Genomic DNA, 267,246 nt, shown 5'->3' on the forward strand with positions numbered 1-267,246 from the left:
AAATAAGAAAAATGTATTTGCAAGAAAAGAAAACGTCGTCAAGGATAACTCAAGTGATCATATGCGAAACAAACCTTATTTACAGAGAAAGTGAAGGTAATTTTTTGAAGCAAATAAGATGCAATAAGCCTTTCAGTATCTCTTCTCTCTTCCTTCCCATACACCAGAGTGTACAGTGTCACTCTGGAAAGGCCAGAAAATTAGGGCAAATAAACTGAGCTAGCCACATGCACAATGGGTCATGATTCATTTATGTGGCAGTGGGAGGGACACTGGAGAGAAGTGTCGATAAGTGCGGCAAGAGGCAGCGTGAGCGAATGCAAACAGGAAATCCCCATCTGGCCGAGGCAGGTGTGCAGGCTGTGTGTTCTAGTCATTGACCCACCCACTCGTATGAGCACAGCCCTCCACAACCCCCCAGATTACCTCCATTCATAACATCCTGACTCCACAGTGCCTCCACCCAGAGATCTGCGGACACTTACACTGAAAAGACGACGAATAGGCGCGTATTCTGATCTTTAATTGAAAATTCTATGTGATGTAGTCACAGAGCTATGGCAAGTTGAAAGCAGCCTACTTCTCGGGGGGGGGGGGGGCACATACGAGAATGGCTCCAATCGTAGGACCCCCGAACGATATGGGTTAAGCAGTATTAAATCCTCTGTTGGTCAGTTGGTTGGAGTAGTCGTTTGCACTTTGATAGTTACCTCAAAAAGTGTTCACACAGTCATACAAAACGTGTATGTACGCTGTCATGTAGAAAACGTATCGCCCCCATAGTCTGCTGTATATCAACCAAACACAAAAAACAGACCCATCCAAACATGTATTATCGTCATCATCCTGATATCATGTCCAAAGGCGAAAGATAAAATAAAAGTAAGAACACTAGCATCAGCATCATTAACAGGGACAACATAATGAACATTACCCACCCAACGATGCACACAGTCACTATTCATAACTCAGCAACACATATAACTTATAATAACCAAACAACAACAACGAGCATCTCTATTACCAATTACTCACCAATATACATGCATTCGCTGATAATCATTCAAGAATACACTTATTAACATATAACCAGTCATTACTATAGTCCTTCAGTAATAACAACACAACAGTATGATGCACTCACTAACTAGTACCCGACAACATATAACTAATAACCATGGTGGGCTACACACTTTCCAGTATGGTACTGGTTACAGCAACGACCACCACCATTACCAACACCTTCACCAACAAAGCAAATATTAACCACCTGACCGTTTCCACACTTCACTGATAACAACACAACATAATCCTAAGTATGTCTTTAAGTCCCTTTGTATATTGTCTTATTCTTAGTAGCACCATTCATTTATCTACAGGCATAGCCCCGGGATTGAATGGTTTGCAGCCTATCTCAATATATCCAGCGTTACACAGTTCACCATCAGAATCTCCATCTCACCCTTCCAGTCACTAACATGCATTCGATGATAATAACAGTCACAATAAGCAGTATACATATTCAGTAGTCTCTAATAACCACACTGCACACTCAGTTATGCCAAGTTTTAACCAACAGCATCTCCATACATAGTGGTAGGTGGTGGCGACCATCATCCACTCACTTGATGTAATGCTGCCTACTTCTTCCTTAGCCTTTATCATTCTTTTTCTGCGCCTGCCCTACTCTCTTCCTATTTCTCCCATCTTTTCTGTCACTACTTAATGCTTTTCTTTCCGTTATAGGTGGCTCTACATTGAGTGACAAGCCAAATGGTTTCCTGTAAGCCAAGAAACCATTTACAACGCTGGGTGGTAACCATACGACCAAACCATACGTGCTCCCTACGTGTCAAGTAGGTTGGTGGAGGGTTAGTGCCCCTCCCTGTAAAACAAATAACTCAGAGTCAAATGGCCACCCCATACGGGATTACGGCGTCTGGCAATAGATAGATAGATAGATAGATCTCCATACATGTATTATAATAGGCCGTATATACAATTATCTATATAACCACCCTGCGATATCCATATTCACAATAACCACACAGTAATTCATGCATCCTCTAAGAACAACGATTCACATCCTCCAAAATGCCAACAACCACTAGTAGCCCTCACAAATAACAAGTCCTTCCCCAACACCACTTTCCTTTTGTTAATGGCTACTCAACAGTATACACATCCACAATAAGCACACGACAATCCATGCAATTACTGATAATCACACAACATACTCTCCAAATTCAATAAGTTAATATAACATCTTCAAATGCCAACATTTATTGACAACCCGTATCTCAGCCTCCATAGCACATTTGTCTGTCACAACATACAATATTTCCTACATTATATACGTAGAATTCACTCTGCAGGCTCCAGTGAGCCAACAGTTAATGTAACTCAAACTGTATGTCTGCACTTAATAGACACCTCCATCAGCCTTCCTTGAACTTCTTTAACCCCACACTCCTCCACGACATACACAATTAACTGCAAGATGATAGTCATAACCATTACAGTACACACATCAGTATGGTAAGAAATTACTATCATCATCACCAGTACCTTAACCTCTCCTAGCACTACGTTCCCACACGACACACACACGTTCCTACAGTAAATACAATCATAGTATCCATGCTATGGACCCAGCATGCCAATTACATCTACAAACTAGCATCACCAGTACCTTAATTTCCCCACCACCACGTTCCAGGGCGACACACACACAGGGTTCTAGGATAAACTGTCACTAATCGAGTCTGCCCAACAACAACTGCGAGAGTTCCCAGATAGTTTGGAAATTTAGGAGTCTCTGTCCTGACTTGGCCATTCTTTATTGTATTTCCTGGGCGGCTTTATTTTGATAGTGTGTGTGTGTGTGTGTGTGTGTGTGTGTGTGTGGTTTCTGTTATGATTACCTACATGGAAGGGATACATTTTTCCTGCTCGCGGTTTGATAGATCAAGTATTTTCATTCCCGGTCATGTTCCCAAAGCCGCAAGAAAACAGATCGTGACCGGTTTCCCTCCTTCTCTCACTTCACACTGATTAGTGGCAGAGTCGGTGGAGCAACCATGCTGTAGAAACACTGGATGAGACTACAAAGTGCAAAGCCTCGTGTGTTTTCTGTCACAGTATAATTGTTAATAATGTTCTGTAGATCCCTTAACTATTTGTAATGGGATCCTCTTTACTTTTGTTACACTGTTTCACATTCTTCATAGATATTAACATCACATGAATATTTTCAGGAACTCTGTTTCCATGTCAGTCGTTTATTATGCTTTTTTGCCTAAATCACATTTACAGTATGTGGCTTTTCCGTTTCCATTTATGCGTCGTCATTCAGAGTACTGTATTGAGCAACAATAATACTTATTATTTTAATTCAGTTCCAATAATTCTATCAGCCCGTCATTCATATCTCCTCATTTATATACAAAAACGCGTTAGTTGGCCTCGTGACCTGTGCCGTACAACAAAACCGTCACAGCGGGTTAAGAAATGAGCGGATTGTGCTGATGTTTGATGGAGAATGGAGCTGAGGCAGAAAAGTATGCCTTATGAAAAGGGTTGGTTTGGGAATATTCGCTTGAATGCAGTGAAGGTACTGTTTATTTCAAACTATCCTCCAAGATTGAAAGTATAATGAGAATAAAGAAATGGGCGAGGTAGAAAAAGAAATGTTAGGAATGAGCTGAAATTTTGGTGCAGGTTGAGAAATGCCATGAGAGTATATCCTGAAAAAATTGGTGTTGCAGGATTATTGGTTTTAGTGCAGTGAAGGCATATGTCAGTGTTCTCCCCCCAGAGGAAGCAGCAACGATAACACCAACAAAGCAATTTTGTACTGCCCTCATTTACGTGGCGTCTAGTCGCTAAAGAGACGCCTTCATGTGGTGACAGCGATATAACGAAACGGCTCCTCCACCTGGTTATGCAAACGTCTCTTAACTCCCTTTCTATCCCTGTTAGGAAGATGGTGGTCTGTCGGAGAAAGATAGCTTCAGCCTCCAGTCCACCAGGCTCATCCTACCTGGAGTTACGTTTACAACAAATACGCGGCTACTTGCGACGTAGGTAACTAGTCCTTTATGCTACTTTTATAGTCTGAATTACATTCCATATATACAGGCCACTGTACCGATAAACGATCATGTCACTCCGTATTATGCATAAGTTAACTCTCCGCCGCACATAGCACCGGGAATACGAGAGTAGCATGGGCTTTTCTCGTTCTTCTTCATGTTCTAGTGTAATATAGCTTTCAGGTAAAGGTTTATTGCACTGAAACCATTACTCCAACAGTACCCATTAAACAGAGCACACTCTCATCCAGCTCATCCCACCCATTCCTTTGTCCCCTACGCTCATTCGCCCCACCATCATCCAGCTCATCTCACATATTTCTTTGTCCCCCATGCTCGTTACCCCGCCTGTATCCAGCTCATTCCACCAATTTCTTTGTCCGCCACGCTAATTCCCCCTTCCCTTCCCAACATACAATGTCATTCTTGCAAGATCTCTTCAAATATACTTTCATTGCACCCACACCACTAATTCCACATTATACATTTTCACTGAATACACTTTGCTACCCGAATCCCACATCCCACAACATTCCTGCCAATCCCTCCCATTCCTTGGTGTACTCCATTCATTACTTAATCCCCATTTGATGCTTTCATAGCCGACGCAATGCACGAATCAGCGAACGCACTTTTTGTCTGTAATCTCAATCAGTTCTTTCTTCGTTGGTTACGTGTTTGTTTTAGTGGAGCCTTGCCTTCACTCAGGGTGGTCTTCTTCCTGTCTGGGGTCCCAGTGAACATACACCGGCCACGATCAGACACAAGCGGTTATGCTTCAGAAGTCATAGCACAGCTGAGTAGCTGTGAGCCGTCAAACACAGCCTTGGGAATGCATAAACTGTTTGTTGCCACTAAAAAAAAAAAAAAAAAAAAAAAAAAGTGACTTAGGATGAGTGTGACGCAAAAATAAGTGAAACTTGAAAGACATACTACGTCTTGATTTGGTGACGGACGATGATGTGTGTTGTGTGCAAGTAGTATATTAAATCTGTTTAGACTATGCGAGGATTATACAGTATTAATCCATCAAACAATACCGACGAACTTCCGTTAGAAATGTAGCTTCAGCTTACAATGGTCAATTTTATTTTGATAATTTTTCCAAGAAATATATCATGGTCATAAGTTTATGCAGCATCATAGTGGAAGAAATAGCTGTTTTTCATCTGCAACTAGGAGTGATATATAATGCTAACATTTCATAGTGGTAGCTTCATTTCCTGATGCTCTCCTGACGAAAGCTATTTGTTTCCCCAGAAAAGGGGACTTCCATACACTATTGCAACATTTGCCTGACTATACAAACATTTGCAATACGTAAGGTCTGTGTAATGTTCCGAATCATTGATGACGATGGAATCATGATTTTTGCCAAAAAGAACCAGTGCAGAGTTTACAGTCTTTGATACATAGTTTGGTGGGCGTGTTGTGACCGAGGGTGGGCTGGGGTGTCCATCACTCCGGCTCCCCGCCTGTCCAATAACTGTTGGGGAAGATTGGAGAAAAGTTTGGTGGCAGACACCGGCTGGGGGGATATTGCCTCTTTAAAAGCTCTTCACCCAGCATTGTCTTGGTTCACTTCTCTGGTTGGCATTCTGTTTTATACAGACGATTTATTCTCTTATTATGTTCTTGCTAATGTCATCTTCTTTTAATAATTTTAGGAGAAACTTTTCGAACTGCGAGGATATCTTTCAGTCACCTCGTAATTATAATAGATCCCCAGAGGTGGAGTATTAATAATTTGGAGATAAAATGAATAAAACATATAGATGTGTCAAAAGAATGGACAATGTACAATGTGTTACTTGTAGTTGTTGCAACCCCAGTAACATCTGGACGTGAACCCGGTGGATTGCAGGCTGAAGTTACCCTCCTACAGTCCACCATCCTTCTTCCAGGAGGATAGGGAGTTGAGAGATGTTTGTATAACCAGGCAACTTCGCCACCCAGTTATACTGATACCACCACGTGAAGGCGTCCCTCTCCCGCAGTACTATGTTCGTTAAAAATTATTTACGAATATGGACTGCACTAAGGTCATTAAGCCAGACAACTATTATGGGTATAATACCTGTGGAGGGGATGTTGTGTGACTCCATGTGTCAGTATAGTTTGATATATATACCGGTACTGACGAGTCACTTACCAGCTATAAGGTTATAATACTGTATATCACTAGGCACTTAACCGATGTCACCACTTATATGGACACAAGGTGTTCGTGTACCAGAATATAGTTGTAAGATGGTAGATGGAATTCACCCGATGAATACACACAAATCTGAATGTAATTTGCACTGAAATGAAAAAAAAAAAAAAGTACTCCAGGATATGGTAACAAACACATTAGAAAAGCATATATATATATATATATATATATATATATATATATATATATATATATATATATATATATATATATATATATATATATATATATATATATATATATATATTATTCTTGTTACTTTGCAATCATCCCGGTGCAGCCATTTAACTTTTGTTCCACCACCTGCCCACCATGAGACATGGGTTGGGTGTCATTTACCATTAACCTCTACGGAGCTAAAATCCATAATAAGGACCAGGATTTATCAACCAACGGTTGTGTATCGTATTTCCAAGGTCTGTTGGGTGCTTTCCTTGTCAGTTAATACTGTATATTTCTCTGGGTGTCCCTTACCATGCATCGTGGTTTTAATCCCTTTAGTTCCTACTCCTGAAATTCACTTCCTCACCATCTAATCCTTCCTCTTTCCCCCCTCCTTCTTTCTGACTTTTGGGCAAAGCTCGTTACAGTTTAGATTTCTTTTTTCAGCTGCGCTACTACTTGCTGTAAAAGGATTGGCTTAACTACTCATATTAACACCTTTAGTCTCTATATTAAGCCTACTGTCCGTTTCTGTATAATAGAAATTAATGGTAAGGATGGAGGACATAATGAGTTTACATACTGACAACACGTGTAATTATCATAGACCTCGATGAGACATAACATACATACTGAAAGTTCATTATCAGCAAACACTGTTGATTAATAAGGTGACAAATTAAATGGAATATCTGCACTCTATCATGTATATGACCTCCACAGTCATTGACCTACTTTCACTTCGTGTTTTGTAAGTGTTTGTTATTCATAGGACTTCTTGTTTGCCATTGATATTTCGCCTTAGTTAACCATTTTCTTCCGATGACATACTGTCTTTTGTTGCTACTGCCAGGCTTATCAGATTAATATTAACTTCTCCAAAAGGATGAATTACTTATAGCTTTCAATGATCTCTTCACCAATGCAGGGCTCTCCTAAAGCGCAGTATATTGTTTGCTTGTTAAAAATTAATCAAAAATATGTCACCTACAATAGCTTAATGGGGCTTAGTACAACCTTATTCATAATACAAGGATTCATATTATTAATTCATTATAAGTGAACTGTTATTAGGAGGAGCTACTCTGGAGACTGACAGCGCTTCAGTGATGAGAAACCGATGAGTTAATCAAGTATGAGAATTAAATTTTGATCTGACTGCAGGTCATTTCATATTTGTCAGCGTAAACAACACCTGCCCTGGAAGTACACACAAATTTTCATGCAAGTATCCCCTCGACTGCATATTGATTGGCAGGAGAAACAGCAGACATGGAAAGTCTCTGCTCTCTCCACTGGTTGTCTTTCTTGCAGAAACAATTAATTGCTTATGATAATTATTCCTCATAAAAAACATTACTGACAGAAAAGAAAAAGAGACGTGAGAATTTTCTGTCTTTTCCTTTCCTGTCATATTGGCAACAAACACAGCAAACCTCGGTGGGATTACTCAACACAAAGATACACTCTGTTGCTCTGCTAAGACTGACTGATGGATGTCGTGATACGGAACATCTGGGCTGGGGCCTGGTCCACGTAGGGTGTTCATACGGTTCATGACTGACTGAGAAATATTTTATTGGTTTTGAGCCTGATAGTTTTATTAAAACTATATTTCTGTTTATTCATTTTATTTCATTATTCTTATATATCTATTTCATGATTCCTGGTGGAACCCCTCATAATTGTCTGCGGAACCCTGGTTGGGAATCACTAGTTTAGAGGTTCTAGCGTGATTAACAGGTGCGAGCGACTTACTCGTAGAACAAGTAAATAGTGTACAAATGTTAGAAACGAGTGTCAAATGCAAATTGGATGGAGAATTATAAGACAAACAGACAGACAGTCAGAGAGAAAGGCAGACAGATAGACAGACAGACAAATAGATGACGGATATACAGAAAGGCAGGTAGAAAGGTAGGTAGGTAAGAAGACAAAGTAGCAGCAAAAGAAGAAATGACTAATACTGTAAGAGCACGTAATCACCAAGGACCAAAAATCCAGGTGGGCGAAAGGTGTGTATGGAAGAGGGAATATTGTAATGAAGTGTCACACTGGATCAAGACGCCCTTGATGCATAACAGGCGTCTAAGGAGGCTGTTTGTGATAAATCCCAGTGATCAGCGGTGCTCAACTGGTGTGAATATGAGCTTCGATCTTTCGTCTGACTACCATCAGAAAAATGTTTACTTGAAAGAAATCTTACATTTCTAGTTAAACTGCTGCAAAGCTGTATTAATTGACCGGTTACTTGCCACCGATGCACTCACAGATCACATGCAGGCCAAAACCAGACTAGTTTACTCGGCTGAAAGAAATGTCACAGCCTTACCCTTTCAGTTCGATGATATTTTTATATATCTTCATCCTTGCTCTCTCCGGACGATTTGGCTCAAAGAAAACTTTTTCGTGAAGGCTGTAACTAGCCTCTTCAGCTTCTTATATCTCGTACTCTGAGTAAACTTGACTAGCGTTAGCAAAGACAGATGATCAAAATGTCACCGTTGAAAACACTCGGGTCCCTATGACTCAGCCTCAGTTGGATACAGTTGTTTGATGTTAACTGGAGTAAAATAGTAGGTAATGTTGACACTGAGAAAGTCATTAGCAGTGTGAAGCATTCATCGATGAAGCTAATGAGTGAGTGAGTACATTAGACTGTGTTATCCCACTCTTGTGCACCGTCCTGCAAAAGTTGATAGCTTCAGTTACCTGCACTTTACCATGTGGAAAGAGTGAGGATTGAAAATATAACAGTGCAGCAATAATGCCATATTCATTAATGGGTTAATTATTATATGGTGACGGACAGTGTGTGTGTGTGTGTGTGTGTGTGTGTGTGTGTGTGTGTGTGTGTGTGTGTGTGTGTGTGTGTGTGTGTGAGAGAGAGAGAGAGAGAGTACACAGGAGTGAGTACATAAGAAGTACAGATTTCATGAGGCCAATTGGTCCATGACGAGGTTATTTGTTACAAAAAATGCTGCTCTTACTAAGATCTAATCAACGTGTGAGGGAACAGGATTGAAAATAGGAAGGCTTTCCTCCATCTACCACACCACCTGGTAAAACCTGCGGGAAAAGGAAAATAAATACACCACGGTTAGTAGGAGGAACATGCGTGGAAATTTTAAAGGAGAGGCAGGAAAGAAACGATTCTGCACTATGTAGTATCTGTTCTACGATTTGTAAAAGAAATGCAAACACAATTGTCAGATGTTCTTGTTATTAAACATACGTATCACAGTCGTCAGCATCACTTCAGACTGGAAATAAACGAGACTCAGTTATAGCCTACAGTCTCAATATATTGTTTAGCCGAATTTTAAATGTGTCAACAGTGTTTGCACTAACTATTGTTGCTGGTAACTTTTTTCTTTGTTCCACTAAACGAATATTAATATAGTTTTCCCCTATATTAGTGTTGTATTTCTTGCTTGAGTGTAAAGTGGAGGGACTGTAAGAAAATGTTCTGGAAAGAGGTGAAATGAGTAAGACAGGGTGGAAGTGAAGTTAGCAGGGGAGTGAAAGATAAAAATGGTAGATTACTAGTGGAGAAGGGAGAAAAAGTGAGCAGATGGAGAGAACACTTTAAGGAACTGTTGAACATAGAGGATGGAAGTAATGCGAGTATAAATGGCTGGGGAATGGCTGGGAGAAGGAGGAAGGTGAGAAGACAGGAAGAAATCAGTAGGATAGAAGTTGTGGAAGCAATGAAGAAAGTTAAACTGGGGAAAGCCCCAGGAATTGATGGAGTGTGTGGTGAAATGCTGAAGTATGGGGGAGAGATAGTAGTAGAATGGATGTGGAAGATGTGCAGATTGGCCTGGGAGGAAGGTAGAGTCCCAGAGGATTGGAAGTCAGGTATAGTTATTCCTTTGTACAAAGCAAAAGGGGAAAAAGAAGTGTGTGGTAATCATAGGGGCATCTGTCTTCTTAGTATAATAGGAAAAGTGTATGGTAGGATACTTATTGACAGAGTTAGAGAAAGAACAGAAGAATTAGCTGGAGAAGAACAGGGAGGCTTTAGGAAGGGAAGAGGTTGTGTAGCTCAGACATTCATTCTTAGATCTTTAGTGGAAGAGTTTCTAGAGAAGGGAAAGAAGTTGTATGTGGCTTTCATGGTTTTGGAGAAAGCTTATGACAGGGTGGATAGACAAGGATTGTGGAAAGTATTAAGAATATATGGAGTAGATGGGAAATTGTTGAATGCTGTGAAGAGTATGTATGATGGTGCTAAGGCTACAGTGCGTGTGGATGGTGAACTGAGTGAATTTTTCTCTTTGAAGGTTGGGTTGAAACAGGGATATGTCATGTCTCCATGGTTGTTCAATCTGTACATGGATGGGGTAATAAAAGAGGTACAATGTATGGTAGTGGATGTTGGAGTGGCCCTGGTGAGAAAGGGTAGTGTTTGGAAACTCCCTGTACTGTTGTTTGCAGATGATACAGTGTTGTTGAGTAAAGACGAAGGGGAGCTGCAAGGCTTGGAGGATGAGTTTGGGAGAGTGTGTAAGAACCGGAATCTAATGGTGAATGTAGGGAAGAGTAAAGTGATGGTCTTTGAGAGAGATGAAGTCAGTGAATGTACAGCGAGGTTGGATGGTGAGGAATTGGAAAATGTGAGTACGTTTAAGTACTTGGGTAGTGTGATGAGTAAGGATGGAGGTTTGGAGGGTGAAGTGCTTGAAAGGGTACAGCAGGGAAGAAAGGTTGCTGGTTCCTTGAAAGCAGTGATAAGAAACAGAGAAGTGAGCATGGATGTGAAAAAGTTACTACATGACAGTATTGTGATACCAACTCTAACGTATGGAAGTGAAGCTTGGACGTTGCTGGAGGGACACAAGTCAAGAGTGAGAGCAGTGGAAATGAGTTACTTAAGAGGAGCCTGTGGAGTCACATGGAGAGACAGGCTGACGAATGAGGATATAAAGAAGCGTTGTAGTGTGAATGTGGATGTGATAGGAAGCGTTAGGAGGAATACACTGAGGTGGTTTGGCCATGTGGAAAGGATGGAGGGTGAAAGACTGACGAAGAGAGTGTATGTGAGTAAGGTGGAGAGGGGAAGAGGAAGGGGGAGGCCGAGGATGAGATGGAGGGAAGGGGTGGAGAGGTATATGAGAGAGGGGGGTGTGAGTTGGGAGCGGGGCAGTGAAATGGCGGGGGACAGGGCGACGTGGAGGCGATTTGTTTGTGGCCACCCCGAACGGGATTGAGGCGTCTGGCAATAGATAGATAGATAGATCTCTTGCTTATGAGTTGCATTCCTTTTTTTCTAGTCTCAGCATCACTGCATTTCGGACAAATTATCATACATAACATCGTCAACTTTGTTTAGAGTTTTTAATACTTGTGTTAGATCTGCCCTGTGGTGTTGCTTTTTCAGAGAATGCATATCGAGTTTCTTTAGTTAATCTTCTTGGGTTAGATTTCGCATGGCTCATTTTCGTGGCTGTGGTTGCACTCTCTCGAGTCTGTCGTTGTCCATAATAATATTCGGACATCATTGCTGCACACAGTATTCTAGATGTGAACTAACTATTGACCGTTAAAACTTAGATATTACATCGAGAGTTTTGTGATAAAAGTGTCTTGTGGTGAAGCTGAACATTTTATTTACCTTATTGCTGGCTGCTATACATTGTTTTGAGGTTCTGATGTCGTTACTGAAAGTAACTCCTAAATACTTCTCGTAATATACTTCTGCCAGTGGGGTATTGGAAAATCGATCATTCATATCTTACGTTTTTGTCTCCATTTTGTTACATTTATCTATATTAGGCTACATTCACCTTTAGGCCTATCTATAATAATTTATCAATGTTAAACTTCATCTGCCATTTTTCGCTCCAATTTATTAACTTTTTTTTTTTTTTTATGGATTCACAGTTTGCTTCCGCAATTACTTTGCCTCCAACCTTCGTGCCATCTGGCTCCCTTAGAAACGCGTCCATTTTCTAGATCACTGATAGATATAGTTTAAAGAACTGGACCTGAAACTGACCCTTGAGGAACTCCGCTTGTTACTTCTAGCCAATACAATGATTAGCCATTTACCACTACACGCTGCTTGCGATTCGTTATGCAGTGGCCAATCCATTAACTTTAGTTTGTGAAGAGGCCATGGTCAGAGTTTATCTGGTAGTCTTAAATGAGGGGCCTTATCAGACGTTTCTGGGAATCTAGGTAGATGACATCTGAAGATATATTTCCGTCTCATTTATAATATATCAATGAAAAAGAAATCCAAGATAATTTATAAGACATGATTTATCATTACGAAACTCTTGCTGAGCATCTGTTATAAGATTATTCTTATTAAGCAACACTGTAATTATATCTCTAATATTTATTTTCCAAAATTTTGATTATTACTGACGTTAGGCTTACTGGGGATCCTTTTCTGATTAAACATTCTGTTCATAAGGATATAGATGCTCCAGATTAAGGAACGCTAAACTGAAAATCGAGAACAGATGGGTAGTTGGCAGCCAAAGAGAGTAAAATTACCACTGCTCAAAGGGTCATAGGCTGAGAGCCGAGCCAGAATAGTTGGCCTCACACCCGCCATCACCTGTCCTTTTTCAATTAACTTATCTCCCCTGGTGACCCTCCTCCCTCTTCCGTTACCTCACCTGGTTATCATCCTCCCCTCCATTTCTTTCACTTGTTGGCCATCCTCTCCCTCCCTTTGCCTCACCTGTTTGCCATTTACCCCCTTCCTTTACCTCATCTGGTTGCCATTCTCCTTCTTCCAGTACCCACCTGGTACCTTCCTTCCCTCTCCTTACATCACCTGTTAGCCATCCTCACCCTCCCTTTACCTCATTCTGCGTCTCTTTTTCCCCCTCCCTTACCTCACCTTTTGCCATCCTTCCCTCTCCTTACCTTGCCTGGTGGCCATCCTTCCCCCCCCTTACCTCACCTGGTGGCCCTCCCTTCTTCCGCTTACCTCACCTGGTGGTCCTCCCTTCTTCCGCTTACCTCACCTGGTGGCCCTCCTTCCCTCCCCTCACCTCACCTGATGACCCTCCTGCCCTCCCCTCACCTCATCTGGCGGCCTTCATGCTCTTCGTTCTCCCTGTCCTGTCTCCTGTCCTTCTAACCACATTTGGTTGCTTCTTTCACTTCCCTCGCTGGGAACTAGAGAGGAGATCATTTGCTGTAAGACGAAAAAAAGAAATCCAAAAGAAAAACAGCAGACACAGGCCACTGTGAAATACGAAGAAAAACAGTGGAAAGCCAACAGACAGCATGAAACATCTTTACAGTTCGAAACACCATTAATTACAAATAAAAACAAATGAATTTCCTCCAAGTTGTAAATATTAAAACATATAAAGAAATACAAAGTAAAGCAAAGTGGAACGAGCCTAGGGTGTTCAATACAAAGGAAAACAAATAAAATAACGCTGTAGTTTTTTTGTACTAAAAACAACAACAACATAATAGGACACAATGAAATATAAAAGAAACGTGTGAAATTTAAGAAACTTTAAGTAACCAGGTATAATCCAGAAGTGAATGAAATTCAAGCATTCCGAAGGGTAATCCATTCACTTTCAGCCCTCTGAATGGTGGAATTTACATCTGCTGAACAAAATAGTTTTGTAGTAGTTTTTAGTAAAACAAATTATTGCTTATATAAGAGTTAAAAAGTTAAGTTCAAAATTAACCCCTGTAATCCGGTAACTTATTTCCCATTTATTTTTGTTACTGTGGTAGGTGGGGGCGCTCACCATCCACTCACTCGATGTAGTGCTGCTGTCGGGTGTCTGCCCTTTCCTCTCCTCCATCCTTCTTTCCTTCCATCCTCTTCTGTCTTCCTTTCCTTCATTCTTTCCTTGTCCTTCTGCCTACGGGTAACTTTACACTCCCTCTTCTGTCTTTCTTTTCTTCATTCTTTCCTCTTCCTTCTGCCTGTGGGTGACTCTACACTGAGTGACAAGCCAAATGGTTTCCTGTACACCAGGAAACCATTTACTACGCTGGGTGGTAACCATATAGCCAAATTTTGGCGCCTGGTGGTTTAGTGGGTAGTTATTGCACTCCAGTTGGATTGAGCCGGTGAAGGTTTATATCCAAGGGATGGTTGGGGTTGATTGCTCATGTAATGCCACTCAGGGATGAGTGAGGCTGGTCACTCTCATCTTAAATGTCAGGACCAACTTGTCTAGTCCCGGGTTCCTACGTTCCACTGTGGGACGACATATGATCGGATGATGATGATGATTTCGGGTGGAGTTGTTGGAGACCATCGCCAACTCCTGGTGGCACCAAAATGACTGGACGGAGTTGTATAGTTAAATAAACGTCCACCAGTTTCTTCCCCATCCCCCGAAAGGATGATGATGGACTGTGGGAGGGCAGTTTTGGCCTTCGAGTGGGCTTTTGTTGGGTCTCTGTTCATGTGGGGGTGTCAGGGTATGAGAGGGTTGGTCTGCTGGCTAAGGCAGCGTCGGCACGCCCTCCTGCTTCTGTGGGATCCTATCCTCCTCTGCATCGGCTGCCTCCATATGATTTTTATTCTTTTATTGCTGAACGAATTCGGCGTGGTTGGCAAGACCACTGGGATGCGGTGGGGTCTAACGAGATGCATGCTATGTGTGGCGAGGTGGGCTCCTTCACTTACCGAGGCCTGTCCCACCGGTGACAGACTGCTGTATGACGGTTGTGAATTGGCCACACCCGGTTCTTTAATGGATTTTTAATGGATGGAGAGCGCTTCCCCTCCATTCTGTAGGGATTGCTTGGTCCCCTGGGCCGTTTGGCACTTGCTGGTGGACTGCCCCAGTTTTGGGGATGTCACCGTAAGTACCTCCCTGAGCATCAGGCCAGTGATGGCTCGTGCCGTGTTGCGTCGGTGCTTGGAGAGGTGGATTATTGTACGAAGAGGGGGGGGGGGAACCTCAACTTTGTGGAGGCAGCTGGATTGCTGCATAAGGTTTAGTACTTGGTGTTTTGTTTTTAGATATTTGGAGTGGGTTATTCTTTTTTAGTGGATCTAGATTTTTATATTTTCATGTTTATATTTTTACGTGTGATAAAGCTGTGTACCTGCTTTTATTCTCTGTTGGCGTCTTTTGCCTTGATTCCCGGCAGCATATGACCCTGGCAGCTGCGATATCATTTTTTTTTTTTTAATCAATCAGTGCTTCCTTCCCTGTCTTTGTTTCTCTTCCCTTTCTTTTTCGTTTTCTTCTTCCTCATCACCATCCCCATCGTCTCTCTCTCTCTCTCTCTCTCTCTCTCTCATTCCACTTATCTATCAATGTAGCGCCAATTGTTAATTCTTCCAGTAAAATTTTCTTAAAAAAAAAAAAATGGAATCGTCTGGAGGCGGATAAGAAACGATAACACACCATCGCCTGACGGGCTTATCCTCAATAATCAAAACAATTATTTTTTCCTGATTCGCCCCTTTCACTGTCAGTACTCTATATAACGGCAAATGAGAGGACATTCTACCAATACTTATTGTACTTGTCCATAACAGTTGGCACACCACCGGTAGGGAGATAAACCCAGTAGGATCTGAGTCACGTGGGTTGTTGTTATCAATTATAACTTAGCTTTCATTGCCAGATTAGGTGACTACTGCTCGTTGTACCCGACGGATTCACTGCTTATATACTGTATATTGTTCGTTGTACCCGAAGGATTCACTGCTTATATATATATATATATATATATATATATATATATATATATATATATATATATATATATATATATATATATATATATATATATATATATATATTGCTCGTTGTACCCGACGGATTCACTGCTTATATATATTGCTCGTTGTACCCGACGGATTCACTGCTTATATATATTGCTCGTTGTACCCGACGGATTCACTGCTTATATATATATTGCTCGTTGTACCCGACGGTTTCACTTCTTATATGTTGTGTAATATCACTGACATTTTGCAGCCACCTGCACACCCATAACATACAACAACACGGCTTGGGATTTATGCCTGTAGACTCCACGTGTGTCATCTTTTTTTATATCCCTGTCTTTTCCCAGAACACTGACTGAAGATGTCAGTATACCTCCACGACACCATCTGTACTGCTGGGCCAACAGGGACAAGGGATAAACAGACCGTGTCTGTAATTTAACCTAATTTCTTCTAGGTGTAAGCTGCATGTCATAAAAACACCCCCGATTATACAGTCCATCAAGTCTTGTATGGAGACAGCCTAGCACGTATTCGTTAAGGATGGTGGGTGTTAGCGCCGAACTGGTGGCATGTGGAGGTGTATGGTACGTAGAAGGACCGGTGGGCGTTAGGGAACGGGCTACTGATGCCTGTGTCTAAAGTCGTACCCGTGAAAAATACTGTTACTTCATGTCGGCTTCTGCAAATACGCCGTGGTTTACCCAAATCGTTCCACTACTTGTCTCTTCAGTATAGCTGCCCGCTTTTCTTAACCCACTCCCCTACCCACATCATTCCTACAATTTCCTTTAGTGCCGAGTTGATAATACTTAAAGCACGAACACTTAGACAGACTTACCGTGTTTTGACCATAAATTAGTAAACATATAATTATGGACAAACATGCCTGAGGCTATCATATTGTTGTTGACTTTATGTTATAATACGGTAAGCAGTCTGATCAGATGTCATTATAATTGGCTGTCCACAATGCCCGTTAATAAATGGTGGCCAGCCTTCACCTTAGCCAATGACGCTTTAACTCCATCAATTCCTGGACGTATTACTTCATTATATTCTCGCTGTTATAACATAATTTTTCTCGCCTTTGAAGCCGGACCTGAGATAAACAAAGCCCCCCCTAAAAAAAAAAAAAAAAAAAAAAAAACTTTTAACCTCTTCCATATGAGAGTTGAGCGAGTTTTCCTATCTGAATAAAGATGTATGATGCTAAACAGACTAGTATATATGACACCTGACTTACCTTCCTCCACTCACACTCTCATATCACATCCCACAAATCTACTCTTCCATAGGCCTACTCGCATTTCGCCCTCCTTCAAACTTCAGCCTCCGTTACTCGACGCTTTATTCATTCAGTCCTCCATCTCACTCTCGGTCTCCACCTCTTGTCTCATTCCCTCCGTATACTGTTTTAGCCTGTTCATCCCGAAGACGGATGTTATATTGTATTCTACGAATCCCCAGGCGATAAGATTTTTATATAGTAGAGATTTACCGAACTGGAGTGATTGGCTTGGGCCTTTGTTGTTAGCCTTCCCCTTAACACATCGTTTTACCCGTCCCCTCCCAGGAGAGGCTCGGGGAGGGGTATTGTTTTAACTCGGTTTTTCTGTTTGTTTGTTTGTTTGTTTGTCTGTTTTGTTTGTTTGTTTGTTTGTCTGTCTGTCTGCCTGTCTGTCTGTTAACAACTACTGGTGTGATTTTTACTAAAATTTCAGGGTTGATGGGCTATGACCCTCTAATCACCTCATTAAGTTTTGGGCCAAATTGTGCCAAGGCCCAGCTGTAGGGCCAAAAAAAAAAAAAAAAAAAAAAAAAAAAAAAAATGACGGGTAAAAATCGTTTTTTCGCCATAACTCCTTTCAAATTTGTCATACCGACATGAAATCAAAACTTAAAGGTGCGTCTTCCAAATCTTTATCCTATAACATGCCTCAACACATTAGGGTGGTCACCCCTCAGTTTGCGGTACGGGGTCAGTGTCAGGTGGGTCGGGCCTAAAATTTCAGATGGGCATAAAATCGTCAATTCTCTCCCGATTTACTCCAAATTTGATATGTGACATCTTTGACTATATATCCTGCTGTGTTTATACGTCAGAATTAAAATGATTGCCTTGGACGGGTTTGCTGTGCCTTGGCACCGCTGCTTGTCTTGGTTTTAGACCCTCTCACCATACTAAAATGTTATCTCACTCGTTTTGTTAGATCTTTTATGCTATACTACACCATTTTCTCTGTAGGGACTGCTCACACTCCTCTCTTATTACCTTCTTGCTGCCCATATCCATCAACCAGCTAAACAACTCGAAAAATTTTCCAAAGATTTTATATTCTCCCTCCCTTCCTTAAATCTGTCCATCCTTAAACATCGCTGTACAATATTTCATTATATGCAGTGAATGCTCACCATCCTTGCTTGTCACGCTATTAAATTACTTTCCCATGAAACCATTGTCTAACAGTTCATACTCTACAAGGTTCCCTAATTCTAAAATTGTACTTCCTGGAAAGATTTCTTCCAAACCTATCTTTCCACCTTGTTGTAGTCCGTTCCCAACCACACTACATTACTTCAGAGTGTGTGACCACTTCCCCCTTTCCTCTCTTCTTATCTTGGTGCAATCCTTTCCAGTCCAACCGCTCTGCAACATTTCATTCTGTGTGACATCTCTTTTCTCTCCTCTCCTATCATCCTGTTGCAATCCCTCTCATCCCAGCTCTTGCACGTTACTTCAGTCTCAGCAGAATTCTCACTCTCCTCTCTTCCCTTCCTGCCACCAGTCAGACCCATATAACAGTGTATATCCGTCCTAGCGAACCACTCAGCCCCTGTCACCTAATCTGCATAGAACAGCACTATCCTGTACTGTACAGTACATTGTGCCAGTTGTCGCATGTTGACTCTTTTACTGCAAGAGGGTATTTGTTTTAAGATTAGTTTGTGTCGGTAGAGAAGGAATGTCAGATATTAAGGGAAGAGTATCGTATATGATCTCTTAAATACAACTGAAATGCATAACATGGTGAAAGATGTCTAGGACGTTTGTCAATACAGTTCATCTTAAGTGAATCATATGTGAAAGTTGCATTGTACCCCTTTGATAGCTTATGCTAGAGAAAATTATTCGGATGTAGCATTTTACTATACAGTGCGGCGAGTACAAAGGTGTACAAAAGAAAGCAAACAGCTACAGACCTGCTGGTCCTTTTGTGGCTGTTTGGTATAGGGAAGGTTATAACTAACAAAACTAATGTATCAGCTAAAGACAAGCATAGCAAAGCAGAAAGGCTACCCCAACATTTCTCCTTTCTCTGAAATCTCCATTCTGGGAGATTTCAGTGTTCACCACTACCTTTGGCTCTCCTCTCCTTTCACTGATCCACCTGGTGAACAAGCCTACATCTTTTCCATCCTTAATGACCTAGAGCATCTTGTACAGCACCCTACCCGTATGCCTGACCGCCTTGGAGAGAGCTCCAGCATATTTGACCTCTTCCTTACAACTAATCCTTCGGCTTCCAATGTTAATCTTTTCTCTCCGTTGGGCTCCTCCGATCACAAACTTGTCCTATGGCTCCAGTACGGCCTGTGGACCCTCCAAAGAAACGTAGTCTGTGGCACTTTGGAGCTGCGGATTGGGAGGCCCTCAGGCAGTACTTCTTTGATTTTCCCTGGAATGATTATTGCTTCCATGGCCGGGAGCCATCTGAGTGTGCCTTGTGCATTACGGAGGTTATTCTCTCGGGCATGGAAGCATACATTCCTTTCTCATATCCTTTGACTAATGCAAGAAAGCCTTGGTTTAATCACGCTTGTTCTAATGTTGTCCGCAACAAGGAGAGGGCCTATAAAAGGTACAGGAACCAACCCACTCCTGAATCACATTTTTTACGTTTCTGCCTGGAATCGTGCTAAGTCTGTTCTTCGCTCTGATAAAAATAATTTCATATGTACTAAATGCTCTCAACTCTCCAACTCGAATTCTTCCCGCTCCTTCTGGCACCTTGCCAAAACCCTTTCTAACACCTTTACCTCATCATCCTTCTCTCCTCTTATCTACTCTGATGGTTCTGTAGCTATTTCTTCTACTGATAAAGCAGATCTCTTCGCTCAGACTTTCTCCTCCAATTCTACCTTAGACGATTCCGGTGCTGTTCCTCCATCACTTCCCCCCTCTAGCTTCCTCACGGCTGACATTAAAATGTCTTCAGCTGATGTATTTTCTGCCATCACAGGCCTCAATACTAACAAGGCATATGGGCCTGATGGAGTCCCTCCTGTTGTTCTCAAGAACTGTGCTTCTGTGCTTACACCCTGCCTAGGCAAACTCTTTCGCCTTTGTCTTTCAATTTGTACATTTCTTTCTTGCTGAAAGTTTGCTCTCATTCAGCCAGTCCAAATGAAGGGTGATCATTCCCAACCCTCTAACTATCGTCCAATTGCTTTAACATCCCGTATCTCAAAAGTTTTCGAGTCCATTCTAAATCGACAAATTTTAAAGCAACTCTCCTTTCTTTCTGACCGTCACTATGGGTTCCGTCAGGGACGCTCCACTGGCGATCTTCTCACCTACCTTTCAGACACCTGGTCATCCTCCTTTCGGGACTTTGGAGAAAGCTTTGCCATCGCACTTGACATCTCAAAGGCTTTCGATCGAGTCTGGCATAAATCTTTAATTTCCAAACTGCACTCTTACGGTTTCTCTCCTTCTATCTGTGCCTTCATCTCTAGCTTCCTTCCTGGTCGTTCTATAGCCGCTGTTGTAGACGGCCATCGTTCTTCTCCTAGAACTATCAACAGTTGTGTTCCTCAGGGCTCTGTCCTATCACCAACTCTCTTTCTTTTATTCATCAATGACCTTCTAAGCTGTACATCTGACCCTATCCACTCGTACACTGATGACTCCACTCTTCACCTTTCCACTCAGTTCCCGCAACGTCCATATCAGCAGTGACTTCAACAAACAAGAGATGAGGTTATGGCACACCTAATGTCTGACTTGGCTTGTATCTCTGAGGGGAGTTATATAATCTTGTTGTTTTTAATGCATCAAAGACACAGTTCTTACAGATATCAACCATACAAAATCTTCCACAGGTGTACCCACTAATGTTTAATAATATTCAGCTTAAGCCTGCATCATCCTTGAACATGCTTGGGGTTTCATTCACTCGGGACTTATCTTGGAAAGATCATATTACATCTCTTGTAAAATCTGCTTTCAAGAGATTAGGTGTGCTAAACCGACTCCGTACTTTCTTTATCCATACACAGTTATTGACTTTATACACGGGTTTTATTCGCCTCTGTTTAGAGTACAACTCTCACGTGTGGGGAGGCTCCTCACATACAGCTCTTCTCAATAGGGTGGAGTCAAAGGCTTTTCGTCTCATCAACTCTCCTCCTCTTACTGGCTCCCTTCAACCTCTGTCTCTTCGCCGCACTGTTGCATCTTTATCTCCTTTCTATCGCTACTTCAGTGCTCACTGCTCTTCTGAACTGTCTGCTTGCATCCCTCCACCTGTACGTAGCACCCGTCCAGTAGGAAACTCTCATCCCTTCTCTGTCCAACTCTCTAATGCAAGAGTTAACTGTTACTGCCAGTCTTTCATATACGCAACCGATCAACTCTGGAACTGTCTCCCTCTGTCTGTATTTCCTACTTCCTATGATCTCCAGTCTTTTAAACCCAGTGTGTCCAGGCATCTCGATGAACGGATCTTGAATTTGGCTCTCTCTTGTATTTTGTTTTCTCTTGGAAGGAACGGTTACTGCGAGCTCATGGCTTTTGGTTCCTTCTTCCTAGCATAAAAAAAAAAGAACCCTCCAGCCGAAGTCAGCAGAAAATAGTAAGAAGGCGTACCATCAAGCTTAGAAAAGCTGTCATGGAAATTTCGAAGGAAAGGGAAGAAAATTGTATTTTTCACTATTTCCTGACAAGGAAAGTTATAGTGTGAATTATAACACAGGCTGCTGCTGCGTTTGAAGAGGTTAAAATCAGCTAAGGCGAGACGCAGGGGCGGGCAGTTAGGTAAAGAGAGTACACACTGCTGGTGCAGGAAGAGGAGACACCTGTAGCAGTGAGTGTAGAGGACGTCAAAGATGGGTACAAAAACAGGAGAGAGAGAGAGAGAGAGAGAGAGAGAGAGAGAGAGAGAGAGAGAGAGATGAAGTCGTCTGGATGCAAACACAAGAAAAGTGCAGGAGTAAAAAGAGTGACGGGGAGGGGGGGGGAGGGGATGTGTGATGAAGCGTTAAGTGGGTAGAACATGGACGGAGGAGTGATAGAAAGATGAGACATGGTAGCTGAGAGTTACATGAATGTGCATTTGTGAGTTATTACTGCAAAGCTCAGGAAATGAAGGTGAAGATTTCGTTACAAGAAACCAAGCTAGGTGTGACTGTACTTAGCTTATGAACAATCTATCTTCAGAGGTCATTAAGTATGTCTTCCCCGTAGACATTTTTCAATGTTACAGTGGTAGACTGATAAGTCAGGATAGTCAGGTTACACATTACAGAGATTTTAACAGACTGCCCCGACAGTCGCCAACACATGCTCTGGAATACAACTGCAGATGTTAGGTACTGACGAATAAAGAAAGACTATCCATCATTATGCCAGCTTCATTCCTTATAATGTATTGGGACTTAACTTTTTTTTTTTTTTTATGTGTCCGACTCTGGGCATAGGCTTCACAACCTGCCCTCAAGGTCCAGTAGTCCTCCTACATACCATACACCTCTGGAATGGAAATTCTGATGAGCTGAGTTTGAAACCCGTAAAGTTCCCTGAATTAGCCCTCACCCTAAAGGTCATTCTTAAGTTAGGTTTCTGTGCTGTGTGACCCTAGACTTGTTGAACCCTGTAACTAATAAGAGAAAATGTCTGGTTCAAGAAGGTTACAGTGAGAAACTCGACAGGGGCATTAATTTGACTTAAGAGTTATAAATGAAACTGAGAACAGAATTGGGGAAAAACATGAAAAGTAATCAATGATAATTGTACGTTCCCAGACAAATGGGCAATGAGGATCTATCAAATTTGCATGTAATGCGTGATTTTTCTCAAAGAGCATATAGAGAGATAGACTATTGTGTAGAGATAGACTATTGTGTGTCTAAAGGCCACATAAGATTATCACGCCCCGGGGAATTGACCGCCCTGTAGTCGAACATGGGGATACTCCCAGGTTGGAAGGAAAGCTGATGAGAGGCAGAGCTGAAGCTCCCGTTTCATCAGCCCTGGGGACTAGGTTCTCACTATCCCCCTCTGTGAACACTTTCGGTGTTTCATTGAAACAGGCAGCAGGCCAATATAGTCTCCTATACAACTTTATTCCGTCAACACCAAACTACGTGCACATTACATACCACGCTTTATATTCTAAATTCAGACAAAAGTGCGCCTCATCACCCAGCCTCCGAGTCCCCTCTGGGGGTGGGAACAGCCCCAGACATCCATCTTTTTTCCGGTGACGGCCGAGTGAGATGCATGAAACCACTGTCTGACTCATTCCATGCCCATTTCTCCAACATTCCTGGCTATTCGTCTAATTCTCTTTCTGTTGAACACCACCCCCTTGCTCTAAATATCACTTGCGTTTCCTCACCGAGACTCAGCTGTCTGACGCATATGATTGCAAACTCTTCTCTGTATCTTCCCACTTCCTCTATACAGTACTGACTTCAAAACCAAAGATGGCTGTCGTCTATATTTAAGCACTAACATATCTTGCATCTCTGACTAGATATTTTTGTGATGTGTACTTATTCTCTAAATCTAGTGCCTATGAAAATTTTTCGACTACCTTACTTTACGGTGGAACACATCCTATCAATATCTCCATTCTCTGAAATCCCCATTCTAGGTGATTTCATTGTTTACCATCACGTTTGATTCTCCTTTTTTTTTTTTTCACTAATTCACCTGGTGAACAAGCCTACAGCTTTTTTGTCCTTAATGACCTAAAGCAGCATGTACAGCACCCTGCTCGTATCCCTTACTAACTTGGAGAGCGTTCCAACATGCGTGACCTCTTCCTTTCAAATATACTGTTAATCTTTTCTATCGGTTCGGCTCCTACGATCACAATCTTATCAGATTAACCTGTCCTAGCACTCCAGGATGGTCTGTGGACCCTCCCAACAAGTGGCGGCTGTGGCACTTTGGAGATGTTGATTGGAAGGCCATGAAGCAGAACTTCTTTTATTTTCCCTGAAATAATTATTGCTTCCATGGACGATAATCATCTGAGTGAGCCTCACACATTACGGAGGCTATTCTCTAGAGCATAGGAGCATACATTCCTTTCTCTTATTATGTGACTAATGCAAGAAAAAGTTTAATCATGCTTGCTCTAATGCACTCCACAAGGAGAAGGTTTACAAAAGGTACTGGAACCCAACCATCCCTGAATCTCATCCTTTTTATGAATCTGCAAGGAAATGTGTTAAGTTTGATCTTTGCTCTGCCAAGAACAATTTTACTCGTACTAAATGCTCCGAGCTCTCCAACTTAAATTTTTCCACTCCTTCTGGCACCTTTTTCCTGCTCTGATGGTCCGTAGCAGTTTCTTCTACTGAATAAGCAGAACTATTTGCTCAGACATTCCCCTCCAACTCCACCTTAGATGTTTCTGGTTTGTTCCTCCATCACTTACCCCCACTGACTTCGACACGACTGACATTAAAATTTCTTCAGATGTTTTTTCAGCCATCGTTGGTCTCAGTACTAACAAGGCATGTGGGCCTGATAGGGTTCCTACTGTTTCTTTAAGAACTGTACTTCTGTGCTTTCAACCTGCCTAAGGTACACTCTTTCGCTTTTGTCTGTCAGCTTGTACCTTTCCTTCTTGCTGGAAGTTTGCTCTCAATTCTCCTGTCCCAAAGGAGAATGACCATTCCCGGTGCCCTAACTATCGCCCGGTTGCTTTAACATCCTGTATTTCTGTTTGTTTAAAGCTATTCTTTTAATAATTAAATCACCATTCGTATCAGAGCCTTTTTTTTTTTTTTTTTTTTTTTACGCTGGTATGTGTTTCTTCAGGTACGCTGCACTGGTGATTATCTCACTTTCCTTTCAAACTCATTGTCATCTTCCTTTCAGGATTTTGGCGAAAGCTTTGCCATTGTACTAAACATCTCAAAGGCTTTCGATCGAGTCTGGCATTAATCTCTAATTTCCAAACCGTTTTCTAATGGTCTATAATATCCTTTAATCTGTGCCTTCACTTCTAGCTTCCTTTCTGGTTTGTTCAGAAAGTGCCGTTATGTGGTCGTTGTTCAAGTACTGCTGTTATGTGATCTTGCGTTGTCTCAAATGTTTTAGTCCACCTAACGCCAGATGTTTATATTCACCCGACAGTGAGTTGCAGGAGCCTGAGAATGTTGATAACGTCACTGTAATGTAGACAAATTGCAACTAAGGGTAAATGATATTATATAGATGATAATTCACAGGAGCTTGAAAGTGTTGATCCTGTCACTAAAAACCTTCGAGTGAGCGAGAAAAATCTAACATTCTTATCTACATAATAAAGATTGGCAAACGAGGAAGTATAGGGACGCTGTGGTGTTGATGTGGATGTGATTGAAAGCGATAGCAGAAAATTACTCTGAGATGGTTTGGCCAAGCGGAGAGGATGAAGAATGAGAGACTGACTAGAAAATTGTGTGGATGAGGTGGAAGAGGAGAGAAGAAATGGGAGACAGAGGATAAGATGGAGTGACGGAGTTGAGAGACATATGAGAGAGAGATGTGTGTGAGTTGGGGGGGAGGGTGAGCAAATGGTGGAAGGCAGGGCGACATGGAGCAGACTTATTTATTTATAGCCACTACTTACGCGATTTAGGTGTCTGGTTATAGAGAGATATATTGACTGGTAGATACACAGTTCATGAAACCGTTCCCTGTGCCAGCTTGGGATGGAACTTCCGTAATTTCAGCTGACATCTTTTGACCCCTTGAACAGATGGCGTGGTTGGCTGAGATATTCATGCAACCTCTTGGCGATTACTTTCACCTAGAGATGTATCACTACATTACTTTCTCCTCCTTGCCTCGGGTTCAAAATTCATCCCTTAGTCTCGAATAATGAGTTATAACAAGGACCTAATGATAGTCACGAAGAAGTGGCGGAGAAAATCGTAGAATCGTAGTAATATCATCCGTAATGGAGCTGTAACAAAAGGTTAGTACTGGAATGTACTGTCAGTCACGAAGCCGTGCATGGATAGAATATAGTGCCACAGTAATTTTCTATTATTCTGTCACTGATCTAAGGGAATAAAGTCATACTGTTACCCACATTCAGTAAAATAATTTAAGTAGCGTGTATATATTTTTCATTAGCTTTCCAACGATATACATACAGGTAGATCCTCTGTAACAATAATATTTTCTGAAACAGACCAGTTTTGATGCTTTGCTTTCTATATAGAAGTAAACTTCCTGTTATAAATAGACTGGTATAACATGGTTACTAACCATCAACCGCTCAACAATACCATACGTACGTACAGTGATCTCAGTCGGTCGAATAATACCAGCTAATGGTCTTCTTCAGTATTATTATTGCTCAAGCGGCAGTATTCGTAGCGTGAGCTGCTGGAAAACAAATGGTTTTAAGAGTAAGTCCTGCCCAAGTAACTGGGTGGGAGAAATGGATTTTCTCCAGATTTATGGCAGTCCGATCCCTGGGTTAAAGAAAGTAAACATATTGCCCCCACACTGACTGCAAATCTTAGACGGTGAATAAAATGGAGTTTCTGTTATATACCTGCCTTCAGTCGTTACTCTGTCAGATTGGAGGGCATATCAAGGATGTAACAAAGAATACGAATAAATTCAAAATGTTCATTATAAAACATGTAAAATACAGCTGTTCATGTTTTGTATTTGTATGCTTACTGTATGATGCCAATAAAACTTATATATTTACTCTGACTTATTCGTTTGATTTCACTTTATCTTTAAATCATACGTATTGTTTAAATATAATGTCTATACAGAAAACAGACAATCATTGTGCCTCGTCAGTTTACAATTATTGTTTCAGAACCTTGAAATATAATTTATACTTACCTATCCAATGCAGTGACATCTTTATTTATTCAGGTTGATTCAAGAGAATAATATTCAGTTTAGCCAAGTCATGAACTCTGAGATTTCAGTGTTTGGTACCAACCTGCATGAGTGTTGTTATTGATGTTGTTGTTGTTGTGTTGTTCAACCTGGTCTGACTGGCTCAGCAGACTCATCAGCCGCAAGAATGAAACCGCCTTTGTGGAATCGTCTCATAGGTTTCCTACACAGTTGATGTTGTGTCTTCATCTTAGTGTGGGATGTGCAGTGCAGTGCTTCACTATGTGTGGTATGTTTTGAGTCCATTTTACATGCTGGGTACGTGTCATCTGTAATTCCTCTCAGCCCAACTCAATGGTGGTAACTGACTGAGTAATGGGAGATGTTCTGATCTAAGCCTAGATCAGAACGTCAACTCTGAACAAAGGTACCTCTGATGGGTGGACGTAGAGAAGGCGGTCTCGTAATGCAGTGTTCTGACCGAGGTGCATATTGTCTTACCCATGTAATGAATATGTTGAGAGTTTATTGATAATGCTGGAATGTCTGAGGTGGGATGTTGAAGAGGGTAGAGTATGTTGCTGTGGAGGTTCTTTAATGTGCCTAGTTGTGCTGTGTGGTTCTCATATGATAACAGGGCAAGGCTGCTGTATACATTTGTGTGCCCTTCATATCAAGATATTCTATCATGACAAGTTTCAGGAATCTGTCAGTGTGAAGGCTTGTGCACACCCTTGTGCTTTCAGTTTTAATGATACAGTCAAAACTGTAAACCTAATTCCAAGAAGCTACACAAACCATTGAAGCGTTTGGACTTTTCTCGACTTAAAATAATCGTTTGATGTTATCCTAAATATACTCCAAGGCTGCACCAATAAACATTAAATGGTCACCTGCATAATTTGTTGAGAAGTTTACTGTTATGTATGCTCTCAGATAAAGAAAATCTTTTGGTGTTTGAATGAAACAATCAGGTGTGCCAACCACAGTGAAAAGATAACCGCACCCCAACTGAACCGCATTTACATGCCTTATTACAGAAAAAGCCTCAGTGATTTACCCTCTCAGGGTCTCGTTTTTCCATAGTATTAAGTTCCAGCTAAAGACAATTTTATTCAATAGAGAGTGAGTGATAGGGGCCAAAGTTGACCAATATTGGTACCATTAACAATCTCCAGGTTGGAAATATTTTAGTACATATGTTGTACTCCTAGTAGTAGGTGGGGTCACTCACCATCCACGCACTCGATGTAGGCTGCTCTCGGATAGCTGCCCTTTCCTCTCCTCCTTCCTTCTTTCCTCCCTTCCTTTTTTGTCTTTCTTTCTTTCATTCATTCCTCTTCCTTCTGTGTATGGGTGACTCTACGCTGAGTGACAAGCCAAATGGTTTCCCGTACACCAGGAAACTATTTACTACGCTGGGTGGTAACCATATAACCAAATTATGGCGCCTGGTGGTTTAGTGGGTTATTAAAGCACTCCAATCGGATTGCGCCTGGGTAGGTTTATATCCAAGGGGTAATTCGGGTTTATTGGTCATGTAATGCTATTCAGGGATGAGTGAAGCTGGTCACTATCATTTGAATTGTCAGGACCAACTTGCCTAACCTCGGGCTCCTACGCTCATCATGGGGCAGCACAGGATTAGATGCCAGCATACGATTGTATTCAGCTGGGAGTGGAGTTCTCAGATCCTAAATGATAGTAAACCACTAAAGATGGTCACACCTCTAGTATTCTTGCCCAAAACAATACTAGACGCTTTTACTTAGCTGAGAGTAGTAGATACCTGATTGATAATACTGGCAGCATAATCCTCTTAAGTACGAGTTTTCCCTCTATGGTCACTTTTTGAGCTAAGTATCGGACTGTAAGCAATTTCTTTGTCCACTTGGCCTCAGTACGATTTAATGTCACTTAAGGAAGAGCACTCGTATTGGAGGGGCTAATATGGCTATGAAATAGGAGTATAAGCCCTCCATTTCGAATATGAAGGTTACAAGAATAAAATACCATAAACACTCATGACAGACAAAGAGTAATATGTTTTGAATCATCTGTTGCTGAACTCACCATCTAGATGCTTTTATTCAACTTACAAAATGCCTTTCACACTTTAGGCGTTGAATGCTTTATCTATCTCACGCAGTTGAAAATATCATTTGGAGAAACTGGAGATAGGAAAAACATAGTACGGAAATAAATCATCACTGTACAGGAGGTAATATGTACTGTTCAAATCCTCCCAACTCGCAAAGTTCATCATTCGTCTTTGAACCTTTTGAACCTCTGAAGCTTCCATATCTGTCATTATTCACCTTCAGATAATTTATGCAGGGAAGGAAAATCTTCCGTTTTGGAGGGGTTAATGAAGACTATGACTAACCCCACCCATCCAGATATCTCTTCTGCTATGTACAAAATTCTCTAAAGATAGCAAGAATAAGCTAGAGAAAGGAGTCATCACTGTGCAGGAGATAATACCGGCTGTTCGAACCCTCCCTCACTGAATTCGCCATCCTGTTCTGAATCCTATGGTGCTTTAAAGCCTTTCCTTATATGGCCAGCATAGGTGATAGTGAAAGGATGGCCCGGTGGAGAGGAAGAGGAGGGGCGAGAGGAATCCGAATTTACATCTATTACTTCCATTTGTTTTCATGCACGATACTTCACTGTATATTGTAGGATATAGAGCTATGGGTAGTTATTATTTACTTAAGGATTGTAGACCGATTCTCGTCTTGGCATTCACAGCAAATGAACTTTTTTGTGGTGCGGGGAAGGAGGGGTGAGCTAGTTGCCGCCCTAATGTATGATTTACTTTAAGTTCCTGTAGCTCACTTTCCGTTAATTAAAATCATTGATGTTAACTGGGATAAGCACTAGAAATGTCCCGTGAAAGAGTTAATGATCGTCGTATATGCAGTGACTCAGTTTCAGGTGAATAATACTGTTTGTCAACAGCTGGAATAAGTACTACAACAGACGTCACAATGAGACGGTTTACAGTTTCTTGTTTCGTCCCAAATGAGCATATACTTGCTGGGAACGATACTTTTTTTCATCGCGGTTGCCACTGCACACTTTTTTTTCCCTAGAGTCATACTTTTTGAGAACCTGTATATGTACATTTTTTTTTTTTTTAATCGAGGCGAAGATGCACTTGACAGATTGGTGATGACTGGCTGGATGCAATATGTCCGAGTAATATGATTGTATTTCAAATAATTTCCAGTAATTATTAGTAATTACTGGTAAATATTTGAAATAAAACGATGTTATTCGGACATGCCGCATTCAGCCAATCATCACCAACCTGCCAAGCTCATCATCGCCTCCATAAAAAAGTATAGTGGTGACTGACACAGGTATGACCTATGGTAACAGTTTTGGAGGCAAACTGGTCTAGATGCTCGTTATGGTACAGTGTTTATCCTTAGTCAGTTTCTGAGACAAACTGTTGCCAGTAGTACCTGTGGTACAGCTTTTAAACAGTTACATTTCTTGGTAGTGTATTTATATTTTCAACCACATTGACAATTAAACTTTTTTATGCACCTAACGATTTACCCTGTTAGATTATCTCTTAAATACTCCGGGCAAGGCATCTACATTCCATGCCATTGCATGAAACTTGTATGAGATGTTACATGGTCGTTACCAGTAACTTCTGACGATGTATGCCATGGTCATATGCTCCACTATATTTAGCTGATATTGGGCAACGGGAGTCTCACGGTCAGGGCAAGCGTAGGCGGTAGCTGAATCGGCAGAGAGGCGGCCTGCAGTCCTAATGGACCAAGGATCGAATCCCGGCTGAGGCAGGGAACGGTTTAAGGATTTGATTTTCATAAAAAAGCAGACTTTGCTGATCTGCCAGAAGATCCGCTGACATGTGAGAATACCCCTGCTAATACCAATACACAAGTCCTGTAGGAGAATGCCCTAGCATGTATTCAATATGGATAGTGGGTGTTAGCGCCGAAGTGGTGACATGTGGAAGTGTGTAGGAGGACTGCTCGGCCTTGGGATAGGCCTTGAAGCCTCTGCTCAGAGTTGGACACATTAAGAAAAAAATCAGACGATTTAAATTAGCTAGGTGTATCACACGACCCTGAGAACTTGAAGTTTTAACCATCAGTTTTCAGAAAACTTGAACAACTCTGTTACTGTATTTAGACAAATGCCTAACCATTATTTCCACATGAGAAAGAGTCATAAGAGCCTTAGGCATATAAGGCATAAACCAGTGTGGCATTTTATTTTGGGTGTCTTGTTTCCCCGTCAGTAGGGGCGCTTCAGCGATACAACTCACCTTAGTAAGCCGTGGGATGCAGTTGCCACTGTTAACATATATTTTTCAGCTGGCCTTAGATCATTTTCTTTTAATTCCAGCAGAGTGAAATCTTTTGCATTCAGCGAGTATAACACTTCAGTGCAATGACGAAATAATATCCTATTCTTGCCATCACCATACAGCTTTGTGGAAAACACCAAGGGCAGAGAGGGGACCCCTTTTAGTGAACGTTTCGCCAAGCAAGCTTCTTCATAAATGCACACATTGGTAGCAATAATCAGCTCAAATAATTAAAGCCTGGGACATCATTAACAAAAACAAGAACAATAATGTTTATGAAACCCTATAATAGACCTAGTCTGGCTTCACCTCGCTTAACAAGAATGCCAATGGTTTCGATAACTTATATATATATATATATATCCATCATCCAATCCTACGTTGCCCCATGAGGAGCGTAGGAGCCCGGAGCTAGGCAGTTGGTCCTGACATTTAAGATAAGAGTGACCAACTTCACTCATCCCTGAGTGGCATTACGTGAGCAATAAACCCCAACCATCCTTTGGATATAAACCTTCACCGGCTCAATCCGATTGGAGCACAATAATTACCCACTAAACCACCAGGCGCCAACATTTGGTTATATGGTTACCACCCAGCGTAGTAAATGGTTTCCTGGTGTACAGGAAACCATTTGGCTTGTCACTCAGTGTAGAGTCACCCACAGGCAGAAGGAAGAGGAAAGAATGAAGGAATGAAAGACAGAAGAGGGAGTGTAAAGTTACCTGTAGGCAGAAGGACAAGGAAAGAATGAAGGAAAGAAAGACAGAAGATGATGGAAGGAAAGAAGGATGGAGGAGAGGACAGGGTAGACACATGAGAGCAGCACTACATTGAGTGAATGGATGGTGAGTGCCCCCACCTACCACAATATATATATATATATATATATATATATATATATATATATATATATATATATATATATATATATATATATATATATATATATATATATATATATATATATATATATATATATATATATATATATATCCTTTCCTTGAGTTAAAATGATCAAACTTTCCAATGCAGGCAGATTCAAGATTCTTTATGTTGATATACAATGAATGCGGTTTCTTGCCTGTTTATTGTGTGGTCAATATTCAACTTATGTATGTTATATTGCATTACTCAAACGAAATTTCTTCTATCTATCTATTGCCAGACGCCATAAAGTTATCTATCTATCTATCTATTGCCAGACGCCACAATCCCGCAAGGGGTGGCCATTTGACTTTGAAGGTATTTGTTTTACGGGGAGGGGCACTAACCCTCCACCAACCCACTTGTTGACATTTATGGAGCACATATGGTTTCGTTATATGGTTACCACCCAGCGTTTAAATGGTTTCTTGGCTTACAGGAAACCATTTGGCTTGTCACTCAATGTAAACCCACCTGTAAAGGAAAGAAAAGCAATAAGAAGTGACAGGAAAGATGGGAGAAATAGGAAGAGAGAAGGGCAGGCACAGAAAAAGAATGATAAAGGCTAAGGAAGAAGTAGGCGCACTACATCAAGTGAGTGGGTGATGGTCGCCACCACCTACCACAAATCATAAAGTTATAATTATACTTATTGCTCTTTCTGTTCCTCGAATATGAATATATAAGAAAAAGAATAAGTGAGTATTAGCATGATGATAAGGACGACTGCATTAAACTTGTTTCTGAAAATCTCTCATAAACCGAGTAAAATAATCCGTCCGTATGAAAAATTAAATATTATTATAATCTGGTGATGAGAGGGACCTCTATGGCTGAATACTATTTCCATAAATCGCTTCATTACGAAAGGTCTTCCGTCTGTTACTGGTAATAAAATATGTATAAAAAACGTTAGCGTACTGATGTGTTTAAAAAAGCAAATAATTTCGAATGAGTTAATTTTCATTCACTGGATAAACTTTTTATTTTTTTAAAATTGCAGTGAACTGAAGTTATGGAACCAGAGTTCCAAAAACGTTCTATTCATATGCATCGGTTCATCTGATGCAGCACAAACATCAACAGGCTCAAACTTTATTAATTTGTGCAGATCCCTATATACCTGTTGCGTTATTTCACCAAATGGTAAAAACATATACTATGTTGGGTGACACAAACATGACCAATACCTGTACTGATCCTTGGTGGTGTGGTGGGATTATCCCTTCAATCATGCCATGTGTGTTGTTGGTTTATTCTCACTGCTTCCGGTTTTATCCAGCTTATGGGAGCCATATCCTGAAGAGTCACCCACATTTACTTCCCCCCAACTCGAGAAATCTCTCCAAATTTGGGTATACATGTCTGAAGGCATCTGCAATATAATATCAAAGTGTTCAGTGTTTTTTTACGTTTTTCAGTGTTTAGTGTTTTTTGTTTTTGTGTTTCATTAGTTTTAATGTGTTTTTGTATTGTTTTCTTGAACTCTTATTATATCTCCTTCTCGGGTTTTATTCTTTGTTGTAGTCTTTTTTATTGCAGTCCTACAGCAAACGACCCTGGCGGTTGACTGCCATTTTAGTTTAGTTAATTAGTCAGTGAGTCAGTACCAGTCCATATGGATAAGAGATTGTAGGTTTGTTCACCTGGAGGATCAGTTATTGGAGAGGAGAGACAAATGTGGTGATGAACTTTATCATCACCTAATATGAGATTTTTAAAATGGAGAGCATGTGCTCCCCTTTAGAAACAGGGAAAGTATTATGTATAGTCAGCAGAATTAGCAAATAAGTAAACAGCACAGATAATGTTGGTAAGATAATGACAGAAGAAACAAAACTAGAGTGTTGAGAATCCTGAAGCCTTGTGTGACCTGTGAATACATGTAAATCTCTTTATATATCACTTAGCATCACTGAAAGGATAACTGGAGCAGGTAAGGTAGCATCTCCATCAACCTTTCGACAACCTGATGGATAATTCATCTCAACATCAATTTGGTGTTGAGTGTAGCAGGTAAATGTGGCATGTCCCCCAAACTGCGATTTGGCGGGAGTACACCTCACCACTATTTTCGGTAAACCAATGATTACTTCTAATTAAATAATATTATTTACCAAAATATAGGCTGAAATGTCTTATTTGACCTGCGTTCACCTGTAATATTTTACTCCCATGATTAATACACATAAGTGAATTTTCATATTTTTTGTTGTTTAAATACATTAAGCAGTACTTTTGCCATGAATCATGCACCCCATCCCTTGTCCAGAGTGCAGGATCCGACCCTGGCAACTTGACAGGTAACTCACCACATCATCGTTGAGGTGTTCAGTGAAGCAGGTAAAGGTAGCGTCTTCCCCGACTTGATCCAACCTCTGTGCTGTTGGGACCCTCGGACCCCTGATCCATTATGACTGTCGTCCACACGTCATCATCTTCACCAGCCTTCTCTTTTTCATCTTCATCTACCACCTACCCGGATCCCCCCAGCCCCTCTGCCAGAGAAAGGGGACTCTGATCTCCACTCTGTATCCACACATAACATGGCAGAGGGAGAAGGCGTATTAAAAGATTCACTTTGAGTGGAGACTGCCAATACTAGTTCTGTAAGCATAGAAAAGGGGTAATTATTAGCCTTGCAGTCAGTGGTCGAAATTTTTACAATTATTCTATTTCCATACTATTATGGTTAGCTTAAGGGGACACAATTAGAGCTGTAAGCGCTTGCATATAACGTTTATGGGTCCCTTTCTTACTGGGCAAGGCTCAGTCTAGGCCTGTGATACAAAACAAGGAGAGATTACATATGGTCATCAACTGCACGAGAGTCCTTAAAGTAGACAGTAAACAACAAAACTCAATTCACCATAAATCCAGTGAACACTCTGACTCCTGTTTTTCCTGGTCTTTGCTAAAACCTCTCCATCAACTTTATTTCTCTTTTCTTTCTCTTTGCTTCCTGTTTTCTGTTCCGGTGGCTCTACTGTATCTTCATTTGACAGCCCTGAACTTTTTACTCAGACATTTTCATCTCAGGCTGCTCTGAAGATTCTTGGTGCTGATCAATTTCTCCTCTCACTAACTTCAAATGATGATGATCCAAGTTTCTTCGGCTATACTGACTGCCCTCTCTGGTTTTGATATAGAAAAAGTATACGGTTCATAAAGAGTCCCTCCTGTTGCTCTGAAGAAGCGTGCCTCCAAAACAACACCTCACCAAGGCACACTCTTTTGTCTTCACCTAACAACTTGCGCCTTTCCATCTAGCTGCAAGTGTGTACTCATTCAGTCCAACCCAAAGAAGGATAACAGTTCCTTACCCAGAAACAATTATCAGTTTCCTTTATTCTGTTGCATTTCCTGATACTGAGAGTTGGTGGGAACATTCCGCTCCATAAACAGGCGTCTTGTGTAAGAACGATAAATTCGTGTGTCTTAGGTGTAACTGTCATGGTAGGAAGTAGAGGATTAACCACAAAATGATGGGTTGATGATTCTAAGTGATATTTAGTCTTAGGAACTGACTCTGCTTTTGTTGTTTAATGGTTCCTTATTAGGCCGTTAAATAAAAGGCTTCACCCACAGGTATACTAAAAATAATTTGTACTGATTTTCATAGAAGATGAGATTTATTATGTATGGAAATAAACGTTTCACACGTTTAGATTCACAAATTAGCAGCTGCAACTATGGAGCATTCCAGTGAAGAGAACGTGGTTTTGTGTATTATTAATGAAATATAAATTGATTTTACTTCAGTTAATAAATTTGTTATGAATAATTTTTGTCATTAATTTAATGCGTCAAAATCTATTTTCGTTGTCAAAGTTCTGCCATCCAGTGTTTGGATAACACTGGATTAAAATACTTCAAGTTATTTTGGCCACACACACACACACACACACACACACACACACACACACACACATTGCTCAAAATAGGTCCCACCCTGCCCAAAGCCTTGGATGGGCTTAGACGTTTATCACAATGAAAATTTCCCGTCTTCCTAAGTAAACATCTAGGTAGACATCTAAACTTTGCTTTTTATATTATACATTTTTTTGTGATTAAAAGTATAGATAATAATGCATGTATACTATTCTGAGTGTCCAGTCCCATATTATATTGGTCACAGATAATTAAATCACAATACCTGAACATTCAGTGTTCCATTATTTCAAGTATACCAGTAGAAGGACCATAACAGATCTTTAAAAGTATCGGATATGCCGCCACATTTGTATCCAGTTAGTTCTCTATAAACAGAGGTTACCAGTACAGTACTTTCTGAATCCGACCTTAGATTTGAGCTTTTTTTTTTTTTTCACAGTATATATAAATGAACATTAACTTGAAAAAGCATGACTTTTCTAATTTAACTTTTTTTTTAGGGGGGAAGGGGGGCAGGAAACAATTCTACAGAACTACAGACTTAGTCTACTACTTTAACTCACCACTCAATGTTTTTGTTTTCCTGTCTAAAAAAATAATGTAGTGTTACTGTTTGACGATTTTCGGTTTTTAATAGTGAAGTCCTGCCTTGTGCTTATTGGAGGTTAACACACACACACACACACACACACACACACACGGCTGGATACTGACCTGTGAGCAAATATCTGGGACCAACAAGAGATTCAATACAGAGAGGATAAGAGTCCCGGCATCCATTCCCTGACAGTACCCACTCGTTTGTTGGGGCGAGTAACGCACAGAGGAGGCGTGGTGTCAAATATTGTGCGAGAGACTGTACAGTACACAGCGAACAATGTGCTGCTGTACTGCATAAGAATGAAGATGGCTCGAAATACTGTACCAAAGTAAACAATATACATTGCATGATATCGAATGATAACCCCAGGGAGGCAGGTTATCTAACACAGTATGAGAGAATGTACTAATATGATTGAGATGAAATACTGTACTGCGATGTACAGCACAGAAATGGACTACAACTTGATAAATACTGTATAAAATTAACACTGCCCGCAAACCATGCAAAAATACTGTGCACAAGTTAATTATATGCTGAAATACTGTGCCAAATGAAGGGCATTATCCACTGGATCAAGGTAGTCTCATACTTTATTCAAAATACTGTACAAAACTGAATCATACTACGACATACTGAAAAATGTGATGAGCCTGGCAACTTTATGCGAGATACAGTACAGAATGAAGAACACAAGGAAATACTCTAGAACTGAACAATTGTGTTCGAAAATTGTGTAGAAGTAAACAATGCACCAACTACTGCATGGAGGTAGCAGTATCCATAATGCTTTCATACACTGTTTACAGTTAATGAAAAATACTACGAATAATTGTTGTACGTAATGAAGAATACTAAAATACTGTACAGAATGAGCACCGTACGATTACTGAACACCAGTAAATACCATTGTACGAAATGCACACGAGAAGTGTACTGGATATTGTAAATACCGAAAAGCACAGTGATATGAGCTACAGAAATCGACATTGTGTAAAGTACATTGAAGAAATTGATTAAATGCGAAATACTGTGAAACAATGAACAATGTGTGAGAAACTGTATCAGAATTGTCAACAGTATACTAAACAGGTTACGTAGGAGGCGCGGTTCACGATGGCGTTAAACAGTGTGAAAAAACATGATGTATAAAAATGAATACGGCACTAAACGACATTACAGAAATTAACAGTTACGATATATACTGCCAATATTGCATGAAAATATTTACAGGCATCAACAATATTATAGGGAATACTGCATGCAAAATAAACGCGGCACACACACACACACACACACACACACACACACACATATATATATATATATATATATATATATATATATATATATATATATATATATATAGAGATAGATAGATAGATAGATAGACAGATATACATGAGAGAGAGAGAGAGAGAGAGAGAGATTAAAAACAATGTGTGCAAAATACTGCACACAGACTTATGGCTCCGGGCGAAAACTAAAGAGGAAATTATAAGCTATTCAAGCAGTGCTCCACACAAGTGAACAATACACGATATACTGTACAAAAATTATCAATGTAATGAATATTGTACAGCAATGAACAATATGAAATATTGTAAAAAAATGATCACCAACTCTCGTTAGAAGAATAGCTTGATAATTTTTCGTTGGGGAGCTTGTTGATTTTCATTCGCACTTAGAGGGCATTGTTCTCAAGGATGTGCTCTGGAGATTCTCCGGCTTGCGGATCGGTTTCACAATCACTTCCCATTCGTATTAACTCTCATGTTCAGGACAACTCTGGTACTGTATTCGAGTGAACACCAGACGATTATTTTACTCAGCTGAGACCCAAACAATGAAGCCTTCACAAGCAAAAGGCACATGGTTTCAGCGGCAGTGTTCATGAGTGGGTAGAAGATTGGTTCACCGGACGAAAGCAAAGAGTTGTCTATTTATCTATTGCCAGACGCCTCAATCCCGTTCGGGGTGGCCACAAACAAATCGCCTCCACGTGGCCCTGTCCCCCGCCATTTCACTGCCCTGCTCCCAACTCACACCCCTCTCTCTCATATACCTCTCCACCCCATCCCTTCATCTCATCCTCGGCCTCCCCCTCCCTCTCCCCCCCTCCACCTCACTCACATACACTCTCTTCGTCAGTCTTTCACCCTCCATCCTCTCCACATGGCCAAACTACCTCAGTGTATTCCTCCTAACGCTTCCTATCACACCCACATCAAAGAGTTGTAATAAATGGAAAAGAGTCAGACTGGATAAACGTTACAAGTGGAGTGCCGCAAAGTTCAGTGTTAGGTCCTATTCTTTTTTTAATATATATAACTGATATTGATGAAGGTTTATGCGGTAAGATTTCAAAATTTGCTGACAGTACTAAAAGAGGTAACAGAGCAGATACAGCATTGCAAAGGCAGGCAATTCAGAGAGATCTTGATCAACTGTTTACCTGGGCCCAAGCATAGCAAATGGATTTCAATATCAATAAATATAAAGTGGTAAACATTGGCAGTAATAATGCAAGAGCTAGTTATAATGTCCAGCTTGATAGAGTAAACCATAAAAAAGACTTAGGAGTTATAATAATGATTTGAAACCAAACAAACATTGTACAGAAGCTGTGAAAAAAGCCAATAAATTGATTGGATTCATAGGTAAAACATTAGAATATAAATTCGATAATATCATCACCTGGTATAATTCCTTAGTACGCACTTGGAGTATTGCGTTCAATTTTGGTCGCCTTATTATGAAAAGGATATGCAGATACTTGAAAGAGTACAGTGAAGGATGACAAAGGCAATACCTAGATTGAGATATAAACCATGTGAAGAACTATTAGTAGCCCTGAATCCCTTTACCCTAACTAAACGGAAGTTACGAGGAGATTTAATTCAAGTATTCAGAACATTCAAAGAGCGTGATGACATGGCTGTCGATACATACTTCACAGTTGATCACTCGAATTATTCTAGTGGCAATGGGCATAAAATAATTGGCAAACGATTCCAGTCGCACGAAGCTAAGGATTCATTCTTTAACAGAGTTCTACTGTAAATATATGGAACAAATTGACCTCCAATGAAGTAAACTGTGATACAGTACTAGCATTTAAAGGCCGCTTGGATAAGTATTTGTCGGCTAACCCCGAACGTATATATGTTTTCTCCCGAATAAAACACTTGTGTGTAAATATATATATATGGAGCCCCAGTGGTAAAGTGTGCGTTTTCGTACACTGAAGAACGAGGGTTCGCTCCCCGACAGGGTAATAAACTTTGGGAGCGTTCTTCTGGCCACATACTGCGTTGGCGGACACAAGGGATACTGTGGCTGAACCAGTGTTGCTTACTATAAAGTATGCATGCACCCAGTCGGCTTGCGCGGGCCGATTACACTTGGTTCACAGACTACACATACATCCAAAGCCACTCCAACATTTCAGTTACACTTACAAGCACTTCTCACCCTAAATACAATCTCTACCAGACAGCCTAAGCCACTGGTAGAGATACATTGGCTGTATCGTCCCCACTTCGGTAGGAATAGGCCGGTCCCGCAGTGGACACTCAAACGGCTGATGAGATATATTCCCAAGTCTGGATCAATTTATTAAATGCAAATTAGTATAAGCACAGAGTACAATATGCACAGATAGCCCTGAGTTAATGGTCACGACTCTTACTTTCAACGTGTGTTGGGTTATGTTAATGTACCAAGGGTCACTGCTTCAGGATGGTAACTTGTGCTTGCCCGCATAGGAAAATTCCTTGTCTCTGTGGAGTGAACGGAGCTGCGACCTGACTGACTGCTGCCTACCTTAAAAGAGCCAGGCAGTGCTGCCGCACCACCCCTGAACATCCACACTGTGCACTGTGCAATTTCCACACAATGCCTACAAACGCCCCGTTAACTCAACGTACTCATACATAGGCTTAATGTCTTGCCGTAGTTATTTGTTTATTTGATTACTTTCTTTTTCAGGTTATTCATACTGGCAGCTTATAGATAAAGTATTATGGAATGTAACTTTTCCTTTTCAGTCTTTCCTATGAAATTTCCATGTCAGTTTTTCCATGCTGCATGGTGGTTTTTCTCACTTTTTCCTGCCAGTTATAACTGGAGGGTTTGGAGGCAGGGGGAGCCTTCTTGCCTTACTATCCTTATCCTTCAGCATGTAGAATTTGATTTCGTAGTCATAGTCTACTCTATAACAAACAACCTCGAAAGGACCATTTGGTCTTGATTCAGTGTTCGTTGATAACGTCAATACACAATAAGTCCCACATCGGTGTTTCTTTCTCCGACCATAAGGTCTGTTGCTGTTTGCTTTCCTTTGTACTCCTTTGTACCCACGAGTTTAAATATGGTGCTGTCACCATTATTTCTTTCATGTTTGAAACAACGGTATTATTCGACCCCAGTTAACGCCAGACGATTCCGTTAAGCTGAGAGTGAGTCATACGAGCATGAGGCTAAGAAGAAATAATGATTCTATGGATTTTGAACGTGGCTTGGAAAAACACCAGAAATTGGCAAAATGGAGCGTGGAAGCCTATGATCGAAGAGGAAGGACAAAAGTTAAAAGTATACGTGAGGGACTCTCTCTCTCTCTCTCTCTCTCTCTCTCTCTCTCTCTCTCTCTCTCTCCAGCTGTTATCTATAGAATATGTGTCAATATCTATCTATATATATATATACTATATATATATGCTGTATTTATCTATCTATCTATCTATCTATGCACTATTCAGTCATTCGTATCCAGTTTTTCGATTTCTTCAGTTTATTATTTTTCTGGTCTATATACTTCAGTCTGACTCACGCATCTACGATACACTGTCACCTGAATATACTATTCCGGTGTCAACAAGAATATAATATTAGCTTTGTTCCGACCATGGATCGTTTATAGCGGTAACATTAATTTCATCATATTCCTATGATCCTACTGAGTGTCTGGCCCGTCCACATTAAATACCTCCTGGGGTGGGCGGGAATTGTTCATCATTATAACGCACACAGGTACTCGATCGCACTGGTCCGCGTCCATTGAGGCCATTTGTATTGGGTAAAGTGATGCACCCCCCACCCCCTGCTAGCAAGCATTTGGCGTGAACTTACTCTTACTTACCTTAAATGGAATTGACTTCAATGGCTGTGTTGAATACAAGAGGGATATAAAAAGTTATTCCTGTCATCATAAGGCAAACTGATCACTAATTTATCTAGCCTAAATAATAATGACAATAACACTAATGGGGCTAAGATGTGAATGAATGTATTTGAGAGTGTGTCGTCCTGTCTCGGCTACCTCCCTTTCCTTGGGGGAAGCAGTCTGGTTATATAGATAGATAGATTATTATTATTATTATTATTATTATTATTATTGTTATTATTATTAATATATTTGTAGTTATCTGGAACATAGGGCAGGAGCTGTTTTGACTGTCAGATGGTTAAGGATGCACATAACATGGCCGCAGATAAACACGCAAATATTTTTTTTTTTTTTATCTTCAGACTATAATGCCATTCTGGAAAGGATGTGTTTATTATACAAACTGCCTCATAAAATAACATGAAATTGATGTCCACAATAAATTAGGACTAAGAATGAATGGTGGCATACACACATACATATATACGTACATAACAGGTACGACATACATTGCCCCTAATCCCCTATACTACGTACTGTTCTCAAATAAATCACACAGAACAATGTACATATTGTTGTGCGTTAGATCACAATTTGTTTGAACCATTTCGATCAAGTGGGCACATTTCAGGTTAACAGAAGCTTTTGTGTGAAAAATTGCACGAGTCAAAGGGTCAATCCATTAGGTTACAAAGCTACTGTTTTGAAATTAACGTCCTTCATTACAATGACCATTTATGAGTTAATTCCTCCTACCTACTGACGCTTTTATTCAACTTTCGGTAGATTTGTGGAATTGGTGGGTTAACATACATTCATTAACCATTTGGCCGCGAAGCGAGACGGAGAGGGAAAGTCTCTTAAACAGATTATAACAGTCTGACGTTAGTCAGGAAAAAAAAAAGGGGGGGGGGGAGAAGGGGACGTTCAGGGACGAAAGAGTTCTACTGTATAGCCTCTTTGTCTGTTGGTTCAGAATGATCAGGAAAAAGGTATCCCAGGGAGGAGAGGAGGATGAAGATAGTGATTGCTCCCCTACAGTTATCTCCTGCCTAACTATTCAGGTGAGTTATTGTGTGTGGCCAAATATGAGTCGCATTTTCCTTTGTGCCATGTTGATAACTCCACAACATGTATATATCCATCCTTTATTCTTTCTCTTTCTGGATGCTGCCCAACCCATGTAAGTAGAAAAGGTTAAGCTAATGATGATGAATCAGCTAAACCACTCGGTTCTTATTACTCTCATTATTATTAATATTATTAGTCAGAAAAAATAACTTTACCTAACAGTTTAGTTAATCATATATATATACAATATATATATATATATATATATATATATATATATATATACAATATATATATATATATATATATATATATATATACCTAGGCTGCTTCCCCCATGGAAAGGGAGGTATCTGAGACAGGACGACACACTCCCCATTTACTCATCCATTCAAACACAGTCAATCGCATCTTAGCCCCAAAGGGGAGAAGGGACAGATCCTCACCGCATCACACCACACATGGGTCAACTGCACAGTGCAGTCAGTGACATCCGCACCAGGGCCCGACAGCAGAGCTGGTTTACCCCTGCCACATCATAATAGACCCATCCCCTTACTCGCACCTGACCTGACTAGTTAATCAGACCAAATGCTGGAGAATATCCCCTCAGGGCTGCATCATCATTTATTCATTCACAATTTCTCTCCATTTATTTCTGTCACGCACAACCACTCTTCCTTGCTCAACAGACATCCCTCTCGCATCCAGCGCTCTCTTCACACTGTCCATCCATCCTATTCGTGGTCTCCCTCTCAGCCTTACACCTCTCACATCAGATCTAGTTATCTTTTTCACCAATCGCTTATTACCCATTCTCTTCATATGGCCAAACCATTGCAACACCCTCTGCTCAACTCTACCAGCCATCTCCCGAACAACTCCAGTTCTCCTTCGCACTTCATCATTTCGCACTCAATCCATACGCGTCACTCCACACATACTCCTCAGACACCTCATCTCCATTACATTCAAACTTTTCCTCTCTGGTACACCCATATTCCATGTTTCAGCCCCATATAACGCAGTCGGTACCACAACACGCTCATACAGCCTACTCTTTACATCCATTCTAAGCGAACGACATCTAAACACTTTTTTCATTCCTCCCAGCACCTTTCCTACTTCATTTATTCTAAACTTCACTTCTGCATCTATTCTTCCATCCATAGCAACATGCGACCTAAATATTTAAAACACTCCACCTCCTCAAGCAACTCACCATTCAAAACTATATTCATCCCCCTACCATCTACCAACCTCGTACACTTCATCACTTTACTCTTATTCTCATTTACTTTCAATTTCCTCCTTTCACACACCCTTCCAAACTCCTCTACCAACTGTCTCAATCCCTCCTCTGAATCAGCCACCAGTGCAGTATCATCTGCAAACAGCAGCTGCTTAAGATTCCACTCTCCACCATCGACATTGACCAGATTCAGACTTCCACCTAACACTCTTGCATTCACCTCTCTTACAACACCATCCATATAAATATTAAACAACCAAGGCGACATCACACATCTCTGTCGCAGCCCCACTCTCACGGGAAACCAATCACTCACAGCATTTCCCACTCTTACACACGCTCTACTATTTAGATAAAAACTTTTCACCCCTTTTAGTAACCTACCATCAAGTCCATACAATCTTAAAACAGTTCACAAAGCCTCCCTATCAATTCTGTCATACGCTTTCTCTAAATCCATGAATACCCAAAACACATCCTTGCCTTTCGCTAAATACTTTTCACACACTTGTCTCACAGCAAACACCTGATCCACGCATCCCCCTCCCTCTCCTAAATTCACACTGATCATCACCAATTACTCCCTCTGTACCCTCTCTAACTCTCATAATTAACACTCTACCATACACCTTACCTACAACACTCAACAGACTTATACCCCTGAAGCTAGTACATTCATACTTATCACCCTTGCCTTTATTCAACAGGACCACACAAGCACTTGCCCAGTCAATTGGCACCATACCTTTCAAAAAGCATACATTCAACAATCTTACTAACCAGTCAACAATAGTCACTCCACCACTCTTCAGGCATTCAACACCACACCCATCCATACCTGCAGCTTTCCCTGTTTTCATCTCCTTTACTACCTTCTCCACTTTCTACTTCGTGATGAAAGAATCATTCAACTCTCCCAACACATTTATTCCTTGCACCCTTCCATCTGCCACAATCTCAGCTACCCTTTCCTCCTCTACATTTAACAATCTTTCAAAATACTCTGCCCATCTCTTCCTTACTGCATCAGTCTCAGTTAACATCCTTCCATCCTCTGCATTTATTCGCTCTTCCTTCCCCGACTCTCCCTTTCGCACCCTTTTCACCTCCTTCCAAAACATTTTCTTATTCTGTTGAAAATTCTCAGTCAGCCGCCTACCGCACCTCTCATCTGCTGCCACTTTAGCATCACGCACAGCTCTTCTCGCCCTATTCCTCCTTTCCTTCACTCACTTTCAAAACCTCCCTGACGCACCTAACCCTCCTAGCTCTCACCCATCTCTTACCTACTCTCAACTTTCCCTCCACCAGGTACTGGTCAGACATATCTCCACCCTCCCCTCTCAGAACTCTCACATCCAACAATCTTCATATTACATTCTTAGACACAACCACATAGTCCATCAAAGCTCTTTCAAGAACCCTTCCACCCTCCTGTCTCACCCATGTATACTTATAAATATCTTTCTTCTCAAACAGCGTATTTCCAATCACCATCTCTCGCTCAACACACATCGCTATCATTCGTTCCCCATTTTCATTTCTTCCAGGCACACCATGCATACCAACTACGTCTTCAACTGCTACATTTCCCACTCTAGCATTCAGATCTCCCATCATTACCACATTCACATTCGCTCCAAAACTCTGCAGACACTCATGAACATCATTCCAGAAAGACTCCGTCTCTTCTTCATCCCTTTCACTACCAGGCCCATATGCACTCACAAACACCCACAACTTCCGTTCAAATTTCGCTTTCACCCACATCAGTCTCGATGACACCTCCTTCCATTCAGTCACACACTGCTGTACTTCCGGACTCACTAACAAGGCCACACCTGAATATCTATCTATCTATCTAAGTATCTATCTATCTATCTATTTCTCTCTCTCTCTCTCTCTCTCTCTCTCTCTCTCTATATATATATATATATATATATATATATATATATCTATCTATATATATATATATCTATCTATATATTGTTACGGAACAGCGAAAGATAATGTACACTAAGTGAGAATACTAAAAATCACTACTGTCCCGTAAAGTTCCAGGTTCAAAACAAAAGAGTTGGGTAAAATTACAAGTTAAAGTTTAATGCTCAAACTAACAACAAAACATTCAGGACTCATAAGGATAATGTAATGGCAAAAAACAGGTTAAATATATGGTTAACTGCAATAGCCTCTATTAACACGAAATTAGCAAGAGTAAATTTATCTAAGTCAGCCCTGATAAAATGAAAATACACTGGGTAATGCTCACTTAATGCAAGATAAATTATTACAGATACAAAGTATTATTAATGATGGCTGACAAGAACCTTACATAAATTACAAAAATCTTCTAGGTCCAAGAATTAACCTTATGCTACACAGTACAAGAAAAAATGCGATAACACTTATACTCAAATTACACAGCTGCTAGATGGTTGGAGACTTCCTGAGCACTCAATAATAACTGTACAGGGGAGGACAGAGATGTGAACAAAATGAGGAGCAGATCTAAGAGGCAATAATGCAGAGACTGAGCTCATTATATAGGGGCCGGCAGAGCTTGATACAACTTGTAAGAAGGACGCGCAAATGAAGCCATGGGGACAAAGAGTTGACAATCCCGCTCTGAACAACAGAAAGGACGACTTACTCTACTATAACGGTAGAAGGGGGGGACTGAGGCAGAACACGCTCGTGATCAAACATGCAGCATACTGTGCATTAAAATTACACAAAGGATGATGAAATCATAGGCTATGTAACACCTCCCCACAAAGAAAAAGAAATTTACAAAGGAAATTTCTTATTACTCTAAAACAATCTGTCTAAAGTCTAGATAAGCAATCTGCAATAACATTTTCTTTCCCCTTGACATGTTGTATGTCTAATGAATACTCCTGAAGAAGTAGACTCCATCTTGTCAATCTCTGATTTTTATCTTTAAACTTACTAAGGAATTTCAGTGGGTTATGATCGGTATAAATGACTATGGGGTCAAAACCAGAACAAATAAAATGAAAAATGCTGTAAACTCAAAATCAAGGCCAAAAGCTCTTTCTCAATAGTTGAGTAGTTCTTTTGAGGTGGAATGAACTTCTTACTGTAATAAGATACAGGATGTTCAATACCCTGATCATCCTCTTGCAGCAAAACAGCCCCAGCTCCTGTATCACTTGCATCAACAGACATCTTAAAAGGCTTAGCAAAATTTGGAGTAGCGAGCACTGGCTGACTTAATAGGATAGCTTTAAGTTTGCTGAAAGAGGATTCATAGTTATCGGTCCAGACAAATTTAACTCCCTTTTTCAGTAGGTCTGTAAGTGGTGATACAAGAATAGAAAAGTTAAGAACAAATCTCCTGTAATAACCTACCATTCCCAAAAATCTTTGTAGCTCTTTCCTACTTTTAGGTTTGGGAAGATCACTTATAACCTGAACCTTAGCTCCTGGTGGTGCAACATGTCCATCACCAATTACGTACCCAAGGTACTGAACTTTAGCTTGACCAAACTCACACTTTGATAAATTAGCTATAAGATTAGCATGAACCAAACGCTCAAGAAATTTACTGACATGGCATAGGTGATCTTTCCAGTTGTCACTGAAGATTAATACATCATCAATATAAACAACACACCCTGCCAAACCCTCTGTTACAACATTCATGAGCTTCTGAAAAGTGGCTGGTGCATTCTTCATACCATATGGCATTACAGAACATGCAAAAGTCTTTCCTAGTGTTACAAAACATGAGATCTCCCTAGCACGTTCAGTCATAGGTACTTGCCAGTATCCCTTTAACAAATCAGACTTACTTATGTACCTAGCCTTTCCGATCTTGTCTATGCAATCTTCCACACGAGGGAGAGGGTAAGTGTCTGTTTTGGTTATCTGATTAACACGTCTGTAGTCGATGCAAAGCCGCTGTGACCCACCTGGCTTAGGGACCAGAGTGACAGGAGAACTCCACTCGCTCTGACAGGGCTCAATCATCTTGTGGTCCAACAGGTAGCCAAGCTCCTTCTGGATGAGAGGAACTTTCACTGGGTTCACACGGTAAGGAGGCAATTTAATTGGCTTTGCGTCTCCAACATCGACATCATGCATCAACACAGTGGTTCTTCCTGGAGTGGCACGGAACACTTGCGGGTACTCCTGCAGTAATGCCGAAAACTGCTGCCTCTCCTCTTGAGGTAGATGAGAAAGCTTAGTCTGGAGATCATTCATGATATCAGGATTCTTCCCCAAACTATCACTCAGGCTCATACTGCATGGGAGAGCTTCACTTGCAGACTCGGGTGGAACAGCTACAGTGCAGTCTGGATTATTTTCGTCCTGCCTGTGATATAACTTTAGCATGTTGATGTGACATAGTTGCTTGTTCTTTCTACGATCTGGTGTGGCGATGACATAGTTGACATCACTGAGTTTTTTCTCCACGGAATAAGGACCACTAAACTTGGCTTGAAGAGGTTGCCCATGCACCGGTAGCAGAATCAAAACCTGATCTCCCGGCTGAAAGTGGCATAACCTGGACTTCTTATCATACCAAGTCTTCATCTTCTCCTGAGCAGCTCCTAAATTCTCTCTCGCCAGCTGTAAAGCAGTGGACAGCCGTTCTTTGAACTTCATCACATACTCCAGCAGGTTGACGTCATCTTCCTCCGACAGCCAGCATTCCTTGAGTAGCTTAAGGGGTCCTCTTACTTCATGGCCAAACAGTAGTTCAAAAGGTGAGAAGCCCAGTGATTCATTTGGAGATTCTCTTGCGGCAAATACAACGAATGGAAGACCTTTATCCCAGTCTTTCTGATGTTCCAAACAGTATTTCTTGAGCATTGATTTGAGTGTTTCATGATATCCCTCCAACGCTCCTTGAGTCTGGGGATGGTAAGCTGAGGACGTGATCTGGGTGATGCCCAACTCTTTCAGAGACTGCTTGAAAACATTTGACATGAAATTACTTCCCCGGTCGGACTGTACCTCCTTGGGCAAACCAAACTTTGTGAAGAACCCTAGCATTTCCTTAACCACGTTCTTTGCTGAGATATTTCTAAGTGGAATGGCTTCAGGATAACGAGTAGCCATATCAATCAGGGTCAACACATAAGAAAATCCTGAAGAAGTCTTAGGAAGAGGGCCCACAATATCCACCAACACACGGGTGAAAGGCGCCTGAAAAGGAGGAATGGGAACTAGAGGTGCAACCTTTTCGGTCTGATTACACTTCCCCACAACTTGACAGGTGTGACAAGACTTACAATACCAAGGAAACATCCCTGAAAATACCTGGCCAGTAGAAGTGTTTCAAAATGCGTGCCACAGTCTTCCTCACTCCAAGGTGTCCTGCCAAACTGGAATCATGAGCCACACTAATGATATCCTGCCTACAAACACGAGGGATGACAACTTGATGTACAACCTCCCATTCACAGTCGGCTGATGCTGTTGGGGGTCTCCACTTCCTCATAAGTACTCCTGACTTTATATAATAACAAGTAGAAGCACCAGCTGACTCTTCTTCACTGTAAGCAGAGTTAGCTAGACTTTTCAACTCAGGGTCAGCAACCTGCAACTCAACCAACTCTTGACGAGACAAATTATCAACACTACGGGGTACTGCCTCATCTGGTGAGTGGTCCAAATTAGCAAGAAAAGTGTCAGCTAGGATAACATCATCATCATCATTATCCTCTAAATCACTAGTAACTTTAGACTTAGCCCTAGTGACAGCACATGCAGGGAACACATCAGGGACATCACAATCCTGGGACGCAGCCACTGGCTCACTAGACAACTGAGGAGCTGGACACACTTGACTTCCACCAATATCATTTCCAAGTAAGAAAGTTACACCTGACATTGGGAGTGTCTCAACCAACCCAACCATAACGGAACCATTAGCTAAACCAGACTCTAAATTCACTCTGCACAGAGGGACAGAGAAGTAATTATTCCCTACACCTTGTAAGATTACAGTTTCATCAGAGGAATTAACATTAGAGCCTAGAACACTGGTCAGCATAAGGGATTGGCAAGCACCTGTATCACGATATATTTTAACTGATTTCCTGTCATTACTGTCCAGAGGACTGACAAAACCATCAGACAGGAAATTAGCACATGAACTCTTGAGAGTGTCACCCATGTCACTGTTCAAAAGAGGAGCTCCATCATGAGAATTTAAGTTACCCATCAAAGCAGGTTCAGTTAACTCAGTTAAAGAATTCTGGGAACTCTCAAGAGTGGACACTAGACCAATTGACTGAATATTTAAAGACTCCTTTTTGTTCACATCACGCTGTCTCCTGAAACATTTCTCCGTAGTATGACCAAGCTTACTACAATAAGTACATTTACTTTTCTGAAATTTAGAGTTGAAGCTGGTATTTACTTCCTGAGAAACATCATCTTTATTCTCTTTCCTGTTACCTGTACTTTGAGTAGAGGCAACGTACTTACTCTCAGCTTTCTCTTTTCCTCTAGAATATCTCTTGTGAGTGAGAACATATTAATCAGCTAAAACTGCAGCATCAGACAAATTATCTATTCTTCTCTCATCAAGATATAGGCTTACATCTTTACTAATACACCTTTTGAAGTCCTCCAGCAAAATCATCTGCTTAAATTTACCAAAATCAGAATCCACATTCTTAGAATTTAACCACTGCTCTAACAGATCTTCTTTGATTTTTGCATACTCAACATGGGATTGCTTATCTTGCTTATAAGTTGTCCTAAATTTTACTCTAGGCTTCAGGAAGAAGCTCATAGGCCTTAAGAATCAAGCTCTTAACTACATCATAATTATCAGATTGATCCTGAGGCAAAGATGCATAAGTTACTTGAGCTTTACCGGTGAGAACAGTTTGAAGGAGTACTGGCCAATACTTTTTTGGCCAATTAAAACCTGTAGCTACCCTCTCAAACAACTGAAAATACTTTGTTAAATCAGATTCATTAAAGGGAGGGACAAGTTTAAATTTTTAGCCACATCAAAATCATCAGAGCTAGATGATCCAGTTCCACCTTGTTTCATGCGATACTCATGGTCTGCCTGAATCCTAGCTAGTTCAATTTGTGCCTGAGCCTGTATCTGTGCCTCCTGAATCCGAGCCTGAGATTCAGCCTCCTTAGCATTTGCTTGAAATTCAGCCTCCTTAACACGAGACTCCGCCTCCTTAGCCTGAGCCTCCTGCAGGGCTAGCTGTAACTTAGCTAATTCAATCTGCGTTCGCTCATTTGGAGGAGTTACATTAAACAAGCTTTCATTAATCATGTCAACAATTTGATCTTTAGAATGATGAGAGTTAACTGCAATTCCCAATTGTTAAGCAACAAGCTTAAGTTCATTCTTTGTTCTGTTTTCGACATCACACACTGTTTGCACATTTGACAAAATATCTTTGGCTTCATCAAGTGTAGTAACAGTAGACATCATGAATAAATCACAGTCACAAAATATCAAGCAATATCCTTATGATAATATCCTGAATATCCTGATAAGAGGTCGCCAAATTTATGTTACGGAACAGCGAAAGATAATGTACACTTTAATTGAGAATACGAACAATCACTACTGTCCCGTAAAGTTCCAGGTTCAAAACAAAAGAGTTGGGTAAAATTACAAGTTAAAGTTTAATGCTCAAACTAACAACAAAACATTCAGGACTCATAAGGATAATGTAATGGCAAAAAACAGGTTAAATATATGGTTAACTGCAATAGCCTCTATTAACACGAAATTAGCAAGAGTAAATTTATCTAAGTCAGCCCTGATAAAATGAAAATACACTGGGTAATGCTCACTTAATGCAAGATAAATTATTACAGATACAAAGTATTATTAATGATGGCTGACAACAAGAACCTTACATAAATTACAAAAACCTTCTAGGCCCAAGAATTAACCTTATGCTACACAGTACAAGAAAAAATGCAATAACAATTATACTCAAATTACACAGCTGCTAGATGGTTGGAGACTTCCTGAGCACTCAATAATAACTGTACAGGGGAGGACAGAGATGTGAACAAAATGAGGAGCAGATCTAAGTGGCAATAATGCAGAGACTGAGCTCATTATATCGGGGCCGGTAGAGCTTGATACAACTTGTAAGGACGCGCAAATGAAGCCATGGGGACAAAGAGTTGACAATCCCGCTCTGAACAACAGAAAGAACGACTTATTCTACTATAACGGTAGAAGGGGGTGACTGAGGCAGAACACGCTCGTGATCAAACATGCAGCATACTGTGCGTTAAAATTACACAAAGGATGATGAAATCATAGGCTATGTAACAATATATATACAGTATATGTGTGTGTGTGTATGTGTGTGTGTTGGGGGGGTGTCTGTGCAAAATAACCACAGGAAAAATGAAAGGAACGACAGTGAATACTTTGGTATGTTTCATCTTCAGACAGAGTGATACAGAAACGTAAAGGTTAGAGGTCTTTTATGCACACCCGCAGCAAGAAGTGGCACACAGAACGAGGGATGACCTGAATTAAAAGTGATCATTACACAGAAGAATAGGTACCTGCCTTTTTACCTTAGGGATGCACCTGACAATAGAGGTAAATACTGTGGCTTAACTAGTGCACACCTGCAGCAGGGAGTGACAGATAGAACTTAGGATGGCCTGAATTAAAATGAACGATGCACAGAACAATACGTACCTGACTTTTTTCTTTAGAGGTGCAGCTGACAAAAGGGGGTAAATACTGCGACTTAAGACCTAGAGGATTAATGCTAGGTGTGTCCCACACGGGTGTGACAGCACTACCAGAAGACGACAAAGAACAATCAGTTGTTAGTCTCGGGGTACTGCTTTAAAATTAATTCATTTAACAAATGTATCACACTTAAAATGACCATAGTTCATGTTGTTCCTGCATATATATATATATATATATATATATATATATATATATATATATATATATATATATATATATATATATATATATATATATATATATATATATATATATATATATATGGAACGCTGTGAAAGATCAGGAAAATGGCAGTGTGGAGGAGGAATGGCAGTTGTTTAAGAGTGCTGTGGTGGGGCATGCAGAAGAGGTGTGTGGTGTGAGACGTGTGGGTGGTGGTGTAAGAAAAGGAAGTGAATGGTGGTCCGAGGAAGTAAGTATGGCTGTGGCAGAGAAGAGATGTGCATATGAAGTGTGGCTGCAGAGGAAGGATGAGGTGTCATATGAGAGGTATAAGGAAAAGAGGAATAGGGCGAGAAGGGCTGTGAGTGATGCTAAAGTGGCAGCAGATGAAAGGTAGGGTAGGCGACTGACTGAGAATTTTCAACAGAATAAGAAAATGTTCTGGGAGAAGGTGAAAAGGGTAAGAAAGGGAGAGTCTGGGAAGGAAGAGATAGTAAAAGCAGAGGATGGAAGGATGTTAACTGAGATGGATGCAGTAAGGAAGAGATGGGCAGAGTATTTTGAAAGATTGTTAAATGTAGAGGAGGAAAGGGTGGCTGAGACTGTGGCAGATGGAAGGGTGCAAGGAATAAATGTGTTGGGAGAGTTGAATGATTCTTTGATCATGAAGGAGGAAGTGGAGAAGGCAGTAAAGGAGATGAAAACAGGGAAAGCTGCAGGTATGGATGGGTGTGCTGTGGAATGCCTGAAGGGTGGTGGAGTGGCTATTGTTGACTCGTTAGTAAGATTGTTGAATGTGTGCTTTGTGAAAGGTATGGTGCCAATTGACTGGGCAAGTGCTTGTGTGGTCCCATTGTATAAAGGTAAGGGTGATAAGCATGAATGTACTAGCTTTAGGGGTATAAGTCTGTTGAGTGTTGTAGGTAAGGTGTATGGTAGAGTGTTAATTATGAGAGTTAGAGAGGGTATAGAGGGAGTGATTGGTGGTGAGCAGTGTGGCTTTAGGAGAGGGAGGGGATGCGTGGATCAGGTGTTCGCTGTGAGACAAGTGTGTGAAAAGTATTTAGCGAAAGGCAAGGATGTGTTTTGGGCATTCATGGATTTAGAGAAAGCGTATGACAGAATTGATAGGGAGGCTTTGTGGACTGTTTTAAGATTGCATGGACTTGATGGTAGGTAACTAAAAGGGGTGAAAAGTTTTTATGTAAATAGTAGAGCGTGTGTAAGAGTGGGAAATGCTGTGAGTGATTGGTTTCCCGTGAGAGTGGGGCTGTGACAGGGATGTGTTACGTAGCCTTGGTTGTTTAATATTTGTATGGATGGTGTTGTAAGAGAGGTGAATGGAAGAGTGTTAGGTGGAGGTCTGAGTCTGGTGAATGTTGATGGTGGAGAGTGCAATCTGAAGCAGCTGTTGTTTGCAGATGATACTGCACTGGTGGCTGATTCAGAGGAGAGATTGAGACAGTTGGTTGAGGAATTTGGAAGGATGTGTGAAAGGAGGAAATTGAAAGTAAATGAGAAAAAGAGTAAAGTGATGAAGTGTACGAGGTTGGTAGATGGTAGGGGGATGAATGTAGTTTTGAATGGTGAGTTGCTTGAGGAGGTAGAGTGTTTTAAATATCTAGGGTCACATGTTACTGTGGATGGAAGAATAGATGCAGAAGTGAAGTTTAGAATAAATGAAGTAGGAAAGGTGCTGGGAGGAATGAAAAAGGTGTTGAGATGTCGTTCGCTTAGAATGGATGTAGAGAGAAGGCCGTAGGAGGGTGTTGTGGTACCGACTGCGTTATATGGGGCTGAAACATGGAATATGGGTGTAGCATAGAGGAAAAGTTTGAATGTAATGGAGATGAGGTGTCTGAGGAGTATGTGTGGAGTGACGCGTATGGATCGAGTGCGAATTAATGAAGTGCGAAGGAGAACTGGAGTTGTTCGGGAGATGGCTGGTAGAGTTGAGCAGAGGGTGTTGCGATGGTTTGGGCATATGGAGAGAATGGATAATGAGCTATTGGTGAAAAAGATAACTAGATCTGATGTGAGAGGTGTAAGGCTGAGAGGGAGACCACGAATAGGATGGATGGACAGTGTGAAGAGAGCGCTGGATGCAAGAGGGATGTCTGTTGAGCAAAAAAGAGTGGCTGTGCGTGACAGAAATAAATGGAGAGAAATTGTGAATGAATAAATGATGACGCAGCCCTGAGGGGATATTTTCCCGCATTTGTTCTGATCAGCTAGTCAGATCAAGTGCGGGTAAGGGGATGGGTCCATTATAATGTGGCAGGGGTAAACCAGCTCTGCTGTCGGGCCCTGGTGCGGATGTCACTGATTGCACTGCGCAGTTGACCCTTGTGTGGTGTGATGCGGTGAGGATCTGTCCCTTCTCCCCTTTGGGGCTAAGATGCGAATGAATGTGTTTGAACGGATGAGTAAATGGGGAGTGTGTCGTCCTGTCTCGGCTACCTCCCTTTCCTTGGGGGAAGCAGCCTATATATATATATATATATATATATATATATATATATATATATATATATATATATATATATATATATATAAGAACTAGAAACATTCTAGGACATCTATCAGACTATGGAAGAAGAAAAGACAACATATACTATACTCATGGGAGACTTAAAATGCAAAAGTTGGAAAGTCGAAAAATGGAGAAGCATGTATGGGAAAATTTGGAGTGGGAGAAAGGAATGAAGGAGGAAAAATACTGGTAAATTTTGCTGAAATGTTTAACATGAGAATAATGAACATATTCTTTCACAAAAGAACAGGGAGAAAGTGGACCTGGAGAAGCCCAAATGGAGAAACAAAGAATGAAATCGACTTCATTATAGCAGATAAGAATAACACGATCACAAATGTCACAGTTATCAACAAAGCAAATATACTGTAGGTAGTGATCATAGAATGGTCGGTTGCACAGCCAGATTCAATTTCAGAAATGAAAGAAAGACGATGATTAAAGATAAAAAGATATGCCCAATAATAGTAAACGAAAACAAAGCAGCCTTTCAGTTGGAAACAAGGAACAGATTTCAGGCTCTAAGTAATGCTGAATGTGACATTGATGTGGTGAATGACAGACTAACAAAAGTTCTGTGAGAATCAGCGGAGGTAGTAGCAAAACCTAATACAACCAAAGCCAAGAAGTATTCAGAAAAGACACTCAAGCTTATGAAAAAACGAAAGGAAAAGAAAGTAAAGACAAAGAAAGACGAAATAGAACGAGCAGAATTAAATAAGCTTACCAACAAAAGACAAAGAGAAGAAAAAAGAAAGAGAAACATGGATCAGATCAAAGAAACCATCAAAAATAGAAAACGTCTGAAACAGGTCCGAAGTAAAATGGCACTAGGAAAGCAACAAATGATATCACCGAAAGAAAAAAAAAAACGGTGAAATCATTAACTGCAGAGATAAGATGGTGAAGAGAGTCAAAGAATTTTACAAAGAACTGTATGCATCAAAGACAGTAGTAACAATAGCTAACTTTTCAGTTGACATAAGTGAAATATCTGAGGTAACACCAGACAAAGTAAATATTTCTCTTAAAAATATGACAAGAGGGAAGGCTCAGGGAGACGACGGAATAGTAACAGATTTACTGTTGGATGCAGGAGTAGAAGTACAAAATAGGCTTGCTCACTTATTTACCCAATGTATAAAACAGAAGAAAATTCCCAAAACATGGTGTAATGCAATAGTTATTTTACTCTATGAAAAAGGTGACTCAAAAGATCTTAGTAACTATCGACCCATTAGCTTATTATCAGTCATTTACAAACTCTTCCCTAAAGTCCTTACGAACAGAATAACAACAATTTTGGAGGAGAACCAGCCTCGTGAACAGGCAGGATTCCGAAGCGGATATTCGACCACTGATCATCTACATATAATGAATCAGCTAATTGAGAAAACTACAGAATATAATTAACCACTGTGCTTAGGTTTTGTTGATTACGAAAAGGTTTTTGATTCAGTGGAGCACATAGCAATTACAAATTCATTGCGAGAACAAGGAGTGAATGAGCACATTGTAAACCTGCTCGAAAACATATATAAAGAGGGAACTGCTACAGTTAAATTACATAAGGACTCGGAAAAAAATAAGATTGAGAAGAGCGTGCGTCAGGGAGATACAATTTCACCAAAGTTATTTACAGCATGCCTAGAAAGTATTTTCAGAAAGCTAGACTGGGAAAACAAAGACGTGAACATAGATGGAGAAAAACTTAACCATTTAATATTTGCAGATGACATTGTCCTAATCTCAGAAACAGCGGAGGCATTGCAAGAAATGTTAAATGACCTGAACACAGAAAGTCTGAAAGTAGGACTGAAGATGAACCGGAATAAAACTAATGTTTAATCCACAAACACCAAAGATTGTCATCAGAATAAGCGATGAAATTCTTGAAGATGTTGAGGAGTACAACTACATGGGACAAATACTAAAATTAACGAAAGATCATGATAGTGAAATAAAAAGACGCATTACAATTGAATGGAAAGCTTTCGGTAAACAATGAGACATTATGAAAAGTAACTTGCCAGTTTGTATGAAACGAAAAGTATATAACGAATGTATAATTCCAGCTATGACGTATGGTTGTGAGACCGGCAAACTGACCATATCAATGGAAAATAAATTTACCCGTTCTCAGAGAGCAATGGAAAAGTCAATGTTGGGAATATCTTTAAGAGACAGGAAAAGATCAACTTGGGTGAGAGAGCAGCCTAAAGTCAATGATATTATAGAAGTTATAGAAGAACAGAAATGGAGGTGGGCAGGCCATATAACAAGAATAAGGGATAACCGATGGAGCAAGAGGCTGACTAACTGGACACCAAGAGATTGTAAGCGTAGCAGAAAATGGGCAGACAGGAGATGGAGAAATGAGATAGAGATATTTGTAGGGAAAACGTGGCAAAGATTGGCTCAGTCAAGGAATTCGTGGAAAAGGTTGGGGAAGGCCTTTGTTCAGCAGTGGACTAGCTATGGCTGAAGATGATGATATACCGGTATATATATATATATATATATATATATATATATATATATATATATATATATATATATATATATATATATATATGGATAGATAGATAGATATATGAGTGTGTGTGTGTGTGTGTGTGTGTGTGTGTTAAATGAGAGAGAGAGAGAGAGAGAGAGAGAGAGAGAGAGAGAGAGAGAGAGAGAGAGAGAGAGAGAGAGAGAAAGTAAAAAGACAAACAGAGTGGTAACAGAATGGAATGGCGGGGAGAGAATAAGAAAGATGAAAGTGAGGCAAAAAGATACTGAAATAGAAGGGAGTGAAAAAGGGACTAGTGGAAGGCGAAGAGAAGAGCGGAGAGAGGAGAAAGAGAGGAGGTTAAAAGAGTGAGAAGAGATCGAGGGGAAGAGAAGATGCTATGAAGAATAGATGAAGTCGAAGAGATGCGGGGAAGGCAAAGAGAAAAGAAGTGCGAAAGAAGAGAGAAGCGCGAAGACAAGAGGATGCCAGAGAGAAAATAAGAGGGCAAAGAAAAGAAGGAAAAGAGAAAAGGGTTAAAACGAAAAGGGGCGAGGGTTTCTCCCCCTTTCCCCCCACTCCATCCTCTTAGGAACTTCGGTCCCTTGCTAAATTTAGGAGGGTCTTTGTGCCTAATGGAGGACCCGGCCGCCTCCTGCTTCACTAAGAAGACACTCGCTGACACACGTGCTGGGCCAACACATGCCTTGGATGCACTGTACTGTGACAAATGGACGCCCCAGCACCATTCCCCTCAGAAGGAAATGCAATCAATGGTAGAAAGAATATTATACGATCGGTAGAGTTTCATGTTTCATTAATATTAAGTATCACTGTACGAAATGAAGCTCCATCTTCACAACACAGGCACTCTTACACAGTATGAGTAATAACAACAACAACAACAATAACATCAATAATAATTATACTACTACTACTACTAATAATAATAATAATAATAATGAATAATATAAATAGTAATAATAATAATAATAATAATAATAATAATAATAATGTTGATGATGTTGAAGATGATGATGATGAAAAATAAACGATACTATATCAAACACTGGTGCAATAATGCCCCTCACTTAATATTTTCCTGCCTTTACTCCTGGATGATGATGTTGAACTCCAACTTTCCTGTACAGGATTAATTATTAGCTTTACATATACTTCAGCCTTTCTTCGCCTTTTTCTACATATTCAGGATTAGGTTAATATGAGTCATTATGATCCCGTTAGCATATATTCAACCTTCAGGGGCCGAACCTATCAAAATACTAAGTGTCTGGGTATTACTTTTACTTAGGTCCAATCCTGCAGAACTTAGCAAAGTAGATCACTGACGTGCTGCCATCGAAGCTACTTAGTGCACCGCTCATGAAGGTAGAGCAAGTAGATTCAAGGTCGAGTGAGACTGGATGAAAAACAGAGGAAAGCAAATGTCGGACAACTAAATTAAATATTTTCCTCATACCGAGCGCATTAAAACTACAATTTTGAGTTTTTATATCAAAGTTAATTTGAAGTACCGTAATTATGTGCATGACAGTTATAGAAAATATTTGAAATATTTGGGAGTGTAGATTTTCCGATTTTGCCACTTTCTATCTTACAGACTGCCTTCGGTAGTGTTTACATACAGTATAATCGCTATTCACGCTGTTCAAGGACCGCCCTCACCCATTCACGCAAGCTCTGAGGTGCCATCGTAATAAGATAGAAAATCAAGAAAACACCCCCCCCCCCACCAAATAAATGCGAACTGGACCAGAGATGAGGTAATGATGCTTTTGCAATTAGTTGATGAAAGAAAGGGAATTATTAAAGGCAAGTTCGGCCCCCACTTAACAGTTACTTATAAAAGGAAAGCATGGTTGGAAATAACAAATGCCCTTAACGCAGCATTTCCTACGGTCCATCGGACCATGGTACATGTGGAGAAAAAGTGGCAGAATGTTCTATGTCAAAGAAAATCGTCATTGTCAGCAACGAAGAAAATATTTAGCCAAACAGATAAGCTTTTGAGTAATGGGTAGCTTTTATTTACTGCTGCATTTTCTTTCTTTCTTTTCTTTAATAGGGTGGTTTCTTTTCGGTCCTTATTGTTTTCATGGCTTTATTTAAAATTTGGTTTGGTGGGTTAGGATGGGTTAGGTTAAATTAGGAATGATGTCTTGGTTTCTTATATACAGTATACTCACTTAAAGGCCACCTTCGGCGACCTCTGTTCGATGTCAAGTAATTTCCTATCGTCAAAAATGAGTCATAACTCGGGAACCTGTGGCCCGATTGGACTAGACATTGTTTCATTCTTCAAGTTAAAGCATTTTAACGTTACCTTGCTCTAACAAAAATTTGCTCTACGTGCACCATTTTTCCCTTTTTGCTGTGTTACGGTAACAAACAAACACACAGAAATCGGGTCATTATAATACAGAAGCGTATTATTTACGTACATTTTTATTTATTCATTTATTTATGCACAAAGACATCAACATTACTGTTCTGGGAAAATCATTGTCAATTATTAAAGAGTCAAAAATTATGTCATTTATTAATTTACTTATTTGTAAACCAGCCACTTCACAGTTCGATAGTATTTCCAAAAATGTTCTTCCCTCCAAGAAGAAACAATTACTGAAGTGTTTATCATTATTGTTTTGAACAGTTTACAGTAGAATACATTTTCCATACTCAAACATAAATATTAGCGTCTTCAACAACCATGTGAGTTACTTGTGGTAAAACACAGAAATGAAAGTAGTCAGACGCGCGTGTTACATTTCGGGATGAAAGACACTGTGACGCTCCATGTGCATGAGCTGGCCATATACGCTCCTGATGATGCTGGACCTAGCGCTTATGCTGGAGCTTGTGCTATTGCTTATGATACTGCTGCCACAGGATCACAAAATGGAACTGATGCTGTGGCTGGAGCTTGTGCTGTTGCTGGTCCAAATGCATCCACAGTACCGCCATCTTCATATTCCCTCACAGGTTCTACACATGAAGGAGCAGCAGCAAACATTGTCAGGACTGGGAGCCCAAAAAGGAAGACTCCACCATCACTGCGTCCACCCATGCACCCAGTCATTGCATCATTCATAAATGACAAGAGTTACAAAGAAAAGGGGGATATTTTTTTAGATAAAATGATAGATCATTACCATGCACAAACACTTGTATGGTAGGCTTTCTGTGAACACTATGAAAAGTAGAGGCCATGATCATTTATCATCCAGGGCTGGGCCCTTTCGAAAGGGGGGAGGGGGTGAATTGTAGGAATTTAATAAAAAGTATTGTTAGATAATTACCAAGCAATGTACTATATCCGAAAATTTATTATCAACGCTTTCACTGTAATTATTCTGTGATATCAGCTTCACTGCTGTTTGGAGCAATAATTTTAGAATATGAGCAGCAGACAACCTCATACCATGTTTCTTCATCAGTAGTGACCATTTTTGCTCTAAATCGTTTATATTGGTATCAGGCTTGGAGTAATTATTATATTAGAGAGGAATCATGTTTACAGTTCCGAATGAAAATTTAAATTTGAATATTATACATACAATTACTTAATCAGAACATTAGCAATTATTCAGTGTTTATATTTTATTAACATCTTTAGCAATCCGAAAACTTACCGATATTTTATTATGTTTTGGTCATACTAGGTTAATCACAAAATTTGTAAATATTTGCATTCAACTTCAATTATAGTTACTCCACGCATGATAGGTGTATATTACATGAGCCTAGTAATAAACCCAATGTTTTTCTTTTCTTTTCTTTTTTTGTTCCTAGAGGATTTACCCAAAGTAATGTTGGATCATAATCAAATACCTCAGCTATGCTCTGCTTCTGTACCAAAGAGAAAAATGAATTATCCATAGCTACATTTATATTTACATTTATTTCCCCATCTGTTGTAACATTCTGATGGTAATAAGTAGAAAAGTTAAATACTGGCAAGAGACTGGGAATAGGAAGGCCTGGGAAAATAAAATATATTGTGAAAGGAATTTTTAGAAACTGGGATGTCTGGGAACTTCAGTTATTTCAGGTGTAAAACAAGGGCTTTACCTTCTTCACGGTGTTTCTGACATCGATGTACGACAGGCTCAATGTTCTGGACTGTGAAAAAAGTGGAAAAAATGCAATGTAATTATTGCAGGTTGTTTGATAAAGGCTTTGTTTTTGGAAGTCTTTCCACACAAAATTTGGTATACAAGAGTTTTCGTACGTACAGGAACTCGACAACTACTGCAGTAGATTTCCTGGTCTACCACCCCATGCACAAAAAAAAAAATAATAATAATAATAATAAATTCAAAAATAGTTTTTGCTCATATTACATGAAAGAGTGCATGGAAAAGTATGCGAGAAACATATGAGTTAATTATTCATCTTAGCATAGCTGTGCTGAAGTAATGAAGTTGCAATCTGACCTCTTTGTTGTTGTTGAAACACCCCAACAACAAGTAATAGGGAGATACTGAGGATGCTTGGGTGGTGGCGGAATTCGCAGGTTGTGACAGAAATAGGTCAGTTGAGATGCAAAGCGGCTTTGCAAGCGAGCCAATTAAAAAAAAAAAAAGTTGCTCACCGTTTTCCATCACATGAAGTAAAGTAGCAGCTATCGGCTTAAGGGATATGCACTATCATATGACAGTACTGTACTGCATTTGGAAGGGTGGCAATATGCAGGAGCTTCAGTATCTATCTATCTAAATACTCGTGTCTATATATATATATATATATATATATATATATATATATATATATATATATATATATATATATATATATATATATATATATATATATATGCAGACACATATGTATCCAGGGGCAAGATCACACTGCTACCTAGCATGACCCCGGGTGGCGGATAGGAGACGGCCTTGTAGATACACGAGGTACCGTCTTGGACGGCGTGACCACGAGACCCCCAGTAAATATATAGGGCTCCACCGAGTATACTGAATAAGGTGGCACAAACTTACATCTCACCAGAAGCTATGTGGCAGGGAGGTGAGATTATTTGCCACAATCCTCCCAACCAAACAGGAATTCTATTGCAAATGATTTGACGGGCATTCCTGTTGGATCATCATCTACTAAAGGTTCAACCACACTGCATCCTGTGCTTACGGGCAGTGTGCCACCGAAAGTGAGTAGGCACTGTGTCGGCAAATTAGAGACTGGGATAATAAACAAACTGAAGTCCATGAAAATCTATACATACAATGTTAGAAGCCTAACAGAAGATTACAAACTTGATAGTTTAATGACTGAACTGTAAAACATTAGCTGGGATATTGTAGGTTTGAGTGCGATCCACAGAAAAGAAGAAAAGCTCAAAGACAGCAACCACCTATTTTTCTACAAAGGAAGGCAAAATGAAAGAGATAGCGGTAAAAGATTTCTTATTAACAGAAAACTTGTAGACAACATTGTTAAATTTACCAGTGTATTACAGAGTAGCTTGGATTGTACTAAGACTGTGCAAAACATACAACCTGAAAATAATACAAGTAGGCTACAAGCACTGACTTATCAAAGCTCAGATAAAGAAATAGGAATATTCTATGATGCCATCTGCCTCATTATGGAAGAAGAAAGACCACATATACTATACTTCTTGGAGACTTCAATGCAAAAGTTGGTAAATAAAAAAAAGTGGGAAATCTTGTATGGGAAAACTTGAAATAGGAGAAAGGAATGGAAGAGGAGAAATGGTGGTAAATTTTACTGAATTGTATAACATGAGAATAATGAACACATTCATTCACAAAAGAACAGGGATAAAATGTACCAGGAAAAGTCGAAATGAAAAAACAAAGAATGAAATCAACTTCATTATAGCAGATAAGAATGACACGATCATAAATGTCATCGTTATCAACAAAGTAAATATAAGAAGTGACCATAGAATGGTGGGTTGCACATCCAATTTCATTTTCAAAAGTGAAAGAAAGAAGATGATTAAAAATGAAAAGATATACCCATTTAAAGTAAGCGAAAACAAAGCAGCCTTTCAGTTAGAAATAACGAACAGATTTCAGACTCTAAGTAATGCAGAGTGTGACACTGATGAATTGAATGATAGACTAACATCAGTGTTAAGAGAACCAGCCGAGGTAATAGGGAAAAGTGCAGTAGTACAACCAAGACTAATAGGTGTTCAGAAAGGACGCTCAAGCTCATGAAAAGAAGAAAGGAAATGGAAGTAACAACAAAGAAAGATGAAACAGAATGAAAGGAATTAAATATGCTTATCAACAAGAGATGGAGAGAAGAAAAAAGAAAGAGAATTATGGATCAGATCAAAGAAACCATCAAAAAAGAAAAAAGTGTGAAGCAGGTTTCGAAGTAAAATAGCACTATAGTCTCACCAATCTAAAACCAAGGTTTGGGTGGAGTCCAGCCGGGGATTTCCCGGCGTACAGCATTGCCTTGTTTCCTATATATACTCTGATTGGCTAGTGGCTGACCTGACACCGTTAGAGCTCGCCGCTCACATCTCGCCTCCTGGCCTGACATGACTTCACCCACTTCTGTGTGTGTGTGTGTGTTTGTGTATGTGTGTGTGTGTGTAAAGACAAACTAATTTAAGTTATAAATATAACCAAAATAATGAATTTAAAAATCGCATTCTCTCTCTCTCATATAATTTATGATTCCTACTATGGACCTGGATGTTGCCGCTCGAGAGTGTTTTAACTTATTTATTTCTATTAAGAAAATAGCGTATTTTCTACTGATTCCTTCAAATTATATTATAAACGTAATTGTTACATTACTTACTCAACTTAGAACTACCGTGAAAGTCGGTAAAAGTAGCTACATTTTTTTCAGCAACACTGTAAAATATGTATGCCACGTTTCTCTATTGATGTACAAGAGCCATATGCATTACAAGTTTACCTTCCTTTTATATGCTAGAATACTTACTTTTATATTGTATTAGTAAGTGTGTACCTATCTGTGATGCCTATTACATACCGGTATATAACAGAATCTACTCATCGCTCGTTTAGGAAGTATGGCATGGCTGCACCCAGCGCCAGACCCCACCCAAACCTTGGTTTTAGATTGGTGAGACTATAGATAAAAAGCAAATTATATAACAGAGAGACAAAAATGGCGAAGTAATTCATTAAATGCAGAGATAACATGGTGAGAGAGTGGAAGAATTTTACAAAGAACTCTAAGCATCAAAGACAACAGAGTAATAGCTAAGTTTTCAGTTGGCACAAGCGAAATACCTGCTGTAACACCAGATGAAATAAATATATCTCTTAATAATGTGAAAAGAGGGCAGGCTCCAGGAGAGGATAGAATAGTAGGGTATTTATTGGTGGATGCAGGAGTAAAAGTACAAAACATGATCGCCCACTTATATGCGACAGAATATAATAAACCACTGTGCTTAAGTTTTGGCGATTACGAAAATACATATTACTCAGTGGTGCATATAGCAATTACAAATTCATTGCGAGAACAAGGAGTAAATAAGAACATCGTAAAACTGCTCTCAAACATATATACTGTACTGTATAGAAGGAACTGCTACAGTTTAACTACATAAAGACTCGGAAAAGATTAAGATGACAAGGACATTCGTCAGGAAGATACAATTTCACAAAAAATTATTTACAGCATGCCTTGAAAGTATGTTCAGAAACCTGGACTGGGAAAAGAAAGAAGTAAACATAGATGGAGAAAAGCTGAACCATTTAAAATTTGCAGATGACAATGTCCGAATCTCAGAAACAGCAGAAATATTGCAAGAAATGTTAAATGACCAGACAGAAAAAGTCTCAAAGTAGGGCTAAAGACGGACCCCAGTAAAATTAAAGTAATGTGTCATCCACATACATCAATGAGCGTCATCAGAAAATCAGAAAAAGCGAAGAAACTCTTGAAGAAGTCGTGGAGAACAGTTACCTGGGGCACATACCCGGTAATAAAATTAACAAAATACCATGATAGCGAAAGACAATGAGACATTACAACTGGATGGAATGTTTTCGGTAAACACTGAGACATCATGAAAAGTAGTTTGCCAGTATGTATGAAACGAAAAGTATATAACGAATGTATAGTAAGGAAGAGATGAGCGGAGTATTTTGAAAGATTGTTAAATGTAGAGGAGGAAAGGGTGGCTGAGACTGTGGCGGATGGAAGGGTGTAAGGAATAAATGTGTTCGGAGAGTTGAATGATTCTTTGATCACGAAGGAGGAAGTGGAGAAGGCAGTAAAGGAGATGAAAACAGGGAAAGCTGCAGGTATGGATGGGTGTGCTGTGGAATGCCTGAAGGGTGGTGGAGTGACTATTGTTGACTGGTTAGTAAGATTGTTGAATGTGTGCTTTGTGAAAGGTATGGTGCCAGTTGACTGGGCAAGTGCTTGTGTGGTCCCTTTGTATAAAGGTAAGGGTGATAAGTATGAATGTACTAGCTTTAGGGGTATAAGTGTGTTGAGTGTTGTAGGTAAGGTGTATGGTAGAGTGTTAATTATGAGAGTTAGAGAGGGTACAGAGGGAGTGATTGGTGATGATCAGTGTGGCTTTAGGAAAGAGATGGGATGCGTGGATCATGTGTTGGCTGTGAGACAAGTGTGTGAAAAGTATTTAACGAAAGGCAAGGATGTGTTTTGGGCATTCATGGATTTAGAGAAAGCGTATGATAGAACTGATAGGGAGGCTTTGTGGACTGTTTTAAGATTGTATGGACTTGATGGTAGGTTACTGAAAGGGGTAAAAAGTTTTATGTAAATAGTAGAGCGTGTGTAAGAGTGGGAAATGCTGTGAGTGATTGGTTTCCCGTGAGAGTGGAGCTGCAACATGGATGTGTGATGTCGCCTTGGTTGTTTAATATTTATATGGATGGTGTTGTAAGGGAGGTGAATGCAAGAGTGTTAGGTGGAGGTCTGAGTCTGGTGAATGTTGATGGTGGAGAGTGGAATCTGAAGCAGCTGCTGTTTTCAGATGATACTGCACTGGTGGCTGATTCAGAGGAGAGATTGAGACAGTTGGTAGAGGAGTTTGGAAGGGTGTGTGAAAGGAGGAAATTGAAACTAAATGAGAATAAGAGTAAAGTGATGAAGTGTATGGGGCTGGTAGATGGTAGGGGGATGAATATAGTTTTGAATGGTGAGTTGCTTGAGGAGGAAGAGTGTTTTAAATATATAGGGTCACATGTTGCTATAGATGGAAGAATGAATGCAGAAGTGAAGTTTAGAATGAATGAAGTAGGTAAGGTGCTGGGAGAAATGAAAAAAGTGTTTAGATGTCGTTCGCTTAGAATGGATGTAAAGAGAAGGCTGTATGAGCGTGTTGTGGTACGACTGCCTTACATGGGGCTGAAGCATGGAATATGGGTGTAGCAGAGAGGCACTGATACCACTCCACCACGGCGTGATAAAAGCTGCGACAACCTGATTTTTTTGACGAACCAGGTAAATCCATTTTGGAAGGATATATTTCAATCACAACACATTGGGATTATTTCACAGCCCCTAGCAACTCGGCAAGTGACAGAGTAGTTTTACTCTGTCCCAGATACAACCAGATACAACATTAGCGTCTTTATCTGTTGGAGAGACACACATGACACGCGTGTTTACAAATGCATTTTTATCTAAGAGGTCTAGGGTTCGATTCCCAGTCAGGAACGTAAATATATATATATATATATATATATATATATATATATATATATATATATATATAGATAGATAGATAGATAGATAGATAGATAGATAGATAGATAGATAAAGATATATATATAGATATATATATATATATATATAGATATATATATATAGTATATTTAGGCAGAATGTTTTCTTTTATACAAAAATCATTAAAGACCAAGGCGTAGCCATTGTTCACTATTTTTCTGTTGATCTTTTCGAGTTTTCTTACACAGTGTTTTACACTATGATTCAGGTTGTAGATAATATGTCCTGAATCATAGTGTAAAACAATGTGTAAGAAAACTCGAAAAGATCAACAGAAAAATAGTGGACAATGGCTACGCCTTGGTCTTTAATGATTTTTGTATAAAAGAAAACGTTCTGCCTAAATATACTAATATTCGAACCCATGACCCGGCAGCAAGGCAAGAAAACATTACACTGGAGTATAGAAAACAACTAGTGCTCCGCCAAAAACATCTAAAAGAGATAGAAAGAAAACAGCTGAACGATCAGCGTACCGCCCTCTTGGCCGAATATAACATCTTTGACATCAACGATGACGTCCTACGAAAAATGAAAATAAATAATTAATAAAATATAGTTACGACATGGATCTTGGACATATTATCTACAACCTGAATCATAGTGTAAAACAATGTGTAAGAAAACTCGAAAAGATCAACAGAAAAATAGTGAACAATGGCTACGCCTTGGTCTTTAATGATTTTTGTGTATATATATATATATATATATATATATATATATATATATATCATCTATTACAAGTCCACTGCAGAACAAAGGCCTCCTCCAATCTTCTCCACGAATTCCTTGACTAAGCCAATCTTTGCCACGTTTTCCCTGCAAATTTCTCTATCTCATCTCTCCATCTCCTGTCTGCCTTTTTCTGCAAGGCTTACAATCTCTTGGTGTCCAGTCAGTCAGCCTCTTGTTCCATCAGTTATTCCTTATTCTTGCTACATGGCCTGCCCACCTTCATTTCTGTTCTTTTATAACTTCTACATAATCATTGGCTTTAGTCTGCTCTCTCATCCAGGTTGATCTTTTCCTGTCTTAAAGATATTCCCAACATTGACCTTTCTATTCCTCTCTGGGAACGGATTAATTTATTTTCCATTGATTTTGTCAGTTTCCAGGTCTCACAACCATACGTCATAGCTGGAATTATACATTTGTTACATACTTTTCGTTTCATACATAGTGGCAAGCTACTTTTCATAGTGTCTTTATGTTTATTGAAAGCTTTTCATTCAACTGTAATGCGTAATTTTACTTCGCCGTCATTATCTTTCGTTAATTGTACTCCTCGACTTCTTCAAGAATTCTTCGCTTATTCTGATGACTCTATGTTAGTGAATTATACGTTCCTTTAGTTTTACTTCGGCTCATCTTTAGTCCTACATTGAGGCTTTATCTGTTCAAGTCGTTTAACATTTCTTGGAATGTCTATGCTGTTTCTGAGATATGGACAGTGTCACCTGCAAATTTTAAATGGTTTAGCTTTCCTCCATCTATGTTCACTCCTTGGAAATCTTCCCAGTCTAGCTTTCTGAAAATACTTTCTAGGCATGTTCTAAATAACTCTGGTGAAACTGTATCTCTCTGACACACGCGCTTCTCAATCTTAATTTTTTTCCGGGTCCTTATGTAATTTATCTGTAGCAGTTCCCTCTTTATATATGTTTTCAAGCAGTTTTACAATGTTCTCATTCACTCCTTGTTTTCGCAGTGAATTTCTAATTGCTATGTACTTCACTGAGTCGAAAGCCTTTTCGTAATCAACAAAACCTAAGCATAGTGGTTTATTATATTCTGTAGTTATCTCAGTTAGCTGATTCTTTGTGTGCTGATGATCAATAGACGAATACCCGCTTCGGCATCCTGCCTGTTCACGAGGTTGGTTTTCCTCCAAATTTGTGGTTATTCTGTTCGTACGGACTTTAGTGATGAGTTTGTGAACGACTGATAATAAGCTAATGTGTCGATAGTTACTAAGATCTTTTGAGTCACCTTTTTTGTAATGTAAAATAACTATTGCATTACACCATGTTTTGGGAATTTTCTTTTTTATACATTGGGTAAATAAGTGAGCAAGGCTGTTTTGTACTTCTACTCCTGCATCCAACAGTAAATCTGCTACTATTCCATATTCTCCCCGAGCCTTCCTTCTTTTCATATGTTACCTTAGGTATTTCACTTGTGTCAACTGAAAAGTTAGCCATTGGTAATATTGTCTTTGCTGCATACAATTCTATGTAAAATTCTTCAACTCTCTTCACTATCTTATCTCTGCAAGTAATGATTTCATCGTTTTTGTCCGTCAGTGATGTAATTTTTGCTTTCCTATGCCATTTTACTTCGGACCTGTTACAAACTTTTTCCTTTTTTTTTTATGGTTTCTTTGATTTCATCCATGATTCTCTTTCTTTCTTTTTTTTTTTTCTCTTTGTCTCTTGTTGATAAGCGTATTTAATTCCACTCGTTGTTTCGTCTTTTTCTGTGTTTACTTTCATTTCATTTCTTTTTTTCATAAGCTCGAGTGCCTTTCCCGAACACTTCTTGGCTTGGGTTGTATTAGGTTTTCCTACTACCTCTGCTGATTCTCTTAGCACTTTTGTTAGGCTGTCATTCAGCTCATCAGTGTCACATTCAGCATTACTTAGAGTCTGAAATCTGTTTCTTATTTCCAACTGAAAGGCTGCCTTGTTTTCGTTCACTGTTATTGGGCATATCTTTTCATCTTTAATCATCTTTTTTCTTTCACTTTTGAAACTGAATCTGGCTGTGCAACTCACCATTCTATGGTCACTTCCTACACTTACTTTGTTGATAACTGTGACATTTGTGATCGTGTTATTCTTTTTTGATGAAAGGAAGTCGATTTCATTCTTTGTTTCCCCATTTGGACTTCTCCAGGTCCACTTCTCCTTGTTCTTTTGTGAATGAATGTGTTCATTATTTTCATGTTATACATTTAAGAAAAATTTACCACCATCTCTCCTCTTTCATTCCTTTCTCCTACTCCAAATTTTCCCATACATGCTTCTCCATTTTTTTAATATCGTAACTTTTGCATTGAAGTCTCCCGTGAATATAGTATGTGGTCTTTTCTTCTCCCATAATCTAGGAGATGTCGTCATATAATGTTTCTATTTCTTCATCTGAGCTTTAAGAAGTTGGTGCAAATACATGTATGACTTTCAGAGTATATTTTTTGCACAGTCTAATTACCACCAGTGCTACTCTGTCAGATACACTCCTGAATTTAACTATGCTGTCTGCAAGATTTCTGTTATTAAGAAATCCAACAGCACTGACTTTTACATTTTGCCTTCATCTGTAGTAAAATAGCTGTTTGCTATCATCGAGATGGATGGCTTTTTCTTCTTTTCTGTGGATCTCATTCAAACCTACGATATCCCAACTAATATTTTCCAGTTCAGTCAATAAGCTATCAAGTTTGTAATCTTCTGTGAGGCTTCTTACATTGTATGCATAGATCATCATGGATTTCATTTTTTTTTTTTTAATATGGCAGTCTCAAACGTGCAACACAGTGCCTACTCACTTTCGGTGGCACAATGCCAGTAAGCACAGGAGGCAATGCAGTTGGACCTTTAGTAGACGATGATCCAAAAGGAACGTCTGTCTAATCATTTGCAATAGAACATGTGTTTGGTTGGGAGGATTGTGGCAAATAATCTCACCTCCCTGGCACATAGTTTCTGGTGAGATGTAATTTTTGTGCCACCTTATTCATTATACTCGGTGGAGCCCTCCATATCTACAGGAGGGCCCATGGTCAGCGCCGTCTAAAAGATACGTCATATATCTACAAGGCCTTTCCGTATCCGCCACCCCGGAATGCACAAGGTAGCGGTGGGATCCCGCCCCTTGATAAATAAATAAATAAAATATATATATATATATATATATATATATATATATATATATATATATATATATATATATATATATATATATATATATATATATTCACTCAGACTTTCTCCTCCAATTCCACCTTAGACGATTCCGGTGCTGTTCCTCCATCACTTCCTCCCTCAGACTTCCTCATGGCTGACATAAAAATTTCTTCAGCTGATGTATTTTCTGCCATCACTGGCCTCAATACTAACAAGGCATATGGGCCTGATGGAGTCCCTCCTGTTGTCCTCAAGACCTGTGCTTCAGTGCATACACCATCCCTAGGTAAACTCTTTCGCCTTTGTCTGTCAACTTGTACCTTTTCCTCTTGCTGGAAGTTTGCTCTCATTCAGCCAGTCCCAAAGAAGGGTGACAGTTCCTAACCCTCTAACTGTCGTCCAATCGCTTTAACATCCTGTGTTTCAAAAGTTTTCGAGTCACTTCTTAATAGAAGAATTTTAAAGCATCTTTCCTATCACAACCTTCTTTCTGATCGTCAATATGAGTTCCGTCAGGAACGCTCCACTGACGATCTCACCTATCTTTCAGACTCCTGGTCATCCTCCGTTCTGGACTTTTGTGAAAGCTTTGCCATTGCACGTGACATCTCTGGCATAAATCTTTAATTTCTAAACTGCCCTCTTACGGTTTCTATCCTTCTATCTGTGCCTTCATCTATAGCTTCCTTTCTGGTCGTTCTATAGCTGCTGTTGTAGACTGCCATGGTTCTTCTCCTAGATCTAGCAACAGTGGTGTTCCTCAGGGCTCTGTCCTATCACCCACTCTCTTCCTTTTATTCATCAATGACCGTCTAAGCTGTACATCTAACCCTATCCAATCGTACGCTGATGATTCCACCCTTCACCTTTCCATGCGGTTCCCGCAACGTCCATCTCAGCAGTTACATCAACAAACAAGGGATGAGGCTATGGCACACCTAATGTCTGACTTGGCTCGTATCTCTGCCTGGGGTAAAAATAATCTTTTTTTTTTTTTTTTTTTTTTAATGCATCAAAAACTCAGTTTTTACACCTATCAACCAGACACAATCTTCCACAGGAGTACTCTTTAAGGTTTAATAATATTTAGCTTAATCCTGCATCATCCTTGAACATGCCTGGGGTTTCATTCACTCGGGACTTATCTTGGAAAAATCATATTACATCTCTTGTAGTCTGCCTCCAATAGGTTAGGTGTGCTAAGCCGACTCCGAACTTTCTTTAACTTTACACAGTTGTTGACTTTATACACGGGTTTTATTCGCCTCTGTTTAGAGTACAACTCTCATCTGTGGTGAGGCTCCCCACATACAGCTCTTCTCAATAGGGTGGAGTCAAAGGCTTTTCGTCTCATCAACTCTCCTTCTCTTACTGGCTTCCTTCAACCTCTGTCTCTTCGCCGCACTGTTGCATCTTTATCTCTTTTCTATCGCTACTTCAACGGTCATTGCTCCTCTGAACCGTCTGCTTGCATCCCTCCACCTCTACGTAGCACCCGTCTAGCAGCAAATTCTCATCCCTTTTCTGTCCAACTCTCTGATGTAAGAGTTAACTGTTACTCCCAATCTTTCATTTACGCAACAGATCAACTCTGGAACTGTTTCCCTCTGTCTGTATTTCCTACTTCCTATGATCTCGTCACTCAAACGCAGTGTGTCCAGGCATCTCGAAATGAACGGATCTTGAATTTGGCTCTCTTTTGTATTGTTTTTGGTTTTTCTTGGAAGGAACGGTTTGCGGGCTCCTGGCCTTAGGTTCCTTGTTTCTTGCATATATATATATATATATATATATATATATATATATATATATATATATATATATATATATATATATATATAGTGTGTGTGTGTGTGTGTGTGTGTGTGTGTGTGTGTAATTCACCAGGTCGATTCACCTGGTTGGTCAGGAGGATCACGTCATAGTCACGATCGTCAGCTTTTTACCCTCCCGGAAGAGAGTTGAGAGGTCTTATAGTCCGATCTACATACCAGTCCCATTGCTCAAAGGGGACAGTACATACCAGCATCGTCAGTGAAACTTTTTACAACATGAGCATGGCGCAAACTTCCATCTACTAATTTATCATTTGGCAGGCTAGAGCATTGCCTCTGAGGCAGCGAATGGTGTGTGTGTCTGTGTGTGTGTGTGTGTGTGTGTGTGTGTGTGTGTGTGTGTGTGTGTGTGTGTGTGTGTGTGTGTGTTTAGAAAGCAAATGCCTAAACATTTATTTTCTAATGTAATCAAACTTTGTGGAAGGGCTGAGGTTCAGCAAAGAAGAAAATCCTCAGTTTAAAATAATCAGGTCAAAGGTCAAGATCATTGGGGCAGGTCAAACGTAGGTCTAGGATAATCACCTAAAACATTTTATCCAAACTAAACCAGACTTTAGAGAAAGGCTATCCAAGAAGTAAAATAGAAGTGAAAATTTTTATATCAATCAAAGGCCAATGTCACTGGGCTAGGTCAGAGCTCGACCCGTGTGTAGGCAGCGTGGATGGTTGGGTGGTGCTAAAATGATTTTAAATTTTGGTGTTATCTTAACCAGTCTTAATGGAATAGTTGAACATCTACCATGAAGTAAACATCTTTGCTTTTAAGAACAATTTGTCAAAGTTCAAGGTCCAATTTAAACCAAACTTTGTGGAAAGGTTCAATGGAAGATTTTAAAAAATAAGTTTTGAGAACAATCAACCGAAGGTCAAGGTAACAGGAAATGGTCAAATGACAGGGACACAGGACAAGAGCAGTCCAACTAGCCCTGGTCTGAGGTAGATGAAACTGGGTAATGTTAAGGCTCAGGCAGGAATGAAGGAACTCAGTCATAAAAACAATTAAAGGACATGACCACAGGGCAATGCCACACACCTTATCAATATGTCTGTGAGAAAAAAAATTAAAAATGATAAAGACGATAATCAGTGAGGAGATGATAGTTGTTTATTAGTCCAGATGTTTCGACTTTCTATAAAGTAATGCTCAGTTGATTTTATATGTTGAACATCACTACTTTATATAATTAAAAAGATATGGTAAAAACAAAAGGGAAAGAAACATCGCACTTGAAGTTACAACTTGAAGTTATGTTACGGGAACTCCCATTGTCATAGCGTTTAGTATGGATTTGTGTGTGTGTGTGTGTGTGTGTGTGTGTGTGTGTGTGTGAATTCAAATACTTTAACCAAAACATTACCCTTCTCTACGATCAAGACACGTCAGAGTATTGAGGTAATCACTCTGGGAGGGCTGTCCTTGCTGACCAAAAAATATAAAGTCACAAGGAAGGATAACTTATTCGAGTCAGAGTGAGAAGGAATTTGATGTCCTGGTGCTCGGCTAGATGGCAGCACCATCAGTTAGTTGTTTACTGTGCGAAGCAAGATATGTAAATAAACAAACGCTCGCCTAATTGACTTTGGGCGTCGTGCCACCTGTTTCAAGAAACCAGTATTCTGTATACGAGAAACAAATGGAAACGCGCCCCAAAGACTTCATCTGTTCCCCAGCGATACCAGAATGAGAATAATCAAGTTATGATTTAATTTATAAATATCTGTATACACATTAAAGACAAGGTTTGTCTGTGTGTCTGTCCTCTTTGCAAAATCGAGGGGGATGTATATAGAACTCTCTAACAGCTCTTACAGGTGTAAAACTTTTACGACAGATTTAAATGTGCATAGTACAGCTACTAAAGTGGCGCCACTGATGGCCAAGATAAGAACTAATTTGATTATCAATTCAACAGGGTGGAAATATCATGCCCAATTACAGCAGTCTTCAACGTCTACAGCCCTATCATTATTAACTACGGGCGGTCGGATGGCTGGACAGATTGTTAGGGTGGCCAGGGTGAGTGGGTGGGTGAGAAGGGTTGAGTGGCTGAGTGGGTGTGGTGGAGAAGGTAGGGTGGAAGGGCAGGTGTCGTGGGGCAGGGTGGGTGGAGAGGGAGATCCGGGATGGGTGGGTATGGTTGTGCAACATGGTTGGGCGAATGTGTGGGCTGGATGGGTGGATGAGTGGGTAGGAAGGTGGGTAGGTGGCTGGATGGGTGAGTAGGGTGGGTGGGAAGCAGGAAAAGTGGTCTATGGTAGAAGAAACTCCATAGCCTTAGAAATAGGCCAAAGGTGGAACAGAAATTCATTGGCTAAAATGGGACAACATACCCCTGTTACCACTTTAAAATGTTGGTGCCCTCATTTTACTGAGGGTGCAAATCACTCCGGAGTGACAAGTGTTTCCTGTCCAGTTTTTATTATTTCGATCAGTAATAGTTCAATAAACGTATGATTGCAATAATTTGGGGCACTACATAAATAATTCCCGAGGCATAATCAAGTAATTAAATGGTTAGCAGATATGCACAGAACCGTACTCACTGCGAGAGAAATATGTTTTCTAATTCTTCGGTTCTTGCCAGTTTTTTCTGTATATCTTCTGTTGTTAGTGAATAATTGCAGTGGAGTAGAAGAGATATTTGCTTTATAGATATCTGTAATTGGAGTCACTATGCAGAAGCAACAAAGTGTGTGTGTGTGTGTGTGTGTGTGTGTGTGTGTGTGTGTGTGTGTGTGTGTGTGTGCAGTTACATCGTCTGTTATATACTATTAATTCTTTACCCAAAATAAACTTATTTGAATCAAGCAATTAGTATCAGTGATCGTCCAATCTACGTACGGTAACACTGTCGTCTGACCTAACAGACCTGATTTTGGAAAAAAAATGAAAAATGCAATTATTTATAAAAAATATATATTTTAACATTGTTAAACATACCCATTGTATACTAAATGCCTAAATAATATTATTTTTAAAATCTAGTAAGTGAAGGTGGGTACTGAATAAAAGTAGCTAAATAATTCCATTTTTTAATGTCCACACACACACACACACACACACACACACACACACACACACACACACACACACACACACACACACACACACAAGACGCGGACTGATGGACTTTCAACTGGTTAGGCCTATTCTTCACTGAATGCTCAGTTACACATTCATACTTGAAGCCCATATCATCACTGAAACCCTCATGCGAAGCAGGGCAAAGAAGGGGACAACAATGCCTTTGATAAAGTATGTATCGAGAGAAAAAAAGAAAGAAAGGGGAATTGAAAGGAAAGTATGTGACAAAGCAGTTTATTAGTTTGCAGATATATAGAAACAAATATTTTCAAATTACCCTGGGGGTAGGGGGGGTTTTCAAGAATACTCCCCCAGTATCCCTGCTTGTCGTAAAAGGCGACTAAAAGGGTTGGCGGAGGGTTAGTGCCCCTCCCCGGAAAACAACTAACTAAAAAAACAAACAACAAGCCTCGGACAAGGACTGACCAAACGATGACGACCAAGGACCGGACAAAGGACATGGTAATTGGAACTTGGAATGTAAGGGGAGCGAATGATGAGGTGAAAGAGAGATTGTCCAGGTGCCTGAGGGTGCGAAAGTGGATGTATGTGGAATAACTGAAACAAAATGGAGAGGAGAAAGTGTGAGAGAATGGGAGTATGGATGGGGTATATGTGCAGGAGTAGGTGAGAATGAGAGGGAAAAGGAAGGAGTATGTATAATTGTGAGTAAAAGATGGAAGAGGAGCATAAGACAGTATGGATCAGTTGGTTCAAGGATTGTGTGGGTAAAGTTGAAAGTTGGAATACAAATGTGGGCGATTGTGTGTGTGTATGCGCCAACGCAAGATCGTGCTAGAAGAGTGAGAGAAGAGTTCTGGACATGTGTAGAAGTGCGCATGGAAAAGTTTGGAAGGAATGAGAGAGTGTTTTTGATCAGTGATATGAATGGTAAAGTTGGGAATGTGAAGGTGGATGGAATAGTTGGTGAGTGGGGTGTGCCTGCTGAGATAGATGAGAATGGGAGTGCGTTAGTGGACATTTGTGCTGGGAGGGGGTTGGTGATAGCCAATACCCTCTTCAGGCATAAAATGATCCACAGGTATACATGGCGAGTGATGAGAAGGGTGGGTGGTGAAATGAATGAAAGGAAGGCAATGATTGATTACGTGTGTGTGGATGAAAGGATGCGAAGATGTGTAATGGATGCAAGAGTTTATAGAGGTTGGGGGAGTGGACTTTCTGACCACTACTTGGTGGTAGCCAGAATTAAAATTCAAGTAAGATGGAGGAATAGAAGAAGGGAAAGACGAGAGGAAGGAGTAGTTGCAAGGAGAGTGGAAAGGTTACAAGAGGATGAGAAAAAGGCAGAGTATAAGAGAGAAGTGGAGGAACGATTGGGCAAATATGAATTGGAGCAGATGGGAGATGTGGAAGGTGTGTGTAGGATATTTACAGAAGAAATATGTGCAGCATGTGATGTGGTGTGTGGAAGGAAGAGAAGACGGAGGGGGGTGCAAGGAACAGAGTGGTGGACTGAAGAGGTGAAACAGGCTGTGGCACAAAAGAAGAAAGCATACAATGAATGGATGAGAAATAGGGGCGTGGATGAAGTTGAGAGGCGGAAGAGAGAGTTATATGTAGAAAGAAAGAGAGAGGTGAAAAGATTAGTAAGAGAGAGTAAGAAGAGAGTGGATGAGGAATTTGGAAGGAATTTGAGTGTAAAGTGGAAGGACTGTAAGAAAATGTTCTGGAGAGAGGTGAAAAGAGTAAGACAGGGTGGAAGTGAAGTTAGCAGGGGAGTGAAAGATAAAAATGGTAGATTATTAGTAGAGAAGGGAGAAAAAGTGAGCAGATGGAGAGAACACTTTAAGGAATTGTTGAACGTAGAGGATGGAAGTAATGCGAGTATAAGTGGCTGGGGAATGGCTGGGAGAAGGAGGGAGGTGAGAAGACAGGAAGAAATCAGTGGGATAGAAGTTGTGGAAGCAATGAAGAAAGTTAAATCGGGGAAAACCCCAGGAAATGATGGAGTGTGTGGTGAAAAGCTGAAGCATGCGGGAGAGATAATAGTAGAATGGATGTGGAAGATGTGCAGATTGGCCTGGGAGGAAGGTAGAGTCCCGGAGGATTGGAAGTCAGGTATAATTATTCCCTTGTACAAAGGAAAAGGGGAAAAAGAAGTGTGTGGTAATCATAGGGGCATTTGTCTTCTTAGTATAATAGGAAAAGTGTATTGTAGGATACTGATTGGCAGAGTTAGAGAAAGAACAGAGAAATTAGTTGGAGAAGAACAGGGAGGCTTTAGGAAGGGAAGAGGTTGTGTAGATAAGATATTCATTCTTAGATCTTTAGTGGAAAAGTTTCTAGAGAAGGGAAAGAAGTTGTATGCGGCTTTCATGGATTTGGAGAAAGCATATGACAGGGTGGATAGACAAGGATTGTGGAAAGTGTTAAGAATATATGGAGTAGATGGGAAGTTGTTGAATGCTGTGAAGAGTATGTACGATGGTGCGAAGGCTGTAGTGCGCGTGGATGGTGAACTAAGTGAATTTTTCTCTTTGAAATTTGGTTTGAAACAGGGATGTGTCATGTCTCCATGGCTGTTCAATCTGTACATGGATGGGGTAATAAAAGAGGTACAAGGTAGGGTAGTGGATGTTGGAGTGGCCCTGGTGAGAGAGGATAGTGTTTGGAAACTCCCTGTACTGTTGTTTGCAGATGATACTGTGTTGTTGAGTGAAGACGAAGGGGAGCTGCAAGACTTGGTGGATGAGTTTGAGAGAGTGTGTAAGAAACGGTCTAAAGGTGAATGTAAGGAAGAGTAAAGTAATGGCCTTTGAGAGAGGTGAAGTCAGTGAATGTACAGCGAGGTTGGATGGTGAGGAATTGGAAAATGTGAGTACGTTTAAGTACTTGGGTAGTTTGATGAGTAAGGATGGAGGTTTGGAGGGTGAAGTGCTTGAAAGGGTACAGCAGGGAAGAAAGGTTGCTGGTTCTTTGAAAGCAGTGATAAGAAACAGTGAAGTGAGCATGGAAGTGAAAAAGTTACTACATGACAGTATTGTGCTACCAACTCTAACGTACGGAAGTGAAGCTTGGACGTTGTTGGAAGGACACAAGTCAAGAGTGAGAGCAGTGGAAATGAGTTATTTAAGAGGAGCCTGTGGAGTCACATGGAGAGACAGGCTGACGAATGAGGATAGAAAGGAGCGTTGTGGTGTTGATGTGGATGTGATAGGAAGCGTTATGAGGAACACACTGAGGTGGTTTGGTCATGTGGAGAGGATGGAGGGTGAAAGACTGACGAAGAGAGTGTATATGAGTGAGGTGGAGGGGGGAAGAGGGAGGGGGAGGCCGAGGATGAGATGGAGGGATGGGGTGGAGAGGTATATGAGAGAGGGGGGTGTGAGTTGGCAGCAGGGCAGTGAAATGGCGGGGGACAGGGCGACTTGGAGGCGATTTGTTTGTGGCCACCCCAAACGGGATTGAGGCGTCTGGCAATAGATAGATAGATAGATAGACAAATGCAAAAAAAAAAAAGTATGTTATTTTACCTGAAACTAAAAGATATTCTGTTGTTGTACATGTTAGCTTATACAATATATAGTAACAAACAAAATAGGTACATGAAGACTTTCTGGAATATGAAATCAATACATACGATATATATGTCGGTATATAAGTAGCTACATAGCTCCAAACGCAACTACATACATAGATGTAGTTACAGACACACATAGCTACGTAACAACAAACATAGCTGCATACATAGTTATGAACATAGCTACAAAGTCTCTGCTTACAACCAAGCTCCGTTGTTTATATGTTGTAATTCCCGAAATTTTGCACGTATTATATTCGTCCAGTACAGGGGATCGATGTGCCATACTACACTTATCACTGTCGTCCGACCTGTCAGGTACACAATGGCGAAAAGCGAAGAATGAGTGGAAGAACAACAGTAACTCACCCTTCCTCGACGAAAGACAAACGAAATTTGTGATTTTCTCAAGAATCAGGCATTCGGTTATCCTGGGTGCTGTATTGGTAGTGCTATGGGTCTGTATGTAGAAAGGTGTGTTGAGTCCTTGAGTGATTTTGTAATATTGATAATTAATGTTCTGTTTCCAAATATTTGGAATGCTGCAGTGTTCGTAAGAGTACTGGTAGTAGTTCACGTTTGTGGGAACTTGGATGCGCTGCTCTCCTACATGTTTCAGGTGGGTGTGGATTACTGATGTCATACAGCCCATACTTGTAGTGTTTTGGTTTCCATGATAATATAATGTATTGTATCAGTTTAAGAGCAAACGGGGTTAAACTGTTTGCCAAGTGGAAATGGCAACTTATGTAGAGAAGACTGCTTTTCAGACTTAGTATGTGTTGGTATAAAGTACCTGATGTCTGTGGAATAGCTCATGAGTATGTTTAGTCGTTCTCTGTAAAAAAAAGATGCGGTGGATGTTGGAGGTGACGGTAGCATGGCTCTCATTGTGTTTCCTTGTGATTAAACGATGCTGCTGTATGCCTTATGGAACCTTGATGGGTTCGTGGAGTGGCTCAGTGTTGCAACAGAGACTTTAAATTTTTCTGTCTTCCTTGCGCTAATATCATTGGTAATTTGTCTGCTTAATTGTTGGAGCCTTGTGATCATGTCGTTATATGAGGCAAGCAATCTCCTTTGTAAAGCTTAGGCTGTAGAGTCTTCTGTTGTCTAGTGGAATATGGTTTTTTTCTGAGCTGAGTAAAATTTTTATTAAATTTAGTAATGAGCCTGATATTGGTGTTGCTGGGCGTGTTGTTTAGCGTGGTGAAGTGTTTGCTCTGCTTCTTCAGTGATTTATGGCCTGTTTGTTTTCTTGTTGTTTGCGGAAGTGTGTGATTGCTCTGATTTCGAATGCATTCTTATTATGATAGTGACTAGGAGGAGATCTTACAGGAGTTTAGGTTTCGTCCCTCAGGTGGTGATGAGGAAAAGTGTGTGCAAAGAAAATATGTTGTCTGGGAAAAAGTGATGATGATGTGCTTGATGTGGGATGTACTGTAGGTTCATTGTGAGGTGTTACTGAAAATGTACAAGCTTTTCAACTGTGATGAAATATAGAGGCAACTGCAATTGTGTTCAGTGTGTTTGTACCTGGTAGTGTTTTTTATTTCTCCGTTAAGTACCTGTGTTAGGGAAAGGAGCAGAGGGTTGTAATGTGCTCGTTTGGCATGAAAAGTGTCAGATGGAATGTAAACATTAAAGATGTACAGCTCCGGACAGATGAAACGGCTACACCCCATCCACCAGCGACTTGGTTTGGGTCTCAGTGGTTCTGGTAACAGTTGCAGATGGAGGGAGGGGGGATGTGGGAGGGTGAGGAGGGGAGAAATGTGGGCGGAGTTATATAGGGGGTAGTGTGGGAGGGTGAAGAAGCAGCACAGTCTGGCTGGTGGGAGGGGGAGACGAATGGTTGGGTAGCGGAGACGAGAGTATGCTGGAGGGTAAGACAGGTGAGTGTGATTAGATGAAAAGAAATTACAAAAAATGAATTATTATAATATCTGCTGCATATATTGCATTTTATCTACCAAATAAAAACACTGTCTGTTATTCACCACCGTATTTGGGTATCCTACTCATTATTTTTATCCTTTGGATATTAGGCAATAAATAAAGATATTGGACGGTCTTTCGGACCCGAACCAATTTTTTCATAACTTTTTTCTTCAGCTATTTCCGTATTCCTATTATCCCTCGTGCTTGAAGTCCCCCTTTTTATCACTTTCTCCTACGCCCTACCTTTTTTTTAGGCATAAGGCAGTTTAACTTTCTCTTTAAATAACCATATTTATCAACAAATATTCCTTTCATTAATCTTTTTAATTACCTGTTTTCTTTCAATATGCATTTGTCTAATAATGGGTGTTACACCTTAATTGGCGCCGCTATTTGACGTTTTGAATAAATTTGGTCTAAATTTACGCATATATTGCAGTCTCTCTCAAGTAGGCTGGCAACCTCACACATCCTCCCCCCCTGCTTTCTCCTTCTCTCGCTACCCGTTCCCTCCTTTCCTTTTGTAGTACTGTTTATCTATTCTTTCTCATATTTTTAACCTCATTCCTTCTTACAAACTTTTAGTGCCATAGGAATTTCTCCCTTATCACCTACAGTCCTACTGCATGAAAGTGGAAAAAACTGCCATCGGGAAAAGAATAACTGGAAATTTATGGCGAAAGTTACGATATTAGTTATATAGAATGAAAGTGTTGGCAGATACGCATTCTTGACGTGATTATCACAGCCACAGCATTTCGCCTTCATAAATTAACACGCACATAATATTATATATATATATATATATATATATATATATATATATATATATATATATATATATATATATATATATATATATCGGTAGAGAGGCGGCCTGCAGTCCTAATGGACCTAGGGTCGAATCCCGGCTGAGGCAGGGAACAGTTTAAGGATTTGAATTTCCTAAAAGCGGACTTTCCTGATCTACCAGATGACCCGCCGACATGTCATAAAAGTACCCCCGCTAATACCAGTACACCAGTCCTGCATGAGACAGCCCTAGCATGTATTCAATATGGACGGTGGGTGTTTGCGCCGAAGTGGTGACATGTGGAGATGTAGGAGGACTACTGGGCCTTGGGATAGGTGACTGCCCCCAAGAAATAGGCCCTGAGCCTTTGCCCAGAGTCGGACACGTAAAAATATATATATATATATATATATATATATATATATATATATATATATATATATATATATATATATATATATATATATATATATATATATAATCATACAGGCTCTACACTTATGAAATTTAACATCGAGTAACCCTATATGCCCAAAGTAATTTCCTCTGCATGGACTGACGTTGTAACGAAACTGGTTGTCCCCCTGCAGTAATTATTAATATATTTTTATGGTCATGTATGACTGAATAGTTTAGTTTATACAAGCGAAAACCTCAGAAATAATACTCACCGAGTATTATTCCTTCTCCAGCAGTTGCGCCTTCAGTGACACGCTTCCAAAAATCCTCTGGCTTGTCAACATAACGTTTGCTAGTGTCCTGTGATGCAACCCTGCTTCGTGCAATACTCTTCTCATAGTCTTTTCGCTGATATCATGGTCTGTGCATCGGTTTCTGTGGCGTGTAGTGCAACATGGTGGTTTCCGTGTGGTAGGTTGCCATGTTAGTTAGTGTCCTCTGCTTTACCCAACACAATAAATTTTAGATCAAACAGTGTTGTTCATGGTTATTAATATATATATATATATATATATATATATATATATATATATATATATATATATATATATATATATATATATATGATCATGTATTTAATTTCTTCAGGTTACATGTGATTGTGTGAGCTGGTTACACCCTTGAGACTGCAGCACGGAGGCAGTTTGAGCTTTGTTGTATAATAAATGATAATTTGGTTGTATATATTGGTTTTATTATCTTTGCCTATCATTGCCATGATGAGACCATAATTCTGAAGTTGAGCATAAAGCACTGTTTTCAATAGCCTATGGAGAGATTCATGAGAATCACGATGACTACCAGTACTGTCCTTGTGGTCCTTAATGTGTTATACATGGCGTTCTGCACAGTAATGCTGGACGTAAGGAGGTAATGCATGAAACCTATAGTCCTTCTGTTTTATGAAGGCGAAATGCTGTGGCTGTGATAATCACGTCAAGAATGCGTATCTGCCAACACTTTCATTCTAAATAACTAATATCGTAACCTTCGCCATAAATTTCCAGTTATTCTTTTCCCGATGGCAGTTTTTTCCACTTTCATGCAGTAGGACTGTAGGTGATAAGGGAGAAATTCCTATGGCACTAAAAGTTTGTAAGAAGGAATGAGGTTAAAAATATGAGAAAGAATAGATAAACAGTACTACAAAAGGAAAGGAGGGAACGGGTAGCGAGAGAAGGAGAAAGCAGGGGGGAGGATGTGTGAGGTTGCCAGCCTACTTGAGAGAGACTGCAATATATGCGTAAATTTAGACCAAATTTATTCAAAACGTCAAATAGCGGCGCCAATTAAGGTGTAACACCCATTATTAGACAAATGCATATTGAAAGAAAACAGGTTATTAAAAAGATTAATGAAAGGAATATTTGTTGACAAATATGGTTATTTAAAGAGAAAGTTAAACTGCCTTATGCCTAAAAAAAAGGTAGGGCGTAGGAGAAAGTGATAAAAAGGGGGACTTCAAGCACGAGGGATAATAGGAATACGGAAATAGCTGAAGAAAAAAGTTATGAAAAAATTGGTTCGGGTCCGAAAGACCGTCCAATATCTTTATTTATTGCCTAATATCCAAAGGATAAAAATAATGAGTAGGATACCCAAATACGGTGGTGAATAACAGACAGTGTTTTTATTTGGTAGATAAAATGCAATATATGCAGCAGATATTATAATAATTCATTTTTTGTAATTTCTTTTCATCTAATCACACTCACCTGTCTTACCCTCCAGCATACTCTCGTCTCCGCTACCCAACCATTCGTCTCCCCCTCCCACCAGCCAGACTGTGCTGCTTCTTCACCCTCCCACACTACCCCCTATATAACTCCGCCCACATTTCTCCCCTCCTCACCCTCCCACATCCCCCCTCCCTCCACCTGCAACTGTTACCAGAACCACTGAGACCCAAACCAAGTCGCTGGTGGATGGGGTGTAGCCGTTTCATCTGTCCGGAGCTGTACATTTTCTGTTCCTGACCCGATTTTACATTGCACAACTCTCTTTCCAAGGTGGTATCATTCTGCAGGAGTTATTAAGTTGTCTGTGTTGTGTCCCTGTTTAGGATGGATGTGTGAATGCAAGTGATGCGGTGTCCTCCATGGCGGTCAGTTATGTCTGTATGGATATATGACCAGTGACTGATGTGAAGATTCTGTTTGTGTGTGTGTGTGTGTGTGTGTGTGTGTGTGTGTGTGTTGTGTGTGTCCTACTCTGGGCATAGGCTTCACAGTGTGTGTGTGTGTGTGTGTGTGTGTGTGTGTGTGTGTGTGTGTGTGTCCTACTCTGGGCATAGGCTTCACAGTGTGTGTGTGTGTGTGTGTGTCCTACTCTGGGCATAGGCTTCACAGTGTGTGTGTGTGTGTGTGTGTGTGTGTGTGTGTGTGTGTGTGTGTGTGTGTGTGTGTGTGTGTGTGTGCTTTGTTTCTTAAAAAAGTTCTAAGTGTTTGATATGGTGGTGATGTTTTTTTTTTTCATATTGTGGTGTTTTGGTGCGAATGCCATTGACATATAGTTGTACTATGTTTAGGCTGCGAGTTCGAGGTGGCGTGTATTTAGTGTGTGTCTGTGGTATATGTATTTTGCATGTGCACAGGAACTGAATTACTGAGGCTGCGGCTGTGTGAGCAAAAGAGTGGAGGGAATTGTGTTCGGAGAGGAGGAGGAGTGTTTGTGGTTGTGATGCATGTGTCACATACCCATATGCTGTGATGTTTGATGTCTAAAATTTCATTGCATGTGATGTGGATTCAGTTTCTGCTGGAATTCAATCGAAAATGCCCATAGGTTAGTCTAGTAATTATTATGGATAGGGAGCAAATTGGGCACATGTATCGTTTTGGGGTCATGAGGTTGCTCTCAGCGTCTCCAGCAAGTGTGAGGAAGAGGAAAATGACATCCGGAGTCATATCTCCTGTATGACAAAATGGCATATGGAACAACTGCTCCCACACAGGAGACGATACTCCGCCAGGCTGGACCGGGGTTCACCTCACGGGACGCTGGACACGGTGAGGAAGTTTGGTTCGCAGGCAGGAGTTATATCTGCTTCTCTCCACTCAGGGTAACGACACCATCTCGTATAGGCCCCTCTCCAGCGCACTGTGTGTGTGTGTGTGTGTGTGTGTGTGTGTATGTGTGTGTGTGTGTGTGTGTGTGTGTGTGTGTGTGTGTGTGTGTGTGTGTGTGTGTGTGTGTGTGTGTGCGTGTGTGTGATACGCTACTGCATTAGTAAAGGTATCCTCGTTGACGACATGATATACAGCGTTTATACCTACCAAGAGGTCAGCATAAACACTTTAACTACGTTGGAGTTTTCTTTATGTGTGTTTATTCTTGCTACCTACAGTCGGCTTTGTTTACTTGAAGAAACTCTATTTCCACAAAAGAAAAAAAGTTAATGTCATGTGTAAAACTCCCGCAAAATCGCTAATTTCCTCTTAAGCCGAGAAAAATCGTCTGCAGAAAGTATTATTAAAACTAAGTCGTCGTAATGTTGAAAGGGTTTTGGTTTGCACACTCAGGGTATGCATAAGCTATATTCACATTTCATATATAATAGTTTTTATGGTGATGAGTAGCCATATTTTCGCTGGAATAAAAGACTTCGTAGCACTTCTGTCTTAGATATTTTGCATTACTCCATAACATCTTCATATATACGAGTCTGCTGAAGAGGAAAAGGACACTGTCAGTTATGTACAAAAATATATTTTATTAATGAAAATAATATCTTGCACCCACAACATACATAAACAGTACATAAAAGTACAGTTGCCGTCAATTATACCTTTACAAGACTGGGTATAAAAAACACTTATAATGAAGCAAGAGGGTCAACATTCCATCCCTCTGTAAGATTATTTAAACAGATAATTGCTTTTCGCCAAATTATAATCTTCCCTACAAGAGTCGGTGTTACATCCAGTTCCCCCCATGTACTGGTGGAGGAACAGGAACAAGGGAGATAATAAGACGGTCAGATTTCTGAACAAAATTTGCTTCCCAGTTGACCTGCTCAAACAACAATTCTATCAGTGTCATGTGTGTAACACTGGCTATTAAGGGCCGCTTTGTAGTTACTTTCATGTAGTCATTGGGCATTAATTTAAGCTGTAAATCTTGTGTCCATTAACAAGATACAGTACATACAGTAGGTTTTGATACAGTTTCGAGTCTGTAAATACCATATTAGCAATAGTACAATGGCATGTTTTCCGTAAAGGTGGTACACTTCAGTAGTCATGTTTTTCTGGCTGCAGGAATTATCGTGGTACTTTCCCCTAGCGGTACCAAATCTCCTTACACACACACACACACACACACACACACACACACACACACACACACAAACGTCAACAAAGGCGAGTAAGGGTGTGGTCAGTAGTCTGTGTATTTGTCTGTGGATCCCAAGTAATAAAGCGAGATCCCAACCCTTCCTTGTATAGTACAGTGTTATTGTCGTCATTCAGGCCAAAATGACGATGTTAATATAATATTGACATGCGTCATGTGATCTGAACTAGAAAATACTCAGAGCTCGTGTATACAGTGGTGGATTGGGGCGCTCACCATCATCTCACTCGATGTAGTGTTGCTCCCGGATGCTTACCCTTCCCTCTCTTCCTTCCTTCTTTCCTTCCATCCTCTTCTGTTTTTCTTTCCTAAATTCTTTCTTCTTCCATCTGTCTACGCGTGACTCTACAGTGACAAGCCAAATGGTTTCCTGTACACCAAACAACCATTTACTATGCTGGGTGGTAACCATATAACCAAATTCTGACGCCTAGTGGTTTAGTGGGTAATTAAGGCGCTCCAGTCGGATTGAGCTTGTGTAGGTTTATATCCCAGGGGTGGTTGGGGTTAATTGCTCACGCAATGCCACTCAGGGATGAGTGAGGCTGGCCACTTTCATCTTAAATGTCACGACAAACTTGTTTAGTCCCGGGATCCTACGCTCCTTATGGGGTAACACTAGATTAGATGATGAATGAAAGAATGAATAAATATATATCTATATCAATATTATCTATCTATCTATCTATCTATATCTATCTATCTATACAACGTACTATGCTTTAGTTCCTTTTTCCTACCAGACGAATACATAGACGATCACAAAGGGTTAATTCTACGGGTTTAGTTTGCCCTATTACATAATATCAAACAGAGCATACTCCCGCCAGCGTCAATAAATTATATGATTTATTCTTGCATCAGGATCAAGGTCCACTCAAATTCTGAACAGCTCTTCCTTGATATACTGCCCACCTATCCACCAGGGTTCATTGATATTCGATAGCAAATTCTGGGATATATATTACAGAGACTGACAAGGAAATCGACTAGGGTGAATACGTAACCTTCGTAGAACTCCCTTGGCAGTGGTGATAACTTTCATTAGAATTCGACATAACGACATCAAACAACATTTTGGAATAAATTATATAAAAATGTCATGTTCGATATGTTGTTATGTATCAGTTTCAGACGTGCAGAATTCCAATGAAACACAGTTAATTCACTGGTACTATCGAACAGAACGTTAATCTAGTCATTTCGGCTTAAAACGATGTATTACTCGTTCGCAGATTTCATTAGTTTTTAAGATTGATTAGGGCGATTGTAAAAGAACCGTTGATCGCATTTTCCACTTAGCAGTGTAACCTCCAGAAATAATTTACGTGTTGTAAGTGGTTTGGTTTTGACCAATGGAATTTATGTATAATTTATATATATTAATATTCTTGAACATTCCCAGTCGCTGTGGCTACAGTAAATTGCTTGGGTATGATGTGATCAGTTCATTATGACGAGTAATTGGGTTAGGGAGGGGGAGACGGGACAAAGCAATTATTTCATTTTATTTTATTATTATTTTTTTTTTAGTTTTAACAACTATAGGGTTTAATGAGCCGATAAAAAAATGAAGAACTTCAGCTCTTTCCTGTCTTTTCCCTCTCCTCACTTTATCATCTTGATATATGGACCAGCTGTAAAGAATATAGCTTGAAACTTCAATTGCAGCGGGTGCTAGGTAAAGACATCAAGAGAACAATCTTTTCTCTGCGGAATGCAACTGGATTACCTCAGGCTCTGTTATTCCCACATCACTGACTTTTATAGCATATTCTCCTTATTTCTTCGTCTGTGTCTCTATGTCATGTCACTCCACAGACACTTCTGACCAACGTAGGTTATTTCTGTAGCTCCCTAACGAAATTTATATCCCTCAATGACCGTCCACGTTTCACTACTGCTTGTCGGTGTTAGTTAATACAACTTTCTTGCTATACTTTCTTTACCTCTAAATTTTTATTCCTATTTCTAGCCACTGCTCCCACTTCTAGTGAAAAGTTCCATCTTTGATTTAAAAAAAAAAAATGCTTTAACAATTGAATACCTGTACATTTTACAGAACCGTACATTTTCCATTCATGTACCATTAATTACTCAAATAGTTTCCTAACACCTACTTTTTGTGTGTGTCTGTTTAAAAACCCATGCCTTTAGTGTTTTCTATAAACAATTCCGACTCACGTTTGTCACACACCATATTCTTCCGCCAGACTATGCAATTTCACTTTTCATTTGCAATCAATACTGCATAAACTGCAAACAAATGCACATCAGTTCTTTTTACATTGCCTGGAAACTATCTCGGAGTACTGTATTGTCTTACAAACTAGCAATAATCAGGCGGATCGGTAGGGTGGGAATATCTCTTTAGAAAGTTCCGGATTATCAAATTTGCAAAAGTCTCATTGGCTGCAACCGTGCAAACATTTCCCACTCAGTACTGCATATCTTCAGAGTCATTCCCACCATTCAGCGTCCTTGTTTCACCTTTTATTGTTTCTTCATTTTACACAACAAAAAGCATAGTAGATATACTCCATAACATAACTTATACTGTAATATAAAATATGGATTATATTCTTTATATGCTGAACATACCTCTCCTATAGTGATCTCTCTTTTCGCTTCACTACTTCTCTTACTTCCCTAATAATCTCCAAATGCATCCCTTTCCTTTGGCACATTCAGCCACTGGTTGCAATGATCTCTCCCTGTCTCCAGCACCTAACTTCATGTCACTAATGCTCAACCATCCACTTCCTTTAACCTAGAGGAGACCTTTGGTTATAGAAGGAATAAAAGAAAATTTAGAGTCGAAGGTGTATTCGTATGTGGTGAGAAAGTAAGAAGTGCCTTATTATTCAGGTTTGGAAAGATCTCACGTGATGTCATGTTATCCACTTTCTTCTTTCTATCACCAGACCATTTTACAAAGATCTGGAGAGCTTGTTTTGCACTGGAGAGGCTTACATAAAATTCATCTATTCATGTAATACATAAGGTATTCGTATCTCCAGCACTGAATTAAATCGTCCGGAGTTAGCTAGACTGATAAATGGAAGGGGTCAGTTTATTCAGGTGAGATCTCCCCACCTCTAGAGGATACAGGAGATATGTGAGCCATGGAAATGTGTGAGAAATTTGCGACCGTATTATCAAAACTGAGTGCACAAAGGTGTAGGGAAGCCCTTATTAATCAACCCCTAAAGCGCACATGACGGCACTGGCCATAGAATTATGGGGTTTGGGAACACGCATTTGTTCGACATACCATATTCATTTTCCCTCCACGGCGTGAAGTGACGACCATTTTCTTTTCTTATCAATGGCGTCCCACAAGTGTAAGCGGAGGTGGTCGGATGGCGCTGACGGTCTATCGTGCGCCATGAATGATTTAGAAATGGTGAGTTCTGATTCTTCATTGTCCAATTTGCTTGCCGCCGCCGTCCCCTGTTCGACCCAAGCCACCTTCATCCGCGTCAAGCTGCCCACTAATGCAAGGAGGGGGTTGAGTGAAAGTGCAAGTGGGAGTGAATTGAGGGGGGGCAATTTCCTCATTACAGAGCGGGGAGACGACTTGCAGTGATGAAATTTACCATGTGGGGAGTGACGTGAGCTTCCTCCCATAGCTCCACACCATCATTAGAGATTGACCCTGATGACCCTCCAGAGCCCGGGGACTACCCTACCCTTCCAGTGACTCGGGAGTTCTCCGAGACACTGAAGTCTGAGCAGAAAGAATAGGGCAGCCAGAAGTCACACGCAGCAGATACCGCCAAGCCTCCCTCATCTCTCACCACCATCTCACCACCACCCATATCCCCACAGCCTGCTACTTTGCGGAGGCTTTCACCCCAGCCTAATTGTTTTTTCCACTACCACACTGAGGTGAGATACCAGGTACTGGCGTGTGAGAAAAGGAAATGTATAAAGTGTAAAATTTGTGCAAAGGCCATACAATAAAAGGTGAAACAGATAAAAAGGAAAATTTCAGTGAAGAGAATAAGGGATATTACGATAGTAGGAAGTGACACAGTACTCATTTAATGAAGTAAGATTTTGGAAAAGAAAAAAGTAAACATACTTAAGTTATTACAAAACAAATGTAAAAAACATTTTGAAAACATGGAATAAGGGTAGGGATCGGAGGGCCAAAAATCAAAGACACAAGAGGGGATGGGCATTGATGCCATTGTGTGCATGTTACGTACGTTCGTAATACAACATGTCCTGAGACCCAGCACTGCTCCCCCTTAATTTCTTGTTGTTAGTTAAATTTCCCTCCTAATGGTTCCTTATTAGGAAGAAATTGAACAAATCATGTCTCCTCCCAAGCGCAATAATATTTTGAAGGCTTTTGTTTCTCATCTTTTTTTTTTTTATAATGCTATTATTCCTTAACCCTTTTTTCAACAGACTTAAGAATGAGGAATAAAACCAAGATTGTGTTATACTGATTTTTGGTGGGGAACACTCTCAGGAGATGTATAACAGGATTCTATTTCTCTTATTTTCCAAACGTGCTGCTTACCCGTGCCTTTGCCCTATGAAAAAGGGGGAGTAGTGCTGGCCTAAGAGCATCTTTAACCACATGACATGCGTGCAATGGTATCAGTGCCCATCCTCTCTTTTCTCTGTTTTTTAGTCATCCCATCCCTACTCCTGGTATATTTTTTTCTTTTTTATTTACATTTACTTATTCATTGGGTGACAAATAACTTAATATTTTTCAATGATGTTGAAGTTAATAATTATCATCAGTATATATATCCATCCATCCATCATCCAATCCTACATTGCCCCATGAGGAGCGTAGGAGCCCGGGGCTAGGCAGTTGGTCTCAATATTTAAGATGAGAGTGACCAGCCTCACTCATCCCTGAGTGGCATTACATGAGCAATCAACCCCAACCACCCCTTGGATATAAACCTTCACAGGCTCAATCCGACTATAGCGCAATAATTACCCACTAAACCACCAGGCGCCAAAATTTGGATTTATGGTTACCACCCAGCGTAGTAAATGGTTTCCGGGTGTTCAGGAAACCATTTGGCTTGTCACTCAGTGTAGAGTCACCCACAGGCAGAAGGAAGAGGAAAGAATTAAGGAAAGAAAGACAGAAGAGGGAGTGTAAACTTACCCGTAGGCAGAAGGACAAGGAAAGAATGAAGGAAAGAAAGATAGAAGAGGATGGAAGGAAAGAAGGATGGAGGAGCGGAAAGGGCAGTCACCCAACAGCAGCACTACATCGAGTGAGTGGATATCTATCTATCTATCTATCTATCAATATCTATTTATGTGTATGTATCTATATTTATTTCTATATCTGTCTATCTATCAATCTATCCGTCTATCTATCTATCTATCTGTCTGTCTATCTACGCATATAAACAATCTACACAATGAACTACGTAAAGCTTTTTTTAAATAAGAGTAAGCATTACTGTTGCATATCTGCAGCAATGAAAAGCATCACTGATGTCAAGCTGTAATTTACTATGAGGTAATTAGCTACGACTACTTACTACATCCATTTAGACATCCGGAAACACTGGCAGTTGAGAGACGAAGGATGCATGACTATTTTGCTCTTTTATTGATTGTTAGAGATGGTGTAGTTGCTGATATATAATGGTCTGAAAACAGGCAAGTGTTTCAAATATCTCATTATAAAGCGAGCAGAGCACCAGATTCAAACACCAGGCTTTAGGGTTTAACGTAATTAGAAAAAAAAAATCCAAAGCTTATAGCTTGCAGAACTTGTTCGACCGAACAAGACTGAACAAAAACGAAAGCCATTTCAAAGATTCGTCAAATTTTGCAATGCCTGGGAAATCTGAATATTAAAACATGTATATTTTAGGCAGTAGAAAATGACCCACACTGGAAGAGTTTCTGTGTTAGCCTGTGCATACATGTAGGACGAGAACATCGAAAGTCTTTAGCATTATGTAGTCTGAGAGAAGTCGGAAGAGACCGGATGTGGTTACCCTGCCCCTAGTATTACAGATCTTAGTCAGCAACTATTGTGAAAGGTCAAGATTTTACTATTATTCGTAGCGTCAGATGCATGAAAATTTGTCATAAAAAACTGTGAGCTTGTTTACACGTTCCCATTCTTAGGTATATTGTCGTCACATGCTACAGGAAACTTTATCAAAATGGGGAACTTGCCGACACCTTTACGCTCTCATTTTTAACATTACGGCCCAGAGTATCGGTTGGCAGCTGTGGTAGTGGATGTCAGACAGGAATTATCCTATCACAGATATTAAAATCCCCCCAGACTAACACATAAGTTACCAAAGGAACAATAGATGTGAAGCTGGACATGAGACTGGAGTGGCTTCATTGCAAAGATAACACCTCTGCAAGTATCATTAGAGGAGCGGTAGGTGTAGAGGTGGCGGTGAAACAGAAGTGGAGACAGAATTATCAGAAAACCGCTAGAGAATCAGGTCACGTGTAGAGGTGGATGTGAAAAACAACTGAGGTCGTTACTGACACCGTCATTGCTAATAGTGTCACTGTTGACAGAGAGGTGGGTCCACACCACACGCCATCACTACCCACATGATTCTTCCCCTCTTGCATGGCTGCTGGAGTTTTTCCTGGAAAAACAAAATAATGCTTTCTTTATGCACTGACAAAATGAACCATACATCATAAGTCTTGGAAAGCTGCTGGAAATTTACCAGGGAAATGAAAATAATGCCTTCTTTTTACACTACGAGCAGGAAGAAGGAAAAAAAATAAGTGTTTGTTTGCGAACCCCAGAGGTTAACTACCCACACATCACCACCGTCCACATGATTATGATTACTGTGTGGCCATCTCAGGGGCCGAGCACGAAAAGCCATTGTTACTGAGTTACCAACGCACTGAAAAATCAATATGAAATTATTCCTTTACAGTCCTTGGAAAGGCTTCAGGACAGTTACAGCTGCTTTTTAGGTCAACCTTAGATTGGTACGGGTGATGAGTCATATTCACGAAGTGAGTATGTCATTTTAATGAACTGGCTTCTTTTGTGGCAATTAAGGCCACTTTGGCCTTTTGTGGGACAGGGATGGGGGGTAAGATAACTGATATTTCGACAGTAGACAGCATGTCTATTCTACTTCCTAATATGCATTGCTGCTGAAGCCTTACAAAAAAATAATGGACGGGTGGGATGGTGAGGTGGGTGAGTGGGTGGGCTGACATTAGGGTGGGCGAAGTGGGTGGAGTAGGTTCGCAGGTGGGTGACTGGGTGGGTTGACAGTCTAGGTGAATGTAGTGTGTGGAGTAGGGTGGATTGTTAGGTGGGTGGATAGGCAGGTTGGTAGAGTGTGTGGGATGGGTGACGTGGGCTGGGAAAGTAGATGTTGTGGGTGGATGAGGTAAGTTGGCAGGGTGGGTGAGGAAACTGAGCAGGGTGGGTGGCTAGGTAGGCTGCGGTGGATGGACAGGTAGGCAGGAGTGAATTGGCAGGTAAACTGGGGTAGTTGGACAGGATGAGGGGGTTGGACTATATGGATGGGGTGGGTTGGTGAGTAGGCTTTGTGGGTGAGTAAGTGGGTTGGTGAGTCGGTATTGTGGACGGGTCGGTGGGGGGCATGTGTGAGGAAAAAGCAAAGGACAGATTTACTACACTGGATGAGTGGATAGTCAAATTCCCTGGCTTTTGGGAGGAGGAATGGGGAAAAATCCATTGGGGATGAGAACCATATAATAAAAAGGTCCATGGCTGGAACAGATCAGTGTCGGACAACAGCACTATGGTGGGATATGTCCTTGGGGGGAAAGGAGGCCAAATGGAAACATGGATTCAGTGAGTAGAACAGGTTTATGAAGGAGGTAGTCACATGAGAGAATAAAGGTACAAATGGTGACTCAGCATGTCCTTACAGAAAGAAAATATGATCACTAAGGAAAAGAGGTCCACAGCAGAAATACGTTCACTGAGGAAAAGCACGTCAGTGGGCAAAATGTGTTCGTGGTTGACAACAGATAAGGAAACAGTAGCTTCCAAGGGGGGGGGGGGAGAGATGCATCGGGGACAAAATCCACAATAAACAGAAGGAGGAAACAGGACTATGGTAGAAATTAGCTCCTTGGAGAAAAGTGGTCCAAAAGGAAAAACAGGCCTAAGGGGAATAATAGTTCCATGGGGATTTTTTTTCCAAGAGGAAAAAATAAGGTCATGGAGGAAAATGGGTCAGGTTGGTGAAAACAGTCCGTGAAAGAAATTAGGTGGTTAGGGAGAACGCCACGGTGGTGTACCCGAGGATTAGCTTCTGTGCTTGTCTTCGGAAATATATATATATATATATATATATAAATATATATATATATATATATATATATATATATATATATATATATATATATATATATATATATATATATATATATATATATATACAGTATATATATATATATACAGAGAGAGAGAGAGAGATGTGACTCACCTGTGACCACATGCACGGTCACATTAGCAGCTGTGGCCAGGTGAGGCTCGCAGGTGTAGGTGCCAGCATCAGAAGTCGTCACCCGGGCCACCACCAGGCTGCTGGTGTAGTTACCGTGCTGCACCTGGGAAGGAACAGAGCCTTGGTTGTTTGTGCAAACTAGTAATACACAAGTTCTGTTGTCATGCTGTTCACATTATTGGACTCGGATTATTGTCCCTTAAAACCTGTTCACTTAGCAGCACTAGATTGCTGCAATTGATATTGTAGAGGAAAACCAAGACCCTGAAAGCAAACTGTCTGCCTAAATGATCCTCGTGTAACAGATATTCGTTCATCCTCAATTTTTAAATAGTGAAATGCCTATCTGTCTATCTATGTATAGCCAGATGCCAGAAACCTGTATGGCACTGAAACACAAAAGTATGATGATGTCTTCATTTCAGATTCGATAAACTCAGAAATGTGGACAGTTTGCCCAATAGAAAGCCTCTTTGACAATAAATGTACGGTACTAAAAAAAATAATTAATAAATATGAATTGGTAATATCGTTTGTCTTCATAGGTCTTTGTCATAGGTCTTTCCTTGTCAGAATATAATTCCCCAGAAATAAGGAAGATGAGGAAATAGAAATATTACTTTTTGAACTGATAAATGTCATTTTAGTTCTTCGTGGCTGCACTTGCTGCTGACTTTCCTCTCACAACCCCTCTAAGATGGCTCTTGTCCAACACCTCCTCTGTTTTTCCTGTTAAAGGAGCACGTAAGGGAGTTTTTGGTGAAGGAAGAAAATGAGTTCAAGTGTTGTCCTTCCGTGACTTAGCAACTAGACTCAGTTTAGATTTTAAGAGAAATTTTGGGTCGTTAGCGTGTTAAGTAATATTAAAAGGGTGAAAGTTCCGGTCAGCATAGGGAGGAGATGGAAGTCAAGGCGTTAGGCATCGTATATAACTTAGAGACTTGGATGGTTGAGGCAGTAAACAGCTTAGAAGGTGATGATGGTTTCCAAGCAGTTAGAGGGGGAGGTAGGGAGGTACAAACCTAAGGCAGGTAAAGGTGACATGGGTGTAGCTACGAGAAAAATTATCCAAATTCTTGAAGATGAAGTACAAAATTGGCCTAGCCTCATACTTAGCAGGGACTTGTTGATTAGGCATCAGGTGAGGGAATTTTGGATGAAGGCTTCTAGGAGAAACCACTTTGCTTCCCAGTGTAAGGATGCTCGTCGTTCATACCTCTTCAGGTTTAAGTCAGGAGCTAGGTCTTACCTTCCCTCCTCAGTCATTTGAGAGGAGGTGTGTTTGATGGGAGAGGCCACCTTCCGGTTTCCTGAGGACGGAGGCTTCCTCAATCAGTTTTGCGTAGTTGTATCTCTTGTTGTTCTATACATAGCTTTATGGTGTGCTCTTCATCTTTTTATATAGATTATAAAACAGAATGACTTTCGGTTTCAATTGTAAATATATATATATATAGTAATCCCTCCAATATCCGACATAATAGAGCCATAGGCAGGTCCGGATTGTGGTCCTGTCCAGATATTGGGCCCCAGCTTCTGGACTTGTACTTATGGACCCTAACTCAGAAAAACACCTATACAACTCCCTCTGGACATGCATAGCACCTATTTAAGACCCAAATCACACCAATAAGGCACATAAAAGACTGAAATAAATGCAAAAGAAGCATAAAATGAGGTTTTTGAGGAAGGTTCATACAATATTCAACATTCTGGGTACTTACAAGTCCCTGGCTCCTGGACTGGTCGTTATAGACCCTAACCTAGCCTAACTCAGAAAAACACCTCCCTACTGCACATGCATAGCACCTAATACACAGCATATTCACACCAATAAGGGATATAAAAGAGTGAAATGAGGTGTTTGAGGTAAGTATAGTACGGAAAATACAGTAGAGTACAGTATGAAACATTCTGCCTACTTACAGCAAGCCCATGGCCATCTCGATGAATAACCGCCTCCTCTCAGACTCTGACAGTAAGAAGGATTTCCTGAAGCACTTGCAGTACACTGTTCATGAAGTCTTGCACTGAACTTAGTCATTCGCACTCAGAAGTCCATTCTCTTCACAGTGCGCATTCTTGTCTAACTTATGCTCCATTGTAACTTAATAAGTGTTGCACTCTGCACTTTAAGTCTTTCCACTCTTATAACCATTTTCTAAAGCAAAAACACACAAGTCTATTTACGTAAAATTTAGTCCAAAAATTGTTTGTCTTTTCACTCACAACTGTAAATCCTTAACACAATGCACTGTTTTTTTCACTGCACAACACTGTAAATTCCCGTGTGGTCTAGTGGAGAAGTTCTTGGCATCTATTCACTGTCAGAGTCCGAGAGTATTGCTGGCAGGTGACCTAGGGTTGCGTCGCTGGGTCGTGGTGATGGCATACCCACTGCAGACGACTCTGAAGACAGACGCAAACTCACGTCAAGCGGTGACTCCACCATGGCTGATGTGCTGGGCTGTGGCTCGGAGCATGAGGACCTGTCTTGGGGAGGCAACGGAGTGGAGCCAGGGCTGGGCCCAGCGGGGGTCATGGGCCTGAAAAAACTGTCAATCGTTAACGACGATTCTGATGGTTAATGATGCGCTGCCTGAAAGCACGCACTTCCTCCACAAATCCCAAGGGGCCCATCTCCCTGTCGCAGTCCGGGTGTTCCAGGTAGTCCAGAACGAACTCTAGGTGTTCCCGGAGTGCACTCAGGTTGGGGATGGCTGGAGTTGTGTCATGCTGAGAGGAGTCTGCATCATCGTCGCCGTCCTCGTCGGAATCTTCAAGCTGGGTACTGACACCTGCAACTGAAGATGCGATCTCAATATCAGACAGGGTCTGATACCCAGGATCGCCCTCGTCGTCATCAAACCACTCAAGCACGTCGTCCACATCAACATCGTTGCCATGCGTACGTAGACGTGCATGGAAGTCATCCATGTCAAAACCTAGGAAATCGTACTCCACATCCGTTCCGAGAAGCAGACGAGACCAACCATTTTCTAGAGTCTTGACAGGGATTTCCTTCCATGCTTTGGCCCAGTTGTAGATTACAGATTTGATGTTGTAGCGGCAAAGGTTTTCCAAAGTCCGCTGGCCTCGCGTGTCCCATCCCTCCCTGTGCTCGTCCTCATCCTCGAGAACAACCATCACCTCGTCCAGGGACTTCCTTCGGTCCAGCCCCTTCGTTGCCACGATCACTCCTTGGTCCATTGGTTGGATGAGAGCAGTCGTATTAGGTGGCAGAAACATGTACCTAATGCGGCCATTCTCAGCCACCAAGTCCTTGTTGCACGGGTGGGCAGGTGCATTGTCGAGGAGAAGGAGGGCCTTTACCTGGTCGTGTGGGATTCCCAGTCTCTCTGTCTGGTAATGTATGACCTTGACGAAATGACGATGGAAGCAGTCCTTGAAGATCTGGGCTGTAAACCATGCCTTCAAAGAATGGTATCAGACGACAGGAAGGACATCCATCACCCCACGAAGACACCGAGGCTGCTTTGCGCGGCCAACAATAACGTGCTTAAGCCGGTGCATGCCATTAGCATTGGCACAACACAAGAGCAGATATCCGTTCCTTGGAGAGCTTGTGGCCACGTACACGCTTCTCCGTCTCCTCAGCTAGAGTGTTCGTTGGCAAAGAGCGATAGAATAAACCAGTTTCATCAGCGTTGTAGAATTGACCGAGAGTGAAGCCCTCCCTGTCGATCAAGCCTTTCACCTTGTGCCGAAGCTCGTCAACTCCATCCTCGTTAGCGTCCAAAGCTTCGCCATGAGCCTTACGGTTGGTAAGGCCACGCCGTAACTTAAACGTGAAGAGCCAACTCTTGGATGCCTTGAAGTCTAGGGCGTCGTGAAGCCTGGCGAACTTCTCAGCAGCAGCCTTCAGCTCCGTACCACGTACCATCACACCAGCAGCACGTTGCTGTCGATACCAAATCAACGTGGAGCAGTCGATTTCAGCAAACTTGGGAGTAAACATCACCTTCCTCTCCATGTTGCATTGCTTCTCAACTAGAAGTCAGCCGTGTACTGCATGAGTTTGTCTCAGGATCTCTTAATATCAAACAAAATAGATCGGGCCAGGTTGAACTCGCGGAGGATGTGGGAAGAAGACCACCCCGCATCTACTTTCTCCAATATCTCCTGTTTCTTCTCCAGAGTCAACACCACTCTCTTCCTCTTCTCAGGTGGTGGGGCCATCATCATACACACGAAGGAGAGGCACAAGAGCAGCAGGAGTGCCTGCAGCAGGTAAGGCACCACCACAAAAGCGAGCACATGGGCAGCCATGGCGATGAGCGTTCACTCGCGACAAGAGACAGGCGGAAAGTGGGGAGGATGCAGGGGCGCTCTAGCGGACGTCGGAGGAATGATGCACCACAACAAAGCTGTCCCGCGCCCCGCAAGTCAAGTTCAAATTACGGGCGGGAAAAAATCGTTTTTTTTTCGATTTTTTTTGCGGTTTCCGGACCATTTTGAGAATATTGGATCCCAGGGCGATTATGTCCAGTTAGTGGGGATGTTCGGATATTGGGCGTTCGAATATTAGAGGGATTACTATATATATATATATATATATATATATATATATACAATATATGAAACCATCTGCAGCTGATAACATTACACTGCAGGGCATAAATCTCCTTCAGAAGTTTCCACATAGTTTTGTTTGGGAGAAAAGAGACAATATTACTCTTCCTGGCTGATTTTTGGAAGCAATGACCTCTGATGTTACGCTGCCCTCTTCTTTTAACGCAATCAATCAATCAATCTTGAGTCATAGATACAAAATGTGGGATCTTATTATCAAGTTTAATTCGCCCCATCCCGATGTTTTCTGGGCAGTGGTACGCCCCAGTCCCGACATTTTTGGACCTTTTTTTTTTGGCTCAAACATCCGCTTTTGGTGAGAAACATCGAAAATTCATAGAGAAATCGCTCACCTGAGGTTTAAAATACTCGATCCAGGTAGGAGTACCTCCTTACCTTACAGGGTTTTCTATCAGGCTGGCTGCAAAGAAAACGAGTTCTCTGGGAGGATAACTATTCTATACCACTCATAAATGGTATTTATTTATTTATTTGGTACGAATTTATATGTAGTACGAGAGTATATTGGTTTTCAAACGGTAATATAGGCATTATAAGCATTGTTTCACTCTCTAACTCATCACCATTCCTGACCTTTTTTTGCCACATTACCTGATCATTTCTGACTGTTTCTTCCTCTAATGTTTGTCCTCCACATTGTCATTGACTGGGGAATCACTCTGGCCCTGAATTTCGTACCGTGGCATGACATGGCTTTACTGGCCAGGTCACTGATAACAGGTGAATTGCTGAGAAAAGGTCATGCAGGGGGGGGAGGAGGTCATGCTGGGTAAGGCATTGTCCCTGCCTGGCATCTTGTAGAGGAAGGTGTCCCGTGTATACGTGCCAAATATCACTCGCGAAAATTGAAAATTGTGCAAATTAGGGACCTTGCAATGTCCATGCAATGTTGCTGCGTTAATTTACGTCTCCGGGATATGAGTGCACATCATGTGAGGACGTGAATTCACGTCTCCAGGACGGGGCGGGTTAAGAAAGGCCATAGGAAGATAGTTTTGTGTAGGGTACTTTCCAGACTCTCTGTTGATTCCGTTATCCTTATCTGGATATTTAGAATCAGTATATAGGTTATTGGGTCTGAGCAGTTAGGATATGATGTATGTTGATGTTTAATGTTTGGCAGATTTTTAGTTACTATAGGAGTGTTGTTTGTTGGGTAAAGCCAAGTTATGAACGGTTCTAAATGAAGTAGAGATACACAGGTGAATAAAGGGGCAATTAAAGGCATTGTTGTTAACATTCTCAAACCTGAGGCCAATGGAGGTTGGGTTAGTGAGGTGAGGACATGTCACCAAACAAATCTGGTAGTTTTGACTTCAACTCAAGTACAGACCGACGATCAAAATTTTTCTGGAGAACGTAACGTCACATCTGTGGAATTTATGAGTCTCGCCATACAGTATCTACTGGTGAATTAAGCGTTAATAAAGGTAGTGTTAGTGTGTTTTACACCCAAACTAGATCCAGCCCTTATATGAGCGTTTTGTATATGAATCATAGGTGCATTATTTCAGAGAGAGAAGGCTAAGGGTTAAATAACTGCCTGAAATCTTGACATGATTACGTTTACTCATGATTAAACCCCCGTGGGAAGGACATTATTGGGCAAGAATGCTTCAAAATTATATCTAATTATCCTCTGCGTTAAGTTAGCTGGAGAGAGAGAGAGAGAGAGAGAGAGAGAGGGGGAGAGAGAGAGGACTCTTCCTCCGTGCTAAGGAACCTTTGATTGCAACTTGTGTTAGGAGTGTTCTGTTGTGTGCTTGTGAGACCTAGGCAGTAAAGGAGGAGAATATTCGTAGACGCACACATACAGAAATGAGATTGATCAAGCAGATGTTTAGTGCGTCCTTGATTGACAGGCCTGGAGGGGTTAGGGTAGCGAATGAAGAACTGAGAGGAAGAATGGAACTTGAGTGAATCGATGCTGTGATGAGAAGGAGTAGACTGGGATGACCTGGGCATGTGGAGAGGATGGAAGATGACAACTGGGTGTGTAGGTAGAGAGGTGTGAACGTTGAGTGTTGAGCTGCGATGGGTAGACAGGAAAAGACTTGGGGCGAGGACATAGCGTTTCATCAGGGGTATAGAGCCGGATAGAAAAACCGTTGTAAACTAGGCAGCGTGGAGAACTACAAACAGTTGACCAAGGCCTTCGCATGCAAGCATTTTGGAGCCTTTATGAATGAAATGAATGAACTGAAGGTAAAAACGAAAGTTATTTTGGGGGACATCAGTAACAAATCCTCAACTGGAATGATTCTGGAGAAGAGAAAGGAGGGAACAGGCTGTTAGTGCTGGTAGATGATACATTTCTAACTCTGGCCCCAAGTTTGCCATCTCGTGGTAATAACATAATCGGTCTCGTCTTAACATCAGAAATTAATTTCATAAATTTGGGCCAAATGGGTGAGAATCTGCAACCATAATATAAGATTTAAATCCAATATAAACTATGGGACCAGTATAAATAGCCTCTTAATTCTTATCGTCAAAAAAGGCTAATTTCAACAACATGAACAACGAAATCGCTAATGCTAAGTGGATCAAGTTGTTACAGGATGATTACTTTGAAGAAATGGGGAAATATTCACGAAAGACCGCCATCTACTGACGACAAAACTACGAAGAAATACCCTAGGAAATATTTGCAATACTGAGCCGACTTGATGTCAAAGCGTACTAAAGAAATCACAGTTAACAAGAGAAAATCATGTGAAATATATAACCTGACAGAAGTCCACACGGGGATACCGATTTTTTTTTTTTTTTTTTTTTTTCAGTTACAGCACCAATGAACTAAAAAAGTATTAGGAGAACGAAACGAGACTATGAAAGAAATATTTCAAGTGAAGCAGAGGCAAATCACAAGAGATTTCATTATTTAAGAGTAAGAATAAAACGAAGAAGAAAAAAAAAAAAGGCCCACAACTAAATTCGGAAGATAATCTCATTCATGATAACTGAATTATTACATTACAAAACGACTCCTTTAACATCTATTTAGCGAAAGAAAGTAACGTAAACATACCAATAGGACACTCAATAATTTCTGGATCCTAAGATAATACATTAGCAATTACCGAACAGAAAAAATGTATTAAACTACCTTTGAAAGTCCACCCAAATAAATCAGCTGGCCTAGATAACCACTTTATCTCTATAAACTGAGTCTGGTACAGGTAATTCACTTTTTCTCTGCAGAACATTTTCAATAAATCATTATGTGAACGTAGAGTACCTAGTCAAAGGAATTTCGCAAATATTCCATTTATATTTAAAGACATCGTTATTAATAAGTGCCACAAATTCTTGCCAAACTATGCAAACGTAAGTAAAAAGGAAAATTTACAACGAGAAAAATTAAAAGCTACTTTACTGCTTGATAAGCAGACTTTTACAGCCAGCTTGGATTTCGTAACAACAAATCATACATTACAGGGTTCCTGGAATTTTTAAACCACATACAACATTTACTGCACAGAAATACCATTGGGTGTTACCTCCTTAGATTTTTAAATAAGCATTTCATAAGTCTTCCATTTAAGGCTATCAGAAAAATTAAAAGCTACGCAACACCTCAAACAAATTATGCTCCACATGCATACATATCGAGTGAAAATGGCGGATGAAACATAAAACATAAAATAACGAAAAATAATGCTCTTTGATGACAAAAACATAAACTATGAATACCGCATGTTTGATACCCCACTGGGAGAATTAAAGACGAAAAACCTCTAAACGTTATTTTCAGCAACTATATTTTTAAAGATCTAAACGGTGAATACCAGGGCGTAATAAGGCAAACAAAACAGTCCAATTCACTGCCAGGAATTTCGATTCCAAAACATCTGAAAAATTCTCCAATCTTTATTATCACTAGTTTTATTACGCCTGGAATACTGTGTACAATACTGGTATCATGACAGTATCAAGAGTAAAGAAAGACTTAGAGAGTACAATACACAGCAAAAACAAGAACAAGAAGATCAACATCACTGTGAAATTTGCCCTAAGAAAAAGGGCTAGAGAAGAAAACAAAAGTAAAATCCCATCACTCCGAAATTTGCCCCTCGAAGAGCGACTACAGGAACTAAATCTCTCTCTCTCTCTCTCTCTCTCTCTCTCTCTCTCTCTCTCTCTCTCTCTCAAGAAATAAATAAATGAATAAAAAAGATTTAGAGGATGTCTAATACAAGTATCCTCTTATCGAATTCGATGAAGTCAAATAAGACAACGTGTTCAAAATATAGAACGATGCTGCAGCTACAAAAAATAGGATGAAACACAAAATTACGAAGTGCGACACTAATAAAGGAAAAAGTTACATTAATATACTCTTGTTGGAACAGTGGAATAACTACCAGGAACAATATTTAGTGCAAAAAGTAAAGATACATTTAAAATAAGGGTAGATAAGTATTTCGAACTATAGTCCACATTAATTTGAGTGTTGTTTATATCTAGGCTGACGTGTTTATTCACAAAAATGAGATGATTGCTTATGACAATACTCTGCGATTGATTATGTACTTTTTTCATATTTCTATATTAGTGATTCCTTAGTGCATAGATTTTCCTCTCTTTACCCCTCTTATGAATTTTTCCATGCTTGTTCTTCGTAACAAACATGATGGATTTCTATTTTTTTTTTTTTTTTTCTGAATGGTTTGGAGCCTGCGGGGGAGCCAGCCTCTTTTCTGTCCTTTTCTCATACGTGTTGTTTTATTCTTAGCAGAATATTTTCCGATACAGGAAACCTCGTTATCTTTATTTCCTAAGTACTCCAACGGACGCTTGTTACCGAAGACGTATGTTATTTGAGAATTTATTGACACAGACAACATTAAAACAGTCTGGTATATCGAAAGACGTTTTCAAACTACTAGCTTTCATGATATACGTGTAAGGATAGACATTCCTGTAACTGGATTGTAGTTGTTTTTATGTCAAGTGTTGGTAAATAATGCATTTATATTTTTGTAAACACATGAAGGGCCTTGCAACAAGGTAAGACAGCAAGTAGAAGCAGATATATTATGAGAACACTCCTTTTTCTTCGCTGTGTAAGGACAGAAGTGAATGTGTGGCCAATATGTTAGCTTTCTTAGCCCAGAGATCGGACTTCCATAAATCTAAAGAAAATCCATTTCCCCCACCCGGTTACTTTACCAAGATTCATTGCAGAGACCATTTGTCTTCCAGCCGCTCTCGCCACCACCGGCGCTACTTGAGTAATAAATTTATTAGACTTGAGAAAAATATTATGAATGAATTTTACTCCATGAAACAGATGCATTCCAAAGCATGCATATATAAAACACTTGTCCAGTTGTGTTAAGACATTAATAAATATAATAATGTAATGAAATACAGCCAAAGAACACGAAGAGAATGACCAAATGCTTTGAACAGGTGTTAAGAGAAAAATAAAGACACGTGTTACAGAATTCTTTGTCTGAAGGTAGTGAAGTAATTTATACTGTGAGAGACATGTGAATAAGATGGCTGAGAGGAGAAAGGGGAGGATTACTGAGAACAAGCTGGGAAGATAAGGTACGAGAGTGTGTAGTGGAAGGCGGTGTGTTGTGATAAGAGGGGTCGTTCCGTGGAATGGATACAAATGCCTTAACCCTGGATAGGAAGTCCTCATATTTTGCTACGTTAAAGGAAGACTGTATTTATCTGGAATTACTGTAGGAAAAGAAAATATATACAGACATGTTTCATTATTACCAGAGGGTACTGTACAACAAATATGACATCTTGAGCTTGTATGAGTAAACATTAGGATAAAGTAAACTGAATGGTCATATGGATCCTTTGAAAAAATTTATCGAAAAAAATGTACTTTACTTATTCAGGTACTGAGATGGAAGTATATGAAAATGAGCAAAATAACTTATACTACAGGAACTTGGAGGTGTAGACTCTCACATAGCCGGCCAGTGACCTCTGGGAACCACAGAAAACTGTTTACCTTCAATAAATAAAACCTGAGATATTTTACCTGCGTTTTCGGCTATACTAATATATTATTGTGATTATATTGTCGTGATTGCAGCCTGAATATACCATAAAATAATTTTTCATCACCGTAATATATTAGTATAGCCGACAACTCACGTACAATATCTCCGGTTTTCATAGTACCTACCAACACATTTTCAGTGGTTCCCAGAAGTCACTTGCCAGGTGTATGAGTGTCTACACTTCCAAGTTCCTGTGCCGTAGTCGTTATGTTACTCAACTTGTATCGACTCTAGGCTGAAACACTCGCTAAAATATTGTGTACAACGCATCAACCTAGAACAACATGGCATCTTCCCCCTCCCGCCCTCCCCCCCCTTTTTTTTTTCACAATGCAACACCCTAACAGGAAGACCTGTTCACAATGGATACATGAATAATCACTGATAAGCGATAAGGAATAGGAGTGTGTAAACACGGCTAATCCTGACAACACCATGTTGCTTCCAGTTGAGGGACACTGAAAAGTTTTCCCAAAATCAATATAAATGGACAGTATTGAGCGCCAAACTCAAAAACGCGTGGTGCATGATTCCATATGGCACCGGTCTCTCTAACAAGGGTTAAAGTCATTTAATTATCTTGAAGCCACCTTTCACAGGATATGGCCTCCGACAATACGTACATACATTTGTATACTAGTACTGACATACATACATACATACATATATGCATATACTGTATGTTTACATAGTCACACATGCAACCATTGTGCTGTCCTTACCTCACTCCTGTCCATCTACCGGATGGTTGAATTAACCATGATTGTACACACACACACACACACACACACACACACACACACACACACACACACACACACACACACACCTGGCTGGAGTGGTGTCAATCACAGTTGACAAGGGTTTTAAGCCTTCTCTGGCCCTACTCTTAAGCCCCGAGATAGTGGCTTCTGGTTCAGCTGGCATCAGCATTATGGTTAATAAATCCACCTCAGAACTGCTGACCTGCATCCTGTGATGCTGGCATAGTTAACCACGATTACATCTCCAATAATTCTTCTCACTTACCGGTAGTTAATGATGAGTGACGTAGCTGGCCGTGGTTTTGTTGCATACCCTACCCCAGATACCTCAATTACAAGTTCTGGTTTCTAGTGTGGTTGACATCAATTCTGATTACTAAACCATACATGTTAATCACGACGGTATGGGTGTGGACAGGAGCTGAAACTGGTACTATGGTTACCAGTCCCCTGGTCGATCTAGGTGTGTGGTGTCTCGTGTAGTTTACATTAGTTCTATTGATTTTAACCTACTCACACACCATAAACATCATTGCCTTACCAGGATAACCTTGGGGAATTTTTGGTGCCTCACACAACGCTGGTTCTAGCTATTAACTCGTTACTCACTGTCCTTCAGATAACTGTTTCTGGCATAATTGAACATGGTTCTACCCCTTCGTGCGCGCGCGCGCACACACACACACACACACACACACACACACACACACACACACACACACCTGCAGGTAGTGGTGTCTGGCATAGTTGACCATGGTGGAGTTGTGGTACCAGAAGATGTAGACGGGGGGCGAGGTGGCGTGGCGGACATCACACTCTAAAGCCAACTTGGACCCCTCCTCTATGTGCACCTCAGGGGGGCCTCCTACCACCGCCATGGCCTCTGGGATGAGCAGTAGGGGTAGGTTAGTGGGTGGCGCTAACTCTGAATCCTCCTCAATCTGCACCTCTGGGGGACCTCCTACTAGTGACTAGGCCGGTGAGTGAGTGGATGGTTGATCAGTGGATGTGTGGCAACCAATGTAAAAAGGCAAGGTGTCACAGCCAGTCATTAACAAGAGTAGTTTTGGGCTAGAGATAAGTTACTCATTGCAGCAGAAAAGTACAGTATCAGTTGAGCCTTACACATGTTTGTTATACAGTATATATATATATATATATATATATATATATATATATATATAGAGAGAGAGAGAGAGAGAGAGAGAGAGAGAGAGAGAGAGAGAGAGAGAGAGAGAGAGATACATATAGATAGACAGATGGATAAATAGATAGATAGATATAGATGTATATATGGATATATGTACATAATATATATCATCATCATCATCAGCCTTTAGGGTCCACTGCAGGACTGGCCTATCCATACCGAAGCAGCGACGATACAGCCAATGTATCTCTACCAAGTGGCTTAGGCTGTCTGGTAGAGACTGTATGTAGGGTGAGAAGTGCTTGTGAGTGTGATTGTAGTGTTGTAGTGGCTTTGGATGTGTGTGTAGTCTGTGAACCAAGTGTAATCGGCCCGCATTAACCCGACTGGGTGCAAGCATACTAGTATGCGACACTGGTTCAACCACAGCACCCCTTGTGTCTGCCTAAGTAGCAAGTGGCTTGGTGAACGCTTCCCCAAGTTTTTACAACTCTGGCGGGAGGCGAACCTGAGCTCACCAGCGTGCAAAACGCACACTCTACCACTGAGGCCAAAATATATATATATATATATATATATATATATATATATATATATATATATATATATATATATATATATATATATATATATAACTCATTGGATCCCAGAGTTGATGGCCGAGTCATTGTACTGGGAGGGTACTGAGCGTACCGCCCTCCGCCTGTCGGCTCAGAGTGGCGAAGCTCATAGGTCCCCACCCGGGGGTTCCCTACTTTATTGAGATCTGGAAACTCCCAGTTCTGTCAAGTACTGGGGACACTGGGCTCCAATGGGATATACAGTATATATATATATATATATATATATATATATATATATATATATATATATATATATATAATTATATTTTATATATATATATATATATATATATATATCCATCTATCTATCTATCTATCTATCTATCTATCTGTTTATCTATATAGATAGATAGACAATTTACCTACCAATAAAAGCTCCAGGCCCAGATGGAATTCCGCCAATTATTTTGAAAAAGTGTTCCCCTGAACTTGCCTCTGTCCTAGCTACATTATTCAGACCATGCATACGTACTTCTTTATTCCCAAATTCATGGAAAGAAGCCAATATTCACCCAATTCCGAAGAAAGGAAGTTCCTCTGACCCCTCTGATTACAGACCAATAGCTGTCACATCTTCTCTTGGTAAGGTATTTGAAACTTCAATTAAAAAGCACATTGTTAAACATCTTGAATCCAACAACTTAATTAGTGATAGACAATATGGTTTTCGCCACGAAAGATCCACGATTGACATACTCAATCTCCTAACTCAGATCATCCATCAATCAATTGATCTACATGGAGAAACTCATGCAGTAGCTCTTGATATTTCTAAAGCTTTCGACAGAGTATGGCACCGTTCCCTGCTGTCCAAACTCCCTTGCTATGGACTAAAGCCTTTTGTTCCTTTGATTTCTTCATATCTTAGTGACAGGAAAATAAGAGTAAAAGTAGATGATGTATATTCCAATTTCCACTCAATTAACGCCGGCGTGCTGCAGGGATCAGTTCTGGCGCCAACCCTATTCCTGTTTCATATTAATGATCTCTTATCTGTAACCCACAATCCCATCCACTCATATGCAGATGACTCAACACTACATAGTTCATTCACACTCAGACACCCATTTACAGAGTCTAATATCTCTACCTCTCAACTCACTACAGCCATCTCCATAAATCAAGACCTATCTACGATCAAAAATAGGGACAAAACAACCTTGTCTCCTTTAATGCTAGCAAAACTAAATATAAGCAATTTACTAATAGACAGATATTGCCAGATTCGTACATTACCTTCAGTGCTACTGATATTCCCATCTCCAAAAGTATTGAAATTCTTGGCATCTCACTTAACAATGCCCTCAGCTGGACCTCTCATGTTAGATCACTCGCTTAAACCACCTCAAAGAAACTTGGATTATTGCACGGAGTCCGTAACTTCTTCACTGATGAGTAGTTAGCTCTAATTTATAAGAGTCATGTGCGCTCTCAGCTTGAATATTGCTCACCCTTGTGGAATGGATGTGGTGAGGTTACATTAAAACAACTAGACAATATTTAGAACAAAGCTGTTAGAATTATAAACAACCCTGCCATTACAAATAAACTACCTCCCCGCAAGTAAGAAGGAATGTTGCCTCCCTTGAATTATTTTACAGATATTTTTTTGGCATATGCTCACACGAAGTTGCGTCCATGGTGCCACCTCTCCATCCCTTCCCTCGTGCTACGCGGGCATCTGGTAGCCATCATGACTGGAATGTCACTCAGCCATATTGCAGAACTTCTGCCTATCAGAATTCTTTCATTCCCCGAACAGCATCTCCCTGGAACTCACTTCCCCAGATGTGCGCCGAAAGTTTAGATATTTTATGAACAGAGGACACCAGTAATCTGGTGCATGGATGTTTTTTTTTTTTTTTCATTTCCTTTTCCTTCCTCCGTTCTGTTATTTAAAAAAAAATGTATATATAGAGAGGTATATATGTAAAACTTACTGTTATTCCAATTTTTATTCGAAGCAAGTGACTTAGCATGAACTCCATTTGCTGTTGGGGAAGTGGCACTTATAGGTTCCTATAAATATTGCTGGAGAAAACTGCACGAAATTGTTCTTCCTCTACGAAGTTATTTCTTAGGCACGAGACTTGCTCGTGTCGAGGACAAGCTAAATTCATGAAGGAAGTTGCAAGCTCTCTGAAGACTGAGTTCCGTTAATTGGTCAAACTTTCCCGGCCAAACTCTTGCTTAATTATCCCCACACTTTAGAACTCTTGGCCATGTAACTTTCACGGTAATGGCAATGATGCAGTTTTCTACTTACCGTGCAAGTCACTGAAGACGAGAGATGAATACAATATTGTTTTACGGCCTTAGTCAGCTGGGGTCGTGTTTTTATTTATTTATTCTTTTATTTCATGGACTTTTTGTGTTCAGTAAGATGTTAAAAAAAGAAAAAAAGATAAATATGACGTAATATAATAACGGCTGTCAGATTCAGTCAAAATTTCCTTGTTGCAGCTTCAGCCGACGATTTCATGCTCCTCTCGTCTGTCTCACCCTGGTTAACTACTAGACTGTAAATTACGGATATCGCCTACCAGCACTACTAAGATCAAACAGGAACCCGGCAAGGAACCACGCACTGAAGCCTGACTTAGAGCATTTCTATCATGATATAGTAGATTAATTCTTTGCTTCCAAGATGTGCAATGACTGGAATCAGCTACCAGCAGAGGTCGTTCACATTTCCTCAGAACAGCACTGGAAAAACAGGTTATACAAAGTTTTATTAGGCCTTATTTACTGTAGTGGCGTATTGAATATTCCGGTCCAGGTCCCTTCCATGCGCGTACTGAGGGTAGGAGTGGTGGATGGGGGACAGACTTCACGTTCCTCCCATGGTTTAAGGGAGTAACTTGTACCTATTTCATTTAAGGTACTTCTCAGTAGGCGTCATAAAACAATTTGTGACACTACTTGTCCTTGTCCTTCTCTCTCTCTCTCTCTCTCTCTCTCTCTCTCTCTCTCTCTCTCTCTCCAAAGAAGCAGGATAAGTAACTGGACCTTAAGAAAGGCGACCTTGATGCCTGACCTTTAACGGTGTAGGTCAGGTAAACATCAAATGAGTTCAACTGAACTTATTATACTAATTATTTTATTTTGAAGTCATTGAGCAAATAAGTTTTTTTTTTTTTTTTTTTCAAACTGATATAAAATTGCTGCTAAGTGCAGATTCATGAATAATATCTATTCATAGAGATTTTCTACAAGTATTTCGAGAGTTAATCTTTATGATCACCGTAATTAGCCGACTTCAGTCAGAGATTGTCATTTATTTTTTTCTTGCTAATATCCGGCAGTTTTGCTTGATTCTTGAAGGATTTTTAATTGTGAAGAGAATAATGTCGGTTATACCATCTCTCCCCTCCAGTTTGACATGTCTTCTCGAAAATCACTAAAACAGTCTTCTGATGGGAATCTATCTATCTATCTATTGCCAGACGCCATAATCCCGTAAGGGGTGGCCATTTGACTTTGAGTTATTTGTTTTACGGGGAGGGGCTCTAACCCTCCACCAACCCACTTGCTGACACGTATGGAGCTCGTATGATATGGTTATATGGTTACCACCCAGCGTTGTAAATGGTTTCTTGGCTTACAGGAAACCATTTGGCTTGTCACTCAATGTAAAGCCACTTGTAAAGGAAAGAAAAGCAATAAGTGACAAGAAAGATGGGAATGATAGGTTAAAATAACGGCTTCATTGTGATAATGTTGATTAAATTCTTCCTAGTTCCAGTGGTTTACTGGAGATACTTTTATAGATGCAGTTTTTCTGCGCAAAGAAGAGGGAATCAAAGGCTAGAAATCTGCAAAGGTGCCCCCCTCCACCCCCCCACAAAAAAAGCCAATTCAAGATCCTTTGACTCAGAGATGTCTGAATACACTGCGCTGAAAAGCCTGGAGGGCAGAGGCAAAAGGAAACTCAGACTGTGGAAGATAGTTCCAGAGATGGTCTGTTGCATACGTGAAATACTGGGACAGTCGGTGATATCTTGCATTAGGGAGGCGGGGAGAAAATTGGTGAGAGGTTGATGCCGGATGGGTGCTAGGCGACGGCCATAAAGCAGGGGGGATGTACGTCGAGAGTTTAGAAAAGCAGAAAAGTCCTTGACATCACCCTGCAGTGTGGGAGCCCTCTACTCATGGGGGCTGTACTCCACAAAGATATGAACAAAACTCCTGTATAAAGTCAACAGCTGTACTGACGTAAAGAAGGCCCGAGGTCGGCCTAACAGATGCAGATTTTGCAAATGAGGTAAAATGATTTTTTCATGACATATCCCAAGAGGCTCAAACCCTAAGAAGGTTGAGAGATGGTGCAAGAATGAGATGGATAGTATTTAATATTAAATGATACTTATATGGAAGGCTGTGGCGGGTCAAAAATGTAGGAACGGAGTTTATAATACATTAAAAACAACAACGTTACTTTTACTCCGATCAGAGATATAAGCCAAGGATGAGATTAGGCGTGCCATAGCCTCATTCCGTGTTTGTTGAAGTGTCGGACACTTGAGAAGCGGATGGAAAGGTGGAGGGAGGAGTACGAGTATTTAGCGTACGAGTGGATAGGGTTGGATCTACACCCACCGAAAAAATTATCGCCACCCTTTTAGCCTGATAGAATCTGACACACCGGACAAGAGACCTGAAAACATACTACTGAGTTAACGTGCCTGATTGGTATCCCTGATCTTCTGAGCCTTATGTCCATATTCATAATGGTATCAGAGGCTTCGTGGCACCGTTTACTAAGCAGATTGTTTTGCTTATTATCACTGCCTTTTATGTTTCTTAGAGAGTTTGTGTATTAACATAGTTTTCATAAATATTGTAAACGAGGATGTTGATGTGTAATGTGTAGAGTGAATACCCATGTAAGAATTGTTACAAGAGAACCCGAAGCCACTTAGAATATGAGCACTTTTCATTCGATGCTCAAACTGTCCAAAATGAAGCAGTTTCATTGGCAACACATTAATCACATTATATGCATATCGAGAACGGTGTGCGGCAAAAGCCTATTCTAAAATAAAAGAATTTGCCTACCTGTCACCCATTCCGTGATGTTGATACCATCTTCGACAGACTGGTGATATACCAGTCTCAGATTCATCATCCATGCACTACTACATTCACATGTCATTTATGTGGGTACTATTATAGCAATACTTCGATATATACTGAACATACTTTACATGTGTTGTTCATGGGGTGTTGTATATACTGAACAAATATACCTTTAAAGTTTGCCATCAGCTCGTTCTTATAGTGCTAATTGTAGATGTCACTATACTATAACGTGTAAGAAAACCCGAAGGTGGTAACGTAGGAGAGGATGGGTGCCAAGAAATAGCACTTTGATTTTTGTATTATCTAGTGAATAATGCTTTGCTGATTTGAGACCTTCCTTTTAGCACTATGTCCATTCCTATGAATTATTTGTTATGCACGGCTTCAAGCTACGGAAGTTATACTGTATCTGGAGAGAGAGAGAGAGAGAGGCGAAGAGATTGAGGGAGGAAGTATCAGGTGTACGAACACTTACCTGTGTCAATGAGTGTTGCGAAAGGTATCGAAGCAAGGGGTGCCGATAATTATTTTAGTGGATGTACAGCCTTCCAAAACTGTCAGCCCTATTCTTCACTGATACGGTGTGACAAGGAAGAAGCCTGCTGAACAGTAAATGTATGAACCTGGATCATGTTGGTAGACCTGCCATGCTTCAATGGGAGAGCTGTCAGTTATGTAAGGGACATGCTTTAATTATTCTCTCCAACAAGGAGAGTATGAAACCTGAATATTTATATAAGAGTTTATAACGTACTTAACTTACCATATAAGAACCTATTTAGATACACTTATATATACATATACATATACAACGTTTACATATACAAACATATATACATAAACACACCGCTCGCTGGTGCAGTGGTAACGTTCCCGCTTGCCAACTGGTGGACGTGACTTCGCGCCTCGCTCAGGTTGCGAAAAGTTTCACTGACGAAGTGGGTGGTTACTGTCCCTCTTGAGCAAGGGGACGGGTGTGTGCGTGTGTGAAGGTCACAGCCTTGCCCTTAGATCGGACTATATGAGCTCTCAGCTCCCTTCCGGGAGGGTAAAAGCTGACAATTACGACCATCAAGTGATCCTGACCGACCCGGTGAATTAATTACACACACAAAAAAAAACTACCATAGGCTACCGTAAAAGTTTTCTGTGTGAATATATCTTATACAAGGCTTAGGGCAGGGGTTCTTAACTTGGGGTCCATGGACCCCCAAGGGGTCCATGGATAGGATACAGGAGGTCCGTGAAGGTCAGAATAATTGAGAACAATTTAGCGAGATTGCATGATGCCGTTTGGCATCATTAACTTAAACAAACAAACAAACTCGAAGTGTTGAATTCTGGTGTTCGTTGACACAACCTACCCTTGTCTGGCAAAGCGAGCTATGGTTGCTCTGATTCCGTTTGCAACTACATACTTTTGTGAGTCAGGGATTTCAGCGCTTGTTTCTATCAAAATGAAAAGTCGAAATCAACTGGATGTGAATGATGACATGCATGTTGCCCCGTCAAAGACCACTCCACAATTTCATCTAACTCAAGCCAAACAGCAACAACAACTCTCTCACTGAAATGAACTTTTGAACAGTCTTATTTTGTTTAATTTGCTCAAGTTGGATGTATTTCATTTTTTCGAGTGGTCATTAGTTTTTGCATGAAAAAGTGAGAAACATAATTCTTTGTAAAGACTGTTTTATACACTGTGATACAATGCGTGATGTAGTTTTCATTAAAATAATGTATATTCATTGCATGCAAAATGCTGCGTTTGTGCTTATGTGCATATTTGTAGGGAAGGGGTTCATAGCGTTCACCAGATTCTCGAAGGGGTCCGTGACTCAAAAAAGGTTAAGAACATGGCTTAGGGGATAAGCGGATACTGTGTTTAAGCCTTGCCTTAATAACACAGTATCAGCTAAGCCTTGCCTTAATAACACAGTATCCGCTTATCCCTTAAGCCTTGTATAAGTTATATTCACACATAGAAAACGTTTACGGTAGACTATGGTAGTTTTTTTTTTTTTTTTTGTATGTGTATTATGTTTGTATATGTACACGTAGTATATGTATCTGTATATATAGGTGTATCTAAATAGGTTCTTATAAGGAGAGTATGTTTTCACCCTTTTGTTTGTTTGTTTGTTTGTTAGCAGGATTACTCAAAAACTAAAAAAGAGGTTTGGACCACATTTAGTGGGTAGATGGCCCAAGTGCTTGGAAATCAATAGGATTTTAGATCACTTTGACTTACCATTTATTACGTTCGAAGCAGCTTGATAGTTCGCTTGGTTCATGCTAACTGGTTTATATTACTACCTAGCATCTCAACTGTTGGAACGGACAGTATCTCATTTGCCCGAATGGCTTGAGTTTCAGGTAACGGTAGTTTTCTATGGTATAAAGAAATAAATCACCTTCGTTCGTTGTCTAATGTGAGAAAAAGTGGTTTTCGGCATATATGGTGATAATCAAGTGCACGAAAAAAAATAAAAAATGCAGACCACTGTAAAAAATTTCAAACTTATGGAACCTGCAATGCATATCGTGTTGGGTGCATTTACAGAAACATCGGCTCCAGGGTGTCCGATGCTTAACTGGGAGAATTTACACCTTAGAAGGTTATTAACGAATTGATGGAAGAGAGATTAGGGCAAGACAACACCTTGAGGAAGAGTTCATTAGTTGCTTTCAGAATCGAATGTTGTATCGTGCGCGCACACACACACACACACACACACACACACACACACAGATGTATATTTCTATCCCGTTTTATATTTATCTATCTATCTATCTATCTATCCATCCATCTATATCTGTCTATCTATCTATCTATCTATCTGTATATATATATATATATATATATATATATATATACTGTATATGGATCATCACCAATCATGGAGATTCCACTGCTGAACAAAGGCCACCCCCAACCTTCTACAAGAATTCCTAGACTGGGCCAGTCTCTTCCAGGTTTTGCCTACAAACTACTCTATCTCATCTCTCCACCTCTTGGCTGGCCTTTTTTTTTTTTTTTTTTTTTTCTGCATTTACACTTTTTGGAATCCAGTCAATCAGTCTCTTGCCCCATTGGTTATTCCTTATTCTTGCTGCATGACCTGCCAACCACTTTTCTTTTCTTTTAGAACATCAGTAATGTCCTTGGCTTTAATCTGCTCTCAACAAAGTTGATCTATTCCTGTCTGTCAAAGATATTCCCAGCACTGATCTTTCCATTGTTCTTTGAGAACGGATTTGTTTGTTTTCCACTGATTATGTTAGTTTTCAGGACTCACAACCGCACATTATAGTCGGGATAATACACTGGTTATACACTTTGTTTCATACGAGTACATACTGGCAAGCTTGATGGTTCTGTGATATCTCTGTGTTTATTCCATGCATTCCACCCATTTGCAATACATAGTTTTATATCGTTTTCATGGTTTTTTGTTAGTTTAAGTACTTGCTCCATGTAATTGTACTCCTCAACTTCTTTAAGAGTCCCTTCATTTATTTTGAACATGCTCTTTGATGTATTTCTCTAGTTCATCTTTAGCCCTTCTCTGAGACTTACTCAGTGTCATTTATCATTTCGTGTAATGCCTTTGCTGTTTCTGAAGTTAGGACAATCTATCTACCTATCTATCTATCTATCTATTGCCAGGCGCCTTAATCCCGCAATGGGTGGCCACAAACAAATCGCCTCCACGTCGCCTTGTCCCCCTCCATTTCATTGCCCTGCTCCCAGCTCACACCACCCTCTCTCATATATTTCTCCATTCCATCCCTCCATCTCATCCGTGGCTTCCCCCTCCCTCTCCCCCCTCCACCTCACTCACATACACTCTCCTCGTCAGTCTCTCACTCTCCTTTCTCTCCACATGGCCAGACTACCTAAGTGTGTTTCTCCTAACGCTTCCTATCACATCCACATCCACACCACAACGCTCCTTCACATCCTCATTCGTCAGTCTGTCTCTCCATGTGACTCCACATGCTCCCCTCAAATAACTCATTTCCTCTGCTCTCACTCCTAACTTCTGTCCCTCCAACAAGGTCCAAGCTTCACTTCCATAAGTTAGAGTTGGTATCACAATATTGTCATGTAGTAACTTCTTCACTTCCATGCTCACTTCCCTGTTTCTTATCACTGTTTTCAGGGAACCAGCAACCTTTCTTCCTTGTACCCTTTAAAGCACTTCACCCTTCAAACTTCCATCCTTACACATCATACTACCCAAGTACTTGAACGCACTCACATTTTCCATTTCCTCATCATCCAACCTCACTGTACATTCACGGACTTCGCTTCTCTTGAAGACCATAACATTACTCTTCCCAACATTTACCTTTAGATTCCGTTTCTTACATACTCTCCCAGACTCATCCACCAAGCCTTGCAGCTCCCCTTCGTCTTCACTTAACAACACAGTATCATCTGCAAACAACAGTACAGGGAGTTTTCAAACACTGCCCTCCCTCATTAGGGCCACTCCAACATCCACTACCCTACCTTGTATCTCTTTTATAACCCCATCCATATATAGATTGAACAACCATGGAGACATGACACATCTCTGTTTCAGTCCAACTTTCAAGTAGAAAAATTCACTCAGTTCGCTATCCACAAGCACTGCAGCCTTAGCATCCTCATACATACTCTTCACAGCAGTCAACAACTTCCCACCTACTCCATATATTCTTAATACTTTCCACAGTCCATCTCTAGCCACCGTGTCATATGCTTTCTTCAAATCCATGAAGGCTGCATACAGCTTCTTTCCCTTCTCTGGAAACTTTTCCACTACAGGAAAATAACATCTGCAAATCTTAAAAAGTTTAAGTTTTCTTCGGTTATCTTGACTCGTCTGTTTTCCTATTCTTGCTTTCTGAAAACACTCTCAAGGAATGCAGTGGGATCTCCAAATATGCATGAGTATGGTCGACAAAATGCACTGCATATTTGAAATTTCGCAAATTAGAAGCCACTGAATCAATGGAAATAAATGTATATGGTTGACACCTCAACCTATCTTTGTCATTTACGGTACTTCCCCATTAATGCCTATCATTTTAAGAAAGACTTTTGCTCAAAGAAAGACAACAGAACAATGTATGTAGTGTGCTAGTTAGCGCTCCATTTGTAAAATTGCGGGATAGCAACCTGACTGCGCCCGTTCACTTGCTGGCCTCTGTAAGTCTTGACGGGTCGTAAAATATGCGCCTTGTCTTTGAGAATGTTCCCCACTGTCGATTCACCTAAGCCAAGTTCACGTCAAGTACTTGAGTTCCATTTACCCTGCTTATTCAGCTCTACAACCTTCATTTTCAGAGCCAAAGCGATTCTCTTATTCTTGGAATGAAGCGGTGGGGCCATGATGTAACAGGTGAGCAAGAGCGGGTCTTGTACAATGCTGCAGGAAAAACACCACAATGTGCGAGTGCGGTGCGGGAGACACAGACTGAGAGTCTTGAGACTAGACTTGAGAGACGCCATAAGGGAGGGAAAGGCGGAAAACTGATCAGCCATCTGGTGGTGGCTTCAAGTACCGCCATTTTGAGCGGGAACTCTGTTTTTCCCTTGCTTTGAGTCGACGGATTCGCATTTTAGAATCTCATTTTGCAAATTGAAAAATTTGTTTTCTTCCTGAGTCAAGTTCACATATTAGGCGTTTCGCATATTGAGATCCGCATAGCGGGAGACTCCACTGTATGTGATAAATAACTTCAGTGAAATTATATCATGCGTTTCTCAGTACTTTTTTTCCTGAATTTTTATATAACTTAACGATAGCAGTCTCCTCTATGTGTACTATTTTCGAACAGTATTAATGTTATAGTTTCCTCCTTGATCCCACAATGAATTAATAATTGCTATGTGCTTCAGAGTATAAAGATTTTTTTTTTTGGAATTGACAAAACCTAAGCACAGTGATGCTTAACAATCTGTTATTTTCCCAAAAAGTTGATTCACTGTGCGCTGGTGATCGGCAGTCGAATAACCGCTTCGGAATCCTGCCTACTCACGATGTTCATATTCATTAAAAAAAATAATAATATTTTTTTCGTAAGGACCTTAGGGAAGAATTTGTAAATATCTGATAATTGGCTCATAGGTCAGTAATTACTACGAACTTTGGAGTAGCCTTACATGTAATACAGAATATCTGTTGCATTACACCATGTTTTGGGATTTTTTTCCTTTATACATTTCGTAAATAAGTGGGAGAGTTGGTTTCGAGCTCCAACCTCTCAATCCAGCATTACATCTGCTGCCACTCCATATCCTGGGGCTTTTCTTCTTGTCATTCGAGATAAGTATACTTCATCTGGTGCGATTAATAGCTGTTATTTCATTTGTGTCAATAGAAAAGTCAACTATTGGTACTACTAACTTTGATGCATACAGTCCTTTGTAAAATATACCATCGTCTCTCTGCTTGTGACGACTTAATTATTTTTGTCAGTGATATAATATGTTTATTTCCTAGTGTCAGTTTGCGTAAAGCCTGTTTCAGATTTTTTTTTTCTTTTTTGATGGTTTCTTTGATCTGATCCATTTTTCTCCACCGTTTTTCTTCTCTCAGTGTCTAGTTGATTAGCATATTTACCAGTGCTCTTTCTATTGATTATACCTTGTTTTTAATTTCCTTTTTTCTTTTCATAAGCACGAGGGTTGTTTTTTGAATACTTGTTGGCTTTGGTTGTATCAACTTTCCCTACTGCCTCTGCCGATTCCCTTAGCACTCTGGTTCTCAAACTGGGAGCCATGGCCCACAAGGGGGCCATGGCAGAATTTTATGGGGGCCATGGCGGGCTAGTGTAAGTAGTAAGAGGTACTTAGAATACTAGGTAACTGACACAGGTAAACCCTTCACTTACATAACAAAGGGATAGATAGACGCAGGGAGACGTGAAGAATTAGCGTGGTGAGAATGGCATATATGGTGAAAAGAGAGAGAGAAAGAAAGGAGAGTGTGTTGAGTAAATCAGATAATTACTGAATATACGTGAAGATAGGATAATAAGCATGATAAGAACAATGAGAGTTAAGTTGAAGGCAAGAGAAACAAATACTGTTGCCAGCTTTACAGACAAGTGTGGGTATGTGAGAATTCCGCAAACACTTAAGTGGAACCGATGTGTCGTGACTGGAGTAGAGACATTGAAGTGTTACTACAATCCACCACAGTAGCTTACAAGCAGGTAGGTAGGTTGGGTTGGGAAAGAACTATATATTATTCATATTATATGTTTATGGGTAGCGTTTGTGCTGGGGGTTCGTGAGCTGCGTACCATTGAGTTTTTTGTATATGGATGTGCATTATTATTTTTGTCACCACATCGTGCGTTTCTAGATATGCCAAAAAATACTGTGCACACACACATAAAGTATTTGTGTTTTATTCACATATAGAAAGCAGCTTCACTCGCGCACATTCAGTAGTCCGTCTAGCAAATAATAATCCATACTAAACCAGTTTTAAACTCTCCACAACCAGGTTCTGCTGTGTACACTGTGGTTTATCCTTGTTGCTTCATGTTCTTGCTGGCAATTGCGCCGCCAGATTTTAATTATATTCAACCAGCCATTTTCTTGCTTGATATGTAATATATCACTGACAGAAAACGAGCCCCTAAACCCCCATAAACCAATACGTATGAATTTGCTTTGTTTCATACACATGTCCATCCTCATGACTATCAGACTGCAGTGATTCAGAATCTCACACCATTCCTTCCAGTCTGTACTGTACATCTTCGTTATCAGTCTCTCACCACCTGTTCTGTCCATACGGCCATGTGTGTGTGTGTGTGTGTGTGTGTGTGTGTGTGTGACCCATTACATCCTAGAATTCCTGCGTGTGAGGAGTTGCTGGAAGGGTACTTAGCGTACCGCCCTTTGCCTGTTGGCCCATAGTTGCGAAGTTCATAAATCAGAAACCATGGGTTCCCTCCTTCATCAACTGGATCTGGGTTCTCAGTGTGATATACACATATGTATATATATATATATATATATATATATATATATATATATATATATATATATATATCTATATAGATGCAAATTTTTATAGTAGTGCGTGTTAGACTTCACTTTGGCGCTTGTGTGTGAATACGACAATGTTCATGTGCATGTAGGAGTCATGTGGACTGTGGGTGGTTGTTATGTAAGGGAGTGTAGTGTAATAAAAAAAGACGGGAAGTACATGATGGCGGTCCTAATTATTCATCACATTGCTTCCTCCCTCTCTCCTCCCCCCCGCCCTCCCACACACACACACACACACACACACACACACACACACCACAAAAACCTTTTGCTGAATTGTCCAGGATGCATACGCAAGTAGGTGTTTCCAAGGCGACGCACGCACATACGCACATGCCATGCATACACACACTCTAATTACACACCACATAAGCCCCATATTTTTCTAAGGTCCCAGAGGAAATTATATCAGTGACAAGAGAGAGGGGAGGAGGAAGTAAAAAAGATACATGTTTACATGAAGGTGTGACTGTGTGTGTGTGTGTGTGTGTGTGTGTGTGTGTGTGTGTGTGTGTGTGTGTGTGTGTGTGTGTGTGTGTGTGTGTTTGCAGTTATTTTAGTCGTGTGAGCCATGTTGTCGTGGTGTGGTCAGTCAAGCAGCTCGAGGGAGACGGATACGACAATCGCCATTTTTGTGATTTGTCTTCCTTACCACCCGTCCTCACGTTAGCAATCTTATGTCAGGCTCTGAGGAGGCAGTGGATGTTTGTGTCCGAGTTCACCCTTCCTTTCATTGTCCTGCTCCGCCTCACCCGATTTCACCCCCTCAAGTTAGCCCACCTCACACCAAATCACTCCATGCACTCGACTCTAACCGTACCGTACACTACCCCATTCCACCCCACCTCAAATAGATTACTCTCAACCCATCCCACTTCACCGTCTGAACCACTTTACCTCGCCCCACCCCAGTCTGTCTCAGTGACCCCTCCCCACTTCACTCTAGACTTCACTCACTCAGTACCACTCTTCACCAATCCATCCCACCTCATCCTACAGCACACCACTCCAAGCCACTTCGCCTTACCACCTCACCCCAGAGCACACAAGAATAAGCCACCTTACCTCACCTTAGATCACTTCACTGTACCCTAGTCTGCCAAACGCTAAGCCATGCCACCCCACCTCATTGTGTGTTGGATGAACTTTAGAATTATGGCTTGTGAGAGTAGATAAATACACTGGACCAAAGTGCAGGAAAGAGGGATAATATATGGAGTTTCATTAGAGAGGATTGTGATTAAGTAGGAACAAAATTGTTGGAAGGTTCATGTGTACCACCTGCCTGAGGACGTCATTTTTATGACCATTTTATTATTTTGCAGATGCAGTTTGTGTTGTATGCAAATAATGTCACAGTTCTTGTAATTATAAAGATGCAGCCATGAGCAAACACAGGCTGACAATCCTGTGCCAGCACCATGTTCTCCTTTAGGACAGAGAGTATCCCTCCCTCTCACACTCTTTCCCCGTATGTATTTTGTTAGTTTCATATAAAAAGAATTCATGTAACATCTTCCATAGTCAAAGCCAGCAGAGAAATGTCCGTGAACTTGTGCTCATGGCTGTGCAAGTGTGTTTCGAGTGCTAGTGAATTCCTTTGTAAAAGCTGTCGCCTTCGACAGACAAAATACATGACAGCGGTGGCGGCTTTTATTTTTATTATCGCCCGCCTTTAGAAGACGGAACGACAATGTTTTTGCCCGCCACTGTGTGTGTGTGTGTGTGTGTGTGTGTGTGTGTGTGTGTGTGTGTGTGTGTGTGTGTGTGTGTGTGTGTGTGTTCCCATTATATCTCATGAACGGCTTGAGTTATCAACATGAAACCTTCAGGGTGTCAAGATGTGGCCAAAATCCTTGCCGAGTTTGAAAATGGGCACTCAGGATCAAGGGCAAGGTCACCAAAATGGCTGCTAAAGGTCAACAAGTTTTTATCGCCCGCCTTTAGCACCATCGTATCCCATGAACAGCTTGAGCTATCGACATGAAACCTTCAGGGTATCAAGATATGGCCAAAATCTTGATCGAATTCGAAAATGGGCACTCGGGGTCAAAGTCACCAAAATGGCTGCCTGTGGTCAACTAGTTTTTATCGCCCGTTTTTAGCACCATTGTATCTCATGAACAGCTTGAGCTATCAACAGGAAACCGTCTGGGTATAAAAATATGACCAAAATCTTAGACTTGGCCAACAGCATATTCTGGCGGGCGATTAGCAGTGGGCTCTCGAATGCTTTTCTTTCATCATTCCTAAGAAAGAGAATGGTATCATATTGGCACCTCACCCTAAACCGTAGAGCGACTGTAGACTCAGACAGCGCGCGCGAGAGTATGTGTGTGTGTGTGTGTGTGTGTGTGTGTGTGTGTGTGTGTGTGTGTGTGTGTGTGTGTGTGTGTGTGTGTGTGCGCATCAACTCGTAGGCTGTTTAATGGATTTGAATGAAACTACCCGGGTGAGTTCGCCCAGTTACTGGGAAGTAGTGAAAGAAGGGAAGCTATGGCTTTGATGTCTTAGTACAAATACAAGATGAACAGTGGAGTATCATCCGTAATGCGATACTTGGGGAACGTGATCCCTGGCCCAGTGATTCTTGGGGGGTCAGTCCCATATCCCCAGACAGAAAACTCAGGAATTAGTTTCGTTTCGTTTCGTTTATAAAGACTCTGACGTGCTGGTATGCTTCGGCCTTGGTCATCTAATGGCGGCTGTCCATGCTGCTCGATCTCTGGCAGCCTCCCTATTCAGTCCCTTATCCCTGAGGTCACACTCAGTGACCTCGTCCCAGGTCTTTTTCGGGCTGCCTCTCGCACCCCTACCCCTAACATTAACATTTCTCACTTTCTCCATCCAGTTGTCATCCCCTATCCTCTCGACATGCCCAGATCATCTCAGTCTACCTCTCCTCATCACAAGATCAGTACACTTCAGTCCCATCCTACCTCTTATCTCTTTCATTGTAAACCTAGTTTCCCCAGGCCTCGCATTGAAGCACGCACTTCACATTCACCTAATCATTGTCATTTCCGTACGTTTGAGCCTGCGATTATCCTCTTCCCTTACTGTCCAGGTCTCATTACCATACAGCATTACGCTCCTAACTCATGCCGTATACAAAGATCCCTTAGCACGGAGGGAGAGCCCTCGCAATGTCACGAGAGGCAACAACTCTCTGAACTTCTCGCAAACACTCCTCATTCTAGCCACAGCCTCACCTTCAACACATAAGGTGTCTCCCACGTAACAAACCTCTTCCACACACTCGAGAGGTTCACCAGCAAGATCAATCTTTTCACGTCTAACAATCCCCACATGCTCTCCCTGACACACCGCACACATGAAATCAACATTATTTCGCAGTCAACCTGTAATACCACTACATTTATGCACCCTCTTATCACAAACACAGCACGAGATGGAGTTACTTCCCACGCCCTTGTGGCAAACTCTACATGGCCAGTCTTCCTCTTCTTTGTGCCGCCACCAACCCTAGGTACCATCACCTTTGTTTTATCTGCATTTACACTCAAGCCCTTGTGCCGCGTACCATCTCTACTAGTGAAGCAAAGCAAAAAAAAAAAAAAAAATGCGTTCTTTTTTTAATAAAAAGTTTTCTTTGCAAAATAAGTAGAAAGAGATCTTGTTTTTTATTTTTTTTAATAGGCAAAAATATTACTTTTAAAGGTATTTACAGGAATTTACAGAAATATAAGAGTTCCTTAAGCCAATCTAGCTTATGTGTAATAGAATTAGAACCATTTGAACTGCTGATATACTTAACTGTACATGATGCAACCAAATTATATATTAATAACCTGTTAAATAATATACAAGTTATGCAACATGCTTCTACATACTGTTATTTATCTTTCCCTAATCAAAGATATAAAAGGATAATAATGAAAAAAAATCAATAGTGTAAAGTGTAAACATATACTGATGTAAATAATGTTATCTACAGTTGTGCCAACTGTACTGGTGAGGGACAGGATATGTACTGTGCACATTTTCACAAGCTGCCTGCCTCCCAGCTTACTGTATTATTACTCTTTCCAGGACTGTTGGAATGTTTGACTAATGTCTGACCCCCAAATTATGAACTTTTGGCATAGAAAATGGTATACGAATAATCAAATATTCGTGCCGGTAAATTAGAAAAAAAACAATAAATCATCATCATCATCATCATCATCATCATCCGGACCTCCTTTCCCACCCAAGGGCAGGGTGAGGAGTAGCAATGTCCAGACAGCCCAAAATTGCCCAATCCAATGGGCCACGCTTCCATTCACTCATCATTCAAGCCCCCGGAATCCTGGCTCTATTGGATACGCCAAAAACATTCACCACGTTCTGTTGCTTCACATATCGTATCCGACAGAGTCAATCCAGACGCTGCCACGTTAAAAAGGGGTACCAAAAATCCCTGATCATGCACATCTCACAAAATTCATCCAGCCAGCTCGATCTCCTGTCAGTTCCCTAGCCTCACCGACTTCCAAACCTCTCTTCCTCACTCATTCATCCACAATATCTCTCCACCTTCCCCTTGGCCTACCTCGCCTCCTCCCTCCTTCGAAGTCGCTCAGATATACCTTTTTCACCACTCTATTGTTATCCATTCTCTCCACATGACCATACCATCTCAGTACACTCTCTTCAATTCTGGTGTCCACTGAATTCCTCACTCCGCATCTTTCACGAATCACATTATTTCGTATCCTATCCACCCTCTGTACTCCACATACATTCCTAAGCAGTCCCATCTCCACTGCTGTTACTCTTGACTTTTCATTTTCATGCCACACCATAGTCTCACATCCATATGTTAAAGTTGGCACTAACACTCCTTCATGTAAGCCTCGTGCAGCTGCAACACTCAAGCCTCTGTTTCTTATCAAAGCCTTCATTGCACCAGCTACTTTTCTTCCTTGTGTCACTCTACTTTCAACTTCTCTTGCACATTTTCCTCTCTTTTCTATCACTGTACCCAGGTATTTGAACTCTCTCACCAATTCCAGTCTCTCTCCATTCACTGTTACTTTGCACTGGGAGTCACCTTCTCTCTCAATAACCATCACTTTACTCTTTTCTACATTTACTTTCAAGGAACGACTCTTACAGACATCAGCAAAACTCTGCACTAGCCTACCAAGTTCTTGTCCGGTACTTGCAAGCAGTACTGCATCATCAGCATACAGCAAATTTGAGATATTCCATCCATCACCATTCATTACCAATGCCATCCCTCTCTCCATTACTCGTGTTTTCACTTCTCTCATCACGCCATCCATATATACATTTAACAACCATGGGGACATCACACAACTTTGTTGCACGCCCACACTGATTGTGAACCATTCACTTAGATGCGCATTAACCCTGACACATGCTTCACTACCATCATAAAAACTCTTGACGGCACCTAACAGCTTACCCTCTACACCGTACATGCGCAAAACTTTCCACAATCCTTCTCTGTCCACTTTGTCATATGCTTTTTCCAGATTCATGAATGCCATAAACAGCTTATGGTCCTTCTCACAAGCCTTCTCTACTATTTGTCTCACTGCAAATATTTGGTCCACACATCCTCTGCCACTCCTAAAGCCACCCTCTTCATCACTCGCTAGGACTTCTGATATCTCTCTTACTTTCTCTATACTAATTCTTCCATATACCTTCCCTACCACACTCAGTAAGCTTATGTCACGATAATTCTTGCACTCACTTCGTTCACCTTTATTTTTGTACAGGGGTACAATCACAGCCTTTTTCCACTCTGCAGGCACAGTTTCCCTCATCCATGTCTTCTTACATATCTCCAGCACGCACTTCATTCCATTCTCTCCACTACATTTAAGCATCTCTACATACACCTCATCAACCCCAGCTGCTTTCCCATTTTTCAGCCGCTTCACAGCACTCTTCACCTGTGCGAGTGTCACGTCTCCTGGCACGGCATTCCTTCTCTGCACACCCCCAAAACCAATCATGTTTACAGCTGCTCTGCTCTTTCTATCCCCATTCATCAGGCTTTCAAAATATTCTTTCCATCTGGTCCTTACTTCATCCCCATAGGTTAATAATCTACCACCTGCATCCTTCACACCATCCCATTTCTTACCGCTTTCACTTCTACATTTCCGCACCCCTTTCCAGAATGACTTTCTATTTTCAGAGTAGTTCGCATTCATTTTTCTTCCTAGATCCTCATTTACCTCCTTCTTTTTCCTCTTCACTAGTCTCTTTACGTGCTTCTTGCTCTCAACATATTCAGTTCTTATTTCAACTGAACTCCTATCCTGTAACCACTTTAGCCACTTCTTCTTCTTTTCCTCCACCGCTCTCTTTACCTCCTCATTCCACCATGCCGTACCTTTCTTCTTTGTTGTTACTCTTGCTACACCATATACTGCTTTAGCATTCTTAACTATGCAATCTCTATATGCATTCCACAGTCTGTCCAGATCCATTTCATTCCAGTTCAGTAATTCTAACTCCTACTCTACTTTGGTCCTGTATTCATCTGCCATTTCTTTGATCCTCAGCTTCTCAACTTTCAGTCTTTCTCCCTGACTGCTTCTCTCTCTCCTGATCCACCTCACTCCTTTCAGCTTGATCTTGCATACCACAATCATATGATCTGACAGACTTCCACATCGTCCTCTCACAGCCCTCGTATCAGCAACCATTCCCATCATCGACCTCTCTACGAGCACGTAATAAATCAGGCTTCTTTCAACACGATCCCCAAACACAGTTTTTCTTGCGTCACTAATCTCTGCACATCCTAAATCTTTCCTCTCCATCCCATTCATTTTCTGCAATCAGCACCAAATCATCAGCATACAACGTTTCCCACGGCAAGATTTGAATTAAAACTTCCTGATGAGTTTGTGTGATTACTCCAATTGTCCTACGCTAGGCCTATACAGTATACACTTTCCCAGCCATGATTCTTAGGGGCGCCAGGTCCCCCCAACCAAATTTATTATCCTCAGAAATAGCTAAAGGAGGCCAGATATGAATATGATATCATAGTACATGTTGAAAAATGGACTCTTAGCCATAATACGATATTTAGGGAGTGTGACCACCTCATTTATTCTTGGGGGGTGAACTCCTCTCTCCAAAAAAAAAAAAAAAAAGATGATCAGAACTAGGGGATTGTGAATACATGGATTTAAAAAAAATCACCATACATATCCTAGGAATGGTTATGCAACTTCCATGTTTTTTTTTTTGCAAAATGCACTTGAGAAAACTGCACACCTACTTTATTTTTAGCCATCTTTTCCTGTCAAAATCCCTCTAAACATACTAGTGCCATTAAATGTTTTTCCTCTTTCCTCAAACACAGACACAAACACCAACTCTACACACACACACACACACACACACACACACACACACACACCATCCTAATTAACCTACAAAAGCATTTCAGACACAATAAATAACTTGTATATATTTCTTAAGTTTAATAAATTTCTAAATCATGGGGAAAAAATCGCCAGTTATTGTGCTGCTGTAGCGGGTGGGGAGGTGGTTCCGCAAGATGGGAAGCAGGATATGGCGCTTCCTCCGGGACACGAGTCTCCGCTGGTGCTGCTAGGGGATTGAGGTCGACGAGGAATAGGGCACTAACTCGACACGAGTGGAGCAGCCCTTTGATGAGGTCGAGATCCACCCTCAGGTAGACCACAAGGTCGATGGCCACACAGTCAACGAGGGTGAGATCAAGACCCTTGATGAGGTCGAGATCCACCATCAGGTAGACCACAAGGTCGATGGCCACACAGTCAACGAGGGTGAGATCAAGACCCTTGATGAGGTCGAGATCCACCCTCAGGTAGACCACAAGGTCGATGGCCACACGGTCAACGAGGGTGAGATCAAGACCCTTGATGAGGTCGAGATCCACCCTCAGGTAGACCACAAGGTCGATGGCCACACGGTCAACGAGGGTGAGATCAAGACCCTTGATGAGGTCGAGATCCACCCTCACGTAGACCACAAGGTCGATGGCCACACGGTCAACGAGGGTGAGATCAAGACCCTTGATGAGGTCGAGATCCACCCTCAGGTAGACCACAAGGTCGATGGCCACACGGTCAACGAGGGTGAGATCATGACCCTTGACGAGGTCGAGATCCACCCTCAGGTAGACCACAAGGTCGATGGCCACACAGTCAACGAGGGTGAAGTTAAGCCCCATGATAAGGGAGAGATCCACCTTCAGGCTGAAGTGAGCGAGCTCCTGAACTCTTCCCACTTTGAAATCGAGACCGAAGTCGTTCCCTCGGATGGGGACGAGATCCATCTCGAGAATGTGGGCGAGACCAGCCATGAGAGGACGCTTGAACATCACCAGGAAGTTTAGGTCGGGTCTACTTTTAAAGGGGTGACTATGGGGGAGGTTAAAGGACCTAGGAGTGATGAAGTGCCTTTAAACATTGAGATGTTCTCTCATTTCTCGGCCCCATCCTTCACCCCACCCTCTGACCCTTTACCTCACAGGATCCTCACCCCTACTCATCACTCCTTTCCAGTTCACACCCCCTCCCCAACCCACACCCCTTGCCAAACCAATTCTCCACCGTTTGGCCTCACACCCTAGCGAGTGCCATGTTATGAAGACCCTACCCCCATGCCTGCCGTCACCGACTCCCCCGGGAATTTCCTAAGTGTATGTGGAAGTGACGGGGTGGACGAACAGGGGCAGGTAGACATGCAGATAGATGGGCAGGTAGACATGCAGATAGATGGGCAGGTAGACAAACGTAGAAAAGAAGAGGAGGACCAGGACGACGCCTGGCAATGGATTAAGGACAAAGTGAAGATAGTGTGCTACGTATTCATGGTGCCCTACATCTTGCATTTTCTGGTCTTCATTTGGGAACTTTGGCGCCAGGAGGACGGACAGTGAATACCGGGCCGTGCACCCTGTGGACTCGACGCCATCGATGTGACAGGCGTATTCACAGCGGCTTATGGTGTCAACACCTGTCCTCATGACGCACCTTGCATTACTCTCGAATGTTGATTTTGAATGGTACATTAACATTCGAGAGCATAGCTTCTTCTCTCCTTCCTTATTTAAGCCTTACTTTCATTACCTTTACTTTCAAGTATGCATATATATATATATAATATCGTTTCGTTCGTTCGTTTCGTTTTTAAAGGCTCCAACATGCTTGCATGTGTCGGCCTTGGTCACCTAATGGCGGCTCTCCATGCTGCACGATCCATTGCAGCCTCCCTGTTCAGTCCCTTAACCCTAAGGTCACACTTAATGACCTCGTCCCATGTCTTTCTCGGTCTACCCTTCATAACCCCACCCCCAATATTAACACTTCTCACCTTCCTCACCCAATTATCATCCCCCATCCTCTCCATATATATATATATATATATATATATATATATATATATCGATGTCAGCCTTTCTGCTTTATATCTGTTTCAGATTTTTATCGTTTTTACCTTTATCTCTCTGATCTATCAAGCCTATCTTACTTTTTCATCTACATCACTCTCTACCTTTCTACTTATGTCTATCTCAGTTTCAGCTACTTATCTCATTCAGCTCCTGCTCTGCTCCATCTCAGTCTGTCTCAGTGTTTCTTCTGTAGCTCTCTATATCCCGGGTTCGATTCCCAGGTCGACCACGAGACCTTTCGGCACGGTCTCCTTTGCCCTAGCCTGTTCGTACCTAGAACTAAAAATATAGGTACCCGGATGTAAAATCGATGGTTGCGTGTCGTATTCCTGGGGAATGTTTGGGAGCTTACTTTCCTTATCTGTTCACCACCACCACCACCCTTAACCCCCTGGTCCATCTGTGTCTGCCTCACTTTCATCCATATCAGTTTTTAGCTTTGTCTCTGCTTTTCATCTCTATCTCAGTTTACTCGCCAAGACGAAAACAGTCTCTCTCTCTCTCTCTCTCTCTCTCTCTCTCTCGTCTCGCCGCTTACTTTATGTCTCAGTGTCACGTTACTTCATTATCATTTTTCCTAATATCCCCTTGTTTTTCATGGATGCCTTCTGCTCACTTTTCTCGTATGTCTTTGTCTTTGCATAGTCTTTCTTTTCTCTCTCTCTCTCTCTCTCTCTCTCTCTCTCTCTCTCTCTCTCTCTCTCTCTCTCTCTCTCTCTCTCTCTCTCTCTCTCTCTCATCATCATCATCATCATCATCATCATCATCATATACAGTATAACGAAATTCGCAATGCTTGGTTATCAGAATAAAAACGAATAATCACACAAAACGGATGGAAACCAAGTATCATTATTATACACAATTTTGGAGATTCGTAACACCCCATCCTTAGCAATATATTTGGCATATTACACATAAGCGACACACGAAACACCACGATACTCTGTTGTGTGTTACTAATGCAGACAAGATATTAAGGCGATATAAACAAAGTAAACGTGAATACTGAGGCGTGACGAAGAATTAGTTGCTGAGGAAGGGAATATAGCCTAAATACTTTCAGTTACATGAAGCGGAATGTTACCATTTTCAGCAACGCGTCCCGTACCTTAACGCTAGACTCGGTGTGTGTGTGTGTGTGTGTGTGTGTGTGTGTGTGTGTGTGTGTGTGTGTGTGTGTGTGTGTGTGTGTGTGTGTGTGCACCTTTGCTCCTCCTAGGCTATTTGATGGATTTGAATGAAACTTCCCAGGTGAAGTCGGCTGGGTGGTGGGAACGTCTTCACTATACGAGTAGGCTATACAACTTACCTACCATGATTCTTTTTTTTTTTGGGGGGGGGGAGGGGGGACTGCATCCTTCACCGATTCGTTTATGTCGGCCTTGGTCGCCTGATGGCGGCATTCCACGCTACACGATCACTGGCAGCCTCCCTATTCAATCTCTTATCCCTGGAGTCACATTCTATGACCCCCCAGGTTTTCTTCAGTCTGCCTCTCACACCCCCACCCCCATCGTTCACATTTCTCACTTGCTGCACCCAATTGTCATCTCCCTATCATCTCCACACGTCCAAACCATCTTAATCTACCCCTCCTCATCACAACACCAATACACTCCAGTCCCATCCTTTCTCTCAACTCTTCCATCGTAAACCAATCCTCCCCCAGGCCTTGCATTCGAGGACGCACAGCACAGTCACCTAATCACTGTCATTTCCGTGTGTCTGAGCCTTCGTATATTCTCTTCCTTTACTGCCCAAGTCTCGCTACCATACAGCATTACACTCCTAACTCATGCCGCATACAAAGATCACGTAGCACGGAGGGAGAGCCCTCTCAATGTCAGGAGAGGCAACAGCTCCCTGGACTTCTTCCAGTAACTCCTCACTTTAGCCACAGAGCTAGCTCCAGCCCCATCTCCAGCACATAACATGTTTCCCAAGTAACAAAACCCTTCTACACACTCAGGAGATTCACCAGCAAGATCAATCTTTTCACGCCTGACAATATCCACATGCTCTCCCGGACACACCGCATACATGAAGTCAGCATTATCTCGCAGTCTACCTCTAATATCACTACATCTCTTAAGCACCCACTTATCACAAACACTGCACAAGATTAAATAAATTCTCACGTCCTTTTGACAAACCGCACATGGCCACACTTCCTCTTCTTTGACAGTACTGCCGCCAACCCTAGATTCCATCACCTTTGTTTTATTTGCATTAACCCCTTGTGCCCCATACCATCTCACCACTGCCTGAATCTTTCCTCTGCCTCTCTTTCGTTCTCTGCAATCAACACCAGATCAAGGGCACACATCTCCCACGGGAGTCCATCTCTGAAATCACGTGAAGTTACGTGAGAGGGCTTCAAATACAATGATAAACAAGGGATTCAAGACTGACCCCTGATGCACACCAGCATTCACGGAAAACTCGTCCCTGAAATCTCCATTCAACCTCACCTGGGTGCGAGAAACCACATACACAGCCATTACCACTCTAACCAGCCACTCCTCGATCCCAAACTTTCTCATTGCCCACTTGAACACCTCTCTAGAGACTCTGTCAAAGGCCATCTCCATATCAACAGAAAGTACAGTTCCCTTTTCGTTCCTTTATATTTTTCCTGAAACTGTCGAACAATGAAATTGGCATGAGTGGTCCCTTTGCCTGACATAAATCCAAACTGCATCTCATCAGTATTCACTTTTTCTCTAATTACCCCCCCTGGGGGTAGGTTTTTTTTTTTTTCAAGAATACTCCCCCAGTATCCCTGCTTGTCGTAAAAGGCAACTAAAAGGGTTGGCAGAGGGTTAGTGCCCCTCCCCGGAAAACAACTAACTAAAAAACAAACAAGAAGCCTCGGACAAGGACTGACCAAACGATGACGACCCAGGACCGGGACAAAGGACTTGGTAATGGCTACATGGAATGTAAGAGGAGCGAATGATAAGGTGAAAGAGAGAGAGATTGTCCAGGTGCTTGAGGGTGCGAAAGTGGATGTATGTGGAATAACTGAAACAAAATGGGGAGGTAAGAGTGTGAGAGAATGGGAGTATGGATGGGGTATATGTGCAGGAGTAGGTGAGAATGAGAGGGCAAAGGAAGGAGTATGTATAGTTGTGAGTAAAATATGGAAGAAGAACATAAGACAGTATGGATCAGTTGGGTCAAGGACTGTGTGGGTAAAGTTAAAAGATGGAATACAAATGTGGGCGATTGTGTGTGTGTATGCGCCAACACAAGATCGTGCTAGCTGTGAGAGAAGAGTTCTGGACAAATGTGGAAGTGTGCATGGAAAAGTTTGGAAGGAATGAGAGTGTTTTTAATCGGTGATATGAATGGTAAAGTTGGGAATGAGAAGGTGGATGGAATAGTTGGTGAGTGGGGTGTGCCTGTTGAGATAGATGAGAATGGCAGTGCGTTAGTGGACATTTGTGCTGGCAGGGGGTTGGTGGTAGCCAATACCCTCTTCAGGCATAAAATGATCCACAGGTATACATGGCAAGTGATGAGAAGGGTGGGTGGTGAACTGAATGAAAGGAAGGCAATGATTGATTATGTGTGTGTGGATGAAAGGATGCGAAGATGTGTAATGGATGCAAGAGCTTATAGAGGTTGGGGGAGTGGACTTTCTGACCACTACTAATTGGTGGTGGGCAGAATTAGGATCCAAGTAAGATGGAGGAATAGAAGAAGAGAAAGACGAGAGGAAGGAGTAGTTGCAAGGAGAGTTGAAAGGTTACAAGAGGATGAGAAAAAGGCAGAGTATAAGAGAGAAGTGGAGGAACGATTGGGCAAATATGACTTGGAGCAGATGGGGGACGTGGAAGGTGCGTGCAGGTTATTTACAGAAGAAATATGTGCAGCATGTGATGTGGTGTGTGGGAGGAAGAGAAAACGGAGGGGGGTGCAAGGAACAGCGTGGTGGACTGAAGAGGTGAGACAGGCTGTGGCACAAAACAAGAAAGCATACAATGAATGGATGAGAAATAGGGGCGTGGAAGAAATTGAGAGGTGGAAGAGAGAGTTACATGTAGAAAGAAAGAGAGAGGTGAAAAGATTAGTAAGAGAGAGCAAGAAGAGAGTGGATGAGGAATTTGGAAGGAATTTGAGTGTAAAGTGGAGGGACTGTAAGAAAATGTTCTGGAAAGAGGTGAAGAGAATAAGACAGGGTGGAAGTGAGGTTAGCAGGGGAGTGAAAGATAAAAATGGTAGATTACTAGTGGAGAAGGGAGAAAAAGTGAGCAGAAGGAGAGAACACTTTAAGGAATTGTTGAACATAGAGGATGGAAGTAATGCGAGTATAAGTGGCTGGGGAATGGCTGGGAGAAGAAGGGAGGTGAGAAGACAGGAAGAAATCAGTAGGATAGAAGTTGTGGAAGCAATGAAGAAAGTTAAATCGGGGAAAGCCCCAGGAATTGATGGAGTGTGTGGTGAAATGCTGAAGCATGGGGGAGAGATAGTAGTAGAATGGATGTGGAAGATGTGCAGATTGGCTTGGGAAGAAGGTAGAGTCCCGGAGAATTGGAAGTCAGGTATAATTATTCCCTTGTACAAAGGAAAAGGGGAAAAAGAAGTGTGTGGTAATCATAGGGGCATTTGTCTTTTTAGTATAATAGGAAAAGTGTATGGTAGGATACTTATTGACAGAGTTAGAGAAAGAACAGAGAAATTAGTTGGAGAAGAACAGGGAGGCTTTAGGAAGGGAAGAGGTTGTGTAGATCTGATATTCATTCTCAGATCTTTAGTGGAAAAGTTTCTAGAGAAGGGAAAGAAGTTGTATGCGGCTTTTATGGATTTGGAGAAAGCATATGACAGGGTGGATAGACAAAGATTGTGGAAAGTATTAAGAATATATGGAGTAGATGGGAAGTTGTTGAATGCTGTGAAGAGTATGTATGATCGTGCTAAGGCTGCAGTGCGTGTGGATGGTGAACTAAGTGAATTTTTCTCTTTGAAGGTTGGGTTGAAACAGGGATGTGTCATGTCTCCATGGTTGTTCAATCTGTACATGGATGGGGTAATAAAAGAGGTACAAGGTAGGGTAGTGGATGTTGGAGTGGCTCTGGTGAGAGAGGATAGTGTTTGGAAACTCCCTGTACTGTTGTTTGCAGATGATACTGTGTTGCTGAGTGAAGACGAAGGGGAGCTGCAAGGCTTGGTGGATGAGCTTGGGAGAGTGTGTAAGAAACGGAATCTAAAGGTGAATGTAGGGAAGAGTAAAGTGATGGTCTTTGAGAGAGGTGAAGTCAGTGAATGTACAGCGAGGTTGGATGGTGAGGAATTGGAAAATGTGAGTACTTGGGTAGTGTGATGAGTAAGGATGGGGGTTTGGAGGGTGAAGTGCTTGAAAGGGTACAGCAGGGAAGAAAGGTTGCTGGTTCTTTGAAAACAGTGATAAGAAACAGGGAAGTGAGCATGGAGGTGAAAAATTTACTACATGACAGTATTGTGATACCAACTCTAACGTATGGAAGTGAAGCTTGGACGTTGTTGGAAGGACACAAGTCAAGAGTGAGAGCAGTGGAAATGAGTTATTTAAGAGGAGCCTGTGGAGTCACATGGAGAGACAGGCTGACGAATGAGGATATAAAGGAGCGTTGTGGTGTGGATGTGGATGTGATAGGAAGCGTTATGAGGAATACACTGAGGTGGTTTGGCCATGTGGAGAGGATGGAGGGTGAAAGACTGACGAAGAGAGTGTATGTGAGTGAGGTGGAGGGGGGAAGAGGAAGGGGGAGGCCGAGGATGAGATGGAGGGATGGGGTGGAGAGGTATATGAGAGGGGGGTGTGTGAGTTGGGAGCAGGGCAATGAAATGGCGGGGGACAGGGCGAAGTGGAGGCGAATCGTTTCTGGCCACCCCAAACGGGATTGAGGCATCTGGCAATAGATAGATAGATAGACACCTACTAGAACCCTCTCCGTTACCTTCATTATGTGGTCCAAAAGTGTTATGGCTCTATACTGTCCTCTGTCGAGGGCATCGCCTTCCCCTTGTACACATTTACGACTAGAAAGCAGTCAGAGAGCGCATACCTCCGCCAATGCCATTACCATTAAAAAGGATACGGATCCAAACAGTGTCCGTGGAGATATTGTGTGGAAAACATAGGATCGGGATCCGCCCCAAAATTTAATCAATTGATCCTTTACCCATGGCCAACTCTTCCACAAAATTTTATTGAAACTCATTTGAGAACTTTTGGAGAAATTGTGCTGGATACATAGGATCCGGATCCGGATCCGCCCCCGCCCCCAAATTTAGTACATTCTTTCTTGGCCCATGGCCCACCCTTCCACAAAACTTCACTGAAATTCATTGAGAACTTTAGGAGATATTGTGCGGTATGATCTGGATCCGGATCCGCCCCCAATTTTAATCGTTCTTCCTTGGCCCATGGCCCACCCATCCGCAATTTTTTTTTTGAAATTCATTGAGAACTTCTGGAGATATCGTGTGGACAGACAAACAAACAGACAAACATAGATGATTACATAACCTCCTCCAACTTCTTTGGCAGATGTAATCACACTCTTCAGCCTGGCATCTGGGACAACACGTACAGTATATAATCGTAGTTATCAGATCAGTAACTAACCTCACCCCTATATCTCCTAAGGCCTCCAGCCTTTCAGCAGTCAACCCTGACACACCTGCCGCCCTCCCCAGTTGCATCCTCTCTATTGCTCTGCTCACAGTAGCAGCGTCAATCAAAGGCCAAAAGCCAAACACTGGATCCGCTGACCTCAAACCTTCTCTGTTCCAGTCACTCTCCTCATTCAGCAGCCGGCATAATTATCTCCTCAGGCGTCTTTAATATCCCCTCTGTTCACCACTACCTTTCCATCATCATGATGAACGTACAGCTCACCTATGATATACCTGTTTTCACTCATCACCTGATTTACCACCTTAAAAATCATAATCTTTATTTCATCGCTATTTAGCTTAACCAGTGAAAGTCTCTGACACTCAGACTTTGTCCTGTATATCCCTTTCTAGCCCTGCGCTTGGCACCGAAGTACATATTCCTCTTTGTTACCGCCTCTTTTCCATTCCCCAAAAAAACTTTTTAACTGCAGCTTCTACGCACTTATCCCACCACCATAATATTTTATGATTTAGGGGTCCCCTTGTCCATCCACACACAGAATCAGTAACTCTAAGGAGATTGTTCTTGAGAGCTCTGTACCGTTCATTAACACATCTGCCAACAGCTCCCAGTTCAGCCACCGCTCTACTCATCTTGCTGTGGAAGGTATCCCAAGTTGCTTGGTTTTTCAACTTCCATATTTTTCTCGTACGTGCTTAGGTCCTCATCTTCACTACCCGCTCTTTAAGCACCATGTTACATAACAGTAAAGTAATTTGTGTTGCTGCACACTCTTAGCTTCCTATAACTTTAACATCCCTCACCAACCTCCTCTCAGCCCTCCTGACCAGGAATTTGGCGACTGGTTCCCGCAAACTCGTAAGTAATCAACCTAATTAAAAATTAAAACTTCTGAGAAAAAGTGAAAAGAGGACAGATATGGCTTTGATATGTTAGTACATGTTATTAATTATTACTTTTGTATTTATTGTTATTATTATTATTATTATTATTAGTAGTAGTAGTAGTACAGTAGTAGTAGTATTGTTGTAACCTGTAGACAGTTTTATTCAGATTGGAAGAATTTCGAATTGGAGAGGTTCGATATCTTCTGCGTCTCTTCATTCATTTTTTTCATTCATTGCCAGACGCCATGTATCCCAAACAGGGTGGCCAAGGGCTTAGAGTTGATCGTTTTACAGGGAGGGGCACTAATCCTCCACCAGCCCCACTTGACACGTAGGGAGAACGTTATGCCAACAGCATCTGGTGTTCCCAGGCGGTCACCCATCCAAGTACTAACCAGGCCCAACGTTGCTTAACTTCGCTGATCGGACGGGAAGCGATGTACTCAACGTGGTTCTTTTTTGAAAAGGAATTAAATTCTGCGGGAGTAAGCAATACAAAAAAAAACTCATCACCACACGGAAGAGGTTAATGGCTGACAGGCAGACAACAGAGCGACTAGTACAGCAGTGGGATAGTGTTACATGTTCCACTTGTTTTATGAATGTTGTAATACAGTCGGCAAATACGCATCTTCACATTCCTCCTTCTCAACATTCTGAAACACTGGATTACGGAGTGTTGAAACAGCTTTGATATGCAGGTGAGGTAATATCTTTTCAGTTTGGTTGCCACCCATCAGAATATAATACTGTGGCATCAGCTTGAATATTTAGATACTAAGAATTTTCAGTATATCAAAACACCAGGAGAAATGTCGCTTATGACGGATGTACAGTCGTGGCCATAAATAATCACTTATCCTCCTATTCCCCGTGCCTAAGGCTGGCTCCTTTATGCGAGGCAAGTCACACTGGAGTAAGAGGGGCTGAAAGGGAGGGGCCAGAGAGAGAAGGGAAGGTGGGTAGGGTGACAAGGGATGGTACTGGGGTGGTGTGTGGGAGAGGGAGGGAGGGTAGGTAGGGGAGGGAGAATGAAATGCGAAGTTGTGGCCACATAATTTCTCTATTTTCTTTCATCCAGGGCATCATATAGAGGAGTTACCATTCGGTAGATAAAGCTGCATTACAGCTTGTATAGCGGCGTCACATAACTAGCTTCAGATAGGTGGTGATATCAAGGATTGGCTCTGGGGGATTAGATACATCCTTCATTAACCCCTTCACTACGAGAGCACTCTCTCAAAGTAGGTTCGTTTGGTGGTAATAAGACAAAAATATATAACTGGATTGAAAAGGATAATCCAGTAACGTATTCTTAGTTATTATTGCTGAAAACATATGGATTCATCCAACTATCAAGGGAGTCCAAATAGTCAAGGAGTTACTGAAGGCTATATCTACGGTAACTTCTCTAGTTCATGAAATCACTTATGCTACGTAAAACCGTCAAAGGATACCAAGAATTAAAAAAAAAAAAGTTTGTCCTCGGGTTCATTAACCCCCTAATCTCGACATTTCTTCTTAATTTCTGATAACGAGGCGTAGGTGGTGAATTTCGTGGGCTAAAACCACGTTTTATTTACAGTTCCCTTATAATCAGAGCAATGAAACGTAGCTGTACCCTTCCCTACATTTTTATTCCTCAAATTACCTTCTCTCTTAACTCTGGGTAACGAAAAGTTGTTGTGCAAGCTTTAACCCCGTCAGTGCGGTGACGTGTTTTATACTTTAACCCCATTATGATAGGGACAATTCTAAATGACTTGCAGCAACTATGGAAAGTTCATCACCCGTATTCAAACAATTAAAGAAGGCTATAGCTACCCCTGCACACATGGAAATTTCTTAAGTGAATATACGCGTCCCTATGAGTTCTGTATAAAATATTTCCTCGGGATGAATTGGTTAATGTGATTGTGAGGTGAAGGCTAAGTGGTAGTGACTGATGGAGTCCCAGAACACAAGATTCCACACACACACACACACACACACACACACACACACACACACACACACACACACACGCACGCACACACACACCATCCATGCACTCCGTCTAAATAACTTTATCAATTTTGCTACCACCAGTCAATGGAGAAGACCTGTCGCAGTGAGAGTGTTACAGGCCAAGAAAATAAGCTAAAAGCCATGGTGAAGAGGAGGGCTGAGGATATGTGGCGAGGGTGAAGATAAGGGGTGAGGATATTGGGTGAGGGTGAAGAGTGAGGAATCTAAATGAACAGTCCACGATACGGATGAGAATGAAGTGGAAGTGGAATGTTTGGGTGAGGATGAGAAGTGGAACTGGAATGTCTGGGTCAGGGTGAGAAGTGGAAGTGAAATATTTTGGTGAGAGTGAAAAGTGAAGGAGAAATTTTTAGGTGAGGATGAGAAGTGGAGGCGAATGAGTGAGGGTGTGAAGTGGAAGTGAAATGTCTGGGTGAAGGTGAGAAGTGGTGTGAAAAGTGAGTGAACGATCAGACTGAGTGAAGGAATGCATAAGGGTGACAATCAGTGAAAAGTGAAGGAATAATGTTGATGGGACCGTAGAGTGAAGCTGACAGTGAGGGAACTGGGTGAGAGTGAGAGACACGGTAGGGATAATGGTGAGGGGACAGAGTGGTTATAGAAGTGGGTCAGGGTGAAAAGTTTTATGAGAATGGGTGAGTATGGAATCAGGGTACTGTGGGTTAGGGTGAAAGTATGAATCCGGCATGAGAGGACGGGTTAAAAAATATGTGTAGTGTTGGCAGGGTGCAGGATGAGTGAACGTACGGTATGTGGCCTGGAAGTGGAGTCGGGGTGAGGGCGAAAGTGAGGGTGATGGATCAGGGTGAGGGATTAGACCGAGTGAGGGACAGTCATGAGATTTAGGAATCAGAATGGTTAGGGATGAGGAACAATGTTGAGGAATGAGGGTGAGGGTGAAAGTTTAGAGAGAGGGTGAGTTCACAGTAAGAGTGAGAGCTCACGGTAATGGGTGGCAGGCAAGGGTGAAGGGGGAGGATGGAGGATCAGGATGAGCGGTAAGGTGAGGGGTAAAGGGGAGAGGTGAGGGGAAAGGTTGGGGGGTAAGGGTGAAAGATGAGGGATTAGGCTGAGGGATCAAGTTAAGAGTGAGGGACGAGGGTGAGGACTGAGGTGGAGGGTGAAGGATTAGAATGGGGGCAAGATTCAGGGTGAGGGATGAAGATGAGGGGTGAGGGTGAGGGGTGAGGGTGAGGGGTGAGGGGTGAAAATGAGGGGTGAGGGTGAAGGGTGAAGATGAGGGGTGAGGGTGAGGGTAGGGGGTGAGGGTGAAGGGTGTAACAATTAGGTGGGGCCGAAGACTAGTTAGGCCCAAGGGAAAGAAAACAATGTCTCGTATAGCACGCTTTTTTCCTGGATCCAGCAGGGGGGACCAATAACTGTTTCTGTGTGTGTGTGTGTGTGTGTGTGTGTGTGTGTGTGTGTGTGTGTGTGTGTAAGAATGAGAACTGTGCAAGACTCACTTTCCAACATATGGGTGGTTTTCTTTTTTTTTTTTTTATACTTACTCTCTTAAGACTATTTGTCCTCTGGGCTTGCTTTGCAATCACTTCTGCTTATCTCTAAACTTTCGCTAATTTTTCACTGTTCTTATTCTATCTTTTGCTCGACATTATATTACTTGAAGCTTAACTGAATTAATAATTTTCAACATGCACGGACACGCCATGCAACGAATTTCCCTTCATTTCTTTTCATTCTTTTTATAATTTACAGTTACAAATTTTATGTGGTAATTCATGGAATCTTTCAAGGCTAATAACCTGAAGTACAGATTTGGATAGTCTCACCCGTGGGATGGACGTGGAACCTTTCTAAAACCAGAATACTTAGTGAATGGTAAAATAGCCTACTTCACTAGGCATTCTGGAGATAAATACCCCAACTTCGTGTCTGCCTGGCTACTATGTTCCCGTTCCTAGATCCACATTGTTGAAATAATGGGAATTCCCGATTTTTGTTTCACACACACACACACACACACACACACACACACACACACACACACACACACACACAGTGGTCCCAGTAGTGATGAAAGTTGCTGGGCAGTGGGTGACGTCTCCAGGCGACAGCAATACACACACACACACACACACACACACACACACACACACACACACAAAAGATCCCACTGCTACCTGGCGCATTACCGGGTGGCGGATAGGGGAAGGCCTTGTAGATATACGAGGTACTGTCTTAGACGGACCATGGGACCCCTTGTAGATATATAGGGCTCCACCGAATACAGTGAATAAGGTGGCAGAAAACTTACATCTCACCAGAAACTACGCAACAGGGAGGTGAGATTATTTGCCACAATCCTCCCAACCAAACATAAATTCTATTGCAAATGATTTGACGGGTGTTCATGTTGGATCATCGTCTACTAAAGGTCCAACCACACTGTCTCCTGTGCATAAAGGCAGTGTGCCACCGAAAGTGGGTAGGCACTGTCTCGGCAAATTAGAGACTGGGATATTATACAATCTGAAAGCCATGAAGATTAGCTTGATGACTGAACCAGAAAACATTACTGTAGTTGGGATATTGTAGGTCTGAGTGAGATCCAAAGAAAAGAAGAAATCTATCTATTGCCAGATGCCATAATCCCGTAAAGGGCGGCCATTTGACTCTGAGTTATTTGTTTTATGGGGAGGGGCACTAACCCTCCACCAACCCACTTGTCGACACGTAGGGAGCACGTATGGTATGGTTATATGGTTACCACTCAGCGTTGTAAATGGTTTCTTGGCTTACAGGAAACCATTTGGCTTGTCACTCAATGTAAAGACAACTGTAAAGGAAAGAAAAGCAATAAGAAGTGACAGGAAAGACGGGAGAAATAGGAAGAGAGGAGGACAGGCACAGAAAAAGAATGATAAAGGCTAAGGAAGAAGTAGGCAATACTGGTAGTAATTCAGCTCGAAGACAGCAACCACCTATTTTACTACAGAGGAATGCAAAATGAAAGGGTTAGTGGTGCTGAATTTCTATTTAACAGAAACCTGGCAGACAACATCGTCATATTCAGTAGTGTACCTGACAGAACAGTATGGATTGTAACTAGACTATGCAAAAAATACACCCTGAAAGTATTACACGTATATGTCCCGACTTCTCAAAGCTCAGATGAAGAAATGGGAACATGATATGACGACGTCTCCCAGATTGTGGAAGAAGAAAAGACCACCTATACTATACTCATGGGAGACTTCAATGCAAAAGTTGGGAAATCAAAAAATGGAGAAGCATATACGGGAAAATTTGGAGTGGAAGAAAGGAATGAAAGAGGAGAAATGGTGGTAATTTTTTCTAAAATGTATAACATTAAAATAATGAACCCATTCCTTCACAAGAGAACAGGGAGAAAATGGACCTGGAGAAGCCCACAAGGACGACAAGGAATGAAATCGACTTTTTTATACTGTAGCAGATAAGAATAACACGATCATAAATGCCATGGTTATTAACAAAGTAAATATAGGGAAGTGACCACATTTTGGTGGGCTGAACAGTCAGATTTAACTTCACAAGTGAAAGAAAGTAGATGAATAAAAACAAAAAGATATGCTCAATAGAAGTATGCGAAAACAAAGCAGCATTTCAGTTAGAAATAACGAATGAATTTCAGGCCCTAAGAAATGCTGAGTTTAATAGTGATGAGTTGAATGATTGACTAACGAAAGTGCTAAGAGAATCACCGGAGGTAGTAGGGAAAACTAATACTACCAAAACCAACAAATATTCGGAAAAGACACTCGAGCTCATGAAAAGAAGAAAGGAAATGGGAGTAAAAATAAAGAAGTATGGAACAGAACGAGCTGAATTAATTAGGCTTATCAACAAGAGAGAGAGAGAGAGAGAGAGAGAGAGAGAGAGAGAGAGAGATGGGTCAGATCAAAGAAACCATCAAAAAAGGAAAAAGTCTGAAACAGGTCCGAAGTAAAATGGCACTAGGAAAGCAACAAATTATATCACTGAAAGACAAAAACGATGAAGTTATTAAATTCAGAAATAAAATGGTGAAGAGAATTGAAGAATTTTACAATGAACTGTATGCATCAAAGACAGTAGTACCAATAGCTAACTTTTCAGTTGACACAAATGAAATACCTGAGGTAACACCAGACGAAGAAAACATTTCGTTCATAACTATGAAAAGTGGGAAAGCCCCAAGAGAAAATGGATAGTAGCAGATTTACTGTTGGCTGCAGATGTAGAAGTACAAAACAAACTCGCCCACTTATTTACTGAATGTATAAAGAAGAAGAAAATTCCTAAAACATGGAGTAATGTAACAGTTATTTTACTTTACAAAAACGGCGACTCAAAAGACCTCGGTAACTATCGACCCATTAGCTTATTATCAGTTATTTACGAACTCTTCACTAAAATCCTTACGAAAAGAATAACAACAAATTTGGAAGAAAACCAACCTCTTGAACAGGCAGGATTCCGAAGCGGGTATTCGACTACTGATCATCTACACACAATGAATCAACTAACTGAGAAAACTACAGAATATAATAAATCACTGTGCTTAGATTTTGTTGGTTACGAAAAGGCTTTCGACTCAGTGGAGCACATAGCAATAATAAATTCATTGAGAGAACAAGGAGTAACGCCGTAAAACTGCTCGAAAACATATACAGAGGGAACTGCTATAGTTAAATTACATAAAGACTCGGAAAAAAAATTAAGATTGAGAAGTGTATGCATTGGAGAGATATATTTTCACCAAAATTATTTACAGCATGCCTGGAAAGTATTTTCAGTTAGCTAGACTGGGAAAACAAAGGAGTAAACATAAATGATGAAAAGCTAAACCATTTAAGATTTGCAGATGATGCTGTGCTAATCTCAGAAACAGCAGAGACATTGCAGACAATATAAAACAGCCTGAACAGAGAAAGTCTCAGAGTAGGGCTAAAGATGAACTGGAGTAAAACTAATGATTAATTCAAATACACAAAGAACGTCATCACAATAAGTGAAGAAATTCGTGAAGAAGTCTAGGAGTACAATTACTTGGAGCAGTATTAAAATTAACGATAGGGCATGACAAAAAAAAAAAAAAAAAAAAAAAAAAACGCACCGCGATTAGATGGAAAGTTTTTGGTAAAGAGAGAGACATCATGAAAAACAGTTTACCAATATGCATGAAAGGAAAGGTATACAATTAATATATTTTTACAGCTATGACGTACGGTTGTGAGACCTGGAAACTAAAAAAAAAAAAAAAAAGAAAAAAGAGGTAAATCAACTAATCCGGTCTCAAAGGGCATTGGAAATTTCAATGTTGGGAATATCATTAGAAGACAGGAAAAGATCAACTTGGGTGAGAGAGCAGACTAATGTCAAAGACATTACAGAACTTATAAAAGAACAGAAGCGGAAGTGGGCAAGTCATGTGGCCAGAAAAAGGGAAAACTGATGAAGCAAGAGGCTGACTGACCGGACTCCAAGAGATAGTATGCGCAGTGGAAAAAGGAAAGACAGGAGGTGAAGAGATGAGATAGAGAAGTTTGCAGGGAAAACATGGCAGAGATTAGTTCAGTCGAGGAATTCATGGAGAAGGTTGGGAGAGGCCTTTGTTCAGCAGCGGACCTGCAATGGCTGATGAAGATGATGTTGATGATATAGTACAGAGAGAGAGAGAGAGAGAGAGAGAGACACACACACACACACACACACACACACACACACATATATATATATATATATATATATATATATATATATATATATATATATATATATATAAGTAGATATAGCCGAGGAGTGTAATTATTATAGAGAATGTTATCTGGTTGTATCATCGATGGGAGAGGCACTAGGAGAGAGTAATGGTGAAGCGTGTAGGAGATGTCAGTGTAGGCCTTCTCTGTTCCTTTATCCTCTTCGTATTTTAAGTGGGATGATGAAATAGGCAGATCTGGGTCGACAGAGTCTATTGTGAGTCAGTTATATGAATGAAAGTTAAGAACTTGGCGTGACCCGTGTTAGAAGCAGTTTGTCCTAACTGCAGTCCTCCTACTTTACTCTCACTCCCCTACTCCCTATCGCTCTCTGTTCTCTCTCTTGTTCTCTGCTTCTCTAACTAACTTTCCTACATGTGATATCGGACTTATATCTCCCTCTAGCTTCAAGTTAAAGTGTGTGGCCGTACGTGTGCGTACGTTTGTGCGTTTGTGTGTGTGTGTGTGTGTGTGTGTGTGTGTGTGTGTGTGTGTGTGTGTGTGTGTGTGTGTGTGTGTGTGTGTGTGTCTCGTTCATGTTTCAGGAACATGACCAACGGTGTTTGGCATTCTTGATTAGTCTCGGTAAAGGGGATGTGTAAGTGTCTCTTCCTGGAGAACTCGGACATTAACTGTTTTACATATTGTTACTATCTATCAATCTATCTATAGCCCGACGCCCTAATCCCGCAAAGGGTGGCCGCAGACAAAACGCCTCCAAATCCCTCTGTCACCCACCATTTGACTACCCTCCCCCCAACTCACTCCCCCCTCCCTCATATACCTCTCAACTCCATCCTTCCACCTCATCCTCGGTCTTCCCCTCCCTCTCCCTCCCTCCACCTCACCTACATACACCCTCTTAGTCAGTCTTTCATTCTCCATTCTCTCCACATGTCCAAACCACCTCAGTGTATTTCTCCTAATCTTCTCAACCACATCCACATCCACCCCACAACGTTCCTTCACTTCTTCATGCGTCAACCTATCCCTCCATGTCACTCCACATGCTCCTCTCAAGTAACTCATTTCCACTGCTCTCACTCTTGACTTGTTCCCCTCTTGCAAGGTCCACGCATCGCTTCCATACGTCAGGGTAGGCATCACAGTACTATCATGCAGTGACTTCTTAATTTCCATACTCACACATAATAGTATTGTCTTATATTATGTCTACATATAGCTCGGTCATGCCCACTGTCGTACCAACGATATATTCATATATAAATGAGACGTAGTAGTATACTTAAATTAAGCCTATATTATGTGTAACCCATGTTCTATTTTACATAATATATATATATATATATATATATATATATATATATATATATATATATATATATATATATATATATATATATATATATATATATATACAATATTTACATAGTTTGTTTCACTTGTACAGAACAGTTCGTAAACATTGATTCCAGGTTAGCAATCCTTTCTTGCATTCTGTGCCTTGCCAAAAGTAATATAGCAAATATGATGGAGAAAATTACAAAGATGACTGGAGCTGGGCTGTATACATAAAATGGGTTGAACATAATCCTACTGTATTCTTCTTAAGGTTGTATTGTCTGATGTATTAGTTGCATGGTTTCATACTTGGGTGAATTCAACTTAATGTGTGCACGTATATTTAAATTCATCCTAGGTAATGGCTGGAAGTACTTGTGTGTGTGGTTAAGAATGGCATAATGGTTTTAGTGGGCAAAGTGGATAGAGTAGGTGTCAGGACTGCACAGTAATCTGGTGAGATGTATAAACCTGATGCTGATATATGACTGGAGGTGTGTCTGGGCAAGTGACAAAAACTGATGTATTTTGGGTGAAGTGGAAGAACTGTGAATGTCCAGTGCGTTGATTATGGATGAGTTTATCCGGCGTTAATGTGAAGTTGCAATGATGAGGGATATCATGACCTTTTATGATGGCTATTTCACAAGGGACTGTCTCAGCTGGCTGAAGCGTGAAGATGTACGCAGGACAAAGATGAAATGCATGTAATGATGTACGACATTTGTGTTCAATTATTGTTTCACTAGTGAAAGTGACAGCGTCCTGTTTCTTGGAGACCATGGTGACTTCTGTTATGATGTTGATAGTGACTAATGAGTGTCTGCTTTATACTCGGGTGAGGGGGGTCACGTGTTTAAGCTTGTCGCCTTGTTCCCTCTTGCGTTAGTGAATATTTGCTACGTTTCAACACAGCTGGACCATTTAGCAGCCAAGAATAACTCTGGCTAAGTGGCAACACTCTGTATGCAATATGCAGGAGTGACCTTCTTGGGCAACCATATATAAAGTCCTATTCGCCTCTGCAGAAGGGATTCTTCCAACATATTTAGGACTGTGTACAGGGTGCAAGTGTGTTTCCCTCGCTCACTGTTGTAACCTCCCTCCCAGCCACGACCCCAGTTGGTGCCCGCAAATGTAAGTTTGTGATAAATATCTACTTCTTTCTGTACAGTATTCTAGTGTTACTTGCGAGATACTTAGCTATATTCGTACTGTGAAATTGACTTATATATGTTTTTTTCTATCTACCTATCTATCTACCTATAGATAGTTTTATAGGTTATGTATTCCTCCATTCTGTCTTCCCAGCTCACTGGTGGTTTCCCTATCCCACCTTTTCCTTTGATATTGCTCTCACGTATTCTCTTTGAAATCTCATTTTTGTTCATTTTCTTATTCATTCATCTTTTATTATAACTGGCCACTTGAACAAAAAAAAAATGAAGCATTGATTTATAATGCATGACGAAATTCAACTAATTCACTTTCACCAAATGATCTGTATTAAAATCAATGCTGAAAATAAATCACCGTGTTACACTGAAGTTAAACGGTTTTCACGAAACCCGATTTCAGTGAAAATTTAACAGCTCTGACTTGAAATTTATGAGAAGCAATGAGAATTTTTAATCTAGGGTAGAATCGACTACAAATTGAAAATCGTATTTGTTTTTTCCCACCTTGTTATTACCCGTCCCTGTTCAGGAGGGGCTCGGGGACGGGTATTGTTTTCACTCGGTTTGTCTGTGTGTTTGTTTGTCTGTCTGTCCCTTAACAACTTTACGAGAAAACTACCGGTGCGATTTTGACTAAAATTACCGGGATGATGGGCTATGACCTTCTGATCCCCTGATTAATTTTTGGGCAAAATTGGGCTAAGGCCCGGGATGTAGGACAAAAAAAAAAATAAATAAATAAAAATAAAAATAAATAAATAAATCTTTTTTTCGCCATGACTTCTTTCAAATTCGTTATATCGACATGACACCAAAACCTAAAGGTGCATCTTTCAAATCTGCATCCTATATCATGCCTCGTTACTTCAGGGGGGGTCACCCCCTAGTTAGTTGTAGGGGGGTCAATGTCAGGTTGGTCGGACCTAAAATTTCAGATGGGAATGAAATCATCAATTTTCACCCAATTTGCTCCAAATTTGATGTGCGACATCTTTGATTAGATATCCTGTCGTGCTTATATGTCAGCATTAAAATGACGGCTGGGGATGGGTTTGCTGTGTCTTGGCACCACTTCTTGTAATTATCAATGTTTTTGGATGATTGCGCATTCATATGTGGAATGTTATGTTTCTCTTGTTGCATTTGACATTTTTTTGCCTATTTTTCCATCAACTTTTACTGTTTACTGTCAAAATTTTAGAGTATGTGAAAATGATACGGTACTGATTAAATCTGATTTTTCAAAGTGTAATACTGCATTTAGGAATTTCACGCAATATATCATATTGTTTTCTTACAGTGTAACCATGATTTTACATAAGCTTTGCGTAAGTAAAGGCAACGACGGAACCCGGCTACCACACACTGGGAATTCGGAGAATTTAATAGTTACTATGATGCAAGACGAATTTTGCTTCAATTGCGCTAGTGGAAACATATTCTCGAAGGTTTCTTTAATGAAACTTAACTTCTAACTTAGAAACGAGAAATTACGAACAAATGAATGCAGTATTGTTTGCAAAAAAATCAAATACTGAATACAAGTGACTTCATTAATTCACTTGATTATGGTTAAAAATAAATCATGCTAGTTTAGTGAAAGTCGTTTCACGCTGGTGACTTTTTTCAACACTGATTTTAAATCAGTGTATTGAAGTGATTCACTTTTGTGCAAGTGGCCAGATAATATTAAACTTTACCGTTTGTCTGTTCCTATCTGTTTGGCTTTATTTATATAGATTTGCAAAGGCTGCCAGCGTTGCTAGGAAGCACATGTACAATGATGAGTATATTAACTACGGATTTACGTCAATCCTCGCTGATGGTATCCAGAAACCTCAGTGTGTGCTGTGTTTCAAAGTGCTGGGGAATGATTCTATGAGGCCTACTAAGCTGAAGCATCATCTGACCAAAATCCTCCCTCAGTGTGCGGAGAAAGATCCCAGATACTTCAAGTGCTGTGACCAGAGTTTGGGAACACAGAGACTGGATGGGAGTGGTGCTTTCCAACAACAGAACTTAACTGTGGTAGAGGCATCACGTGAGGTTTCCCTTGAAAAAAGTAAGGAAGAAAAAGGCCCACACGATTGTTGAAACTTTAATTAAGCTGTGTGCTGTAAAGATGGTCAAGCGGGTTTTTAGAGAGTCAAGTGCACTTAAAGAAAGGATGTTCCTCTGACCCCTCTGATTACAGACCAATAGCTGTCACATTTTCCCTTGGTAAAGTTTTTGACGTTTTAATTAGTAAGCACATAGTTAAACATCTTGAATCCAACAACTTAATTAGTGGTAGACAGTATGGTTTTTGCCACAAATGGTCCACCATTGACATACTCAATCTCCTGATTCATACAATCCATCAATCAGTTGACCTACATGGAGAAACTCATGCAGTAGCCCTTGATATTTCTGAAGCTTTCAACAGAGTATAGCACCGTTTCCTGCTGTCCAAACTCCCTTGCTATGGATTAACGTCTTTTGTTCCTCTGGTTTCCTCATATCTCAGCAACAGAATAATAAGAGTAAAAGTAGATTATATTCCAATTTCCACTCAATTAACGCCGGCGTGCCACAGGGATTAGTTCTGGTGCCAACCCTGTTCCTGGTTCATATTAATGATCTCTTATTTGTCACCCACAATCCCATCCATTCAATGCATCTGACTCAACACTTCATAGTTCATTCACAGCCAGACACCAATTTACAAAGTCGAATATCTCTAACTCTTAACTTAGTACAGCCATCTCCATAAATCAAGACATTTCTGATCAATGAATGGAGACAAAACAATCTTTTCTCATTTAATGCTAGTAAAACCAAATATATACAATTTACTAATAGACAGATATTGCCAGATTCGTATATTACCTCCAGTGCTACTAATATTTCCATCTCCAAAAGTATTCAAATTCTCGGCGTCTCACTTAACAATGCCCTCAGCTGGACCTCTCATGTCAGATCACTTACTACAACCGCCTCAAAGAAACTTAGATTATTGTACATAGTCCGTAACTTCTTCACTGACGAGCAGTTAGCCATAATTTATAAGAGTCATGTACAACCTCAGCTTGAATATTGCTCACCCTTGTGGAATGGATGTGGAGAGGTTGCACTAAAACAACTAGACAAAATTCAGAACAAAGCTGTTGGAATTATTAATAACCCTGCTATTATAAATAAACTACCTCCCCTACAAGTGAGAAAGAATGGTGCCTCCCTTGCATTATTTTACAGATATTTTTATGGCCAATGCTCAGACGAAGTTGCGTCCATTGTGCCACCTCTCCGTGCCTTCCCTGTGCTACACGGGCTTCTGGTAGCGATCATGACTGGGATGTCACTCAGTCATATTGCAGAGCTTCTGCTTATCAGAATTCTTTCATTCCCCGAACTGCATCTCTCTGGAACTCTTCTCCCTGGAGTTGTTTCCCTCCAAACATCAACCTACAGCTGTTCAAGTCCAGCTGTTACAGATATTCTCTGAATGGAGTACACCAGTAATCTGGTATATGGATTATTTTTTTATTCATTTGTTTTTCCTTCCTCTGTTCTGTTAGAAAAAAAAAAAAAAAGATTCAGCAGACTTCCTTGTCAAATGACAAAGTGAAACGGAAAATTAGTGAAATGTCAGCTGACATCATGGAACAAGTGATACATGAGATTAAAGTGTCTCCAAATGGTTTGTTCGCAGTACAGTTGGATGAGTCAGTGGATGCAGTTTCTTGTGCATGGCTACTCGTGTTTGTTAGGTATGATGTATTCATGCAAGACATCAAAGATGTATTTCTGTTCTGTACACAACTTGAAACTACCACAAATGCTTTATATGTGATGGAAAAGTCCACTTCTTTCTTCACAGCTAACAGAATAGGCTGGAAAAATTGTTGTGGAGTCTGTACTGATGAGGCTCCGGCGCTGCTGAGATCAAAATCGCAGCTACAGAAGCATGTCAAGGAAACAGCTTCGAATACGAAAACTGTTCACTGTAAGATCCATCGTTTTTTGCTCTGGCGTCAAAAACCCTCCCTGATGCCCTTTACAAGGTCCTGGAGACAGTGGTAAAATGTGTCACCTTTGTGCAAACAGGAGATTTGAACTGTCGCCTTTAACAGAAACTCAGCGAAGACATGGATTCAGCGCATGAATCTCTCCTCTTTTGCTTCAAAGTGCGATGGCTTTCCAAGGGCAATGTTGTGAGCAGAGTATTTGGGCTTCCGAGAGAACTTAAACTTTTCCTGGGAATGAAAAGGAAGGATTTCCTTTTAAGTCTCTTCAACCAGGCGTTGCGAGTCACGTCTTGCTAACCTGGCCGAATTGTTTGAGCAGATAAACAGGCTGAATCTCAAGCTACAAGGCAAGGAAAGAAATGTATTTCTATTCATGGACTGAATGCGTGCATTTCTTGCTAAACTCTGGCAAAGGAAAGTGAGTACAGAAAATGTTGCCATGTTTGAGAATGTTTCAACTGTTCTTGACGAGATTGAAGAGGATCACCTACTTGACCCATCACTCAAAGGTGATATAATTCAGCAATTGAAATCCTTGGAATGTGAGCTCAAAAGATACTTCCCAGAATTCGAGGAGAGAGAGAGAGAGAGAGAGAGAGAGAGAGAGAGAGAATTAAGACAGTATTCCCGAACGTGTGTGTGTGTTGTGCAGTATGTGCGCTTGAGTTGTTGGGTGAGTGATGAGGAAGAAACCTGAGTGATGTTTGGCAGGACACCGCGAGTAATTACCTTTGTATCACACACACAAACACACACACACACACACACACACACACACACACACACACACACACACACACACACACACACACACACACACACCTCTTTTTGATACAACCATACCTATCCAATCCTCTCCATGCTAGGTCCGCAGTTCTTTGCATCTCTCTGTTATGAGCCATACACAGTTTTGTAATGGGCCATATGTCATCGGTTTAGGCCCTTTCGTAAAACATATTCCTAAGCGATTTAGTCTGGTTTAGCCTATAATATCCCCTTGTATATTTCAGAAGTTCTTCATAGAACTTCGACAACAGACACACAAATTACACGCAAATGAATATTAATCCATTCAGGTCGAGGAAGTCTTTCTTCCCCATCTACTGACGATTATATTCACCTTGGGGTTTTGGTATGTCCTGGGATAATCTTGTTGCTGTAGGGGCGTTCTCCAGAGATGAATAATATCATCTGATTGCAGCAGTAACAGGATATATATTACCATTTTAGTTTATGGAGAAAGGTGATTTGCGGTGCAAAGATTTCGATGATAAGTTAATTCATTAGCAAACAGGTTTTCCTCAATATTATAATCGTCCTCCGTCAATAAATGATAATGGAATAAAAGAAATAGTGCACTTTCTTGACAAAAAAACTGTCTGTTTTGTTCATTTTCCCTGCCGTGGCGGTTGCTAATACCGTTTTATTATGAATCGTCTCTATGATGTTGCCAGAAATTACTATTGCCTTTGAATTAAAAGTTATTGTGGATATATATATATATATATATATATATATATATATATATATATATATATATATATATATATATATATATATATATATATATATATATATATATATATATATATTGCCAGACGCCTCAATCCCGTTTAGGGTGGCCACAAACAAATCGCCTCTAAGTCGCCCTGTCCCCCGCCATTTCACTCCCCTGCTCCCAACTCACACCCCTCTCTCTCATATACCTCTCCACCCCATCCCTCCATCTCATCCTCGGCCTCCCCCTCCCTCTTCCCCCCTCCACCTCACTCACATACACTCTCATCGTCAGTCTTTCACCCTCCATCCTCTCCATAAGGCCAAACCACCTCAGTATGTTCCTCATAACGCTTCCTATCACATCCACATCCACACCACAACGCTCCTTTATATCCTCATTCGTCAGCCTGTCTCTCCATGTGACTCCACAGGCTCCTCTTAAATAACTGATTTCCACTGCTCTCACTCTTGTGCCCTTCCAACAACGTCCAAGCTTCACTTCCATACGTTAGAGTTGGTATCACAATACTGTCATGTAGTAACTTTTTCACTTCCATGCTCACTTCCCTGTTTCTTATCAATGCTTTCAAAGAACCAGCAACCTTTCTTCCCTGCTGTACCCTTTCAAGCACTTCACCCTCCAAACCTCCATCCTTACTCATCACACTACCCAAGTACTCACATTTTCCAATTCCTCACCATCCAACCTCGCTGTACATTCACTGACTTCACCTCTCTTAAAGACCATCACTTTACTCTTCCCTACATTCACCTTTAGATTCCGTTTCTTACACACTCTCCCAAACTCATCCACCAAGCCTTGCAGCTCCCCTTCGTCTTCACTCAACAACACACTATCATCTGCAAACAACAGTACAGGGAGTTTCCAAACACTATCCTCTCTCACCAGGGCCACTCCAACATCCACTACCCTACCTTTTACCTCTTTTATTACCCCATCCATGTACAGAATGAACAACCATGGAGACATGACACATCCCTGTTTCAACCCAACTTTCAAAGAGAAAAATTCACTTAGTTCACCATCCACACGCACTGCAGCCTTCGCACCCTCATACATACTCTTCACAGCATTCAACAACTTCCCATCTACTCCATATATTCTTAACACTTTCCACAATCCTTGTCTATCCAACCTGTCATATGCTTTCTCCAAATCCATGAAAGCTGCATACAACTTCTTTCCCTTCTCTAGAAACTTTTCCACTAAAGATCTAAGAATGAATATCTGATCTACACAACCTCTTCCCTTCCTAAAGTCTCCCTGTTCTTCTCCAACTAATTTCTCTGTTCTTTCTCTAACTTTGTCAATAAGTATCCTACCATACACTTTTCCTATTATACTAAGAAGACAAATACCCCTATGATTATCACACAATTCTTTTTCCCCTTTTCCTTTGTACAAGGGAATAATTATACCTGACTTCCAATCCTCCGGGACTCTACCTTCCTCCCAGGCCAATTTGCACATCTTCCACATCCATTCTACTACTATCTCTCCCCCATGCTTCAGCATTTCACCACACACTCCATCAATTCCTGGGGCTTTCCCCGATTTAACTTTCTTCATTGCTTCCACAACTTCTATCCTACTGATTTCTTCCTGTCTTCTCACCTCCCTCCTTCTCCCAGCCATTCCCCAGCCACTTATACTCGCATTACTTCCATCCTCTATGTTCAACAATTCCTTAAAGTGTTCTCTCCATCTGCTCACTTTTTCTCCCTTCTCCACTAGTAATCTACCATTTTTGTCTTTCACTCCCCTGCTAACTTCACTTCCACCCTGTCTTACTCTTTTCACCTCATTCCAGAACATTTTCTTACAGTCCCTCCACTTAACACTCAAATTCCTCATCCACTCTCTTCTTACTCTCTCTTACTAATCTTTTCACCTCTCTCTTTCTTTCTACATATAACTCTCTCTTCCGCCTCTCAACTTCTTCCACGCCCCTATTTCTCATCCATTCATTGTATGCTTTCTTCTTTTGTGCCACAGCCTGTCTCACCTCTTCAGTCCACCACCCTGTTCCTTGCACCCCCCTCCGTCTTCTCTTCCTTCCACACACCACATCACATGCTGCACATATTTCTTCTGTAAATATCCTACACACACCTTCCACATCTCCCATCTGCTCCAATTCATATTTGCCCAATCGTTCCTCCACTTCTCTCTTATACTCTGTCTTTTTCTCATCTTCTTGTAACCTTTCCACTCTCCTTACAACTACTCCTTCCTCTCGTCTTTCCCTTCTTCTATTCCTCCATCTTACTTGAATCCTAATTCTGGCCACCACCAAGTAGTGGTCAGAAAGTCCACTCCCCCAACCTTTATAAGCTCTTGCATCCATTACACATCTTCGCATCCTTTCATCCACACACACATAATCAATCATTGCCTTCCTTTCATTCAGTTCACCACCCACCCTTCTCATCACTTGCCATGTATACCTGTGGATCATTTTATGCCTGAAGAGGGTATTGGCTATCACCAACCCCCTCCCAGCACAAATGTCCACTAACGCACTCCCATTCTCATCTATCTCAGTAGGCACACCCCACTTACCAACTATTCCATCCACCTTCACATTCCCAACTTTACCATTCATATCACTGATCAAAAACACTCTCTCATTCCTTCCAAACTTTTCCATGCACACATCTACATTTGTCCAGAACTCTTCTCTCACTCTTCTAGCACGATCTTGCGTTGGCGCATACACACACACAATCGCCCACATTTGTATTCCAACTTTCAACTTTACCCACACAATCCTTGACCCAACTGATCCATACTGTCTTATGCTCTTCTTCCATCTTTTACTCACAACTATACATACTCCTTCCTTTGCCCTCTCATTCTCACCTACTCCTGCACATATACCCCATCCATACTCCCATTCTCTCACACTCTCACCTCCCCATTTTGTTTCAGTTATTCCACATACATCCACTTTCGCACCCTCAAGCACCTGGACAATCTCTCTCTCTTTCACCTCATCATTCGCTCCCCTTACATTCCACGTTCCTATAACCATGTCCTTTGTCCGGTCCTTGGTCGTCATCGTTTGGTCAGTCCTTATCCGAGGCTTATTGTTTGTTTTTTTAGTTAGTTGTTTTCCGGAGAGGGGCACTAACCCTCCGCCAACCCTTTTAGTCGCCTTTTACGACAAACAGGGATACTGGGGGAGTATTCTTGAAGAAAAAAAAACCCTATATCTGAGCGATTTTCTTATGAAATCCAGAGTTACTCCGCCTGAAAATCTGAGTTGATTTAATGTATTTGCTGTTGCGTCAGATGACGCATCATCTGATTATTAGACGATTTTCAATTTCGACTGTAAGGTGGCATTTTAGCGACGTTCTTATGAGATACAAAATTGCCCAGCTTGAAATTTTGAGTTGATTTGGCACGTCAACTGTTACATCAGCTGATTTTTTAGCAACTTTCAATTTTGACCATAAGGAGGCACTGTAGTGACTTACTTATGAGATACAAAATTGCTCTGCTTGAATTTTTGAAATGATTCGACATCTCAGCAGTCTCTTCAGCTGACTAATTAGCACTTTTTTTTTTTCCTCCCTACCATAAGGAGGTATTGTAACAACTTTGTTATGAAAAATACTCGAAGCTGTATGGCTTTGTTTAGGCAATTTTACATATTCTATGAGTTTCAAAGAGATAAATTTCTAATAACTGACTGCAATAAATTTGCCGCCAGTCTATGAAGATAGTCTCTTCTTGTGCAATACTGACACGTGGTATCGCTCTCGTCCGCGCTTCTGTCCCTCCCATCGTTCTCATGTATCGAGTTTTGAATCCTGTGGTGAGTAGTGGCAGCTCCTGGTGTCTCCGTAGAATTCTGTCTGACTTCCCCTTCCTGGTACTGTAGTAGCTGTTGAGAGCACCTAGAAATGAACACCAGTGTTGCCAAACCCTCAACACTCCTCAAACCCATGGTGGTGGCGCAAGTACCCTGCCTTATTCTTCATTACCCTATAGCTTAAGAGAAAACGTTTACATAACTATTTTTTGCGCTGTTGCTTAAAGTAGGAAAAAAATATGAGTTTCGTCACACCATTTTGTATATAATTTACGACTTTATAGTGCAAGAAAAAAGGTTACTTAAAATATGGTGTTGCGATATGAAACAACAACCTTGCTTTGCGAGCAACAGCTGCAACTACCAGATTTGGTCCCAGTTTCTACGATTGGTATGTACTGCCATCGGGCATGTAGGCTTGCCACTTCATAGCCCTTGGCACCCTACACTTTGAAAGGAATAATGTAAGACTCATTTTTACAGCTGCCTTTAAATTATATCATACTTTGTTGTGTGTGTCAGACTTCAAGTAGAGTCTAGAGCAGGGGTTCTCAACCTTTTTAATCTTATGTACCCCTTGAAGTCTTTCAGCATTGGTCACGTACCCCTTACCCACAATGCAGCATCAGGAAGGGTAAAAAGAAATGCATAGTTTATTGACTTAGTTTATTAAGTTTAAATTGTGTTATATATGTGGAGCAGACAAACTTTTCAATTAATGTGAGTATGTCACTATGAGGTAGTGTTGATAGGAACTAGTTACTGTCATAGGGAAACACTATGTGACTGGCTGCAAGCATGCAATACATTTACTAAAACGGAACTATAACAGACAGTTTTCGATCATTGTGACAGTGAACTAGTGCTGCTTGCAGCTAGTTGCAACTTGTAACTAGTAACAGTGATAGGTAAGTCACTGTGTGTGTGAATAGCATAAAAATAATAATAAAACAGTACTAAATCAGACACATTTTTCCAATAACTGTGACTGTGAGGTAGTGGTGCTATATACAGCTTATAACTAGTTACTCATGGGGAAATTACTGTGTGCGTGACTAGCGTCACTAGCATGAAAAAAGTAACAAAATAGAATTAAGGCTTTGTGTTCCACTGACTGCGAACTAATGCTGATTGTTAAGCCTCGCAACTAGTTATTAGTAACTAGTTACTTACTCACAGGGAAGTCAGTGTGTGTGACTGCATTAAAATACAAGTACTGTATATACTAATTCAGTGAGATGGTTGGGCCTGTTTCTTTGCTGCCAACAAGTCAATCCTCGGCACAGTCTTTGAGAGGGCCACTCTTATGTCGTCTTTGACTACAAGACGTGAACGTAACTTGTTTTTAATCAAGCACAGTGCTGAGAATCCCTGCTCACAGCGGTATGTAGAAGGAAACCATTACCAGTTATTATAGCTGCATTGCAGGCATATGACTTCGTAGCCGTAAGCAAAATCCATGATAACTTAAACAAGGAAAAAAAATCAGACTACAAATACACTGGAAACCTGAGGGTGAGGGTAGTGAGGGAAGAGTGGTGAGTGGGTGACAGTGAGAGGCGAACAGTGTGTCTCACTTTGGTACCTGCTCGGTACGCGTGAGGAGTTACGTGATCGATAGAAAACGAGCAAGGGTGACTACTGTATTATGGGTTTGCAAGGTTGTGTGGCAAGTGTAGTCCAAGAGAGCTTTCAAATGACATAACTCCAAGAGTTTCCTTGTTAACGTTGTCACTTAGTGTCCTGGTTCTAGTGGAGGACACATCTAGCCTAGCACATGTAGGCCACTTTCTACAAACAGGTTTGAAGTTATTCAAAACCGAAGTATTTTGAGAAACCTGTCACGTACCCCCAAAATTCCTCTCACGTACCCCTGGGGGTACGCGTACCCCAGGTTGAGAACCCCTGGTCTAGAGTATACAGTCAGCAGATAGATATTTTGAAGATTAGACCAGGCGAACATCAAAACAATCTTGCCAAACAGTGCGACGTGTTCTCTGCGAGCAATGGATGACTGAATTTCGTTATGTTGTCTGTAATTAATGTGTGTGAGACTTCATCATTTCTGTTGTACTGGAAATCATTACTTTCTTGTGTGAGATAAAAATTTCCAATCACAGTTCCTATAAAACTTATTACTTTTGTAAAAATACCCCATTGCCCTACAGGTCAAAAAATGGGCTGGTTTACCCTATGCTTAGAGTATATTTCTCCAGGGTTAGTAACACTGAACGAGCTTCGCCGTATGTATGACAAAGCTTCTTGTTTTGGTATTATTATTAAGCTTCGCCATATAAATGGTAAAGCTTATTGTTTTCGTAAGTATTATTATTGTTATTATTTTTTTTTCTTTGCCCCTTTTTTTTTCCTCAGATCTTGATGATATTGTTCAGGAAGGTGCCATAAGGTAACCCAAGTACTTGTGCCAAATATAAATGACCTTGACTTTTTTTTAAAACCATATACTCATTTGAGGTGCAAAAATTGCATATTTGAAACTGAAATATCTCAGAAACTAATCGAGATACATTTCTTTGGTTGAAAATCCTATGATAAAAGAGTTTGCTGAAAAATTTGGCTCAATATTTTGCCATTTAGCCCAGTGGAAAGTACCGACTTCAAATCTGCTCAGTGTTTTCTTTATAATACGTTTTAGAGAAACCACAAAAGCTGTAAAGCTGGAACTTTAAAGAAATATACCTGTGGTCCCTCTCATTACTGAAAGGAATATGGTTATAATTAAGCATACAGTTAGCCAGCTATTGAGACAAATGCAAAATGTAGCCATGCTTACAATAACACCATAAATAGTTATAGCGAGGCCTCCTTATCGTGGCTGGACAATAAGTAAATACATAGCTAGATATTATTATTATTAGTAGTAGTAGTATTGCATACTTAGAATTTAGGCATTTTATTACACTGGATTGGTGTACATTTCAAGGATCATTTGATTACCATTACAGTAAGATTTGACTTACATTTCTGTGTAACACAATCATGTGCATTGTTTTGGCTTGTGGTTAAGGTTTAATTTTTTTACGTTCACCCAGCAATAACTTCAACATTTTTACTGTAGCACTGATAATCCGTGCATCTTTAACTACGTTCTTATCGACTTCACTGTCACTTGCACAAGTTGTCCTAGTTTTCACATCATTGTTGTATATTTCCATGATTCAGTCTTAGCAGTGATAGTGAACCTGGAGATAGTATAATAATTTTGTGCTAAGCAGTTACTGGCTGACCAGTAAAGTAATAAATGTTTCATGATTATTAGTGTTGATTCTGCTAAGGATATCCTAGCTGAGATTATTATTAATTATTGTTGTTCGGAGCAAATTTATGTGAATAATTGTCGCGTTGACCCCTTATCCAGAGTCAGTCATCATTTCCTATAAATTTTTCACAAATACTCGTATATAGGATGGGTAGGATCCGGGAAAAGGAACACAATGGCCAGTTTATCATATTTACCTTATGGTGTCAGCCCTTAGTCCGATAATATTTCTATTTGAATCCTTGCTCTCTCTTGGGAATTCAATTTAGGAGAGATTTTAAGAAATATTTTGAAGTTAGATGAAACTTTCCATTCCCTTTGCCATCAGGCTGCTCTCCCAAAGTGAGAAAAGTATCAACTGGTAGTACAAAGAACAATATTATCTCATTCAGTGCTGAGGCAATTTTAATTATACTCCTGTTTCCTTTAGACAATAATTTGAGCCAAGGTTTTTGCAAAGAGGCAGGTCAGGTATAGCCTTTATTAACCCCTTAACCGTGCAGCATCACTTTCGTGATGCTCGGAAGCAAGAGATCATACCGCAGGGCGTCACTTTTGTGATTCTGTGTCATTTTGAATTCGCCGGGGCTTTCAAGTGGTGGCTTGTATCATCTATCAGTACTACCAGTGTCCAGCTATACTCATTTCTGTTGTACTCCCATCCACTGTTGACAATTTAGCCATTTTTCTCCTGTCCTTGACTCCCCTCCATTACCCTCTCCTCCCGCCTGCCCAGCTGTGCTGCGCTACGCAATTCCTCAACGGATTTTTCCACTCGTTTCATCCATTGAAATGTGCCCTATGGCCTATTCTTATACAAAATAATATATAAAGAGAAAAGGTACTTGATACTGCCATACACCAGGAATGGGCTAATTATCTCCTGGCAACACCCCACATGCACTCGTTCGCTAATTTTCCCTGTTTATTTCCCCTTGAAATATGCCACTATTCTCATAACAAAATTATACATAAGAATGGAAGGGAGAAGCCTAGGTGATATTTACATTCATCTGGAACTACCTAATTTATTATGTATTGTCTAGATTTCCTGCCAATCATTTCATAGCATATAAATTAGCAGCTGTCACTACGCTAACATTGTCAACCCTTCCCTGTCCCTAGGCCACATCATTCAGTTTACTGTCGTCATTCAAGGTGAAACCATGTCGGATTCGTGCCTGTCCAATTCTGCCGCTTCTTAGCCCCCTGCAAAGGGCCCTGTGACCTCTACCCCTACTAAACCTCGTGTGGGAAGGGGTAAAGGGTATAGTGACTCTGCTGTGGAATGCGAACTTGCTAATATATCAATGATAATGATGGACAGCGACTACGATCTTTCTTGTGACTCTAAAACAGTGCAAGTGGAAATGTAAATAATGTGTAAATAATGTGTAAAAAGCAAGTGAAAGCAATGAATGTACATATAATTGAACAGTGGAAAATAGTTTTATAAGTTACTGCAAGTGACAATGCATAACCTAGTGTAAATAAAATATAAATGTAAATAGTGTAAATAAAATAGGGAATGGAAATAGAAACGTAAATAAATTAGTAATATAAGAATACGAGTATAAATAATTGGAGTAATGAAAACTTTGCTCTAGCATGTATAAATCTTGGAGTAATGAAAGTGAAAGTGAAAGCTTTGCTTTCTACGCTAGTTTACCGAACAAGAAAGTGAATGCCTTGAGTGAAGATAAACTACTAGTACTGAAAGAAACTTATGGATAAATATTGTATATATAAATAAGTGTAATAAAGTACTAGGAATATAAAGTGTGAGTGTGTTTATAAATAATAATTGCAACTCCTTCTCAGAATACCATAGGGGAATGAGCGTGGGTGGAAAGCTCGTGTGCTATCGTAATTTACATTGCTTTCACAGTGTGTGTTTTTTTTTTTAATATGGATTCCAAACTACCTGAAATTCATAGAATAGTGTTTGTAGTTCTAATATCAGGCAGTGGGAACCATATTACGGGGTATCGGGAAGTGTAAAGTGGAGACTTCGTTACCCAACTCCAGAAGTCTCCACAAGTCCTACAGTAGTCAACGAAGGCTCAACAAACATCCCAGGAGAAAGATGAAGGTGTGTGCCATGTGCTTATGTAATAATATTCTAGGACTAATAACTGTTTTTTGGCAAATATTTTTAAAAAGTCAGTCGGAGAGCGATTATCCCCGCAGGATGCGCACGGCACACTCCCGACATCCCTGCGGTTAAGAGGTTAATCCTTTTCATAAAAGAGTTCTTTCCTTAACTGATCATAGTCCACTGATGGTAATAATATTAACTGTGAAGTAAGCCATCAGATTGAAGGGGTTAAAGATAGTTTTGTGGGGTACACTGACATACAAAGGTAAGCAAATGGCAAGTGACCTGGAGGTCCTTTTGAGGCTGTTTGTTACATCAAGGCAATCATTACTATACGAGTATCTACTTCTTTGTGTCGAATATATAGGCAGCAAATCAAGAATGTAAAATTGGTTAAGGAAGCCAATTATTTTATTTTGGGTTAAAGTTGTGGGTTAATAACTTGTTAATAGTCCAAGGACATAGTTTTTTCATTCTCTGTTTCTAGCTAATTTTATTCAGATCGGTGAAACGATCACCTAGGACAGTAGCTATCATTCTAGTTTGAGGAACATCTCCAATAGCAGAGTAATATCATTTAAAAATAGAAAGAACGAAGTAGGAGTACTCAAAGAGCGTCATGCCCAAGTCCTCTTGTTTTTGCCTTGAACAGTGATATCGATTTTTGAGATTTTTCTCAAACTCGAATCACTTCATCATTGCTGACCTTCAAGTGATTTGGTTAAAATTGGAGAAAAACTTTCATTTGACATTATTCTGTGACCCTAAAATATGACCTATTATGCTAAATGTGAGAATTTCATTCCTTGCTTGACCTTAAACTTTCTGCTAGGTTTGGCCTCAGTTGGATGAAAGCATTTTGAGTTATACCGTTAATTGCCACAAGAATAAATGTGACCTTGCCTCTGGACTTGACTTTTGTCCACTTGTTACCAAGATATAACCACTTCATTCTTGTCTTGACAGAAGTCCTTAATTTAAATTTGAGGCAGATTGGATCAGAACTGATTAACTCATCCCATCCTGGCAGATTTTTAACTAATGACCTCCCCCAATCCCAGCAGATGTTCGATTTTGTTTTTATTGGCTAAAACCTCCACTTTTTAAGAGCAACATCAAAAATTCATAGAGAAATCGCTCGCCTGAGGTTTAAAATGTCGCTACAGGTACAATACCCTTACCTGGCTGTGTTTTCTTTGGGGTCTGGCTCCAGACAAAACATGTTCTATGGGAGGGGTAACTATTCCAAACCATTCATAATTGGTATTTATTTATTTGGTAAGATTTTATATGTAGTACAAGAGTATATTGGTTTTCACACAGTAATATAGGCGATAACAGTGTTGTTTCACTCACCAAACACATCAACATGTCACATCTTTTTGGCGACATTACCTGATCATCATTTCTGACTGTTTCTTCCTCTAATGGTACGTAAACTTTGTCCTCCACATTGTCATCGATTGGGGAATCACTCTGGCCTTGAATTTCGTACCGTGGTGCGATGTCTTTACTGGCCAGGTCACTGGTAACAGGTGAGTTGCCTAGACAATGGTGTGTGGGGGGGGGGTCCCTGGGGTAAGTCATTGTCCCCACCTGACATCTGGTAGAGGAAGGTGTCCCGTGTATACATACCAAAAATCACGCACGAATTTTGAAAAATGTGCAAATGACGGACCTTGCAATGCCGCACGTTTATATACATCAACGGGAGTCATGGTGACAAAATGTTCGGACGTATATATACGTCAGTGGGACGTGGTGGGTTAATTTGGCTTTTCCATTTTATCCTAACCTCTAACTTACGCCTATTTTTCTCAAAGTTGTGACAACTAATCCCTTTCTGACCCTGAACTACTCTACTAAGCTTGGTGCAAGTTGAATAATAAATACTTTAGTCATACATTCTTACATGGACACACAAACAGCCAACGAAACAGTACACCCACGAAGTCATCAGGGGTAATAAAAACGTGAGGGTACTGTAATGGTCAAGCTGTTAGATATGGAAGAGGCTATTAAAGAAAGATGGGAGAGGAAATACCACAAGAAAATTTAGTATTATAATTTTCAATCACAAATATACTTTACTTTCAGTAATATTATAGTACCTTAAGCCTTTCATGGTCAAACAATGTAAGGTTCAGGTAGGTCCAGTTTGGTTATGTCACCACAAGAAATGACAAGGGAAATTTGACATGGTAGTGTTCCTTTTCCGTTGTATTTGTGGCACATATACCTTCCTCCCCCAATCCCGGCAGATTTTCAATTTTTTTTTTTTTTGGCTAAAACCTCCACTTTTTATGAGAAACATAGAAAATTCAGAGAGAAATTGCCCACCTGAGCTTAGAAATGCCTGGTACAGGTGACCTTATCCTCACCTGGTACTGTCTCCTATCGAGCCTGGCTCCAGAGAAGACGTTTTGTATGGGAGGGGTAACTATTCCGAACCACTCAGAATAGGTGGATATATACTTATTTGGTACGAGTTTATATGTAGTACAAGAGTATATTGGTTTTCACACAGTAATATGGGCAATATAAGTGTTGTTTCACTCCTCAAACACATCAGCATACTGCCTAATTCTCGCCCCCCCTCACTGAATAACACATTCCATGCGCCCCCCTTCCTCAAATACTATATTTTACTGGCATAGTTGGCACATGTCAATGAATATCATAGATTCTTAGTCTTTGAAATTGTTTATATATTCAGATAACTAGATTTCTTATTCATATCTGAAGTATTTTCTCCATACTTAGAAATTACTGAATTCCATCATAATTCATAGTTTTCAAATATAATTACCCTCTTTATCAAGCCTTCGCATCCCCCCCAGGCAGCCCTTCATGCCCCCCTAGAAGGGTGCACCCCACGAGTTGGAAACCACTGCTCTAACGACACATAAACTTTGTCCTCCACATTGTCATCGATTGGGGAATCACTCTCACCTTCACTTTCATACCGTGGTGCGAGATGTCTTTACTGGCCATGTCACTGCTAACAGGTGAGTTGCCAAGACAATGGCATGCAGGGGGGTGGAGGTCACATGGGGTAAGGCATTGTCCCCACCTGGCCTTGGGCAGAGGAAGGTGTCCCATGTAGCCTATATACCAAAAATCATGCACGAAACTTGAAAAATGTGCAAATGATGGACACTGCAATTGCAACGTGTTTATAAACGTCAGCGGGAGACCCAGTGACAAAACAGGACGCGGCGGATTTATATAGCCCATTCACAGGACACCTCACTCACGGACTTACCTAAAGGACATTGGCTTTTTCTATCTATCTATCTATAGCCCGACACCCTAATTGCACAAAGGGTGGCCACAGACAATACGCCTCCAAGTCACTCTGTCACCCACCACCTGACTACCCTCCCCCCAACTCACTCCCCTCTCCCTCATATACCTCTCAACTCCATCCCTCCACCTCATCCTCGGTCTACCCCTCCCTCTCCCTCCCTCCACCTCACCTACCTACACCCTCTTAGTCAGTCTTTCAATCTCCATTCTCTCCACATGTCCAAATCACCTCAGTGTATTTCTCTTTATCTTCCCAACCACATCCACATCCACCCCACAACGTTCCTTCACTTTTACATTCATCAACCTGTCCCTCCATGTCACGCCACATCCTCCTCTCAAGTAACTCATTTCCACTGCTCTCACTCTTGACTTGTTCATCTCTTGCAAGGTCCATGCCTCGCTTCCATACATCAGGGTAGGTATCACAATACTATCATGCAGTGACTTCTTAACTTCTATACTCACCTCCCTCATCACTGCTTTTTACCTACATCAGTTTTAGCTTGTGCAAAATACACAGAGTTTTGCATATTCTCATGCACAGTTTTGCTCTGTAAATTCTTTACTCTTTTGGGGTCACAGTTTCATAAAGAGATATTCTACTCTATCCTGACTACCATGAATATCAGTGGTTGGTTTTGCAGGCTTCTGAAAATTCTAACAGTATCCAGAAAATGTTAATGAACTATTGACTGCAATTATTCATGAAGTAAACTACATCAACAGAAACTAACCATGCAAATATGGCCGGATTCATGAGGTGTGCACCGGGTGATTTCGTTTTGGATGATTGTGCATGTGTCAGTAGCAGTGTGCATGCTCCTTGGCATAATGATAGCTTACTCATGGCTCCCATGCCGGAAGTAGCTGGTTGTAATGATCAAAGTCACACCATGCAGGGCAATAATACATAGTAATATCTTGTAGAAAGATATCTGCATGTATTATCATCTATTAAGAAATTACAAAGTCGAAGCAGGTAGGTAAATATTTGTATAAATGCCCAGTTGCAATGCCATGTTGTCCACTGTATCCACGCACGTATTGCAGCCATACTCGAACCTGGTGCACGTGAATGTCATGGTCCCTCGGTGATCCATGCTGGATGTTCGCGTGTGAACTCGCTCACTGGATAGTGAAAAACTTTTTGTATGTGGGATCCATGTACTCCTGAGGTACGCACGTACCGCAAGAGTGCAAGGGACACCAGCTCTAAATGAGGTAAAAATGCTTGTAGTATAAACAATAACTATGCCTGACAAAACAGTGACATATAAAGAAATGTGCCATCCAGTGCACCTACGACTGATAAGTCGTGGGGAACAAGCTGTCTAGTCTCTGTCTTGTCACATACACCAATCAATAAATACTATCAATTCGACTGACCCCCCCCCCACAGGGGGCGGGGCTTTAATACATATTGCATATTACAGCAGGCTATCTGTTTTTAAGTTATACTCCTCCGTGAGAATACAACTCACAATTTTTTTTTTTTTTTTTGCCTATTGACCATTGGGGCCTGGGCCCCTTGTCATTAAGGCAAAAAAAAATATATATATATATATATATATATATATATATATATATATATATATATATATATCCATGCATTTGAACATACACACTTTCATGCACACGTACATATATATATAATAATTTTTATTTTACTATTTGTTTGTATTTTTATTTTTATTTTTTTAATTTTTTTATTTTTCTTTATATTTTTTAACCTTATATTACTTATAAACAAAAATACCTACTCTAAAGACCCTAAAACTAATCACCTAACAGACAAATCGCTAACCTATACTAAATCCTAAGAGACAAGTAACTAGACCTACACTAATGGTGAAAATGCATCTACCAAGAGAATACCATCGACTGCAGATATGTAATGCCTTTCTACATGACATACCTGCACTCATCATCTGGTGACTGTCAGTCGAGGCACAACCTAATGTAGGGGACATCAATATATGAAAGAGAACCTGACAAGTCAGGAGCATTTCCATATACGTCAGCTGTCGGCCCTAATTAGTAACTTCAGGAACATGGTATAATGTATTTACACAATATGTTCAAAAAGTGAAGAACCTCACCCAACAGACCACCATCGACTGCAAGTGCCCAATGCCTTTTTATACTGCACACTTGCACTCATCAGCTGGTGACCATTAGTCGAGGAACGGGGTTTAATGTAGGGGACATCAATATTAGAAATAGGTCAGTGGGAAGAGGAACTATTTCAAATACATCAACTGTCAACCCTAATTAATAGTACAATATATACATATTTACAGTTGATAAAAAACATAACCACACAGTAAAAAAGTTACATCACTCTGATCAGTCCGGTCTCTCTCAAGAAAGCCATCAATTTATCAGTCATAACAATGTCCCCATCACCCAGGATGGTGGAAAGGGTGAAGGGGACGTCTACTGCGCCGCAGTAATTTATAAGTGAAGCACGTTCACGAATAAATCGCCGACAGCGCAGAATGATATGACTGATAGATAACACCACATTACAGATGTCACAGGGCGGTGGGAATCGTCTTTCCATATATGGTTTCAAATGCGTAACAGTTGTGGCATTGAGCCGTAATCACGCCAACACTTTTTCTTCCAGGTGACTGGGACGGTTGGCAGTGTCCCAGTCGCCCAAGTACGGCTTACATGTTGGAATATTAAGTCTGGTCCACTGACCTTGCCACAGAAGATTTATTGATATCTTCCCGAGAAAGAGACTCGACCGTAGATCACGAGGAACGTCCCAAGTCTCCTCGAGCTCTACAGCCGACTTTCAAGTAAGTCAGCTTGCTCATTGCCGTAGATACGACAATGACCAGGCACCCAGATCAGCGTGAATGACTTGTTGCATGAATGTAGCTTATTAACAATGTGCCCCTGGATCTCGCACGAGTCCGTAGTGCAAGATGCAATTGCCTGAAGGGCTGATTTTTAATCCGAAAATATGACAAATGAGTCATGCCTAGAATTGAGAGCATAGTCTATGGCTTTGTCAATAGCAAAAAGTTCGGAGGTAAACACAGATGCATGAGTTGGCAACTGATACCTGAGGGCACATTCAGTCGACCACACACTTCCACCCACACATTCACTCGACTTGGAGCCATTGGTGTACAAGTGGTGGGACCCCAAGTGACCCACGATGATGTTACGAAACAAGTGGTGGACCTCCGCCTCTGGCGCCTTGGCCTTTGGTGCTGGGAGCCATGTAACATCAACAGTAAAGCCGGGTGGTTCCCAAGGCACTATATTTTTAAGCACCAACTTGTCACAGTCACTGGGGTCTACACCAAGCTCCTGAGTCAGTAAGTGGAGGCGAACGGCAAGTGGCCGACGAACCCCCCGCATGAGATGGTGGTATTGACGCAGTTGGGTACAGGCCACATTGCCGATATTACTTTTCCTATATGTTCGTATGCCGTACGAAAAGGCCAGGTGGTCACGGCGAATACGGAGGGGAGGCACATTCGCCTCCACTTCTATACGAGCTACACGGGTACACTGGACGGCTCCAAGACACAATCGCAAACATTTATTCTGTAGCACATCCAATCCTTTCAGCGTGGCATCGGATGCCGAGCCATACACCTGTGCGCCATAGTCTAGCTTCGATCGAATAAGGGACTTATACACCATTAATAAAGATTTTCTGTTGGCACCCCATGTAGTACCTGCTAAGTACTTGAGGACATTTACTGGTTTATCGCAACGAGCAAGCAAAGTATTAACATGAATTTTAAAGTTCAAACAACGATCAAAATGAATTCCCAAAAACTTTATAAAATTTTGAAAAGGTACTGCCTGATTATCCAAAGTTAAGCACAAATTAGGTACGTTACGAGTCGTAAAAACTACAGCGGCACACTTATGGACAGAAAACTTAAATCCACACTGCAAGGCCCATTGGTGGACGGAGTCAAGGGCTGCTCGAATCCGCCCAGCCAAAAGTTGTGCATTATGGGAGGAGTGCCATAATGCACAATTGTCAGCATAGAGCGAGTATTTAAGATTCCTGGGGATGGGAGCTGATGACAGAATATCATTGATCATAATACTAAATAAAGTAGGACTAAGCACACTTCCCTGTGGCACCCCGTTTTCCTGGATAATTATATCCGATGTTACATTCCGGGGCAATTTGACAGAGAAAGTCCTGTCCCTTAACCCGCCCCGTCCTGGAGACGTGAATTCACGTCCTCACATGATGTGCACTCATATCCCAGAGACGTAAATTAACGCGGCAACATTGCAAGGTCCCTAATTTGCACAATTTTCAATTTTCGCGATTGATTTCGCGAGTGATTTTTGGCATGTATACACGGGACACCTTCCTTTATTCCTCTACAAGATGCCAAGCAGGGACTATGCCTTACACCGCATAACCTCTCCCCCCCCCTGCAAGCCATTGTCTCGGCAATTCACCTGTTACCAGTGACCTGGCCAATAAAGACATTCAGGGCCAGAGTGATTCCCCAATCGATGACAATGTGAAGGACAAAGTTTACATAGCATTAGAGGAAGAAACAGTCAGAAATGATTATCAGGTAATGTGGGAAAAAAAAGTCATGAATGGTGATGCGTTAGTGAGTGAAACAATGCTTATAATGCCTATATTACTGTTTGAAAACCAATATACTCTTGTACTACATATAAATTCGTACCAAGTAAATAAATAAATACTGTTTATGAGTGGATAAAATAGTTACCCTCCCATAGAACTCGTTTTCTTTGGTGCCAGCCTGTTAGAAAACCCAGTAAGGTAAGGAGGTACTTGTACCTGGATCGAGTATTTTAAACCTCAGGTGAGCGATTTCTCTATGAATTTTCGATGTTTCTCACCAAAAGCGAATGTTTGAGCCTAAAAAAAAAGGTCCAAAAATGTCGGGACTGGGGCGTACCACTGCCCAGAAAACGTCGGGATGGGGCGGGTTAAGAAATTTGAAATAAAAATAGGCAAATTTCCTCTTAAACCATAAGCATAGAGCTTCATTAGTATACCGTGTCACCATGTCATGTCATAGGCTTTATGGATGTCCAAGAACACCAATATCATGAATTCTTTATTGGCAAATGCCTCTGAAATACAATGCTCCAAATTCATTAAATGATCTAGTGAACTTCCGTATTTATGGAAGCCACATTGTTGATCATTTAACAAATTCTTTGACTCTAAAACAAAAAGAAGCCTATTATTAACCATTCGTTCCATGAACTTACATAGACAAGAAGTCAACACAATAGGACGAAAAGAAGTGGGATTCATAAGACGACCAGCCTCTTTGGGTATCGGTATGACGTGCGCAAAGTGCCATGAGTTTGGGAACGTTCAAGACGCCCAAATCTCATTGTACAATGCTGACATCTTAATCAGGTTGTCCTGATTAAGATGGTGGATCATACCTTACGTGATGGTGTCAGGTCCAGGGCTGGTGTCTTTACAGGATTTATGGGCAAGGAGCAGTTCATCTAACGTAAACTCTTGATTGTATGGGGAGTCTATGTCTTCTGTGGCAAAGTCTATTAACTGTAGCTCAGCCATGCGTTTATGATGGTGAAAACGCGGATCATAGTTGGCTGAGCTACTTACATGAGAAAAACTCCTGGCGAGGATGTTAGCAACGTTCACGGGCTCGTCATAGATGTTATTATTGATCTGCAGGGTGGTAATAGGGAAGTATGGGCCTTTATTATTTAATATTCTTATGGTGGACCAGATTAGTGGTGTTGTACGAGTCACTGTGGACACAAAGGTCCGCCAGGAGTCACGTTTGGCCCTTCTCATTATTCTCCTTGCCTCAGCCCGTGCCTGTTTGTATGCAATGAAATTTTCCTCAATGGGCTGACTATCAAAAATCCTGTACCTCCTATTGCGTTTTCTTAATGCTTGTTGGCAATTTGGCGTCCACCAGTGTGCTCTATGTTTCGCATGAACTGTAGAAGTCTTGGGAATAGCAGCCTCAGCTGCGTGTAATATGGATTGGGTTAAATTTTCGACCTTAACATCTATGGTCTCCCCAGATATATCTAAATTGGCAATCCTTGAGAAGGATCCCCAGTCTGTTTTCTTATAGTTAAATTTTGGAGGTGGAGGGTCCGAAACGATGTCGCGTGTATAAGAAAGACAGATGGGTAAATGATCACTTCCCAAGGAGTCGTCATAAGGATTCCATAAAAAATCTTGATGTATACCAGGGGAGGCCAGAGATAAGTCAATGGCCGAAAAGTTACCAGTACGATCATCTGCACGAGTTGCTCTACCATCGTTCAGAAGACAGAGGTTGGACTGTAGCATTAGGTCGGCTACTTGCTCCCCACGACCATCGATCCTCAAGCTACCCCATTGATAGTGATGGGCGTTAAAATCGCCCAACACTAACCTATTGCCAGGAAGATGTTCAAATAGTGAATATAAAGCATCACTATCAATGGGTCCATGTGGAGGACAGTACAGAGAGCAAATAGACAGATACGTGTTATTAAATTTTACTTTGCATGGGACAGCTTCCAGAGTAGAATTTAGAATCACTTCCGTTTGTGGGTGTGATTTGTGTATGTAAATGGCAACTCCGTGACCTTCATATCTTCTATACGAGTGGTAGTGTTTTAATTGTGGAGGATCAGGATGATCCTCCAGGCGCGTCTCCTGTAAACAAGCAACGTCTGGCCTGTGTAGTGAAAGCAAGATAGCTATATTGTGTAATTTATTCCTAAGACCTCTACAATTCCACTGTAACACAGTGAATGCAGCGGTTTAAGATTTTTGTTGGGGGCCAGTGTGCTTGGTCTTTTTTTGTCGCCTGCCAGCAGGCGAGCGACTACCGGGGAACCTTTCCTGGTGCTTGCTCGTGGAAATCTCCATAGTCTCGTCGATAACAAGGCTCCCAGACTCCACCGGGGAAGAGCCATTCTTTCTCTCCCTCGCTGGACCAGGAGTGGGAAGGGCATGAGGACGTGACTCTTTAGTGAGAGTGGTCAAATTAATCTTGTCAGATTTGTCGGACTTCGATTTTGGCCGCACTGACTGCGAAGGAGCAGCGGCAGCCTGAGAGTAGGAAGTAGAGACAGGGATGTCTGTTAGAGAGTTGGAACGTACAGGAGGCTTAGACTGAGAGGTAGAGCGTGGGGCATGAGGAGCGAATGTAAGGTCAGTATGCGTTTCCACGGTGCACATCACGGGACGGGACACAAGCGCCGATGCATAGGAGATATTAGGCTTGGGAGTTGCATGCAACTCCTTCACCTTCTTCCTTGCATCGTAAAAGGAAATGCCCTCGGTTGCCTTCACTGTGCAGACCTCTTTCTCCTCCTTCCACTTGGGACAAGCCCTCGAGGAAGTGGAGTGAGCATCCTTACAGTGAAAGCAGCACTCCGTCTCAGATGTACAGTGTTCAGCAGAGTGTCCCACAGTTGCGCACCTGCCACACACGAAGTTGGAAGCCCGACAAGCCTTTTCATGATGCCCATAAATCTGGCATTTTAAGCAACGAAGGGGGTTCGGGATGTATGGTCTTACGTTAAGAATTTCATATCCAATTCTGATGTTGGAAGGTAAAGCAACTTTGCCGAACGTTAGGAGAACATTGGCGGTCTTCGTCTTCCTGCCTTCCGAGAATCTAGTTAGGAAACGTGCTTCTATAACATCCTGCTGAGCAAGTTCCTGTACGATCTCTTCCTCCTCCATGACCACAAGATCCCTGCAGGTGATCACACCTTTGCAGGAATTCATGGAGTGAGGGATCGTGGTGTGAACATCATAACAATGGAACTTGCTCAGTTTAAGCAAATCCTTGACCTGACTTGAGTTTTAGTTTTTACGAGAAGATCTCCACTCGCAAGTTTTTTCAATTGTTCCACCTCACCTGCACACCCATCAATCACCTTCTTGATGACGAAGGGATTGAGGCTGGACAGGGGAGTGGAACCAACCGCATGAATCTGTACAAACGGCGTTTTTTACATCGATGTCAAGGCAGGTATGTGTCTGGGGCCGTTCAGTCTGGGGGCAGTCCGTCCGTGAGACAGTCGGGGGTCGGTCAGGACTACCTCCCCCCCTGAAGGGGGGTGAGGCAGCAGGGACGTCCTCCATAGTGACCACTTCCCCTGTGAGGGGGAAGTGGGAAGAAAGAGAAAAACGACCAAGGGACAAATTACCCGGGGAAGACACACCTAGTCTGAGATTACCCTCTCAAACCACTCTCGGGAGGACGCGCCTGTGTGATCTTACACCCCAGAGCGATCAGTGAAGGGTACACTCCAGAGGTGAGTAAGCAAAGGTGATTTCAGGAATTAGATATAGACACCTACTATAACTACTAAGGCCAGGGAGGAAAATTAGATCTAGCTAACCTAACTTTATTGGTCTATGTACAAAACTATTGCCGATGAGGCAGCCCTAGAACACTAGAGGAGAGAACAAGGAATACACGACTGCACTCTCCACGACCATCCATCAAAGTCCACCACTCACAAATGGTGATGTTATACTCAGTTCCTTTATTGTAATGCAAGGTTGGCAGCGACGTGAGGGACTGCAAGGAAAACCTGTTGGGAAGCATCGAAGCTTGACACCAATTTCCTGTAGCCCAGCTGTCACTTTTTTTTTGTTTCTTTTCCATTGTTCTGACGTTAACTTCTTCCTTAGAACTACATCCTACCCTTTCGCTTTCTTATTTCGTTGACTAGCCCTTTTCTGATCCTTCCTTCAAATCAATATCCTCATTCTTTCCGTCCCTCCGACCGCCTACTTTTTCTTCTATCTTTCCCTGCCTGCATTCCATAAAACTTGACTCTCATCTTTCCTTACAGTCGTCCCTCCATCTCTTCCATTTTCCTTCCTTGCATCGTTCCCTGTCCCTCCTTTCCTTAGCCCTTCATTCTTTTCCTACTTTTACCCAGTGAATAAGATTTCATTTACTGTTACACACACACACACACACACACACACACACACACACACACACACACACACACACACACACACACACACATACACACACACACACACACACACACACACACACGTCTCATATTTACACGTAAAACACACATCATTAACCATACGACTACACATACATATAAAAATTTATTACCTATAATTTCCTGTAATACACTCAATAATTAATGTCATAATCCAAACCCACACAGCACAAAAACAACCACACAAACCCATTGTTAATGGGGAATCATAGGAATACTGAAAAAAAAATATTCATATTTTTATATGGGGTAGCCCGTGATGCAGGGGGTAGCATATCACGGTCGAGCAGGAATAAATTCATTACCATTAAAGGGCCAATCAGACAGTGGTAAAAATGTGTTTAGCCCTTCATCCTGTTTACCGTGCAGTGCAATTGGGAGTATCGCTATAAAACTAACAAATACGGACCTGTTCTAATGCAAGACTGAAACTGACTAGAAATGATTGCTCTAAAGAAGCTCGTGCATCCGACAGAGATAAATCTAACCGTTCTATTTAGTCCTGTATATACAATAAGAAACTGCTCTCTACTGAGCTGAAAAGACTGAATGATATATCAGCGTATCATTTAACAATACCTATTAATACAATGATTGGATATATATATATATATATATATATATATATATATATATATATATATATATATATATATATATATATATATATATATATATATTCCTACCACCAAACAAAATATTTCAGCTGAAGAGAGAAACACTCTAGGGAAAACCTGTCGTTAGAAACACTGTTAATATACCACTTCAGTTCGTATTTTCCAGTCTACTTCGCTCTTCCATTCGCCAGACGGATTTATATAGTTTTCACAAGGTCTCACAGTGAAGCTGTCAACTCGCTCGGTGTATAGGCATCTCATTTTTACTAGATATGACAAGATGATTTTATTCGGCATTTAAGAAAGTCTTTTAGTCCCCTCGAGCAATCTTTTTTAATAGGGCACCCACTTTTATAAATGCAATAATCCCATTTATCTCGCAAAGAACAGATCCTAATTTCGTTTACCGATCAACATTCTTTGGAAGCATCAGGATTATAGGCTTTGATATTTAATTTCCTGGGTTTAATTAGCCCATGCAATGCTAGGAGTCTCTCCCGAGCTGACAATAATCGTTCTTTTGTATCTCGAGTGTAACAGTCAAAATGCTTCATCCCTACTCATTACTTAAAGACGTGTAAAGAAAACAGTTCCGTGCTTTCATTACAGTCGGTTAACTTGTGTCTACCGGTACTGGGTCTTTCCCGAAATTTGAATACTAAGTTGTAGTTGCATGAAAATGAATGAACTCTGGTTATGATCTATACTTGAATCCCCTCCACTCAGACTACACATGTCCTTTAACTGAAAAAAAAAAAAAAAAAAAAAAGAGGTAAGGGATCTTCGTCAGGTCAGAAGAAAGCGTTGCATTTCACATGAATGCATACAACCTCATTCTTCCTCATTATCGTCCTTCCCTTTCTCCTCATCATGATCAACATCCATACTCACTTTACAAGCTCTGGCCTGCTGTTAGTGGCCCACCGCTGAGGGCAGAGGAGAAGATGGGTCATTGATTAATTGATTGGCTCAGCACGGACATTAAGGCTATTTCTCTCCTTCCTCGTCTACCGTCTCCCAGCACCTTCCCTTCTCCCCTCTTCTGACCGTGTAAGTATGATCTCAGCGAGGGACCTATGAATTTTTGTATACGTACACCCACACACACACACACACACATAGGCCTATATATATATATATATATATATATATATATATATATATATATATATATATATATATATATATATATATATATATATATATATATATATATATATATATATATAAGGTGCCGCAGGACTTCGTTCCTATTGATTAAAAAGTGGTGTATGCAAATCTTCATGCTTATTAGATAATTTTAACTGATACCGCATCATGTTGAAAGTTATACTATTATGGCGTAATGTTAATATGCCGTTGGGTTACCTCCCCCTCTTTCCAGAGTATTAATCCCTCACTGGGGGAGGGGTTCATAGGACCCCAACTCCTACTCATTGTTGCCTAGTTTTATGGTTTGTTATTGCTGCCAGTTGTAGCCTTCTTCGCATCTGGATACACTTGTCTGTGTTGCTCAACGACCTGGAGAAGACTCTGCCGTTGATCTTCGTTCTTGGTTAACACTGGATTAAACACTTAAAATCAGTGCTACCCCTCTTTCAGGTAAGTCATTTGTTACCCGTAGCCCCTGGATGATGCGCTCAGCTTCCTTGTAATCCTCACGACATTCCCATGTGGCCGGATCGAATTCTAGGAATGAATGAGGAAGGCCAAACAGTGTGAAGATCTTCTTGATGTTACTGGTCACAAAACTTGAAACTGTTTTCTGAATCAGTGCTGTCGCCTCAAGTTCAACTGTTGCTCTCTTCATTTGATCTTTGCTTCCTTCTTCGTTAAGAGCCATCATCATTTTTCGCTTCTCTTTAGGGTCAACATTGAACAAAAAAAAGGCCAGTCCAACTAACTGCTTTGACAAATACCACGAGTGACGACAAAATGTTTGCAAGCAGACTTGTGAGATGTCCTTATCATGATAAAGTGACAATTCATAGAGAAGCTTCAGATCGTTAGCTGGAGCTAGAGCTGCTTTTGTTTCCATGAACCATGATTTCAGGTACTGCTTCATGATGAACACAATAAACTGCTTCAGTCCTCGGCCTTGCTTCAGTGTGATGCTTGTCTGATGATGGAGAAGATATACATTGATGCTGTATACTGTATAACTTAGCCATCCATCTGGAATGGTGGCAAGCACCAGGGCGCTGAAACCGTTTTCCACGGGGCGGTACACCACTCAAGACAACAATGGACAGTTCTATCAGTTCTCGATAATCATCTGGAGGTTGGCTTTCTTGCGGTTGTTTCATACAAAATGGTATGAGCTCATCACATTGCTCACTGTCAATCACCGGCATTTCCTCACTGTAGTTCAAGGTCTGAAAGCGTGTTGTGTCAATAGTATTCCATTTGGCTTTGAACTGCATGAGTATGTGAATGTCGCGACCGGAAGACGATCCAAGGCAAAGGGAAAAGGACTTTTGAACAAGGACCTCAAAAATGTAATGCCGACAAGCTATGTGGAGGAGATCCTTGTGCAACTGTTGTTGAATAAAGGTGCACGCCCCTGTCCATAGTCCGGTATTGCTGGCAGTGGTGTCGAATGACATTCCTAGCACACGTTCAGATATACCACAGTCATTCAAGGTTTCAATAGTGACCATGGTCATGGCCTTTCTTGTCCCTGATTCCAAACTGGATACATTCAAAAGCTTTTAAACTCCATCACCTGAGACGAGAATTGGAAGGCGTTCAGTGACATCTGTTCCTGTTACATCGGAAATTAGTTCTCTATTCCAGTGCACTACATGTGGCACAGTTGGTTGGAATGATTTCGTCAGCCATTCTGCAGATTCCATCCGACTCTTGCTTTGATATCGGTGAATACTTTCTGTTGATACCTTGATAGTATACATTGATGGATACTGTCCATAGACAGAAATGGTCGCAGAAAGCAACTGGACTGCAGCACGGTCTGAAGTCTTGGTCCGATCTAAAGCAGCAGCAACTGGAGAAGTGACAGCTGTTTTTCTTGCTCGTTGCCGTTTCAGAAGAGAAGCTGCAGCCAAAAAGGAAGGACCTGCTATATCTGCAAAATCGTCACCTGTTTCGTCTTCATCAGCAGTTGGGCTTTCCTCCAGCTTCACTATTTCCTCTCTTACTGCTCGATGACATTCCTCACGCTCTCTCCTCTCCTGTTCAATATGTTGTCTCTCTCTCTGTCCTTGTTCTTTCCAGTGGAGTTTGACATCAATACCCAGCATAGAGCCTCACCTCTCCTTCTCCCTCTGTGCCACAAGAAACTCCTTCACCTCACGATTTTTGATGAGGTCGAAGGCACTCGTGTGTGCACTGTCAAAGAGATCTTTCGTCTGTTCTTGGAAGTTCTTTCTCTTCTTCTCCTCTCTTTTTGTATTCCTGCTTTTACTCTTCAGTTTTCTCCAGTCTTTATAGAGAGATTCGATTTCGGGGATACAATTCCCTGGCTTTGATGAAGGTGTGCGAGCTCTCTCCCAGAATCCCCCTAGTTCCCCAGACAGAAACATGCTGAATCCCTCAGTGTTCGTGTTTCTGTTCGCATCAGGTAGGAAAGTTGCGCCAACACTTCTTCATAAGAAGGTATGAGTAACTTAATTCCAAGTAGTCTTTCACTTGGTTGGCCAACAAGCCAGGCTGAGATGTGGTCATCATCCAGCCATCTTGAGTTGTCAGAAAAGGCTGGATGACTCAGTCACTGATGTCTGTCCAAGATGCAACTCAGCACCACATACTATTAAGCACGTTATGGAAGACTGCATGGCACAGAATTGCCTGCGCCAACAACACAGCATACACTCCTTAAGAGCTCCGTGGGAAAGCCCGGTCTCGGCAGTGGCCTTTCTTAGTGACTCGGGGCTGATCGGCCAGAGTGCTTAGGGAACAACAACAACAACAACAACAACAATCACTACTACTACTACAAGCCAAATCTTGGTTTGGTTCCTGCTTTTCATCACTGGCGCTGACAATTTCACTTTAGTGAAATCCGTCATGAAACTGGGATATATTAAATGGTACAGTGGACATGAATTATTAAATAAAAGAACATGAGGCGTCGGAGGTCTGAGTCAAACTGACGAAGGATGGCAGAATATAGGAACAACTCTACGACAATCAGCAGATTACGGAGGAATAACCTAGGTGCCCATCTTTGTAAAACGAATGCATTACATTACTGGCAAATTTCCTTGCCTCTGTATACTGATGTTTGCCCGAATAAATGTTAGAAGGAGACAGGACTGAATATGACGCTACTATAAGAACAACAACAAGTACTACTACTACTACTACTACTACTACTATTGAACTACTACTGGTAATAAGAAAATTAATAAATCAATAAAATAAAAATATTAATTATCATAACAGCAAATAATATAACCACAAATTTGTTACCCGTCCTCGCCCCGAAGGGGCTCGGGGAGGGGTATTGTTTTCACTCGGTTCGTTTGTTTGTTTGTTTGTGTGTCTGTCTGTCTGTTTTAAAACTTTACTCGAAAACTACCAGTACGAGTTTGACTAAAATTTCAGGGATGATGGGCTGTGACCCTCTGATCACCTGCTTAAATACTGGGCCAAATTGGGCCAAGGCCCAGGCTGTAAGCCCAAAAACTGTATTTAAAAAAATAGTCTTTTCGCCATAACTCCTTTCAAATGCGTTATCGACACGAAACAAAACCTAACGGTGCTCCTTGCAAATCTGCATCCTATAACATGCCTCATTACATCGGGGGGGGGGCACCCCCCAGTTAACGATAGGGGGATCAATGTCAGGTGGGTCAGGACTAAAATTTCCAATGGGCATAAAATCGTCAGTTATCACCAGATTTACACCAAATTTGATATGTGACATCACTGACTAGATATCCTGTTGTGTTTATACGTCAGCACTAAAATGGCTGCCAGGGACGGGTGAGCTGTACCTCTTCTTCTTCTTTTTTTTTAATGCTAGGAAGAAGGAACCGAAAGCCACGAGCCTGCAATAACTGTTCCTTTCAAGAGAAAAGCAAAATAAAAGAAAGCGCCGAATTCAAGATCCGATCATTTCGAGATGCTTGGACACACTGCGTTTGAAAGACTGGAGATCATAGCTAGCAGGAAATACAGACAGAGGGAGACAGTTCCAGAGTTGACCTGTTGCATAAATGAAGGACTGGGAGTAATGGTTAACTCTTGCATTAGAGAGTTGGACAGAAAAGAGATGAGAGTTTGCTGCTAGATGGGTGCTACGCGCCCGTCGTAGAGGTGAAGGAATGCAAGCAAACAGTTCAGAGGACCAGTGACCATTGAAGTAGTGATAGAAAAGAGACAAAGATGCAACAGTGCGGCGAAGAGACAGAGGTTGAAGGGAGCCAGCAAGAGGAGAAGAGTTAATGAGACGAAAAACCTTTGACTCCACCCTATTGAGAAGAGCTCTATGTGGGGAGCCTCCCCACACATGAGTTATACTCCACCAGGGGAGGATAAAACCCGTGTATAGAGTCAACAATTGCGCAGGGGTAAAGAAGGAACGGAGCTGGCTTAGCACACCCAAACTCTTGGATGCAGATTTTACAAGAGATGTAATATGATTTTTCCAAGATAAGTCCCGTGTGAATGAAACCCCAAGCATGTTCAAGGATGATGCAGGACTAAGCTGAATATTATTAAACATTAGTGGGCACACCTGTGAAAGACACTGTCGGGTTGACAGGTGCAAGAATTGAGTCTTTGATTCATTAAAAACAACAAGATTATTTTTACCCCAGTCAGAGATACGAGCCAAGTCAGACATTAGGTGTGCCATAGCCTCATCCCTTATTTGTTGAAATAACTGCTGAGATGGACGCTGTGGGAATCGAATGGAAAGGTGAAAGATGGAGTCATCAGTGCACGAGTGGATAGAGTTAGAAGATGTACAGCTTAGAAGATCATAGATGAACAAAAGGAAGAGAGTTGGTGATATGACAAAGCCTCTTCTTGTTATTCATGGCTACCTCCGTACGATTTTATGTATATATAATAAAAGTTTCTTTAGTCTTTGTAGGTCTAATTGTGCATTATCATGTGAAGGGTTAAACGTTACTGGAGAAACGGATGACCCTGAATAAGTTGAAGGTGAAAAAAATGCTGTCCGAACGATTGTTTGGGAGTTATAGTAGGGTTGGGTGGGTGAGGAGAGGGAGGTGAATGGCAAAGCCATTACATCTATGCCCTACTTAATGATCCATAGAGATGTTAGCTGCTTGAATAGTCTCATTGATTGGCGTTTAGTTTAATGGTGTGGGAACGAATCTGTTCATCCAATAACACGCTAGGGTTATGAAGATACAATAAAGAATCCCCCATAGCTGAGGATCGACCCCGGCCCTCTCCTCTGCGATTCAGAAATTCGCCTGCTCCGCAACGACAACCCACTCCAGGATAGATTACTCTGTAACTCTTGAGAGAGAGAGAGAGAGAGAGAGAGAGAGAGAGAGAGAGAGAGAGAGAGAGAGAGGGAGGAGTTTTTACTCCGTTAACAAAGGGCGGGGTATCTGGTGGCGAGTGAGGAGTGCAAGAGGAGAAGGGAAGGGGAAAGATGAAGGGTATTGCATTGTTACCATTAGAGACCTAATTCCTGTCCTCAACATATGAGTCAGGACTTACGTCCACGATACTACATCTGCCTCCACTTCCATACGAGCTACGCGTGGCTCCAAGACACACTCGCAAACATTTATTCTGTAATTCATCCAACCTCCTTAATGTCGCATCAGATGCCGACCCATACATCTGTGAGCCATAGCCCAGCTTAGATCTAATACTTGACTTTTAAGCCATTGATTAAATTTTCTGTCGACTCCCCGTTTACAACCATTTTACAGAATTTTGAAACAGTACCGGCTGATTTTCTATTGTCAAGCGCAAATCAGGGACGATACGAGTGGTAAAAATTTCTGTGGCAAACTTGGTGACAGAAAACTTAAATTCCCACTGTAAAGCCCGCTGGTTGACGGAATCAAAGGCTGCTTGAATCCGCCCGGCTGAAAACTGTGCATTACGGGAAGAATGCCGTATTGCACAATCGCCAGCATAGAGTGAATATTTAACATTCCTCAGGATGGGAGGAGATGACAGAATATCACTGGTAATAATATTAAACAAAGTGGGACTAAGCACACGTCCCTGAGAAACCCCCTTTTCTTGGAATAAATCTATCTGATGATACATTACGGGGCAATCTGACAGAATATTCTGTCCCTTAAAAAAAAAATGATATAAAAATAGGCAAAGTACTCCTTAAATCATAAGAATAGAGCTTCATTTGTATACCGTGTTGCCATGTCATATCAAAGGCTTTATGGATGTCCAAGAACATCCCTGTCATGAATTCTTTATTGGCAAATTCATCCAATATGCAATGCTCCAAATTCATTAAATGATCTAGTGAACTTCTATATTTCGGAAGCAACACTGTCGATCATTTAACAAATTCTTCGACTCTAAAACAAAAGAAGCCTATTATTAACCATTCATTCCATGACCTTACATAGACTGGAACTCAACACAGTAGGACGAAATGATGTGGGATTCATAAGACGACCAACTTCTTTGGGTATAATTATGACGAGCGCAGAGTGCCATGAGTTTGGGAACGTTCGGGACGCCCACAGCTCATTGTACAGTGCTAACAGCTTACCAGGTTGTCTTGACTGAGATGCAGGATCATACCGTACATAATAGTATCTGGTCCAGGTCTGCTGTCTTTACAGGGTTTCAGAGCAAGGGAGCAGTTCATCTGTTGTAAACTCTTGGTTGTTCGGGGAGTGTACGTCTTCTGTGGCAGCCTAATATTTTTAGCTCAGCCGTGCGTTTATGGTCTCGAAAACGCTGGTTATAAGTGAAGGAGCTACTTGCCTGAGAAAAACCCCTGGTGAGGATGTTAGCTACGGCCACGGGATCGTCATCGATGCTATTGTCCACCTGTATTGTGGTTACAGGGATGTTGGGGAGTTTATTACAGTATTTAGTATTTTGATAGTGGACAAGACTTTACTCGAATGAAGAGAGAAACCTGTTTTGTACACAGGAAAAATCATCCGGTATATTACCAATATGCTGTGAGATAACTTATTCCTGGTCGTGGTGTAGTGGTATGCTGCCTGGCTCTCACATGAGAGTCCCGAGTTCGATTCCCGGCATATTGGTAGTATATTGGGTGGAAGACTTTACTCAGTGGGGTACAACAATTCACCATGGACAGAAAAGACCGCCAGGAGTCACGTTAAGTTCTTCTGATTATTCTCCTCTCCTCAGCCCTTGCTTGTTTGTATGCGACAAAATTTCCCTCAGTAGGCTGACAATCAAGAATCCTGTATCTCGATTGCGTTTCCTTAGTGCTTGTCGGCAATCCGGTGTCCACCAGTGAGCTCTATGCTTCGCATGAACTGTAGAAGTATTGGGAATAACTGTCTCAGCTACTTGTAAAATGGAATTGGTAAAATTTTGGACTTTTACATCTATGGTCTCCCCAGACATATTTAAATCAGCAATCCATGAAAAGGATCCCCAAAATGCTTTCTTATAGTTAAATTTTGAAGGTGGTGGATCCGAAAGAACGTCACGTGTATAAGGGAGACAGATGGGAAGATGATCACCTCCTAAGGACTTGTCATAAGGATCCCACATGAAATCTTGATGTATACCTTGCGGGGCAAGAGATAAGTCTATGGTCGAAAAGTTACCAGTACACGAGTCGCTCCACCATTGTTCAGAAGGCTGAGTTTGGACTGTACTATTAGGTCAACTACTTGCTCCCCACGACCATCAATCCTCAAGCTACCTCACCAATAATGACGGGCGTTAAGGTCGTTCAACATTGACTTATTTTAGGAAAGTGGTCTAAAAGTGAAATCAAAGCATCACTATCAATGGGGCCATGTGGTGGACAATAGAGAGAGCACATAGACAGATACGTGTTATTAAATTTTACTCTGCATGCGACAACTTCCAAAGTACAATTTAGAGCCGTTTCTGTTTGCGTGTGTGATTTGTGTGCATACTTGGCAACCCCGTAACCACCAACTCTCTTATACGAGTGGTAGTGTTTGAACTGTATGGGATCAGGATGGTCCAACAAGCGTGTATCCTGTAAACAAATAACGTCTGGTCTGTGTATAGATAGCAAGATTGATATGTTATGTAATTTACTCCCAAGAGTCCTACAATTCTACTGTGACACACTGAATGTGTCAGTTTAAGATTTGTGAGTCCGGCCAGTGTTTTTTTTTTTTTTTTTTATGTTGCCCGCCACCAGGCGAGCAACTACCGGGGAACCTAGCTCGGTGCTTGCTAAAGGAAACCTCCATATTATTATCAGCTAGAAAGCATTCAGAGAGTGCACACCTCCGTCAATGCCATTGCCATTAAAAAGAATCCGGATCCGGATCCGTGGATACAGGATTCGGATCAGCCTCAAAATTTTATTCTTTCTTTCTTGGTGCATGGCCCACCTTTCCAAAAAATTTCATTGAAATTCATTGAGAACTTTTGGAGATATTGTCTAGGATACCCAGGATCCGGATCCGCCCTAAAATTTAATCATTTCTTCCATGGCCCATGGCCCACCCTTCCACAAACATTCATCAAAATCTGTCCATAACGTTTTGAATAATCCCGGATTCGGATCCGTGGATATAGGATCCGGATCCGGATCCCATGGTCCATGGTTCACCGTTCCACAAAATTCATCAATATCCGTTCATAATTTTTTGAGTAATCCTGCTAACAGATAGAGAGACAAACCAACCAACCAACACTGGGTAAAACATAACCTCCTTGTCGGAAGTAATAATGAGGCTCTCAGACTCCCCAGAGGAAGAGCTAACTCCTTTCTCCCTCGCTGGAGAAGGAACAGAAAGAACATGAGAGCGTGACTTTGAAAGAGTGGTCAAGTAATTCGTATTGGACTTGTGAGACTTTGACTTAGGCCGTACTGACTGAGAAGCAGCAGCGGCCTGAGAGTAAGAAGTAGGTGTGGCGATATCAGTGAGAGTTGGAACGTACAGGAGAGGCAGAGGAGGGGACAGAGCGAGTGACAAGAATGCTGGGGGACAGGGTCAGTTTGAGTCTCCACTGGTGATAAATAGACAGATAGGTAGACAGATAGATAGACAGATATAGATATGTAGATATAAAATATAATACTAAAACTGAATAATAAATCTGAACATATTACTTTGTCCTTTGGCTAATTGTCCTTAAAATTGAATCCCTTCACCCTTGCCTGTTTGAGATGACCCTCGAAGGTTACCTTGATCATTGGACTATTTTCTTTTTCTTTCTTTCTTTTTCTTTATTTATTTATTTTTCAGTTTGGTTGACACTCAACCCTTCCGTCAAGATTGATCTAAACCACTTTCCGTGTTATAGTGACTTTGTTCATACAGAGACATACATGGGTCTAATTTGGACGTTGTCGTGTGACCAAGACCTTTGACTGAGTGCTGTCAAAACTGAATTCCTACATCCTCGCTTTGCCCCAAGGCCTTCCAATAAGTTCGGTCTCTACCGGATCAAAACTGTCTAAGTTGACCTTGACTTGAGAATCTGACCTTGGATCTGTTGTTGCAAAAAAGTTTGTGTCAATGCTGTGGCTGACCTCATAATCCTTCCACCAGTTTTAATAAAAATGCGATGACATTTGAATAATATTCTATTAAATCACACACACACACACACACACACACACACACACACACACACACACACACACACACACACACACACACACACACACACACACACACACACACACACACACAATGAACAAAGCACAAACATTACACCTGCCGCTCAACGTGCCCGCTGCTCAAAAATTTAGTCATTCTCATTCATTTTTCTGGTTTCTAATCTGGTCTAATCGCATTCCTTTAATGCAGTTTGTTTAGTTATTGATCTCGGGTGTTATATTCCGGTTCGGACCAGAAGAATTAGTTCAGCTGAAACAAGAAAAGACTAGCTTTATAGACCTGTGGTGAAACTATTGATGCATCAATTGCTGCAACAGCGTACGTGTCAAGTCAAAATTTCAAGCTGAGCAACTTTGTTTAGTTCAAAATTTCAAACCAAGTAACTTTGTATTTCATTTGAAAATCACTAAGAGCTCTCCAAGAGCAGTTATTAGAACTTTCCTTGTAGGAGAAAACAGAAACATCCCCCAGGTGTACCACAAATAAACCTATCAGATTAGCCGCAGGTAAAAAAATCACAGGAATCCAAAGTTTCAGAAACTATTTCATCTATCGCTTCTTCTGGTCTTGGTCCACCTAGTAAACTTTATGCTAACACCAAACGGCACTTCAGTTGAAGGATATCCCAACAGACAACGAATAATTCACCACATACAGCTGTGATTTCTGTTCTGGGCATGGTAAGCAGGTGTTGAATATGGTCACTGATATTACACATCTATCATATATGGTGTTCTTCAAGGTCACTTCTCGTCACAAACACCCTTCATTTTTAGTACGCATGGTTTTTGTTGAGGGGGCCATATTCTTTTCACGAACAACCTTTCTTTTTTCACCTATATTTCGATTTCCTATTGTCTGTTCATTCTTCTTCTTCTTCTTCTTCTGCATTTTTTCATCTTCTTCACATTCAACAAGCTTCTTTCCTTCCCTATTTACTAGTGTTCTAAATAGTTGCCTAAATACTCTCCCCGCATGTTGATAATTATACCCTTCACCGGTACTCCCTCCCTCTCTCTCTCTCTCTCTCTCTTTCTCTCGCTCTCTCGTATGGGTATGTCATGTATACTTAAGAGTCACCTTAACCCCTTCAGCTTCTTGCTATACAGACAATTTATTCATATTCGGGAACCTTTCAGCAGGAGGGGTTAGATATAGCCTTCGTTTCCTACTGGAACAAGATGAATATCTAACCTGAGTTAGTTATCCTGGTATTCAGGTAGTAATCAAGAATAGCAAGAACACTGTTTATGAATGAATAGAGAAACCTGTACTGTACACATGAAAAATCATCTGATGAATTACCAATATGCTGGGAATCGAACCAGGGACTCTCAGGTGAGAGCCAGGCAGCATACCACTACACCACGACCAGGTAAAAGTCAATTTCCGTTGTCACAATCTTGTAACCAACGTCCCTCCTCCCCCACTGTGGGCATCAAGAGGATGAGTTAACCCCCTGGCACTCGGGCAAGTCGAGCTGAAGGGATAAAGATGAAGACCTGTGTGACTGAGGAGTGTGTGAAGGACTGATACACAAGGTTGAGGCAGGTATAATCTTTTGGATGTATGTTCGACGTTTGTGGGTAGTGATCTACGGGAAGAATCATTTTCACAATAAAAATGGAAGAAAAAACAAAACAAAGCATTATTCTTTCAGATTAACCATTGGTTCTCAAACTTTTTTTGCCCGCGACACATCAAACAATGTTGGCAAGACTCTCGACCCAGTCCTCCCGCGAATCTCAGTCTTCTCCTGGCTCCCTCCCTCCCTCCCCTTCGACACAGAGTATAGACCTACTGCCTCGGATCGTAGCTATAAAATGATATATGACTCTGTTCTCTCACACAAGTTCACAAGTAGATTTACCAAGAATAACCTATCTTCATTAGTGAGGTGAACGGGCTTGGTTTTTGGAACATAACTCCAACCTTGGTTTAATGCTGGAGACAGCAAACTCTTAGATCATCTTTTACCTCAAGCCGTTATCTGTATTTGGTTTTAGCATATGTCAATGCAGAAAATTTTGTTTCACAAAGACAGGTCGATCCGAAAGCAATCAGTGGCCTTGGATATTCTTGGATATTTATTTGAGAAAAAAATTCACATTTCGACCAGTGTTCTTGTTGCAAGCTTTGTCTGTACCGCTGAACAGCTCCGACAGTGCTTTCTTTAGGTCCATTGATCCACAGCAGCAATGAACGATTGTAGTATCTAGCCATATTTTTCTGGAGTTGTTTCTTTTGGGAAGTACCTCTTGAAGTTGTTCCGTAGTTCATGGAGGTGACAGCAGATAATTTCGTTGATTTTATCCAGACTCTCTCCATTCCCTTCCATTTTTTTTTTTTTTTTTTCACCTCGGGAAACATTACCACACCATCCCCACTTCTCACACTGCGCATCGTTCCAACTGCCTTCTGAGTGCATCGAGCTTCTCAGACAGATGTGATGCCTGTGTTTAGTCGTCGTGATAAGTTCAGCATACATCTTTATTATTATTATTATTTTTTTTTACTGAAGTATTTAAGACCAACAAGCAAGATCTGATGGCCAGTCACAGTTAGATAGTTGGCTAGTAGGGATCCAAAATCGATCAGGAATATGCACACCTCGCCTCGCATCTCATGAGTACAGGTGGGTGAGAACTTTCCTCAGGGAAAGTCACCAGGATTGTATATGGAAAAGTAGGGCTTAATAATCAGAACCATACAGAGTGTTACGAACAGCCTGGTATTCATGAATTGCAATTTGATTTTGTTTACCATTCTGCTCGCAGTTTAAAGGAAGCTGTCATGTTAAGATTAAAGGAAGCTGTCATGTTTATCAGTGGTGATCTATGCCCACAGGTCCTGAGGTGAGAGTTATGGTAAGGACGGGGGGGGAAGAGGAAAAGATCTTGGTCCTGGGCAAAGAACACATACCTTTTTCCTCAGTTGTCTCTTTGGATTCTAACACACGAAACACTGAAAATATGTAACTTCATACTATTCTATTTCATTTGTTTATAAGTAAATAGCACAATTCGACATTTGTAACATAATTTCTCTATTTTCTTCAAAATTTACCTTAAACTTCTACAGTAAGCATGCACCAGATGCTAAGAAAGCTGTAAATGTAGGCTTTGCAACTATTGTACAGTACTCGTATTGTTATATGACGTTTCTAAAATACAAATAATTGTTCAAACAATAATTTTCCAGCACAATAATTATCGCATTTTTTATTCAACCTCATATTCCAAACGCCTTACACAGCTGCAACCTCTCGTGAAACACTGAGTACAAAACGTAACTTTGATCACATAAATACTTTTACTTTTTATTAGACTACGTATATTTTGTTATAAGAAAAAAACTAACGCTATAAAAGACATATTTTTCTTCTTATATATTTTTTTCTTTCAAGAAATTACCTCGTGACCCTTTAAACTTATCTCGCGACCCGTCGGGGGTTCGTAACTGCATCCTGCGAACCGCGAGATTAACCTAGCTCGTAAACTACGGCATTTGGTTTTCTTGTATACTCTGTGGTTCAGAAATGACAAGATTGTTTAGATGTGTGCCTGGACTAATCTTCAGAGTATCTTTCTTCTAACCGCATACTCTAGACTCGACTCTGATTTACCATGGAAAAATATATGTATGATAGAAGCTAATGGCAGCAGTAAAAAATCTATCTCATTCCTTTCAAAGTGTAGGATCCCAGGGTCTAGAATGTTAACAAGTCTACATCCCTAGTGGCAGTATATTCCAGTCGCAGAGCCCGCAGCCACATCTGGAAGTTTGAGCTTTTGTTCGCAAAACAAGGTTGTTGCTGGTGATTTCTAATCACAACGCCACCAGACTTGTTAGTAGATTCTGAAGGAAATTCTTTCCAACTGAAAGCCGTAAAGTGTACAAAACATAATGTTGCAAGGTTTTTATTCCTATATCACACACACACACACACACACACACACACACACACACACACACACACACACACACACACACACACACACACACACAAATAGCTATCTAAATATTATCCCGTGAACAATAGGGTAATAAAGGGTAGCCTCCTTAATGGTAATTTCGCCAGAACGGTGTAAATCATAATTCAGTTTCAGTCTAGGGTTTCTTGTCTTATGATTTTTTTTTTTTTTCACAACAGAGAGTTTTTAGCATGATTAGATGAAACTGCATATTCTCAAATTTGCATATGGCAACCCTTGGACTAATATCTACAAATGTATACTGAGGGCAAGTATTTCAAAATTAGAATTTCAGTGGAAACTGCGTTGATAATGCATTCTATGCCACAGGGGTGAGATCAATAAGGAAAGTAGTCAAAAAAAAAAAAAAAAAAATGGTGCCACCACACAGTCTATCTCAAATCACTCGCCACCTATTCACACCATTTATGGCGTGGTAAATTAATTTTTATCATGAAATTTATACAGTTTCTAGCCTAAGTGATGTAAGTCACAGTTGTCCGCTGGGCATCAAGTGATGCAAGCCACATCCCTTGGGTTAAGAATTGAAATGTGAGACGGCTGGGTGTGTGGTGGACTGGTTTATGAGCGAGCCAAGTATAATTTTCTGATTGTAAACTGAAATGTTGCAAGTTGTGTTCTAGAGTAAGTTGAGATTAGGCAAAAAACAAGGCACATATACTTACGATTAACCTTAAGGGTGAAGACATGGGTGACCGGAGGGTGTGTGGTGAGTTGACATTCGTACTGGCCAGCATCGCTGAGCTGTACATCCTTCACCCATAACTGCCACGCCTGAGTAGAGCATATTACTGAGCAAGATGGAGGACACCGTATAAATTAATGAGTTTGAATCTGAGGCATATAATTAATATTATTACTACAACAAAGCAAATTAATCAGAAGATGAAATATCTCTTGAAAACAAAGGATTGGTTAGTGCAATATCTAACCCTTTCAGTTCAGTTTGCCTATACTAAACTGATGGAAATATTCTAGGTATACCCAAATCGGAGAGAAATGCAATAGGACTGAACTCATAAGGGTTATATTTTGTTTGGTTTCGAAAATGTGTAAACACCTCTTCCTTACAGATTTTATTTGCACACTACGAGTATATCTAAATATTATTCTACATGATAATAATTCAAATTCTTCTCTCTCTCTCTCTCTCTCTCTTTACATAATTTTCGCAATAACTACATATATTTTTACTTGTGCAATCTTATCGTTAGAAACAGTAATTGTAACACTTAAAATATATATTTTAAATACATTGTTACTAATGAATGCACACGGGCAGCCAATCAGCTGCCAGCTTTCAAAAGCTTAAGGCTCTTCTCTTCACAAATGAGATCGAATAGGCTATAATAGTGTTAATGTGTGTGTGTGTGTGTGTGTGTGTGTGTGTGTGTGTGTGTGTGTGCGTGCGCCACTAACCTTGTTGTGTGGTGAGTGTGTGGCAGTAAAGCGGTCCTCAGAGGCATATACCTGCTGCCCCACTGTCAGCAGGTGGTCGTCCTCTCGCCTCAGCCACGTTACCTGTGAGACAGAGAAGGACAGAGTGAAGCTTGAGAGAGAGAGAGGACAGAGTGAAGCTTGAGAGAGAGAGAGAGAGAGAGAGAGAGAGAGAGAGAGAGAGAGAGAGAGAGAGAGAAGGATGAATATCTGAAGATAAGGGTTGAAAAGTGCAGAAGGACAGTCGCTGGAATTACATCAGATGTACATTACATCCAAAGGCCGTATTTAAAGTCCTTGCTTAATAGCAATATCATCGTCATCTCCCCAGCAAATTTTTTGTCGCCTAAGTATGACGTGATGTGGTGAGGTTGTGACCCCTGAGTGACACGATCAAATAATGTTGTCTCCCACAAGAGCCGTAAATGATTAAGACCGACTGAACCTTTAGCAAACTTATCATAAAAATATCATTATGTTAGTGTAATCCATACATCACGGAATAGCAATATCATCGGTCCGACCCAAATGAGATGAAAGTTGTTATTCTGTTGATACAAAGGCGTACTGGTCGAAAATTTTCACCACTCAGTGAACTTGATCACTGAGTGATTGTTCTCAAACTTGAATCCCTTAGTTCTTGCCCGACCCTAAATCCTTCCTTCAAGTTTGGTTAAACAGCTCAAAACTGTTTGAGTTGTTGTCCTGTGTCCTTGGCATTTAACCTTTCATTGTGAACTTAGCATTTGATTATTTTAAAAATTTAACCTCTTTATTCTTTATGCAGAGTCCTTCAACATAGCTTGATCTAAATCGGATAAAAGCTTTAAAATGAACATTTGAAGTTGACCATTGATATGTTGATGTCGCCAACAATAGGTCAATTCCATGCGAGATGGTCAGCCCATCCCCAAGATTGATCCAAAATCAAACCTATACTCTTTAAGTTAAGCCGTTCATTGACTCATGGGTCAAACTTTGGCCTTCCCCTGTGAATTTGCTCTCTCCCTGATTATTGACGAAATAAAATCTCTACAAGATTCCTGTACCTTCAAACCTCCCCAGCATTCTTTTAAACTGGAGAAAAACTTTTAACTCACGCACTTGCCCATACGGGAGTTTGTCCAAGATCAGTGATATCCACACCGTCATATCTCGGGAGTTAGACAACCTAGAACATTCAATTATAAGCCATCTTATTCATCAATCCTTCTTCTCGGTGATGCAAGTGTCCTAAGGTCTCTAGGTAAAGGATTGTGGAGTACAGAGGCAAGAAAACAATGAAACTTTTATCCCAACTGCTAGGTTATATTCGAGGGTATGAAAGGGCCATGGCCACGGCTCTGTCCCTCATCAGAGCTAGCCAGTTGCATTCAGTTTCACTGTTTACAGCACTCAGTATCACCATATGTTTGTGTGGCTGGCTGATTAGCATGTGGGCAGCTTGTGAGGAGTTGAGAAGGAGTGGCTAGCTGGCACACGGAGGAGACGAATCGGACACCGTGGAATCACACACACACACACACACACACACACACACACACACACACACACACACACACACACACACACACACACACACACACACACACACACACACACACACACACACGTGAGCAAAATACACCTAACCGTCTCCATGTCTTGGAGGTGACTGGCTCCCTGGCTGAGAGCATCTTTCTGAGTTGCCTGAGTCATCATACATGATAAACATAGGCACGAGCTTTAAAAAGGGCATGAATGCCAACGCGAGTGCACGAGTCAGCCAGAATGCTCAAAATCTCTCTGACCGAGCATGTATACTGATCACCCCAGCCATAGGGCTTTTATTTTAATAGATCAGATTTTGACCTAACTCTGTGATATTGACTTGTGACTTGTTCTAAAATGTGATTTAAATATTCTGACACACACACACACACACACACGCACACACACACACACACACACACACACACACACACACACACACACACACACACACACACACACACACACACACACACACACACACACACACACACACACACACACACACACACATGTATGTGCGCACATCAGTCAAAACATACCACTTTTTCTTACTTTGCGAGTGTGGGTGCATAAACAGAGAAGAAAAAATTGAGGGGAGATAGAGTAGTAGAATATGACAGAGCAGAGAATAAGAGCCAGATGAGAAGTTTTTGAAACTGTATCACCGTCAGAGTGCAAGAAGGGCCAGTGTAAAAAATATACTCTCTCTCTCTCTCTCTCTCTCTCTCTCTCTCTCTCTCTCTCTCTATATATATATATATATATATATATATATATATATATATATATATATAGGAGCGGAAAGGAATGTATTAATCTCCTTTCTGAATTAATGTTTTCACTGTAAGTTTATAAAAAGAATGCAGCTGAAACCCACCCCAGTAAATAGAGGGACAGAATCTTTCACCACTGAAACGTAAGCCACTTTGGATGGTGTTTCATGAGCCAGACACAGAATCAGCATATTTAAACACTGGTCCTTCTTGCATTCAACCAGATAATTATGTCCCAGATATTAAGCTATCAACAATAACAGGGAAATCAGAAAAGGCGAAAGGAAAACGATGAGACAAAAAAAAAAAAAAACTAAGAAATGGGGTCGAGAGAGATATGTTTTCTATATTTCTCTGTAACTTCTTTATTTCATGTATGCAGTCTGCAATAAAAGAACAGTCTCTATGTAACTGTCAAAGTAGAAATGCCAATTAAAAATTGGATAAACTGAAAAAGGAACAAGCCGGAAGGTGACGATGGCCAGCTCTAAGCGGACCAAGCTTTGTCAGCGACCGGAAATGAGTTTCGACACAAAAAGTCATTTATGTATGGAGGTTCTCCAGTGTAACATTCCACCAAAGAATCATGGCCCAGACCTAATAATATTCGGAGCCTTAGCATTTCACGCAAGCAAGGTCGTAATTTTAGCCTCCATATTTTCTGCATTTGATGTCCTTTGACTCCTGACCTTGCAGATATAGGTCATTCATGTACGAATCACACTTGCAGTACTCAGTAATGCCTATATGCATGCAAAGTTTCATTTGAGTTCATCCACTCACTCTGGAGCTAGGGAACTTGAAATTCACAGAAGGGCCCACCAGAGTTACAACTTCTAGGTGGCGCTGCCAGTGACTGGAAGTGAGTTTCGACACTAATTGCCATTTTTGTATGGAGGTACTCCAGCGCAACATTCCACCCAAGAACCATGGCCCTGGCTTATTAATCTTCGGAACACTAGCATTTCGCGCGAGCACAGTCGTGATTTTAGCAATTTTCACCGATTTAGCATTTGATGATCTTAGATCCCTGACCTGGCCGATGTAACACAGAAGTGTACGATAGGAATTTGTAGTACTAGTCAACTGCAAGCATGCAGAATTTCAATCGGTTTCATTGAGCCACTGGGTAACTAGAGGGGCGTTTTTTAAACCAGCACTGGTTGCAAGGAGTGCTGAGGCCAGTAGTCACAGGGTTGCCACTCGAAAACTAGAGAAGAGAAGGGAAAAATGGATGGCACACTTCCGATAGGGAATGACCTCAAGATTACGCCTAAAGAAGTTAGAGCTTTCTACGCCCATCAGTAATGCTTATACAGCTCAAGATGTGAAAAGTACGAAAAAAGCGGGTTTTCAGCCGTTGCTAGGCAAGGAGTAGTTGGCTGGCAACCAAAACCATGCGGACACAACTAGGTCATAGGCTGGTCATTGTATCCAAGTTTGGTCGGAATCGGTTAAATTTGAAGGGTAGAAGCCACAGTTAAGCAAGAAAGAGAAAAAGAATACAAGAATACAAGAAAGAAAGAAAGAAAGAATACACGACTAACAATAAGGGCAACATGGAGCAGGCCAATGAGAGAAAACTGTTTGAGGTGCAAGAGTATTTACCTATTGTTATTATTATTATTATTATTATTATTATTATTATTATTACTATTATATTCATGTGAGTGGGGTGGAGGGTATGTGGATGGTTCTCTCACCAGCCCCATCCGCGTCATATAAAACATCTTCTCCAATACTTTCACGCCAGACCTGAATGAAACAGCAAACCTCCCCTGACTAAGACCATATTCAGTGTGGACGGTGGGTATCAGCGCCAAATTGCTGATATGTGAAAGTGTCGGCATCTATTGCGTGTAGGAGTACTGGCATCACGCAAAAAATTCTACTCTACACTGCCACGTAGGAAAGTATAAGAGAAATATAGTGTAGATACAATAACTGATTTTTTTCCCTTTTCACTGACTTATTATATGCAGGTGTTAACCACCGATACATTGTTCTTCACTGAGATGAGAGTATTATAGGTGAGCTGAAAAAAAAAAAAAAATGTAACTAGGAAGGCGAGCTTCAGATGCATACTTTTCTGCACACACGCGGGGAAAAAAAAAAAAAAAAACTCAGCGAAAGGGATGAAAGATTTATTCCTTCCAATTATACCTGAACACAAAAGTAAATCAAATTCAAGATTCAATAATTTCGGCAGCATATTTTTGGAAGAAAAAAGAAAGGTTATTGACAGGAGGAAAGACCGACTGAAAATGTTTTCGGAGTTGACTAGTTGCTTGCATAAAAGATCGAGAACAGTGATTGGCTTTTGCATTACGGAGGTAGACGTGAAAAGAGTGAGAGTATGTTGCTATACGTGATTTGCGTGCGACAGTAACTGGGAAACACAAACAGAAGACTTTTAAACGAGAGTTGCTACAGGACAAAGAGAGAGAGAGAGAGAGAGAGAGAGAGAGAGAATGTTAGCGTAGGAGCAAAAAAAGCATTAAGTGAGATGATGTTAATTATAATACTAACTTACAGCCGTGAAGTGCAGATTGTGTTTGAGGAACATTAAGTACTGTAAGCTAAGAATGTGAGTTGTTTAAACAGGTCTAAGAAGTGTTTGTGAAGTGACGTACAGGGATATGGGAGGGGGGGGAAATTTGATTCGTGAAGAATATGGTGTATAAGCTGACGTTCAGAGAAATTTAAAAAGTAAAACCTTGTTGTGGTTTGGGCGTCTAGATAAAGTGGGAGGCCAGAGACTAACCGTGGGAAAGCATGGGGGAAGAGGTGGGAAGAACAAACATGGTGGATGAGTTGACGATCACCCAAGAGCTTGACTTACTGCATTTTTTACAACAATGGATCACAAGTTCAAATAGAATGGTGAAAGGATTCTTTTTTTTTTTTTTATATAGTGTAAACCAAACTTTGTGGAAGAGTAAATGTAAAATAACAAGCATGAATAGATTCGAGTTTGAGAACGGTTCGTTAGAGTACAACTTCACAGGGAAATGTCAAAGGTCAAAGGACAGAGTTAATTCCAGTTTTTATCAGATATGCACCAGAGTTAGTGAAAGGTTTAAGAGTTAAGCCCCCTCCTAGCAGAGATAAACAACAAAATCAACAACAACAGGCAACAAATAAAATAGTGAGGCCACTGCCACCATCTGCGATAGTGAAATCCACCCTCGCTAGCATGATGGAGCAATGCAATATTATCTTGTTTTATTTATTTTTCCTTAATGTCATCAGAATCTTTAATTCTAGCACCAAAAACGATTATTATAACGTAAACCACTTGAAATATTTAGAAGATTGCTGGGTCTATATGGGCTCAAAAACAACAATTTTCTTCAAGCATGGCAGGAGGGCACCTTTTTTGTTTTGTTACTGTTGCCTGATTCTGTATAATCATCTGACTATATTTCATGTTGGTATATAATGCTTAGATATAGTTATCTGAATGCAGCAAGACTTTGAATAAATCCTTTTTTTTTTTTTTTTTTTTTTTTGAGAGAGAGAGAAAGAGAATGAACAAAATAACTGCACAGCACAGCAAAACTATGGTCAACTCTACGTGTGCCATCTTACTCACTGGAATTTATGCACAAGAAAAAAAAAAGACTTCAAAAGGGACTCAGAAAAAATAAATTCTATGAAGGGCTTTGATAAAGGAAAAAAAAATGAAAACTACAAAAAAGCCGATCTTAAATCTCCTTGAAGATTACCTAAAAATATTACGAAACTTAATTATAAATAACACAACGCGACCTAAAAATGACCCAATGTCGGAGAAAAGTCAATGTTTCGTACATAATTAATAAGCGACCTTAAACTCAACAACGACAATCACAGTGATTCTTAAATAAAATGCATTAAAGTTTAATACACAGAACACACAACTAACTTCCCTGACTGCACTTTTACAATCTTCCGTGATCGTAACTTTATTTACCTGTTGCCAGAAGCCTTAATTCCGTAAGGGGTGGCCACAAACAAATTGCCTCCATGCCACCCTGTTCCCCACCATTTCATTGCCTTGCTCCCAGCTCACACACACCCTCTCTCATACACCTCTCTCATATACCTCTACAGCAGACTGTAGCACCAGTCGTGCAGGGCAGTACTCCGAACGTGGATGGAAGCCTGACGACAGGAAGAGCTGGAGCTCCCTTTTCATCGGCCCTCGGGACTAGTTCCAGACCATCCCCTTTTGCTGAACTTCTTCAGTGTTTCAGTAACAGAGAAAGTAGGCCAGCATGCTCTCCAATACAAGTTTTTCTACCTGTCAACACCAAACTACATGCACACTACACATTACACTTTTACAAAATTTTAGAAAAAAGGCATCTAATAACGTAGCCTTGGAATCCCCGGGGAGGGGGGGGGGCATAAATGCTCCCACCATCCGCCCCTCTCCCGGGGACGACTCAGCTAGGTGCCTAGAACCACTGTCTGACTCCCTTCTTCATTCCTGCAACATTCCCGGCCTTTCCTCTAACTTTCTCCCTGTTGAGCACCACCTCTCCTCCTCTAAACCTCATCTTCTCTTAACTAAGACTCAGAGTTTGAGGTAACTGATAGCAAACCCTTTTCTGTATCCTCCTACTTTATACTCATTTCAAAGTCAGAAGTGGTTGTTGTGTATATGTATTCAACGACTAATCTTGCTCTCGTGTTCCTGAACTTGATTCTTCCGAATTCCCTATGCTCTGGCTTCGGTTTTGTTGTCATTTTCTAAATAGAACTGTGCCGTTTATTTATCCCCTACTTCTACTGACTATGAAAAATTCTTCGACTATCTTATTTCTATGATGGAACACATCCTGTCCGTTTCTCTTTTCTCTGAAATCTCCATTCTAGGAGATTTCAATGTTCACCACCACCTTTGGCTCTCCTCTCCTTTCACTGATCCACCTGATGAACAAGCCTACATCTTTTCTCTCCTGATGATATATAGCAGCTTGCACAGCACCCTACCCTTATCCCTGACTGCCTTGGAGAGAGTTTCAACATCCTTGATCTCTTCCTTACAACTAATCCTTCTGTTTACACTGTTAATAGCCTATTTCCCCTTCGCTGGGCTCCTCCAATCACAACCTTATTACCTCAACCTGTCCTATCGCTCCATTATGGCATGTGGAACCTCCAAAGAAACGTCAGTTGTCGCACTTTGGAGCCGCTGATTGGAAAGCCCTCAGGCAGTACTACTTTGATTTTCCCTGGAACGATTCTTGCTTCCATGGCCGGGAGCCATCTGAGTGTGCCTCGCGCATTCTGGAGGTTATTCTCTCTAGCATGGAAACATATATTCCTTTCTCATACAATTTGACTAATGCAAGAAAGCCTTGGTTTAATCACGCTTGTTCTAATGCTGTCCACAACAAGGAGAAGGCCTATAAAAGGTACAGGAGCCAACCCACCCCTGAATCACATCGTTTTTTTTTGTTTCTGCACAGAATCGTGTTAAGTCTTTTCTTTGCTCTGCTAAAAATAATTTCATCCGTACTAAATGCTCTGAACTCTCCAACTCGAATTCTTCCCGCTCCTTCTGGCACCTTGCCAAAAACCTTTTTAACAACTTTACCTCATCATCCATCCATCCTCTTATCTACTCTGATGGCTCTGTAGCTATTTCTTCTACTGATAAAGCAGATCTCTTCGCTCAGACTTTCTTCTCCAATTCCACCTTAGACGATTCTAGTACTATTCCCCATCACTTCCTCCCCTCTGACTTCCTTATGGCTGACATTGAAATTTCTTCAGCGGATGTATTTTATGCTATCACTGGCCTCATTACTAGCAAGGCATATGGGCCTGATGGGGTTCCTCCTGTTGTCCTCGAGAATTATGCTTCTGTGCTTACATCCTGCCTAGGTAAACTCTTTCGCCTTTGTATATCAACTTGTACCTTTTCTTCTTGCTGGAAGTTTGCTCTCATTCAGCCAGTCCCAAAGAAGGGAAGAAGGGTGACCATTCCCAACCCTCTAACTATCGCCCAATTGCTTTAACATCCTGTGTCTCAAAAGTTTTCGAGTTCATTATTAACAGAAAAATATAAAAGCTTCTTTCCTATCACAACCTTCTTTGTGATCATCAGTATGGGTTCCGTCAGGGACGCTCCACTGCCGATCTTCTCACATCCCTCTTAGACTCCTAGTAATCCTCCTTGCGGGACTTTGGCAAAAGCTTTGGCATTGCTCTTGAGATCTCAAAGGCTTTTGATCAAATCTAGGATAAATCTCTGATTTCCAAACTGTCCACTTACGGTTTCTTTCCTTCTCTCCGTGCCTTCATCTATAGTTTCCTTTCTGGTCGTTCTATAGCTGCTGTTGTAGACGGCCATCGTTCTTCTACTACATCTATCAACAGTGGTGTTCGTCATGGCTCTGTCCTATCACCAGTTCTCTTCCTTTTATGCATCAATGTCTTTCTAAGCTGTATATGTAACCGTAGTCACTCATACACTGATGACTCCATCCTTAATCTTTCCATTCAGTTCCTGCAATGTCCATCTCAGTAATTACATCAACAAACAAGGGATGAGGCTATGGCACACCTAATGTCTGACTTGGCTTGTATCTCTGACTGGAGTAAAAATAATCTTGTTGTTTTTTCTGTATCAAAGACTCAGTTCTTACATTTATGAACCCGACAAAATCTTCCACAGGAGTACCCACGAATGTGTAATAACAAGCTTAATCTTGCTTCATCCTTGAACATGCTTGGGGTTTCATTCTCTCGGGATTTGTCTTGGAAAGATCATATTGCATCTCTTGTAAAATCTTCTTCTAAGATTTTAGGTGTGCTAAGCCAACTCCGTATGTTCTTTACCCCTGCACAGTAATTGACTTTATACACTGGTTTTATTCGCCCCTGTGTAGAGTACAACTCTTATGTGTGGGGAGGCTCCCCACATACAGCTCTTCTCAATAGGGTGGAGTCAAAGGCTTTTCGTCTCATTAACTCTCCTCCTCTTACTGGCACCCTTCAATCTCTGTCTCTTCGCCGCATTGTTGCATCTTTATCCCTTTTCTATCGCTACTTCAGTGGTCACCGCTCGTCTGAACTGTCTGCTTGCATCCCTCCACCTCTACGATGGGCGCATAGCACTCGTCTAGCAACAAACTCTTATCCCCTTTCTGTCCAACTCTCTAATACAAGAATTAGCCGTTCCGCCCACTCCTTCATTTGTGCAACAGGTCAACCCCGGAACTATGTCCCTCTGTTTGTATATCCTGCTTCCTATGATCTCCAGTCTTTCAGACGCAGTGTGTCCAGGCATCTCAAAATGAATGGATCTTGAATTTTGCTCTCTTTTGTATTGTTTTTTGTTGTTGTTTTTTTGATGGAAGGTTTGTCGCCTTTTAGCCTTTGGTTCCTTCTTTCTTGCATAAAAAAAAAAATTTATCCTTGGCATCCCTCTCCCTCTCACCCCCTCAACCTCACTCACATACACTCTCCTCGTCAGTCTCTCACTCCATCGTCTCGACACGGCCAAACCACCTCAGTGTGTTTCTCCTAACGCTTCCTATCACATCCACATCCACACCATAATGCTTCTTCATTTCCTTATCTGTCGGTCCGACTCTCCATGCGCCTCCGCGTGCTCCTCTAAAAATATCTCATTTCCACTGCTATGACTCTTGACTTGTGTCCCTCCAACACGGTCTAAGCTTCACTTCCCTATGTTAGAGTTGGTATCACAAGACTGTCATGCAGTAACTTTTTCACTTCCATAGTCATTTCCCTGTTTCTATTGACTACTTACAAAGAACCATCAACCTTTCTTCCTCGTTGTACCCTTTCAAGCACTTCAACCCCTAATCTTCCATTCTTACCCATCACATTACCCAAGTACTTGAACGCACTCACATTTCCATTTTCTTCTCATTCTGCATCACTGCACATTCAGTGACTTCATGTCACTCAGAGACCATAACTTTACTCTTCCCTACATTCACATTTAGATTCCGTTTCTTACACACTCTTCGAAACTCATTCACCAAGCCTTGCAGCTCCTCTTCATCTTCACTTAAAAACACAGTATCATCTGCAAACAACAGTACAGGGAGATTTCAAACGCTCGCCTCTCTCATTAGGACCGCCCCTAAACCCACTGCCCTACCTTGTATCTCTTTTACAACCCCATCCATGTACAGATCGAACAACCATGGAGACGTGACACATCCCTATCAATCCAGCCTTCAAATAAAAAAATTCACTCAGTTCACTGTCCACACACATCGCAGTCTTAGTATCCTCATACAACTTCTTCACGGCATTCATCAACTTCCTATTTACTCCATATATTTTTAATATATTCCACAATCCTTGTCTATCCACCCTGTCATATGCTTTCTCCAAATCCATGAAGGCCGCATACAACTTTCTCTTTTCTAGAAACTTCTCCACTAAAGATCTAAGAATGAATATCTGATCTACACAACCTCTTTCCTTCCTAAAACCTCACAGTTCTTCTCCAACTAATTCCTCTGTTATTTCCCGAACTCTGTGAATAAGTGTCCTACCATATACTTTTCCTATTACACTAAGAAGACAAATGCTCCTATGATTACCACACAATTCTTTTTCCCCTTTTCCTTTGAACACGGTAATAATTATACCTGACTTCCAATCCTCCGGGACTTTACATCCCTCCCAGGCCAATCTGCACATCTTCCACAACCATTCTACTACTATCTCTCCCTCATGCTTCAGCATTCACTAAACACCCCATCAATTCCTTGGGCTTTCCCCATTTTGACTTTCTTCATTGCTTCCACAACTTCCTTCCTACTGATTTCTTCCTCTCCTCTCACATCCCTCCTTCTCCTAGCCATTTCCCAGCCACTTACAGTATAGTCGCATTACTTTCATTCTCTATGTTCAATAATTCATTGAAGTGTTCTCTCCATCTGCTCACTTTTTCTCCCTTCTCCACTGGTAATCTACCATTTTAATCTTTCACTCCCTGACTAACTTCACTGCCACCCTGTCTAACTCTCGTTACCTCTTTCCAGAACATTTTCTCACATTCCCTCCACTTTACACACAAATTCCTTCCAAATTTCTTATCCACTCTCTTCTTACTGTCTCTCACTAATCTTTTCACCTCTCTCTTCCTCTCTACATATAACTCTCCCATCTCACAACTTCTTCCACGCCTCCGTTTCTCATCCACTTGTTTTTTTGTTTATTTGTTTGTTTCTGCCATTTATGTGTATGGACACTTACAAGCTATGTCACAGCCTATTGCTAGTTTTTGCATGCTACACTTAATTCAGACTGGCCATGTAAGTGTAAATATTATGAAGTTGAGCAATGAATTACACTTTTTTTCTTGTTATTTATTCCTTTATTTTTCTGTCACTATATATTGTTACATACAAATTGTTTCACAGCGTATTGCTGTTTTTCTTGTGCTAGTCTTGTCGTACGCTGGCCACGTAAGCACAAATGTTACGAAATCAGTTTACGAAATTTGGCTGGTCTCTAGGCACTTATTTAAATATATTGTCCATCAATGGTTATGGTCACTGAGTAGCTATGCCACTGTAATTTATGTACTTTTCTTACATCTTCAACTGAGTCGAGTTTGTAGCACACATCATTTTCACTTTGCTTACGAACTATGGGTTTGTAGTGCAGCGAACTTAAGAGGCCAGTGTTTGTTTATGACACCTCAGCTGATCTTGTGTACTGTACACCTAAAGGCTGACCATAGGAAGAGCAACTCACTGGGCAACGCTCTTCCTGTACTGTGCTAGTGCTGCTGGAGCCTGTGGCAGTGTGGGGTGGGGACATAACACTGGTGTCAGGAGTGGGATTATTCAGGGCTGCAGTGGGGCTAACCTTCGACATGGAAGCAGGATGTATGCAGACAAGGTCTCGAGCTAGGCAGGAGGAGGAAATTTCCCCGTTGACAATTGTTAAGCTAATACAGACACAAACTAAAAAACTCAAAGAACAACTACAGGACTGAGTGATGGACGGAAAGAACTCAAAGAACTAGTACGGGCACAAAGTGTACAACTGAAGCCACAGAGTGAACAACTATAGGCACAACTTGAAGAACAAAAACAACGATATGATCAACTTCAACAGGCATCAGAGGGGCAACAGAGGGAATTACAACTGACGATCCAAGGACAGCTAGATGCCTTCATGGGGGAAATGAAGGAAGAACAGCAACAGCTTAAGGGGGAAGTAGGTGCCAAGTTTGAGGAACAGAAGTATGAGATGGCAGTGCAGCTTGCTACTGGCCTCAAGGGATCTGCAGTGGAGATTCTGGGCCAGATGTCAGTAGAGGAGAGGATGCAGATGGAGGATGCAGATTTACAACCAGTGTTAGAGTGGCTGCAGTGGAGTACAGTGCAACCATCTTGGGAAGAAGTTTTCAGGTTAAGCCCTGCGACCAAGAGCTACTGGAGTCAATGGGACCTTCTTCGTTTGAACAACGGACTACTGGAGCATCAGTGGGAGACACCCGATGGCCTCAGGAAGTATGGGCAACTGGTGGTTCCAAAGAAAATGAGGTCTAAGATCTTGGATGAGTCTCATAACCAGATCACCAGTGGGCAACAGGGAGTGAAGAGAACTTTAAGCCAGCTGTGACAGAGTTTCTACTGGAGTAGCATGTGTCAGGATGTTGAAGAATGGCATCAGGCCTGTGATGGGTGTTGTGCCAAGAGGGGACCCAGGAATCGTCGTTGCTCCTCTCTTCAGCTGTACCAAGTGGGTGCCCCAGTGGAAAGAGTTGCGGTGGACATTGCTGGACCTCTGCCACTCACTGAAGAGGGAACCGGTATATGTGTGTTGCCATGACTACTTCACAAAGTGGCCAGAATCCTATGCCATCCCCGATCAAGAGGCTGCAACTGTTGCTTGGGTGTTGATTGACCAGTTTTTCTGTCGTTTTGGGATACCACATGAGCAACATTCAGACCAGAGTAGAAACTTCGAGTCTGCCATGTTCCGTAAATGCTGCAAGTCATTGGGGATCGAGAAGACCAGGACGACCCCACTAAGGCCACAGTCATATGGGATGGTGGAGAAATTCAACTGGACCCTGGGACAAGAACTGGCCGGGTACTGTGTAGATGGGGAAACAGACTGGGACCAGAAGTTACCTGCGCTGTTGATGGCATATTGGGCTGCATCCCATGAGTCTACTGGCTACACACCTGCAAAACTTATGTTGGGCCACGAGTTATGCTTACCTGTTGACTTATTAATGGGAAGACCACCTCGTGAAGCACTGCCTACAGACACCACCAGCTGTGCGAAAGCACCTTCAGGAAAGGCTGGATGAGGTACATCATCAAGTGCGAGGAGCCCTTAAGTTTTCAGGAAAGGTGACGAAGTGCAAGTATGATGCCAAGGCAAGTGAGGCAAGCTTCAAGGATGGTGGCCAAGTTTGGTTATACAATCCTCAGTGAAAGAAGGGACAGTCACCGAAGCTGCAGAGCCCATGGGACGGGCCTTACACTGTGTTGGACCGCCTATCAGACGTAACGTATCGGATTCGGGGAGGCAGAAAGTCTCACCCAAAGGTGGTACATGTGAACCGTCTGTGGCAGTACCATGGGCCAGGACAATTCAGCTGGGACTTCTCTGAGGAATCGTGCTTTCCCGCAGCCAAGGATGTTGAGAAAGACCAAGGAGCTGAAGTGCATGAGGGTGGTGACAGTTTCCCAAGAGAAGAAGCAAATCAAGGAGAGGACTGAGACCTTTCAGGAGGAGTGGACCGTGTGGAGGAGTAAGGACATTGTCGGAAGCGGCATACAAGAAGACCTGATAAGTTGAAGGATTATTTTGTGTATAGTTAGATGTTTCATTAGGATTAAGGTTTATGTTTGTATATCTTGCGTAGGTTTGTCGGGACGACAAAGAACTAGGGATGGGGTAGTGTCAAGAAGTGAGATTTGCCAGTTAGGTGCTCGAGAAGCATCTTGATGTTTCCCGATGTTTACGGCAGCTAGTTCTGGTACCAATATGAGTCAGAGTTGCCAGTTTGCCTGCTTTTTTTTTATGTGAGGAAGAAGGAACCAAAGGTAATGAGCCCACAAAACTGTTCCTTCCAAGAGAAAAACAAAATAAAAGTGAGAGCCAAATTCAAGTTCCAATCATTTCGAGATGCCTGGACACACTGCATTTGAAAGACTGGAGGTCATAGGAAGCAGGAAATACAGACAGAGGGAGACAGTTCCAGAGTTGACCTGTTGCATAAATAAAGGACTGGGAGTAACGGTTAACTCTTGCATTAGAGAGTTGGACAGAAAAGGGATGAGACTTTGCTGCTAGATGGGTGCTACGCACCCATTGTAGAGATGGAGGAATGCATGCAGACAGTTCAGAGGAGCAGTGACCATTGAAGTAGCGATAGAAAACGATCAAGATGCAACAGTGTGGCGAAGAGACAGAGATTGAAGGGAGTCAGTAAGAGGAGGAGAGTTAATGAGGCGAAGCGCCTTTGACTCCACCCTGTTGAGAAGAGCTGTATGTGGAGAGCCCCCCCACACATGAGAGTTGTACTCCACACAGGGGCGGATAAAACCCCTGTATAGAGTCAACAATTGTGCAGGGGTAAAGAAGAAATGGAGTTGGCTTAGCACACCCAAACTCTTGGAAGCAGATTTTACAAGAGATGTAATCTTTCCAAGATAAGTCCCGAGTAAGTGAAACCCCAAGAATGTTCAAGGATCATGCAGGATTAAGCTGAATATTATTAAACATTAGTGGGTATACCTGTAGAAGATTTTGTCGGGTTGATAGGTGCAAAAACTGAGCCTTTGAAGCATTAAAAACTACCAAATTATTTTTACCCCAGTTAGAGATATGAGCCAAGTCAAACATTATGTGTGCCATAGCCTCATCCCTTGTTGTTAAAGTAATTGCTGAGATGGACGTTGCGGGAATCGAATGGAAAGGTGAAGGCTGGAGTCATCAGCGTATGAGTGGATAGGGTTAGATGTACAGGTTAGAAGGTCATTGATGAATAAAAGGAAGAGAGTTGGTGATAGGACATTGTCCAGAGGAACACCACTGTTAATAGATCTAGGAGAAGAACGATGGCCGTCTACAACATCAGCTATAGAATGACCAGAAAGGAAGCTAGAGATGAAGGCACAGATAGAAGGATAGAAACCGTAAGAGGAGAGTTTGGAAATTAAAGATTTATGCCAGACTTGATCGAAAGCCTTTGAGATGTCAAATGCAATGGCAAAGCTATTGCCAAAGTTCCGAAAGGAGGATGACCAGGGGTCTGAAAGGTAGGTGAGATGATCGCCTGTGGAGCGTCTCTGACGGAACCCATACTGACGATCAGAAAGAAGGTTGTGATAGGAAAGATGCTTTAAAATATTTCTATTAAGAACAGACTCGAAAACTTTTGAAATTATAGGATGTTAAAGCATTTGGACGATAGTTAGAGGGTTGGGAATGGTCACCCTTCTTTGGGACTGGCTGAATGAGAGCAAACTTCCAGCAAGAAGGAAAGGTACAAGTTGACAGACAAAGGCGAAAGAGTTTGCCTACACAGGGTGTAAGCACAGAAGCACAGTTCTTGAGAACAACAGGAGGGACTCTATCAGGCCCATATGCCTTATTAGTATTGAGGCCTGTGATGGCAGAAAATACATCATCTGAAGAAATTTTAATATCAGCCAAGAGGAAGTCAGAGGAGGGAAGTGATGGAGGAACAGCACAGGAATTGTCTAAGGTGGAAGTGGAGGAGAAAGTCTGAATGAAGAGATCTGCTTTATCAGTAGAGGAAATAGCTACAGAGCCATCAGAGTAGAAAAGAGGAGGGAAGGATGATGAGGTAAAGTTGTTAGATAGATTTTTGGCAAGGTGCCAGAAGGAGTGGGAAGAATTCGAGTTAGAGAATTGAGAGCATTTTGGTCGGATGAAATTATTTTTAGCAGAGCGAAGAACAGACTTAGCACGATTCTGACCAGAAATGCATAAAAGATGTGATTCAGGAGTGGGTTGGCTCCGGTTCATTTTATAGGCCCTCTCCTTGTTGCGGACTGCATTAGAATAAGCTTGATTAAACCAAGGCTTTCGTGCATTAGTCAAAGGATATGAGAAAGGAATGTATGCTTCCATGCCCGAGAGAATAACCTCCGTAATGCACAAGGCACACTCAGATGGCTTCCGGCCATGGAAGCAATAATCATTCCAGGGAAAATCAAAGAAGTACTGCCTGAGGGCCTCCCTATCAGCAGCTCCAAAGTGCCACAGACGACATTTCTTTGGAGGGTCCACAGGCCATACCGGAGCAATAGGTCAGGTTAAAATGATAAGGTTGTGATCGGAGGAGCCCAACGGAGAGAAAAGATTAATAGTGTGAGCAGAAGGATTAGTTGTAAGGAATTGGTCAAGTATGTTGGAGCTCTCTCCGAGGCGGTCAGGGATACGGGTAGCGTGCTGTACAAGCTGCTCTAAGTCATTAAGGATAGAAAAGGTGTAGGCTTGTTCACCAGGTGGATCAGTGAAAGGAGAGGAGAGCCAAAGTTGATGGTGAACATTGAAATCTCCTAGAATGGAGATTTCAGAGAAAGAAGAAATGGATAGAATGTGTTCCATCGCAGAAGTATGATAGTCAAAGAATTTTTGATAGTCAGTAGAATTAGGAGATAAATAAACAGCACAAATATATTTAGTCAGAAAATGACATGAAAGCCGAAGCCAGAGTGTAGAGAATTCAGAAGAATCAAGTTCAGGAACACGAGGGCAAGATAAGTTGTTGCGTTTATATACACAACAGCCACCTTTGGCTTTGAAATGAGCATAGAGAAAGTAGGAGGATACAGAAAATGGTCTGCTGTCAGTTGCCTCAGACAGCTGTCTCAGTTAGAAAAAGAAGGTGAGGCTTAGAGAAGGAGAGGTGGTGCTCAACAGAGCGAAAGTTAGAGGAAAGGCCACGAATGTTGCAGAAATGAAGAAGAAATGAGTCAGACTGTGGTTCCAGGCATCTTGAGACGTCACCGAGAGAGGGGCTGAAGGTGGGGGCATTTCTGGTCCCCCCCCTGGGGACTCCGCGGCTATTATTCGACGCCATTTTTTTTTTTTTTTTTTTTTTGAAAAGGAACTGTGGTGTGTACTGTACATGTAGTTTAGTGTTGACAGTTAAAGAAACTTGTATTGGAGAGCATGCTGGCCTACTCTCTGTGTTACTGAGACATTGAAAAAGTTCAGCAAAAGGCGATGGTCGGGACCTAGTCCCGAGGGCTGATGAAACGGCAGCTCCAGCTGTCCCTGTCATCAGCTTTCCATCCACCTTGGGAGTACTGCCCTGCTCGACTGGTGTTTCGTAAGTTAGGGCTTATTTTTTTTTGCTATTTTTCTCTATAATGTTTTATTTATGTGATTGCTTGATAAATTATATAATTTAAGTCAGTATGCTAAATAATTTATAGTGTTATGTACTGTAAGAAAACTGGCATGTTTTGGTTGTGTCCGAATAGGTAACTGTTGTTTCTAGGCACAGGTACAAGACCAGCAAGTTCTAGAATGTTGGAGAAGCAAGGAAGCTTATATAAGGATGGATAAGAGACTAGAACAAGTTCAGTCGGTTTTCATTTCAGTTTAAGTGTAGTGCAGTGTCAGTGCAGTGAAGTTTGTATATATTCAGTACTTATGAAAACAGTGAAGTGTTCTTGGTAAACAGTGAAGTGTTATGGAAGTTTGTTTATCATCGGTACTTGTGTAATGACAATGAAGTGCTGTCAAGCATTAAGTGTAATTGCAGTTATTAAAGTTTGTATAGCTCCAGTGCTTGTGAGAACATTGAACTGAAGTTGGAAAGCATTAAATATAATTAGCTGGAAAAAAAAAAGACTGTGAACTTAAGAGGCCAGTGTTTATTTAGGACGCCTCAGCTGATCTTGTGTGCTGTACACCTAAAGGCTGACCATAGGAAGAGTTACCTACTGGTCAACGCCCTTCCTCTACTGAACTACTGCTATTGGAGCCTGTGGAGTGTGGGGTGAGGATGTAACAATAATAATTTTTCCAGTACTATAATCTTTTTGACTCAACACCACCAGTCTGCATGCAGGACTTGTCAATAAGGTTCATGGTCTAGTAGTAGTTCATGAAGACATCAGACATCAAGATGTACTTGCTCATGGCTCAGATGACCTTGTTGCTGGGTGTCATATCACCAGACTGGTCACATTATAACATTAAGCTTGTGTGTCCACTTCAACACAAACATTTCCATCGTCTTGAGTTGCTAAGCCTGTCCCCTATACTAATGGGCGAAGTGGTTCATGTGCATCCTGTCTGTGCACACTGCCACATGATGCTGTGCCATAACTGTTCAAGAACAGAGATATTTTTCTATCTTTCTGATGATGGAACTGAATGTTCCTGGGGAACTGTGGGGAAGAACATCCACATCTGATGCAATGTGCATGATCATGCTCAGCACGTAGAGTAGCACATTATGATTTTTTTATGCCATATCGATGCCATCAACGGAATGTACTGAAGAACACAAGGCATCCCTTGAACAATGCTAGGTTGTCACTGACGACATCACGAAAAGGGACAAAGTATTTCAGTACAAAACTTTCATCTCAACAAGGTCCCATATCTTTCACAGTGTCGTTGGCAGACAGGCAGCAACTGTCAGTGAAGTGCATGAACTTTAGGATCATCAGGAACATGCACAAGCCATGAACTGTCTAAATATATGCATTGGAATGAGAACATCATTGCACGAGTTCGAGTTCAGCATATGCTTCTTGCAGTGAGGCATGCGCATCAACAGAACAAGGAAGACGATGATGTCCTAATGCAACGGATCACACTGCTTTGCATAATCGTGACTGAGGGTGGCGGATATGTCCTGCCATGACAAAAGCATTTTATCTGTTAGTCTCCCAGCAAATCAGGTCTGTGATATCCTGTGACATGAATACCTAAAAAAAAATTTACCACCTGGCATGTTTAGGGATGTGCCACTCGGCCGTTAGCCTATTGTTAGTGTTGTCAGAGGCATGGATGTCTGAAGTGAAGGCAGATCCCTCCAACTACGTGACCCAGGCTGGGTGAGGTGGTGGAAGAGGGAGTGGTGAGGGTAACTCATGGCCACATGACATTCCCCTTGTGCATCTTAGTGGGAGTCAGGTAATAAATGTATGGCACTTGTTGGCTCAGGCTGTGGATTTGAGGGTGCAGAATGTGGTGGTAAAGGCACAGGACATGATGGTGAGGTGTAGCAGCCGTGTTGAGGCCAGAAATGTGAAGGTGGTGGTGAGTACATGGCGGCAGGGTGCGATGTGATGTTAGATGCATTGGCATCAGTGGTGGTGGTGGCAGGAGTGCTCTCAACTCTCCTTTACCTCCCTCCTCCCTTTAGACTCAAAGTTCTCACTATCCTCCCATTTGTTTGGCATTTCATGAATCTCTGCCACTCCATCACTATCATTACCCTTGCCGTTAGTTCAGAAATCAATGGGGTGTAATAACTGAAGTGAAACTTTACAAATTAATCACACTGTCCTGGCCGAGATTCGATCTCGGGGCCCCCGCGCATGATCCGCGCTCACGTTACCACTGAGCCAAAGAGAGGATCCCCACTTTGCCTGTAAGCAACGTGGGCTTTTATACACCCCAGTACATCCCTCTTTTCTCCCCTTGGTGATTAATTTGGTGAGCTTCGAACACACAAGGTAACGTAAGCATCGGAGGCCACCATGGGGAGGCTGCAGACCTCACCGAAACAGCCCATCCCCCGGTTGTAAGGACAGGGATGCTGTCAGCTAACCAAGGACCAACTTCAAAATGCCAACCAAGCCTCACCTCACATCCCACAGCGCTGGAAACCAATGTAATAACCGAAATGAAACTTAAGTTAATCACTGTCCTAGCCGAGATTTGATCTCAGGCCCTTGCTCTTCATAGGTGTGCACGTTACCACTGAGCCAAAGAGAGGATCCCCACTTTGCCTGTAAGCAACGCGGGCTTTTATACACCCCATTGCAGGGGTCCACCATGTTTTCACTGTTGCTGTCCTCAGACAGCAGCCATAGCCACTTTGAGGAAGAGAGGGTGGCAGTGCAGTGGCATGGGCCGCTGTTTGTAAGGTACAGGGTGGATGGCTGGGCTGCTCGTTACATGGGAACAATTCTTTTTTTGCACTTTCTCTCGCTAACTCCTTTTTTAAATCACTGTTGCTCCTATCCCTGGTTGGTAAAAGGCACCTCTTGGGTGGGTGGATGCACTTCCCCCCAAGTTTGGTAGAATGTGGGGTGGGGGAAATGGGAGAAAGGAAGCATCACTGTGGCTCCGTTGTAGCCAGGGCATAATTGACAAGTCTGACTCAAAAAGGAACTCCAGGTTGTATCCATGCTATCCAGTCATGAAGTTTAAACAGACATTTAATAGCAAAAATTTAAGCACAAAAGATATGAAATCATGTGGTCTTCCAATAGGATTTTTGCAACTGCTATCACAGTCCTTCTGGAAAGATCATCACAGCTTAGAAGTTAGGAATCTCATAGGTGCAGGCTTTGGTATTGCTTCATGAATTAATTTTAGAATATTTCAGAATCTGCTTTCTTTTAAGGACAGTGGGCCCCAATACATCAAGGATATACATAAAACCAAACTAGCACAATGGCCAAAACATTAATTTAGGAAGGAAGTGGCATCACAGAGGTTTAACAAGTCTGGTAGCTTCTTCTCTGACTTGCACCAGAACCTGATGGGTAACTCACCATATCCTTGATGAGGTGCTCTGTAAAGCAAGCAGTGGTAGTGTTTCCCGTGACTTACATCACAGCCTGATGGGTAACTCACCATATCATCACTGAGGTGTTCAGTGAAACAGGTAAATGTAGCATCTCCCCCAACTTGCGCCACAACCTCGGTGTTGTTATGACTCTCTGGTTTCTGGTCAACAATGGCAGTTGCCCACACATCCTCAGCACTGCCAGCCTTCTTGTTCTCTTCACTAGTTTTCTCTTTCTCTTCACCCCCCGACACACCTACTTCTACTGCTGGAGGAAGGGGGCGCTGATCCCCATTTCGCTTGTCCACAGGTATCATTGTTGTGGAAGAAGAGGGCATGGAAGACCTTCGGCTACCAGAGATGGCGAATGCTACGTCTGTAAAAGGAGATATCATGTATGAGCTTTCAGTATCTAGTTCTTTGTATGACCAAATGAAGCGTAACCTCAAAATAAAATTTCCACTACAAACTCTGACCCTTTTCAGTAATAATTACTGTAATATCATCCATCCTTCACATCTGGAATAATCAGTAATGGAACCAGTATGGTATTTCTTTAATGAGTGTGTCCTCAATCCAGCAGTTACATTCCCATATATTGTACTGTTGGCTCATTCTTTCTTTATTTCATTTTACGTTATCTGTGTTGCCCCACGTTGTCATGTACTGTATGATACACAAGGCCGGAACGAGCACTTTGGAAAAGGGGGTTTGGGCGTGACTTTTAGCAGAGATACCAATTAGCCCAATTAAATTATCATATTAAATGCACTTTGCCTTCTTCAGCCACAGAAGCACAATAACATAGGCAAGTGTATGTGCAATAAGATGAACTGTTATTTATTGCATAGCTTTTGGTAATATAACATAGTTGTTTTAGTACATGCAATAACTAGTCCACCAAAAAAGGGGGGGGGGATTCCCAACCCCCCCCTGAACCCGTGCCTGATACCGGGTACACCTAGTGAAACTATAGTATTTATACTTTGACATTAATCCCTTTACTGCACGATTTAGTATTATAATCTGAATCTCCAAATAATATGAGTCTTTGCCTAACCACTTATTCATTCCTGTAAAGTTGTGTTGGACTCACATGATTGAAATTATTGTTTCTACAGTATGATGATCCGGGGAGGACAATTTTTTTTTTTTTTTTTTTTTTTTTTTTTTAAGAGTAAAATTTGAAGCCATTTTCCACTACATGGATATACCCTGACAGACAAAAAAATCAGCCAAATCCAGCAGAAACTTAATGTTTCATACGTTACTAAGCATTTGATATAAATGTATGTAATTCCAACATAATGACTATAATCCTGAACACCTGTGATGCTGCATGTTTAAAATTCTGCACTCATGATTATATAGTTAAAAAAGAAAATATTTATAAATTTACCTTCACTAGAACGTTATCAATCAGGAATCTATATATTCTTAACTAAAAGCGATAGTCAGCAGAGAAACATTTTATGAACCATGCGATGTATACATAGTCTTTTTCACGCTTCAAAATTTCATGAAAACAAATTTGCATGTAAGAGATAGCCCTATGATCACCATACCAATCAGAGAAGTTTTCTGTTACCTTGGATTCATTAATCTCCTAAAATCAAGACTTATCTAAGATTACTGAAGGATGGTAAGATGATATTGTTTCATTTAATGAGAGGAATACCTAATATTTCCCAGCTTACTTATAGAGAGATACTGCCTGATCCCTACTTTACCTTCAATGCATCGAACATTCCTATCTCAAACAATATTTATATTCTTGGTGTTCCGCCTAATAGTACCCAGTGGGACTTCTCTTACTCGTAGATCGGTTGCTAAAACGGCTTCAAAATTTTGGGTGATTGTACAGAGTTCGTAACTTTTTCACTGACGAGCAGTCAGCTATAATTCATACATCATGTTTGTGATAAGTGAGGGCGCCCCTTATCCACTCACTTGATATAGCGCTGCCTACGTTTACGTTCATATCTATCTTTGTGTGTGTGTGTGTGTGTGTGTGTGTGTGTGTGTGTGTGTGTGTGTGTGTGTGTCCTCTTCTACTTTATCTCCCACCCTTCATGTCACTGTTTATTACTCTTTCCACTTCAGGTGACTTGACACAGAATGACAAACCTGATGGTTTCCTGTACACCAGGAAAAAATATACAGTTCTGGGTGGTCACCACTTAGCCAAATAACGGGATTGGGTGACGCGGATTCTACTATGGCGTCCTTGTTAACTGAATAGAGACGCAAATATGCGTCCACCCAGGAGTCAAACTTCCACCCTACTTCCCGTGCTTCATTGTGGCGAGGCGCTTTTAGCCCCATGGTAACATCATTTAACTGAATGGGACGACCCTGCAGGGGTGGAAGGGTGGTTGCATTCCTGCCGTTGATGAGTCTGCTCAGGTACTTACTTGACTATGGTGGTATCGCCACCACTACCACAACAACAACGTCATGTGCAATCCCAGCGCGAATACTGCTCACCCTTGTGGAGTCATGTCAGGAGGCTGCGCTAAAACAACTGGACACAGATTCAGTACAAAACTATAAGAATAATTATTAACCCAACAGGTACAAATGGTCTTCCTCCCCTACAAGTTAGAAGGAATGTTGCCTCCCTCGGATTATTTTAGATACTTTTAAGGCAATTGCTCAGATGAGCTTGTCCATTGTGCCACCTCTCCACATCTTCTCTGGTATTACAGAGGCATCTCATGACTTCACCATCACACTGCCATATAGTAGATTATTTGCCTATCAAAATTCCTTTATTCCCCGAACCACTTCTGTGTGGGATTCGCTGCTCCATAATTAATCTTCCAGACAATTGTAGTCTTAATCTAAATTAACCTAACTGAAGCCATACAGCCTACATTATTTTTGGCCAAACCAATCTCCTTCTAAATTGTCCGAACCTTATTAAACTTTCATGAAATCACTATTTTCCATCAGTCAATAAGTATTTCACTCAATATATACATTCATACATTATCTGTCTATCTATATCTATCTATATATATATACTGTATATAGATAGATAGATAGATAGATAGATAGATATGTCGGTTTATATACCTAAATATACAAGGGAATTTGTGAGTAACCTAGAGAGAACTAATGAGAGATGGTTGTCGTTATACCTGAAAGGTTTTAAAGCGGAAATTTATGCATTTATTCTATTATCTGGTTTCTTATCGTACTGATCTTGCCCTGGCATTTTTAATCGCTTCATGATTGACTTTCTCGTCTACTTAGAGTGATTCATAGGAACCAAAAGTGTCATAATCGTCAACATCATTCATCTCATGTTCGAGACGAATCTAATGCTCAGTTCCAGCTGACGCCAAATTATTCGCTTGAACAGTTTCCATAAGAATCTAAGGGTGTTATTACTGGTAACCTTATCCCCCCCCCCCATGCACGGAACAACTCAGTACCCTCGCTAATACCAATACATCTGCCCAGTATGAGACAGCCCTAGCGTGTATTAATTAAGGATGGTAGGTGTTAGCTTCGAACTGGTGAAAAGTGGAGGTGTATGGTATATGAAGGGACCCAGTGACCCTTGGCAACAGTAAGGCCTATGCCGATAATCGGACACAAAAAATTCTAGTTTTCCCTTCCAACTGCCACCAACAGATTTTATTCACATGAGAATAAGTGTTCGAACCTGATCATTTTACTAGTATCATTAAGCTTGACGTGCATGGGACAACTCTATCTTATTCCAACTAATGCCAGCCGATTTATTCATCTACAGTCCATTTATAAAAGCCAGAGAGTTTATATACCTATTTTCTCACTGAATATCGAAATATATGATTGTTGCCGCTTTCAAACGATTTTACTCCGTATAATATTTGTTATTCTTATTGGATGGTTCAAATGTAGCTTTCACCAACATCACCACTGATACCTTTGTCCAAAGTTGAGTAAAATTGTCCGGTTCTAGAGAAAATAATACAGGTTAGTGAGGCAACATTTGAGACCATATACATGGCATTCACAACTGTGTGTGTGTGTGTGTGTGTGTGTGTGTGTGTGTGTGTGTGTGTGTGTGTGAGAGAGAGAGAGAGAGAGAAGAAAATGAGAGGAAAACGGTGTGGAGCGAGATGGAAGAGGGCAAACGAGCATGGAAAGAGATGAAGGGCTGGAAATGGTGACGGAAATGAGACGGAGAATGAGAGCTGGCGTATAAAGGAGAGAGAGAGAGAGAGAGAAATATTACACGCACCGAGAACGGAACACCCGGATCATTATTCTCTTTCTCTTCTTTCCCCTCCTCTCTCTCTCTCTCTCTCTCTCTCTCTCTCTCTCTCTCTCTCTCTCTCTCTCTCTCTCTCCTGTACAGTCTTTTCCCTCTCTCCTTCCCTCTTCCCTATCTCGACAACACGCATCACATTCTCCCAGCGGTTGATGGGAACAACTGGAACACTCAGGTAATATCACTGCCAGTTCGTCTTTCCTAATTGTTGATGTGGCTATAGTCGCGGCGCGCGACTCTGTGGTTATTATCGTGCCCTGGCAACCTACCATTCAAAAGTGCGTTTGATTTCGTGTGTAATATGAGACGCATTGATTCGTGCATAATATGTTCGTGTATAATAATACTCGTGTATAATATATTCGTGCATAATAATATCATTCGTGTATAATATGATAAGAAATCGGACGCACTTTTGAATAGTAGGTTGCCAGGATACGATAATGACAACCTCAGAGTCGTGCGCCGCGACTATAGGAATCTGCAAATATTCTTATCAAGATATTTGCTCCCACGCTGGTGGGTGTTACTTTTTGCGTAGCATGTGAGTGTGTGTGTGTGTGTGTGTGTGTGTGTGTGTGTGTGTGTGTGTGTGTGTTTATAACTCATAGAGTTGGTTTCGAATTTTAGCCAAACTTGGTTGATGGTTTGAGGGTCAGCAAGTGAACAAAAATTTTGTTTTGGAGAAGAAGAGGTCGAAAGTCAAGGTCATAGAACGAATACAAACTTCCGCCTAGCAAAATCAACTTACATATATTTTTTCCATCATTCAAAGATTATGGTCATAGGGCAAGGTCAAAGTTCGCGATTGTCAGCAAAAAAATAAATAAATAAATAAAATAAAAAAATTAAATTAAAAATTAAATAGGTTTCATCCAGTATTAACTAGCTTGGTCGAAATGTGGAGAGCAATCTTAAAAGCAAACAAGTGGTGTTCATTATAGCAATAGGTCAGTGGTCAGATTCACAGGGGAAGGCCAGCTTACCCCCGACTGACACCTAACTCTGTGGAACCGTGAAAATTACGACAGGAAGAAGAGCATCCGAGTTTTAGAGTAATCTGTCAAAGGTCAAGATCACAGGGATACATTAAATTAAAAAGTCACAGGGCAATGTCAACTTGATTTTGATTTCATTTGAACTAAACTTGGCGTAATAGTTAAGGGTCAAGCGAGGACGAAGAAAAATTAGTCAGAAATCAGGGTCAAAGTGCAATGTCAATATTTTTACTCGTGTGTCTTTGTGTGAATAAAATAATTAAAACAGATTAATCGGAACTGAATCAAACTTGACTGAGTTAAGAACGACACTAGACGTACACCTTTTTTTTTTTTTGGGGGGGGGAGGGGGAACAATAGAGCAAAAATAAAAGTCACTTAGCAAGATCAGTTTAATTTAATCCGGTGTAGATTAACATTGGGGAAGGGTTTTGAATAAAGAAGGATTAAGGGATTTGATTTTGAGAACCATCAGTTAAAGGTCACGGCCAGTGGAAAAAGTCACCCCAGTGAACTCAGTTTTTATTTGTTTTGAACTATAATTTGGGGAATGTTCAGGGTTTGGGCAGAAAAAGGGTAATTTGATTTTGTTAGAGATCCGTCAATGGTCAAGGTAACAAGATAAAGTAAAAAATCCGTAGGCCCTTTGACTAGTTCTTGGGCATGAATGTTGCACTCCTCCAGTACTCATTGTTTCAACTGATTATCGATACTTTATTTGCAGATATACTGTGTTTTTACCTCTAAATTACCAATACAAAGAGCTGGGTACCAATCACGTACAAAAAGGTGGAAACCCCAGTTCCAGCACCTCTTCTCTAACAATGTGTTTTGAATCTTATACCTTACTGTTCTCTTTTAGGTTATTTTCATTTTCATTCATTCATTGCCAGACGCCATGTATCCCAAACGGGGTGGCCAAGGGCTTAGAGTTAATTGTTTTACAGGGAGGGGCACTAATCCTCCACCAACCCCACTTGACACGTAGGGGTGCGAGGATTCGAACAAGCGCTTGCAACTGCCTGAGTACAGCAGCTTACCAAGTGAGCCATATTAATGCGGACTTAGACTGAATAAATAATACATAAGATAATATCAACGTTTGATGTACAAAAAGTCGTAAGGAAGAATTCTCGTTTATTGTTGTGATAAAGGTGCTATGGTTTTCATGCTATTGAACATTTTAATTTTATTGAAGTATTATTATATTTGAATCTTAGTGAAATCAAACTAGTTTCTTCAAATTTAGAGAGAATTTATGAACTGGAGATGTATGAAGACCGCAGAAACAGATGGTCGCAGGAGATTCAAAAAAATAAAAAAAATAAAATTCAAGACGCTGCTCAGTATCCGATGAAATCGTCAAGGTTTGTTTGATTTTAGAACTAAGGCATTTTTTCGTGTGTATGCAATGTGTACCATGGTGTGCACGCCGCCAGACGGGCGCAAGTGCCATAACATTTTTTTTCGTCAGTAACCTTGAAAACAGTAGGTTTCTCATTATTTATGGACAAATATGGACATAATTCGTAGTGTGGGTATAATTAGTAGTGTAGTAGTGTACACAGCAAAATGGTGTTCGTTTATAAACCACTTTTGTAAACATACTTTCCACTACACAGATGGCCTTGCAGGAGTGGTTGCTCAACTGCGGCTGATGGGTAAGTTCGGCCACACAGACTGGGGTTACTCTACTTTTTTAACCTAAGAGTATATTGTTGTTTTGTTGCAAGTTCATGGAAATGTAACATAAGTGACTACTGGAAAACATTTATGATATGGTAATCACTAACCATTAAAAGAATAACCTAACGGCTGCAAACCGATGTGTTTCATAGGACTCTCAACCATACTGGCAGGATCCAAATGCCTTGATTGCATCCTTTTAAGACAAAGGGAATGTGTGTGAAGGCAGAGCTATGCATAACCTCATTTTGGCGTTGGGCAGCGTTTGTGTCCCCATGATTCTACATGCCGCAGTGTAAATATAACTTCTTTTGTCTCTTTCTAACAATAAAACGAACTGTACTTATTAATTCGAAGAATATTGTTCTCTGTTTGCATGATTAAAATGAAAGTATGTGATCAGATTAAAGAGGAGAGTTTTGTCAAATGATATGTTTCATATAACAAGTTACTCAACATACATGAAGCATGGGGAAGAGCAGGCGTCAAGAAATGCAATTTACATTTATACACACACTTTCATGCCGTGTGAAGACAGGCCTTTGTCTTGCTGGAAGGCAATTTCTGTCGAACAATGCACGTCTGTACCACATAGCACAAGTTAGGGCTTTCTGCTTCTCTCTCTCTCTCTCTCTCTCTCTCTCTCTCTTCTTTTCACTTTCTTTCAACTAGGAAATGAAATATCGCTCCCCACTGTTTCGCCATATAATATAAACCGCATTTCAGATGTTTTTTTATATATATATATATATATATATATATATATATATATATATATATATATGTATATTAATATATATAGATAGATAGAGAGAGAGAGAGAGAGAGAGAGATATAAATATATATATATGTATATATAATTATATATAGAAATATGTACATATACATATATATATATATATATATATATATATATCTATATATATATATATATATATATATATATATATATATATATATATATATATATATATATATATATATATATATATATTTATATGTGTGTGTGTGTGTGTGTGTGTTTTCTTCCATTTAGAGACGCCTTATTCATAATGGTTTTGCTGACTTCAAGCCAATAACGATACAGTGTTTTTCGAAGTGCATGAAGACTAGGTTTAAGGCCAGAGTCACGTGATTTTTTTTTTTTTTTTCTGGTAAAGTCATGCTACGTTCAGATATTCAGATTCGCGAAAACCTTCCGGACTGAAGAGGTAAATAGAGGCGCTATTTAACCCCACAGTACGAACAAATACAGCAAAGCTGTGCATCAGCTTCACAGCAAGGGACTCGATGAAGCAAGCCTAGAGGCCCACAGAAAATGCAAATAATACTATAGGTAACCCACGAAAAAAAGAAAAAAACTATGATAGTACCATCGTTGATCGTAAACTCTTCATCTGTAACGGGAACCCCCCTGTCGCTCGGCAGTGCTGTCTCTGTCTATATCTTATCGATCTCCCCTTCTCCTACCCCTAGGAAAAGGGTTCTCTTTGTCTCACTCGCCGCCCATGCTATGTAGTGGGAACATTTTCTTGTGAGCTGGGTACAATAGTTTGTTGCAGGTAGGAAAGAACGGGCTGAATCGGCACATTAACAAAAGTTTTGTCAACAACTCGTCCCCATTAGTAAAACTTTCAAAACAGAATGACCACCACTTTTTTATTTTTTTTAGGACTGATTGCTAATGAGCGTTACAGCCTACGTCCATTTCTATGAAACTTCCACGCCAGAGAATCTGCGTTCATGGTTCTCTTTATCACTTCTTCCACTCAGTTCCGTTTTGAAAGTTTCTTAGAGACTTTGGCTACCTTTTTCGTATTCTTGTTCTTCATCTATAGCTTTCTAGAGCAACTCCTTTTTATGGCAAACCACCATGCTGGAATTTCACCACATATTCCTAATTTATCACCATATATTTTTAACTTCTTTTCATCATACTCTGTATATTCTTAATTTCTTTACTTGCATGACGTAATTTATTTTGCTAGTGGAATCTCCAAACTTTTTTTTTTTTTTTGGAGAGTTTCTTCAAAGAGGAAGGGATAGATATAACCTTTACTTACCCCTTTACTACGCGGGAGATCTATAGTAAATAGGTGGAAATGAGGTAGGAAAAAGTCCTCGTGCTGAAGGAGTTCAAGTGAGATTGTGAACGCGCACGAAACATCAGATTCTGAGAACCATTTGTGAAACCCACGATGGGAGTCAGCCGTGTTTTACTGCTCTCTCCTTCACGCGGTGGCAATGACACAACCAATCGACACCGCTGCTCGGTTTTACAAACATTCCTCACCTTCCTCCCTGTCCAATGGAAGATCCTGCATTCCAAGGGCTTCACATTCAGATGATTCGTTTGCTACAACAACTACTGTTAATACTAATATCTAGCTACTCAATGAGCCCTATAAGACAACATGCAGGCTAAACACATCAAAGGCTCACAACAGTTGTACAGAGTTAAGCGACGTTTATCTTCGCCTCGCTGCTGCACTAAGTAACGTAGAATGCAGGCACAAAAATAAGAAGAGGCATTCAGTGAGTGCAGTACCCACGCTCACCACCTGCTCTAAGACCTAATATTTGACTTTGCCCTGTGTCCTTGACCTTTGACCGATTGTTCTCAAATTGATTGAGTATCCTTGCCTGACCTTTAATCCATCCATAAACTTTGATTCAGGTCACATCAGAATTGTTTGAGTTGACTTTTCCGATGGCCTTGACCTTTGACCTTTTTCTGACCTTTGCCTGATTGTTCTAAAATAGTATATCATTATCCCTGTTTAACCTGAACACAACCACAAAAGTTCGTTCAAAATCAGATAATTTCTTTCTGTTCAACTTGCATTTGTGATCATCATATTTGCCTTATTGTTCTAAAACATAAGAGTTCAGTCTCGTGGATAATCCTAACTCATCCACCAAACAGGATGTAAATTAGATCAAAAGTCTGTTAAATATTTTGTTCCAACCTAGACACGTAGCTCGAAATTTGATCTTTTCCTGTGACCTTCATTTTTTGCCTGACTGTTCTCGAAATTGAATACCTTTACTCCTGCCTGACTCTGAAACGTTCCACCAAGTTTGGTGGAAACTAAAACTGCTTCATTTGCCCTTGCAAATATTTGACATTTGACTGTTTTCGAAACTGAAACTTATTTTCTAGCCTTTTCTTCGGGCTTTTCACAAACGTTTTTGTAACTGCGATAAAAAATTTAAATTAACTTTGTCCTGTGATCTTGACCTTTCCTCTGGTTATTAAAAAAAAAAAAAAAAAAAAACAGTTCTTCTCGTTGAATCAGATAAAGCCGTTTGTATCGTTAACAAAAACACACGCGGATCGCACATTGGTCTTGTCATGTGACCCTGACCTTTGACTTTCTCAAAACCGATTCGTTTCATTCTTGTCTTACCCTCATTCGTTTTCCGAAGTCTAAATTATACTTTTTAAAAATTACTAGGCCTTCGTTTGACCGAGCCCTATGGCCTAAACCCTTATAATGTTGATAAAAAAAAAAAAAATACGTATATTCATAGACTGACCGTTAACCAAATATGTCTAATATAGGATAAAAACTTTTTGAGTAATTGTGTTAACTGTTTAATACACACACACACACACACACACACACACACACACACACATACACACAGATAGATAGACAGATATTTTATTGGCCACAACAATACATAAATCCTAATAATTGAGGTATGTACAGTGATTTGAGGTCCAACATAATACTTAATCTGATTCTTTTAGGACTGTTCCTAACTTTATACAGAGTTTATAATGGTACACATTCTATAAACAAATATTCCTTCACAAAAAGTATCAATACCGTCTACGGCAACATTGACACACATAAAATGGTTGCACTATCACTTTTCATCAAATTTAATCTGATTTTTATGTTAATTGGAACACACACACACACACACACACACACACACACACACACACACACACACACACACACACACGGACCTGTTGGCTTTGAATAAGGATCGCCTTCATTCGTGTGTGATGGGCAGCTTCCCATTTGTCGGGTGTTTCCTGCATACACCTCACCAGGTTAAGGTGGACTCAGAGGCTTTTCGTCTCAGCACCTCCCCTCCTCATACTGACATCTTTCATCTTCTGTCTTCCCAGCAGTGTTGCATCTTTATCGCTCTCCTATTGTTATTTCATTGATCCCTGCTCTGTGAAGTGTCTGCTTCCAGCTCCTTGCACTGCGGCAAGCGTGTAGCACCCGTCTGGCACTGCACACAGTCACTTATTTTCAGTCCAACACTCTAATGCAGTAACTGCCACTCTCACCCTCATGTGTGCAACAGATAAACTCTGAAACTAGCTTTAGTGTGCATTTCTCTCTGATTCTGAACACAATTATATTAAGTGCAATGTGCCCTGCCATCTGGAACTGAAAGGATCATAAATAAGGCTGCCATGTGTTCCTTTGTTTTTGGTAACACAAATATCAGGGGCCTCCTGCCTTTAGCTCTTTCTTCAAAGATCACACACACACACACACACACACACACACACACACACACACACACACACACACACACACACACACACCTCTGAAAGTGACCCCAGGCCAGTTTCACTCGAAAAGCTTTTGACCGTAATTAATTTTGGTGCGTGAGCGGACAAGAGGCCATTTAGCTGAGTGGCGATCGGCGTCAGCTGAGTGTATGAGCTGATAGAATATTCATGGAGGAGAGGGGAGGAGGGTGGGGGAGATTGAGAGGGAGTGGGAAGTGGAGGGGATCTTGATTGTGGAGATGACGTTGGGGGCGAGGGGTGCAGTGTTTTATAGGCGAACTGAAGTCTCCATGCAGAGCATCGGCTTAACCCCTTCAATTAGGCTATCACGGGACGATTTTAATAAAGTTGGAAAGGGCCTCTGGTACTATGGCAGGGACCTATTTAACTAAAGCAAGTTAACGTATGATTCGCAAAGTCTCTCTTAATAAAATTAGAATAGACTAGAGGCAGCATGCACAGGTATATTATCAGAAATACCATCACTGGGAGAAGGGACTAACCCAGCTTACTGCCAACATCATTGTTCCCAAAGCAGGCAAATAAATTAAGAAGAGAGTAAGTAAATCATTTACCTCAGGGAAACCCACCAATGCGAAAGAATAAAACCCCATATTACTCTTGGCTTCCTGCATGTGGAATTTTGTGGAAAACGTGCTCAGCGTACCACCCTTTGCCTACCAGCTCATAATCGTTAAGGTCATGGGCCCATTCAATAGGGTTCGCTTCTCATATAGCCTCTAAAGATGCTCCAGTCTGTAATATCCGGGGCACATTGGGCACTAAGGAGTAAGCACCTTCACTCAGATGAATTTCATCGTTAATTGTTGTCTTCATGTACATCGTCTGGTAGCACCCAAGTACAGCAAAGTATGTCATCGTAGAGGCGGAGATAATACGTCAAATATACGTAGTAGTGAAGCTTACTGGGCTGCCACGTATCTGAGGTCACACGTCAGAGATCGTCCATTTTCGCTTGTCTTGATGCAATATCTTGTATATTTGTAAACCTATAATGTAAAGGTATATGTGGATGCATTAAACATGGGAGGCCAAGAAACTTGGGGTAATTATTTGTAGAACTCATTATCGTAATCACATTCACCTAATGCTCAGCCAAAAAATATTGCTATTCAGGTTGGCAACCTTTATATTACAAAGATCAATTGAAAAAAAAAAAAAAATGGCAGTCTGAGAGTCAACAAATAACAATAATCTAACCAAAAATATAAGAATTAACAGGTATTAAATACAAATTTCCCAGTATCATGAATGATAAAAATTCTAAGCGCATATACCTTGAATCATTAATTCATTCTTATTCACATTACTGTCCAGCAGGCTACGGTGGAACTCACAAGACACATCTTATCTCTGGTAGGAGCACAGAGGAAATTAGTACGAAGAATGACCAGTGGTCCATGCCACCAACACACTTATCAGCTTCATATACTGAACTTTCATTAGTTTATCGAACTCCAAAAGTGTTTGTTTTCCCATACATCTTTATAATGTCAACCTTCATTTGATGCAGACTTCCAGCTAATTAGCCATACAAATGCAAGAGCTGCAGCAAAGGTTTATGGAATAAATCCTTGAATTTCCTTATTACAGAATGGTCCATGCAAAACAGTATGTTAGGGTATATCTAGAGATGTAGGATACGGCAGTCACTGAAAAGTGCATGAAGACATAGTACATCCTTTGTCTATTTGGCACCCTCCATCAGAAGAAAAACTCAGGAAAAGTACACACACATACACACACACACACACATAAATATATATATCAGTATCTACCTGTCTATATATATACATATATATATATATATATTGGAGAAACATTACAAGCATGTGTACAAATGTATTTTACGCTATTGACCGGGAATCGAACCCTAGACTTCTAGATAGAAGTCAGGCACTGATGCCACTCCACCACGGCGGGTTAAAAAGTTTAGATTACCTGATTTTTTTGACGAACCAGGTAAATCCATTATGAGGGGGGATATATTTCAGTCACATTTGGATTATTTCTCAGCCCCACGCAACTAGGCAAGTGACAAAGCAGTTTTAATCTATCCCAGACACAACATGAGCGTCTTTTTAGGATGAAGAGAACATTCCACGCGTGTGTACAAATGCTTTTTACGCTCTTCACCGGGAATCGAACCCTAGACCTCTAGATAGAAGTCAGGCATTGATGCTATTCCACCACGGCATCATAAAAGCAATCAGCTGATTTTTTTTAACGAACCAGGTACACACGCGTGCAATGTGTGTCTCTCCAACCTATAAAGAGCTCGTGTTGTGTCTGGGATAGATTAAACCTGCTGTCACTTGCCGAGTTGTGTGGGGCTGAGAAATAATCCTAATGTGTTGTGACTGAAATATATCCTTCCATAATGGATTTACCTGGTTCGTCAAAAAAAAAAGAAAAAAAAAAATCAGGTGTTCCCAGCTTTTACCACGCCGTGGTCGAGTGGCATCAGTGCCTGACTTCTATATAGAGTTCTAGGGTTCGATTCTCGGTCAAGAGCATATAAAATATATAGAGAGAGAGGGAGGGAGGGAGAGACAGAGAGAGAGAGGGACTGGGCTCTCACGATCCACCCCCTTGATGAAGTGCTGATTTGGGTGTCTGCCCTTTCCTCTCTTCCTTCCATCCTCTTCTGTCTTTCCTTCAGACTTTCCACTTTCTTCTGCCTATGGGTGACAACACTCTCTCTTCTGTCTTTTTCCTTCATTCTTTCCTCCTCTTCTGCCTATGGGTGACTCTACACTGAGTGGCAAGCCAAATGGTTTCCTGTACACAAAGAAATCATTTGGAGCGGTGGGTGGTAACCATATAACACAAATTATGGCACCTGGTGGTTTACAGAGTAATTAAGGCTCTCCAATCGGATTCAGCCTGTGTAGGTTTATATCCAAGGAATGGTTGGGGTTTATTGCTCACGCAATGCCACTCAAGAATGAGTGAGGCTGGTCACTCAACTTATAAGGCAGGACCTACTTGCCTAGCCCTTGGCTCCTACGCTCCTCATGGGGCTACATAGGACTGGATGATGGATGAATGGATGATTATCTCTCTCTCTCTCTCTCTCTATCTATCTATCTATCTATCTATATATATATATATATATATCACCTCATCTCATTAGCCGTTTGAGTGTCCACTGCAGGACCGGCCCATCCCGACCGAAGTGAGGACGATACAGCCAATGTATCTCTACCAAGTGGCTTAGGCTGTCTGGTAGAGATTGTATGTAGTGTGAGAAATGCTTGTAGGTGTAATTGTTGTGCTGGTGTGGCTTTGGATGTGTGTGTAGTCTGTGAACCAAATGTAATCGGCCCGCGCAAGCCGACTGAGTGCAAACATGCTTTACATTGTGCGATACTGGTTCAACCACAGCACCCCTTGTGTCCGCCAATGCAGTACGTGGCCTGAAGAACGCTCCCAAAGTTTATTACCCTGGTGGGGCGCGAATCCTCGTTCTTCAGTGTATGAAAACGCATACTTTACTACTGTACCACAGAGGCTCCATATATATTTTTAAATTGCCAGACGCCTTAATTCTGTAAGAGATGGCCACAAACTAATCGCCTCCGTGTCGCCCTGTCCCCTGACATTTCACTCTCCTGCTCCCAGCTCACCCCCCCCCCCTTTCTCTCACATACCGTTCCACTCCATCCCCCCATTTCATCCTTGGCCTCCCCCTCCCTCTCGCCCCTTTCACCTTACACACACACACACACACACACACACACACACACACACACACACACACACACACAAATATATATATATATATATATATATATATATATATATATATATATCCATCATCCAATCCTACATTGCTCCAAGAGGAGAGTAGGAGCCCGGGTGTAGGCAGTTGGTTTCGACATTTAAGATGAGAGTGACCAGCCTCACTCATCCCTGAGTGGCATTACATGAGCACTCAACCCCAACCATCCCTTGGATATAAACCTTCACCGGCTCAATCCGACTGGAGCGCTATTTACCCACTAAACCACCAGATGCCAAAATTAGGTTATGTGGTTACCACCCAGCGTAGTAAATGGTTTCCTGGTGTACAGGAAACCATTTGGCTTGTCACTAAGTGTAGAATCACCCACAGGCAGAAGGAAAAGGAAAGAATGAAGGAAAGAAAGACAGAAGAGGGAGTGTAAAGTCACCCGTAGGAAGAAGGACAAGGAAAGAATGAAGGAAAGAAAGACAGAAGAGGATGGAAGGAAAGAAGGATGGAAGAGAGGAAAGGGCAGACACCCGAGAGCAGCAATACATCGAGTGAGTGGATGGTGAACGCCCTCACCTACCACTTTATATATATATATATATATATATATATATATATATATATATATATATATATATATATATATATATATATAAAATGCTAGGAAGAAGGAACCAAAGGCCATGAACCTCCAATACTGTTCCTTCCAAGAAAAAAACATAATACAAATTCAAGATTCGATGATTTCGAGATGCCTGGACACACTGCGTTTGAAAGACTGGAGATCATAGGAAACAGGAAATACAGACAGAGGGAGACAGTTCCAGAGTTTACCTGTTGCATAAATGAAGGACTGGGAATATCGGTTAATTCGTGCATTAGAGCGTTGGACATAAAAGGGATGAGAGTTTGCTGCTAGACGGGTGCTACGCGCCCATCGTAGAAGTGGAGAGATGCAAGCAGACAGTTCAGAGGAGCAGTGACCATTGAAGTAGCGATAGAAAAGAGATAAAGATGCAACAGTTCGGCGAGGAGACAGAGGTTGAAAGGAGCCAGTAACAGGAGGGGAGTTAATGAGACAAGAAGCCTTTGACTCCACCCTATTGAGAAGAGCTGTATATGGGGAGCCTCCCTACACATGAGAGCTGTACTCTACACGGGCAGATAAAACCCGTGTATCAAGTCAACAACTGTGCAGGGGTAAAGAAGGAACGGAGTCGGCCTAGCACACCTAATCTCTTGGAAGCAGATTTTACAAGAGATAAAATATGATCTTTCCAAGACAAGTCGCGAGTGAATGAAACCCCAAGCATGTTCAAGGAAGATGTAGGATTAAGCTGAATATTATTAAACATTAGTGGGTACTCTCGTGGAAGATTTTGTCGGGTAGATAGGTGTAGGAACTGAGTCTTTGATGCACTAAGAACAAGATTATTTTTATCCCAATCGGAAATACGAGCCAAGTCAGACATTAGGTGTGCCATAGCCTCATCCCTTGTTTCTTGAAGTAACTGCTGAGAGGACGTTGTGGGAACCGAATGGAAAGGTGAAGGGTGGATCATCACCGTAAGAGTGGATAGGGTTAGATGTACGGCTTAGAAAATCATTGATGAATAAAAGGAAGAGAGTTGGTGATAGGACAGAGCCCTGAGGAACACCACTGTTGATAGATCTAGATGAAGAACGATGGCCGTCTACAACAGCGGCTATAGAACGACCAGAAAGGAAGCTAGCGATGAAGGCACAGATAGAAGGATAGAAACCGTAAGAGGGCAGTTTAGAAATTAAAGATTTATGCCAGACTCGATCGAAAGCCTTTGAGATGTCAAGTGCAATGGCAAAGCTTTCGCCAAAGTCCCGAAAGGAGGATGGCCAGGAGTCTGAAAGATAGGTGAGAACATCGCCAGTGGAGCGCCCCTGACGGAACCCATACTGACGATCAGAAAAAATGTGATAGGGAAGATGCTTTAAACGTTTTCCATTAAGAATTGATTTAAAAACTTTTGATATACAGGATGTTAAAGCAATTGGACGATAGTTAGAGGGACTGGCTGAATGAGAGCAAACTTCCAGCATGAAGGGATGGTATAAGTTGATAGACAAAGGTGAAAGAGTTTACCTAGGCTGGGTGTAAGCACAGAACCACAGTTCTCGAGGACAACAGGAGGGACCCTTATACCTTGTTAGTATTGAGGCCATTGATGGCAGAAAATACATCAGCTGAAGAAATTTTAATGTCAGCCATGAGGAAGTCTGAGGGGGGAAGTGATGGAGGAACAGCACCGGAATCGTCTGAGGTGAAATTGGAGGAGAAAGTGTGAGCGAAGAGATCTGCTTTATCAGTAGAGGAAATAGCTACAGAACCATCAGAGTAGAAAAGAGGAGGGAAGGATGATGAGGTAAAGTTGTTAGAAAGGTTCTTGGCAAGGTGCCAGAAGGAGCTGGAAGAGTTGAGTTGGAAGGTTGAGAGCACTTAGTATGGATGAAATTATTTTTAGCAGAACGAAGAACAGACTTAGCACGATTCCGGGCAGAAACATAAAAAAAAGATGTTATTCAGGGGTGGGTTGGCTCTAATATCTTTTATAGGCCCTCTCCTTGTTGTGGACAAGCGTAATTAAACCAAGGCTTTCTTGCATCAGTCAAAGGATATGAGGATGGAATGTACAGGGTATGCTTCCATGCCAGAGAGAATAACCTCCGTCATGCGCAAGGCACACTTAGATGGCTCCCGGCCATAGAAGCAATAATCATTCCATGGAAAATCAAAGAATTACTGCCTGAAGGCCCCCCAGTTTGCAGCTCCAAAGTGCCACAGTCTACATTTCTTTGGAGGGTCTACAGGCTGTACTGGAGCGATAGGACAGGTTAAGGTAATTAGGCAGTGATCGGAGAAGCCCAACGGAGAGGAAAGATTAACAGTGCAAGCCGATGGATTAGTCGTAAGGAAGAAATTAAGTATGTTGGAGCTCTCTCCAAGGTGGCCAGGGATACGGATAGGATGCTGTACATGCTGCTCTAGGTCATTAAGGATAGAAAAGATGTAGGCTTGTTCACCAGGTGGATCAGTGAAAGGAAAGGAGAGCTAAAGTTGGTGGTGAACATTGAAATCTCCTAGAATGGAGATTTCTGTGAAAGGAGAAATGGATAGAATGTGTTCCATTGTAGAAGTAAGATAGTCAAAGAATTTTTGATAGTCAGTTGAATTAGGAGATAAGTAAACAGCGCAGATATATTTAGTCAGAGAATGACAGGAAAGCCGAAGCCAGAGAATAGAGAATTCAGAAGAATCAAGTTCAGGAACACGAGAGCAAGATAAGTCGTTGCGTATATATACACAACAGCCACTTTTGGCTTTGAAATGAGTATAGAGAAAGTAGGAGGATACAGAAAAGGGTTTGCTGTCAGTTGCCTCAGACAGCTGAGTCTCAATTATGAAAAGGTGAGGTTTAGAGGAGGAGAGGTGGTATTCGACAGAGAAAAAGTTAAAAGGAAAGGCCGCGAAGGTTGCAGAAATGAAGAAATGAGTCAAACTGTGGTTCCAGGCAGCTCGAGTCGTCACCGGGAGATAGGCGGATGGTGGGGGCATTTATGGTCCCCCCCACTCCGGGGACTGTGAGGCTTTGTTCAAAGATGCCATAAATTGTTTCCATTTGGAAAAGGAAGTGTAGTGTGTACTGTTCATGTAGTTTGGTGTTAACAGTTAGAGAAACTTGTATTGGAGAGCATGCTGGCCTATATATATATATATATATATATATATATATATATATATTGCCAGACGCCTCAATCCCGTTTGGGGTGGCCACAAACAAATCGCCTCCACGTCGCCATGTCCCCCGCCATTTCACTGCCCTGCTCCCAACTCACACACCCCTCTCTCATATACCTCTCCACACCATCCCTCCATCTCATCCTCGGCCTCCCCCTCCCTCTTCCCCCCTCCACCTCACTCACATACACTCTCTTTGTCAGTCTTTCACCCTCCATCCTATCCACATGGCCAAACCACCTCAGTGTGTTCCTCATAACACTTCCTATCACATCCACATCCACACCACAACGCTCCTTTATATCCTCATTCGTCAGCCTGTCTCTCCATGTGACTCCACAGGCTCCTCTTAAATAACTCATTTCCACTGCTCTCGCTCTTGACTTGTGTCCTTCCAACAATGTCCAAGCTTCACTTCCGAACGTTAGAGTTGGTATCACAATACTGTCATGTAGTAACTTTTTCACTTCCATGCTCACTTCCCTGTTTCTTATCACTGCTTTCAAAGAACCAGCAACCTTTCTTCCCTGCTGTACCCTTTCAAGCACTTCACCCTCCAAACCTCCATCCTTAATCATCACACTACCCAAGTACTTAAACGTACTCACATTTTCCAATTCCTCACCATCCAACCTCGCTGTACATTCACTGACTTCACCTCTCTCAAAGACCATCACTTTACTCATCCCTACATTCACTTTTAGATTCCTTTTCTTGCACACTCTCTCAAACTCATCCACCAAGCCTTGCAGCTCCCCTTCGTCTTCACTCAACAACACAGTATCATCTGCAAACAACAGTACAGGGAGTTTCCAAACACTATCCTCTCTCACCAGGGCCACTCCAACATCCACTACCCTACCTTGGACCTCTTTTATTACCCCGTCCATGAACAGATCGAACAACCATGGAGACATGACACATCCCTGTTTCAGCCCAACCTCCAAAGAGAAAAATTCACTTAGTTCACCATCCACACGCACTGCAGCCTTAGCACCATCATACATACTCTTCACAGCATTCAACAACTTTCCATCTACTCTATATATTCTTAACACTTTCCACAATCCTTGTCTATCCACCCTGTCATATGCTTTCTCCAAATCCATGAAAGCTGCATATAACTTCTTTCTCTTCTCTAGAAACTTTTCCACTAAAGATCTAAGAATGAATATCTGATCTACACAACCTCTTCCCTTCCTAAAGCCTCCCTGTTCTTCTCCAACTAATTCCTCTGTTCTTTCTCTAACTTTTACAACAAGTATCCTACCATACACTTTTCCTATTATACTAAGAAGACAAATGCCCCTATGATTACCACACACTTCTTTTTCCCCTTTTCCTTTGTACAAGTTTTTTTTTTTTTTTTTTTTTTAATGTGTCCGACTCTGGGCATAGGCTTCACAGCCTGGTATCAAGGCCCAGCAGTCCTCCTACATACCATACACCTTTACATGTCACTACTTCGGCGCTAACACCCACCGTCCATATTGAATACATGCTAAGTGAATAATTATACCTGACTTCCAATCCTCCGGGACTCTACCTTCCTCCCAGGCCAATCTGCACATCTTCCACATCCATTCTACTACTATCTCTCCCCCATGCTTCAGCATTTCACCACACACTCCATCAATTCCTGGGGCTTTCCCCAATTTAACTTTCTTGATTGCTTCCACAACTTCTATCCTGCTGATTTCTTCCTGTCTTCTCACCTCCCTCCTTCTCCCAGCCATTCCCCAGCCACTTAACGAATTACAAATGGATGGAAAGCTTTCGGTAAACACAGAGACATTATGAAAAGTAGCTTGCCACCATGTATGAAACAATAGCATATAACGAATGTATAATTCCAGCTATGACGTATGGTTGCGAGACCTGGAAACCGACAATATCGATGGAAAATAAATTTATCCTTCTCAAAGAGCAATGGAAAGGTCAATATTGAAAATACTTTAAGAGACAGGAAAAGACCAACTTGGGTGAGAGAGTAGACTAAAGTCAGAGAGAGTTATAAAAGAACAGAAATGGAGGTGGGCAGGCCATGTAGCAAGAATAAAGGTAAACGATGGAGCAAGAGGCTGACTGACTGGACACCAGGAAATTGTAAGGGTTGCAGAAAAAGGCCAGACAGGAGGTGGATTGACGAGACAGAGAAATATTCAGGGAACACTTGGCAAAAATTGATTCAGTCCAGGAATTCGTGTAGAAGGCTGAGGGAGGCCTTTGTTCAGCAGTGGACTTGTAATGGCTGATGATGATGATGATGACGATATATATATATATATATATATATATATATATATATATATATATATATATATATATATATATATATATATATATATATGAACACAGTCCCCCTCAACCTTCTACATCAGCGGTTCCCAACACGGGGGTAATTTTATTCCCCAAGCGTAATATGGCAATCTGTTGGGGGTAATGGATAGGTGAAAGAAAAGGAAAGTCGAGGAAGTCGGGGAACCGAGAAAACAGTGCGACACCTGGCAGCAGGATATTGTATAATGTATGTTATATAAATCACCAAATATATATATCAGGAAACATACACCGGCTTAATGTAAACCTAGTAAGTAATAATGTTAAATATAATATCAATAGCTAATAAAATATATTAAAAAGAAATCTGAAAATTGCAGCTATGTGTGCGGCAGGCCGTGAGTGTTTGACAGATATGCTTCGGGACACGACCAGTCACTCAACAAACCTAAGAATGACGTGTCCATTACGTGATTAGTCAGCTCACTCAACTACCTGAGCCTGCATCACACTGCCAGTTTCTTAGTGAAGAGCAGCTGAAGTGCACATAAGCTGGTATGTATGTGTATTGTCCAGTATAGTTAGCTATACTGGACTCGCTTAGATGTAGAAAACGATGCCAAGCTGGCACTCTCAACCACGAAGCCAATAATTCCCCAACTAGCCGCTAAGATGTAACTCCAGCCGGGCCTCTGGCTGACTGTGTGTTGATAATACATATGTGTAATGTTGAAAGACAATAAAATAATATATAATACCGAGGGTTCTAACCTAAGCATTGAATATGAATTTCAACACCGTTTCATGACTGGGGATAACAGGCTTGATGTACGACATTAAATTGGGTAACGAGCCGAAAAAAGGTTGGGAACCACTGTTCTACACGAATTCCTTGACTGAGCCAATCTCTGCATCGTTTTGCCTGCAAACGTCTCTATTTCATCTTTCCACCTCCTCTCTGGCCTTTTCTCCTGTGCTTACAATCTCTTCGAGTCCAATCGGTCAGCCTCTTTCTCCGTCAGTTATCCCTTTTTCTTGTTACCTGACTTGTTCACCTCCATTTCTGTTATTTTATAACTTATGTCTGCTCTCTCACCCAAGTTGATCTTCTCGGTCTCTTAATGATGCTCCCATAATCAAGATCGAGAAAAAACCAGGTCCGCGCATATGCACATTTCCATTAGATCAAGCGGAGGATTTTTCTCTATCTCGCTCTCTCTGGTTTTCTGTTTATAATTCAGCGGGAACTATACTATTTGTGATGTAGGATTCAACTATATATATATATATAATATATATATATATATATAATAGCCTAACTCCATCTCCCAATCTCCTTGATTATCTTCCTCTGTTCTTTTCAGTTACTAAGTAAGCATAAGAGATTACACTTTACTCGATTTGCCATACCCTGATTTGACGGATTTCTGATTTGCCTGTCACTTGGAGAGAGAAAAAGAGGCTGTATGACTTCTTCACTTAAGGACCATAAAGATGTGTATGTCTCTTTAATCATCCTCCTTCTCACCCTCTTGGCCACCCTCCGTGAAGGGAGAAGGGACGCATGTTTGATAGTTCTCAGCATATTTATCCAATTTTTCTTATAATTCTTTCACTCACACACACACACACAAGGTAGGGAAGGAGGGATGGGAGGTAAGAAGGTATGAGAGAGAGAGAGTTGATGATTCTACACACACACACACACACACACACACATACACACACACACACACACACACACACATACACACACACACACACACACACACACACAAGGGGGATGCAAGTACATTAGGGCAAAAGTTGGGGGAGCCTTGTGTCTGTTGGGGGGGGGGCGCATTTGCAGTTGTCGGACCGGCCTTCCCCCCATTTAATACTTATACACTTACCTTCCCTACTCAAATTTGTATTACAATGGGAAATTACCTGTAGAACCTCATTTTTTTATGGGGGGGGGTAGAATGACGTAGTTTTTTTTTTTTTTTTTTTATCCTCTGGCATTTCCAAGATATTGCCTTTTGACACACACACACACATGGTTATCATCGACTATTCATATTTTAGTAAGGCAAAATTAGGTAGGCTATATGGTAGGTACACTGTAATAGTAATACTATAACAAGGGCATAGGCTAGCCAGGAAAATGAATAGGGGGGGGGGCAAGAAGTATACCCGCGGCGGAGGACGCACCGTCGGCCAGCCCGTACGGTTTCCTATGACTAACTGATATGTTGCTTGCCTCCGCGCCTTTTATACGTCCTCCGCTACCCGTCACCTGCGCACAAGCCAAAATGAGTCGAGAAATGCGTTGACCTGGTGTTTTTTCGATCTTGCCCATAATTTACCTTTCCACTGCTCTTTGAGAACGAATTAGTTTATTTTCCTTCGATTTTGTCTGTTTCCAGGTCTCACAACCGTGCGTTATATCTGGAATTACTCGTACACATTCGTTATATACTTTTTGATTTATATATTCTGGCATACTACTTTTCGTGTCTATGTTTACCGAAAGCTTCCTGTCAATTGCAATGCGTCTTATATTTCACTACAATGGTCTTTCGTTAGGTTTAGCATTTGCTCTAAGTAATTGTGCTTCTCGACTTCTTCAAGAATTGCTTCGCTTATTCTGATGACGCTGTTTGGTGTATTCTGATTAAACAGTTTTACTCCTGTTCACCTTCAGCCCTACGTTGAGACTTTCACTTCTTAGGTCATGTAACATTACTAGCAATGTCTCTGCTGTCTCTGTGATTAGACAATGTTATCTGCAAATCTTAAATGGTGTAGGTTTTATTAATCTATGTGTGCTCCATTTCTCTCCCAGTCCAGCTTTCTGAAAATACGTTCTTAGCACGCTGTACATAACGGTGAAACTGTATCTCCCTGACGCACGCCAATCTCAGTCTTAATGTTTTCCGAGTCCTCATATTTTGTTTCCGTGCAGTTTTGCAATGTTCTCGTTTACTCTTTGTTCTTGCAACGAATTTATAATTGGTATGTGCACCACTGGGTCCAAAGCCTTTTCGTAATCAGCAGAACCTAAGCACAATGGATTATTCCGTTCTTTAGTTTTCTCATTTTGCTGATTCACTGTGTGTAGATGATCAGTAGTCGAATACCCGACTCGGAATCCTGCCTGTTCACGAGGTGGGTTTTCTTCCAAAATTGTTATTCTGTTCGTAATGACTTTATTGAAGAGTTTGTAAATATCTGGCAATAAACTAACGGGTCGTTAGTTACTAAGATCTTTTTGAGATGCCTTTTTTGTAAAGCAAAATAACTATTACATTACACTAAGTTTTGGGAATTTTCTTCTTATTTACATACTGAACAAATAAGTGGGCGATCCTGTTTTGTACTTCTACTCCTGAATCCGACAGTTAATCTGCTACTGTTCCATTATATCCTGGGGCCTTCTCTCTTTTAATACATTTAAGAGAAATTTTATGCTTGCTTCGTATCGTGTTACCTTAGGTACTTCACTTGTGTCAACTGAAAAGTTAGCTATTGGTACTACAGTCTTTGATGCATACAGTTCGTTGTAAAATTCTTCAAACCATCACTCTCCTATCTCTCCATTTAATTACGTCACCGTTTTTGTTTTTCAGTGCTAATTATACAATGTTGCTTTATATCTATCTATCTATCTATCTATATATATATATATATATATATATATATATATATATATATATATATATATGGGGCCTCTGTGGTACAGTGGTAAAGTGTGCGTTTTCGTGCACTGGAGAGCGAGGGTTCGCGCCCCGCCAGGGTAAAAATCTTTGGGAGCGTTCTCCTGGCCACTTACTGCTTGGCTGACATCAGGGGTGCTGTGGCTGAACCAGTGTCGCATACCATAAAGTATGGTTGCACCCAGTGGGCTTGCGCGTGCCGATTACACTTGGTTCACAGACTACACACACATCCAAAGCCACTCCAACACTACAATTACAAGCACTTCACACCCTACATACTGTCTCTGCCAGACAGCCTAAGCCACTTGGTAGAGATACATTGGCTGTATCGTCCCCACTTCGGTTGGGATAGGCCGGTCCCGCAGTGGATACTCAAACGGCTGATGATAAGATATATATATATATATATGTTTATTATACATCATACATACATCATCCAATCCTATGTTGCCTCATGAGGAGCGTAGGAGACCGGGGCATTTAAGATGAGAATGAGCAGCATCACTCATCCCTGACTAGCATTACGTCAGCAATAAACCTCAACCATCCTTTGGATATAAACATACACAGGCTCAATCCGATTGGAGTGCCTTAATCACTCACTAAACCACCAGGCGCCATAGTTTGGTTATGTGGTTACCACTCAGCGTTGTAAATGGTTTCCTGGTATACAGGAAACGATTTGGTTTGTCATTCAGTGCTGAGTCACCCATAGACAGAAGGAAGAGGAAAGAAAGAAGGAAAGACGGACAGAAGAGGAAGGAAGGAAGGAATGAAGGAAGAGATGAAAGGGAAATCACCCGAGAGCAGCACTACATCGGGTGAGTTGATGGTGAGCATTCCCACCTACCACCATATATATATATATATATATATATATATATATATATATATATATATATATATATATATATATATATATATATATATATACACACAATATTAGGGTTTGTTCTGGGTAGGAGAGAAAACTCAGAGTAAGAATTTCTATGGTCTCACCACCTAAATTTTTTACACTTGATGATGAAAAGTGTGCAACCAAAAATCATTCGTTTCAGATACTATTTAGGGGTCACCCTGGACACCGAAAGTTCTGACAAAAGTACATATGCTAAAAAGTTATAGTACAATCATAGAAATTCACACTCAAACTTTCCTCTTAGTAAGAAATCCCTTGGCAGGGTTAGGAAACCCATGATAGGTGTCTGCTACAACACGGAGAAGGAATTGGGGCTCTCTTCCCCTTTGGTGAGCTTCTTGTTCAGCTCCTTTATGAGGGCCACAGCTCGCTCAGCCCTACGGGTATCATTGACGAGGGGGGTTGTAGACTGTATCACGAGGTTGAGTGTAAGCTTCATTCTCTGTCCAGGAAATGGGGTCAGACTGAAAAAAGTTATCGGGAAGGCCAAGTCTCGAAAGGAACCAGGAATGTCGTAGTGTTGATGGTTGCCAGGCCATCCAAGGCATCTCCGGCAAAAGCGGTTTCTGGTATTCGAGGTCTCTTCGGTGGTGACTCTGGGGCTTCCCAAGGGAGTGCCAGCACCATCCGGCGCTATGTGTCAATAGTGATCCTGTCATCGAAGAAAGCAACACCAACTTCTTCCTCCGAAAGGCACCATTGATGAGAGCCCAGCTTCTTTGTGGTGGCTTCAGGGATTTTCTTGCTGGGATACTTGATGAGTTGCTGCATCAAGATCCAGTCACTGAAGGGAGTTTGAGCCAAAAATGGAGCTGAAACCCAGGCCTTCAAGTAGATGAGGACGAAAATGAGTGACAGATCTCGCACTCCGTGCTCTACTGCCTTTGTGATCTGAAGCTGGCTCCAGAAGAGATAGAGCTTCTAGGAGTATATAACTTTCGCCATCCATAGAGCACGGTGTACTGCTCCTGGAGCCCGAGAATGCACGCCCTTCATCGGAGTCCCGCCGAGAAAGATAATGAACAGGTGCAAAAACTCTTGATAATCATCTCGTACTTGGTTTGACTCGGACATGGAAAAGCAAAGGAGGTCTTTCGTCACTTCAGCAATTGCTGCCTTGGCTACCTCATCAGTGTCTGTGATTTCAAACTTTGCTTGATCTATTTCCAGTGGTCTCCGAATCTCTTGAAGAGCAAAACATCTGGTCCCGTTGAAGTGGTCCCCATGGTGGCTTCAAATGCCGCTCCTATAGTCAACTCCATCACATGGTGTCGACAGGCAAGGTAAAGTTAATCTTGTCTGATATTTTTTTGAAGGATAGCACAGGTTCCTCCACGCTGGCACGTGTTCAGTGCCGTAATGTCAAAGTACATGGAACTGATCTGCTGGGCTAGGCATGGTCATCACGGCACTCCATGATGGCGTGGGCTTGGGCTTCTGCTGTTCCAGAAGGAAGCTTTGGCATTCCCAACAGTTGTTCTATCCCGAAGCCAGACACCAAAATCGGAAGACGGTCCACATGTTCCTTTGAAGTAAGATCTGTAAGTTTTCCATCCCAGTGCACCATCAATTTCTTTTTTCCTTTGATCTTACTCTTCAGTTCTTGAGCCCTTTGGCCACGAAACTGTGCCTGTTGGCTGTGTATGGTTGATAGATTGATGTTCAATAGATTGATGTTCAATTCATGACCTAAACTGACAACAGTCGCCATCAGAAGATACATTGCCTTGCGGGAGGATAAGTTTGTTCATTCAAGAGCGGCTGATAAGTCCTTTGTCATAATATTCCTCACCGTTTGTCGTATTCGAGGAAAAGGGTCATTTGTAGGTGAAGTGATGTGGATGGTCCAGCACAGGCTCCTTCAATCTTTGTCTCATCATCAGAACTGGATGAGGAGGACTCCAAGATGATTTTCTCGGCAGTGGCCTCCATCTCATGCTTGGAACGCTTTCTCAACTTCTCAGTAGTTTCCTCCCGTTGTTGTTGAGCCTTGACTTTTTTTTTGGTGAATCATGTCGAGTTCTCCTATGCTTCCAGGACGACTTTTCTGGTGCTGAAGAAGGAGAAATTCCAAGTCATCTCGATGAGATACATGTAAATAAATCTTCGATGGTTCAGAGCATAGGGCAACAACAATGGGCGACAAGTGGCTAAAACATTGCTGCTCCAGAGCAACCAGTAAATTTCATCCAAATGAAATGAAAATCGATGTGCCTTGTTTTTGTAAGGAATGGAACAAAAGCAGGGGGTGAAACAAAGAAATATCGAAATTTTATTTTTAAGACACACCCCCTGGGGGTAGGGGGGTTTCAAGAATACTCCCCCAGTATCCCTGCTTGTCGTACGAGGCGACTAAAAGGGTTGGTGGTGGGTTAGTGCCCCACCCCGTAAAAAGAACTAACTAAAAAAGCAAATAAAGCGCCTCGGACCCGGACGGACCATACGTTGACGACTAAGGAACGGACAAAGGACATTCTGAGGGTAGGAACGTGGAATGTGAGAGGAGTGAATGATGAAGTGAAAGAGAGCGAGATTGTCCAGGTGCTTGAGGATGCAAAAGTGGATATATGTGGATTGACTGAAACTAAATGGAAAGGTGAAAGGATGAGAGAATGGGAATACGGTGTAGTTATATGTGCGGGAGTCAGTGAGAATGAGAGGGCAAGAGAGGGAGTATGTCTGATGATAAGCAAGAAGTGGAAGGAGAATATAAGAGAGTATGGAACAGTGGGTGCAAGGATTGTATGGGTGAGGATGAAAGTAGGTATACAAGCATGGGCGATTGTATGTGTGTATGCTCCAACAGAGGATCGAGTGGCAAGAGTGAAAGATGAGTTTTGGGCGAGAGTAGAAGCATGTATGGACAAGTTTGAGAGGAGCGAGAAAGTGCTGTTGATTGGAGACATGAATGGCAAAGTTGGGAATGTACGAGTGGATGGAGTGGTTGGTCAGTGGCGTGTGCCAGCTGAAGTAGATGGGAATGGTAGTGCTTTGGTGGACATCTGTGCTGGTAAGGGGTTGGCAATAGCCAACACCTACTTTCGTCATAAGATGATCCACCGGTATACATGGAGAGTAATGAGGAGGATGGATGGTGAACTTGTTGAACGAAAGGCAATGATAGACTACGTGCGTGTGGATGAGCGAATGAGAAGACAAGTGTTGGATGCAAGGGTGTGGAGAGGGTGGGGGAATGGAGTCTCGGACCATCACTTAGTGATGGCCAAGGTAGAGCTGCAAAGAAAGTGATTGAGGAGGCGAAGGGGAAGACAGGAGGAAGCAGCTCCTGTGAGAAGAGTGGAGAAATTGCAAGATAGTGAGAAGAGGACAGAGTATAAGAGCATAGTGGAAGAAAGATTGGGAAGGTATGAGCTAGAGCAGATGGAAGGGGTGGAAGACGTATGTAAGATATTCACGGAAGAGATAAGCGCAGCGTGTGAGGCGGTTTGTGGAGTGAGGAGGAGATGCAAGGGTGTGCAAGGGACTGCATGGTGGAATGATGAGGTGAAACGAGCTGTGGAACAAAAGAAGAAGGCATATGGTGAATGGTTGGCGAGTAGAGGTAGGGGAGAAGATGAGAGAGAGAAGAGAGAGGTATATGTGAGCAGGAGAAGGGAGGTTAAGAGACTGGTGAAGGAGAGTAAGAAGAAAGTGGATGAAGAGTTTGGGAGGAATCTGAGTGTGAAATGGAGGGAGAGTAAGAAATTGTTTTGGAAGGAGGTAAAGAAAGTAAGGCAGTGTGAAAGGGGAAATAGTAGGGGAGTGAAAGATAGGAATAATAGATTGCTGGTGGAGAAGAGAGAGAAATTGAAGAGATGGAAGAAGCACTTTGAGGATTTGTTGAATGTAGAGAGTGAGAGCAGTGTGAGTATAAGTGGTTGGGGAATGGCTGGGAGAAGAAGAGATGAGAGGAGGGAGGAAGAGATCAGTAGGTCAGAAGTAGTGGAAGCGATGAAGAAGATTAAGCTGGGAAAGGCCCCAGGAATTGATGGAGTGTGTGGTGAAATGCTTAGGTATGGGGGTGAGATTGTTGTGGAGTGGATATGGAAGTTGTGTAGATTGGCTTGGGAAGAGGGAAGGGTTCCAGAGGACTGGAAATCAGGTATAATTGTTCCTCTGTACAAAGGAAAAGGGGAGAGAGAAGTATGTGGTAACCATAGGGGTATTTGCCTTCTTAGTGTGACTGGTAAAATATATGGTAGAATACTCATTGATAGGGTTAGGCATATGACAGAGGAGCTAGTTGGAGAAGAACAAGGGGGATTTAGGAAGGGAAAAGGGTGTGTAGATCAGATATTTGTTCTAAGATGTTTAGTGGAGAAGTATCTAGAGAAGGGAAGGAAAGTGTACGCTGCCTTCATGGACTTGGAGAAAGCTTATGACAGAATAGATAGGAAAGGTATGTGGAAGGTATTAAGAATATATGGAGTGGAGGGGAAATTGTTGAGTGCTGTGAAGAGTATGTACGAGGGAGCTAGGGCTACGGTGCGAGTGGATGGTGAGCTGAGTGAGTTCTTTGATCTCAATGTGGGACTGAAACAGGGGTGTGTAATGTCTCCATGGCTGTTTAATATACTGTATATATGGATGGGGTTGTAAAGGAGGTACAAGGTAGGGCAGTGGATGTGGGGGTGGCCCTAATGAATGAGGGTGAGATTTGGAAGCTTCCGGTGTTGCTGTTTGCTGATGATACAGTATTGTTGAGTGAAGATGAATGGGAGTTGCAAGGTTTGGTGAATGAATTTGGGACAGTGTGTAGGAGGAGGAAGCTGAAAGTTAATGTAAACAAAAGTAAAGTTATGGTGTTTGAGAGGAATGAAGTCACAGTTGAAAAGATTAGGAGAAATACACTGAGGTGGTTTGGACATGTGGAGAGGATGGAGAATGAAAGACTGACTAAGAGGGTGTATGTAGGTGAGGTGGAGGGAGGGAGAGGGAGGGGTAGACCGAGGATGAGGTGGAGAGATGGAGTTGAGAGGTATATGAGGGAGGGGGTGAGTTGGGGGGAGGGGAGTCAAATGGTGGGTGACAGAGTGACTTGGAGGCGTTTTGTCTGCGGCCACCCTTTGCGGGATTAGGGCGTCGGGATATATATATATATATATATATATATATATATATATATATATATATATATATATATATATATATATATATATATATATATGCAGAGACTTCACCGTGAAGATATGTATGCAAACTAACCACAGGAGAAATGAAAGGAGCGACAGTGAATACTTTCGTATATTACATCTTCAGTCAGAGTGAGACAGAGACGTAAAGGGTAGAGGTCTTTTATGCACACCCGCAGCAGGGAGTGGCACACAGAACAATGGATGACCTGAATTTTTACCTGCGGCTTAACTTATGGTCACCTGCAGCAGGGAGTGGAACACAACAAAGGATGACCTGAATCTAAAAATGCACGTGACAAAGGAGGAGGGAGTAGGGGGGGAGGAAAGGGGAGTGGGAGGGAGGGGGAAGGGGAGGGGAGGAGGGGAAGGGGGAAGGGGAGGGGAGGAGGGGAAGGGGGAAGGGGAGGGGAGGAGGGGAAGGGGGAAGGGGAGGGGAGGAGGGGAAGGGGGAAGGGGAGAGGCGGGAGGGAGGAGGGGATAAATACTGCTGCTTAACTTAAGACCAAGAGGATTAATGCTTGGTGTGTCCCACACAGGTGTGACTACACCACCAGGAGATGACAGGGAACAATCACGTGTTAGTCTGGGGGATACTGCTTTAAAATTAATTCAGTTAACAATTTATCACACTTAAAATGACCATAGCTCATGTTTACATTCTTTTCATATGTGCCAGAAATTAAACAAGATTCTATTACATATGAGAACACCATCAAAAAAACTCTCATCAAGAACAGCCCTTTCAGTAATTCAGGCGTTGTTTACAAAATCCCGTGTAAAAGCTGTAACAAATTTTACATAGGACAATCTGGAAAAGATTTGGAAACTAGAATCTCACAAAATAAATACAGTGTAAGAACAGCCCAACAGAGTAATGGTTTATTTCAGCACAGAGCATCCAGTGATCACCATATTGACTTGACAGGCTCCAAGATTCTAGCAAGATCAAAAAGCTTAGATGAAAGAAATATAATAGAATCTTGTTTAATTTCTGGCACATATGAAAAGAATGTAAACATGAGCTATGGTCATTTTAAGTGTGATAAATTGTTAACTGAATTAATTTTAAAGCAGTATCCCCCAGACTAACAAGTGATTGTTCTCTGTCATCTCCTGGTGGTGTAGTCACACCTGTGTGGGACACACCGAGCATTAATCCTCTAGGTCTTAAGTTAAGCAGCAGTATTTATCCTCTCCTCCCTCCGCCCTCTCCCTTTCCCCCTTCCCCTCCTCCCCTCCCCTTCCCCCTCCCTCCCACTCCCCTTTCCTCCCCCCCTACTCCCTCCTCCTTTGTCACGTGCATTTTTAGATTCAGGTCATCCTTTGTTGTGTTCCACTCCCTGCTGCAGGTGACCATAAGTTAAGCCGCAGGTAAAAATTCAGGTCATCCATTGTTCTGTGTGCCACTCCCTGCTGCGGGTGTGCATAAAAGACCTCTACCCTTTACGTTTCTGTCTCACTCTGTCTGAAGATGTAATATACGAAAGTACTCACTGTCGCTCCTTTCATTTCTCCTGTGGTTAGGTTGCATATATATATATATATATATATATATATATATATATATATCTATCTATATATATATATAGATATATATATACACACACACATTAGCAAGGGTACCCGGTGTTGCCGGGCCAAAAAGGCGAACACTCTAGTCCCATTTGTTCTCGTTCATTCTTTCATTGTATTCCAGGAAGACCATGTACCTCTTATGTTTTTTAAGAGGATTATAAGAGGTCCAGAAACTTTATATTTCAGCTTTTGCACACTAACGCACAGTATTTGTGCGCACTTGTTTAATGTTACGGGTGACCTCAAATGACCTCCTATTGGTGACCTCAAATGACCTCAGAGGTCAACCTCACATAGCCTAACCTATGTCCGAGAAGGAGGTCATGTGAGTCTCCATGCCAAAAATTGGGCTGCAGGGCACTGCCCGGGCCAAAAAAGCGAACACTCCACCGGTGACCTCAAATGACCCAGATCTGAATTTTAACCCCCTTAAAACCATCCTTAAGTCACCCTGATTCAGAATATATGTGGGTCTGTGGGTCTCTGGCCCTTGGTTTGGGCGTGATTGAAGTACAAACACACAAGCAATGCAACTCTCTCTCTCTCTCTCTCTCTTTATATATATATATATATATATATATATATATATATATATATATATATATATATATATATATATATATATATATATATTCATGTATTCTAACAATATCACATGAGCACCTGATGACAAATATGACATGTAACTCGCAGGAAAATGAAATGAAGAGGAGCACCAAGGTTTCATCTGTATTTCAAGACATGTTGAGGATGAACAACTGTTCAAGGACAAATAAATATTATATATTTATATATATATATATATATATATATATATATATATATATATATATATATATATATATATATGCAGGAAATATATACTGTAGCAAGATTATCATCCTGATGGGACTTCCAAAACAGCAAATCTGTGGGTCTGGTATTGTACATATACCCTGTAAGAAGCTTCGCAGAATATTACAAATTGGATACCTTAATGGCTGAATTAGGAAACATTTGTTGGGATATTAGGGGTCTGAGCAAGATCCACAGCTCGAGTTATTAACCACCTAGTTTACTACAGAGGAAGGCAGAATGAAGAATTTGGCCGTGAAGGACTTCTAGTTAGCAGAAATCTTGCAGAGAACATTATGAAATTTTACAGTGTGTCTGACAGAGCAGCATGTATCGTAATTAGACTATGCAAAAGATATATCCTAAAAGTAATACTAGTTTATGCACCCACTTCTCAAAGCACATGAAGAAACAGAAAACATTCTGTGACGACATTGCCTGGATTATGACAAAACAAAGGACGAGATACACTTTAGTTACATGAGATTTAAATGAAAAAATGGGCGAATTAAAAACTGCAGAAGCACATATGGAAAAATCCGGGAAGAAGAAACGAATGACAGGTGAAACGGTGTTACATTTTGCTGAAATGCATAACATGAGAATAATGAACATATTGTTCCACGAAAGAACTGGGGGAAAATGGACTTGGACAATCCCAAAATGGAGAAACAAAAAATCTGAATTTCATTATAGCTGATAAGAACAAAGCGATCGTCAATGCCACAATTATCAACTAAGTAAATATAGGAAGTGACCATAGAATGGTGGGCACCACAGCCTAATTCATTTTCAGATGTAAAGGGAAAAAGATGATAAAAAGAAAAAGGTATGTCCAATAACAGTAAGTGAACAAAGATACCTTTCAGCTAGAAATAAAGAACAGATTTCCGACTCTAAGTTATCCCTTCGTGAGCTGAGCCTTTCCAAATTACACGCGAGGCTGACAGGGTCCCATTGGACCCCAAAACTTGTTGGTGGATTTCTGCCATATGCATAAAGCTACACCATTTAAACTTTGTGCATATGTTGTCCAGGACACGGCACGTGGAACCAACCCACCAGTGTCCCTTTTGTTTTGTTTGTTTGTTTTGTTTTATTTTGTATTTATATGAAAAATATTTACATTACTCAGAAATTTATGAAAGTTTCAGTATGTATGCACTGAACCTACACTTATTTGAACGTTTGGCTGTCAGTACTCATGGGATAGGTTCTTTACATAATAACAAGCTCTGGCAGAAAGTATGATAACATAATCACAAAATAAAGCTGTCCTTATAATGTTCAAATTAGATAAAAAAATTTTAGTATCATGCAAATACAAAGAAAACTTACTTTTATCGTGGGAAAACAACTACGGTAAATTAAAGCACATTTCTCACAAATACAAAGAAGAGCGACTTCAGCAATGTTATTAGTGACAATACAGTACAACAGAATGATTATGGTAGACAGCCATCGCAAACAAATCTTGTGTGACCATCACAAACAAGCACATCACAAATCGTGCATGATTTCTTTGTTTTCTTGTCCAGCTGCCTTGGGCACTTTCCACATCTCCTCTTCCGATTTTCTTGAGGCTGACGTTGGGATGGTGCTGCTCTATTATCACCTACAAATGCCTTCATACACATTACAACATGTTTCGGTAGATACTAACTTGCCGACTCATATCGTCGCTGGATTGCTGGTTTGCACAGTAGTTCTGATAAGTCTACCAAGAATTTCCTTAGTTTTTTATTTCCTTGATAGACACTGGGATTTTTTTCCATGAAATGCACAGCAGAATTGTATACTGCAACATCTATCATCCAGTAGAAGATAATCATAGGCCATCTGTTTGTTATGCTTTTACATGAGTAAGTTTGAACTTGTTGGTCTAACCGATCAACAACTCCTTCTGTTGCATCATAGTCAAGATCCCATGAGGTTTAAAAGGTTCTTGCTCTTGCGTTTTGTTGTCGTAATGCATGTACTCAGTAACAAATCTGCCTTCTCTTTCTTTGGGATATAGCTGCACAGCATAAGATGATGGTCCTTGCTAAAGCCAAACTTCGTTGAATACAATTGGCGGTCCCTTGAAGCTTGAAACGAGGTAAGAATTTCAAGCTTATTCTTCCTCAAAGTTCCTAAGAGTGTTAGATTTTTATCATATAGTTTTTTGGCAAGATTAACATCAGTAAACAGGTTGTCAGTAGTAACATTTTTTCCTGAGTCCGCGATAGTTTCAATAAGATCAGGAACAACTCTTTGGGCTTGATGGCGTTCTGGACCTTCAGGACCTTTCCCTTGGTATATCTGGGCATTTAGAAGATGCCCATTTGTAGCATCGACCATACCCCACACTTTTATACCATACATATCCGGTTTTGATGGCATGTATACCTTGAAAGGGCATTTTCCTCTAAATGCGAGTAGGGATTCACCCACAGTCACATATGGGCCAGCTTTGTAGTTTACTTTACATGACTCAATTAAATTCAGCCAAACCTCAAAAGCAGGTGCCAACTTTCCTTGTTCACCATTCCTCCGTTCTGCACGACTGGGCAGGTCATCAAATCTTATGGCCCTTTTGATTTCCTTGAAACGATCACGGCTCATACAAGCACGAAAAATTGGAGGAGTGGACGAAACCCATTCTTGTCCACTCCACTTCTGATGTGAAGACCTATCCATGCCATCAACTCAACAGAATCTATTGGTTTCCAGTTGTCACTATAGAGAGAAGTTCCTTTTTGGTTTGTTGCATCGCTAATCACATCAATTATGTCATCTGTGATGAAGTAGTTGAAAGTAGCAGTTACGGGATGTGTGGGTACAGTGTCATGAACACCTCCACGTCCACGGAGAATATTTGGTCTCACACTCAGTCTACATTTGGGAACCTTAGTGGACCACACTGTACATTTATCTCGCCCTAAAAAAATCTCGCCATCTTCTTGATCAGTATCATCTGCATCACTACCATCACTTGTATATTCACTGTCATCGACTTCATATTTATCAGCATCAGATAATTCACTGTCTGAATCAATTTCTTAAAAAAAAATCAGGTTCTGCCAACAAATTTCTGCCATTAAACATTGATTTTGGTATTGACATTGTCTTTAGATGTCAAAAATCTGAAAAATATGGAAAAAATAATTAGTCACAACGAAGGTGAGGTGGGGTCCAAGCAGACCCCACAGACATTTTATACGCTGTCACTCCTAAATGATGCAAGGTTTTGTGCTAAAAAAAATTGTGCATATACAATAACCATCTACAATAGAAGTCAGGCACAGCCAGGTCGGAGAAAAAATGGCTTAATGGCATCATTTTAAAAACATGCTGGGATCCACAGGAACCTTTTCAGCTCACGAGGGGTTATACTGAATGTGACATTGATGAGTTGAATGATGTTACGGGAATCAGGGCAGTATTAGGGAAAGTTGATACAACCGGAACCAACAATATTCGAAAAAGATACTCGAATTCATGAAACAATGAAAGAGATGAAAGCGAAAACAAAGAGGGATGAAACCTAAAGAGAAGAAATCAAGATGCTTATCAATAATAGACAAACAGAAGAAAAACGAAAGAGAAACATGGAGCAGATCAACCAAACCATCAAAAATGGGGAAAAGTCTGAGACAGGTCCAAACCAAAACAGCACTAGGAACGTAACAAATTATAGCACTGAAAGACAACAATAGTGAAGTCATCAACTGTAGACAGAAAATGAAGACAGTTATGAATTTTACAAAAAGTCCTATGCATCAATGACAGTCGTATCAGCAGGTAACTTATCAGCTGAGACAAGTGAAATGCCAGAGACAGCACCGGATGAAGTAAATTATTTCTTAATAGTATGAAAAAAGGAAAGGCCCCTGGAAAAGGTGGACCAGTAGCAGATTTACTGTCGATGCAGGAGAATAAGGTCAATAATTTGTTCGCCCACTTATTTAACAAATGTATAAAGAAAAAGAAGCTTCCCGAAACATGGTGTAATGCAATAGTTGCAAATCTAGAAAAAGAGAAAGAAGGCGTAAACATAGTTGGAGAAATCTTAAACCATTTAAGATCTGCAGAAGACATTGTCCTAATCTCAGAAACAGCAGTGGCATTGCAAGAAATGTTAAATGACCTGAACAGAGGGTGTCCCACAGTAGCGCTAAAGATGAACCGGAGTAAAACTATTGTTTAATCGAAATACACCAAAGAGCGTCGTTACAATACAGTAAGCAAGGAATTCCTTGAAGAAGTCGAAACTGAGGAGTACAATTACTCGGGGCAAATAGTAAAACTAAAGAAAGACCATGATAGCTATATAAAAGACGCATTACAATTGGATGGAAAGCTTTCGGTAAACATGGAGACAATGAAAAGTAGTTTGCTGGCGTGTATGAAACAAAAAGTATATGAGGAATGTATAATCTTCCTTCCTTCCTCTTCTTTACTTCATTCTTTCGTCTTCCTTCTGCCTACAGGTGACTTTACACTCTCTCTTCTTTCTTTTTCCTTCATTCTTTCCTCCTTTTCTGCCTATGAGTGACTACACCGAGTGACAAGCCAAGTGGATTCCTGTACACCAGGAAACCATTTACTACGCTGGATGGTAACCACATAACCAAATTATGGCGCCTGGTGGTTTAGTGGGTAATTACGGCTTTCCAATCAGACTGAGCCTGTGCAAGCTTTTATCCAAGGGGTGGTTGGGGTTTATTGTTCACTTAATGCCACTCAAGGATGAGTGAGGCTGGTAACTATCATTTTAAATGTCAGGACCAACTTGCCTAGCCTCGGGCTCCTACGCTTCTAATGGGGCAACACAGGATTAGATGATGATGATGATCATAATCTCAGCTATGACTTACGGTTATGAGTACTGGAAAATGATAAAATCGATGAAAAATCAACTAATTCGTTCTCAAAGAGCAATGGAAAAATCAGTGTTGTGAATATCTTTAAGAGACGGGAAGAGGTACTTGGTCTTTCTGGAGCTGAAAGAAAGATTGAACTAGAACAAATAGGATTAGAGTGTGTGCCTTTTTTTTTTTTTTTGGGGGGGGGGGCAGGCAACGCCGGATCCCCCTGGTAGTGTGTGTGTGTGTGTGTGCATATATATATATATATATATATATATATATATATATATATATATATATATATATATATATATCATCATCATCATCATCATCATCATCATCAGCCATAACTAGTCCACTGCTGAACAAAGGCCTCCCCCAGCCTTTTCCACGAATTCCTTGACTGAGTAAATCTTTGCCACGTTTTCCCTGCAAATTTCTCTATCTCATCTCTCCATCTCCTGTCTGGTCTTTTTCTGCTACGCTTACATTCGCTTGGTGTCCAGTCCGTCAGCCTCTTACTCCATCGGTTATCCCATATTCTTGCTATATGGCCTGCCCACCTCCATTTCTGTTCTTTACTTCTATGATATCTTTCGTCTGCTCTCTCACCCAAGTTGATCTTTTCCCGATATATATATATATATATATACTCGTATAGTAAAGCTATATGTGCTGTATATATGGAAAGACTTAAACTATCTTTGTCATTAATACATATAAAAATAAATGAACAAACCTCTTTTTTAAAGCGAAATTGATTAAATAAGTAGTAGTGTAAAATATAGATTTGAATGTTGTCACGAATCAAATTTGCGACATTTTCCTTTTGTGAGAAACCACGAACTATTAGTGGAAAACTCACTGTGTATCGTTCAGTTAACCGTTTCTCTCTCCATTTCGGTGGTATACTTTTCAAAACATTCGTCACTGTTTCAAAAGTGACCGATCTAATGCACGTCATTAAGTGCTCTACTGAGCGATATTATTGTTTCTTTATTGTTCGCCCCTGCTTGCCTCAACCGTTGGTCACGCCTTCTTCCAGGTGGCCTGTGCATTACCCCATACATCGTACTTGAATTCAGTCTTTTGTCTGTCGCGACGAAGTGAGGTTCTGTGCTCCAGTAGTGAGAGTGAGAGAGGTCATCTAGCACCCAGACTCCACTAGACTACAGTTCTCCAGCCTCCCACCCTTCCTTGGTGATATGCTACATTGACCAGTATTTTCTTTTCGTTTTCCTAGACTTAAGAGTTTAGTTAAGTGTGCTGTTTCCTTACATGCTGGCCGGCTGCGCCGCATGTTGTTTTCCTAGGTGTAAGAATTTAGCTTTTGAGTGAGTGAGTGCGATCTCTTTATTTGAATTCATTTTGGAATGTAACGTTGAATTTGTTCCTTTGTAATTAATAAATTTAACAGTTCTTTTTCTCTGAGCTTAATGTAATGTAAACTCGTGTTTCATTTCTCCACAATTAAGCTTATTTCCCTTATAGCTCCTAGCTTGCATAAACGTTTTGCTATTCATAACTGGTACTTAGGCCAGTCTTGTTGTATTAAGCTTAAAATCCGTTGTGCCTTCTAGGAGTTACGCATCAGCAAGAACCTGATATTATTAATAGTATTAGTTATTTATTGTCAGGGGTGAAGTCACTTTCTCCAGAGGCTAACCGTACTAATAAACAGCAATTGTGAGTAAATAGTCTCTGCTGTGTACCGTTGAGAAAGTTTATAAATTCTCGTTCTGAGAGAGTCGGCGAAGCGGGCCGATATAAAGTAATCATTGCTTGATTTAGCAAGACAATTCATTGTCCCTGCTCTTTAATATTATTGAACATTATCATTTAATAATTGCTTTTACAAATGTATATTGCCCTGCCTCCTCGTAACATGGAAAGTTATATAAAAAGGAAATCAGACTGATGAATCAGCGGTGTAGAAAAAAAAGATTCCGTCCTCTTGTTGACAGATTTAGTTCAGAGTTTATTCCACTGTGACTGCCTTGGCCAGTCATATCCCTTTGACTACGAAGATAATTATATTTAATTTCATTTTACTTACCTCAAGATGATTTAGTGTAACTTATAGACCCAGTTGATGGTAAGTTTAGGAACTTGCAGCAACTTCTTGAGTATGATAAAGAGTTCCCTTTCATTCCTGCTGCTGTCAAACGATTATTTTTAGATCAAGGTTGATGTAAATGAGGATTTATACTGTACAAGGCTCCCAAAAGAAAAAAAAAAAAGTTAAAATAACGAAAAAAATAAAAGTTAGTCGAAGAAAGAAGATACATAGGATCAATAAAATAAAGATACCTAGTAAAAACTTGACCTAAACTAGAGGGGCACTCAGTGGAGCGCATCTCTCCAACTAGGGGAACATAATTCCCAAACCACTCATCTTAATGGGTTAGATTTTCTCATCACTGATTAGGGTTTCGCAAAAAGTGTGTTCCAGATTCAGAATCTGTAATACGATCCGGATCGGTCCCAAAAGTTAATCGATTGTTCCCTGGGACATGAGCTATCTACCCACTAAATCTGGTTCAAATCTCTCCTTTAGTTTCTGAGTAGTCCTGCTAATAGACAAACCAAAAATAAACAGGTTTGAAAACATACTCTCCTTATTGGAAAGAACAAATATGAAAGTATGCAAGAGATCAGATATATCGCTGCAACAGTTATGTGTTATTATATCTCCTACATAACAATAACACGACAGGCCTAGCATTTACCTTAAATCTGGGTGCACGACCTTTTTAATGTTGCTAATGCATACTATTTTACTGTTATATGCTCCAGACAGCTTAACTCATCACTGCAATAATTAAGGGCCTCGTTCGATACCAATGCCGTAATTAATAAAATGTTTTTCACAGTTTGTCAGAACACACACACACACACACACACACACACACACACACACCTCTGGCAGTTCTAGGTGTAAGGGCAATGGTGTTAAAGCCAGTGTAAGGTAGCGGGGACCCTTATCTTGAGGTAGTATTTTGTACGCCGCTCCTTCCGTTCCTCCACTACGATTCCAGCAGCAGCATTTTTACCCGTAGTCAGGGTTTGCTAGCCTGTTCTGGGTCGTTTGCTTTCCGTGCTTGTAAGGTATATTCGGAGGGGAATTTTCTGAAGTTGGAGAGTTGAATCTTGGCGAGGGAATGATTATCTTGATAAATACTTTACAATACAAACATTTGTGATTGATTCTGAGAGCATTGCTGTGCCACACCACCTTCATGGTAGATAATGTGTGTGTGTGTGTGTGTGTGTGTGTGTGTGCGTGCGCGCGCGTTTTGTTAATAACAATTGGAAATCTATTTCCACATAACTTTTTCTAATGACGGATTTTTCTCCTTTAATCTTCGTATTCCCAGACGATTCTGTTCAATTTAGTAGAGCGCCACAGGACAGAAGAGGTTAATGGAGCCTGCAGTATCAAGTGTCTCAATTTCACGGAGCCTTCTTTAAGGTGAATATAGTCGGCTAGGGTTATCCACAATAAAACATAAAAAATGTAATGTGTGTGTGTGTGTGTATATATATATATATATATATATATATATATATATATATATATATATATATATGCCCTCGGAGTGAAGGAGAACATAAACAGCGTGGGTCTGGTGCAGCATGTGGTGATATCTGAGGGGAAATCTCACCGCCATTCAATGTTGTGTGGTGTATTTGCAGAGATATGATTGTATGAAAGCAAACAATTTTCCCAAATATTCCCCGGTACAGCGAGCACCAACACAAATTCAACTCCCGGCATTAGGGGTTAATATCCTATACAAATTTGACAGTGCTAGATATGATTGTTTTTCAAAATACACAATGATTCTGTGACCACAAATATTGATATGAAACTTAAAAGCATGAGACGTAGCACTAGTGAAGAGAAAATTATAAATCGTGTAGTGAAACAATGGAATAAGCTACCTGCATCAGCAGTTACTGCAAAAACTATCAATACGTTTAATTTTCTGCTAGACAAAGCAAATTTTTTTCGAAACTATTGGCTGCAATTTCCTGGGTGAAGTGTGTGCTGAAGAAAGTGTAATGTTTATTTAGTCGTGAGAACATTCCGCGATTGTTTATGTTCTTTTTTTCTTCTACAGATCTGTAGACTAGAGATGGGTGGTGCATTGTTGCCACTCCTCAGTCTCTCATACAAAAATTTTCTTTCTTGTTCATTCCAACAAATTTAGCGCTTTTTCTATTTTTTTCCCTCTCGGTTTAACCTGATGGGATGGTGGAAGAGGGAGACCCTTCCTCATTTCTTTCTCTCAAACACGTTGGTTAGAGTCTACTAGAATTACCTTTTTTTCCCGACAGATAACCTCGCCGTGGGCCAACAATCCTCCTGTTATCTGTACTTCCAATGTATTCTCTCTCTCTCTCTCTCTCTCTCTCTCTCTCTCTCTCTCTCTCTCTCTCTCTCTCTCTCAGGTTATTGCATTAAGTGTGGTATGCCGAGTGACCTCAATTGAACATTACAACTACCAACAGCTCGCGGTATATAAAGAGCGCTCTCTCTTCCTACTCGTATCTACAACCCAAGTAGGAAGCTAGATTATAAATTCGACTGTAGCGTGTCGTACTGTGAAGCAATGAATAATAATTTCAGAGAAAATATCTTTAAGCAAATTTAAGTACATCGCCACTAGGCCATCATCATCATCATCATCATCATCATCATCATCATACTTGTTCCGCTTGCAGCCGATATAGATATGATACGCTCTCTGCTGTGTCTGCTCCTTCCAGCACCAGCAGCAGCAGCAGCAGCAGTATATGTGTAGGTCACTCTCTTTCTGCCCCTGGTCTGCCTGGCACCGGAGATAATGCTACAAAATAGCTATCTGGTTATTAATGGTGGGAAGGGTACGTTCTCTTTCCTCTCCCTCCGCCCTAGCCCCACTCTGAATCCCCCTCTCATTTTTATGCGTGAGAGAACGACCCAGATTTGCAAGTGGTGCGTAATGGTGGAGGGATTATTTCGGTTACACATTTTACTGCAGACGGAGAATTGGGATATTTCATGCTTTCCGAGGCAGACGTTTTCACTCATCAAAGTAATGTCCTGTTGGAATATATTTATTTTACGATTATAGGTGATCTTTCGTGGCATACTCATGTAACCTTAAGTGCTTTTATTCAGTTAAAGTTCCCAATGTAGAGAAATGGCTATAATCAGTCTCTCTGACTCCCAGATGGTGGCGGAACTTTGGCATTATAATCCGGCTAACGTGAGACAATAATATTCAGCAAAAAAGAAACCCTACGTAGTGACCTACATAGTGAAAAGATCACACACACACACACACACACACACACACACACACACACACCGTTAACTTTCTATCCCTTTGGTGGGATAAGATAGGTTTGGTATTCTTTCTGTTTCCATAGGAATTACAAGTGCTCGTGGGCCCTTCGGGCCCCTCGCACTTGCTCCTGCGGAGGGTTCTCGAGCTACTATAATATATTTTAGTTATAGCTGCAGACAAAAAATTCTACGTAGATCCTATGCCGGGCGCCTGGAGCGGCGTTTTTTGGTTAAAATGTGATCGCTCATTAAATATAGTAATAATTTTTCAATCGTGATGGGACCAAGTTTTTTCACATCAGCGAATTTTTTGCGATTTTTGTGCCAATTTTGGAGCGATTTGAATGTGTAGTTTCGGCTGCCGAAAACACACACACACACACACACACACACACACACACACACACACACACACACACGGCTAGTGCTATAGTATATTAGATGCAAATTAATAAGAAAACGTACTGTTTCTAATTCTTTCACTGCGATGGTAAAATTTAGGAATTACATTCATTCTATTGCGGCGGATGAATTATGTTATTCCCACTAATCCCAGTTAATTTCATTGAATTATTCTTTTTTTTTTTTTTTTGAGTATGGGTGTATTTTTTTTTTTTTTTTACTTCGGATGTTAAACCAAGATTATCTACAACATCTCCATTTTCTGTTATTGGTTAGAGTTTGATATAACATTCTTACCAAGGCCACTCTCGTTAACTCTGTTAACAAATGGTATAATTCCGATTTCGTGCCCTCATAAACGCAGGACAGTTATATTCAGGAAAAACATTTCCAGTCAATCAAAAGATTAAAACTGTCTAGGTAAATCCATCCATTGGAATGGCAGAGCATAGCATAGGTATGGTGCTCCATTTCATTACAGTTAATCCAAGGCAATTTTGTTAATTACATTTAGGGATTCTCTGGAATTGGCGTACTAGGGTCTGTTGATGGATCTAGAGCTGATAGTATGTCAAAGATGCTGTCAACATTGTTCAGTACTGAACAGTTCTGGAACTGATGTTATATACTGTATATATATATATATATATATATATATATATATATATATATATATATATATATATATATATAGATAGATAGATATAGATATAAATATAGATATAGATAGATAGATAGATAGATAAAATGTATGTTTTTTTATGTAAGGAAGAAGGAACCAAAGGCTAGGAACCCGCAGTAACAGTTCCTTCCAAGAATAAAACTTAAACAATACACAAGAGAGACAAATTCAAGATCCGTTCATATCGAGATGGCTGGACACACTGCGTTTAAAAGACTGGAGTCATAGGAAGTAGGAAATACAGACAGAGGGAGACAGTTCCAGAGTTGATCTGTTGCTGAAATGAAGGACTGGGAATAACGGTTAACTCTTGCATTAGAGAGTTGGACAGGAAAGGGATGAGAGTTTGAGCACCCGTCGTAGAGGTGGACGGATGCAAGCAGACAGTTCAGAGGAGCAGTGACCATGGAAGTAACGATAGAAGAGAGATAAAGATGCAACAGTGCGGCGAAGAGACAGAGGTTGAAGGGAGCCGGTAAGAGGAGGAGAGTTAATGAGACGAAAAGCCTTTGACTTCACCCTATTGAGAAGAGCTGTATGTGGGGAGCCTCCCCATACATGAGAGTTGTACTCTACACAGGGGGGGATAATACCCGTGTATAAAGTCAAAAATTGTGCAGGGGTAAAGAAGGCTCGGAGTCGGCTTAGCACACCTAAACTCTTAGAAGCAGATTTTACAAGAGATGTAATATGGTCTTTCCGAGATAAATCCCAAGTGAGTGAAACCTGAAGCATGTTCAAGGATGATGCAGGATTGAGCTGGATATTATTAAACATTAGAGGGTACTCCTGTGGAGTACAATGTACAATTATAGAAATAAGAAATATGGAAAACAGAATGGTTTCGACATCTCCCGAATCATAGAGAACACCACACAATACACAAAGTTGGACATATTACTCATTTATTACCTTGTCAACGTAGAAGGGTTCCATTAGCAGGGTGGTCGGTGCTTACATTTAATAAGACTGAAAAGTCAATTCATTTTTAGGGGAGTATGAAATATCAATTCATCTTTAGTGGCGTAATGTGAGGAATACATTCCAGTTCTTCCTGGATTTTAAACTTTCCTTTTATGCATATATGTTTGCAACGCTTTAATCCTCTACATCACCAGGCATGTACTTGTAGGTTTATAGTCTTGAGGGCAACTAGGCTGTCCTATTTATGCTGGAGATATTTTAATCCCCGAAACCAGGTGACTTACTTTCCTTATGAAATTTTTGCTGCATAGTTATTTAATATAATTTAAGAAAGGTATCTCGTATAACAGAGGTTACTGAAAGCTGCATCTAACTCCTGCAGTAGGGAGGTCTCTCCTGCTCAGAATGTAGGCGTCTGGACTTTGCAAAAATAATATATAAATGAAACGGCTAAGAAAAGCATAAAAGAACGTGTGAGTGGTTTTGCTTGTGAGGTGGAGCCAGGATTTCCTGTCTTTGTACATGTATGAGTGCGGGGTCAGTTTTACTGCGTATGCTGTTTGATATTATTCCCCAACATCTCTTTTTATATTTACAGGTAATACCTCAGCTTTTAGTGCTCGACTATGGTCATACAGTCAATAGTCAAGTGCCTAAGGACCATAAGTCCTCCTACGTTCTACACACCTTCACATATCATCATTCTGGAACCAGAACCCATTGTCCAAACTGAATACACTCAAGGGCAGTTATTTACGAGTGGTGTGTTGGTACTAGCGGAGAGTGGAATTATGATGATAATTATGAAGACGTCAGAAAATACAACAACGTCGATTATACTGAAACTACTAAGTATTTTTGCAGTAACTACAAGATTTTAATAATGAACATCAGAAAAGACACAAGTACGTCATCCCAGTTGTTGGATCAGACAATTCTAAGCTCTTGCAAATGTTCTACCAGAATAATTATAGGTTTATTACAGGAATTATGTCCGTAGGCTGCAGTTATTAATACTCTCAGGCTCCATTGATTTATTCTTATTTTAAAAGAATCGTCTCTCAGCTGGAATAATATAAAATTGTATGGCTGAAATTGGAACGAAGTAGTAGTAGGCAAGGGGGGGACCACAAGAGGGCTCAGGAAAGCTTGAGTACACAGACGTGGTTCAAAGTTTTTAGCGTTGGCTCTTCTGTAAGACCTGTTAACGTGCCATATATTCATCGCCATAATACTGCCATTTCAGTCCCATACGAGAGTAAAGGAGGACAGGCTGGTACTAGGTCTTTCGTTATAATAATTACAATTACTGAACTAAATAAAGGTGGTTGAAAAATATACTTGTGGTTTTGTACGTACAATGCTGGTCCAAAGGAATGGTGCCAACCTATTTTAGAGATGGGTGACTGCGGAAGAAAATGCAATTTTCCGCTTGGCGGCATGGAAACGAGAGAGAGAGAGAGAGAGAGAGAGTCAATATATCTACAAATTTCTTCCAGTTCCGTGAACATGTTACTGCCTTACCTCAATAATTGTGACAATTTAATCGTAATTTTAGTATAATTACATCGTGAATAATTAGAGGAAGAAATGTCCATTTAAATATTCATACGAATACATTGTTCTGCAAGACTGAAGCAATCCGATTAGATACACATCTGTCAAGGGTCATGGTCACCGGCAAGGTTATGTATTCCGCTGTACACCAGTTGGTTATCTCGGGTGTTATACGTCCTAAATTATACTTTTATATTATTATTATTATTATTATTACTATTACTATCACCACAAAGAAATGAATAATGAAGGCAGTTAAGAGAATAATGAAGCAGTAAAAACACAAACCTTATTACCAAATAACATCAAAGTGCCTAAATTTAAAATTCTGATGACTAACAAAATTAACGATACAGACAAATTAAGCAAGAAAAAACTGACTTCAAATATCAACTTTCAGGGGAACCCGGCATTGTCTGCGTGAAGAAAATATAAACTTTTAAACTGGTATTGTCAGCGACCTTTATGAGAGACGATCCCAGGGGTCCCGTTTTACCTGCTGGTCCCATGTTTCTCTCTGGGCCCATTTTCTCAGATCTATATACCCCATGGATTTATTCCTACCATGGTACTGTTCACCCACTGATCTGATAACTGTGGACTTAATGTATTTTCCTACCACCAACTCCACCCTGTCCACCTATCCACCTATATTCCCCATTGGCCCATATCCCCACTAACCACTCACCAACCCGTCGTGCCCACCCAGTCATCTACACTCACCTATTCACCCACCCATTCTGCCCAACCACTCACCCACGCACAGTGTCCCACTTTGTCCCAGCACACTCACCCACCTAGCCATCCCACCTGGCCTACCCACGCAATTCATTCACCTGACTACCCACTCAAAGCCATGTAATACTGACATGGTTGTACGAGAATACTAAAAAAAATTCTACGGTAATTGGTCTCCAAACTTAGCCATGTTAATATGATTAGTGACTTGATTAATTCTACTTTGGTAAAACTCTAAATCAAACCATTAAATTCCCGAGAAAGTATTGCTCCTGTCTGGCCCTAGTAGAGTCGTCTAGATAGTTCTCCCTTAATTTCCTTAACGGGCAAACACAAGTGCAGACACACATACTTTAAAAAATAGAGACAAATATAAGATATAATAGGTGCACTGCATGCATCATATTAGGAGAATCCAGATACCACTAGTTCTGGAAAGAGAAAACCATTGGTACCAAGCTACATGACACCTCGCTGGCTGTACTGATAATGGATGCTGTATTGATGAGAACAGAATAGACCTCTAAGGTGAATACACGTTAGAGAGACGGTCGTGCATTGGATGAACCGTATTTAGCCAGATCTTCGACAGTGTGCACACACTGCTAACAGCGGTACCCCTGTCGAGAACAATCAAGACTTCCCCGTCACACAGAGAGCTGGTAATCCTAACGACACAGTCAACTAGCTTTAAGAGCCAAGCAGTGGCAGATGAACATGCTGGTGCGGGAACAGCAGGAAGAACGAAACATTGGAAACAAATGTCTGATATACATGATTCACTAAAAACTGTGTCTGCTTTCCTAGCTGGTACAACCGCTCTTGCCCTGTGAAAGCGGCTGTTTTGTTTCACTCGGCGTTTGTCTGTGTTTGTGTGTGTATGTATGTGTGTGTGTGTGTGTGTGTGTGTGTGTGTGTGTGAGAGAGAGAGAGAGAGAGAGAGAGAGAGAGAGAGAGAGAGAGAGATCAATAAGATTTTACCAGACGTGGAGGAAGAGTTGCATGTAAGCCAACAAGTAAGTCTACTGTTTTTTATAACAGTAGGTCAGAGTCCAATGTCACCAAAACGGGTCGAAGTCTAGCCGAGAAAAGTCGGCCATTTACGAGTAGTGACCAAACAGCTTGGGCAGGACAATTAAACGGGCACTTCATGTTTAACATTACCTCACGATATTTCAATCAGGTGACGTTTCTATGTAGTATATTTTTGCTGTGATCTGATTAATTTGCGCAGCTCTGAAGACATACACAGTAGCAAAGACACAAGTGAAGGATTTTATAACTCATTCTTAAAAAACAAAGGCATTGGATCCGGTAGCTGCAAGGTCCTTCAGTTAATGTCCTTGCTGTGTGTGTGCGTGTGTGCGTGTGTGTGTGTGTGTGTGTGTGTTTGTGTGTGTGTGTGTGTGTGTGCATACCCTGAAATTTCGTCTGTTGCATACATGAAGGACTGGGAGTAACGGTTACTTTTTGCATTAGAGAGTTGAACAGAAAAAGGATAATAGTTTGCTGCTAGACAGGTGCCATGCACCTGCTGAAGTGTTTCAGGCATGCAAGCAGACAGTTCAGAGGAGAAGTGTCCATTCAAGCAGCGATAGAGAAGAGATAAAGATGAAACATGTGGTGAAGTGACAGAGCTTGAAGGCAGACAGTAGCAGGAGGAGAGTTAATGAGAAGAGCTGTATATGGGGATCCTTCCCACACATGAGAGTTGTAGTCTACATAGGGGCGAATAAACCCCATGAAGAAAGTCAACAACTGTGCAAGGGTAAAGAAAGCATGGAGTCGGCTCAGTGCTCCTAGTCTCTTGCAAGCAGATTTTACGAGAGAGGTAATATGGCTTTCCAAGATAAACCCAGAGAGAAAGAAAACCGAAGTATGTTCAAAGGTGAAGCAGGTCTGAGTTAGAGGCTATTAAAAATTAGAGGATGCTCCTGTAGAAGATTTTGACAGGTTGAAAGATGTATGAACTGAGTGTTAATTCATTAAAAAACAACACAATTATTTTACCCCAATCAGAGATATGAGCCAAGTCAGACATTAGGTGTGCCATAGCCCCATTCCGTGTTTTCTGAAGTAACTGCTGAGATGGGTGTGGCGAGAAGTGAATGGAAAGGTGAAGCGTGAAGTCATGTGTATGAGTGGATGGGGTTAGATGGACAGCTAAAAAAGTCATTGATAAATAGAGGGAGGAGAGTGGGTGATAGAACAGAGCCCAGAGGAGCACCGCTATTCATTGCTCTAGGAGATGAGCGGTGGCCGTCTACAACAGCAGCTCTAAGCCAGAAAGGAAGCTAGAAATGAAGTTACAGATAGAAGGATTGAAACCGTAAGAGGGCAGATTGGAAATTAGAGATTTATGCCAGACTGGATCGAAAGCCTTTGCAATGTCAAGTGCAGTGGCAAAGCTTTCGCCAAAGTCTAGAAATGAGGATGACCAGGAGTCTGAAAGGTAGGTGAAAAGATCGGCAGTGGAGTGTCCCTGGCGGAACCCACGCTGACAATCAGAAAGAAGTATGTGATTTTTTTAAAGAATTGATTCAAAATATTTTGAAATACAGTATGTTAAAGAAATTGGGCAATAGTTAGAGGGCTGGGAATGGTCAGCATTCTTTGGGACTGGCTGAATAAAAGGAAACTTCCAGCAAGAAGGAATTGTACAAGTTGAGAGACAATGGTGAAAAAATTTATCTGGGCAGAGCGTAAGTACAGAAGAACAGTTCTTGAGGACAACAGAAGGATCTCAATCAGGCCCATATAATTTGTTAGTATTGATGCCAGTGATGGCAAAAAATATTGAAGAAATATTAATGTCAGCCATGAGGAACTCAGAGGGGGGAAGGGATGGAGGAACTGCACCGGAATTGTCCAAGGTGAAACTGGAGCAGAAAGCCTCAGTGAAGAGTTCTGCTTTATCAGTAGAAAAACCAGTTACAGAGCCATCAGGGTGGAAAATAGGAGGGAAAGATGATGAGGCCAAGTTTTCAGAAAGTTTTTTTTCAAGGTGTCAGAAGGAGCAGGAAGGATTTGTGTTGGAGAGGTAAAAAATTTAGCACAAATAAAATTATTTTTAGCAGAGCAAAGAACAGACTTAACACGATTCCGTGCAGATATATAAAAGAGACGAGATTCAGGGGTGAGTTGGCTCTGGTACATTTTATAGACCCTGTCCCTGTTGTCCCTCTTGTGGACAGTATTAGAACAAGCATGATTAGAGAGAGAGAGAGAGAGAGAGAGAGAGAGAGAGAGAGAGATATACATACATACATACATACATACATATTGCAATTGTCACAGCATAAGAGAAAGGAAAGGAAAGTATGCTTTCATACCATAGAGGATAACCTTTGTATTGTGCAAGGCACACTCAGATGGCTCTCGGCCATGGAAGCAGTAATCATTCCAGGAAAAAAAAAAAAAAGTGCTGCCTTAGGACCTCCCAATCAGCAACTCCAAAGTGCCACAGCTGTCGCATCTTGGGAAGGTCCACAGGTCTTAGTGAAGTGATAAGACAGGTTAAAATGATAAGGTTTTGAACGAAGGAGCCCAATGGAGAGAAAAGGTTAAGAACATAAGCAGAAAGATCAATTGTAAGTATGAGGTAAGGTATGTTGCAACTTTGTCCAAGACAGTCAGGGGTATGGGTAGCATGCTTTTCAAGCTGCCATAGCGTACTGAGGATGGAAAAGATGTAAGCTTGTTCACCAGGTGGATCAGTGAAACGAGAGGAGAGCCAAAGTGGTGGTGTGCATTGAAATCACCTGGAATGGAATTTCAGTGAAAGGAGAAATGGATGGGATGAGTTCCATTTTAGAAGTAAGACAGTCGAAGAATTTTTCATAGTCGGTAAAATTAGAGGGTAGGTAAGCAGCACAGCCATATTTAGTCTGAGAATGACAAGGTAGCCAAAACGAAAGAACAGAGGATTCAAAAGATTCAAGATCAGGAACAAGAGAGCAAGATATGGTGTTGCGTACATAATTATACACATCAGCCACCTTTGGCTTTGAGGTGGGTACAGTTAATGAAGGAGTATGCAGCAAAAGGGTCTGCTGTCAGTCTCTTGAGGCAGTTGAGTTTCGCTGAGGAAGTGAAGAATACTGAACGGAGAGAAAGTGAGAGGAGAGGACAAGATTGTTGCAGAAATGAATCAGGAGTAAGTCAGTGGATCCAGGCATTTCATTTGGTCATTACTGGGAGAGGGGCGGATGATGGGAGATTTTATAGTCCTCTTCCACCCCCTG

The 267,246-nt window shown here is 41.1% G+C and overlaps 1 protein-coding gene and 1 pseudogene across 1 annotated transcript; both read right to left on the reverse strand.

The window, feature by feature from the left end:
• Positions 1–94,594: 94,594 nt before the first annotated feature.
• Positions 94,595–241,597, reverse strand: LOC145405962 (hemicentin-2-like). The gene is made up of 8 exons (XM_080277157.1): positions 241,475–241,597; positions 238,526–238,628; positions 215,113–215,420; positions 193,973–194,074; positions 193,219–193,327; positions 108,745–108,905; positions 96,589–96,712; positions 94,595–94,746 (listed from the first exon to the last, which is right to left on the reverse strand). The coding sequence occupies exons 1-8, from the start codon at positions 241,595–241,597 to the stop codon at positions 94,595–94,597; spliced, it is 1,182 nt and encodes a 393-aa protein (XP_080133283.1).
• LOC145408723 (5S ribosomal RNA) lies at positions 140,246–140,363 on the reverse strand (annotated as a pseudogene).
• Positions 241,598–267,246: the final 25,649 nt, after the last annotated feature.

This window comes from Coenobita brevimanus, chromosome 8, assembly GCF_032717465.1.
Source record: "Coenobita brevimanus isolate Jiangsu-jjx chromosome 8, ASM3271746v2, whole genome shotgun sequence".
NCBI lineage: Eukaryota > Metazoa > Arthropoda > Malacostraca > Decapoda > Coenobitidae > Coenobita > Coenobita brevimanus.

Coding starts and splice junctions, on each gene's coding strand:
- LOC145405962 (XM_080277157.1), bottom strand. CDS start 241,597: ATGGTGCTGGCACTCCCTTGGGAAGCCCCAGAGTCACCACCGAAGAGA. Junction 238,629..241,474: donor TCAACACTACGACATTCCTG/GTTCCTTTCGAG, acceptor GCTTGTGCGCAG/GTGACGGGTAGCGGAGGACG. Junction 215,421..238,525: donor CGGTGCGTCCTCCGCCGCGG/GTATACTTCTTG, acceptor CTCCTTTTACAG/ACGTAGCATTCGCCATCTCT.